At 43.9% G+C, this 288,358-nt stretch overlaps 1 protein-coding gene and 1 non-coding gene across 2 annotated transcripts; both read right to left on the bottom strand.

The window, feature by feature from the left end:
- Positions 1–57,081: 57,081 nt before the first annotated feature.
- On the bottom strand, positions 57,082–281,889 carry PRKCH (protein kinase C eta). The gene is made up of 14 exons (XM_004738886.3): positions 280,697–281,889; positions 214,046–214,109; positions 162,040–162,190; positions 159,313–159,347; positions 158,359–158,447; positions 156,815–156,944; positions 154,490–154,617; positions 151,869–152,012; positions 151,509–151,682; positions 128,528–128,682; positions 85,454–85,592; positions 84,684–84,872; positions 59,689–59,832; positions 57,082–58,364 (listed from the first exon to the last, which is right to left on the bottom strand). The coding sequence occupies exons 1-14, from the start codon at positions 281,057–281,059 to the stop codon at positions 58,218–58,220; spliced, it is 2,052 nt and encodes a 683-aa protein (XP_004738943.1). The 5' UTR covers positions 281,060–281,889; the 3' UTR covers positions 57,082–58,217.
- Positions 196,738–196,840, bottom strand: LOC123390615. Its single transcript, XR_006605151.1, has one exon. It is a non-coding gene; the product is annotated as a U6 spliceosomal RNA (small nuclear RNA).
- Positions 281,890–288,358: the final 6,469 nt, after the last annotated feature.

The following is a 288,358-nucleotide window of genomic DNA, read 5'->3' as shown; positions in this document are numbered from 1 at the left end:
AGTGTACTTTTAGGCCAGATTTCCCAAGTGTTGGAAATAACTCTGTGATTCTAAGGACTGATTATAGATTACCTTTCAATTATTTTCCTTTGACTCAAATTATAGGTTTTCCTGCTTTATAACTGAGGATTTCTGGGACCTCTTAAGAGTTGTGTATGTGTGTGTGTGTGTGTGTGTATACAAGTTTTTAGTATGTGTGTATAGGGTGTGTGTGAATATGTGTGTTGTTTGGGACATATGTGGGTGAGTGTATGTGTGTGTGCAAATTGTGTGTGGGTTCTGTGTCCATGCATGTGGTGTGTGTGGTACTTGCATCCAGGTGAGGTATATGGTGTGTGTGTATATGCGGTGTGTGGGCAGCTGGGCTTGGGAGCTGGCAGAAACTAGCAAAATTCCCTCACTCTGCAATTTGACTCGGAGTCTGGATTTTTCTCTACCTAATCTTGGTGGACTGTGGTCAGAAGGTCATGTTTGGTGCCTTGTTTATTCACGTAGGCACACACTACCACAAAACCACAGGTAGTTTGTGAGGCCGGAGGACTGATAGGAAGTGTCAACCCCAAGTCACCCCTGCAGCTCCCGGGTCAGGGGAGGGCCAGACACTTGTCTTACTAGGAAGAAACCTCAAAGAGACTCCAAGCAGCCCCAAGGTGGGCGGTGTCAGGGAGCTAGGGCCGGAAGCCACCTCAGAGAGGGTCCTGTCCCATGTTTGCCAACCTGAGGATTTCACATTTTAGTGGGTAGTAAAATCAGTGTAGTAGATTGCAAAGCTTCTTTTTTGAAAGGTAGAAGAGAAAAGTGGGCCTTGCATTAGTGAGGGTTAGTACAGATTCTTGGAACTTGTGTTTCAATTCTGTATGTGTATGTGTGTACATGTGTGTGCTGGGTTATGATGCAAGATGAATTTGATATCTTTAGTTGTGGTCACTTTATGTTTTTTATTTTAGAGCAAGAAAATGGAGACAGTACAGGGAAAGAGATTTGCTAAGATCACAGCTCCCTAGTGATGGGAGTTTTCCTGGGAGCCAATAGTGAGTCACTAGAAATGACCAGAATAATGACTCCTCTCTTCCTTGGGTGGAAAACAGCCCTTTTCGTCTTTTTCGAAATATGATTGTTTCTCAAAATTTTCAAACTTCCTGGAATTTCCAAATGAGAGAATTGAACAAGTTGGCTGATGCTCGAAGTTCTCTTCAACTCTGAAAATTCTAGAGTTCTAGGATTTTAAGGAGGTCAGAGAGAATGTAAGTGACTCAGTGGTGGTCTATGGGGGAAAACATTTTATATAGAAACAGTGAATGTGGGTTCAAGTATCACCTCTGTGCCTATGGGACCTGTGGTAAGTCATTGGACATCCTCCCCACTATTAAAACGGTCTGTCTCATCATGATGGTAGGAGTCCAAAGTGATCCTTGTGTGAGATGCTTGGGAAAGCACAATAGTGAGGCAAGAGTTGCTGTTAGTTATCTAATATCTGCTCTGGTCTTTGCATCCTGTCTTGGAGCCAGTCTGAAGGGCCAGGTACACACACTGAAGGCCAACCTGGGCACCCTTCCCACACCTATGCAAGGGAACACAACATACCTCTTATCCTAGTAAGAATTATGTCACAATCATTACTTACTTAAAGGATTTTTTTTTTTTTTTAGTTTAGGAACATACAATGATAGGGGTCTCATTAGAAATATTAAAATCAAAATGGAGTCTGGACTGGATAAAATACTTTGTCACTGTGCCTGCCCACTCAGTGCCCCTTGGAGCCTGCCCACCTCTGTAGTCTGCATCTTGACCGTTGTCCCTCTCACCTGCACAGTCTGGATGTCCTGGCTTTCTCTTAGGCCTTCAAACATTCCATGCTTCATCTTCACCTCCAAGTGTGCTGCTCCCTCAACCTGGATAACTCTTCCCTCCTCAGTTTCCCTCTGTCTACAATTGCTCAGACTTTGGATCTCAGCTCCATGGTTGGTTTTCAGAAGTCAAGTTCGGACTCCTTGGGTGAGCCCTGATAGCACCTTGAACCTTGCCTTGGAAAGATTTGGGTTGGAATTTTATATTCAGTTATGGAATAGTTTGAGGACTATTTATCTTCTTAACCTAGAAGTTCCATGAGGGAAGGGGGATTTTCTGTGTTTAACCAAGGACAGTGTCTAGTGCAGGGGTCCATGCTTAAAATGGCATGCTAAGTGAATGTCTTTGTGGGTCTGTAGACCACACTCCGAAAGCATGTGTTTCAGGCCCATGCACATGATTACATAATACGTGCCAAAGGAATAAGGCAGCTCTTGGGCAACTTAATGTTTTAAATGTGACCAAATAGGATTCTTCCAGAGAAAGTCAGCCTAAACCCCAAACCTCTTCATTTCCAGAAGAGTCTGTATTCTCAATAGGCCTATCTTGTGTTTTTTCCTGAGTAATCAATTAGATGCTACAGTTTTCCTCCTGCTGCTTTTTGACCCCTCAGTAGCTGAGGAGGGAGGCAAGAAGAGAGGCCCTTTGTTTATTGTCTCCTCTTTATTTCCCATTCACTTGGTACAGTAGAGATTTAAAATCTGTTGGTATTGGTCTGATAGGTACTATCCTATGGTCTGGTTCCATTGTGCATCTAGGAAAAAGCATTTGGGTGCCTGCCTATAAAATATTTGACAAAGCATATTTGTGTAGCATTTCACAAAGCACCACTGCCTATATTACCGGATTTAAACTCCACATGCTGTAATGAGCTGAAAGCATTTTCCAAATTTTATACCCAATGAAACTCAGAGACATTAAGTTCCCTGCCCAAATGAATGTAGCAAGTATTCTGGGGAGCAGGACTCAAACTTAGCTCTCTGTTAATCTGTAATACCCCTTTTACATTCATGTTTCATAGGATTCATAATACTTCATAATTGTTCCTTAGATTTTATGGCACTTCTTATTTTCCCAGTTATGCCACATTAATTAATATGATACTTACAATAACTTCCTGAGGTAGGTGGGGCAAGGATTCATCCCATTAGTAGAATGGCTTGGGGCAGATTTCACTTCCCTGCTCTCCACAGGACTCCCAGTTATAGACAGAGCGGCTCCCCAAAGATGGACCCCCCCACCCATCCCTGTCTTAATCTTCAAATCCTATCAGTATGTTATCTCAGGTGCCAAAAGGGACTTTGCAGATGTGATTAAGTCAAGAATCTTGAGAAGGGGAGATTATCTTGAATTATCTGGGTGGGCCCAATGTAAACACAAGGGTCCTTATAAAAGAGCGGCTGGAGTGTAGGAGAATGAGATGTGATGATGGAAGCAGGGGTGTGAGAGAGAGAGATTTGAAGATACACCATCATAATCTGTGAAGGTAGAGGAGCCACATGCAAGAAATCAAGAAATGAAGGTCTCTAGAAGAAAGATAATTCCAGAAGAAACAGATACTGCCGTCAGAAGGAACACGGCTTTGCCAACACCTTGATTTGGGGATATCTGACCTCAAGAACTGTAATAAATGCGTGTCATTTTAAGCAACTAAGTTGTGGCAGCTTATTACAGTAGCAATAGAAAATGAATGCACTGCTGTAAACAATGACTGACTTTAGTAGGTTACAGAGAATTTCAGACGATTTTGGTATATTCCAGACCCCAGGCTCAGAGGGGAGAAATAGGCCTTAGGATGCAGAGGAAAGTCAGTATGTCACAAACTGCTGCTGTCTCAGGAAGGGATGTGAAGTCCTGCAGTTCTTGTCTCCAAAGTCTTCCATTGGCCTCCCACTGCCTGACCTAGCCCACATTTCTGACCTGTCTTAGCCTATCTCTCCCTCACTCACTGTGCTCCGGAGATACTCTTCCTGTTCCTAGAAGCCTTGGCAGATCCTATCTCTTCTGCCTGAAATACTTTCATGGCAAAGCTCCACATTGCACCTTCTCATCACTTCTTTAAACAGGATATACTTGACCATCTCTCCAAATTGGACCCCAAATCATTCTCAACTCCCTCAATTAATTTTGTCTACTTTATAACTTTCTTTATCACTACCTAAGACTATCTTCTTCATTGTCCCCTCCTATTTTCTGGGGTCCCTCACTGAAATGTCCACTCCATGAAAACTATCTGGCTCACAGCTCTATCCCAAGTGCCTGGATATATTAGTTGCTCAATAAATGTCTATTGCCTGAATGAAGAGACTAGAGGCAGCCTTAGATCAGGAGCACCAGGCTTCCCTCAGCTTCTCTTCCAGCCCTCGAGGAGTTTCTGCTTAAAACATGAACATTACAATCACTCAAGTTCTATTCTCTCCAGGGTTCCTGGCTGCTTTGAGTCACACACCTCAGTTCTAATAGAGAAAGAGAAAAGCAGCCCCTGAGATCTAGGACCTCGCCTGGCACTCACAGCTGGCCCTCGGCATTCTCCTGTTTAACAGAAATATTTCCATAGAACACCAACATCAGACAAGGTTGTTCTGTGACCTAGATGGGACAAAGCAAAAACAAGATTACTCCATAATCATGCCTGGACACAGACAAAAATAAGAACACTGTCCAAACCACAGAAATGACCAAAGATGCCCTTTTCCTGGCTTATATGAGGGACTGATACATCTTTACTAAGTACATCTTTACTAAGTACAGCTTTCGCCTTGTCTCACTCCTCTTAGCCTTTTCAATGAAAATAAGATATCCAAGCATAGAATCACCCCTGCTTCTGATAATATCTAATCCAGAGCAAAGTCCCACCTCGTTGAGCCCTTGAGAAGCTCCTGAGCCAAGCCTCAACTCCTTTAAGTTCTGGGACTGAGATGTTCCCCGGCTTCCCCACGGTGTTGTGTGAGCCTTAACTGCAACCACTCCAGGACCCCAGCACTGTTCAACTTCAGGTGAACCTGGTGATCTCTGGCGGGAGGGCATGGACACTCTGGACTGGAAGTCAGGCCCAGCTGCCTTGCCATCTTGGAGGAAGAAATGCTAGTTGGGCCAGCTAGTCAGCTAGAAAAGCCTGAACTACTTCGACAGTGAATCAGTAAAACTGGCTGCCCATTGGGTGTGTATTGCCTGGCTTGCTCAAGAGCGGAGAGGTGAGGTTCCAGGCACGGCAGCTTCCTAACCCACCCATGGCACGTGGGGGCCCAGCAGGTGCAGCTGCGGCCTGCCTGGCTTTCTGCAGGCATGGAGGGGCCGGCGTTGTGGGTGGGTGGGATCTGCCCCAGACACAGCTGCTCCCTGTTGCCCATCTTGTCAAGTCAATCTCCCCAACACAGGCTCAAAAGCCAGTCACACCTCCACTCTTTCCCCTGCCCCATTCTCCTTCCCAAACCAATTCCCTTGTGGATCTTCTTAATATATTATCCATCCCCCGTCCCCACCACAGCTGAGTCGGAGCCACCATGGTGGCTCCCAACACAGCCTTTGCCACAGGTATGTGCGTCTGTGCCGCTGGGCTCTAACCTCTGGGCCTCCTTCCCTCTTTGAAAGCCCTGCTGGATGATTATCTCCCATCCTCCCCACAGTCTTGCGGCTTGAGCCCTTCGAGCTACTCACGCTGATACGCAGCTGCTCTCCACGGGTACCAAGCAAGCTCAGGTTACAGTAGCTGTCATCAGCTTGATGACAGCTTGATTTATGGGTTTGGGATAATCTTGTGGACAGTATGTTTGTTTGATTTTGATGGGGCAGTGGGAGTGAGTTTCGGGTTGATCATTGCCCCCTGGAGAGCCCAAGGCCCCAGCGCCGAGGCCACACCTGTGACCTTCCTTTTTTGGCCACTCTCTCCCCACTGCCTGAGTCCAGAATGGTGACTGCCGGCACCCGGCAAGCTTTCAGGGCTCTAGCAGAAGGTCAGGCAAGGACTGATTTCCTGTGAAGCTGAGGAATGATTCCAATTTCTCAGGAGATCCTCCATCCCACCCCTAGGCCAGCATCTGTGCTGATAGGAAGGGGGCAGAAGGACCTGGTCTCAGGGATCCGGGAAGCTTCTAGGCGCTCCTGACCCGGCCTGGTTGTTTGCTCCTAGCTCTGAGCTTCATGGCCTTCTGGTCACAAAACATTGACCCTAGAGTATTTTTTTTTCTAAAACTGGACATTTGCCAGCCCAACAACCCCAGGGACCAGCTTACTTCTGTTATGGGTAAGAGTTAATCTCTGATGTCCTTCTCATCAACCATCTCTTGTAAACACCTGATGACACTACACAGCAAGGTCAAAGATATATCCAGATACTTTTTTTTTTTTTTAAAGGGGAGCATTAGGATAAAGGATACTCTCCTGCCTTAAACAGAACCAGATTAATGCAAATACAAGAAAGGGAGAAATGTCCAAAATACGATGCTACCTGGAAAAAAGCAAAGATTGCAAAATAGTATATATACCATGAGCTCATTTTTACAGCCCTATACTTTTAATGCTTTTATGTGTAGAAAAAGAGTTGAAAGGATATTTAACAATCTGTTCTAGAAGGAGAATTATGAGAGAACCCTCCATTTTTTTATAAAGTCATGTCCATTATTTTTGTAATCCGTAACTAGGTTTTGGAAAAGGAGACTTGAGATAGCAACTCTTCCTCTCAGCCATTTTTTTTCGCTTTATCATTAAAAGAATTTTACTTAATTCGAGGAATTTTTCTGTATATCTTTGTTTAAATTTTTATTATGTCATTTTTAATTTATTCTTTCCTTTAAGAAAAAAAATCTCAAAGCACAATATTCTCACAAGCTTCACACTGATACCAGCCTAGGGAAATGTAAGAAGCAGAGGTCATTCCAGAGCCCCTCAGAAAAACCATTTCTTGGGGAAGTGGTTTAGGGGCAGTTATTCATTTATTTACTCAACAGACCTTAAGGAATCCTGCTGAGTGTCAGGCTGTGTGCTTGCTGCCAGGGCCAAACAGTTGACAAAAAGAGATTAGACTTTCAAGGAGACACTCTAGACTCTTGGATTCTGCTCAGACGGCAGGCTCATCCCCAACAGCACAGAGCTATGGGCAAGCATGAGGGGTGGAGAGTCAGGCTGTCTGAATTTCCACCCCAACTCTACCACCTAATATCCTCAGGGGCATTTGCCAGTTAGGGTCTGGGTCAGATGCTAATAACAACAACCAGAAATAACACAGGCTTAAACAAGATAGAAGTTTATTTTTCTTTCATTTAAACAGATATGTCTGGAGGGAGGCAGTGTGAGGCTGGGACAGCAAGTCGCCATCACCAAGGACTCAGGCTCCTTCTGTCCTTCTGCCCTGCCATCTTCAGCTTGTGGCCTCCTTTCTCAAGGTCACAGGTTGGTGTTGGAGCCTTGGCCATCAAATCCGTCCTCCAGGCAGGCAGCCGAAAGCAGGGGAAGAGGGTAAGAAAAAAAGCCCATGTAAGCCCACACCCTTTTTAAGATGCTTTTTTGAAATGTAACCCAGTGACCACTACTTGTGTATTGCAGGGATAGCTGCCTATGAGGGAGTCTGGAAAATGTAGAAAAATGTCGATTTTTGAGCTGTCCCCATTGCCTGCTTAAGTGGACTCCGGCTTCTCTTCACAAGTAAGAAAGGGACTTCACATCCTACCTGGGTACCTAGCTGTCTCTGCCCCAGGGTCCTATCATTGCCTGTTTCCCCAATACTAGAGGATTTGGTAAGATGATACTTACGAAGCCTTCAAATGTCACTTCCCCTTTGAAGTTTTCCTCAGTAAAGTTGGTCACTTATTTACTTGTGGATCCAAAAGCACATTCTTCACACCCAAATCCTAACACTGGCTGGGGTCTATTATAATTTCACATGCTGGACTTTGAGGCCAAGGGTGAGGCCTTCCTTATTCACCTTTGTACCTAAAGTGCCAGCACACTGTAGATTCTCAATCTTTATGGACTAAATCAAAGAATTACCCTCTATTTCATTTTGATGGAACTTCTGGAACCAAGTTTATTTCTAGACCCAAATACCCTCTGGGCCCTAAACCATCATCTTTGAAAAGTCACTTTAAGGTTTTGATCTTAGGCCTGAGACAGAGTGGGAAGAACAATGCCACTGGCCTCTAATAGCTGCTTTGTCCCTTATCTGCTGTGTGACCTCAGGAAAATTGCTTAACCTCTCTGAGCTCTAGTTTTCACTGGAAAGTGGGGGTAATATTGATGATGCATTGTACGGTGTACCTAGATTAAATGATGGGGTTCAGCATGGATCTGGCATGGACCAGCACTCATCAGTAAACACAAGGATCTTTGGTCTTCTTTTGATATTTTCCCCTGTGTTCAAATAGAGCTAGCCCAGGCAAGTTAAAAATAGCCAACACTTTTTGAGTGTTTACTGTATGCCAGGTGTTACCTTGAGGTAGGCACTATCGTATCACCCCATTCTACAGATAGGGATACTGAGGTTCAGAGAGTTGGAGCAGTCTGGCCCCAGCACTCATGCTTCTCTGCACAGCACCCCACTGCCTTTTGTGGCAGATTTGGCAACATTTAGCAGTAGCTTATTCCCAACAACTTGTCCAGGATCTAGCCATTGACCATTTCTCTGGGTACTCCAGAGCCCACACCACTCTGGGGGTAGACAAGAAAGATCCTGGGTCAGTTTCCTCCCAGGGAAGATTTTCTCAGCTTAAAAGTCCCCTCAGAACCCAGCAGCTCTTCCTCCTCCTCAGAGAACATCATGAAAAGTTCAGTTTAAGAGACTGAGAACAGCTGTGACCTCAGAGCTGTTGTCATTGTAAGAGTCACCCCTAACTCATGAAAATCCAGCCTGTGAAAAATTCAGACTTATAAAAAAAGATCAATGTGTGTGCGTGGGAGGGATGATGTACATTATCTAAGGATAATTTACTTCATAAAGTATGGCACCTAAGCCTTCCTTTATTTGGCAATCTTTCCCTGTGTACTTATAGTGATTTCATTTTTTTAAAAAAAATTCCATTTATGGGAAAGTTCACAAGGACACAGCTATTAAGCCGAGTGAGATACACCCATATAATTCTGTAATCTTGATAATGCCAGGAAATTGCTGCAAACACTGCCCTATGTTACCCTTTCCCTTGTATTCTTCTCTTCCAAATTTTCCTCTGAGCAGGTACTTTTGAACTCAATTATAAGAAGAACATCACTGAAAATCTTTCAATTATCACAGTGGAGAAAAGTTAATTTTGGCTGTGCAGGGAGCTCCCCTCATCCACTACTATCCTTTTTCAGCACTGGAAAATTACAAAGTTTCTTTCCCTACTGTTTTAAAACTTGCCAGAGCCTTTTGGGAATCAACCTAAAGGATCTGGCCCCCAGCCAGTAGCAGAAGGGTGGGGGCAGATCGCTCGTGACATCACGGAACTTGGAGGCTAGCGAAGGAAGAGATGGTTCCAGGAGCTGGCCTCCTGAAGCTGGCCTTGGTTCCTGGGCATGCTGTGCCACTCGCTGCCTCCAGTGTGTCTTTCTGACCAGACTGCCTGTCATGGGGAGTGAGATTTTGGCCAGAAAGGGCAGAAAGCAGTGGAGACTAGGAAGAGGACTGGGGATGAGAATCCATAAAACCTTGGAGAGAGAAATGAAGTGTATGTTTCCATTACATTTTCAGAAGGTTTAAACCCTACTTGAATATGAAACAGAAATTATGGGTTGCCAGAGCTAGAAGCTACTCAAACACCACCAGCCTCAGCCGAAAAATAATGAGGCAACTAAACATTGGAAAATTTTTGTGATTGGCGTTCTAGAGGAAACTGGAGCCAGCTGCAAGTTTACATTTCAGGAAAAACCCGGCCTGGTGAAGCCTCTTCTGACTCATGCTTAGGGGCTAGAGCTCATGTCTATTGCTGGGAAAGGTTCACATTTCCTTGTAAAGCAACAAAATGCAGAGATGGGACTCAGGGCTTCTTAGAAACCCCCTACAAGCTCTTCTCTGAAATCCTGCACTGGCTTCTTTTATTTTTATTTATTTATTTTTAAAAGATTTTATTTATTTATTTGACAGAGAGTAAGAGCACACATAAGCGGGGGGAGCAGCAGACAGAGGCAGAGGGAGAAGCAGACTTTCCCATGAGTAGGGAGCCCAGTGCTATGGGGCTCTTTTCCAGGACCCTGAGATCAGGACCTGAGCTGAAGGTAGAGACTCAAACAACTGAGCCACCCAGGTCCCTCCCTCAACTCACTTCTTTTAACAGGGCGTATCAGAGTGAGGTACAGGAGTGTAAGACACAGATTTAAGGAAGCCCTCACTCTCAGGGCTCTGCAAGTACAGGGTTGGTCCCAACAGGGAGGGCCTCCTTCAATCTGGCTCCCTAGAGCCTTGTTTTGCATACTCTCCTCCCCACCCTGTCTTTCAAAGTCCCCACTAGGCAGCCCCCATTCTAAGTCCCCTTGGTCTGGGATAGGGTGTGAGATATCTAAGAGCTCCTCAGAAGATTCAATGTATAACCAGGATGGAGAGACACTGCTTTAAGTGAACAAGGGTTGGTGGTGAATTGAATCCAACTAAAAGCCATGAATCAACCTTGACTTCCTCTCTTCCCAGCATGTAAAGTGGGGAAAGATTCTTGCCAAATTCATTTTGGTTCAGTCTGTTCACTATATTATAGGTCACAAAGGGTCGTCTATCCAGTCATCAGATAAAGTACAGGACATCCAGCTGAATTTGAATTTCAGATAAACAACACGTGATTCCAACCCAACGAGGCATCCGATGTGTCTGTTTGCTAGATCTGGGGATCCTCATTTTGAATGACATGTCAAAGTATGTGGACTTGATTGCGGGCAGCATTTCCTAGTTTATATTATAGAACAAAGTTGCAGTGGGTATAATGGGTATCATGCTAAAAAAAAAATTCTGTAGTCAACTAAATTTGTCAAACAGTGGGTTAAACCAAGTTAGCCAGGGGTTTTTTGGCCACAAAACTTCTTGGAGCCTTTAATGTGTAAATGTACACTGTGCCCCTTCTTGTTGGAAAACTAGGGAGTTCTTACATACCTGGGGGACATCTTAAATAACAGATATTCAAAAAAACTTAAATGTGGAAAATACTACAGTGAGAGGTGGAGTGCTGCTGAAGGGTTTTAAGCAGGCAAGTGACAGAAACCAGTGATTGAGACAGATAATTCCACTTGGAGAACTATTGATTTTTGAAAGGAGCAAGACGGAAAGCAAAGGACTGTGACAGAAGGCATTATTAGTTTGTTAGTGCTGACATAACAAAATACCACAGACTGGTTTCAATGAGAGAAATTTATCTTCTCACATTTCTGGAGGCTAGAAGTCTAAGGTCAAGATGTCGGCAGGGTTGGTTTCTTCTGAAGAATCTCTTTTTGGCTTGTAGATGGCCACGTTCTCCCTCTGCCTTCATGTGGTCTTCCCTCTGTGCATTTTTGTGTCCCAGTCTTCTCTTCTTGAAAGGACACCAGTTATGTTGGATGAGCTAACACTCACAGGACCTCATTTTACCTCAGTTACTTTTTCGAAGTTTCTATCTCCAAATACACATTTCTGCAGTACTTTGGACTAAGCCTTCCACATAGGAATTTGGGTAGGGGGATACAATTCAGTCTGTAACAGAAGATATTACAGTAATCCTACTAGATGACAATGCAGTCAGTATTAATTAAGTTGGTGGTGTGGGAATGCAGACAAGGGATTGGATCCTAGAAATATTAGAGGCAGGACTGAAGGGACAGATGAGTTGATTAGATGTGGTGAATGAGCAAAAGTAAAGCATAGTGTCTAGCAGAGAATAGCACTCAAGTATCTTTGATTCCATTTCTACGTTTCCCTGAGTCTGGAATAGAATCTTTCATGTAACAAAAATCTACACTCATGCAGTGTTGGTGTTGGACTGAATTCATGTCCAGGATAGAAGCATGAACAACACAGTTATTAAATATTTCCTCCTTATTTCAAAAAATGACTACTAGTTTTTGTATTGGGGTGATTGACTAATCTCTGCATCATCTCTCCCCACCCTTAGAAAAAAAATATTGAGCATTATGGGAATTCCTGGCTTACCTGTGCCAGATTCATTCTGGCTCCACTGAATGGAGTTCTCGTGGTTTCCAAGGAGAACAAAGGCTTCGTGAGGAAAAATGTCTAGGATAGACTAGGCTCCCCTGGAGGCTGAGGTCCTCAGGCCTCTTAAGACACACTGAAGACCAGCCCTAGTCTCTGTCTTCAACCTAAGAGTTAGCCAGAGTAGACGATAATTTCAGAGAATTGAAGACCTAGTCAAATTTTGATCATATGAAAACAATTACTGAGTGGTTTATACAGATGAACAAGTAGCCAAAAGATATTTTGGGGGTGACCTTCAGTTCTGAAGGATCTATAGAACTCCACAAAAAAGAAACTCTTGAGATTGTTGGAGTTAGGAAATCCAGATCCACAGGTCAAGACAACCTCTGAGTACCAGCTTCTAAGCTCTCCTGGCCTTATTTGGCCTGGGTACCAAGAACATCAATAACTGGATGTCTGTAGTATGAAGGGGTGTCTTGGTAACACCCTGAAATTCTGCCAGACCTACCACAGGCTAGGACCCATCTTTGCTGAGGTGTACAGAATTCTTGTTGATACAAGTGTTCTTTAAATTAAAAGCAATAAATTCCTTTTGGTTTAACTTTTAAAAAAAAATCAGTTGAGGGAACTTGGATTCTTTTCCCTTTGTCTCCTGAGGACTGATGCATTTCTCAGTCTTTGGGCCTTTCTACCTATTAAATAAAAATGCCAACCAATGTGCAGCCACTGCCTGTAATCCTTGTCTCTTCTGAGTCTTTAATCTTTCCATGGCTTCTTCCTTTCAGCCTGCACTTTAAGTTTACCTCATTCCAAAGATTTTCCCTTGATCAGTTATCCTGTAGCATTAATATTCTGCCTTGTCGTAGAGCTGGAGTCTTGCCCTGCACTCCTTATTCAAGTAAGAGCTACTTGAAAGGCAGGAAGGAGTTCCTCCCTGACTCTCCCTTGGCTTCCAGCATGCACCTTGATGATGGCAAATACTCAGACTGTTGTCCTGAATCTGACGTAAAGCTTCTACTACTACCTCCTCTCCTTTCAACACTCAATAATTCCTAGTATGCGCCACGGTTGATCTCTTTTCTCCTTAATTTAAATTCATCCCACAACAATTTCAGTTCATTTCATGCTCCATTTGTAGTATCTTGTTTGCAAAAATGGTCGAAATCATCCCCTTCCGTGTATTCATGCCCCTTTTGCAATGTAACTTTCCATTTCCTCCCATCAAGGGATAGAATCTATTTTTCCACCCTCTGACCTGCTTTGACCAGTAAATCAGAGCAGAAGTGATGCTGTGCTTAGCCTTCAAGAGACTTGGTGAGTTTCTGTTCTCTCTCTTAGAATTCTGTCCAGCTACCATGTGAACAAGCTTAAGCTATGTGAATGACTACACAACCAAGTCAACTTTGTTGCATCTATTGGCTTTAGCTGACAGCAAGTTAACTTGCAGAAGCAGAGCTCCTTAGCTGACCTGTAGCTGACTGTGGATGCATGAAAGATCCCAGCAAAGACCAGAAGAGTATACAGTGGATCCTCCCCAAACTGCTGATTTCCAGAATCACAAGTTATAAATTGTTGCTGTTTTGAGTCACTAAGCTTTGGGGTTGTTTGTTCCACAGCAATATTTAACTACACACCATCCAAAATGTTCTTCTGAACATTTGAAGAGTGTAATGAACTTCCAGCCAATCAATATGGCTCCACAAGTTTATGCTTTTATACAATTTTGGTGCTCTAAACTCATAGTAATAAGAGATAAAATAGAAATAAAAACTGGATAGCTGGCTCATGGGCAAACATCTCAACAAACTCGAAATTTATAGTGCTCCAGGAATGAAAGCAAGGAAAGGTCACTGGAAATTTGGTCTCTGCAAAGTGAAGGGAATTCCACTTGAGGCAGAGAAGGGAAGCATGTTTACTGTTGAAGCCAAGTGTTGGTGGGAGGTAGGTAGTGCCCCCAATGTCAACAGCTCATGAAGGGAGGCTTAAAAATAATTGCCAAGTATTACCATCCAATCAGGCATTCTCCCCTCACCTTCCCCACCTACTTTGCTAAAACCAGTGGTCAGTTTTCACTCTTCATTTTACCAAGCAGAGTTGATCCTCTCAAACTTTCTTTGCTGTGGGAGGATACAACACTTCCCTGGTTTCCCTTCTACCTCATTGGCCGCTCTTCTCAGTTGTGTTTTTTCTTTTTTTTCTCAGTTTCACTTTCAATGGTTCCCCCTCATCTTCTTAAACTCTTGATGTTGGAGAATGCTTAGAATCCGTCATTGGTCTTGTTCTCTATCCATCTTCACTCCTTTGGTGACCTGGCACATGTTCCTGGCTTTTAAATATCATCTAGATCCTGGCCACTTCCAATTTAAATTTTCAGCTCAGATCTCTCTTTAAACTCCAGGCCATATATCCAGCAGCCTACTTAATATCTCGATTAGGATGTCTAGCAGAAATCCCAAATTCAAATGAACTCCTAATTTCCCCCTGCCCTACCTGCTCTGCCCTCAGTCCACCCCATCTCAGGTAATGACCACTCTGTCCTTCCATTTCTGAGACCCTACACCTTGATATAACCATTCTTTCATTATCTTTCAACAACGGTATCAGGAAATACTGTTAATTCTATATTCAACTTTTGTCTAGAATCTGATCATTTCTTATTCAGGATCATGGCTTTTAGCAAACAGTAAGCCTGGGAAAGTGAGAGGATACAGTCTCATGAATGGAAAATGAGTAAAGCTACCTGCTGGCTCAGTGCCTAGATCTATAGTATCCCCAATCTCACCAAAAGACAGAAGCCCCACCCACCCACCCCAGCTTCTGAGTCCAGGTGAGACAACTATGAAACTAGTATTTGGGGCAAATGGGAAGAGAAAAAGTAAAAAACCTTCCCAAATAAGATTTGGATACCCTGCAGATCAAAATTCTAAATCCTACCCAAAAAAGTCATATTAATAAAGTAAGTCAACATATTATTTGTCCTGAATAAAATTATTCTATAGAAGAGCCTGAAAAATATTTTTTAAATGAGTGTGTTTTAGTGTCTCCAAAGAAATAAAGGACTAGCTTCTGTTTTTTTTTTTTTTTTTTAAAGCATGAAACAAACTGAGGGTTTTGGAGGGGAGGGGTGCGGGGGGTGGGTGAGCCTGGTGGTGGATATTAAGGAGAGCATGTATTGCATGCAGCATTGGGTGTGAGGTATAAACAATGAATCTTGGAAGCCTGAAAAAATAAAATAAAAAGTTTTTTAAAAAGAGCATGATATGAAACACAAATAAGCATAAACAAAATAAGTTATGTAAATATGAAAAATAAGTTATTAGAAATCTTTGATTGAAAAATGATAGTAATTTGAATTTAAAATTCAATCAATAAGATAAGCTCTAGACTGAACATAAAGACATAGAGAATTAAAGAATTGCAAAATAGCACTGAGGAATTTACCCCTATACAGCCAAAGATACAGAGAGAGCAAAGATATGAAAAAAGACAAGGACTATAGTTTAAATAGCTACCACGCATGGCAAATAGGAGTTCTGAAGAAGGAAACGAGGGAAGCAATCTTCGAAGAGGTAAACAGGAGAGACCTTTCCAAGACTGAAAGAAGAGAGGAGTCCTCAAACTCTGTGTCCTAAGATGACTAAAGGAAATTCACTCTTGTCAGACATGCTGAAACAAAACTGCGGGGTGCTAACATTAAAGAGAAGAGCTCAGAAATTTCCAGAGGGAAAATATTATATTATCTACAAAGGAGTGACAACTGCATAACAGAGTTCCTATCAACAATAAAAGAGTAAAAAACTCCACTAAAAGAACTATTAAAGGATGTTACTCAGAAGAAGACAGAGTGCAAGGCATAAAATGCAAGAAATAATGATAAAATAGCAATTGATTACATTTATCAGTAAGTCCAGCTAATTATTGGCCATGAGGGCATATATATTAACATATTTTTGGATTTAAAGAAAAAAGGGTACAATTCAAGCTCGACACAGCAAAAATAAGATGGGGGAAAGGAATACCATGTTTAATCTCTATTAGGCCTATTCAATAGTAAAGAGAAGGATAGAAATTCTGAATAACTTTGGCTTTTGTTAAAAAAGTTTATGACTAAATATGTGTGCCTAAATAATTAAAGGGAACCACTATAATCAATAAATACATTTATACCTATTCAAGCATTCTAAGTATATGGAAATTTTATTAATACAGAAGGCAGAAAAGGAGAAATTTACAAAGCAAAAAAAGATTATAGTAAGGGGAAAACCCAAAATAAGAAGACGGAAACTCAAATATACCACACTAGAAATAAAGGGATTAAATTTATCTACAAAATAGTTATCAGAGTAGATTTTTTTTTTTTTAAAAATCTAGCTATAAACAGACACATGAAAAAGTGTTCATCATCATTAGCCATCAGGGGAATTCAGATCAAAACCACATTGAGATACCACTTTACACCAGTTAGAATGGCAAAAACCAACAAAGCCAGATACAACAAATATTGGAGAAGTTGTGGAGAAAGTGGAACTCTCTTACACTGTTGGTGGAAATGCAAATTGGTGCAGCCACTTTGGAAAACAGTGTGGAGATTCTTCAAAAAGTTAAAAATAGAGCTACCCTGTGGCCCAACAATTGCATTAGTGGGTATTTACCCCAAAGATAGAGATGTAGTGAAAAGAAGGGCCATATGCACCCCAATGTTCATAGCAGCAATGTCCACAATAGCCAAACTGGAAAGAGCTGAGGTGCCCTTCAACAGATGAATGGGTATAGAAGATATGATCCATAAATACAATGGAATATTACTCAGCCATCTGAAAGGATGAATACCCAACTTTTGCATCAACATGGATGGGACTGGAGGAGATTATGCTGAGTGATGTAATCAAGCAGAGAAAGTCAATTATCACATGGTTTCACTTATTTGTGGAACATAAGGAAAAGCATGGAGACATTAGGAGAGGGAAGGGAAAAATGAAGGGGGGGGAATCGGAGTGGTAGAAGAACGATGAAAGACTATGGATGCCAGGAAACAAATGGAGGGTTTAGAGGGGAGGGAGGTGGAGAGATGGGTGAGCTTGGTGATGGGTATTAAAGAGGGCACGGATTGCAGGGAGGACTGGGTGTTATACACAGACAATGAATCATGGAACCCTACATCAGAAACTAATGATGTGCTGTATGGTGACTAACATAACACAATGAATCAATCAATCAATCCATCAATCAATATCCAGTTATATGGCTCTTGTAGGAGACATAATTAAAACCAAACCAAAAGAGAAACTTTGAATATAATGGAATAAAAAAGCTGTACCATGAAATAACAACAAAAAGAAACAGATACAGCAATAGTTATATCACACTAAATAGAATTTCGGGCAAAAAGTACTACCTAATATTAGAGGAAATAATCCACCAACATGTAGCATTCATGACCCCATACGCATCTAACAGCATAACTCTGAAAACAACAAAAGCACGGCTGAGAGAAATGTAAGGAGAAACCAACAAATCTATCATCATCGAGTAGATTCCTGAGATCAAAGAAAATGAAAACATCAGGAATGTAAAAGATTTGAAAAACAGGTTTACTAGATATGTAGGAAAAAGTCCTTATGCTCAACGTTAGACCTAAATTCATATTTATTTAATCTTAACTCTTTTGAAATCACAAAGGATACCTCCACAAATATGAAAAGATTATAGAGACCATATTCTCTGATTATAGTGCAATGAAATTTGAAGTCAACAATGAAAAGTAGTAAAAAACAGTCACTACAACATATGTTTGGAAACCAGTAATCTACTAAAGAACTCATGGGTTAAAAAGGAATTTACAATGGAAATGATAAAATATTTAGAGGTAAATGACAATGAAAGTACCTCATATCCCAACCTGTGGGAGCTTGTCCAAAAAAAAAGTGGGGGGAGAGATATTTTAGGAATAACTGGCAAAGTTTGAATAAGGTCTATCTATATATTAGATAATAGTTTTAAATTTTCTGACTTCGATAGCTATACTGTGTTGTGTTAGGGATATTTTAGGAATATCCTAAAATAGGGATATTTAGATATATCCTCTATTTAGGATATATCCTAAAATAGGGATATTTAAATATATCCCCTATTTAGGGATATTTTAGGAATAACTGTTAGGCATATTTTAGGAATAACTGGCGAAATTTGAATAAGGTCTATCTATATATTAGATAATAGTTTTAAATTTTCTGACTTCGATAGCTATACTGTGTTGTGAGCATCTTTGTGCTTAAGAAATAGTCACTGAAATATTTAGGGATAAAAGCATAGAAACTTATTCTCAGATGGATCAGATAATGACAACGATGATAGTGACGATGATATCTATAGAGAAATAACAAAAATGTTATGCAGGAGTGAAGGGTAAACAGGTGTTTTTTATACCATTTTTATCGCTTCTAGTCAGTTGGAAGTTTGAATATCAAAGTAAAAATTTTAAAAAAGAAAAAACCTACATAATGCAGTTAGACTTAAAGGGGACTTTATTTAAAAATTCAAATAGCTCTGTCTTTCAAGAGGGGTAATGCTTTGCCAGACTTAGTTTCCCTTCCGAAGATTCTTGGGTTCACTGATTGAATAAAACAAAAACAACTGTTGTGTGAGAAAACGGCAGGTTCTGCAAATGAGCAGAGGAGACCACAATGCCCGCTGTGTATGAAACAGCATCTCGGGGCTGCCGGCACCATTCGTTAGGAATTGCCTTGGGGATAAACACAGACTAGTGACTAAACAATGATGTCACACAATTGTTTTAAACAAATGAACCAAAAAGGCAATTTGTGCCACATTCCAACTAGGTCATAAAACTTCATTTAAGAAGTTTTGACCCTAGGATTTCCCTAAGCCTTTCCTAATACTTTGTTTTGACTCCTCTCTCCATGGGCTGTAATTCAAAACAGTGCAGCCCAATCTCGTTTTCAGTGTTTCCGGTGAAATCTGGCCCTTTACTTCAGAAGAGTGCTGAAGTGTCAACACAAAATCAAGAGACTGTTTCCAGACGCTCAACACTATAGAGAAAGACCCGACAGGGGAAGGGACAAAAACAGGAATGTGGTGAACACTGTGAGATCATGGGATCACCGAGGAGTAAACGTGAGCCAGGAGGGAGGAGGAGAGAGAAGTGAGAAGGGACAGGAGATGGAAGACCAACGTGTGGTTTCGAGAAGAACCCTAAGACTCAGTTTTGGGGAAAATCTGCCAGCCCGCACATGTTCACAAGATCTCTCCGCTGCCAGGTAAGCCTTTTTGGTGAATAAGGAGAAAGTTCTAGACCGAGGGCCTGGGGAAGGCTGCAGCGTGGAGAAGCATTACTAGAGACGGAAGAGGACAATCCAGAGTTCCGATGTGTGACGTCACTGGTTTCTCAGTCACTAGACGATGGTGGGCTGGATGGGGCAGGCCACGTGGATTGTTCGGGGACCTTACTCGTTTTGCAGCAGGCTCACTTTGCAGGCCTCCTCTCGGACACCCCTCTCCCTGACCCATCAGACCCACAGTCTTGGTCCTGCGATACTTGACCAAGTCAGAGGGACTCTTGGGCCAGCGGCACTCACAGCACGTTGGTAGCCAGCAAATGACGCTACTTCTGTAAGACAGCACAGTTTAGGTTTTTGATCAATTCTTGACCACTCTATTTTATGTCCAACTCTATTTTAATTAAAATGACTTCAGAAGATAGAACAAGGGACGGATCCTGGAAATGCACATTTTACCACTGGCAAGTATAGTGGGTCAGGAACTACCTGCAATGTGTATGCTGTGCCCACGTACCATCATTTTTTGGGAGATGGCTATTGCTTATGAGGGTTCCAGCCCTGGGCCTAGTTCACCGGACCAGACCTCTGTCACAGAAACCTTTGTAGCCCGGATGGGTCAAGCTGAGAATTCCTAATCTACCAGAAGTAAGTGCAAATATCTCTTTCTAACCTTACTTTCTTCCCATAAGTTATTAGGATAAAAGAAGAAAAATCTGACTATCTGAAAATAAATATTTCAAAGGAGCACTCAGTGAAGGTTCTGGTGCAGTTTGGGGGGCGGGACATAGAAAGTAGTACTAGAAGACAGCAGTGTTCAAACTTTTCCTATGACTCCACCTTTTATAAAGATGCCTCAAAGGCCAAATCATCACTGCCATCATCATCATCACTGAGTCCATCTCCACCCCTCACCCCTGCAAAAGGTTTCACTGAACACCATTTGAAAACCTCCACCTTAAGAAAATGAGGCCCAGAGAAATTGTGTGCCATACCCCAGCATACTAGCTCATGGGTGACAGGACTGGGACCACAGCCCTTTTGCCCGTGGAAGCATGTGCTCATTACCTGGAAGACACCACATCACCAAAAATGGATGGCAGAGACTCCAGTAATTTTCAGTGTAAGAGAGACCCTGTCTGACTCAACACACACACAAAGGTGTTTTCAAGCCCTCCAAGCACATGCAGCCAGGCTAAAACTCTTTGCAGCATTCCTATTAACATGTAGTGGACTGTGTCTCCAGGAACTGGTAGGACTTCTCCTCCAGCCCAACATGAGGTCTGGGCTATCGAGACGGTGTGAGAAAGCGAACAAGCCAGACATGTACGGTGTGTGTATTCTTAGGTACTCTTGAGCCGATTCCACAGTAGTGTCAGCCTTCTCCACTCTGGGCAGGACTTAAATCAGGCATGCCATCACATTGCTGGGCAAGGATTTAGTTCCTTTTTTTTTTTTTTTTCCCAAGGAGAATAGGGAGAAAGGATAGAAAACAACTCCACATAATAGCGTGGTTATTTTAAAGCTTTGTCCAGTTCACCCACATACTGACTACCCGTTAAGTAAGCTTTACAATAATTCTGTGAGAGCATAAGAGCAATAGTTCCCTTATTCTGCAAACAAGGAGAGGAAGGAGAGAGAGGTCACATGATTTGCCCAAGGCCACTCTGTCAGTTGGTGACAGCTGGGATGATCAGTCCCTGACTGAAGGAGGAATACTCCATTTTCTCTTCCAGCAGATTCTAGACTGGATTCGGGTTCTGTCCTTCAGGGAACAGGTTGTAGACCCAAACCGAGGGACTGTTCCAGTCTGAAGAAACAGAACCGAGAAGACATTTCCATGACGCATGGAAAAAAGGAAAAAACCACCACTGTAGAAAAAGGATAACAGACATCACAGAATATTCCCTCTGTCCTTGTGTTTACAGGCCATCTATATCCAAATATAGACTTACATTTGGTGAATAAATAAGTTGTAGTACCACAGATTTGCATACTCTCTAGTGGCCGAAACTCCCTTTCCCTCTGAAGGGTTTTACATGAGTTTAATTCACCCCTGAGATAAGGTTGAATAAACTTCTTAAACGAAGAGTGGATGCTCTGAAAGGAAAGATCCATGGTCGTGCCAAAGCAAACCCCGAAGTGAGAGGGCTAATTTGGCAGCTGTCAGGACAGATCAGTGCATGGAGGGAGAAGCGGGTGAAAGGGAGGACGCTCTGTCTACAAGGACAAAGCGGGGCATGTGAGTCCAATTTTCCAAGCTTCTCCTCTTCCAGGGGGAGCCACCCCTAAACCCCCACGTGCCTTTCCACCTCGTCTGATGGAAGCAGAATGCAACCTCCCGCACAGAGTCATTTCTAATTTCACTGGCATTACTAGGGCCTGAGACATCCACGCTCAGAAGTCCTGAAATAACACAGGTTTCTCTGCAGCTTGTCTGAGCACTCCTGGAATTCCTTTAAAATGCAGAAGGATGAGTAACCCTGGGTTGATTTGTGCAACGAGGGCCGGGGAAAGGCCCAGACGCAAGACGCCAGCAGTGCAAATTTTGTAAAGCAAATCTAGTGAGCAAGCTATTCCTTCTCAGATCCCAACCTGTTGAGAATTAAGATGTCTTTCCGGCCACGCAGGCATTGCTGCTTCAGTTGTACCTGCGGCTTCAGGAAACGGCAAGGTGGGACAGCCCGCAGGAAAGCTAGCATCAACCCCAAAGCATCATGGCTCAGGCGGAACCAAACTTGGTTACAAAGGCTTTTCATATAAGGAATCGCTTCCTACTCTAAGAAGAGTTTCTGGTCATCCCAGAAGGGATCCTGGGAACTTCAGAACCTTAAAGTAAATATGAATACCAAAGAACAAACTCAAGTGTTTAGGGGAAGACAATTTCCTTCCATCTCTTTCTCAGGGCCCAACGTCCACAGCCCCCTGACAACTCTGGGGAGCTCATCCTCCCTGTTTACGGGGAACTGGAAAGCTGTCCTTGGTGTGGCAGCTGACTAATCCATTGACCTTGGGCTAATCATTTAATTTGGGATTGGTAATTCATAGTCAAAGTCATGATTACTGTGATCTGACAGAAGTAAGCCTGCCTGGGCATGGGGACCCAAGGGTTGTAATTTTAAGGATTTATTTCTTGGGAGTGGAGGCAAAAAGCCGATGGAAATAAAGCAGCCCAGATTTGAATGCCTTAGCTGTGAGTTTTACCAAGACTCCCACACCTTCCGACAAGGGCTCCCACACCTTCCAACAGGGGCTCCCACACCTTCCAACAGGGGCTCCCATACCCTTCCACAAGCCCTGAGGGCTTTCTCGTGGGCCTGGGAAGGTATAACCCATGTTAGCCCAGACATCTAGAAGCAGAGGTGTACGGTTCATCAGACTACACATGGGACACTTGGAAGACTTTGGAGAAATGAACTTTTTGCTCACCATTGTCTCACCAGAGCAATCTTCTGGAAACTTTAATGCTCTCATCCCTTGCTTAAAATGGCTTTCTACTGTTCTGAAATAAAAGCCGAACTCCACAATAGTTTACACATCCCCGAGTGATCCAGCCCCTCCCTGCCTCTCGGGATCCCTGCTTGCCTTCTTCCCTTTCATCCAGCCTCAAGGACGCTACTGCATTTCCTCCGGTGACCAAGCCCTAGCTTGAGCACTCCATTGCCCCTCTTGCCTTTTTAAATATGTTTCTCTTTCAGTGCTCAGCTCAAATATCACTTCCTCTAAGGAGCCCTTCCCCAATCTTCCCCTATTCCATCAGATAAAACCTAGAGTTCTTGTAGACCCTCCTATTCTTTTCCTTTAGGGCCTTTATCACGGTTGGTAATTGCATACTTACCTGTGTTCTTATCAGATTCCTTCCAGACTCACCCACCAGATTTTAAGCAGTATCTATTTGCCATGGTATCTCTGATGTCTACCAACTACCAAGTGCCTGGCACATACCAGATACAAGATCCAGCGATCTCACTAGGATGAAGGTGATGTTAAGTGGAAGACAGCAAACTTATTCTAGAAATTGAGAACACTGCCATGATCCACACCTGTGGGCCTTATTGGGCAATGGCCTCTGATACTCCAGCTAGCCCAACACCTGCTTTTGGAGGGACGCTAATACCTGTGAATAAAACAAATCCATTCTTTTGTTTTGGTTGTTGAGAACACTTGGGGAATTTGAGAAGAGATGAAATCCCAAACTTCCTTGTTTACTTGCCTTAAGCAGAGACCCAGCCTGAACACCTTCCACCACCTGCCCTGTCTCTGGGGAGTGCACAGGGTGAAGTGAGGGAGGCTGTGTGGGGACACTCTGGCCTGACTGTGGGATCCAATACAGCAGATACATTAAAATATGCTGATGTGGAGTTATGTGTCTTCAATCACTGAGGGCAAAAACCCAGAGAAAAATGGTTTAAAACAAAGCATTCATACAGAGCCAAGAATGTCTCTGAGTCAATAGTCCTAGCCCCTTCGCAGTCTGCTTGTGAGGCCCTGGGTCTCAGATGGACCTGCCACCTAGAGATTACTGTCCACTAAACCCAACTGACATTGATCAAGCACAGACTGTATACAGTAGGAGCTCGGGAGATAGCAGGAGATGAGGAACACAGACGGCTACTGATGTATCTAAGTAGACAGACAGGAACAGAATTATTCAAGAATAAATATCCAAGGTGACACAGAAACAGGAGTGTGATGGTTGACCCTGCTCCTGTGCAGTGACTTTCCTTTGCATTAAGGATGAGATCCCTATGAGCTGCGGGCATTCAGGAAGTCTTCCTGGAGGACATGAGTTTGAGCTTTGAGAGAAAAAAATAAATTGGCCAAGTAAGCTAAACTGCGGGTAACTAGATCCACAGTAACCAGGCTCCTGGGACCGCCAAGAGTCTGTACTCATGCTGCCATCAGGTGGGATGCCTCTATTCAACCATTTGGGGAAAAATAACTCCCTTCGTGGCATCTATAACAGACTGCCTGGCAGTGAGATGATGAGGGTGAAACTTCGTTCTGCTTCTCTACTAAATGTTAGGATGCGATGTAGTGCCAGTGCCTCTCTGATTCCCTCACTAATCCAGGGTCCCAAGTAATAATCACTTTGTTCCACCAGCTGAATCAGCCCCCCCCACCACCAAAAGAACAAAAAAAATTTTATAACTTGCACTTTTGTTTACTGTTCGTTATTTTTCCTGTTCGTCTGAATCATTCTCCAAGAAAACATTGAAGTTCCAGCAAATTTTAAGCAGCTGTGTCCACTTAGCTTCTGTTCACCTAGGCAGAGGTGACAAGAAAAGCACAAGGCATACCACAATAGCAATTACTTTCCATGCAGAGTCAGAGATTGGAAGCGAAGCTAAAACATCTTGGGCTGTAATGGCATCTCTTTTAAGGTGAGTCATTTCCCCAGGGAGAGTTTGCAGGTTGGAGCAAAACGCAGGACAATAAAAGATCAAGGATGTCTTTCTAAGGCTGCATACAGCGGAGCTGACACATTGAAGCTGGTCTGCTTCTGACCCCTTTAAAAGCCAGGACAGCAGTGAAGTGCCCACATTACATTTGCTATAAGCTGGCCAAGCAACTCTCCTTTTTAAAGCCACAAGCCCCCAGTATCTCTAGAGAATAGGCAGGGAGGGGCAATCTGGAAGGTCAGGCCCTTGTCTCAGCTGGCGTCCCTCAAGACTGTCTGCCCCAGAGTTTTCTGCACTTCCATCTTTCCCCGTCTGCCCCATTCTGGAAGTCTGTCCAGCTCTCTGCTCTTTCCTCCCATGGTTTCTGCACCTTCATTATCAAAAGCCAACGGAATAGTGCTGGACTGTGCATTCGCACCCTCTGGGGTGATCCTTCTCCATTCTCCCTATGGTATTTCGTAGTTAGACCTCAGAACTGGTTCCAGCCGCACTGAGGTCAGAACTCCTGTTAAAGCTAAAGCCCAACTCGGTTTTGTTTAGGAAGTGGTCCCTTGTCATTTTCATCTCCAGATAGAAGACCTCTGTTTTCCCAGAAAATAAAATAATGAAAAAGAAGTAGCCCAAGGTGGGCAACTGTGCAAGCAAGCGAATGAGGTCTCTCTAGTGGTGGGAAGAAGGTGGGTCCTCTGTGGGGGCGTGGCCAGCATGTCCTGCAGACAGAGCATGGGGAACTTTTATCGTCTGTTGTGAGTTTCCTGGGTAGGAGAAAGAGATGACTGGGACTCTACTAATGACCACAATCAGCAGACTTTGGGTTAGGTCTCTCAAACTTTAACATGTGTGCGGATCCTCCTGACTTTAAAATGCAGATCTCCTGGGGCACCTGGGTGATTCAGTCCTTAAGTGTCTGCCTTCAGCTTGGGTCATGATCCCAGGATCCTGGGATGGAGCCCCGCCATGGGCTCCCTGCTAGGTAGAAAGCCTGCTTCTCCCTCTCCCACTCCCCCTGCTTCTGTTTCCTCCCTCATGGTGTCTATCTCTGTCAAGTAAATAAATAAAATCTTTAAAATAGAATAGAATGGAATAGAATAGAATAAGATGCAGATTTCCTTTCACTCTGGTCTGGGACAGAGCCTGCATTTCTACCAAACAGCTTGTTGATGTGGATGCAACAGATCCCAGGCACATTTTGATCCCAGGTACATTTATTTACTGCCTTCCTACCCTCACCTGGGCTATGTCATTTTATCAAAACAGTATGGTAGGAGTGAGACCCAATTACTAGCCTCCTGAATCATCCATTGTTAGAGCTATTTCTCGCAGTTAAATTTAAAAAGCCCCTCCTGGGGGCATCTGGGTGGCTCAGTGGGTTAAAGCCTCTGCCTTCAGCTCAGGTCATGATCTTGGGATCCTGAGATCAAGCCTCACATCGGGCTCTCTGCTTGGCGGGGAGCCTGCTTCCCCCCATCTCTCTGTCTGCCTCTCTGTCCACTTGTGATCTCTGTCTGTCAAATAAATAAATAAAATCTTAAAAAAAAAAAAAACACCCCTCCTGGTAGTGCCCCATTGTACAAGAAACCAATCTGTAACAAGACACTTGAGGCAAGCAAGCCACTATGCAAAACATTTTTGGCTCTTTCTGCCGCCGGACAGGTGGCTGCCAGTTGATGTTGGAATAGGAAGTATTATATGATAGTGTTGATGGTGGTGCTGGTTCTGAAGGCGGAGACGAGTACTTTGCTGTGGCAGCCTCAGCTCCCACTCAGCGGCACCCCCTCCAACCCTCGGGCTTATGGGAAAGATGAGGAGGAAGCTGGGAGAGAAGCATGGGCCGTGCTTTGCAGACTGGGGGATATTATTTTTCACTTTCTCTGCTACTGGGCATCCCACACCTTTTATAAATATTTATAGGACAATTTCCTTCTTTTTTTTTTTTATTTTCAGCATAACAGTATTCATTATTTTTGCACCATACCCAGTGCTCCATGCATTCCGTGCCCTCTCTAATACCCACCACCTGGTTCCCCCAACCTCCCACCCCCTACCGCTTCAAACCCCTCAGATTGTTTTTCAGAGTCCACAGTCTCTCATGGTTCACCTCCCCTTCCAATTTCCCCCAACTCCCTTCTCCTCTCCATCTCCCCTTGTCCTCCATGCTATTTGTTATGCTCCACAAATAAGTGAAACCATATGATAATTGACTCTCTCTGCTTGACTTATTTCACTCAGCATAATCTCTTCCAGTCCGGTCCATGTTGCTACAAAAGTTGGGTATTCATCCTTTCTGATGGAGGCATAAAACTCCATAGTGTATATGGACCACATCTTCCTTATCCATTCGTCCGTTGAAGGGCATCTTGGACAATTTCCTTCTTGAGAGTGCCCAAGTGTGAGTGAGGGTGGGGAGGATGGTTGAATAGAGAAAGTAAGGAAAAAGTGCTACTCAGGTGAATGGAGAGTAGAAGGTGGGGGAAAGCCCCCTGAGGGCTTGTTTTAGGCCAGGTTCCTTGAAGGTATGAGGAGGAGTTGGAATAGTTTGGAGTTGTCAAGCCTGGGGTGTGTGGTTTAAATTAGCAACTCCCTGCAGTTGTAAGCAACGTGTGGTTGCTGTGTAAGTTTTTCTTTTCTATGAAAAGCCATAGATTTCAACGGATTCTCATAGGGCCATGATTTACAAAAGGTTAATTGTCACCTTTTCAAGCAGGATCATCTAGCCCTTCTCAGAGTGAATATTTAGAGTCCAAGTCTTCTAGAAACTGCAGACATCAGCTCAGATTATGGGATTTGGAGGGACAGGACAGCCGCTTAGAATCATTTTCTAGCAGAGACGAAAGGGGGTCAGCTACTGGCAGCCTCAGTTTACAGAAGGAAAGCGGAACTACAGTCAGTTCAAGCGACTCTGCTAAATCACGGGGTTAGAAGATAAGCCTAGACTAGAACCCAGACTTGGCACACACAACACTGGTCTGCATTTAGCAAAAAGCCCCCTTCAATCAGGCCGTGGTCGCCTGGGAAGGGCAAGAAATTTGCGGCCACAGCGCCAGGAGCCCAGCTGGTTATTTCTAGCTTACTGAATGTCAAAAATCCAGGCCGCTTCTCACAGTAGCCTCCACTTGTCAGACCAAATCAAGGCATCCACGCGTCAAGCAGGCGAATCAGCTGCCTCCAGCACCGGCCTGGCGGAGCCTGGCAGCCTCTGCAGTGCACCTGACCTTGTCGGAGTGCAGGCAGGCGCGCCCCGCCCCCGCGCCCAGGGAGCCTGCTCCCACCTGCAGCCCCCGCGTCACGCCTGTGTGGCCACCGCGATTTCTTAGCGCGGAGCCAGCTTGGCCACCTGTTTTGGCTGAGTGTGACCACAGGAGACGGTCTCCCAGGGCCTTTGACCCCAGCCAGGGCTTGGGCAGCACCCTCTGGCTTCTCTCTGGTCTGTTTTGGAATCTCCCACCGTCATTTGCTTTTCTTCTCAACACACCGCCCACCCCTGAGCCCAGGTCCTCCCTAGGTACAAATCAAGGAGCTTGTTGGGTGTCTGCAGGCAGAATCCAGTTTCGCAGCAATGCGAGCAATCCTGAGTGTCTGCCAGTGGTTTCTCCTCCCAGCTTTCCCTCCTTGAACAAATACTGGAGCATCTGCTGGCTAGGGTTTGGATGCAGCAGGCTGGCCTCGACCCTCTGGGGAGCGGACAGTCTTCTGGGGGGAAGAGAAGGTGATGTTTTAAAGCTGTGATTGGATGGATGTGTTGGGGGTTGCTAGAGGAAACAGAAGGCTGGGGGCAACCAGCATTGCTGGTAGGGAGAACCCCGCAAGGGGTAAGGCGTGAAAGAAGGCAGGTGGCTGTGGGTGTAAAGAGATGGGAGTGAGCAGAGAACGACAAGTTGGGGAAGAGCCAGAAAGGGACTCCTGAGCCAAAGAAAGAGGATCCTGACAATGTAGGGCTTTGGAGGCGGTTTTGTGGGTTGGGTTGGGTTGGGTTGTTTGTTTTGCCTTGGAGGGTTTTAAACAAATGACCCATCAGATTTGATTTCCTAGGTGGCCCTGGAGGCAGAACTCCTGTAAATCCCAGTACTGGGGCCTAGCAGCGTTTTCAACGGCAGGGGCCATGTCCTCCCATGTGGGGCTCAAATGTTCTTCACCCCCTCCCTGTTTTTTTCTACCCTTTATCCCCGCCGTGACCAGTTTGGCTTTCTGTGTCCCACTGGCCCTTCTTGACCTTTAGGTAAGTTGCCAGGTTGAAAGCGCTCCCAATCCTTCACCCTGTTTTCAGTCATTTATTTACTGGTCTCCGTTATAAGACGTTGCTATACGCCAGGCATTGGGCTAATCACTGGGGGATGCAGAAAGAAAGATTCACATGTTTCCTGATCTAGAAGAGCTTAGAATTTATCCAGTGGTGCCTCGGTGTCATCTGTAAAGTTTTCAAAAACACAGCAGACTGGGGAGCCCCTGGGTGGCTCCGTCGCTTGAGCATCGGACTTTTGATACTGGCTCAGGTCATGATCTCAGCGTCGTGAGATCAAGGCCCTGTGTTGCGCTCTGCACTCAGCAGGGAGTCTGCTCAGATTCTCTCCTTCTCTCTCTCCCTCTGCCCCTCCCCACAGCCCCACCCCCATCCCCTGCAAACACACACTCTCTCTAAAATACATCTTAAAAAAATTTTATAGCTGATTGAACATCACTAGACTGACTAAATTGGAATCTTTGGGGAGTAGTTTCCATGGAGCCATATTATTTAAACTCTCTTCCAAGTAATTCTGTTGAGCTGTTAGAACCACTGCTCTTTGGAGGAATTTCTCTAAAAACTGCTCCTCTACACGGTGGATGGGGAGAACAGATCTGGAGTCTGGCTCCTGGTCTTAAGAAAGTCAGAAATCACTAGAAAGGAAGACAGGGTCAAGCTCAGTCCAATGAGCTGTAAACCTGGGACATGCTCACGTGCCTTCAGAGGAGGAGGAGGGGTAGCACTGGGGAGTAAAAGGAAGGGCAGAGTAGAATGCATTGGGATGTTGGGGAAGGCTGGGCCTGCCCAGAACGGACAGTGCCTCTTTCTCAACCTAAATTACATACATTGTCCAGTTAGGAAGCAGGAGACCAGCTTGTTGACACAAAGACTCCTTTTCAGGACCACCTTGATTGTCATGGTCAAGACCTAGGGATGTTCGCACTGACCAGTTTCAAATGGTGACTGTGATGAATGACAAAAAGGAATCGGCAAGCCCGTTATTCACAAGCCCACATATCTCCACCAACTACACCTGAGCACTAGGGCAAACTGAAGCAAAGGGGGTCTGTTCACCCACTCCTCGCAGGAATAGCCACCCTCTGGGGGATTTCGGGCAGCGGCTCTCCTGTCCAATCATGTCTGGAATCTCACAGCCCCGGAGATGGGTTTTCAAGGGGTTTGAGAGGATTAAATTTCCAGTTCCACTTGCTGCCTCTTGGTCTGAGAAATCTAATTGTTAAGTATTTATTTGTTGAAAGCTAACGTTGGGCCAAGTCCCGTGAAGCCTCAGTGAATATACGTGTAATCTACCTGGGAAGATAAGACACAATTACATGTAAAAGTAAATAAATATAAGATAGATATTCAAGCCTGGAAGAATTGGCTTGTGGTAGACTGGGGCTTTGTATCCTGACCACTTAGCCCCCAAGCCTGAATTTGAGTACAATGTATTCTGGGTCATTTGCAGACGTGTGAGGCATGGTCTTTGCCCTCAAGAAGCTTACAGTCCAGTGGGGAGGACGGAATATATCAGTATGAAATACAGAAAAAATAGCGTAGGCTGGGACAAGCAAGTGATTCAGTATTTGCTTTGGCATTAATAGGGCTTGTCCTGAAATATCCAGTTCTTCCCGCCCCCGCCCCCCACCCCACCCCACACCATGGATATCTTTCAAGAAGATAGTTCTGATCACTTTGGAATTCATCTTATTGGAATTAGGCAGGACATAAAAGCCTCTTCTCCCACCATGATCAGACCCTGCGGTCTGGCCCCCCTGCTGGCTCTCCCTCCACTCCTGTGCCTCCCCTCCATGTCAGTTACACACCCATCTCTTCTAGAGGAGCTGAGTCACCCTGGGTGGGAGGGTGAGAAAGAAGAAAACTTAGCGCCTGATCATCTCCAGAAAAGGGGGAAGGAGAGTTCCACTTAACAGCAGCAGCGTCTCACAAATGCCAGGCATGTGAACTGGTCTCAGGGCAGCGGGGGTGGGGGGGGTGGGGGGGGTGTTGCACTTCTTTCAGTTACTTCCCAGAAATGCTTGTGATCTAAAATGACAGGCATCAAGAGCATCAAGCCTAGGCGAGCAGGTGAAAAGCGATTTCCACTGGGACAAAGTTGCTGCGTCCCTGTGCGGAAGCCAGTGCCCTGAAAGCGGGAGGTGGCCTCAAAGAGGCAGGTGGGAAGAGGTCAGCTCATGTCTCCCTGAGAGGAGGTGAGCCGTCTGGCTCCTGCTTAAAAACCTAGGTGTGAGGGGCACCTGGGTGGCTCAGTCATTAGATGTTAGCTGCTTTCAGCTCAGGTGGTGATCCCAGGGTTCTGGGATCAAGCCCCGAGTCAGGCTCCCTACTCTGGAGGAAGCCTACGATCTCTCTTTCACTGTCTCTCTCTCTCTGTGTCAAATAAGTTAAATCTAAAAAGAAAAGAAAAGAAAAAACAACAACAAAAAAACCTATGTGTGATTGATTTTTTTTTAGGCCTGACTATAGGAAATTACAGAGGCTTTGCCTGGCAGGTCTGGGGTGAGGGGTGGCGGGGGTGGGGGAAGGTTGCCACTGCACAGCAGCCTTGGGGCACAGCCCACCTGTGAATGTGGAGGGAGGTGCAGTCACGCACCTGGGGGCCCCCCTCGCTGGTCATGTGCTTCGTATGTCTGCGTTCCTCGCTGGGAGGCACCTGCATTTCTGTCTCTGTTTCAGGCTTGGGCAGTGGTCCTCTGCAGGTGCCCATCTTAGCTGAGTCCTCCTTCGAGGGGGACCGTGAGTACGGGGAGGAAACCATGAAGACACGCTCCCCACTGTCTCAGTACACAGGACTTTTCCATCTTGAGCCCTTCCCCCATTTCTCTCCTCCAACCTCCAGGTCCCTAAAACTGTCTTTTTTTCAGGGGCTTCCTCAAGACACAACCCTCACCTCTACACCGATCCATCAGACCCTGGCTGATTTTAGATTCATGCTTGTACCATCGCAGCGAGTGATTAAAAGATTCTTGCTTTAATTGGCTACTCAGACTCCTGACAGCAAAGCCTGCTCTCCCTGACCCCCAGCTGAGCTCCTGATGGGAGAGACTCCTCAGTGCTTTCAGGGCACTGGCTTCCGCACAGGGACGCAGCAACTTTGTCCCAGTGGAAATCGCTTTTCACCTGCTTGCCTAGGCTTGATGCTCCAGTGGGAGCACACACTGCAAGCATGGCCCCATTTCTGTCGGAGCCTATGCCTTCTCCAACAAGAGTTCCAATTGCAGTTCTCCGCTCGGTTTCTCTTTTTCTCCAGACACAGCAGTACCCAAGGACAAAAAGAAACCCAGGGTTGCCATGGGGGCTGGGCAGAGAGTCAGTAGGAAAGGAAGAAATAATGAAGCAGACCCCTGCCAGATCCAGACTCAGAGACCAGCTTCTTCCCATCTGCACTACCGTGCAAGACACAAAGAGTCGGCGAGGTGTGCGACTTGGCTAGGACCACCCAACGAGAACCCAGGTCCTGATTATTTCGGGACCGCCTCCTGGATCTTTCCACTTCCTGCTAAGGCAAGAGCAGGGTTCTCAAATTCGAATATGCCCAGAATCAATCACCTGGAGGGCTAGTTAAAACGCAATTGCCAGCCCCACTCTGAGGGTGTCTGATTCAGTAGGTCCAGGGTAGGATCTGAGAATTGGCATTTCTAACAAGTGTCCAGGTGTGGCCGATGAGAACCACTGGGCTAGATGATAAACAACCAAAAAGCAACGGAGAAAGAAAGACTGGAAACTAAGGGAAGGAAGGAGAAAGGGGTAGGGGGTGACATGGTTTATGAGGGCAAGAAATGAACCCTCCCTGGGAGGTTTTCCTCTTCCTCACCCACCCTGACCTCAGGCTTGTGTAGAAGTCTTCATGGTGTTCTTTAAAGCCCTCCCCCACCTTCCCTCTCTGGTCCACAGGTGAGGCCAAAATCTCCACTCAACGTCCTTAGAGCTGGTGCGTGAAAAAGACCAAAGCAGGCTCCTCTTCCAACACCCTTCATCTCCACCTCCCTGCTCAGAGGCTGCACAGCTGCCTGCCCCCTGTGAAGCCCATGAAGCCCGAGGGCTCCTGTCCCAGAAGCCCTGAGGATACAGAGTCATGGGGGGGTGGGTGTGGCCAACTCACCCACTTCTCCTGGGCTGCCTCCATGCCACAGAGGAGCCCTGGAAGAGCGTGGTGCTCAGAGAAAGGTGAGTTGGGGGGAGGGGCGGGGGGGTGTGCTCATTACAATAGGATGGGTGGAGGAGCTGAAAACCACAGCTCACATTGACTCAGCTCATCTTTCAAGTTCTCCTGAATCATCAGTGAATGCGGACTGGCTTTCATAGTCATCAGGTCTGAATGTGGGTCATAAACGTGTTTGAATGTAACAGCACAGAAGAGAGCCAGGAACACAGGAAAAAAGTTTTCAAGTGGGTGTGATGCCCCAGAGGCGACCCTCCTCTCCAAATCTGTTAGCTGTTCGATTGGCTCCCATTGGCCGTGGGAAAACCAAGCCACAGGTGTTCTGTCCAGGGGCCCAAGGCTGTTCTAGTGACAGCAGGCCAGAGGTCAGTCCAAGCCTGAGAGAAGGAGCCCTGCACCTGGAGCAGAGGCGCTGGGAGGGCTCGGGGTGGGGGGAAGAGCAGCTGGAGCTGCAGCTCCTCCCCCTCCCCCAACCCCCCACTGCCCCCAGCTGCCTAGGTGAGCCATAGAGAACCACCCTAAAGGCCCCTGCTGTGAGTTTGTGGCTGTCCTCACACTGAGGCTCAGAACATAGAGACTTATGGATGGCTCCTTTCATTGTTGCTGTGAACTCCAGAAAAAAAAAAAAAAAAACAACACTAAAACTGTGAATGGATTTTCTGTTTCAAAAGACTGAAAATATTTCCAGAAGACCTAAGAAGAATCTGGGGCTTTGAGATCTTTCCTCTCCTTCCTATTTCTCCAGCCTCACGGGTGGGGAGCTTACCAGGCAGGCCCCCTTCAGTCCCTGTGGGAAGCGCCTGTGTGTGGCTGGTGGGTTCTCTCGCCACCCCAGAGGAGGTGGGTGAGGCCCTCGACGTGCTTCCTTAAAGCCACGGGGAAAGAGGAGGTGCTGATTCACCGGCAGCTGCTTCCTGGAATTGCAGTGCCGGGCTGGCAAATGAATGGTATTTTTCCAAGGTGATCCAGAAGTGTTACGACATTCCTGCCCTATCCCCAGCAGACCTTCCTGTAAGTCAAACCAGAAAGTTACCCGAACCATGCATTCCTGAGCAGTCAAGCTCATGAGGTTCCAGACACAGTGTTTCCAACGTGCCTCCACAGCCCTCTCGAGAGCTGAGGTCCAGTCCCCCGCAGGACCTCTGGACTTTCCTAGCGGGGCCATGCTTTTGTCTGGCCGGCTCTGGAGTCATGCGGAGGCCTATGTGCGGCTCCAAGTCATCCAGGAAGTGCAGGACTGGCCTGATGCCCCTCAGAGGACTGTCAGCTGAGAAAAAAGTGGAGCCTTGAGCCTGCTTTGTCCTGTGGTTCACAAAGACCCTTTCTCTCCTCCTGCGAAGCTCTCCAGCTGGTCTGAATAGAGAGCTATCGAGTCCCACACAGAATCGGTCTTGGCTTTTTCTCAGAAATAAGGCACCGGTTTGCGAGTGCCCCTGATTAACCCTTGGTCTCCTCCTCTCTCTCTCACATGAAGAAGGAGTGAAGGAGAATTGAGTCTCCGCTGTTCTTCAGTGTAGAAGCTTTCATTTGGGGATGTGCAGAGAGGGGTGAGGAGAAATTCTGGACTTTTCATTTTCTGCCTCTGAGACAGATTGCGGTGGGAAACAAAAAACATAAACCTGCTTGGTTCCCCTTTCCTCATCCCTTTCCCAGTAAGTGGAAAGCTACTGAGTGCCGAGGTGTCTGGGGACCGAGACAGCAAGAGCTGAGGACGAGGGCCTTGCTAAGAGCCTTCTCCGGGTTGACCTGGAATCCGACGTCACCCTCCCTCCTCCTTGGCTGGTGGCTTCTGACACCTTTGGATGGGAAATGCTGACCGAGCTGAAGGTCCTTGCTTTTAAACCTAATTCCGCAGTTACGGTAAATAGAATGTAACTATAATTTGTCCTGAGAGTTAAGAGTTTACAAGGTATCCCTTTTTTTTTTTCCTTGTCACGGTCTTCTGAAGTTGGTATTATTATTATGATTGCTGTTGAATCAGTAAAGAGCAAAGTTGAGGAGGGTTTAATAACTGGCCCAAGGTGAAGGCAGAGTCAAGTTTCAAATCCATAGTCTCCTGACTCAAAGTCCATAATCTTCAGAAATAAGGCCTGACTGGCTAGGAAATTGTGTTTTCTAGGGTAAGGAGAGCCTGCTCCCTTGGAGCTGGAGGAATGTGATTGGTATTATGTTTCTTGGGCAGGTGTTTTCTGTTAAGCGCAGGCTGACTTAAATTTGGGATAGGGCCAGACCCCTGGGGCAGCCTCTGTTTTGTGGGTCCCTGATACACGCATTGGGTTTATCAGAACCCTAATGTTCTAAGAAGATACAGATTAAATGGAGATATCTGCACTGCACACGACCTTGTGGAAATGTTGGTCTGCAACAAGCATGTGGTAGTTGTGATATTGTAATGTATTATAGATTTGGTTTCTGACCCATTCCTGACATGGAGCTCCTAAAACCTCTGGAATTTTCTGTTGAGAGCAAAGAAAGATGTCTTTTGTTATGTTAATGAGGTGTGTGTGTGTGTGTGTGTGTGTGTGTGTGTGTGTGTGTGTGTTTAAAAACACCTAAGGACAGGACTGCTTGCCAGTGGAACCAACCACCTGATTAGAGGGTTGGAACATCCAGTCTCCCCCGCCCCCACCCTGCCTCTCCCTGCCCCTCCCTCCAGTGAGCGGGCTGGTGATTGAGTTTAGTCACCAGTGTCTAATGAGGTAATCAATCATGCCCAGGTAATGAAGCTTCCATTAAAAACCCAGTGAGATTCGGAGGTGAACACATGGAGACTTGGCCAAAGTGGTGGGCTCTGAGAAGCATGGAAGCTCCCTACCTCTCACCATTCCTTGCCCCATGGATGCATCCCTTCCATCTCTCTGTTCTTGAATTCTATCCTTTTCTAATAAACCAGTAATCTAGTAAGCAAATGTTTCTGGGAGCTGGCTTTAGCAAATTAGTTAAAACCAGGGAGCCGGTGGTTGGGAGGGACCTCCAATCTCAAGCTGGTCAGTCAGAAGCACATCTGATAATCTAAATTTGGAATTGGTATGGTGGGGGGGGTCTTGGTGGACTTAACCTGCAGGGTCTGATGCTATCTGTGTGTAGGTGGCGTCAGAACTGGGTTGAATTTTAAGGCATTGGAGCTGCTTGGAGATATCGCCTCATTGAAACTGGTGTCCGGAGTCTTTGTGGTCCTGACAGGGCACAGAATGAATAGGGTGGCATGTCTTATGCTCTCAGTGTACACTGAGAAAGTTTTCTTTTCTTTTGTTTTTTTAAATAATATTTCTTTTTGGGAAGTATGAATTTAAGGGTTATTTATTGATAATTTTACTATTCTTATTGATACAATTGACATGACCATGATTTGATGTGTGTATGTATTGATGATTAAGATTCTCACAATAAGCTAACATCCATCCCCTCACATAGCCACATGTTTTTTCTTGTGATGAGAACTTTTTAAAAAAGATTTTATTTATTTATTCATGAGAGACAGAGAGACAGGCAGAGAGAGAAGCAGACTCCCTGCTGAGTAGGGAGCCCAACTCAGGGCTCAATCCCAGGACCCTAGAATCATGACTTGAGCTGAAGTTCAATGACTGGGCCACCCAGGTGTCCCATGATGAGAAGTTTAAAGATATATTCTCTTGGCAACTTTCAAATGACAATAGTATTGTTAACTATAGTCACCATGCCATATATTAGATCCCCAGGATTTGTTTATCTTCTCACTGGATGTTTATACCTTTTGATCATCTTCACTCACTTCACTACCCTTCCTGCCTCTGCCAACCACCAATCTGTTCTCTGTATCTGTGAATTTGGTTTTTGTCGTCGTTTTAGATTCCACATATCAATGAGATCATACAGTATTTGGCTTTCTCTGACTTACTTCACTTAATTCCCTCAAGGTCCATCCATGTTGTTGCAAATGGCAAGATTGATTGATTGATTGATTGATTTTTGTCCTGAGAGAGAGAGCAGGAGGAGGAGCAGAGGGAGGAGAGAAAGAATCTCGAGTGGACTCCCTGCTGAGCACAGAGCCCAATGCAGAACTTGATCCCATGACCCATAAGATCATGACCTGAAAGAAAACCAAGAGTCAGCCCTTAACTGAACCATTCAGGGGCCCCAAGATCTCTCTATTGTTTAATGGCTGAGTAATCCATTGTGTGTGTGTGTGTGTGTGTGTGTGTATCCCATCTTTCTACTCATCGCCTGTCAATGGACATTTTGATTGTTTCATATCTTACCTGCTGTAAATAATGCTGCTGTAAATTAACATCAGGTGTATGTATGTTTTCAAGAGAGTGACTTTGTTTCCTTCAGATAAATGCTCTGAAGTAGAATTGCTGGAACATATAGTAGTTCTATTTTTAATTTGAGGAACCTCTGTATTCTTTTCCATAGTGGCTGCATCCGTTTACATTCCCACCGGCAGGGCACAGGATTCCTTTTCTCCACATCCCCGCCAACACTTGTTTCTTTTCTTTTTCATATCAACCCCACTTGCAGGTGTGAGAGTCTGTCTTGTGTCTTAGATGTGCTCTTCACCAGTGGTTAGTGATACCTAACTAACTAAGCTCCTCCTTACATACCTGTTGGCCATTTTGTAGGTCTTCTTCGGAAAAATATGTATTCAGAGCCTCTGTCCATTTTTAAAAACCAGGTTTACAAAAATCCGGTTGTTTGTTCTTTTCCCATCAAGTTGTAGGAGTTCTTTCTATGTTTTGGATATTACCCCCTCATCTGACAAGTAAATATTGTCTTCTGTTTTGGAGGTTGCCTTTTCATGTTTTTGATGGTTTCCCTTACTGTGGAGACTCTTTCAGTCTGATATTGTCCCGCTTGTTTATTTTTTACTTTTGTTGCGTTTGCTTTTGGGTGTCAAATCCAAAACAGTCACTGCAAATACTGATGGCAAGGTCCCTAACCCTAAGTATTTTTTGTTTGTTGGTTTTTGTTTTTTAAGGGAGTTTTATGATTTCAGGTCTCACATTCATGTTTCTAATCCATTTTGCATTGGGGTGTGTGTTTGTGTGTGTGTGTGGTATAGGACACTGACCCAGTTTCATTTTTTTGCCTGCGACTGTCCAATTTTCCCAACACCATTTATTAAAGAGCTTGTCCTTTCCCCACTGTATTTTCTTGGCCCCTGTGCCATAAATGGAACATATATGGTTGCTCCCATATATGGGCTCCCATTCTATTCCGTTGATCTATGAGCCTATTTTTAATGCCACTACCCTACCATTTTTGATTACTTTAGCTTTGTAATATAGTTTGCAATCAGGAAGTGTGATGCCTTCAGCTTTGTTCTTTATCAAGATTGGTTTGGCTATTTGAGATCTTACGTAGTTCCATTCTAATTTAGGATTATTCTATTTCTGTGAAAATGCCATTGCAATTTTGATAGGCCTTGCATTGAATGTGTGGATTGCATTGGGTAGCATGAAAATTTTAACCATATTCTTCCAATTTGTGAACATGGAATATCTTTCCATTAACTTATGTCTTCTTCAGTTTCTTTCATCATAGTTTCTTTTCATAGTTCTAAGTGCACAGGTCTATGACCTTCTTGGTTAAATTTATTCCTAGGTACCTTTTTGGTGCATTTGAAAAATGGGGTAGTTTTCTTTGTTTTTCAGACATTTTACTGTTCATGTATAGAAAAGCACAACTAATTTTTGTATGTTGATGTTGTATCCTGCAAGTTTACCAACTCTGATTATTCTAACAGTTTTTTTGGTGGAATATTTAGAGTTTTTCTATATATAATATGTCCTCTGCAATAGAAATAAATATTTTCCTTTCTGATTTATGTCTTTTGTTTGTCTTACCTAATTGCTCTGTTTAGGACCTTCAGTTGGATAAGAGGGCAAGGGTTGATATCCTTATTTTTTTTCCCCTGATCTTAGAGAAAAAGCTTTCAGGTTTTCACTGTTGAGTATGATGTTAGTTGTGGACTTGGCATATATTTGGTCTTTATTATGTTGAGGTACAGTTTCTCTATACCCAATTTGTTGAGGGTTTTTATAATGAAAAGATGTTGAACTTCATTACTTTTTCTGCTTCTACTGAGCTCATGATTTATATTCACTTTTTTAATGAGGTGTATCACATTGATATTATAGGTATTGAACCATTTTTACATTTATGGAATAAATCACACATGATCATAGTATATGGTCCTTTTAATGTATTGTTGACTTCAGTCTGCTTATATTTTATTTTATATTTTATTGAAGATTTTTGCCCCTCTGTTCATCAGGGATATTGGCCTGCAATTTTGTTTTCTTGTGGTGACTTTCTCTGGTTTTGGTATCAGGGTAATTCTAGCCTCATAAGATGAGTTTGGAAGTGTTCCTTCCTATTCTATTTTTGGAAGAGTTTGAGGAAGATTTGCATTAATTCTTCTTGAAATGTTTGATGGAAATCACCAGTGAAGCCATCTAGTCTTGGTATTGTTTGAAAATTTTTAAATTATTGATTCAACCTCCTTGCCAGCAATCTGTTAAGATTTTTTATTTCTTTATGTTTCAATCTTGGTAGGTTGTATGTTTCTAGGATTTTATTTCTGCTACATTGTGCAATTTGTTGGTAGATACAGGCATACCTCAGAGATTGTGGTCCAGACCACTGCAATAAAGTGAGTAGTACAATGAGGTCAAATTAATTTTTTGGTTTCTCAGTACATATAAAAGTTTATACTGTAGTCTATTAAGTGTGCAATTATAGGTCTAAAAATGCACATACCTTAATTAAGATATACTTTATTGCTTAAAAAATGCTAACCATCATCTGAGTTTTCAGCAAATTGTAATCTTTTTGCTGATGGAAGGTATTGCTTTGATGTTAATGGTTGTTGACTGATCAGGGTGGTGGCTGCTGAAGGTTGGGGAGGCTGTGGCAATATCTTAAAATAAGTCCACAATAAAGTTTGCTGCATTGACTCTCTCCCTTTTCATAAATTATTTTTCTATAGTATGCGATACTAATTGAAAGCATTTCACCCATAGTAGAACTTCTTTCAAAATTAGAGTCAGTCCTTTCAAACCCCATCAACGCTTTGTCAATAAAATTTGTGTAATATTCTAAATCCTTTGTCATTATCTCAACAAACTCCACAGCCTCTTCACCAGGAGTGGATTCCACTTCCAGAAACTACTATCTTTGTTCATCCATAAAAAGCCATTCCTCATCCTTTCAAGTTTGATGAGTTTAGAGCAATTCAATCATATCTGTAGGCTCCACTTCTCTCCTCTCCTTTTTTTAAGGTGGGAGAGGGGGAGGGGAGCACAGAAAGAGAGAGGAAAATTTTAAGCAGGCTCCATGCCCATCCAGAGCCCAACATGGGGCTCGATCTCACAACCCTGAGATCACAACCTGAACTGAAATCAAGAGTCGAAACTTAACCATCTGAGCCACCCAGGCACCCCAAGTTTCAACTTCTAATGCTCGTTCTCTTGCTATTTCCCCTCACATCTGCAGACTCCACTGAATCTTGAATCCCTCAAAGTCATCCTTGAAGGTTGGAATCAACATCTCCCAAACTCCTGTTAATGTTGTTTTGGTCATGTCGTTAAAAGTACTCTTCGTGGCATCTAGAATGGTGAATTCTTTCCAAAGGGCTTCTAATTTACTTTATCCAGATCCATTGGAGGAATCCTTATCTGTGGCAGCTATAGCCTTATGAAATATATTTCTTAAATAACAGTTCAAGGTCAAAGTTACTTCTTTTTTTTTTTAAGATTTTATTTATTTTTTTGACAGACAGAGATTACAAGTAGGCAGAGAGTCAGGCAGAGAGAGAGAGGAGGAAGCAGGCTCCCTGCTGAGCAAAGAGCCCGATGCGGGGCTCGATCCCAGGACCCTGGGATCATGACCTGAGCCAAAGGCAGAGGCTTTAACCCACTGAGCCACCCAGGCGCCCCTCAAAGTTACTTCTTGAACCATGGGCTACAGAATGTATTTTATGTTAGCAGGCATGAAAACCAACTGTACTCACCTCCATCAGAGCTCTTGGGTGACCAGATGCATTGTCAGTAAATGGTAATATTTTGAAAGGAATCTCTTCTTAGCAGCAGGTCTCAAAATTGGGTTCAAAATATTTAGTAAGCCATGTTGTAAACAGATGTGTTGTAATATAGACTTTGCTCTTCTATTCATAGAGCACAGGCACAGTAGATTGAACATAATTGTTATGAATCCCTAGGATTTTCAGAACAGACAATGAGCGTGGGCTTCCACTTAAAGTCACCAGCTGCATTGGCCCCTAACAAGAGAGTAGCCTGTCCTTTGAAACTTTGAAGTCAGGTACTGACTTCTCTGAATTTTATTTATTGAAGTATACTTGGCATACAAACTTACATTAGTTTTAGGTGTAAACATAATGATTTGTGTAGGTGCCATCTGTCACCAGATAGCACTAATACAATACCATTGACCATATTCCCTATGAGGTACCTTTTGCCCTCATGACTTATTCTATAACTGGAAGCCTGTGAATTCTACTTCCCCACTGTTCAGCAGGGTTCTGGAACTAGATTCTTTATATACCAATTGCCCTTTTGTTTTTTTAATTTAAAAACATTTTAAATAGGGTGCCTGGGTGGCTCAGTAGGTTAAGTGTCTGCCTTCAGCTCAGGTCATGATCCCACGGTCCTGGGATCAAGTCCCACGTCAGGCTCCTTGCTCAGTGGGGAGCCTGCTTCTCCCTCTGCCTGCTGTTCCCCATGATTGTACACTTGCTCTCTGACAAAATCTTTAGGGAAAAAACATTTAAAATTAATTTTTGAATAAAGTTGACGCTATTACATTAGTTTCAGGTATACAATACAGTGATGTGACAAGTGTGTACATTATGCTATGCTCACCACACCTGTAGCTGTCGTCTGTCACTACACAGCACTATTCTAACACCTTTGACTGTATTCCCTCTGATGCGTTTTTTATCTCCATGACGTTTTATCTCCATAACTAGAAGTCTGTGTCTCCTACTCCCCTTCACCCACTTTGCCCATACCAACACCCCCTTCCTGTCTGGCAACCATCCATTTTTTTCCTCTGTATTTATAGGTCTGATTCTGTATTTTTATTTATGTTTGTTTTTTTCTTTTTCTTTTTTTTTGGTATCCACATATAAGAGAAATATATTCATTTTTCTCAGTCTGATTTACTTCACTTAGAATACCTTCTAGGTCTCTATGTTGTCACAAGTGGCAAGATCTCCTTTTTATGGCCAATACCCTGTTGTGTGTCTGTGTGTGTGTGTATGAATACATACATAGTTATATATATATGTCTCTGTGTGTATACTCTTCCTTATCCGTTCATCTGTCAGTGGACACTTGGGTTGCTTCCATATCTCAGCTATTATAAATAATGCTGCTATAAGCATAGACACACATATACCTTTTCAAATTAACACTTTCATTTTCTTCGGGTAAGTATCCAGTAGTGATATTACTGGATCATAGGATAATCCTATTTTTAATGTTCTGAGGCACCTCCCTGTGTTTTTGGCAGGGTCTGCACCAGTTCGCATCCTGGCCAACAGAGGGTTCCTTTTTCTCCAGAGCCTCATCAACACTTCTTTCTTACCTTGATTTTAGCCATTCTGACAGATGTGAGGTGATATCTCATTGTGGTTTTGATTTGCATTTCCCCAATGAGGAGTGGTATTGAACAGAGATCTTTTCATGTGTCCGTTGGCCATTTGTAGGGTGTCTTTGGTAAAATGTCTATTCAGGCCCTCTGTCCATTTTTAAATCTGATGGGGGGTTTTTCGGTATTAAGTTGAATGCATTTTTGCAACCATCTTCTCCCATGCAGTAGGTTGCCTTTTTGTTTTGTTGATTCGAGTTGCCCTTTTAAACAGTAGGTTTTTCCTGTACCCTGGCAGATGGATCTGCTCCTGCTCTGTTTGTATTATCCCTCCCCACTGCAATTCACGGTGTCAGGTGTGGGAAATCCTTTTATCACTGTGTCTCTGTCTCTCGTCATCCTCTCTGTGCTCTGTCCCTTGTTGTGAAGAAGCTTTTCCGTTCTCTATCAGGAAGAATTGTGCTATAAACAGGCATAGATTTGGTTGTGTTTATGGAAGAGGTGAGCCAGGGTTTTCCTCTGTCACCATTTTGGGTCAGAAGTCTTCTGACTTCTCTTTAACCGTGAAAGTTCTAGAGAAACTCTTCTTCCAAAAGAAGGCTGTTTCCTCTACATTCAAAATCTGTGGTTTGGTGCAGCCACTGTCACCTAAATGAGAGCATCTTGGCGACTTGCCACAGACTTAACACCAGCGCCTGCTGCTTCACCTTGCACTTGGGGATTACACAGATGGCATCCTTCCTTAAACTTCATGAAGCTCTTGTGGCTTCAGACTTCTGCAGCTTCCTCCCCTGTCTCAGCCTTCACAGAATTGGAGAGAGTGACAGCCTTGCTCTGGATTAGGCTTGAGCTTAAGGAAATATCGTGGCTGGTCTGATCTTCTATTCAGACCACTTAAAACTTTCTCTGTAGCAGCAATAGGGCTGTTTTGCTTTCTTATCATTCATGGGTTTACTGGGCTTGCACTTTATTTAAGATTTACTTATTCATTTGACAACCTGGGTGATCAGGGAATGGAGAAGCAGGCTCCCCACTGTGCAAGTAACCTGATGTGGGGGACTGGATCCCAGGATGCTGGGATCATGACCTGAGCCAAAGGCAGACACTTAATCGACTAGCCATCCAGGGCCCCCTGGACTAGCAATTTTGATTTCCTTCGGGAACTTTACCTTTGCATTCACAGCTTTGCTCTTTGGCACAAGAAGCCTAGCTTTCCCCTTATCTTGGCTTACAATATGCCTTATTCACTAAGCTTAATAATTTTTAGCTTTTAAAGTGACAGATGTGAGATTCCAACTTTCACCTGAATACTTGGAGGCTGCTGTGCATTATTAATTCGACTGCTTTCAATATTGCCATGTCTCAGGAATAGGGAGAGCCAAGGAGAGGGACAGGGTTTGGGGAAACAACTGGTTGTGTGAGCCATGAGAACACACACATTAAGTTTGCCATCTTATATGGGCATGGTTTGCAGTGTCCTGAAACCATCTGTAACATCAAAGATCACAGATCCTCAGAATAAAAGAGGCATTTCAAACTTCCTCATTAATATTAAAAGAATTACCAAAATGTGACAGAGATAGTGAACAAATGTTGTTGTGAACAAAGTGAATAAATGTTGTTGGGGAAAAATGGTGCCAATAGACAGGCCCAATGTAGGGTTACTACAAATCTTCAATCTGTAAAAATTAAACATCTGTGAATCTCAATAAAATGAAGTGTAACAAAACGGGCCATGCCCAGAATTGTTCATAATAATCTGTTAGGATCCTTTGTATTTCTCTGGTATCAGTTGTAATGTCTCCTTTCATTTTCTCATTTTATTTGAGACCCTCTTTTTTTTTTTTTTTTAGTTTTAGCTGAAGTGTTTCCCATTTATCTTCTAAAAAACCAAACCAAACCAAACCAAAAAACCCCTCTCACTCTCATTGGTATTTTCTCTATTTCTTTGAGTCTCTATTTAATTGATTTCTACCCACCTCTTTATTTACTTCCTTTTACTTTGGACTTCATTTGTTCTTGTCCTAGTTTCCACAGGAAAGTAGGTAAAGTTAGGTTGTAGGAGATCTTTCTTGTTCCTTTAATGTGAGGGTTTATGACTTATAAACTCACTCAGTACTGCTTTTGTTGCATTCCATAAGTTTTGGTAGGTTGTATTTCCATTAATCCTTTGTCTCAGGGTATTTTTAAAATTTCTTTTGATTTCTTCTTTAGCCCATTGGTGGTTCAAGAGGATGTTGTTAAATCTCCATCTATTGGTGAATTTTCCATTTTTCTTCTAATATTTGATTTCTAGTTTCACAACATTTTCTCTCTTATTATAGTCCCTGTCCTAAATTCTATTTTTTCTGTACAAGTGCAGCGACCCCAGCTTTCTTTTCATTTCCTTTTGCGTGGAATATCTTTCTCCATCCCTTCACTTTCAGTCTGTGTGGGTCCTCAAAGCTGAAGTGAGTCTTGCAGGCAGCGTGTAGTTGGGTCTTGTTTTTCCTAATCCCCTCAGCCCCTTTATGTCTTTTGAGAGAATTTAGTCTCTTAATGTTCAAAGTAATTACCGATGGGTGTGGGCTTATTACCATTTTGTTAATTGTCTTCTGGGTATTTTTCTAATTCACTTTCCCTCCTCTTGCTCTCATTTGTGATTTTATGATTTTCTCTAGTGGTATTCTTAGATTCCTTTTTCTTTTGTGTATCTACTTTGGGCTTTTGTTTATGGTTACCATTAGGCTTACATAAAACCTATTTATAACAGTCTATTTTAAATTGATAACAAAGTTTGAACACCTTCTAAATCTCTACACTTTTAGTCTCTCACCCCATGTTTTTGATGTCACAATTAAGGGATATGCAAAATAAGATGTTAAATTATTGTAGTGGCTTAGTAAGGTGTTCTTACTACTTTTGTCTTTTAAATTCCATGCTAGATTTATAATTAACCTACTACAACTATAACAGATTATTCTGAAGGTATATATTTGCCTCGACCAGTGATTTTTATACTTTCATTTGCTTTCCTGTTGCTCCTTTCCTTTCAACCTAAAAAAGTCCCTTTAACATTCCTTGTAAGACAGGTCTAGTGGTAATGAAATCTTTGAGCTTTTGCTTATCTGGAAAATTTTGTCTCCAATTCTGAAGGACAACTTCGTTGAATATTCTTGGTTGGCCGTCTTATTTTCTTTCAATGCTTTGCAGGGGAGAACGGAATGACAAAATATATTCAGTTTCTGCCAAAAAAAAAAATTTCTAATAGTTTTATTGAGGTTCTTTTGTATAACAGGCTTTTAAAAATATTTTTCCCCTTGCTGCTTTTAAGATTCTCTCATTGTCTTTAATTTCTGACCACTTAATGTGTCTCAGTGTAGATCTCTTTGGGTTCATCTTACTTGGAACTCAGATTTTTCTGCATATAGAGGTCTGTTTTCTTTCCCAGGTTAGGGAACACTGTAGCCATTACTTTCTCAAATAAGCTTTCTGTCCCTTCTTTGTTTTCCATCTGGGATAGCAACAGTGTAACTATTGGCCTGCTTCATGTTGTCCCATCATAAGACCCTTAGAAGATATCTTAACTCATTTTTCCTTTTTGTTCTGTCAAGTGGGTAAATTCTATTGTTCTTCAGACTTATCTTTTTTTACTCCTTCATATAGTGTGCTGTTGAACCCCTTTATTGAATTTTCCAGTTCAGTTATTATATTCAGCTCTCTGAGCCATTTGGTACTTTCTTACATTTTCCATCTCTTTGTTGAAGTTCTCACTTTGTTTATACATTGTTCTCCCTGACTTTGGAAGCCATCTTTATGATCGCCATTTTGAACTCTTGATCAGGTAAATCATTTATTCCCATTTCATTAAAGTCTTTTTCTGGGGTTTTATCTTACTCTTTCATTTGGAATATAGTCCTCTGTATTTTTAATTTTCCTTGACTCTCAGCATTGGTTTCTATGCATTACATAAAAGAACCACCTCTCCTAGTCTTGATGGAATGGCCTCATGAGGGAGGTTGAACCTTATTATTTAACCCTTCCCTAGATCTTTGTTGGCTGCTTGGACAATCACAAAGGTGTGTGCGACATCTTTGTTCTTAGTGGCTCCCAGTAGTTGAGGGTGTGTCAAGACAGGTCAGTGTCCCCAAGGGGAAAATCTCTGTCAACACCTACCAGCAGGCTGATTGGAAGCTGGACCCTCAGACAGTAGCTTTTAAAATATGCCAATATAGTTCTTTCAGGGGAAGCCTGGAGTGTTTCTGTCCTCTCTGCACCGAGATGTGGAGGGAGGGACCATTAAGAATGGTTTCATTGTTTCCTACTGTCCCATTGAAACTGTGAACATAAGCCTAGGCTACCAGACTCTCAGGGATGTGTCCTTAAGCAACAACTACAAAAGCTGGGGTACCAGATGTATGAAGAAGCTCCCTTTTTAGAGATACCAGTGACCTGGGCTGGAGCAGAGATAGAGTACCACGATGACACTCACTGACCTCCCTGGTCCCTGGAAAAGATTGTAGTCAGCAACTACAGGCCCTCGGGCTTCAGCTTTTAAGATCTGCAAATTGGCCTTTCTTATGGTAAGACTGGACATTTCAGTCTGCTGCCTGTGCACTGAGCCTTGAGATGGTTAAGAACAGCTTCTGTTACAGTCTTGTGAAACCCACAAATGTAAGGCCCACTGGTCACCAGTTAGGCAATCAAGTGGTGCCTCTCCTGAATGGCAGCTATAAAACCTGGGGTGCCAGATGGGTGCACAAATTCCTTTTGGGGAGATACTAGTGACTGGAGTGAAGCAGAGTACAAAGATGGCACCTGGTGGCCTCCCCAGTCTTTGGAGAGTATTGTGGTTGGCCCCTAGGTATGTGTTCGATTGGAAGCCTGTGCCTTGGGTCATAGGTTTTAAGATAAACAAATAGGCCTCTTATGGAAAGACTGGGCATTTAATGATGCTTTTCTGTGCTGGGCCCTGCTGGGGAATAGCCATGTTGAGTCCATGCTGTCAAAAACTGTTTCGTAGTTTGATATAGCCTTGTGGGTCTCATGGACACAAACTCCATTGGTTTTCAGAACTAGTTGTTTTGAAGTTCCATCTTTCAGGTGGAAGTTTGTAAACATTGGGTCAGGGGTGCCTGGGTGGCTCTGTAGATTAAGTGTCTGTCTTCGGCTCAGGTCATGATCTCAGGGTCCTGGGATCGAGCCCCATGTTGGGTTCTCTGCTCAGCAGGGAGCCTGCTTCCCCCTCTCTCTCTACCTGCCTCTATGCCTATTTGTGATCACTCTCTCTGAGTCAAATAAATAAAATCTTTAAAAAAAAATAAATAAAATTTGGGTCACCAGATGTGAGGTCTAAACCCTTTACTCCTCAGGGAGAAGATTGGAGTTTTGAGTTCCTTCCTGGTTGTGTGTCACAGCACTAGGGGGTGACGTTTCTGATAAGACGATTTCTACCTCTTCTATCCATTTTTATGTGGGGATTTTTTTCCCCCTCATTTTCCCCCTATGTGGAGTCCCTTGGCTAGTTTCTGGATTTCTTTCAGAGGAAATTGTTCTGTATGCAGCTATAGATTTAGTAGGTCGCTAGGAAGAGAAGAGTTTGGAAGCCTCCTATATCACCATCTTGAACCAGAACTGTAAAAGCTTAACCTTTGGGGTTCCTAGACACCTCAATCAGTTAAGTGTCTGCCCTCGGCTCAGGTCATGATCTCAGGGTCCTGCAAATGAGCCCCACATCAGGTTCCCTGCTCAGGGAGTCTGCTTCTCCCTCTGTCTCCCTTCCTCCTCCCTCCTCTCCCTTCCCTTGCTCATGCTTTCTCTTCCTCAAATAAAATCTTTACGGAAAAAAAGACAAATCTTTACTTTCGCCTACTACTCTTTTTTTCCCTCAAATCTTAATTCAAGTTTTCACTTCTGTTTTCAGACAGTTGAGTATTTCATTTCTAAGAACAACCATTTCTTAATGCCTCTGGTTTTCTCTGCTGAGCTTTTTGCCCCAGAAAGGTAGCTGGAAACGGAGACTGGGGCCAACACAGTTGGTTACTTGATGAAACTGTTCTTTCTTTTATCCTTCCCACACTCCTAGAACCTGATTTGGTTGTCCTTCCTTATCTTTCAGTAGAGATTGAATTCTTCTGTAGCCCCAGTTGGCTCGGTCATAATTTGTCTAAGACTTAGACTCTAAGCACTGGTTCTATATTTTAATTGCATGGTGAAATCATGTGGGAAGTTTTTAAAAATGCCACCAATCCCACCTGGCACTATAGGGTGCCCTTGGGGTCAGTGGCTTGGCTTCCTTTTCCCTTCACGAGTGACTGGTTTTAGGTATGATCATGTGATAGTAAACTGGTCAATGGGAAAGGGAATAGGAAGCTGGGAAACTTCCAGGAAGACTTTCTACTTAAAAAAAAAAAAAAAGCCTTTACAAAATTAAAGTCATGATTTGGGCGTGTCCTTCTGTCTCTTCTGTCCTTCTTCTGTGTTGTCTGTATGTGCTCTAAGGTGAAGGAGCTTTGTTTAATTTAGGAAGTGATCTGTGGATATTACTTCATTTGATCCTCCTATCCTCTGAGGTAGTTAATAGCTTACTGTTGGTGACGATTCCCATTTTACAGTCAAGAAGACTAAGGTTCATGGAAGTTTCAGTGTGTGCTCCCCCATGGCATTTCTCCCCAATGACAACTGCCCATAGGAGCAGAGCCAGAATAAACCCAGCTCGGCCTGGTTCTGGAGACCATAATTTTCAACCTATTAGCAGGATGTGCTGATAAGCTGCCAACTATATAAAAAACAAAAACTTCTGATAAATGCTACAAATGTTTGTGGTATAAATATTCTCACTATGCCCAGTTTTAAGTTATGCTGTGAATTCAGCAAATATTAACTTAAGAAGAGTTTTGTGCAGTTGATTCTTGTGAGCCTGTATGAGCCAGCTTCAGCAAACTGCTAGAAAGCGAGGCAAGTGCTTAAACCCAGCCTTTGGTGCTAAGAACTACATTTCTCACCAACTTCCTGAACAGAGCTTTCTCTTAACACATACCTCCCCAGAGCAGATTTTTTTTTTTTTTTAAGATTTTATTTATTTGTCAGAGAGAGAGAAAGAGAGAGAGAACGAACACACAAGCAGGGGGAACAACAGGCAGAGGGAGAAGCAGGCTCCCTACCGAGCAGGGAGCCCAAGGCAGGGCTGGATCCCAGGACCCTGGAATCCTGACTGGAGCCGAAGGTGGACACTTAATCAACTGAGCCACCCAGGCGTCTCCTAGAGTAGGTCTTAAGGCTGGAGTTCTGCCTTGTTAAGATGGGTGCTTAGCTCTTGTTCCTTGAAGGTAGATAAGCACAGTGAGGAGCAAACCATTAGAGGTAAACTTCAGAGGTGTTGTAATGCCTGCAGGATGCAGACCAGAGTCCCAGGGGCCATTTCTCATTCTTTGGTATAGTGAGCCGGGAGAGGCTTTACCATTTGCTTTGTCTTTTTGCCATCTGAGTTGCTATGCCTTTTGTACACACTTGCTGAGCCCCCCAAACGATGCTGTGCCAGATTCATGGCTGTGTGGTAGATAGAGTAAAACAGCGGGGCCCAGGGCATGTGGCCAGTTGGAGGCATTACAGTAGGACAACTCTGGGCCTGTTCCAGTGGGCCAGGGGAAACAGCACAGTGAGAGTGCTTGCTAAGCCCATTTCAGACTGTGGCATGGTAGTCTCTAAAGGCTTGCAGGGACCTCTGATCATTCAGGCTGACCTCCTGCTCATCTCCCACCAGGGGCTAGGGTCTGTGTGAAGATGTCCAGTGATGGTAAATTCCCTCCCTGCCAAGGAAGTGACAGTACATTGGAGTACTTCTGTCGAAAAAAAAAAAATTATTTTTTTCTTTTTTAAGTCCTAAACAAATTCTGTAACTCCTGTTAGAGCCTGGCATCCTAGTTCTGATGCTGGGGCTGTACACTTCCAGGCTAGTCTCTCTGCGTATAGCAAATCCATCAGAGTAGACCAGGTTATGCTACAGTGATGAAATGCCACAATCTCACTGGCATTAAACAGTAATAAAAAAAAATTATTTCTTGTCATGCAAACTGTCCAACAAAGTCTGGCTGAGGGCTTGGCTCAGGTAAATCACTGGGGATGTAGGCTGTCAGAATCCAGGTGTCCTCTCTCAACCTAGCCATTCACTTGGAGGAAGGAGTCTGGTCCGCTAGAAGAAAAGGGACAGTCTCTCCCCAGCACTGAACTGTTCTGTCTCACAAATATTGTACATTATTCTGCTCTTGTCCGTTATAACTCTTCTTGTGGCCTTACCTGTCCATAATGAAGCTCCCACCACATGTCCAGGGGACAGAGAGCTGGAAATACTCAGAGAGCAGCCTTCATGATTATCACAATCATTTTTCATATATTTGAAGGCAGTTAGGCCATTCTCCCGCCTTCTTCCCCAGGCTCCCCCCAGTTTACCTCCTCATGACTGTCTTCTATACTTTTTGCTCTCCTTATCAGTTGGCTTTCCTCAGAACGTGGTAGAGCTTGTGTCTCTTCACGCCGGGTGTCTAGTGTGGAATCCAATTTTCTAGGTCCAATCTAATCTTGGCGGAGCTCAGTGGAGCTTATCCACTTACCCTCTGGGGTCCCACATTTGGAACTCTGGAACCTCAGATTGCATCTTTAGTTTTATGGCCATAGCCACAGAACCCTGCAATTGTATAGTCACTATTCACCAGACTGTAAGCTCCAAAATGGTGGGGCCTGACTGTTTGACTTGTTGTAGTGTCCCCTTCACTTGGAAAAAGGTCTGATAAATCTTAACGTGTTGACTACATACACTTACTCTTTTCCTCTGCCTCCTTTTTCACTTGTACTATGAAGTCCTGACTCCATCTTGCCCTGACATAATTAGCTTTTCAGACTCAAGTACAGGTTATATTCATTTCTTAAATTTGTTCCAGCATATAGGTATGAAAGACTATTGCAGGAGTCAAAAACTGTATGTTTGACACCCAGCTCTGCTTATTCCTTCAGTACCATGTTTAAGCCCCTATAAGCTGCCACGTGCCATGGATACAATCATGAGGAAGACCAGAGGCCACCATTCTACTGAGTAGGTTAATTCAGGCAAACCATATAATGACTTCAGACTGTACATTCCATGAATGCAAGGCTCTTTGGGTGCGTTTTCATTCTAGTTTTCCCAGAAATGAGATCATGCCCAGCAGATTGTCAGTGCTCAGTAAATATTAATTTAATGACTATGTGGACTTCTAAGCTTTGGTTTAGCTCTTTCGTATCGGAGTCTGCTGGGAGGGCATATGTAGTTTGAAAACTTAGCAGCTCTTTGTTCCATTGTCTAGTTTTTGTATTTCCTGGTGGTGCTTGCTTGATATAATGAGATTAAAGAAAGGTGTGAAATTTGTCTGTTAATCCTAAGGGAGTACAGGTTATCTAAGGTTGTAGAACACTATTCCAGATTAGTATCCATCTGTTAGTTGCCATACTTAGTCTCCCATTGTTCATTGAATCCACCTAGGCCACAAGTTGGTGAGACTTCGTCACATATGTGAATAAAGCTCAGACATGTGCAACCTATCCTACACCTCTGAACCAACTAGTCTGGAAGCCATCCAAAAAGAAAATGGGATTAGGATTTCCAGATTTATCTCTATGAGCAGTCCTGATGATCAGTACCCTTTCTGGTGCTCCTGAACTACTACTAGAGTAATTCTGTTCTGCAAGTTTGCTTGTACTTGCTTAGATGATCTATATAACCTCTTTATTTACCTTGGGCTACACTCCATTTTGCCAATGACTCTTGTAATTCTTTATATCTTAAATTCTTTTCCTCAAGGAAAAACACGTTAAGTAGAGCTGAGAAATCTTCTTTCATTGTGTTCTAGTGTCAGTTTCTAGAAGGGGGCTTACCTTCTCTTGATCTTGTGCTGATCTTTAGAAAGCCATTTTTCCTTTCCATGTATGAACATGAGAAATAAGGCAATCAGGTATGAGAGATTGATGTACGAATTTAGGAGCAAGTGATCTGTATGAGCCTTGTGGGAATTCGGGATTGAGAGGGTATGCAGAGAGGGGGTGTGGTTGTGAAAATTGCATGGAAATGGACAGGGAGGCAATCGGAGTGATAGTCTTGTGTGAGGCATGAGCAATATGGCGTTGACCAACCATATCCCTCTGCTTACCTTTAGTCATGAGAGCACAAGCCTGGAAGAACTTGAGGGATCATCTAGGTTATGACTGACACTGTCAGGTCAAACAACTACTAGATTATCTCTGGTTTCTAATTTGAAATCTCTGCAAAGAAAATTCTCATCTCAACCTCTACAAGCCACTTGCATGTTTGACCACCCTCGGTGCCTACACAATTGTTGCTCTGTTTAGCTGGAATTCTTCTAGCTGCGGTCCAAGCCCTTAGAAGAATGGAACCTCTGTGGGTTAGAACTGCCTTGGTGGCCTGAGAAAGGCAGTCCTGGGAGGTGTGGAAGGATGGTACATGGGAACAGGGGTGTAATGCCCAGTTTCTGGTAAGAATACATAGGTCTTCAGGGTCTCATTTTATTAGGGACGCTCAACACAGAGATCTTCATCTAGGAAGTCAAACACCTTGCTTCTACTAGTGGCATGCCAGGACCTAGGGAACGAACACCTTGAACATGCATCCTCTTTCTTCTGAACTGGTCCACAGATATGCTGAGTGTCCGGAGGGTGACCAGCAGGTACTGGGGTTGGGGTATGGTCTCTGTTACCTGGCCAGAAGGGACTTAAATGTGCCTTTGGGTTAAATATGAAAGAACAAAAGCTTTCCTGAAAGGCTTGAGGAAAGAGCTACTTTAGGATAAACCAGGTATTTCTTAGACTCTTTTTTATACCCAGCAGCACAGTTTCAAGCACAGTACGAGTCGTGCATGTCAATCAGGGCAGCAGCATGAACTCAAAACAGCCTGCAAGAAATTTTTAAAAGAGCCTCCTGAGAAATCTCTGCAGCCAACCAGCCAGAAAAGCAAAAGCCCCCCAGCTTGGAGCTGGCATAGCCTCCCCGTCAGGTGAGATGGGCTACATGAGGAACACAGGCGTCCCCTTCTGCCCCTGTTCTGGTGGACAGCCCCCCTGGCCCCGCAGCCTTCCCTCACTGCTCTGCAATCGCGGACAATCATTGCCAATACCCACTGACCATTTTCTCTGTCCCAGCCCTGGCTGAAGTGCTTGACCTAGAATAATCTGGTGAGTTTCTGCAGTAATAACAGAAGGCTGGCAAGGGCTATTCTCCCATCTCACAAATGAGAACATTGTCCTTTAGGGGCAATAATGCCTTTCCCGAAGAATAAAGGGCAAATCCGGTTCCTAGGTCTGCACAGTACTCCAGTCAGGACTCCTGAACCCCTGCGAGGAGGCAGGAGCACGCTCACGGGTGGTCTGTAGCGGGGGAGGGGCTGACGCAGAGGGATGCCGAAGACACAGGAACACCTGAGAGAAAGACGATGGTAGTGGCCCTTTCTGGGTTCTCAAAGAGCCTATGAGATAAATGTGCAGATCAGGATTTTATGGAGTCCTGGGGGTTGGAAAACTGCCTCCAACTTGTTGAGCTCTGAAAAATCAAAATGCTAGAGGGAGAGCACACAGAAGGGATCGGCTCATGGGGGTGAGTGAGGGAGGTGGCAGGAGGGGACGAGTGCCTGCCCAGAGAGTGGAGGTGAGGGTGGGGGCAGCCAGGACTGGATGAAGCTGACCGTGGCATTCTTCGCTGTGGTTCTAATTCAGCACAGGAAGGAAGGGAGACTACAAAGGCCCATTTATAACCACGCTCCCATCCACGGGGTTCAGCCTGCAACTCTGGAGAAACATCTGACCCCGGGTTGATTTCCACTGCAAATGTCTCAGGCTGTCTCTGAGTCTTATCCTTGCATCAGTGCAGCCAGATGAAGCAATCAGGGTGACCAAATTTGGGATTAAAGATTGGACAAAATATTATGGTGTTGGCCCACCATAATGGTCAAGGCCGAAGCGGCGGTGGCTGGGATATTTGTGAGGCCACATATACCAAATTGAGATCAGTAAGTAAGAAATAAGTGTTTTTTTTTTTTTTTCCTTCTTTTCTTTGCTACCAGGTTCTAGCAGCTCTGTAGCTGTCCCAGCTGCCACAGTCGGCCCCACACTACACACCTTCTTCCCAGTGAGGCATCACTGGGTGGTAAGCTGGGTGGTAAGTTACTGAAAACAGGAGTACCCTGGGGTGGGGGGTAGGGCACAAGGAAAGGCCTGGAAACCCCACCTCGGGTCAGAGTGCTCCTCAGGGGTTCAGATGGGGTTCAGATGTCTCAGTATGACCCAGACCATTTCCTCTTCCTCGGAGGCCTGGATCCAGATTGCATCAGTCTAGTCTGCCCCCGTTCCTTGGACGGGGTTAGTGGTTCCGGGCCCTTGACACACAAATCATATAATCTTGCTGCTGATAAATGGTTCTGCAGACAGGATGACTCACACTGTCCTGCCCGGCTGGCAGTTTATCTCGCGTTCCCTGCGAAGCCCAGTCTACACCCTTCTTGTTCTCAAAACCCTACAAAACCGGGAAAAATTAAATTTGGCCTTGATAGAAGGCACTCACGAACCTGACTAAAAGTGGGGATTCTGGAGTTAAACTGCTTGGTTCAAGTCCTGACCGTAATGCTTTAGTGTAGGCCTTGGGACAAGTCAGGTAATCTCTCTGTATCTGTTTCCCTATCTGTACAATAGAGAGTGGCCACTTCCTGGGATTTTGAATGAGTAAATACACGTAAACATTTGGAAGAGAGCCTCACACCGGAATTAAATGTCAGTCATTAGTAAGTGAAAACATCTTCTGGGGTCAAAGCTGATCAAAGTCTCAACATACCCATTCTCCTTTCAAATTCTCCACCCTTCATGGACTTAATAGGGGGATAGTTTGGGAAAGCAGGGAGGGATGGGTATGGGGGTGAGGACAAAGTGGGGAGGACAGGAGGGTGATAAGGCCTGATTGTTTTTCAAGATTCCTTATCCGAGAGGCAAGATGGTACTGCGGGAAAGGGTAAGAGTGACCTTATCTTGACTTCCATGCCCTCAGCTGAGCGGGAGGGAAACCCGGCTGCCCCAGCAGCCCCAGCAGACTCAGCACCTGCTGACCAAATGGCTCATGTCCAGTCTATTGCAGGAAGTCTGGGCGTGTGAACTTGCTGATCCTCAGAAAGGACCCGAGATTTAGAAGAATGGATTAAAGATGTGAAGAGCCCTAGCCTTGGACTTGGAGACTCCTGGAGCTTTAGGTAAACATCCTGTACCTAGCCTCTCTCTCCTCACATAGAGGAGGGAGGAAGCAGCGCACTGGAAATCCTCTCCTGGCATGATCGCTGATATCCTGTTGGGTAGGCCTGGGATTGAAAGAATGGACTTAAACCAAACTGGGCAGCCCAGGTAGTGGGTCTGAATAGATTGTGAAAAGGGAAGCTGCTGAGTGATTAAAGAGACCATTTCGGGCCTTTGTGGGGCTATGATGGTTTTTGTAAATAAACCTAGGAGGTATGCTTTATTTGTTCATCCTTCTTGACCTGGGGGGAGTAAATAAACCACATCAAGTAGCTCCTCAGCCCCACACAGCCATAGATAGAAGACTGAGCTGGCACCTAGCTATGAAGATTCCTGGTCCCGTCACTGCCCACCAAAATAGAAAAATCCCTCCCTTCCCAGAAGTCTGGTGGATTAGAACTTCAATGATTTAGGCTCTAGACTAGATCCACTCCTTCCCAAGTCTGAAACCTTTGGGCAACCAATTAAACTTCTCTGAGCCTTTCTCTTCTTATTTATAAAATAAACTCTGATAGTCACACTGAAAACGGTGGTAGAAGGACCAGAAGATGTAGTGAAATTGTGTAGCTTGGGTGTGTCTCTGCACCACTAGGCGCTAAACAAAAGTAAATGGAGGTCCCTAGTGACTCTGTTCATTCAAAAGTCCTTTTTCAGCTGGCAATACAAAAAAGAACTCAGGACAGAGATTTTCAATAGTGGCTAGATACCCTTTGGCTGCTCTGTAATTCTGCACTGGGTTTGTAAACAGAGGCCATGTTCTGGCCAATCTTTGGGTGCAGAAGTGATGCAGCGTATCCTTCTTGGGGATGTAGTTAAGCACCTCCTCCCTCTTTCTTCCTTGCTATGGCAATCTTAGAAGCTATATTTTCCAGACAGCATATTTATGAGATCCAAGAGGGCCACTGAACTTGCACTATGTTTTATGCGACTGAGAAATCAACGTTGTGCTGAGGCACTGAGACAGAGGACTGCTCTGTCGCGGCACAGCTTAGCAGTCAGTACCCTGAGTCAGAACAGAAGTTCTGGGCAGTAAGAGGTCAAGTCCGCTTAGGGAGACACAGGTTCTATCAGCTTTCCAGGAATTTGCTTTAGGAGTTCTAGCCATTCTGCTCAAAACCTTTTAGATATCTCATGTCCTCGTGGGGATGGGACAAATCATCCTAGACAGAAAGTTTACTTTTGCTACAAAATGCATTTATTTCCAGACAGACAAAATTCTCCAGCTGCATATGAGTACATATTCTAAGGTCCTTCGGTAAATGTCCTGTTTGTAAGAGTCATTTCTAATTATTAAAATGCATACCAAACATTTCTGTCTCTTAAAATATAACTTAAATAACCTGCTAATGTGTAAGCCATAAGTCTGGCCACTGACATGAGTGGCGTGCGATTCTTCACTGAGTATGGTGCGGGATCACACATCATCCCACGCTGAGCTTTCACAAGTCCTTGGGCAGCAAGCCCCTGGCTCACCTGCTGTTTGCGTAGACAGCTGCCCTTGTGGCAGCGAGCCCTCTTCTGTGGACAAAGTTATGTGGAGACAAAGAAGCATGATATATGCAACATGGAGAGGCATTTCACAGAATGCAAACACCATTCAGGTACATAAGTGGTCCGGAGCATGAACGTTCAGTGCACACGAATCTGTTTACACTAGCTGGGCGCATGGCACCGTCTCACTGGGCACTCAATAAATATCCGTTCAAGTGAGGATAAGAGAATAAGCTGGAACAGTTGTCTGGTTGCCCAGCATCTGTTTTCAAGACAGGGCTTTATGCTGTGAGTTTTGTTTCTTCAGAGTAAATCATTCTGCTTGGAAAGTCATTCATTTCCTTACCTTCAAATTCTTCATTAGCATTTACAGACTTCTTGCAGTCTGCTGGTATCCAGTGCTCACTGGCTTAAGAAGAGCACAGAGTGGCCCAGACCAAGTCTTGATTTGCCTGTTGAAGTGAAAAGCCGGTTGGCTCAGAATCTCTAGGATCGAGTTGATTCTTCACACCTTCTCTTGTGTTGGTTCCTTCTAATATCCCAAGCCCAGAGGAAACATGGAAACTCCTAGGTTGAGCAGTATACTTACTTCTTCATGAAATCTCATTTCGGTATCCCCTCTTTCTAGCACCCTGTCTTCATGAGGACTTGAAAGAGCTGACCTCCTGAAGTTCTGTCCTTCAGAGTTTTCCACCTGCGCTCTGAAGGTAAGGTTCTTGTTCTAAGGCTGATACTGGGGAATGCCCCACAAAGGAAATTCCTGGAAAGTCTGGATCTGCTTGTGATTCTCATATCATGCCTTTCATTCCCCATAAGGCTAAGGTTGCAATTCTGGAGACACAAAGGAAAAGTTTCTAAATTCATCCTGGTTAATCATAGGAAGATGTCCCTCATCAATTGGGGTTAAAACTGGCTCTTCCTTAATGAAGTCAGGGTCGAAATTACTGACGTCTTCTCGGGATTTCTGTCAAAAGGAAACAAGGGTCAGATTTTAGGCACAGGAGGCTTTCTCCTCTTCCCTGGGCCTGCACCCTCACCAGGGAGGTCAGAAGGGCTCTGCGGCCCTGGGAGCAGCAGTATTTACCGTTAGGACCATTAGGACTAAGGGCATTGTAGTAATTCTGCTGTGCCATGTATTGTTATGGGCATTTGGGAACCCCCACTTCACTAACCCCACAGAAATCTTGCTGAGAAGGCTGCCTCAGGCCAGCAGGAGGCAAAGCAATTACTTCAGTCACCTGATCCAGCCCTCTCCATCACCCTTTAGTTGGCATTTTACCAAAATGCCTCTTCTCAACGGGCTCTACTGAGGGACACACACACTTGGTTGTCAACAGAGTGTAAGTTCACACTTGCCTCACCAATTGCTTATACACAGGACTCTAGGTGTGAAGAGATTTTCTTGAAAGACGTGGAAGCACAGAGTTTAGGAAGCAACTGCCTCTTGCTTTACTCACCAGTTGGCTTCTCGTTGTCTTGCTGGCAAAGCCTTCCCTCCTACCTGAGGCATTGGCAGGGGAGGCCTGGTAAAGGAAGTGGCTCGATGGCTGGGTGCCTGGTGCCCAACCTTGGGGGCTGTTACAGATTAAGCTGGCTGTATGTTTGGAAATGTTGATATTTTACATCTTTATAAACTAATGCTGGAAAGCTCACTTCTGCCATTGTTAGGTAAGAAAAATGAGAGGTCTAAGTTGAAGGTATGTTTCTGCTTTCTCCACTGTGGATCTCTCGACCCAAAGCCAGAGCTAGACCACCCTCAGGAGTGCCCCCTCAGCTACCTTGCTTGGGAAGGTACCCCTGGCATGCCCGGTATTTCTCGAGTCAAAAGGGATTTGGCCTGAGCTCTGGGCAGCAGTAGCTGATCCAGACCCAGGCTGTCCAAGCCAAGGAGCCAGGTTCAGTGAGATGGGTAGCATTTCATGCCTTTTCTACTGCCTTGAGGGCTTGGGAAAGGTACTGGGGGAGTGTGAGGAAACTTTAAGAATGATGAATTTCTCAGCCCCACTCTTTTGGGGAAACCTAGAAAGTTTTAGGTCTTTTATGCTCCAGAAAGTTTAGGTTAAGGGAGAATGGATTCCAGAGCAAGCAAGAGGTGAAAAATTTGAGAGAAGTAACCTGGAAGGAGAGAGAGGCTGCCTCAAGGGCCAGCCTCCTCTTGGGTGAGCCCACCTTGCAGGGATGAGGCTGAACTTCTGGTTCGGTTATTCCATAGGGGACAACAGATTTTGTAGAACATGGAGACATTTTAAGAAAGAGGAAAGTCTACTCTGATGGTCTTAAATACTTACGATTCTGGGTCTGAAAGGTGGTTCTACTTGGCGATGGTTCAGCTGGGCCCAGTCGATTTCCTTAAAGAAAGGATGTCTCAAGATGGCATGCTCTCCGCCCTGCGTAAGACTGCCCAGGCGCATGGTGGGGTTCTTGGTCATGAACTGAGAGGGGAAGAAAGAGAGTCGATCATTCAATAACATGCAACAATTAGGTCACAAGATGGTAGACATCAGCGCTGGCAGAGGAGCCTGTGTGAGGCTTTCTGGCTGATCTTGCTTAACTGGCTGAATTTTCCATTATGGGCACCGCCAGCATGAGTCATCCCTGAAAGGCGCAATTGCTTGTGTGTATTTATGGCCTTTGCCACTTCCATTTCAGACGTGGCCACTAAAATAAAGCTGAAGGGTCCAGTTTTCTTCACTGTAAATACCATGTATTTTTCTTTCCCTTTTAAAGAAAAACTCTTTATAAAATAGTGTGCCTTTCTCCAACACTGCAGTTGCCGACAGCCCACAGCTTATGAATAGGGCTACTTTTAAGAACAGTTGTGCCATTTTCTGAGGACCTGACCAGCCGGCCAGGGTTCCTACCCTCTGACAAGACCACAGAGAGAAGAGTGAGGGTCATTATTTTGAAGATCTGTGGGAAGAAGCTGCAAGAGTAAAAAAAACCCAAAGTTGGCCACTTCTCTTTATGCAACAAAGGTGCTCTCTTCTCTTACCCTTCTATTTTGAAATGGTGAATGACTGAGAAGCTTCCTACATAGATCATTTAAGCAATGTGTGTAGATAAATCCTCTGTATATATACCAATCAGGTAACTTTCCTTAGGCTGAGCTCCTATCAGGATATTTGGAACAAAATCGTCTTTGACAAAAAGGCCCATAAGGTGTTTTGATCCTGTCCAAACCAAGGATTCGCACAGGATAATTTGCTTTTCAGGGCCACAATGTGATTTTTCAATTTTAAAGACACTCAAGCTGATTTAAAATAATAATTCAAAGTAATAATGACCTTGGATTAAGAAGTTTTGTGGTAAAGTTTAAATCAAGTTATTTTAAACCAAGTTTGATCTGTGAGAACAAGAGAAAAGATCTCGCTCTGCTGTGGAATATTCACAGTAAATAAAAAGCCCATGTGGTTGAAGGCAGTGTTGGGAGGCAGCATCCCGGCCTGGCCAGGGGTCCAGAGCTGCAAAGCCTCCACTGGTGACCCTGGGGTGGGGAGAAGGCTGCAGAACTCTCTATGCGTAGCTGACAGGAGAGACCTCAGAACATGCTGAACAGCCCTCCAAGGGAGCCAAGAAAAAAATGCAGTGGGATTTAACAGCTTTTCCTCCCTCCTACGGACAAAGAATTCAGGGCCATAGGTGGGGCTGGAGTGGAGATGCAGCCCGAAAGTCTGAGGGGCTTTCAGAGCGGCACAGGTCCAAGCATTTAGCTCGGTTCTGTGAGAGCACGGCGTTCATGCTGCCTAGGTTCTCTTGGATCAGTCTGTGCACTCAGAAAGGAAGGGGGAAATACGTACACAAGAGAAACAAGCACAGGGATGCAATCCTTAATGGAACAGACATCTATTCTAAGAGCTAATTAACAGGGGCGCCTGGGTGGCTCAGGCCATGATCTCAGGGTCCTGGGATCGAGTCTCGCATCGGGCTCTCTGCTCAGCAGGGAGCCTGCTTCCTCCTCTCTCTTCTCTCTGCTGCCTCTCTGCCTACTTGTGATCTCTCACTGTCAAATAAATAAATAAAATCTTTAAAAAAAGAGCTAATTAACAAACAATGCTGCAGAAAACCTCAGAGTACAAGGATGGTAGAGCAGACCCCAGGGGCTTGTGGGAAATTCCCAGGCCTGCCAATGGGGAGAGCAGAGGACATCTTGTGAGTGTGCAGGTACAACTTGTTCTTCTGGGCAAAAGGAACAGTGCCTGGCTCTCGCCGCCGGAGTGGCAGAAACCCAGTGTCCAGCAGACTCTGTCCATTTTTCTTTGCCTCTGGCACTGAAGCCAGACTTCCAAGGGGCACTGTGGAGAGGCACTGGGCATGAGGGGAAAGGAGACCAAATCACGGCTGTTCTTCCTCTAAACGCTGCATCCCTGGAAAGGGAGACCATCAGAATAACCCTTTCACTAGCCTGATACCTTCTCTTGGGTTCTGGTAGGTCCTTCTGAATAACCAGACAGTTTAGTTTTGACTTTTAATATCTTGTTCTGAGCCCGTTAGACACAGCCATTCTCCAGTATAAAAGGGGGATCAATTTACAAAGGTTTACGTGGTGTCTAGTGCACGCAAGGCTGTGTACCAGCCATTGTGCGGACAGAGACGGCAAAGACAGTGCCCATCCATGAAGGAGCTGATCGAGTGAAGGGGGAAGAGGCCAGGAAGCTTTGTGGCAATCACAGCTGGGTGAAATGAAAAGAGAAGGCTTGGTGGCTTTGAGGAGGGCCTGGTCACGACTCCTTGGTGGCACTTGACGAGAGAGGAGGAGGATGAAGGGAATGAACACGGGCCTGAAGGATGAAGACAGTCGTGCCCAAAAGCCAGCACAGGTGCAGAGGAACATACAGTGTGGTGTGACTGGCACGTGGGGATGGTTGGGGAGCCAGGGGAGGGGTGGAGTGCCGGAAGGGCTAGCCCATGGGAGCCACTGGAGTCCTAGAGAGAGGTGAGTGAGGCTCCAGCCACAGTGTACTGGGTATGTCCCGAAGGAGGAGATAAAATTATTGGTGGTGGGTGGACAGTTAAGAGGTGGAGAAAATAGCTGAGAGGACTGGACAAGTTCAGAAACTAGCAAGGTTTCTCGTTAGTGGAGGGGAAAAAAACAGGAGCAAGTCCTAGAGGGCTTGTGGAAGAAGAAGGAACACAATCCCCACTGGCTGGCCTTGCAGTGAGGGTGAGCTGGAGTGCAGGGTCACACGGTCTGTTCTGGCTGACTGCTGGAGGGTTGGTACTGGATAACAGACATCAGTAACAAAAAAAGGGCAATAGATTACTGGTAGCATTAACCACAGAAGCAGTAACATTAGTAATAGCAGTCTTTTGGGGGAATGGAACGAAAACATCCAGCATTTCTCAAGACCTGACAGGGCGCAGAGCTGGGAGGCTGAGCTCAGCTTTGCATTTGAAGTGTGCAGACATCCCCATGGAAATGACTAGTCAAGTAAATCCAGGGTGCAGGCAAGGATTAGAGATCTGTCTGAGATAGCAACATTTGGTGAGAGGGTAAGAGATGAAGCTGGTAAGGCAGGCAAGACTAGGGAAAAGGAGAGAGAGTATAGAAATAAGACCAGCCCCAGGCCTCAGACATCTTATTTGGCTCACACAGCATGTTTTAAAATAACTTTAATTACTTGTCAAATATTTAAAAACTAGGAAATGTCATTTAAGAGTCAAATTTTTCACTTTCTCTTGGAAAACAGAATATTCTAGAACACTAAACTTGCACTGGTTGATCTACAGGCCTAGAGTCCAGCAGTGGCTGCTTTTTCGGATGGAGCATATGATCCCTGGTCAGCCACATGCCCCACCACTCCACACTGCCTCACAGCTAGTAGGCTTCACTCACTGACTGCATGGTCTGAGCCCTGGCACAGGGACAGAAAAGCCAAGGTAGGGCTTCTGGTTCAAGATGGCAACCTAGGAAGACCCCACACTCACCTCATCCCTGGACATATCAAATCTACACCTATTTTATAAAGCAGTTCTCCCTGGAGAGGAACTGGGGGCTGACCGAACAGCTTCTGCACAACACAAGCTAGATGGAGACATGATAACATGCTCATAAAGGGACACTCAATGTTGCAAACCGAAGTGGGGAGGAATAGTATTGAGAGACTTTGAGTAGATTCAATTGCCCTGGAGCACAGAAAAAAATCACTTAAGAGTACAACTATAATATAAAGCATTCAGCCCTAGAAGCTTGACAAATGGCAGGAGACGTGCTAGGAATCTCTCCAGGCTGGAGGGGCTGGCGAGTATTATGAGTGCAGTCCCCTTCCACCTTGGTAGCATAAAGAGGAGCAAGGTCCAGTGCCCTAGTGAGCCTGACACCTCAGTGAACCCCCGGCCCTTGGTCCGGGGTGGCCCCAGCAAGGCAGCCCCCAGGGCACTTGTGGTCAGCACTCACGACAGTTCCAGATTTCCTACCAAGGTGACACAGCACACCATACCTGAGATACTCCAGGCCACACCACTTTGCCTCCAGATGACTTGCTAGGGCCCCCCTAGTACAAAGTGCTCTGGGACCTTCTAACTCCGTTCCAGCAGCCCAACCAGGGCCCCCCTGTTAGAGCACCTTGGGCAGCAACAGCCTTGGCTACAGGTGCCTATTGTGCCAAATACTTGGGGACTCCCTGGCTTGCACCAGCTTCAGCTATCCTGCTAGAGTGCCTTCTGCTCTCTGGGAGGGCCCCAGCCCATGCCAGCTGTCCTGCCAGGGCACCCTCTGCATAAAGAGCCACGGGACTGTCAGTCCAAACCCACTTCAACTCCTGCCATCCCAGCAGGGTGCCCCAGGACTCCCAGCCCACCCTAGCCTCTCCAGTGAACCAAAGTCACCAGGTACACATAGTCTATAGGGGGACAATCCTACAACAGACCATCCCTTCAGCTCTAGGAGAAGTAGCTATTCTGCTTAATTCATAAAAATTAATGGAAAGTCAAGCAAAATGAAACAGAGGAATATGTTCCAAATGAAAGAGCGGGACAAAAACCTCAAAAAAAGAACTAAATGAAATGGAGATAAGCGATATGCTGATAAAGAGTTTAAAGTAATGTAGAGATTTTCACTGGACTGAAGAAAAGAATGGATGAAATGAGGATTTCAACAAAGAAATAGAAAATATAAAAAAGAATCAGCTGAAAAATATAATTAAAGGAAAAGTACATGAGAGGGATCAATAGTCCATTAGCAGATGCAGAAGAATGGATCAGTGATCTAGCAAATGATAAAGGAAAACCCCAAGCTGAACAGCAAATAATAAAAAAGAATCTTTAAAAATGACAAATTAAGGGATCTCTTAGACAGTGTCAAGCAAACAAACATTTGCACTATGAGGTCCCAGAAGAAGAGAAGCGCGCGTGCGCGCGCGAGAGAGAGAGAGAGAGAGACAGAAACTTATTTGAAGAAGTGATAGCTGAAAACTTCCCTAACCTGGGGAAAAACCCAGACATCCAGTTCCAGGAAGCAACGAGTACTGCAAATAAGATGAACCTATGGAGGCTCACATTATGACATGTAATTAAAATGTCAAGGATTAAAGATAGAGAATTTTAAAACTAGCAAGAGAGAAGCAGCTAGTTACTTATAAGGGAAACCCCATGAGGGTATCAGTTGTTTTTTTAGCAGAAAGTTTACATATATCATGCTACTCTCTTCTGGCCTGCAAAGTGCTGAGGTAAAAACCTAAAACCAAGAATACTTTAAACAGCAAGATTACCATTCAGAATTGGAGACAAAGACTTTCCCAAACAGGGGTTAAAGAAGTTCATCAACATTGAACTGGCCTTACAAGAAATGTTAAAAGGACTTTTTTTTTTTTTTTAAGATTTTTATTTATTTATTTGACAGACAGAGATCACAAGTAGGCAGAGAGACAGGCAGAGAGAGAGAGAGAGGAGGAAGCAGGCTCCCTGCTGAGCAGAGAGCCCGACGCAGGGCTCGATCCCCAGACCCTGGGATCATGATGACCTGAGCCGATGGCAGATGCTTTAACCACTAAACCACCCAGGTGCCCCTTAAAGGGACTTTTTTAAGTGCAAAAGAAAAGGCCATAATTAGAAGAAAATTATAAATAAAAAATATAAAATGTGACTACATAAAATATGTGATACACATAAAACATGGAATGGGGAGTAAAAAATTTTTTTTAGAATATGTTTGAACTGGGGCACCTGGGTAGCTCAGTCAGTTAAGTGTCTGCCTTTGGCTCAAGTCATGATAACAGGGTCTTGGGATTGAGCCCCACAGTGGGCTCCCTGCTTAATGGGGAGTGTGCCTCTCCCTCTCCCCCTCTCTCCCGCTCTCCACTTGTGCTCTGTCTCTTGCTTTCTCTCTTTCAAATAAATAATCCTATTTTTTATTATGTTCAGTTACCCACTGTATAGTACATCATTAGTTTCTGATGTAGTGTTTAGTGACTCATTAGTTGCATATAACACTCCATGCTCATCACAACACGTGCCTTTCTTAATATCCATCACCCTGTTACCCCATCGCCCCAGCTCCCTGCCCTCTGATACCCTCAGTTTGTTTCCTGAGGTCCTTAGCCTCTCATGGTTCATCCCCCCCTCTGATTTCTCCCCCTTCAGATTTCCCTCTCTTCTCCCATGGTCCTCTGTGCTATTGCTTATGTTCTACATGAGTGAAACCATATGACAATCATCTTTCTCTGCTTGTCTTACTTTACCTAGCATAGCCTGCTCCAGTTCTATCCATGTTGATGCAAATAGTGGGTGTTCATCCTTTCTGATGGCTGAATAATATTCCACTGTATATATATATCACATCTTCTTTATCCATTCACCTGTTGAAGGGCATCTCAGTTCCTTGGCTATTGTGGACATTGCTGCTTTGAACACTGGGGTGCATATGGCCCTTCTTTTCACTACATCTGTATCTTTGGGGTAAATACCTAGTAGTGCAATTGTTGGGGCATAGAGTAGCTTTATTTTTAACACCTTGAGGAACCTCCATACTGTTTTCCAGAATGGCTGTACCAGCTTGCATTCCCACCAACAGTGTAGGAGAGTTCCCCTTTCTCCATATCCTTGCCAACTTTTGTTGTTTCCTGTTTTATTAATTTTTGCCATTCTAACTGGTGAAGGTGGTTTCTCATAGTGGCTTTGATCTGTATTTCCCCAATGGCTAATGATGTGATGTCTCCAAAGGCAAGGGAAACAAAAGCAAAAATGAACTTCTGGATCTTCATCAAGATAAAAAGCTTCTGTACAGCGAAGGAAACAGTCAAGAAAACTAAGAGGCAACTCACAGAATGGGAGAAGATACTTGCAAATGACATTATAGATAAAGGCCTGATATCCAAGAATTAAGAAAAAAAAAGTTATTTTTGAACTTAAGTGACCATCAACTGAATATGGACTGCTGTATATTTAGGATGTTATATGAGCCTCACACCAAAACCTATACATAGGGATATATTAACAGTTATACCATAAGAGTAGGGAATTGTAACACCCCACTTATGTCAATGGGTAGATCATCTATTCAGAAAATAAATAATAAAACAAGGAATGACACATTAGACCAGATGGACTTAACAGATAAAATAAAACATTCCATCTCAAAACAACAGAATACACTCTTTTCAGACAACAGAATACATTCTTTTCAGGTGCACAAAGACTATTCCCTAAGATAGATCACTAGGCCACAAAACAAATCTCAATAAATTTAAGAAAATTGAAATCCTTCCTACATCTTTTCTGACCACAACAGTATGAAACTAGAAATCAATCATAAGAAAAAAAAATGGAAAAAACACAAACATGTCAAGCTAAGTAACATGCTACTAAGCATATAAGAATAAAAAAAAACCCTGAAGATAAATAAAAATACAGTAGAACAAAATCTTTGAGCCACAGCATAAGCAGTTTCAAGAGGGAAATTTCTAAAAATACAGGCCTACTTTAAGAAACAAGAAAAAAAAAAAGAAACAAAAATCTCATACAAAAATCTCATACTATTTAAACTTATACCGAAAGGAACTAGAAAAGGAAGAACAAGGCCTGAAGTTAGTAGAAGGAAAGAAATAATTAGAGCAGAAATAAATAAAACATAGACTATAAAAACAATAGGAAAGATCAAAGAAACCAAGATCTGGCTCTTTCAAAAGATAAACAAAATCGATAAACCTTTAGCTAGACTCCTTAATAAAAAAAAGAGGACCCCCAAAAATCAGAAACAAGAGAGAAGTCACAGCTGACACCATAGAAATACAAAGAATTGTAAGAGACTACTACAAAAAATTATTTGCCAACAGACTGGACAACTTAGAAGAAATGGGTAAATTCCTAGAAACATATAATCTTCCAAAACTGAATCAGGAATAGAAAATCTGAACAGACCAATTACTACTAATGAAATTGAACTAGTAGTCAAAAAACTCCCAATGAACAAAAGTCCAGGACCAGGTGGTTTCGCACATGAATTCTACCATACATTTAAAGAAAATTTTATATCTATTCTTCTCAAACTATTCCATAAAATGAAGGAAAGCTTCCAAGTACATTCTATGAGGCCAGCATTATGCAGATACCGTAACCAGACTAGAGAGTACAGAAAAAGAGAACTACAGGCCAATATCCCTGATGAACACAGAAGCAAAAGTCCTCAACAAAATATTAGCAAACTGCATTCAACAATCCACTAAAAAGATCATTCACCACGACTGAGTGGAATTATTCTGGAGATGTACTGATGGGTCAATATTTGCAAATCAATTAAAATGAAAAAAATCTTAGTAGATGCAGAGAAAGCATCTGACAAAATTCAACATATGATCATGATAAAAACTCTCAACAAAGGGGCTAGAGGGAACATGCCTTAACAAAATAAAGGCCACATATAAGAAACCCTCAGCTAATGTAAGTCAGTAGGGAAAAACTGAGAGCTTTTCCTCTAAGATCAGGAACAAGACAAGGATGTCCACTTTCACATTTTCATTCAGCATAGTACTGAAAATTCCAGTGGCAGCAATTATCAAGAAAAAGAAATAAAAGGCATTTAAATTGTCAAGGAAGAGGTTAAACTGTTAATATTTGCAGATGACATGTTACTACCTATAGGAAATCTTGAAGACTCCACCAAAAAAAGCCTATGAAAAATAATAAATTCAGTAAAATCGTAGGATGCAAAATTAACACACAGAAATCCGTTGGCATTTCTTTTTTTTTTTCAATGATTTTATTTATTGATTTGACAGAGATCACAAATAGGCAGAGAGAGAAGAGGAGCAGGCCCCCTGCTGAGCAGAGAACCCAATGTGGGGCTCAATCCCAGGACCCTGGGATCATGACCTGAGCTGAAGGCAGAGGCTTTAACCCACTGAGCCACCCAGGTACCCCTGCTGGCATTTCTATATACTGATAACAAAGTAGCAGAAAGAGAAATTAAGGAAACAATTCCATTTAGTAAATGGATTTAATTTAATAAATAAATTTAATAAAATCACTAGGAATAAATTTAACCAAGGAGGTCAAGGACCTGTACTCTGAAATGAACAAAATATTGATGAAAGAAATTGAAGACCTCACAAACAACTGGAAAGATATTCCATGCTCATGGATCAGAAGAACTAACATTGTTAAACTGTCGACACTACCCAAAGTGATCTACAGATTTAGTGAAATCCCTACCAAAATATTAACAGAATTTTTTCCCACAGAACTAAAACAAACAATCCTACAATTTGTACAGAACCACAAAAGACCCTGGATAGCCAAAGTCATCTTGAGAAAGAACAACAAAGCTGGGGCGCCTGGGTGGCTCAGTGGGTTAAGCCGCTGCCTTCAGCTCAGGTCATGATCTCAGGGTCCTGGGATCGAGTCCCGCATCGGGCTCTCTGCTCGGCAGGGAGCCTGCTTCCTCCTCTCTCTCTCTGCCTGTCTCTCTGCCTACTTGTGATCTCTCTCTGTCAAATAAATAAATCTTAAAAAAAAAAAAAAGAACAACAAAGCTGAAGTGTCACATTCACATATTTCAAGATATGCTGCAAATCTATCAAATGGTATGGTACTAACACAAAACCAGACACATACTTCAAAAGGCCAGAATAGAGAGCTCAGAAATAAACTCATGCTTATACGGTCAATTAATCTATGACAAAGAGGTATTGCAATCGGGAAAAGACAGTCTCTTTAATGGCTCTGGGAATACTAGATAGCTACATGCAGAAGAATGAGACCAGACCACTTTCTTACACCATATACAAAAGGGTTAAAGACCTAAATGTCAGACCTGAAACCATAAAACCCCTAGAAGAGAACATAGGCAGTAATCTCTTTGATACTGGCCTTCACAACATTTTTCTAGGTATGTCTCATCAGGCAAGGGAATCAAAAGCAAAAATAAATCATTGAGACTATATTAAAATAAAAAGCTTTTGCACAGTGGCAAAAACCATCAACAAAATGAAAAGGCAACCTACTGAATGGGAGATGATATTTGCAAATGATATATCCAATGAGGGGTTAGTATCTCAACTATAGAAGAACTCACACAACCCAACACCAGAAAACCAAAAATCCAATTAAAATGAGCTGAGAACTTTTATAGACATTTCTCCAAAGACTTACAGATGGCCAATAGACACATGAATAAATGCTCAACATCATTAATCATCAGGGAAATGAAAATCAACACCACAATGAGAATAAAAAACACAAGAAGTAACAAGTGTTAATAAGGATGTGGGGGGAAAGGAACCCTCACATACTCTTGGCGGGAATGTAAACTGGTACAGCTGCTGTGGAAAACAGTATGGAGTTTCCTCAAAATGTTAAAAACAGAAACACCAGGGACGCCTGGGGGGCTCAGTTGTTAAGCATCTGCCTTTGGCTGAGGTCATGATCTCAGGGTTCTTGGATCGAGCCTTGGCTTGCATCGGGCTCCCTTCTCCACGGGGAGCCTGCTTCTCCCTCATCACTCCCCTTGCTTGTGTTCCCTCTGTCTCTCTCTCTCTCTCTCTGTCAAATAAATAAGTAAATAAAATCTTAAAAAACATAGAAATACTATAACACCTCATAATTCTACTTCTGGGTATTTACCCAAAGAAAACAAAAAAACACAAATTCATAAAGCTAGATGCCACCTCTATGTTTATAGTAGCAATATTTACAACAGCAAAGATATGGATGCAACCAAGTGGCCACTGAGGTGAATGGGTAAGGAGTGGTATATATGTACATTGAGATATGCTTCAGCCATAAAAAAGAATGAGACCTTGCCATTTGTGACAGCATTGCGACAACACGGATGGACCTAGATGGTATTATGCTAAGTGAAAGAACTCAGAGAAAGACAAATACCATATTATTTCAATTATATGTAGAATCTGAAAATTAAAACAAAAAAGCAGAAACAGACCCATAAAAACAGAACAAACTGATGTTTCCCAGGGAGTTGGGGGGTGAGGGATTGGGGGAGGTCCTGTGGGGGATGGGCAAAATGGGTGAAGGGTAGCAGGAGATATCGAACGAAGAAGTCAGAGTGATAAAAGATAGCAGAGCGACCCAAATCAGTGGTATTGTAATAGTGTTGTATGGTGACAGAGGAGAGCTCGCCTTGTGGCAAGCAAAGCAGAACACAGAGACTTGTCAAATCATTTATGTTGTACACCTTAAACTACCATAACACTGTGTATCAGCTATACTTAAATAATTATTAAATAATTAAATAAATTTTTTAAAAGGCAGGAAGGACGAATACCATGAAACAGAAGCCAGGACGGGTACCATTGCGAGGAGGAACATTTAGCCTCTCTTCACGACTACTGCTCCAAAGATACAAAGATGGGGAGTTAAGGGAACATTTATCACTAGCCCAGTCCTGAAAGCTCTGATGGTGCATCCTGTTGGAGATGTGCAGGGTTAGGAGGAGGGGGACTTGCTGCCCTAGGCCAGGCACAAGACTCTCCCTACATGCTGCATTCCCGCTGCCATGAAGTGATGCATGATCCTTCTTGCAGAAAACGTCCTCTGTTTGCTTATGTCCCTAACGGGACCCAAATGCTGAACAAGTTACCAACAATGTTTGAAGCAATCATCCGTCCATGTCTAAGGTCATATGTAAACCTGCCTCACCTCAACCGACCTTTTCCCCGGCTGTGGTCCAAATGAGGAAGTCAGCCAACGAAGAAAAGAAAGTGACTTCAGGAAAGATTCTGGACACATTTACTAAAGGAAGCAGAATGTTTTCTAGGGTCAATAAAAGTGCTTTATAAGCTGCAAAGAGTAAGTGAGAAGGCCGGGGTAGAAAATCTGCTTCCACCCCGAATGTAAGTGTCAAGGTAACTAGAGAGCCGGTACAGGAGAGGGGTCAAGAATGCATGCATTCAATTCGTAGTCTCCTTTCTTTGGGGGTCCTCGTTAAAGTGGAATTTCACTACCGAAGCAATCAGAGATACATAGAGGCTTAACAGTTCTTTCACGGCTGAGGAAAAGGTAGGTCTACAGGGGAAAACAGATTTGTGTCCTCTTGAAGGTAGCTCTCCACTGAAACATAGGCCGGGTTTGTACCAGAATGTCCTGGGAAGCCTCCTGTACACCAAGGAAAGGACAGAAGAGCTCCTTTGATAGAGGGGCACAGAGGTTAACTGGTTAGGCTCTGCAGTTTGACTCTGTGTATTCGTGTACCAGTGAGCTGTGTGACCTTGCACAAATTTCTTACCTTCTCTGGGCCTCAGATTCCTCAATTATAAAATGGAGATCTTCCTGTACTTCATAAGGTTGTTATGACAAGAAAATGCCTGGCACAAAACAAGCCCTCAATAAATGCATTAGTAAGCATCTTGTTAAACCATTGTAGGTCCATCCTGTTCCACCTAAAGCCAGAGGCATGGACAGCACACCTCTGAGAGTGAAGTCTGACGTCAGCCTTGACCCTGAGGCTCATCTGGCTTTCCCTGCCACTCGACTTTGTGGCCAAGAAAGACACAACAAGGTCTGTTTCTGCTTTCACAGTTTCCAACAGTGGGGGATGGTCTCTGGAAAATAGTTTTTCTGAGAGCAAAGATTTCTAGAGACCATCTTAAAATAAGAAATACAAGTAACAGTCAGGTTTTGCCATTCAGTTGTGTCTGCTTGAACAATAGAAGGGAGATACTGAGTGTAGGATGAAGGGTGCACTGGGGCAACTTCTTTGTGAACCCAGTGCCGGGGGCAGCACTCGCATGTCTGGTAAGCTCTGTTGTGCCCCAGGAGGCTTTGGTTGTCAGCAGTCGAGTGTTCCAGGGGACAGACTTTAAACTAACCCTGTATAATAACGTCTCTTGAGAAAATGGGATCCAAATGTACTTTGAAACTCATTAAAATGTAGGCAATGGCTATTTTTTCCTCTTTCAAAATCTGTCTGATTGCAGAGGAAGACGACTGGTATATAAATAGACCAATTAGTTTAATAAGATTTTCTTCCAGGAGGGAGAAAACACTGTATTTTCTCCTAATAGTTGGATTTGACTGTTGGACAAACAAAATGACCTTCTCCTGTCATTCAATTTCAGACCAAAGAGCAGAAAGTGTTAATGCTGGCAAATCAGAAGGGAAAGGAACCATCCCTCAGGCCATCCCATCAATATTCCAGGGAGATGCTCTGAAATGGGAAGAAGGCATTCTAAGGCTCTACAGAGAATGCTGGGGAGAGGAGGGCAAGAGAGAACACAGGACCTAGAATGGAGAAGGGTTCACAGCTATGACGGCCAACCTCACCAGGGGTGTCCAGTTGATGGGAGGGTAACAAAATGCATGCCTGTGTGTGCCAGGTCTGTCACCAGTGTAACAGGCAGAGACTAGCCTGCTTATGAAGACCAGTCCTCAACCACCTCCTTCCAGCCCTTTGTGCCAGCTGCACTGGCAAGGCAAAGACCTGGGAATGACCTATCCTGGCAGCACCAGCCAGCCCAGAGCACGGTTAAGAGGGACAAGGGGACTTGTGAACTAGCTGCTGGGGCAGCAGGGGAGGAGAGAGACACCAGGACTTTGACTTGGCATTGCTAAGTCCCTTTTCCACAGGAGAAGGCAGCGACAGATATTTAAACCCGAGATGAAGCTAGGATGGGGCTTAGAGGCTGGTGGGAAGGATACACAATGTATTTTTTGAATAGCTTTGGGGAAACAAACTAATCTTCTCAAGTACAGGTTATTATATAGACTGGTGTTGCCATGGAATATTGGAAAAGCCAAGAGAAGGAAAGCTGTTCTAGCTTGTTCAGATTGGGTCTGAGGGGAGTTTACTAGGAAGGCCTGGAACTAGTGATCTGCATGCCTATGGCAGTAGACCACCTGGCCATTCTCAAAGCACAGAGAGATCCAGATCCAGATGGATTTGGGCAGGGAGCAGCTGTAGGAGTGGAAAAAAGAATGGTACATATTCTAGGATTATCTGCTCTCGTTTTGTGAACAATAGTATTGGTGTTTTGATAGAGATTACATTCTATCTGTAGATTGCTTTGGGCAATATAGACATTTCAGCAACATTAATTCTAACATATGAGCATGTTATATCTTTCCAGTTATTTGTTATTATCTTTCCATTTATTCCATGTTACACCGTCAAATAATCCTTAAATTTGTATGGACACAAAAGACCCTCAACAGCCAAAGCAATCTTGAGAGAGAAGGACAGAGATGGAGGCAGCCCAATCCCAGATTTCAAATAATGCTACAAATCTACAATAATCAAAAACAGGATGGTACTGGCACAAAAACAGACACAGAGATCAATGGAACAGAACAGAACCCAAGAATAATCCCACACTTACACGGTCAATCTATGACAAAGGACTATGAATGTGCAAAGTCTCTTCAATAAATGGTGTTGGGAAAACCAGACAGCTGCATGCAAAAGAATGAAACTAGACCACTTTCTTCTAACACATAAAAATAAACTCAAAATGTTTTAAATATCTAAATGTGAGATCTGAAACCATAAAACTCCTCAAAGAAAACATAGGCAGCGTCTCTTGGACATCGGCCTTAGCAACATATTTATGGATATGTCTCCTCAGGCAAGGGAAACAAAAGCAAAAATAAACTATGAGAAATGCACCAAAATTAAAAAGCTTTTGCACAGTGAAGGAAACCATTAACAAAACAAAAAGGCAACTTACGGAATGCGAGATGCCATTTGCAAATGATATATTCAATAAGGGGTTAATATCCAAAATACAGACAAAACTTAGACAACACCAAAAACCCAACGATCGGATTAAAAAATGGGCAGAGATTTTGGAGAACAGGGTGGAGATTTCTCAAGAAATTAAAAATAGAGCTTCCCTATGACCCTGCAATTGCACTACGGGGTATTTACCCTAAAGATAACAGATGTAATGAAAAGAAGGGCCATCTGTACCCCAATGTTTATAGCAGTAATGGCCACGGTCGCCAAACTGTGGAAAGAACCAAGATACCCTTCAATGAACGAATGGATAAGGAAGATGTGGTCCATATACACTATGGAGTATTGTGCCTCCATCAGAAAGGATGAATACCCAACTTTTGCAGCAACATGGACGGGACTAGAAGAGATTATGCTGAGTGAAATAAGTCAAGCAAAGAGAGTCAATTATCATATGGTTTCACTTATTTGTGGAGCATAACAAATAACATGGAGGACATGGGGAGATGGAGAGGAGAAGGGATTGAAGGAAATTGGAAGGGGAGGTGAACCATGAGAGACTATGGACTCTGAAAAACAACCTGAGGGTTTTGAAGGGGTGGGGGGTGGGAGGTTGGGGGAGCCAGGTGGTGGGTATTAAGGAGGGCACGGATTGCATGGAGCACTGGGTGTGGTGCAAAAACAATGAATACTGTTATGCTGAAAAGAAATAAAAACAAACAAACAAACAAAAAACATGGGAAGAGGACCTGGATAGACATTTTCTCAAGGAAGACATACAGATGGCCAAAAGACTATGAGAAGATGCACAACATCACTCATCAGCAGGGGAATAAAAATCAAAATCACAATGAGCTATCACCTCACACCTGTCAGAACGGCTAATGTCAAAAAGACAAGAAGCAACAAGTGTTGGCAAGGATGAGGAGAAAAAGGAACCCTCGTGCACTATTGGTGGGAATGCAAATTGGTGCAGTCACTATGAAAATAGGTATGGCAGTTCCTTGAAACATTAAAAATGGAAATACCATATGATCCAGTAATCCCACCTCTGGATATTTACCCAAAGAAAACAAAAACACTAACTTGAAAAGATATATGCATCTCTATGCTTATTGTCACATTTTTTGACAATAGCCAAGATACGAAAACAACCCAAGTGTCCATCCATAGATGAATGGATAGAGATGTGGGGTATATATACAATGAAGTATCACTCAACCATAAAAAGTAATGAGATGTTGCCATTAGTAACAACGTGGATGGACCTAGTAATGTATTATGCTAACTATAACAAGTCAGACAGATGCTGTATGACACACTTATATGTGGAATCCAAACAAAACAAAACAAAACAAAACCAGAAAAAGACTCCTAAATACAGAAAATAAACTGATGGTTGCCAGTGAGTGGGTGGAGTGGGGGAGGATAGGCAAAATAGGTGAAGGAAATTGACAGGTATAAACTTCCAGTTATAAAATAAATAAATCATGGCATGAAAAGGAATATAGTCAATAATATTGTAATCATTTTGTATGGTGACAGAAGGTAGCTACGTTTATTGTAGTGACCATTTCATAATGCATGTAATTATTGAGTCACTCTGTTATAAAACTGAAGCTAACATGATATGGTATGTTACCTATACATCAATTTTAAAAAGGTACAATTTTTGTCAATGCCATAGCTTAATAAGTGGTAGCCATTATTACTACCTTATATACATATCTATGTTATATGTTCTTGTATTATAGCAGGTGTTGACCGAAGTGCTTCGAATTCGTTCTGTATAATATTTATAGGGACCCTGATTATCATTCCCATTTTACAGATTGGAAAACTGAGGAATAGTCCAATCTGTAAGCTGTTCAATGCCCCCCAGTTCGGGAGTGGTAGAGCTGGGATTCAAACCCAGGTGTATCTAGCACTAGAAGTCTTTGCTTTCAGTCACTGTGCTAACCCTCCTCTTAAGGCAACCAATCTTCTCATTTGGATTCTGGATTAAAGAAACCAGTGTGGACTGACAGGTCAGGAGGAATCACAGGATAACATCCAGGACCTCATTTGAATAAGAATACACAGCACTTTGTGTGCTTTCCGTTACACCTCCTTCGCTGGCCCCTGGAACCAGGGGTTACTGAGAGAAGGGGGAGAGAAACCAGTCTTGAACCTAAAGAATCCTTTAGTCTGACTACCTTGCTTTACTTGAAACAAATGGGCGGTCTTTATACTGGAGAAAAGAAGATAAAGGGGCACTGTTGAAATTTTCAAATACCAGGAGAGTTGTTGGCAGCAAGAGGCACTTCTAAATAAAAGAAATATGTTCAGGGAGGGGGAATTAAAGGGACATATATAAGCTTATAAGGGCAATTAAAGGAAGTTTAATACTCAATGCCATGAAGTGACAGAAAGGGGTTTCCCAGGAAGAGCATGACGGTCTTACTAGAAACATCTGAAGAAGAACTTCTGGGATTTGGCAAGGATGCCAGATGCCCTCCATGGCATCAGGTGGGAAGGGAGACCAACGAACGGCCTCCGCGGACTATGGGCTGTTCACAAGATTCTACAGTCTTATCTTCCCTTTTGTCTCTTTTCAGATTTGTCATTAAGATTTCTGGGAGAGAAGAGCTAACATTCTGACATGAAGGTGACTGTAAGTGGACTTGTCTTTGTGAAAAGTAAAATGAAACAAAACTTGCTCAAGCTAATCTCCTGGGGCTGGTCATGAAGAAGGGGGCACATCAGTACATTTGGAAAATACCAATGGATCAACGTCTATACTGAGAAGTTACTTATAACTAACCTACATCAGAATATTCCTTAAGTTTCTCCAGAGACACAGTACACGGTGTACTTTATTTTCTCCTCATGAAAGCCAGTAGAGTAAATGCCCTGTCCTGTTGCAGTTCCCGTAAGGGGGCAGAACCAATGCTAAAATCTACAGTGGGTTTGATGGCCCTATTTTTCATGCTATCCGTGATTAGAATCCAACAGCCTTTCTGTGGGCCTCTACATAACTCCTTTTCAGTGCTTCAAACACTCTGATTTTCCTGTGTTTTATAATCATTATAGCTTCCCCTGAGTCTCAAGTCATAGGACAACGTTGGTTTAAAAAAAGGCAAAGGTCAGAGGTGAGTCCCAGAGATCAAAGTCCAAGGTCAGGCACTTGTGACAACACTTGTGTTGGCCAATATGGTTTTATGCCTGGCAAATGACTGTCTCAAGCATCCCTGACTGATGGGGCAGGTTTTACCACTTTCCTGAGTGTTAAAGGAAAAGAAAGCTCTACTCACTCTGGCCACTCCACAGGCCCAAAGCACTTCTTCATTTCGGATGTGATTCCCCCCAAATACAGCTATTTAAAGGAAGCAAGTACTAAACAAGGGTCCTCTAGAGAACACAACACAGTGCCTTTTACTTCCTCTTGATGAACCTAGGCCAACACCCTTCTTTTTATAGGATACACATTATCTGTGGTATCCAAACCAAACCTGACAATCAACTGCTAAAAATTATTGATCTTTGATAACTGGAAAGGACACATGGAAGAAAACAAAGTATACTAGTTATATTCACAAGAATTTTTCCAGCTTCTGACCCACAGATCTCTGTTAGCAAATCACCCCATAGAAAAGGGAGCATAGAAATGCTCCTTTTACAAAACCTCTGATATCTTTACCCTCATGGATGAGATATGGAAATTAAAGAGGCAAATGGTATTAGTACTCCATTTAAAAAAGAAGAAGAAGAAGGAAAAAAAAAAACCCAAAACAAAACAAAAACTCTTTCACACTGCCACCCACAAATAAAACATTAGGACCTCTATTCCTAAGTAAACTTATGAGCTAAAAGGAGGAGGAGGGAAGCTGAGAGCAGTATCTTTCATGAACTATGATAAAAAAAATACAATAAGTCTGTGGGAGGATCAGTGTGCTGGTGTTTTTCTGTCTTCTGCAAACACTAGCATTGATCTATCTGTAAGGAAATGGTTCATTTCTGAAAGATGTTAACTGCACTAGCAGTTTCAGTAAGAGGGCTGTGGAACAGCTCAATTTCCTCACATGGGAACTCTAGTCCCAGTAAAGCGCTATCTGGTTGCATGTTAACCTTCTCTCTTGCTAAAGGATCTTTCAGTAATTTCTTTTGGATTTTCCCCGTCACAATATTGGAAAATCAATTCTAATGATCCAGAGTTGGATTCTCTACCTGGTCCTAGTTTTTCCTCCACTTCCTCAGCCTCCTTCAGGCTGACTGTCTCCCTTCAGCATCTCGAATTCTGCCAGGAGGAGAGTGGGGAATGGAGGGGGTCAAATTCAATGCTGCTCTCATCAACTGCCTGGCAGCAGACATGGGACACACTTGATCCCAGCATTAATTGTGATTCTCCCTTCGTGCACAGAGGCAAACAGAATTCCTGCAGACAAGGCACAGATGATGAAATCTGAGAGTTGTGAGGACAGATCAAACCCACACAAGCACACACACACTTTAGTTCCTATAAAGCTTAGGAACAAAAGCACTCTGTAATCTCCCTCTAATGCTGAGTTTACAATGCCTCCTGAACGGACAAAGGTGACTCAGGAGAATACAACAAACTTTTTTCAGCACTTATGTAACCTGGCCACCTGTGTAATCTCAGAGACAAGGGCATTGACTTCACCTGAGTCAGCACCGAGACTCGTGATCCCTAGCAGGAGATGGTGTATCACAAAGGAAGACTCACTTCACAGAAAGGCCCTTCTTAAGCTCCGTGGACTCGTGAGGGCTTCCCCAAGTCTCAGTCTCTCTCTCTCTCTCTCTGGAGCTACATGAGGGAAAACTCAGCGCAACCACAAAACTTCTAAACAAACTCCGTATTTTCTTCTGTGTTACAATTATTAGCATTTAGGGATAATTTAGTGCCAGTTAAGGAAACTCAGCCAACAGAAAGCATGTATTATTCTAAAACCAAGGGAAAGAAAACTTCTTTAAAAATCGGCTTTAAAGACATAAACCGGAGTGCCTTTACACAAGTGTGTCTTCATATATCTTTTCTGTGTTAATGTCTGTGGGTAGTGCCAGTTTTCATAATCTATAAGCGTGAATGGGTGGGACTGTTTTGCTTTTAGAGCATGGACATGTGAACATTTCACATACACATTTAAAGGGAAGAAGAGAAATGAGAGACAGAAGGACAAGCAAGAAAAAGTCTTCCCACTGCAGTTTTCTTGTGTATGTGATGGTTATTTTTAGTTGTAAGGATTACTGGTTAACGATTTGGGAATTTTTCCCAAGTAGAAGTCCTGGGCTAAACACTGTTTTTCCAGCTCCCCTCTTCCCGATGGTTCTATGCCCCAGGGGTGTGTCCTCATAGGCAAGTCCTCTGCCTCTCGCCCTGTCTATATGAAATGCCTGGACATGCACACACTAAGAACTCAGAAGTTCACAACCTTGAGGGGCGGGTGTAAAGGTGATCAAGGGAAGGACTATGGTCGAAAAGTAACATCGATTTGGGAGTTCTGTTGGGTACAACACCGGTGCCCATCCTGTTCAACCACTCACTTTCTATGGAACAGGGGACAAGAACACCCCCTTATCCCCACGTCAGGGGACTCACATTATTATACCATACCAAGCAAGCCACAGGGTCCTTGACATCCATGATTCTATGGTATGCTACAAAAATGGGTATCCAAACAGTTTCTACAGATAATAATACCTTCCAGTTTAAAAGGTAAGAAGGAATTCAGAAAACATTTTGTTTTGAAGGGGGAAAAAAAGGCAACCAAAATATTTATCAGACACCAATTCCAGGAACAGGGCTAACCTTATGTTCCAAAGAAAAGAGCCATCAGGAAATCTCAGAAGCCAAGTGGGGGATGGCTCACCACACTGAGTGGTTCAGGGAGAGGATGTGAAAGGTTGGCTTGGAGATCTTGGCCCTTCCTGCCTTGGTGGAAAAGGGCGGATTCAGCCTGCAGGAAAGGATCCCATAGGGCAGCAGGGGAGCAGCTCAGGGCAGAGCTCACCAGAGACGGCTGTCTTCTTCACTGCTCTTTATTTAAAAATCCTTCTTTGGGGGACACATAGTTATTCAACTTGGGGTTGAGGAAATACTTCTTGGGAAGGCAGGGCGACTGTTTATGGCTGTTAAAGAATGAATATGCTAGGGGTGCCTGGGTGGCTCAGTGGTTTGGGCTGCTGCCTTCGGCTCGGGTCATGATCTCAGGGTCCTGGGATCCAGCCCCTCATCGGGCTCCCTGCTCCGCAGGAAGCCTGCTTCCCTCTCTCTCTCCCTCTCTCTCTGCCTGCCTCTCTGCCTACTTGTGATCTCTATCTGTCAAATAAATAAATAAAATCTTTAAAAAAAAAAAAGAATGAATATGCTAAAACCACAGATAATTTTATCTTTTAGCATAAAAATGGACACCCAGTCCAGGACCTTGAGACTCTTACCAGCAATAAAAAGGCACAGTTGGATCCAAATCCAGATCCATCGTGTTGTAACATGCCTCAGAATTTCCTTCCTTTTTAAGGGCGAATGATCGTCCACTGTATGCATATTCCACATTTTGTTTATCCATTCATCTCTCGATGAACACTTGGATTGTTGCCACCCTTCAGATATTGTGAATAATGCTGCCATGAAAATTGGTGTACAAATATCTGTTCAAGTCCCTGCTTTTAATTCTTCTGGCAATACATCCAGAAGTAGAATTTGTAGGCCGTGTGGTAATTTTTTTAATGCTTTGACAAACTGCCTGCCATCTTGTTTTCCACAGTGGCTGCGCCATCTTACCTTCCCATGAAAACTGCACAAGGGTTTTAATTTACTTGTTTAAGGTGCTGAATGGCCTTTGGTGAGTCATAATTTCCCTGGGCCTCAGTTTCCATATCTATAAAATGAGGGGATTAGAATGGACAATCTCTAAAGTTTCTTCCAGCAATAAAAAACTATATTGTTCTAATTAAATCAAGTAGCAATTAAAGCCAGAAAGGAGTCCGAATAGTTTATAAGCATGACTTGATACCTTAAACCTTCTTCCTAATACAATAAACAAAGTAAACATTTTTCAAAGAAAAGGGCAAAAAATCTAAAAATCTTTTCATAGACAGCTGCCATTGATGATGGTAGTGGTCACCTCCCAAGCATTTCCTCTGCTGAACACTGTTCCACACTAACTCATGCCCCACTTGCACAGATAAGGAAACTGAGGCATTGCAGAATTACACTATATGCCCAAGGGAACACAGCCAGAGAGCAAAGAGCCAAGATTTTCACATGGGGACAGGTTCTTCACCACCAAACCTCCTCAGTGTTTCTCCTCAAGTCCTGAGTGTTCTTAACTCTTTTCTTTCTTTTTCCTTGATCACACTTCCATTTAAATGTCTTAGCCCTCTGCAAAGAATAGCTGAATTTCCTCTGCTGTGGCATTTAGGCTTCTTATTTTTAGGCACAGAGGCTGAAATGTACAAAACTGTCCCAGAAATCCTCTGGGTGAATGCTTTTTAGTAATTTTATCTGATACCTTTTCAAGTGTTTTTCAGAAAATCACTTTTAAGGGACACTCCTTAAAGGAAGAAGAAACAGGATCCTTATAGTATTCTGGATAATAGTCTTATGACGTGGATTTTATTACCTTGATTTTGCAAGCAAAGACACTGAGATTCAGAGAGGTGTGGTAGCTCACCCAGGTCACTGAGCCAAAATAGAATAGAGCTGCGAGGTAAGCCTGTCACCAAGTGAAGCCCACGCTTCTTCCTACAGGGAGACACCCCACCAAGAACACAGAAGGCCACTTAGGAAAATCACTGCAAGGTCAATGACATATCACAAACTCAGGTGCTGTCTCTACCCAGTTGAGCAACTGGTGTCTGAAAGAAAAATAAAGGGAAGTGAAGAGGTTCACAGGTTGCCCGGAGCAAATCTGCAAGGAGAGGGAACTCTGTCTCCAATGAAGATTAGACTCTCTGTGGGCACCAGAGGCTCTGTTTTCTCTTAGAGCAAAGATTGTGGAGGGAGGATATTACTGGATAACAAATATTCTAGTTACAAAACAAAAATTTTATATATATATATATATATATATATATATATATATATATTTATATATCTCAAAGATATAGTTAAAGTAATTGGACTTACCTGGTTAAGAAGAAACCATCTTACTAGTTCCATATGGTTCTTAATCTTGCTGAGTACTAATTCTAGGTTTTATAAGGATTGGGTGAGGGAGAGTAAGATCTAGGTCCCAGACTTAGTTGGGAAAAACTCTCTCAAGAGGATTCTGAAATACTAGAATAAAGTTCAGGACTTCTAAAATTTTGAATAAAAATATTAAGAGAAGGACATGTGAGTGACGGCCAATTCAAATGATAAGGTGACTTCAAGATTTCCACCAGATTCTGACAAAAGGTAGGAGATATTTATCAGAGAAATGACCTGCATTGTTAACCCTACATAGAGATCATTAACGTTTCTTGAGGCATAGACTGACTTATTTCCTACCCTTCATGATACTTAGCATAATGACATTTATATACCAAGCCAACGATGGACATTTCTTTATAGTTTGAACCAGTATTTTCATTTTTTTTTTTGTATTTTCATTTGAATTATAAACTCTGAGGTCTTTCTTGTAAAACTTAAAAATGCTACATGAGCTACAGTAATTGAATTGAATACGTATGCCATGAAAAACAATGGAAAAAAAAAACCCAGTAATGACGGTAGTGGTTGTCAGCCACAGGGGGTTAGCACACCTGAAGAGCCAGATTATGGACCATGGTACTGGAGAAGTAATAATGCAGCATAAGCCTGATCCTGTAGCATGATTAGGTTGTGTTAAAGTAGCTTAGGTCATTGGAGTTGGCTGGGGCCAACCTAGGTGAGTACAGTTCCTTTCCAGAAGTTTAGATGTTTCACAGCACGAATCCACAGAGACAAGCCCTCCTTTGTCTTTTATTGATGAAATTATAAAAGCCACACTGTCTTTGTTTCCTGAGTCGAAAACTTCTACCAATGATACAAATCACTTGTTCTTGCGAAAACAGGCTAGGTAGGAGACATTTGGTAGAATCCAAAGTGACTTCACTTTTGTTTCTATAAGAGATTCATGTTTCCTCAATATCAGGAGAGTTCTGGCACGTAGCCTTGAGAATCAAGTTACCAATTACAATTCATTTTGGCAATATCTGCCCGAGAAGGATTTCTATGATTATCTCACTTGTAGTGATAGGGAGAACTCTCAGGGACAATCATGCCTTCAGCCCCAGTACATGGTGACCTGTATACAAAATGTTCTTGAAATGGCACTGATTATGACTGAAGATTTCTAAAGAGAGATAAGTCTCCAACAAGATAGCCAGTATTTCCCAAATTTAGTTTTTGGTCTCAAATCACTGAAAAGGATGTAACTTCTAGGGGTAATTCTTAACTCCTAGAAACTATCTGACAGAGAATGGATTATTCTGGTCTTTCCCTACTTGATCAATTGTCCTTTTATCCATCTTTATTCCTCTATGTATCTAGTACATGCTAATACATGATTTGTGAATCCAACTAACATGGTTCTAGGAATGACAGAGATCACATGTGCTCTTTCATTTTCAACATAAAAGCATCAAATCCATGTTTCCTCCTCTCTTCAAAATAAGGCTTCCAGAACAGTACATGCATGCAAAAAAGACTTATTATGATACATTAACCTCCCTGCCCCTGACTCCTGGGCCTGGCACCTCATTTATTATTCATTAGAATAATATGGACCCACAAGAAATCTGCCTCAGTCAGGAAAACCTCTCCTGGCCTCGCCCAGCACTAAGGGAAAGACCCCTTCAGCCCGGAAACACAGTCAAAACCCAAACAAAGCAGGAATGGCATTCACCTGACCCAACCCCCTGGCGTGTCCTGACTGTGTAAAGGGGGTGCACCACTTCACCTACGCTTCAGCCACAAGCTAAAAACACTAGATACTCAGCAAACGTTATCAGTGGCTCGCAGCTGGCCCAGAAAGAACTACTGCACCACAGAAGACACTCTGGTTCTTTTCTTCTGCAGATTAAAACATATCCTGCAGTTAGCACTGGTTGCTCACCAGTGTGAGGTGCTGGAAGGACCCAAAGAAGCATGCACAGCCAGCTGGTTTACCATAGGCTGGAACTGGCTGGGTAAGGCACACTTACAGATTTCAGGATCCCTGTGGCATCTTCATGGAGCCAAGTAGGGTAGACCACTTCATCATTCAGGATGGCCTCAAAGAGGTCATCTTCATTCTCCGCCTCGAAGGGTGCGTGACCACAGAGCATCTCGTAGAGCAACACGCCCATCGCCCACCAATCTACCGCGGGTCCGTAGAGCATTTCCTGGAGGATCTGGGCAGAGGGGGCAATGGGAGAACATCTGATGAACACATGGGTCCTGAATGACTAGGGAAAACAATGGATTGGGCAATAGGCTACATTTCATCTCTAGAGAGTGGTCTCTTTTCTCTGTGGTTCAACTCAGAGGACTTTCCACCCCGGTCATCAAACATCTGTGGCCTGTTTCGGCCAAGGTAAAGGCAGGTACAGATCCAAAGCAGAGAGGGTTTGGGCATGGTGTCCCTATAGAGGGACGAGGACATTGGGCTCACTCACTCGCATGGGGAAGACAGAGGGACTTGTCTTTACTTCGCTAAGTGGGGCTGGGATCAAAGCACCGAGCAAGTGCAACGAGGAAAATAAAGCGCTGTGAGTAGAGCACACTCTGTCCTCTTTCAGGGCGAAGGCCTAAAGCCCCTGCAAGGTTTACACAAAATCTTGAACTCAAATCATTATTTGTAGGAACCAAGGAAATTTTCAGGCACCCTTTACCCCGTGAGGCATCAGATGTCCGCTTTCAGCGCACCCACAGAGCTTAGTGCACAGAGGCAGCCCGTGGCATTGATGCTCAGGATTCCCCAAGCTGTGCTCACCTCTGGTGCAATATAGTCGGGTGTGCCACAGAAGGTCGCTGTGGTGACTCCATTACAGATGCCCTCTTTGCACATGCCGAAGTCCGCCAGCTTACAGTGGCCCTCATGATCCAACAGCACGTTGTCCAGTTTGAGGTCTCTGAAAGAAAGAGCGAGCAGCATATGTAGGACGGCCAGGCCCCATACCCCGATGGGCTGGCTTGCGGGATGAGTGATAAGACCACACCAAGCAAGCTTCCGGCATCCACCTCAAAGGAAACAAACTTCTCTGGGTTATCTTGGAAAAAGCTTTGGGTCAACTCTCAAAGTTTGTCTCATGGTTCCTAGACAATGGTCCCATGTGAATAGGTCACCGCGTCTAACAACCGAGAGGCGATGGTTCCCCCTCATGGTGGGAGGGGGGTCTTCATGGTCGCTATAGAACCTTCCTTCTGGAGCCTCACCCCTCCTCCCCCTGCCCCCCCCCCCCACCCCATGGGCTGTGGTGGGGCACCCATGGCTCTGTGTTCCTACCCCTGCTCTGGGAATCAAGTTCTGCTGGCCTGCTTGGCCTGAGGGAAAGATTGGTGTCTGTCCAGCCTGGGATCACATTTCAGCTCCGAGAAGGGAGGGGATGACCAAGCTGGCGGGACCAGTTTCCAAGCTGTGCCCTGGGAGCTGACAAGTTGATACAGCCTAACCACACAGGTCTTCTAGAGAGCGGTCACCGGAGACACCCAGGAATGAAAATGGAGTCCTGTTTTCTAGGAATCCCCGTTAAGTGAGATAAAAGCAGAGGAGTTTTCCAGGCACACATCAGTGGGGACGCAGAGCAGTCCTCCTCTCTGCTTGGGGCGCTCCTGGCAGCAGTCTCCCCAGGAGTAAGCAGTGTAAGCAGAGGTGTGCTGGGTCTCTGCGCACCCACTGCAGAAAAGCAAGCGTTTCCCACCCTAAACCAAACCTGGCCTCGTTCCCCACCTCCATACAAAATCCCACTTTCCAACAAGCAAGTGTTTTCAGTGGGCTGTGATCCGTGGAAAGTTTCCTTCCACCACAGCCCCCACACAGCAGAAGCTAGACGTATGTAACCCATGGGAGGGAGGACTTGCGAGACGCAGGGCAGCGGGTGGGATGACTGAGAGCCTGTACACGGGAGGGAGGCCACTGCCAGGAGTGTGGTCTTTCTCAACTGTTCTTTCAGGAGTGGTCACAGACCCTAGGCCCTATTAGCGCCTGCTTGTCTGGATCCCCGGGGACAGACAGTGCACATCAGAGGTGGTCAAGGTTAGAGATTAAAGTCTGCCTCCCCAGGAGCGAGCAAGACTGTGGGGGATCAGAGTGAGCCCACGGGTGGCCTCTGTCAGCACCATGTTCTAGCCCAGCCAGCCAGGCCCGTGTGGACCTGCGCCCAGAGCCCGCTCTCCCACGTTGCCCAACAAGGTTATTGGGTCTCTGAATTCTCCTGAAGCTGTTAGCCTGCTGAGGGCTCATAAAGGATTTTCTTTGGTAACAGAAAACAAGTGCTAACAGAAACCTACAACGGTCTCAAGAACTGACCTGTGATTGCTCAAGGGAGTTTGTGACTAACATCCCAAGTTCAAGGTTTAATTGGATATTACTCAGTTGCTGTCATGGGTAGCAGGAATTGTTCTGGGAGAGACAAGTGCTTGTGATCAACATTGTAAGCCACCCAGAAACGTACCCTCTGCACAGAGAAGTCCGGGAACCCGGCCTCATGGCCTGGAAGACAGACCCGGGTGTGCAGGGGGAGCGACGCATCCCTATTACAGGAAGCCCGAGGCCACAGAGGGAGGTTATATACTTCAGTCCTGCCATTTCAGACTCATTTTTGGCATTCTTCAGAACTGTGTGAGGCCCAAGGGAAATGCCGTTGCTGGTTTCATACTAGGTGCTATCTAACAGACAAAACGTCCACACTGGGCTCCCAAAGGGCCTCAATTAAGAGCATATTATAATCCCAGGCTACCAGTTCTGGTAGCCTTTGTCCAAATATCTCACACTTTCTCTTTAAATTCTGTCCTGATATCCCGGGATAGTCAACGTTGTCCCTTGAGTACTCAGTTCATGCCTCCATGATGGTGCACCCGGCCAATGCCATATTCCAGAAGGCTCTGTCTGTGTACCTGTCTCCCCCCTTGCTGGAGCTAAAGCCTTCCTCCTCCCTCGCTCTAGCTTGGGCCTGGCAGAAGGTGCTGACCACAGAGATAAACAGAAGCATTTCATACAGATGACAGTGAGCTGTCCTAGCCAACTCAGAGCCTGTCGTATTTTTAGGGGAAGAAAGGAAGCTTCATAAACCCCACTGGGATCCTTGTTCCAAAGAAATTAAACTTAGACAAAGGGATGTAATTTACCCCTTAGAGATGGATTCCAGAGGGAAAAGAAGAATCCTGAAATATAAGCTCAAATTCTTCACTTTGGTGAAGCTGGAGAAGGGAAACTACTTTGGGAAAGGCAATTATGGACCCAATCATAATACTTTGCTTGCAGCCAGATAAAAGAGTAAAATGGTGACCGGGTTAAATAGATCCAAAGGTTAAAGATCCATTCATGGCCACGGTCAGCTTCCTTTCTAAGGGTAATCATTTTTACTTAAAAAAAAAAAAAGGCAAAAACCACCCATGACTATGACTTTGAAATAGGCAGAGGTCAGTTTTTGCCCTTGGAGTAGTTCTTCCACCTCCAGTGCCAACATGTAACTCAACAGCCAAACTTAACAAGGCTACACAGTGAAGATCACAAGTTCATACAGGGCAGAAGCTCAGATCCCAAAATGCCAAATACACAATTATGGGCTCATCTTTCATTAGCGGATTGAACACCAGTATTTCATAGCTCTAACTTCTGTCATAAGCAGAGAAGGGTAGAAAGAGTTATTTTACACATTGTTGTTGCCAGGTAATCAGGGTTAAAATGCTCACAGTGGTTTCACAAAAGCATCCCAAGTAGTTGAGGACAAAGGAAATTCAGAAATTCTATTTATTGTGTTTCCACCATGAACTATTCCAAGAGTCATAAAACAGAACAACATGAGTCTTTCTGCTTAGATCACTGGAATCAGTGACTCTTCCAAAAGAAATAAAGGAAGGTGAGTTGAGAGCTGGCTCCTTGAATGAGAATAACTCTAAAAGACTATTCAGTAACTATTTTTAATGCATTTGAAAATTTATCATGGAAAATTTCAAATCTACACAAACATGCAGAAAATAGAACTCCCGTGGTGAGTTTTGTGTATACTTTCACTCCTGATCTCATCCATCTTTCTTCAAGTTTTGAAGCAAACTGAAGACATAAAATCATCCCATCTATAACTATTTTAACACCTGAATCGAATCTAAGAGCCAATAATTCAATAAAATAAAACTTTGATATTGCTTATTCTAATACATACAGTCAATATACTATTACAGTCAATATACTATTACAAGTATATTGCTTTTTGTGTGCTTGTTTGGGTAGGTGTGTGCATGTGTCCAGGGAACCTGAAGAAAGATTCTGTGGGTAAGAACAATAGTATAATAGTAGCTACCATACAATGAATGCTCACCAGGTGGTAAGTGCTTTAACCATATTATTTTATCCTCATAGCAACCCTCTGAGCTAGGATCTACAGCAACATCATTTAGTTACCCAAGGGTAAATCCAGGATTCAAACTCAGTTCTACTCACCTCCCTCCAAAGCATGGTGTCATCACCCCCTAGAGCAGGCAAATACACTCTCTGATATACAGGTATTGCATTGCTGGCTAATTGGAATAAGAACTACCCAAGAATCAGTAAGTATCCCAAGACTGAATTATGATAAAGGGACATTTTTGTGCACATCATTTTATAATTATTAAAATTTTACCAAAAAAAATTTTTTTTGCTTTGGTTTTTAGTTTGTGCATGGAGAGGGAATTCAATGGATTTTACCCAAACTTTGAATGTATGGGAGTAGTAATGTGCACACCAAATGTGTCTCTAGTGGTCAAATATTCAGAACATAATTCACTGCTCTCTTCTGAGGAGGAGAGGCTGGTGGATGGGTAAGGGTGAAGAAGTAGATGAAAAGAATGAATTTAATATTATAATCACAATTACATAACAAAACCATTTAGGGCTAGCTTGTATTTTGAATGTCTGGGTTTATATAAACTTGCAATTTCAAGGCAAGACTGATTGTGTTAAATTGGTAAAAGAATTACCAATAATTCTTGGGGCGCCTGGGTGGCTCAGTCAGTTAAGCATCCAACTTCAGGTCAGGTCATGTTCTCAGCATTGTGAGATGGCCCCCCCCAGGGCTTCAAGCAGCTCCGGCTGGCTCTGCTCTGGGTGTGGAGCCTGCTTAAGATTCTCTCCCTCCCTTGAGCTCCTACATGCACTCTTTAAAAAAATGGTGAAACATCACTGAAGTATCAAAAGTCTAATATCTGATTTTATCATCAATTAGATAGAATGCCATTCATGTATTATTTAACCCAAGATATATTCAGCCATTCACCCACCCCATAAATCTTAGAGGACCATCTCTGAGCCAAATAATATGCTAGGGGCTAAGAGTCCGGAATGAGACAGGAGATAGCTTGAACCTTTTAAGGCAGGGGCCAGTCAAAATTCCAGTTTTTGGCCTAAGAAGAAAGAGAAACCATAAGAACGTTTTACACAGGAGTTGGACAGCATTAACTTGTGATTTTACAATGAACCTCCAGCTACGACGTGGATGACAGGTTAGGGGGTGTTGAGAGAACTTGAGGAAACTAGCTGGAAAGCCACTGAAGTGTTCAGAAAAACAATGATGGTGTCCCGAAACAGGGTAGGGCAGTAAGGCAGAGAGAACTAGATGGTCCCAGATGGTAAAAGTAAAGGGAGGTAGTAATGGAAGGATAGAGACAGTAAAAGGGAAGAAGGCGTGAGCATGTTCTGGGCATGTTCTGGCTCACAGAATTTGTTTTGGACATATTGAGCTATTTTTTAGACATCCAAGTGGAGACATTTAAAGGCAGCTGAATATACATGGCTAGAAGTCAGAGGAAAAGCTGGGCTGGAGATATAAATTTGAGAGTCATTAGCAGAGTGTGGGTAAGTTCACCTGGGGAGAGGGAATGGAATGAGAAGGGTATTCTAAGGATAAGATCCCTGGTCTTTTTTACACTGGGTCCACAAATACCAGTGATAAATCAGAGCCAGAGTAGGTATACTGTTGAGTGCCTGGGAAAGTAAGCTTCCCAAGGACCCAACTCTTCTGCCTCCAAGTGGGCCATCCCTTGTCTTGCCAAGGCTTGAAGGGTTAGAAAACATTAACCCTTTACATTCAAAATCATCTAATGGATTCTTCCTAGGTTTGACCTTCAACCCCCGCTACGTGATGTGATGCCTTTGTAAGCGTAAACTCAGTATTCTAGTTTACAAAAGGGTTCATTGCCACATCTTTTGTAATAGCAAAAACTTGGAAATAAGCCAAATTATGTATTACTAGGGGAATGGCTAAACAAATATGGTATATCATGACAAAATTTTATGGAAGCTGCTAAAAAAAAAAGTCCTTTATAAAAGACTAAAAATTTAAAGACATTTTTAATGACAGAAATTTTATCTTTTGAAAATTATTTCTTTTGTGATTATAGGAGTAATATTTTCATTACATAAAATTTAGTCATTCCTGAAAAGAACAGGGAAAATGATGACAGTCTCACAGTCTTCAAATCTTTTCTTCTTAATACTCTACTAAAATGTATTATGAGTAACTTGCTTTTCTTACCTAATAAATATTTTGGACATATTTCTATATCCTGTAGATCTGTCATATTTTCTGTAATGATTATCTAAGATGCCATTTGAAAAGTGTATCATAATTTAACTAGTCCCCTCTCCATGAACATTTAGATGGCTTTTAATTTTTTAAAACATCAAACCAGAAAGTAATGAACATTATTTGCATATTTGTAGGAAGGTTTACTATGGATAGGTTTTTAGAAGTAGAAATGCTGTGTCAAAGGATATAAATGTTTACAATTTAAACATATGTTGAGCAATTGCTGAGAAAGTTTGCATCAATTTATACTCCCACCAATAGTGTACAAGAACATCCATTTGGCTTCGTGACTCAAATCAAACATCATCCTTAAGTACTTGCCAATTTGCTAGGGAAAATGATCTCATTGTTTTACCTTCATTTCTTGATTATTAATGAGATATAGCTTTTAAAAAAATGTTTAATGACCATTTGTATTTCTTCTGTCTGTTGCCTATTCACATGTTTTACCCATTTTAAAATTTGAGTTATCTTTCTAATTATTTTTTAGAAGCTCATTACATATCATGGATAGTAGTGATTTGTTATATAGATTGCAAATATTATTACGCAATTTGTTTTTAAGTTTTATTTATGGTAACTTTCATATTTTTATACAGTCAAATCTTTTCATTTTTCCTTTATGGCTGCTGGACTTCATGACTTATTTACAGGCTGATAAAATTCCAAGTGGAAAAGCACGATACAAATAATTTTTCAATATTCTCTTAATTATGATTGTTAGAAAGGTAGAGGGAAGAAAGCAAAACAGGAGAGAAGAAAGAAGAAGAAAGATGGAATAGTAAGAAGGAAGGTTAAAAGTCTATTTCTGGGTGATAGGTTTATAAATAGCTTTTCTTTGCTCTGTGTTTTCTAAATCTCTTATGGGAATTACATATTATTTTGATAAGCTGGAAGAAGTCATTAAAATATATGTTTATGTGTCTTGGTTTTAATTCTTTTCTTTGGTTTCTGTACCATTTATGGCCATAATTCCCAAGGAAGATGTATAGGGGCTATAATCCACTGGTAGAGATGGAAAGGATTTCTTTTTGCAATGCAGGCTACAAGGGGATGTTGAAAAAAAAAATCAACTTAGTTGGTTACAGAACCTGAACATTTGTGGGCTCAGAATTCCAAACCTGTTGCCACAAGCTCATTATTCACTCCTGAAGTGAATAGCTCAAGTGTCTATCAAATACATAATTGTGGATGACATCGATGTTTCGACTGCCCCATGATGTGTCCCTGTATTCTTAACCAACTTAAGCATGAAAATGAGGCCCCCGCTTAAAAAAAAAAAAAAGGCAACATTCCTAATTATTAATTTAAGTCCCCTTGCCATTTATCTTCACGAAGTGTCATTTTATCTGGTTCTATGGGGCTGATCCAACGGAACAAATTAAGAACAAATATGTGAAACATGTAAAATGACTCATTTTCTTTTTTTTTTTTTAAGATTTTATTTATTTATTTGACAGAAAGAGATCACAAGTAGGCAGAGAAGCAGGCAGAGAGTGAGAGGAAGCAGGCTTCCTGCTGAGAGAGCCCGATGCAGGGCTTGATCCCAGAACCCTGGGATCATGACCTGAGCCCAAAGCAGAGGCTTTAACCCACTGAGCCACCCAGGTGACCCAAAATGACTCATTTTCTAATGAATTAAGTTCACAAGACATTTCCCAACTCTTAAAGTATCACCACCTCTCCTCTGAGGCTCCCCTATCCTTTCATGGTTCTCCTTCAGTTGGGAAATGATCATAAAAATGACCCTGTACAAGTTCAACTATTACACTCCCTTTAAAACAGGGCCAGGGACTCACAAACCAATCCCCCGCAGGCCAGGTGTCGGTTTCATTCCAGGTCTGGTGGTGGATGCCCTCAATACGTAACCATCCCCGCTGTGTACACACAGGACCAATTTAACTTGAGCAAAGGGACCAAGAGATTTCCCCTTGCCTTGTCCTATGGTTGGAGGAAAAAAATGTACAAGGAAAACACTCATTGCCTCTCTGGACAAATGTAGGAGGCCATGAGTGTGGTGAATGTCCACAGTGTGCCAGTCATATGTCTCCTTAGGGACCACCAAATAAATGAGCCGTCAAGCTGACAGTTGAGCCTGCTCTCTAAAGTTTTTCACTCCAAGCTCCACACCTCTACTCCCAGGAGGGATGAAATTCCCTAGTTGAAGTGGCACAAATTTATTTAGTAGCTCCCTACAGTACTTTTCTTTTATACTTGCCAAGAAAACCTCCCTGACCAACTCTCCCTGCCAAAAGGCTTCCTATGTGATCCACAGTTGCGCTCCGCGTGCAGATGCCTTCAGCGAGGGAAAGCAGGCAGGTAGGGTGGAGGGCTTAGGACAAAGACACCAAGGAGATGACCGATCCTTGGTGGTGAGGGGTCTCTTGACCATTGGGTCTCTCTCTGACAACACAGAAAGGATGTCAGAGCAAAGGATACACTTCGCCAAGAGTTCTTTCTTTTCTATCCTTGTAAGTAAGGATAAGGTGGTCAACACGCTGAATTCCGCTGAACTTTTCAGGTTTCCCTGGTGCAGAGAGCTGGGTGCAGCTGACCCATGGAAAACCACTTGCCAGGGCATCTTTGCTTCCCAGCCATACAAATCCAGCAGAGAAATGGATCAGAGAGTCACAGGATTCTGAGAGGCTGCAAGCTAGGGACAGGATAGGTGTGGCAGAGTTCCCTGCTGGCTGCTTGCAGGGCGTGTTCAGGAAGATAAAGGAAGGAATGATTTCTACTGGGGAGGAATCAGAACATGGGTCCTTCTTAACCCGTCATCTTAATGATGACTGGGACAGCTCTGGCGTGGGGATGGGCAGGGGCGGATGGAACCTTCTAGGTTTATGGAGCACATACAGCACCAACCCCAACAGATGGGCCCACAAAATGAAACTCTGTTAAACCTTGAGGGCACACAGCGCTAGGTAAATAAATGTTAGTCATTGTTGTCCCCATTATTGCTGTTATTGAGGGGATAAAATGTCGTGTCTGTCCTCCTCAGAAAGATTAGCCAGACAACTGAGGCATCAATGCAAATACACAGACTAACAAGTGAAGGGCCAGTGAGACTTCCTAGCCTGTTGAGCTGTGGCTGGTGCCCTCCAAGGTAATCCGGGGCTCTTCTGACTCGGGGGTACTAGACTGTCAGCAGCGAGGTTGGTCCCCTGAAGGGATTCTGTCGAGAAGAAATAGTAGTGTCTTGAGAGGGGAGGAGGACACTGCTGGGGGTGGGGCAGCCGTGGGGAGGTGGGGTGATAAGGAGCCCTTTACAACAGGAAGGAGAGCAGTTTATAGCACCATGTTCAGGAAGAGATAGGCTCTTTTTGGCAACCGGCCAAACACTAACATTTGCCAGCCTTAGTAATGCCTTGCACAGTATCAAAGGGAGGGAAGACTGACTTCTGACTTGAACCAGAACTTAACCCACATCAGCTAGTCTCATTTGATTATCTGCCCTCTCCATCCGAGAGTAAACCTGAGCTATTTAAATGGTAATTTGTAAAACCCAAGTGGATACCTATGGTTTCAGGACCACTCCTAGGTCCTTGGAAGCCAATAAGAACCTCATATTTTATTTGTTATTTTTGTTGTTATTATTAATTACCTTTTTCTTTTCAGAACCTCACATTTTTAGTTCTGGGTTATAGTTGGTATTGCTGTGTTCTCTAATTGTGTTTTGCAGTAAGCCTTGTTTTCTCCAACGTGATCACAGTCTCCAAGGGTAGGCCTGGAATATTTCTGGGGTCACTTCAAGAGTACTGATCATAGGCTGGACATATGACAGCAACACACATCTGAGTCCCTTTACAGGGATTTATTGATCTCATCCTAATGCCAGGCATAACACAGCAAAGTGTGCAGAAGACACCAAATTCACCTCTAAGAAACTCTCCGTGGAAGAACTCACTGCTGCTTCCTGAGCACCTACCCCTTCTATCCCTAGCACTTAGTCTTACAACCAGGTTTCCCAAAACATTCATTTTGTTGAGCAATCCATTTGAGTAAATGTGGAGACATCATCCAAAGACTATTTCCAAAGACTATTTTATGTAATAGTATTCTTAATAAAATAATCTCTGAGATTCATAAGTAAAAGCCATTATAACTTCCTAAGATCTTAAAAGTAAACAATTCACGAATTAGGGAGAAAATTGTTTTTTAGCCTGTGTCTTAATTAGCTTCGAAAGTTATCACCAAATCTCTAAGCAAAAGTTACTGATGAAGAGATCTTTTGAGAGACTAACATTCTTGTTGCCTAAATGCTGGACTAACCTTGACCCAATAAATAATGGTTACTTCAGTTTGGCCAATTTTTCAGCATCTCAGATGCTTTGTTAAAAACTTAAGGTCACAGGGCACCTGGGTGGCTCAGTGGGTTTAGCCTCTGCCTTCGGCTCAGGTCATGATCTCAGGGTCCTGGGATCGAGCCCCGCATTGATCTCTCTGCTCAGTGGGGAACCTGCTTCCTTCTCTCTCTCTCTCTCTCTCTCTCTCTGCCTGCCTCTCCACCTACTTGAGATCTGTCTGTCAAATAAATAAATAAATATATTTAAAGAAACAACAAACATTAAGGTCACAAGGTGCTAGATTTTAGTCACTAACCCTGGATTTCACTCCGTAAGTGACCTGTGTGGCAACATTTTATGTCCATATGTATGTTACAGAAGCATTTAAAGATCTTTTGCAAGCAGAAGGTTTCATATACCAATAATAGTGGGGTATATTTTATACTTCCTGGACTCCATGCTGATGATCTTATCTGATAACAAATCCAGAGTGACCAATTCTGGGGACACAGCAAATTCAGACTAGTAGCCAAGGATGGAGTCATCACACACGTGGCTAGACAGAGACCAAGGGCAAATTCTCAATGGGGTTCTTATGAAACAATATAGCTCCCATCTGCCTCCCTCATTCTGTTTCCTTCCCTAATCCCCACTGATCTTGGAGAGGTTGTTCAACCAACCTCTGATTCCAAAAGGCAGTATCATGTGAGGTTAAGGGTATAGATTCTGGAGCTGGGCTGCTTGGGTTGGAATCCTGGCCCTGTGTGATCTTGGGAAAGTTAATTAACCATTCCATACTTGTTTCCTCCTCAAGAAAGGCAGGTAATAGTTCCTGTACCATGAGAATGGAATTATTTAATGTGAATTATTTAGATCAGTGCCTGAATACATTAAGTACTAGAGAAACCTTAACTATTATTTCCTCATCAGCAAAAAAGATAACACATTCATGGCCGATATTCCTTAAGATTTTTATAAGAATCGAAACATGGAGAGTATACACAAACTCTGAAAATACTGAATAACATTGGCAGCCTTTGAGTTTGGAGCAGGTAGGTCTACTATATGATAGAGTGACAAATCTGGCTTATAAACTGCTCTGAGGGTAACAGAGCAAGGAGCCAAAGTAGGATGTTCATCCATTGCTGGGGCCTGGCACTGGCAGCGAGCAAAATGTCTCAAGAACTGGTTAAACTCCACCAGCCACCATATCTTTGTCTTCTTCACCCATCTTTGCTGAGACCAAATACTGAAGAATCAAGATAGAGGAATGAAGCATTCACCTACTGATGGTCGCTTGGGTTGCTGCCACAACTTAGAAATTGTAAATAATGCTGCATCAGACATAGGGTGCACATTTCTTTTTGAATTAGGGTTTTCGTGTTTTCCTTTCCTTTGGGTAAATACCCAGTAGTGAAATGACTGGATGATATGGCAATTTTTGAGGAATTGTAAGAAAACAAACGAAGGGGAAAAGAGACAAACAAACAAAAACCAGACTCTTAATTACAGAGAGTGAACTAGTGGCTGTGTGAGAGGTGGTGGGTTGGAGGGAGGGGCGAAGTTGATAGAGGGGATTAGGAGTACGCTTACCTTCATAAACACTGAGAAAGGGAAAAAACTGCTGAATTACCGAATCGCACACTGAAATTAATAAAACACTGTAGGTTGATTATACTCAAATCAAAAATAAAAAAGATACAGGAATGAAGATCTCTGTTCACTGTCAGCAGCCCTGCTCAGTGCCGTGAGAAAAGGTTGGTCCAAGTTAAGGTTCATCCAGTTCCAACCAGTCTGTCAAACACACAAATGACCCATTCTTCTAAGCAGAATAAACTGACAGAGGAACTGTAATTCCCCAGAATTAAAACACAGAATTCCCAACAAGTGACATGGTATCGGTTCCTCATAACTCAGTCAAATAAAACTCAACCGGGGCAGCCAGTCTTTGCTTTCTGTCCATTCCCCGTCTAATGATTTAGGACATAAACCCAATAGCGGACACCGGCCTCGTACATTCAGTGATGTGATAAGACCTAGATCCTGCAAGGCCACTTTTGGGAGAAGTTATTTCGTTCTTCACTGTTACAAACATTGGTGTCGACAGGTCCAAACCTAGTAATATTTTTTTAGCATGTGTTTTCACAAAGGAGCAATCAGCTCCAAGTATCATGTTCACGATTAAGAATCTCTGTTAAGTGGCACCTGGGTTGCTCAGTGGGTTAAAGCCTCTGCCTTCAGTTCGGGTCATAATCCCAGAGTTCTGGGATCAAGCCCTGCATTGGGTTCTCTGCTCAGTGGAGAGCCTGCTTCCCCCTCTCTCTGCTGCCTCTCTGCCTACTTGTGATCTCTGTCAAATAAATAAATAAAATCTTTTAAAAAAAAAAAAAAAGAATCTCTGTTAAGGCCAATGCATTCCTTTGCCACAGGAAGCCAAAAAAGGTTATGGGGATTCAAAGGAGCAGGTAGGCAGAGCGCTCGAATTCCAAAATCCTGCCTCAGGTTACTGTAATTCTATGATTCTTCTTTTCCCAACTAAAACGTGACCTCCATGAGGACAGGTGCCTCATTGTTTTCATTTTTCTATCCTTATATTTTGAATTCCTTTCGGTGCTTAAAACAGTGCCTTGCACATAGTTGGTCCCTCATGAATGACTGTTCCACTGAATGGAAAGCCGCCTCTCTGCCCACTAGTATTGGTTCGGTTCTGAGACCCCAGTGAGGCTGGATTAAAGAGGATGTGGAGGGCTACCAAGAAACTGGGTGGATTCTGGTTTGTGCTGGGCCCCTGGCACCCATCTGGGACTTCAGGAGCCAAAATGAAGCTGGAGTCCTGTTTTGGGGACGACCTACGATGACCAGGTCAGCACCCCAGGAAACTCTGTGGCTCTGAACACACTCTCAAATCCATCCTACTCCAGACATTAATTCTTCCAGACTAGTAAGCGAGATACCAGGAGATACCAGAAAGGAAAGCTGGCCCTGCTTGGTGACTCCCTGTTCACGTCTGGCATATAGGTAAGAGTAACCTTTGTTCCTATTAAAGAAGGATATTAAAAATTCTGCCAACTGCCTAAACAGGATTTACACGGCTTTAACTAGCCACTACAGGACACAGTGAACCTTGGGGCAGCTTCAGTCATGAAGGCAGGGACCGTGAGCAGAGAGCACAGGAGGTCATGTAGACCAGCTGAGGGCAGCCGGGCAGTGGGGTGGAGGGGTGTGACGTGTCCATGAGCAAGCCGGTGTCTCAGTGTACCTGGAACCTTTTTTTTTTTTTTAAGATTTTATTTATTTATTTGACAGAGAGATAGGGAGTACAAGTAGGCAGAGCAGCAGGCAGAGGGAGAGGGAGAAGAAGACTCCCCCTGAGCAGGAAGTCAATGTGGGGCTCGATCCCAGGACCCTGGAATTACGACCCAAGCCAAAGGCAGCCGCTTAACTGACTGAGCCACCCAGGTGCCCCTACCTGGAACCTTCTGAAGGACACGTACCCTTCCCTCCCTTCAGAGGTAGCATGGGACTCAGGGTAGGCACACTGGGATGCTGGTATTACCTGGTACCCTGTCTGGTCAGTTAGTCAAGGGGCAAGAAAACTTGTCCTGAGCCAAAAGCAGAACTTCTAGACTCAGCTCTGTCACCTGGCTGGGCCTCAGTTTATTCATCTGTAAATGACGGGATGGTACTGGATGACATCTCTCCCCCACTCCTCCACCTGTCACGGAGCACTGACAACCACTCCTCCTGACTGTCTTCAGAACCAGACGCCCTCTCCCCACCGCACTGCCCCGGCCTCCATATAGCTCCATCGGGTCCCACCTGCATCATGGTCTTTCCTAACTGGTTTCACCACCTCTACTCTCCCCGCTTCTTTGTGCTGGGCCAGCTGTTTTTCTGAAATTCAGTTCTTGAATGCTTATACCTTTAAGAGGCCCTGACTAACTTGAGCACCCACAGCTCTCCACGGTAGGGCCTCTGCCTGCCCCTGCAGCTCTATTTCCTCCCCCAGGACTCTCCCTCTGCTCAGATCCCCCTGCTCTCTCGCAGACCTCTCTCCCCTCAGGTACACCCTGCTGTGCACTTGGATTAGCACTCACCTATAAACCACTACCAGGGGCGCCTGGGTGGCTCAGTGGGTTGAGCCGCTGCCTTCGGCTCAGGACATGATCTCAGGGTCCTGGGATCGAGTCCCACATCAGGCTCTCTGCTCAGCAGGGAGCCTGCTTCCTCCTCTCTCTCTCTGCCTGCCTCTCTGCCTACTTGTGATCTCTATCAAATAAATAAATAAATAAAATCTTTAAAAAAAAAAAAAAAACTACCGGCCTGCAATGAAGTAGAAAAAGAATGAATAAATGAATGAATGAATGCTGAATAAATGAAGTAAGTAGCAATGAAGTAAGAAGAAAAATTAAGACTAAGTGCTTAGAAACTTTTATAACTATTGGACAGTACTTTTATGTCTGTTGAATCTACTTTATGTCTTTTAAAAATTTTATTTTTCTAGTGATTTACTTTTACTACATTTTATAAAAATACCAGTCCTAAAGGGAGCAAAAAGGGAAAAGAACCCACTGGTTTACCATCACCTCTGGCCTTGCACCTTTCTTCCTTCCTCTCTCCCGGGCAGATGACTTCATTCTCACTGAAGCCTTGCCGTCTTGGGAGGGTTCCACATCCCTTCCGAGGACAAGCTTGGTGTATCCCCTCCATGCTCCAGTGGTATGTGGTGCTGCTTCTAATTACAGCATCGACGGCACTGACTGTAATTGTTGGCTTCCCTGTTGGACCTCCCCATGCTTATTTCTGCTAACCTCGGAACAAGGTGCCTGGCCCAGGGCTGAGTGGGCAATTAAGTGTGGACTGAACTGAACAAGCCCAAAGTTTCTTATCCTAAACCGGGGTTGCATTCCCTTTACCCAAATACTCCTTGTGCATAAAATCCTTCCGGCCTGTGTATCTCCCTCCCGTGCCTCTGTGTCCTGTACAGAAAGGGAGCGGAGGAAACGTGGAAGAAGTGACAGAAGCTGCTTTCTGTATCTGCTGTGAATGTTGATGCCACCCATCCAGGAGCATTGTTTCTTCTCCAGTGCTCAGGCTGGTACTCCAGTTAACAGAAGGAAGCTGGGCTTGTGGATACAGCAACTGGTGACTAATGTGTGTGCCTGGTGATTAAGCATCCTTACAACAGAGTGGTATTATAACCAGACAAGACAAATCACCCTGGTACATCTTGCATAAAATTAAAAGGTCAGTCCAGGAAGAGAAGGAATAATGAGATTCGCGAAGTCCTTCATCAAGCTGAAAAGCTCATTTGATTTTTTTTTTTTTCAGCTCAATGGAAAACTCCAAAACCAGAAAGGATGGAATGTTACATAGAAACTACTTAAAAGCTCCATTTAAGCCTAAACCAAAGAACACGATTTCCATCGTATGGAACTCATTTCTTTTTGAAAGTTGATAAACCAAAAATTTCATTGGAAACCAGCTGGTTGCCTGTGTTTTTCAGAGAAGACAGCCTGGGAACACATTTCCTGAACCTCAGCTTCTTGGGTTCCACTCCTGGATTTCCCCGATGATGCCACAGAAAACGTCTTTTCTCTCCTCTCTGTTGCAGAATCCTTTTTAAAAAGGGGGTAAAATGATCACCTGCCCATTTATAGGATGTAGTATGTGAAATCCTCCTGAGAGCTTCCTGAAGGCCTTAGATGCATAGAGCCAGGGAACCTAGGCTCACTTATGGTTAGTAAAAAAAAAAAAAAAAAGAAAACAGAACAACAACAATAAAAACCAAGCAAGCCACAGAGACAGGACAAGTAATCTTTTTCCCATTGGAAAAGGGACTCTAATCCTCATTCCAATTAAGAAGCAGAGAATCCGCTGATAAAGAAAATTATTGGGATGCCTGGGTGGCTCAGTTGGTTGGACGACTGCCTTTGGCTCAGGTCATGATCCTGGAGTCCTGCATCGGGCTCCCGGCTCCATGGGGAGTCTGCTTCTCCCTCTGACCTTCTCCTTGCTCATGCTCTCTCTCACTGTCTCTCTCTCAAATAAATAAATAAAATCTTAAAAAAAAAAAAAGAAAGAAAATTATCAAAATTTAAGATCTGAAAAAAGTGAATTATCTTGGAAACAGAGCTTTTTCACGCACTGATCTAGGTGATACACAAGCAACTGAGTTCCACCCACTCAGATAGGTCCCAGTTTCCTTCCGAGTTTTATGACCATTCCCGTGTTTTCTCTGCCTACAGAGCCTGAATCCCATTGACAGAGATGTGAACTTGGAGTTTTTGATCTGGGTTACTAACACATTCCTGCCCAGAAAGGTAGTGCCATCTCTCCTCTAACTTTCCACTGGAAGAAATGAGGTCAGAAGTGCCAGGAGGCAGCAAGGACAGGGCTGCGTAGGTGGAGAATCATGGGCCAAGGCACGCTTTCTCTTCTGTAAGAAGTATTTATACCATCCTGTTGGCACACATGGGGAAGGCTGTCAGCTTCATGGTTTGTGCCACAAGGAAGTTGAGACAGCCTCTAAGCCATTGTTTGGGATTGCTTTTTCTTTCTTGTGTGGCTCAGGTGGCAAAAAGCTTCCTCTACCCTGCCAGGCCCTCAGAGGGTGGGTCTCAGGGCCATCTGGGAGGTTCTGCCCGTTCTGGGCTGGGAGTTGCCCCAGCAGCTCCTGGCTGGCTGAAGCCAGATGTTAACAGGGGTGAGTGACCTGAAGTAGAACCCTTTCCTAAGGACAGTAAACATGGCCCACTCTCCCAGGAGCACCCAGAGAGGGCTATGGAGAGGGCATTCTGGAGGCTGCTGTTTGTCCTGGGTGTTGCTCACCTGCGCTGCTCTGGCTCTCAGGAACAGAGCCCCAGGCGCGATCATTCTCTGTCCTAACAAATGGAGTCTGTTAACTATCCCACCTGCTGAGTCAAGGAAGAAAACCCAGGGGCTGTATGAAAAGGGAAAACTGACAGTGTTAGCAGGCGCTCTACTGAGTCTCAAAACCAAAGTCAGATGAGAGTTTACTGCACAGCGGTGGCTGTGTTTTCAGGTAAATCCCAAGGCAACTAAATACGGTCCGGCTTAAGTCTCTAACCCCTCTTAAGTGTCTCCTTTGTGGGCTCTTCCTCTGCTCTCCCTTAAAAGGTAGGCCGTTCCCTAAGGTTCTGTGCTTGGCTCTTGCTTAGTTTTCTTTCCAGAATGACTGCCAGACCAAATGGTGCCTTTGCTCAAATTAGAAAAAGGCTCCCCTTTCTCAAGACATGTTACCACCAGCTCCTAGAAAATTCAGTGTTACGATACAAATCTTCAAGGACCCTGAGAGGGTCGCTCTCTAAGGGCTGTTTAGTGCACAATGTGCCCAGCTGTGCAGTTGCTGTGTGCAACTGAATCCCATGGATTCAAATATTACCCGAGACAGATGGCTCCCCAATTTCCATCTCTACCATGACAGCCCTCTCCAGAGATCTGCACTTGCATGATAAATTAGAAAGAACTGATTTGGGGGCATAGCTCCTAGGGATGTCAAGCCTTCAAACAACAAAGGATGAAGCCTGGATTTTACCCAACTGCTCTTTTCACTCAGTTAAAAGTTTTAGAGATCTCAGCTGGGAATCTGGAAATCATCCTTAATGTCTACTCCTTGGACCCCAAACCCAACTCCTTGGCATCTTCTCACTCTTTCTCTACGTATCACTCCCTCCCTCCTTTCCCTCCTCCTCCCACTGTCTTGGCTTGCTTCAAGTCATGCCTATTTTTTTTTTTAAGTTTATTTATTTTTAGTCATCTCTTCGCCCACCATGGGTCCCAAACTCATGATCCTGAGATCAAGAGTCTCCCATTCTTGCAACTGAGCCAGCCAGGGGCTCCACCATGCCTCTTTCTTGGCTGACTTACTCCAAAGCCTCCTACCTGAACTCCTGGCTTCCAGGCTTGCCCTCTGTTCCCTGTTTAATACATGACATTTATTTCCTGTGAGTCTCTTTCTCAAAAACTTCTGATGGCTTCTACACACAAGTAAAGAGAGCCCACACTTCGTAGCCTGGCCTTCCAAGCCTTCCGTGTTCTCGCCCCAACCTACTGCCACCTCCCCCTGCTCTGCTCTTCTGGTCACACTGAATCCTCGTGAGTCCTTAGCACAGGATGCTCGTCTATCTCCAGACCTTCATTCCTATGGCTCCATCTCTCTGACCTGTATTTCCACAGTCGGCTGTTAATGAAAACCTAGGGTTCAAATCCCATGTCTTCTCTAAAGCCTCTGCTGACTCTCTCCATTAGAGTTAATAACTTCCTTTCCTGCACTCTCATTGCATTACATTTTCCTTTGAGCATTTATGGTACTATGTCATAAACTATCGATTTATATAGCATTTGGAGCCCCCTGTAGACTAAAGTCTTGAGGGCAAGGATACTGTTTTACTTATCTTTTGGTCATCTTTGTAGAGCCAAACCCACTACAAAGCATTTGTGTAGGGCACATTCAATGAGCAACTCAATGGCGAAGTCCTCATGGTCAAACAAAGTCCAGGGACCACTTAATGATGGTCTACTCTGAACCTGTATGTTTGTTTGAAAGCACGAGCCAAACAAGGACAAATGAGGGCACAACAGCACATCAGGTGGAGGTGAAGGGCACTTTCAAACCGAAAAGTCCATTTAAAACAAACACACAGGATGCCTGGGTGGTTCAGTCAGTTAAGCATCTGCCTTCAGCTCAGGTCATGATCTCAGGGTTGTGGGATCGAGCCCCACATTCGGCTCCTTGCTCAATGGAGAGTCTGCTTCTCCCTCTCCCTCTGTCCCTCACCCCACTCATGCTCTCTTTCTCTCTTAAATAAATAAATAAAATTTTTTTAAAAAATTCTCTGTAAAACACATATTTATGCTATAATTCACAATCTTATATGCTATAACTCACAACCTGCTTCAAATGCAATTCCTAGAAAGCATGAGCTCTGGCAGAGGACTGAGGCTCGGCCTCAGGCGTAGGGTTGGCAGGATGTAGGGTCTGTTCGGGAGTCCCCTTCTGCCTCTTCCCGGTTCTCTAGACCCTGGACTGGCCCAGCCCCACCACCCAGGCTCAGAATGCCTTACCAGAATCTGAACATTCCTCAGACCAGTGCTCACCTTGAGCAGGTGAGAACCTGGACGGGAATGAAGTGACAAGATTCCTTCAACTCTGTGTCTTGAGAGAAAAAACAAAAAATGTGAGTGTAAGTTTGGACAGAGAGCAATAACGCCCTCACGCTCCCGTCTTCAAGGAACATTTATTTGAGAAGAAATCAGCAGAGAAAGACCATTGCTAATACAGGGCCTCGTTTCCAAGATAAACTCTACCACCTTAGCTGCATTTTTTATCTTTTTCCTATATAATACTGAGAGATATGCACACCCACTCTTAATCTGAGACCAGATTCCCCAGCTTCTGGCAAGGGGATTACCAAGAGCACGCATTTACCAAGAGTTTGCAGAGGGGTAGGCAAACTTTGCCTTTCTGACACAGAGGAAAATGTGGGTGTCTCCCATACCACTGTTCTTTCTATACTCTCCTGAAGAAGCCTGACAAGCACATAAAAAAGGAAGAACTTGAAAATCCAGCTGATCATACATTTTTTTCTAACCATCTGGGCTTCTGTCTCCTTTTCCCTGTCACTAGGATGGCCTTAATAATATCTTTAAACAAGCTAATCTCTATCACTCTGCCTACAGGACAACAGTCCTCTTTTGCTATGTAGAGAAGAAAACTGCAACCTCTGTATTGCCTTGGGTTTAAGATCCAGTCTTGCTCCCTTCCCTCTAATGCCTCCGAAACAGGTAAGTTCCTTAAAACTAATGACCAAAACAAAACTAAACAAAACAAAAACAAAAAACTTACCAACTGCCAGTACTCTCATTTTCATCGAATCAAAAATTATCAGTATTTTGTGATTTGTAGTTTCTTGGAATCCAGGAACTTAGTGGTTAGTACACATTCCTCGTGTCAGTTGCTGTGTTAAAGGTTGGGGACCAGCAGGAACAAGAAAGTTTATGCATATAGATTCACCTTCAAAGAAAATAGAGTCTACATAATTCTATTTGAAGGCACCAATGCCTTATAAGAGGCTTCATGGAGGGGCATTTGGGTGGCTCAGTCATTAAGCATCTGCCTTTGGCTCAGGTCACGATCCCAGGGTCCTGGGATAGAGCTCCAAATCAGGCTCCCTGCTCAGCGGGAAGCCTGCATCTCCCTCTCCCAATTCCCCTGCTTGTGTTCCCTCTCTTGATGTGTCTCTCTGCCAAATACATAAATAAAATATTTAGGGAAAAAAAAAAAAAGGAGGCTTCATGGAAGGCCACTGACTGACTACAGGATCCCTTACTCTATTAGGACCAAACTATTACTTTCAATGTCTGCTCAGGAAGTCACTGTGTGGTAGAGAGAAAGAGGAGGTGGTGGGGTGACTGAAGGCCTATCCCATCCTTCGTGGAAGTCTCAGGGAAGGATGGCGTCTGGTTCTCTAGGAGACCCACTCTTGGCACTGAAGAGAAAGTTTTGGGGAGAGTGGCAGAAGGCAAATGTTGGAAAAAGAACAAAGGCAGATGAGCTTCTCAGAGACAGCCCAGCCAAGAACCCAGGGGGTTTGAACTTGGCTTAGGAGGGTTAGTGTCACACACTCAAAGCAGCCTGCATCGCTGGGCTGGCAACTTACCCTCCACATATTCCCCCCACCCCCGCCCCGGGGCCGGGACCCTGACACAGCCCTGCTGATTTGAGGCCTGACGCTGCAGTGTGGCCAAGTTCCTCCTGCTGACTCACGGGAGACCACAGCAGTGCGGAGAAATTCCATGATGAAAGATGATATTCCTGACATTTCTCTTAGCTCTCAAATTTTCCAGCAGATTTTCTTGAGCAGTCTTTCCGTCTTCCAAACTTTGGAGGGATGGCTCAATGTTTCCAAAGTAAGAGGTGGAAAAGCTCACTTGCGGTTGTAAAATTCTAACACTGCCCTCATTTTCTCTGAGGGACCCACAAGGGGAGCTACTGAAATGGAAGACTGAACCAGGCCTCGTGGGTATTGATTTGGAGCAAAAGAACACCTGGGGCCTTTGGAGGAAGTTAATTAGCGGCCAGGGCCAAATGGAGTGTGGACAGTTCCTGATGGTCTGGCCTTGGGCTCCTTGTTTTTGTTTTTTAAACTGAACTTTAGTTGTGTAGACATCTGCATTCTATTTGGCTAAAACTCTGTGACTGGAATGTCCTCATCAGACCCTATTCTGAAGCTCTTTCAGTATAAAATACATGAGCTGTTCAATAATGAAACACGTGGGGAGAGGTATCTATCTCTTTCATTTCCCTTTTCTTTAGCCCTGTGGAGTAAAACTGAAAATGAAAAACTTACTTATCTCCTTCCACATAATTTTCACAAATGGTGGTTACTTGTACATCTTTATATGTTTGCACTGGACACCTGCTTCTGGTGGGCTGAGTCCTGGCCCTATCCTACTCACTGTGACATCCTAAGGCACAGAGTAGGTCTCAGTGAATATGTGTTGCCTGAACAGATGAATGGCTGACTGGACGCATGGATAAACAAATGAGTGGAGGCCCATAAGGTTATGATCATAAATTTATATCGCATGGAAATACATTAAAGCGTCATGTAAAGGAAGTAAACCATGAGACTCCAGGAAAGGCAGTGTGCCCCAGTGTGTCTTTGATACCAAGACAGTGACGTACACTAAAAAAGGCATTATAAAATAGTCAGTTCTTACATTTCCAACTCATAGACTAGGAGCAGATAGTCTCTGAATGGAAAATGCTGGGAGAATTCCCCTCCTACAGAAGGGGGCCCCTCTCAGTTTGTAAAAATATCCTTTTTCCTTTGGTTCTACCATGTCACCTAGGGGGGAAAAATAAAGCCGTAGCATGTGGACACCTCTTTGCAGGGTGACTGTGCAGTATACTGTCCAAAATGGGACTCTGCGGATGAAAGGGGGTCTGGGTGAGGAGGTCACAAGACCCAACTGGGACTTCTCTGGGCAAACTAAGACATGGGGGCTGACGATGTCTTTCCCCAGGTCAGTGAATCAAAGTTGACATTCGGCTTTTGTTGAAAGTACTTGTTCTTCATTGAATTCTTCTCACGGTGAACTCCTTGCTGAGTTTTTAATCTTAAGAATTAATTCTCAGAAAGTACGGTAGCTTGAGTTTCTCCGGTAAATTGTCAGTTCTAGAGCTGAACTCTTTAAATACAGTGTGACACAGGCCACCCTTTCTAGGTTACAGGTCAAGGGAGATACCATGGAACTATCTCACGCCTGGTAATAAACCCTCACCTCTCCCTCTTTTTGGATGAACACAGAATGTGAAAATACACAATAGCTGCAGGGAAGAGGACAAAGTACAGCCAGCCCCTCAGACGGACTTCTGAGGGAAAGTGCTTCTTAACATATTTACTTCCTCTGGTGGTGCCACAGCACAACGATTACCCTCAGCCTTCCTGGCCATAAAAGCTTCAGTTTTTCCCATTCTTGCTGCCAAAGCTGAAATGCCAAGAAATGCTGGGAACTGTGATTATACACACTTCATATTTTACATTCTGAAACCCCAAGGAATAAGCTGTGGAGAACAGAGTCCTGTTTCTTCAATGGTAGCGGAACAGATACTGCACTCAAGCTCCGTCCAGCAGGGCCGAGTATTTGCATGGGGAGAAACAAACAAAGACCTCACAGACTCTTCCAGTCTGTGTATACCTTCCTGGCATCCATGGCAGGCCTTGGCTAACTTTTCTCATTTATTTCTTTTTTGTTGTTGTTATTTTTTAACTTTCTGAATTACTCAACCAGATTCTTCGGGGGGGGGGATCACTACCCCACATAGAAGTCAGTCATAAAAACTCAGTTACCGCCTTTGACGGGTTTGAACCTGTCTGTTCACAGATGAGGAAACAAAACTCTACTGTTCTTTGGGCCCAAATCGTATCCCTTTCCTCTGTGGGGCAGTCAAGTGGCCGGCCAGCAGCCTGCAGATTTCACTGTGTCACAACTGGTTTCCCCAGCTGTAAGTTAATTTCACGGCCACGGCTACGGCTCAATTTTCCCAATTCCACCCTCTAGTGTGGGAGTTAAAACAAACTAACACAAAAGCAAAATAGGCTTCCTTCCCGCCCTCCACGAATTAATGCAAGAGCCACAGGTACCCCGGGAAGGGCTGGCAATGACAAGACCTGTTCTTCCAAAGGGTGAATGTCCTGACTCACTATCACCTGCTGTCCTCTATTGCTCATACTCCTATACCTTTGTCAAAGGAGTGTTAAAATCCTCACGAGGTGAACTTGGGAGGGGCAAGGCTTCTTACTGCTTGGATTAAAGGAAGATTTAATACTCACTTCTTGCTTAATTTGCACGATTGGGATGCCTCTACATGTTCCCTGTGCTCCAGAGACCAGAGCATACGCAGGGTTTCTCCTCCTCCCCTGGGGCAGCGCTCGCTCCACACGGCCTTGCAGAGAAAGGCTGAGAAGCTCCTGGGTAGACCAGCAAGCCCCTTGTGCGGGAAGGCAGGCACCAGCCAGCCAGGGTGGAAGTTATGTGCTGCTGCTCCTTAATCCAGTTATAAATAACAGCTGATGCAACTGCTCTACGTGTAGGGCTGGAAATAAATTTCTCTTTGTGGCTATGTAACTGCAATAAACTTTTATAAGCCTGTTACATGATCTGAACAAACCAGCACAGTTTCTCTAACAAGAGCAGAATTCTTTGCAGGTTTGAACCCTCACCCACACACCCTTCCCTGAAAAGAAAAGGAGGCTCAGCTGCTACCTTTTTTATACTTTAGAGCTGGTCTTTCTAAAGACTTAGGAAAAACCTCTGTTCTTCCAGCGTATCCAATAGCACCATTTGTCTTTCCACAGGAAACAGTCAAACACGGAGCTGGTATACGCACAAGGCATTTGTGAAAGGACATATAGGAAATGGGTAACGGCTTGCCTTGAGAAAAACAAACTGGGAGGCAGGATTTAGCATCCCTGTAATCTTTTTAGAAGAGCTATACATTTCTCCTTTTTTTATCACATGTATGCATTATGTCATCTAATTAAATGACACTGACATTCCTCTCCATTTTCTCAGATTAAATAATACCTTGTTTACACCCATTGTCATATCACTTTTCTCTCCCTGTGCATTCCCCCAGACATGTGTTGGCTCACTTGCTAGAAATAAAAACGAAATGAAGAAATAAGAAATAATGCTATGTCCTGCACCAGAAACTGAGGGATACCAAATGAAAAAGAAAAATCAAAGCAAAGTTCCGGATGCGAGTCCTGACAGAGCCATGACAACTGAGAGAAAAAGTGTGCGTCCTTTGGCTTTTTACTCTGTGCTCTCCTGGACATCCTGGACAACACCCCTTCCCTCTGACAATTCCCTCTCAGGCCCCATCAAGAGATTTCTCCTCATCTTTGGTGTATCTCCTTTTGTTTTCTCTTATTTCTTTAAAAAAAAAAAATTGTTCTCAAAAATCACAAGAGTAACACAATCGCACCACCAGCAGTGATACGATATGAAGACACATAAAAAATTAATAACTGGGGCACTAGGGTGGCTCAGTCGTTAAGCATCTGCCTTCTGCTCAGGTCATGATCCCAGGGTCCTGGGATCAACCCCCACATGGGGCTCCCTGCTCTATAGGAAGTCTGCTTCTCTCTCTCCCACTCACCCTGCTTGCATTCCCTCTCTCGCTATGTCTCTCTGTCAAATAAATAAACAAAATATTAAAAAAAAACTAAACCACAAAAACTGTCCACCCCATCCCAAACAGCTTTGTTTCCGTTCTTCTGCAACTTTCCCCACACATATATCTATGTTCAGATGGCTTTTGCTACTTCTTTAGTACAGAAAAAATGGGACTGAAATGAGCATACATACTACTCTTTAACCTTTCTTTTTCACTTATTTATCTGTCAGAGACAATTTCCTGCTACCCCCACCTCTCGCCATCCATAAATGAAGATCTAACTCATTGTTTCTTTTCACAGTTGCACAGAATTCCACAGAATGGGTATGTCATGATTGGGCTCAGTCATTTCCTTACTGAATCTGCCTACCTCTTCAATGGATTCACTGTTCAAGTTTTTTCCCTAATCACTTTTCCTCCTTAGTACTGATAACGTGCATGCAGCATTAAGGAGACCAGACCATAAGCAAGCCCTGCGAACTAAAAGCTCACAGTAATCCCCGGGACAGGTGGCACTGTTATGCCCATGCTGTATATTAGGAAATGAAGACTTAGAGAAATTAAGAGTTTATCTGGAATCACAGAGCTGGTACAGGGTGGAAGTAAGCTTCCAATCTGAGTTTGATTCCAAAGCCTTGCACTTCCCTAAAGCCAATACTGCCTCATTCTCATACTGCTGCCATGCAACCAGACTAGAGTCTGGTCACCGTCTCAAAGGTTAGCCTGGCATTTACGACTCTGAGATGGATCATTTGATTAGGAGTTCCACAGGTCTCTCTAAATTGAGGTGTTCATATCTTCGTCTCCCCAGGTCCACACCTGGACTCATTGTGTCTTATCTCTGGCAATTCACCCTGGAGCAAGGCTCTGATCGACCTGAGTGAAAAGTGCCCACCTTTTCAGAGTGGACAACAACTAGGGGTCCCTCATTCCTGGGTTCATGACTACCTCCTCTGTTTTATATGCACAAAGAGGCTGACAGCTATACTATAAAGGTAGGCAGGCATTACATTCTTTTAAGATCTACATGGAAGGAAACCTTGAATGCTCTATCTTGACATCCTACAACTAACTTCCCAGCATGCCTGCTACTCCAATAGTCAGCATGAACAAAATACAATTAAAGCCCAAATCTGACCTGGGAGAGGCAACACGAGTGTTCATATTAGTTTAATCAATTACTACTTCAGATACTTCTGGTTTGACAAGAGAAGAAGAATATAACAAGTCAACTGGATATTGGCTCAAGAATCTAGAATAAAAAAATTACACGGATGGCTAATGATTGCTCAGAAATCAGTGACTGCAACAAGAGAGCCAGAATAAATGACACACCACATCACTAGGATTTTCCTTCTTTGACAGGTAAACTACACTGGAAGATCCAGATTGTTTTCAAATATCTGAAGGGCTTTCTTGTAGAGATCTGCGTTTTTCCCCTTTACTCCATCAAGGTGGTCCAGAACCAATGAACAGATGATACAGGGAGACCCTGTTCGAGCAAGTATAAAAGTGAAATTTCTAACAGTCACAGGTGCCTAGAAGTGGAGGTAACAAGCTACTCTCTGTTTGGAGGTGCTTAAGCATAGAAAAAAAGGACCACTTGGGAGGTTGTTAAACATTCATGCTTTGAAAGAGAAGAGCATATAACATTGAACTCTCTTCCAACTGAGACTCTAGAATTTTATCAGTGGGATATGGGAGAGGTAAGTTTTGATGAGTATCAAAAATGGTGTAGCATGGCGATTTTGTATGTGAAAGAGAAGGTCTGAATGGATACTCTGGAGGCTAGAGGAGCTGTGCCAAGGGAGGAAGGAGAACCAAAAGGCCACACACACTGCCACCTCCCCACCGTGTGCACCACGCACACACCTCCAGACCCACATCACTCAGTGATGTCATTCTCCAGAGTGTGCAGCAGCTTGCCTGTCCATTTTCACTCACTTCTCTTTGCAACTGAACCCCGAAACTCATCAGTGTCTGAGCGTTTTTGTCAAACACTAACAAGCCACCTGCACCAAGTTAGGAAGTCTCCTAATACATAAAATTCTACATTTGCAAGACAATGGAAAAACATCCGCCTTCAAGCACACATTGCACACCATGTGTCTATCAAGACAAGACCTCTTGTCTATCAAGAGGTAAACTCTCCGCTTGGCTATTTATCCTGCCAGGCTTAAGTACTGGGATCTAGGAGAAGGATTTGGTCTTAACACATCTGAAAACATAGCTCCAAGACTAATACACATGGCTCAGTGAACTGAAAGGTTCACTGATTAGGTGACACAGCCGTCACCTAATCCTCAGCTGTTCCCTCACATCAGTCCATTGCATTTTCAACTCCAGCAGGTGCTACTCTCATCTGGGTTGAAATCATTTCCATGTAGATTTTGCACTGTCAAGCCAAGTAGTTGCAGAGCGCCTTGCTTAATGTAATAGAAGTCATTAAAACACTGAATACATGTGTAAATGAAGGGACTGTATAGACTGTTTACGTGCCCCTCCAATTCGTGTTGAAGCCCTAAGCTTATAATGTGATATTTGGAGACAAGGCCTTTGGGAAGTAGTTAGAGTTAGATGAGGTCAGAAGGAGGGGGCCCTCATGATGGGATTAGTGCCCTTGCAAGAAGAGATTCTAGAAAGCCTGCCTCTTCTCTTTGTCCTGCCTTGAGATGAAGCAGCAAGAAGCTGTTGTGACAACGTGCAGGCCTTTTCACTGAGCAGAACCTCCAGGAATCTGGTTCTAGGGAAAGAATCCAAAACTGATCCAATAGATGGATCCAACAGATAAAATAGATTATAAGAATATACATCATTATTAATAATAGTAAATCAATTTAAATGTACTGTGAATTAAGTAGGCCCACCTGACAGACCATTCTGCATGCATCACTTAGTATTAGTTAAAGATGAATGGGTAAAGAAGATGTGCTGTATAAATACAATGGAATATTACTCAGCCATCAAAAAGAATGAAATCTTGCCATCGTCAATGATGTGGTTGGAGCTAGAGAGTATTATGCTAAGCGAAATAAGTCAGAGAAAGACAAATACCGTATGATTTCACTCATATGTGGAACTGAAGAAACAAAGCAGATGAACATAGGGGAAGGGAAGGAAAAATAAAATAAGATGAAAACAGAGAGGGAGATAGACCATAAGAAACTCTTCACTGTAGAGAACAAACTGAGGGTTGCCGGAGGCGGGTGGGAGGATGGGGTAACCGGGTGATGGACATTAAGGAGGGGCCTTGATGGAATGAGTGCTGAGTGTTACATCCAACTGATGAATCACTAAATTCTATCCCTGAAACTCATAATACAGTATAAGTTAACTAAATTGAATTTAAATTTAAAAATTTAAAAAAAAGAATGTAGGCAACTTTAATGGTAAGGGAAAATGGTTATAACATATTAAGTAATTAAAATATCAGGTTAAGAATGTTTATATAGTATGACTTCAACTTTTTTCCTTTTTAAAAAAGTAAACACATTTAAAAATTTTAAGAAAATAGATCAAAAGAAAACTGGTTATCCTTCAGTGGTAGGTGTAGAGGTTATTTCATCTTTATTTTTTGTATTTTAAATTTTCAGCAGTTACTGTATGTTACTTTTATAATTAGAAAGGTGAGAATAAATTTTATTTAAAAAATTTAAAATACAGGGGAAAATCATTGCTCTCATTAATGAATATATACACCATGAAAACGACATGCATGTTTTCATGAGTAGAATAGTTTTGTACAGCCTAGTTTGAAGATACAGCCGCTTAAACTTTAGGGTGTAATATTCAGTATCTTACACATACTATAGAAAAGTGACATCACTGGGTTTCCTACCTCACTCTACAATGTCCAGTTTATAAAATGACTGTGAAAAAGTTATTACCTTTACTTTTAGCTGAAAGGCATAAAACTTGAAATTGATACACAGTGAAGTCCTCTGAATAGAGCAGACAGAGTGAACGTAATTCTGAAAGAGATTAGCATCACCTTAAGCAAAAAGCATACAACTTCTAAGTCATCAAATATAGAGATGTGATAGAAGAAATCATGGCAGGGATCATTGCAGTTTCTCAAACTTAAGTACTGCATGGCCCCTTTCTAAAGAACCTTTGAAGAAGCACTGACCAAGTCTTTTCCTATGAAATAACTTTCCTTTGAGAATTATAATCGCAAGGAAGAACTGTATCCTTATAACAGGTGAAAGAATTTTTTATATTATCAAAATGAAAATTCAAGTTTTAAATTTCTTAAAGAATTAGAACAATCAGTTGAAAACCACAAGGATGGATTCTCCAGTGCCCTTTTCAGTAAAGCAAATTCTCAGAAGGCTTTCATTTGCGAAAAGACACTACCTTCAATTCTGAGCAAATCATGGGCTTGGATTTTTGTAATGCTGGAGACAGACGATGAATGGGCCGGACAGGCGAGTTCCCTGCCCTCATGAAGCGGCCTGTATGAAGAGACACACAGGCCAGGAAAAGTGTGAGGGGGAGGGTATTACAGGAAACCAAGAGAGCAGTCGGGATAGGAACCTAAGCTAGCTCGTGTTCAGGGGTGAAGAGTCTGGGAAGTTTCCTAGCGGAGGTGACTGAGCTGAGACCGCTCAGGTTGACAGGAGTTAGCCCGGCAGAGAAGGCAGAGAGCATTCGGTGCACCTGCCAAGACCTGTCGGTTGAGGGAACTTGGCATCTTCATGGATTCAGAACTGTCGTGGGGCTGCAAGAGTTCCATCACATACTGTGTGGCCTTGAACACGTTATTTTACTTCCCAGAACCTCATGTTTCCTTATGCGTAAAATTGGAATAATTCCATCTGCCTTGGAGAGATGTCCTAAGAGGTTACAAATTCATTAAGTAGAAGCTCCTTACAGAGACATTTATCCTTAGAGAGAAAGGCTAAGTTCACGTGGGTGCTATTCTGTATCGCAGAACCAGCTGGGGTCCCTTCCCTCCACTCTGCCCTGGTGCACCCTGCTCCAGCCCACTCTTCTCTCTGCCACTCCTTGACTCTGCAGAGCACACTCCCCTCCCGATGGCTCTGTGTTCTTGCCATTCCTTCCACCCAGAATGTTTTTCCCACAGATATTAACGCAGAGCTTGCTTCCTCATGTCCTTAGGTCTCTGCTCAACTCCGCAAATATCCTGTTCTCCCTGAACCTTATCTACCCCTTACACCACTTTCGCTCCATAGAATTTATTGCCCTGACATTCAATACATTCACTTTTTGTTTATCTGACTACCTGGGCTAGAATTTGAGCTCCTTGAGAACATGGGGTTTTGTGTGATTTGTTTCCAGAGCTTAGCACAGTGCCTCACACATGGTAGAGGCTTAACACATATGTGTTAAAGGATTGAATAAACACCCCTGGCTTGAGGGAAGGCGTTTCTTTGGCTCTCTTTTACTCTCTGGGGACCTGACATAAAGCTTTGCACTGAGTAGGCATTTCATAAACACTTCTCGAACTGAACAACTGAACCACTTTTTACAAATGTTCACTTGATACCTAAGGACTGAGTGACTGTATTTTTATCGCTTAGCAGATAAATCCAGGATTGTATTTAATTATAATGAAGCAATAGGCTGATCAATCAATTTGCTGTGGAGAAGAACAATGCTGGTGGTCTGATTTCATCAGTGAGTAGAATCAATTAACAGATTTATCCATTAGTTCCAAAGAATCACAGTCCCTGTTGATGCAAAAGGTCAAGTGCGGATGAGGTATGCCGGGATCAATATTCTGATTTAATAAGTACAGAAAGTGAAGTACAGAAACAAAATGTTTCAGAATTTCTTTCTGCCATTAATCTGGGTCCTTTGAGAAACTGCATTGCCGGGACTAAGCTGCCAGGAGATGGGCTCCAGTAATGGTCCAAAAAAAGTTCTTGAATCTCCCCTCAAATGAAAAACCAAAAATTTGCTTCAGTACCAGAAAAGGTAAATCCCAAATGAGTTCCCAGCTGCTCCCCCCATACATTAGAGAGTTGAAATTTAAACAAAATGCAAAAACATAGTCTCCACGTCTTACAATCTGTCCCGTATGCTCCGGGGCTTCTTTAGGAAACTACCTTAAGGATTTAGGGTAAGTATGTGGTTAGTACACTAGCTATACACAATTTCAAAATATTGCTAAAATGCAAATAAAATGATTTGGTCTGAAAGGAAATCACAAATTTAGTTTCCTATAAAAAGACCAGTCTTGAGTCTGCTTCTCCCTCTGACTTTCTCCCTTCATGCTTTCTCTCTCAAATGAATAAATAAAATATTAAAAAAAAAAAAAAAAGGCGCCTGAGTAGCTCAGTTGGTTAAGTGACTGCCTTCAGCTCAGGTCATGATCCCGAAGTCCCGGGATTGAGTCCCACATCGGCCTCCCAGCTCCATGAGGAGTCTGCTTCTCCCCTCTCATGCTCTCTCTCACTCTCTCAAATGAATAAATAAAATGTTTAAAAAAAAAAAAAAAGACCAGTCTTCAGAGGGTTGATATTTATAAGCTACAACTCCAATTTCAGTCAAGAATTCTTGAGGAACTGTCTTGAGAATAAATTCAGCCCAAGCCTCTGCTACAAAGAAAACCCAAATTGGGGCGCCTGGGTGGCTCAGTAGGTTAAGCCTCTGCCTTTGGCTCAGGTCATGATCTCAGGGTCCTGGGATTGAGCCCCGTGTCAGGCTCTCTGCTCATGAGGAGCCTGTTCCCCCCACCCACCCACCCCGCTCTACCTGCCTTTTTGCCTACTTGTGATCTCTGTCAAATGAAGAAAATCTTAAAAAAAATAAAAAAAGGAAAGAAAACACAAATCAGCTGATAGCATGTATACAAGGAATAACTTCTTATATTGACATGGCATGTTTCAAAGAGCTTTCACACTTTCACTTTCATGTGATCTGAGCTTCATCTATACCCTGCAGGGAAGCCATGTAGTGCACAGACAGGCAAAGGGGCTCAGAGCATTCTGCAACCTGCCCACATCTCCCAGACCAGCAGGAATCAGGGCTGGGTCTGGAGCCCACATCTTCTGAAAACCAAGCCCAGCATTCTTTCAGTTGAAAGCACATATAAGTAATCCTTTTCTATTCCCTTATAGCACTGTAATTTAAATGGAATTGCACTTTAGCTACACTGATTCTAAATGATGCAATATATCAAAAAATTTTGCAAGCCCCAGAGCCAAATTTAGGCAGATTTATAATGGGGTCTAGTTTCCTAGGGTTCTGTCCTTGGCTCACCATTCCATTTAAGACACTCTTGTTGGGTGATGTCATCTGGTCCCCATAATCTGAACTAAGAGCTATGTCGTGATGACTTGTATGTATTCCAGCCCATCTTTTTCCTCTGAGCTTCAGACTCATATCCACCTGCCCATTTCACATCTCCATGGGAACGTGTCTCAGGTACCTGACATATTATTTTTCTATGTCTCATCACCTTCCACTTCTGCCAAGATGTCTTCCTGCGCTCATGATCTCTCCCAGATAATGGCAGCATCACGCATTCAACCTTCTGACTGAACACCTAGAAATGACCCCAGGTTTCTCCTCCACCTCCTGGACCCACCCAGTCACTAAGGTTTGACTGCTGTACTTGCTCCTATCTCTTCATCTTACGCCCTTCTCCTCAGCGCTCCCACCACCATCTTGGTTCAGGTCCTCATTATTATCTAACTTGGAACACTGCAATAGTCTCAAATTCAACCCCCGCTGCTACCCACATGTCCATGTCTGTATGCTCCCTCCCCAAAATAAATATGAAGCATAAGTCCACTCAAGTCAGGAAAGCTGCTGGAAACGCCTCAAAGATTCTTCTTCACCTGCTACCCAAAACTCAAATTCCCTGGCATGGAATTTCTGTCTGACACTGTGAGTTTCCTATCAAATAACTATCCTGCCCCCTTTTTCCTTAATAAGAAAACCCTGGGGGTGCCTGGGTGGCTCAGTGGGTTAAAGCCTCTGCCTTCAGCTCAAATCATGATCCCAGGGTCCTGGAATCGAGCCCCACATCGGGCTCTCTGCTTGTCAGGGAGCCTGCTTCCTCCTCTCTCTCTGCCTGCCTCTCTGCCTACTTGTGATCTCTGTCAAATAAATAAATAAAATCTTAAAAAAAAGAAAAGAAAAGAAAAGAAAAGAAAACCCTGATCTGTGGCTGGAACATGGCCACATAATGATTTCCTAGCCTTCACTGTAGCTTGGTGTAGTCATGGGACCAAGTTCTGGCCAATTCCTTGGTAATGTGTGGAATTTCAGGCTCTTTAAAGAGAGCTAACTCAGCTGGGAGACGTGTTCTTTGTGCTTCTTACTGCCTGGAATGAATACAGAGATGACTCTGGAAGCTTTAGCAAACACCTTGGGCCAGCAGGTGGCCTTGAAGATGGCTGAACAGAAGAGATAGAAATCTCGGGACCCAAATGACTCCATGGAGCTTTCGTGGCACAGCTGGACTGCCTACTTCCAGACTTTTTATGGGAGAGAAAAATACATTTCTAACTGGTTTGAGGCACCATCATATCCCATTTCCTATTACAGGCAACAGCACCCAATTATAAGTGATACAGAATTCAAATATCTCAAGAATGTTAAGCCTTTTCATAGCTTTGTTTCTGCCAACCCCTGGAGCTTTATCTTCCACCAGAGCTCCAAATTTAAGTTCCAAAATTCTTGTAGTTTTCCACTCCACCCACGTACTCACCATGAATTTTCATGCTTCTCCACTTCTGCTCAAGCTTGCCCCCTACCTAAATACCTTATTTCTGTTCAGGTTTAACTTTCATCACCTTCTACAGAAAGTTTGCCTAAACCACCACGTTAGGGTAAGTGGCCCTTCTCTGTGCTCCCATAATATGCAGGCATACTCCAATTCTAGAACCCACATGCCTTTGTGGGCCATCTCTCCCAATCCACAGAAAGAGCCTCAAAGGGCAGATACCACATCTATTCCTTTGGTATTTATAACTCCTAATAAAAGTGGGAGCTCAGTAAATATGTTCTGAGCTCAACTGCATTTTCCTTACTGAAATAAGAGTGAACAGTATCAAATGCCTCTGAATGTCCTGATTAGCTCCTCATGTCAGCAGTAAGTTAAAGGTTGAAACAAAATATTCTAACAGTTTTATTTTTCCTTTTTTAGCCCTGGGATGGAAAACAAATTATAGGTGAAAACATCCACCCTGAGAAGCAATTTACTGTTTGGATATTTCAGACTTGAAATTTCCTCATCTATAAAAGAGAACTTGGCATTCTCAGAGGCCTTGTCTGGCTCTAGTATTTTTATAATTCCATTGTTGAATATAAACGTATAAAATCGGACACAAGGAACTCACTGTGAATGGATAATTTGTTCCTCCAGCAACTGGCAGCAAAATGACCAGCCTTACCAAACTTTTAAATAAATTACTTACAAGGAGTGTCTTACGAAATCTTGAAGTCATCAGATGACAATGAACACTCTAGGATAATGAAATGCCTATTATGGGAGGCTATGCCTCCTAGACTCCAAATTCATTGGCCTCCTTTAGAGCCCCAGAACTTGCCATGCTTCCTCCTGATACTGGAAACCGGCATTTGCTATTTCTTCTGTCTTAACTGTTCTTTCCATCTCTCTTCACTGGCCACCTCAGCTCAAGAGTCACTTCCTTAGAACACTCTTCTGTCTTTCTCTGACCACACTGAATTACTGTATTAGAAGTTCTCCCTCATTGCAATGCTCTCCTCTTCTTCACGGCATTGGCCACCACTGTGATTTTCTATTAGTATGATCATTTGATTGATATCTTTTTCCCTCACTAGACCACACCCTCCTCAAAGGAGTATTTTGGTTTTACTCATCATTGTACTCATATCCTTGGCAGAGAGTTGATGCTCAATAAACACTTGCTGAAGGGAGGAGAAAAGTGGCCAAGTTTCATTGGGAGAAACATCCAGCTATTCTAATAAGCTGGAAATCCTCTGAGTTCTCCTTCACATTTTTGAAAAACGTTCTTGAAGCCACTTTCTGGTGACAGTGGAAGGACAGGCACTGAATGAGCAATCGTGACAAGCTAAGAGAAGCAGCAGGAATGTGACTAAAAACATTTGGAGTTTTCGTAACAATCCTAGGTAAGGGCTCACAGACAAAATCGGATGCGAAAGTTACCAACGTATGGAGAATCCCATGGCTAGTGCATCCTAAAGAAACAGGGCCATATTGGAAAAAAAACAAATGATGATTTGTCGTTGTTTTCACAGCAAGCAGATCAAGGAAGAGTAGACTTATTTCTTGGAGAAGGAATGATTTTATTAAACGGCAAAGAGAGAACAGAGCTCCTAATCTCTCTTTCATCTTTATCTGAAAGGAAGATTTTTCTCACTAGAGTGAGTACAACAAATAAAAATATTGAAGTGAATTCCGATATAGGTGAGGTAACAGTAAGAGTCCAAAATTCCAGGCTCAAATGAAAGACATTTGAGGACCCTGACATTCTGCTGGTAAGAAATACTTAGGAGGGAGAAGTTCCTGGGAGATGGGAATCTTAACAGGTGTTGTAACAGATGTTATGGTTTCCAAGATGGGGAGAGGTAGATATCAGAAAACAATGACTCAAGCATGTGATAGTCATCATTGACTGACCCATGCACAAATTGGTTGGAAAATAGATTAACTGAATTCATAGACATAGGAGGAATGCTTACAGAGGTGGCTCTCCAAACAAAAGTATGCTAATTTCAAATCACACAGATGTCTGAAGTCAGCAAGACATCTGATGGTCCTGAATGATATCCTTGATAAACAAGAGTCAGATGATATTAAAGACTGGTAAATCCCCACAGCTCCAGCAGCTGTTTTCAGAGATTAGCTTAACAGACCTTATCTTGGGGGGAGCTGGTCAATCTTCCCAAATTCTGAGTTTTTTAAAAAAAAAATAGTCAAATGAGAGAGAGACTGTTCTCTCAAACTGAGGAGAACTCAAAGGTGATTTTCTTTAAAAGTTCATGTGCTACATTAAGCATACATGTAAAAGACAATATATTTCAGGTCTGGAGCCTCTGTGGGTTAGTTCCACATCTGGACAATGGGACAACAAAATCACCACAGCAAGCACGTGGGGCTTTAGGAGGAAACACTGATTACCATGCACATAGCATGCCAAGAAGTACACAGGGCACAAAGTGACCAGACTCATGGGTTCCAAGTGTGTATTAAAATGTACTATGTTCAAGTGTAAATGGTAAGGAGGAATCAATACTTGAACTGTGCTCTTCTATAAAGGCTTTTTCACAAAATTTGTTTTAGATACATTCTATGCCTTGTCAAAAACAGCAAATCCACTACGTGCTGGCTGGCTTTAGGGGTTTGGGGTTGAAATGTCAGTGATGGCTGAATTCCCCTTTAATACAGATTATGAAACATGATAGAAAATGGGGTCCTATAAAGCTGCAGGGCAGGTAAATGGGATGCATGCCCCTTTGTCTTCTAACTTTTCTGTAGGACTTGACTCTGAAAAAAGTCAATAGCCGTTGTAAATTATTCATGAGCTCTATCTGGGCTCCCAATCAGCCAACAAGCCCAGGACAAAGGAATGAATAGTCTTTTTTTTCCCCTTAGCAAAGTGGCTCATTGACTGCTTACTTCCCAGCCCTTTTTTCTTGGTCTCTGGGCCATGGCAGCCCCAGACCTTCCAACCAAATGCAAAGGCCCAAACCCTGCTCTTGCTCTATCTCCAGGGAACTGGGCTTCTATTCCTCCATGAAATGCAAGTGAACACATCTGAGAATCAGGGTCAAGCAGAAAAGCACAGAAATGTAGCTGGCCTTTCTCCTTTCACATAAGGCTTGGCTGGCTAAGAGAGAGAAGAAGGTCAAGGAGCCTAAGGAACTTCTAAAGTCCTAATGGACAATGACTTACCCATGGTACCATCTTTGTAACTTGCTGAAAAATAAAAACCTGCCCTGACAACAAACAAACAAATAAACAAATAACCACGCCCCCATAGGCATACCTCAGAGATACTGCAGGTTCTGTTCCAGACAGAGATGTCTGAAAACAAGTAAATACATTTTTTGCTTTCCCAGTGCACATAAAAGCTATGTTTACGCTACACTGTAGTCTATTAATTGGCAGTAGCATTATGTCTAAAAAAACAATGTACGTATCTTAACTTTAAAATACTTTATTGCTAAAAATGCTAACCAGCATCTGAGGTTTCAGCAAGCTGTAATCTTTTTGCTGCTGGAAGTTCTTGCCTCTGGGATGATGATTCCTGACTGATCAGGGTGGTGGTTGCTAAAGGCTGGATTGGCTGTAAAAATTTCTTAAAATAAGGCAACAATGGAGTTTGCCACATTGATTGACTCTTTCTTTCATGAACCATTTCTCTGGAGCTTGTGATGTGATCCGATAGCATTTTTATCCACACTAGAGCTTCTTTCAAAATTGACTCAGTCCTCTCAAACCCTACCCCTCCTTTATCAACTAAGCTTATGTCCTATTCTAAATCCTTTGTGCTCATTCCAACAATCCTCATGGCATCTTCATCAGGAGTAGATTCCATCTGAAAAAAACACTTTCTTTGCTCATGCAGAAGAAACAACTACTCATCCATTCAAGCTCGATTATGAGATCGCAGCAATTAGTCCCGTCTTCAGGCTCCACTTCTAATTCCAATTCTCTTGCTATTTCCACATCTGCAATGATCTCCTCCACTGAAGCCTCAAAGCCTCAAGGTCATCATCCATGAGGGTTAGAAGCCACTTCTTCCAACTCCTGCTCATGCTAATATTTTGACCTCATCCCATGAATGTTCTTAATTGCATCTAGAATGGTGAATACTTTCCAGAAGGTTTTCAACTGACTTTGCCCAGATCCATTACAGGAATCACTATCCATGGCAGCTATAGTCTTTATGGAATGTATTTCTTAACTAATAACAATTGAAAGTCAAAATGACTCCTTGATCCATGGGCTGCAGAATGGATGCTGTGTTTGCAGTCAACAAAAACAACATTCATTTCATTGTACATCTCCATGAGAGCTCCTGGGTGACCAGGTACACTGTCAGAGCAGTCATATTTTGAAGGGATTCTTTTTCTCTGAGCAGCAAGTCTCAAAAGTAGGTCTAAAACATTCAGTAAACCATGTTGTAAGCAGATGTGCTGCTACAGAAGCTTTCTCATTCCATTTATAGAGTCTACAGTCAGAATAGATTTAACATAATTCTTAAGGGTCTGAGAATTTTTGGAATGGCCCATGAGCATTGGCTTCAACTTAAAGTCACCAGCTGCATTGGCCCCTAACAAGAGAGTGAGCCTGTCCTTTGAAGCTTTGAAACCAGCATGAACTTCTCTTTTCCACCTCAGAAAGTCCTAGATGATATCTTTTCCCAAAATAAGGTTGATTTGCCTACATTGCAAATCTGTTATTTAGTGCATTCTCCTTCACTAATGATCTTAGCTAGGCCTTCTGGACAACTCACTGAAGCTTCTGTATCAGTATTTGGGGCTTCACCTATACTCTGATGTTTATGGAGACGGCTTTGCTCCTTAAGCCTCAAGAACCAACTTCTGTGCTCCACATCACTTGGCATCAGGGAAATACAAATCAAAACCACAATGAGATACCACCTTTCTCTGTGGAGAAAGGGGAACTCTCCTACACTGTTGGTGGGAATGCGAGCTGGTGCAACCACTCTAGAAAACAGCATGGAGGTTCCTCAAAAAGTTGAAAATAGAGCTACCTTATGACCCAGCAATTGCACTACTGGGTATTTACCCTAAAGATACAAATGTAGTGATCCGAAGGGGCACCTGCACCCGAATGTTTATAGCAGCAATGTCCGCAACAGCCAAACTATGGAAAGAACCTAGATGCTATCAACAGATGAATGGATAAAGAAGATGTGGTACACATACACAATGGAATACTATGCAGCCATCAAAAGAAATGAAATCTTGCCATTTGCAACGACGTGGATGGAACTAGAGGGTATTATGTTGAGAGCGAAATAAGTCAATTGGAGAAAGACAACTATCACATGATCTCCCTGATATGAGGAAGTGGGGATGCAACATGGGGGGTAGAAAAAGAACAAATGAAAAAAGATGGGATTGGGAGGGAGACAAACCATAAGAGACTCTTAATCTCACAAAACAAACTGAGGGTTGCCAGGGGAAGGGGGGCAGGGAAAGGGTGGTGGGGTTATGGACATTGGGCAGGGTATGTGCTATGGTGAGTGCTGTGAAGTATGTAAACGTGGCGATTCACAGACCTGTACCCCTGGGGCTAATAATACATTATATGTTTATTAAAAAAAATTAAAAATTAAAAAATTAAAAAAAAAAAACAACTTCTGCTAGCTTCAAATTTTTCTTCTGCAGCTTCCTCACCCATCCCAGCCTTCACAGACCTGAAGAGAGTGAGGGCCTTGCTCTGGATTAGGCTTTGGCTTAAGGAAATGTTGTGGCTTGTCTGATATTCTACCTAGACCACTCAAACTTTCTCCATATCCACATTAAGGCTGTTTTGCTTTCTTATCATTCATCTGTTCACTGGACTAGCACTTTTGATTTCCTTCAAGAACTTTCGCTTTGCATTTACCACTTGGCTGACTGGTGCAAAAGGCCTAGTTTCCACCCTATCATGGCTTTCAATATGCCTTCCTCACTGAGCTTAATCATTTCTAACTTTTAATTTAAAGTAAGAGACACGGGACTCTTCTTTTTCACTTGAACACTTACAGAGGCCACAGTAGGGTTATTAACTAGAACAACGTCAATATCATTGCACTCAGGGAATAGGGAGGCCCAGGGAAGTCTCAAGAGAGATGCTGGAATGGCTGGTCAATGGAGAAGTCAGAACACATGTATCCGTGAATGAAATTTGCTGTGTCGTGGGGGTGCAACTCATGACACCCCAAAACAATTACAATGGTAACATCAAAGGTCACTGATCACAGATCACCATAACAAGTACAATGATAGTGAAAAAGTTTGAAACATTCCTAGATTACTAAAATGTGACAGACACAAGTTGAGCAAATGCTTTTGAAAAAATGGCACTGGTAGATTTGCTCAACACAGGGTTGCTGCAAACCTTCAATCTATTCATACACACACACAGAGATAGATTTATATATGTATACATGTACATAAAACACAGTATCTGTGAAGTTCAGTAAAGCAAAACACTGTAAAATGAGTGTCCCTGTATTTGGATAGGTCAGAGGCATCATCCTCAAGATCATTTTGGCTCTGATAAGGGCCATCCAAGGACATGTCTGATAAACAAGTCTATCTGATGCTCCCCAGTTCTCTCTGTGCTCTCTGGATCAAATTCACACCTTGGGTGACCCAACTGTGCCCTTTACTGCGTGTGAGTCCCAAGGACTTGGTTTTCACAGGCTTATCCTTAAGACTCTGCTCTCAGGCAGGTAACCTGAGTGGAATTAAATTATCCTGTGAAATAAATCCACAGGATAAAAATAGCTTTCGAATCTATCCTAATTAAAGGTGTCCCCTTCAAAGTCAACCATATCAGTTAGAGCCTGCATCTGGGATTCAAGCTGAAGAGTAAATTAAATTCTCAAAATTAAACCACCAATGCCAAGAATTTAAATAAAATTTCTCAAGATGTGGCCTGATACAGCTCCACAGAAACGACATCAGGTTACAGTGTCCACCCTCCTTTCCAGACCGATGAAGCAAGCAGAATGAGAAGCCATCACATCCTACACACGAAAGGAAGTCCACTGCCTCACAGCTGCGTAACATGGTGCTTGAGTAAAGCCCCTAAGGATTCAAGAAGATGAGTTGTTGTGTTTGTTTTTTTTTTAATGATTTTATTTATTTGACAGAGAGAAATCACAAGTAGGCAGAGAGGCAGGCAGAAAGAGGAGGGAGGCAGGCTCCCTGCTGAGCAGAGAGCCCCATGCAGGGCTCAATCCCAGGACCCTGGGATCATGACCTGAGCCAAAGGAAAAGGCTTAACCCACTGAGCCACCCAGGCGCCCCAAAAAGATGACTTTTGACCTTAGTGCTTTTCTCCACTGCTCTGGTTTGAGGTTTATGTCCCTGCCCTCCTACATGGGGCCGACCCAAATTCACAAGGTGAAATCCAAACTATAAGGTGCCTTTAAAAGGTGCTTCGGTCTTAAGGGGAGAACCCCTGAATGAGGTTAGTGCCCTCATAAAAGAGGCTCCAGAGAGTTCCCTGACTGTTCTGTCAAATAAGGACATAGAGAGAAGACAGCCTTGACTAGATACCAGACCTGCTGGCACTCTGATACTGTGCCTCCAGAACAGTCAGAGACCAATTTCTGATGTTTAGATGCTCCCCACTCCCAAGTCTGTGGTGATTTGTTAGGCAGCCCAAAAGGACAAAGACACACACTCTGTGTTATTTTCATGAATAAAAGTTGCCCTATCACCAGCAGGGGACTAAGAAGCCCACTCTGGTACTCCGAGTCTGCAAGTCTCTCCTGAGGTGATGGGGTAGCCCAGTGGTTAAAGACACAGTTTGAGTTGTGGCTTTACGACTAGTTAACAGTGTGGTTATTAAGCCTTTCTAAGACTCAATTATTCACCTAAATAACACCAGTAAGGCTACTCTCATATCATAACAGTGCTAGGAGGACCAGGGAGATATGCAGGAGAAGAGTCAGTGTCGCAATACTCCATGTAGCTCTTGCTCCTGTTGTTAGTATTATTTTTTTGGATTTACAAGAGAAGTCCCTGTCAAGTGGGGAAGTCATCATTCTTAAAAATTAAATGTGAGGAAGGCTCTCTCTGGAGTAAGCAGAGCAGAGATGATAGATGGATGGATGGATGGATGCGTAAGCCACAGAGAGAAGAACAAAAGCAGAGCTCATGGCCCAGAGTCCCATGCTACCACCAGGAAGACCTCTGAACTCCCTCCAACATCAGACATTGGGTCAGCAACCTCCCCCACATCCTATACTGGGCAGGATGCTGTGGCAGGAGCAATCCCATGCTGGACCTGCCGGAACAGACAGCCTGGTCAAGAGGGCTTAGAGCACAGGCCATTGAAAGCCACCCATGCAGCATTGTGGCCAAACAATGAATGGAGAGTCCTGGCTACTTCGAAGCAGAGGACTCCTGCGGCTGGTATCCAGGCTGGTTTGGAACACTGCACCAGTACCCCTGCCCCCACCCCCTCCCCGGCCCGAAACCTTCCGGCCCCACAGCTGGGGCTGAGACAAAGGGCTACATCTAGTTGAGGTTTTAGGGCCCTGTGCTGAGAATTTACATTTCTGTATCCTACCTGTTGTACCTGTTTTGCTTTCTCTCTTCCTTCCTGACCAGCCCTGATGCATTCTTTCCTAGCCTTGCTCCCCTCTTCCTGTTCTGACTCCTAGGATATTTAAGAATATTCCTCTTTCAAAGTTCTCTTACACTTTTATCATGATGTCAATACGGTTCTGAGCCCACAAAACGAACAGCATTAGCAAGGCTAATAAAGAGCCAGTTTCAATAAGGGAATTCTTTACTTTGACATTCACGCTCCTGAGATAAAATGGTATTTTTTTCCTCAAAGGAAAGCAGCAATTGCATCTCAAGAGAAAGAAGGAGTTTATGTGGTGACTAAGTTACAGTGTCATTTAAAAGCAAGATACCAACCTCAGGGAACAAATGAGGAAGTTAAGAATAAACCCGTCTAACACTCAACTATTGCATTTCCCACCTTACCTCATCTTGTGCCTGAATAAAGTTTCATCCACCTGTACCCCTTGCATTTTGAGATCTAACAATGGCAACCCGATTTTAAGTCCAAAATATATAGTATATGCAAAAGACTGTGTGCCATGAAATGGAATCGAATAATATTCAGGAGGGGATATAAATGATAACTTTTATCAAGCAGGACTGCTCATCCGTAGTTCACCTCTTAGCTCCTAGACTGGTAAGCTGCAGCCCCAAATGAATGAGATCCTCATCACAGTAATTAGGGCAACCGACAGCCATGCTCTTTGGTGTAGGTATGGATTCTGAAGATGGAATGGATCGCTTCCAGGGAAAACAGGAAAAAGCAACCATGGGTTCAGCACCTTGTAGAGTCTGGCTGTCTGAATTCATGGAGTCTCCGTGGAGCCACTGAAGCCAGACTCATGTGACCACATGGAGGCAGTTCCGGTTTCAAGAACACTAGGTTATTCATTTATTCTACCAGACACTCACACCTTTGCGAGTTTAATTCTAACAAAGTTTCAGATGATTACCAGGAAAAAATGGAAGGGTGGATGAAGCCAGGAGGGCAAACAGGGGATCAATCAGAAGAGGGGTTACCAGAGACCAAAACTCACCGATAGATGATTCCTTTCTCGTGTAGGAACATGAGCGCTGAAATGATTTCTGCTGCATAGAAACGAGCTCGTGCTTCATCAAAACGACGAGACTTCTGAATGTGAAACATCAAGTCACCTCCATTCACAAATTCCATCACGAAAAACAGACGATCCTGGAGAAACACAAGAGAGAACCCAGCGTGGTGTAGCCGTTAGCCTAGAGCTTGGTCAACAGGCTACCCGAGGCTGCGGCAGGTGGTCGTCACGTGGATCTTGGAGGGAAATGCTCTGTCGGGGTCAGTGCGAGGCATGAGGGCTGTGGGACTGGACCCCTGGGATAGGGATGGGGCTGGGAAGTAACACCTGGATCTCCTTTAAGGAATTCTACACAGCTTTGATCTCCGCATTAAATAAAAAGTAGGAAAGCCTCAGGAGCCCCCGGTCCTCATTGCTGCTCTGCACCTTAAACACTGAGCAACCCCGAGCTTAATTTGTTTTTGGACATTCACCATTAGTAAAGTGAGAACAATGACGCTATCCCTAGCTGAATCATGGGGTTCTGGAAAGCGGAGAAGTGCAACACAAATGGAAAGGTACGTGCCTTTCCTCTGGAACATGCAGGGTTAAGCACAGAACTCAAGAGATGTCTAACAGGTCCTCACACTTGACCAGGGAACACACACAGAGAAAAGGAAACCGTTTTAGACAAGTCTGGCCAACAGGAGTCTAACAACAACCTCCAAGTGGCTTCAACGTTCGAAATTCCATTCAGCCCAACAGAAAATTCCTGAGTCAGGAGTGGAAACGCGCAGAATAGCGCGATGCTGTCCACTTGGAAGGAGCTCTCATACCTGCTGATGAAATGGGCTCTTCAGGACACCTGAGGAGCTCATTTGGTTAAGCGTCTGCCTTCAGCTCAGGTCACGATCCTGGGGTCCTGGATCTGATCCCGAGCAGGGAGTCTGCTTCTCCCTCTGCCCCTCCTTGCTGCTCACGAGCTCTCATCTCTCTCTCTCTCTCTCTCTCATGTGTTCTTGCCTTCTCTCAAATAAATAAATAAAAATCTTTTAAAAAGGGACAGGGAGAGGGAAATGGGCTCTTAAGATTCCCCATGCAGTACGCTTAGTACTACGCAAGCGGTGTGAACAAAGTGCTTTTATTAAGACTTCAATAAAAGAAATGTGGAGGCTCCGTGAGAAAGCGTGTCTACCCAGCTGGGTAGTATAAAGGGCTATGTTTCAGGAACCCCTAAGATCAAAGGATTTCCTGACTCCCTCCACTGACATTTATGAAGTCCACAGCTAGCCCAGTCGAATGGGGTGCCAGGCATCCAACAGAAAGGGCATAAAACAGATTCAACCTCTACCCACATAGTCTGGTGTGGGAGACACACGTTACTTAAAAAAACAAGGAGTTATATACGCAGGTAAACATACAAATTCTGGGAAATCCTGTGAAGGAAGTTGGAGAAAGCAGGGACATCTGGTCATCTGCCTGGGGGTCCGTGGAGGTCTCTCCAAGCCAGGGACATATGGGCTAAGGCCTATGGGAGCACCACGCAGGGCCAGCCATCATCCTTTTTGGGGTAGGGGCCAGGGTGGGGGGGGGTCATTGGGTAAGGATATTGGTATTTGCCAGTTCACGAAGGATGTGTTCTCAGAACTCCTCTCTCCCTGGGGTTTGAAGCACTCTGCTTTTGCTTAGTGTTACCCCAGGTCCACGGCCACACAGTGGACAGAGGCTGTGTGCCTGGTGCCCTTCCTGCTCCGAGTTCACCCCTGGTTTCATCAGAAAACAGAACTCGTAACCTCTCTATTCCTGATTTTAAGGAAGACCTTAATTCAAAGGAAAAGAATCCCCTGGCTCTAGGAAAACTTCTCTCTGTTCACGAGAAGCACAACCGTGAGAGTAAAGATAGAATGGCACAATTCACACACGTGAAAACAATACCCAAACACCCAACAACAAAACCACCATTCCAGTTCACCAACTGAAAACTCAACACCGTAGGCAATCGGACCGAGCCAGGGGCTTTCACGCGGTTGTGACTGACGAGCTGCGCGGCAGACTTGGAAGGGACGAGTCCAGAAGAGCCCTGGCGTTCTTTCTTTTCTCTGCGGGAAGGACTTGGGCGGAAGTCAGCAGTGGCACAGGATGGAGGGTAAGTATGTGGCGAGACTCATCGAAGAACGCATCCGCTCGGGCAGGTGTGACGCCGATGCTGTGTTCATTTGGACAGGAGGCCAAGGCCAAGGGGGACCCGATGAAGACGCGAGTGCTAAAGCCACCAGACCACCCCTCACAAGCTGGTCAGCCTTACACAGTTTTGTCAACCAGTCTGTTCGCCTTCTTCATGGCTGGGACTGGCCGTCACACGAGTTCCAAGAGCTCGAAATACCTGATGACCGGAACTAGGTCAGTAGGTAAGTGACTCATTCCTTAGGCTGCCGGAAGTCAGTGTACTTGGCAAGGGTTTCTAAGGCAGTAGGCATCAAAAGAGGAGGGTATTGGAAGGGCAATTTCATCCCTGTCTAACGCCCGCTCCCCCTCGCCACCCCAGGCATAATCAAGTCTGAAGTCTGAAAAAGCCAGAGCAGGGGCTGAGGTCCAGATCTGGGGGAGGAAATACTGTACTGCCTTCTTGTCTCACTCTTTCATCTGTTTCTTGGCCCAGCGCTGGAGGCAGACTCTCAGAAAATGCAGGCAGGGTCAGAGGGGCACGGCTACCTGTGATGTACAGCAAAGCCAGAAGCCTGAGAACTGAGAGAACAGGGGCTTTTCATTCAGAATTTCATTTTGAACCTCCTGTCTGGCACCCCCTCGAACAGCTCTCAACCCCCAGGCTACGTACGACTCTGGAAGCAAGTGGGAAGGGGAAACAAGCCTGCCCTGTGGAATAACGACTCAACAGAAAGTAACGTGCCATCCTCTCAAAGACGTAAATTAATGTCCCACGGTAGAAAAATAAAAATGTGTTCATCCACTTGTCAGATGTTTTTGCTGAGAGGAGACCCTCTCTTGACACGCCTCTCTCTTCCCCCTATGATCCGTGGCCTTTCTGAGGCCTGAAGGAACCAGGCCCTCAGGCTTGTTGGGACAACGTCCAAAATGAGATGCCATTGCCTCTGGTTTGGGTGGCAGGGTTCCACGAGAGGAGAGGGTCTGCGTTCTCAGATGCAGGCTTTAGAGAACCTCCTGAGGCTTTCCGAGATCTTTTATGCTTCCTTGAAGGTTCTCTACGGGAAGGAATGTTTACTGAGCATACGCGATACCAGGTCCCGGCTAGAGAGCCAGGATTGGAAAATGAATGTGATCGCACACCTGCTCTCAGGAAGTTCAGAGAAACGAGGAGCACATCCCCCCGGTGTACTAAGTGCAGTGAAGGCACAAAGAGGTCGTCATGGGAACAGAGCAGGGGCCCCTGAGCAGCCTGGAGCCCAGGGAGGGAAGTGGAGAAAGCTTCTAACAGGAGCTAAACTCCGGAGCAGGAGTCAGGCTGGAGCCGGGAGGAGTCAAGGTCTCTGAACGGCTGAACTGGGAGGCGTGAGGCAGGGCACAACGGCTACCGCGGGAGCCAGTCCCTCCGTGCTGGAGCGGCTGTAGGGGGGCCTCCCTAGGACACGGCTACTTTCATAACCGAGTGCAGATAGAAAAAGCAAAAGGCTGGTTAGGGTGCTTCGTTTCACCCAGTCCAAAGGCCCAGAGTCTTGCTGAGATGGACGGTCCCTCACTGGTTGGTCTCTACCGTAATTAGAGCCCCAGTGTCTGGGCTCAAACAGGTGGCAGCTTGGCGCTTGGCTCAAAAAAGACTCCAGTGAGCGTCGGACACTCCACATTCGCTAAAACAGCATCCGCTACAAAAACCAGTCAAACCGCCCAATGCTCCTGCTATGGAATGAATTCCAGCAACCTGAGAAAAATCCTTCCTATTTCGTGAGCACCCCTCCCAAAGCAGAGACGTGCATGTGACATTCTGACAGGAGGCACAAGACGACCTCCCCCTACAACTGCACTCTCGGTCTGCGCTGTTGACCAGCGAGTTTCCTTGATTCCCTGACGAATGCTAAGTGACGCTTCACAAACTCAACTGAGAAGCAAGGAGAGGAGGCATGTGCCGGGACCCGAGTTGAGGGAGGCACTGCGTAATGGACGAAGGCTGCCCATGAGTCACTTCTGGGGTTAGGAAAGAGGTTCCAGATCCCAGCCGAGGCAGAGGTTACAAAGACAGCGGTTTCTATGTTTAAGCCTGTGTAGTTGGGCATTCCAGCTTTTCTGAAGTCCAGTTTCCTAGAAACTGAGTCTGGAGACCTGCACAGCTCCCCCTGAGGCCTCTGGCTCCTCTAGGGCACATTCTGCCCTGACCTGCAGCGTAAGAAACCCAAGGTCCCCGAGACCAGTTTAACCTCAGTTCTAAAGCCAAGAGGCCCAGCTCTTTGTCTGTCCTGCGCTCCTCCTCTGCTCGCCAGTCAACCAACATCAACTGCAAGTCATTAACAGGAGTGAGGGACACCTGGGGCTCCTGGGGGACTAAGAGCAACTCAGAAATCCCTTTGTCCCAGCCTCGGTGTGGATTACAGGAGGCTGAGGAGCTGATGCCTGGTTAATAATAGAATTCCTGCCGTTCCTGCCCCACTGCATTAACCCGCCGCAGCCTGGACCGAGTCTGTCCCGGCTCTCAGCTCAGACCTGCTACTCCAGGTCCAAGGGGATAAAAATATCCCCTGAACTGACAGTGGCTCTCGGCACAAGCAGCGTGCATGCCCGAAAGCCCCTCGGTTTGACTGTTCTTTAAGAATTAAAGCTGATGAGCAACTGCACAGAGGGAAGTTTGAGACAAAAGGCATGGGTCGTTGAAAGTGACATACCAAGATGGTACCTGTGACAGGTGATGTCACCTAGGGAGGGTGACTGCAAAGGAACAGGGTCGCTGTGGTGGGCACCTTTGAAGGTGTCTGTTCAGCTCACGAATCGGTCTCTCAGAGAAGGGCCTGGCATGGTCACATGGGGAGACTCGGGACATCCTGCAAACAGCTGGTGGGGACCATGCTGGCCACTCCCTTCCCGGTCTCTTTCCCAGAAAATTGGAATTGAGACAGAGAGATTTTAATTTAGGCTGTGTGGAGTGCAGGAAGTGAGGAAACATGAATCAGGAAGCTGAGGTTATCTTTGTGGTGAGACCATGTGAAAGGTCTTGGTAAAACAGAGTCCCGAAAGCATGGTGGGAGGAATGGATGGATGGATGGATGGATGGACGGATGAAAAAATGAAGCAGAAACTATGGTGAGGTGAAGACAAGAGCTGAGGGAGCACGAGGGAGCCAAGAAGCTCCCCGAGTTCCTCCTGCCTTTCCAGTTTCAGATCTCTGAAGAGAGCTGGATGAATTTGGCCCCTGGCTTCCACGAGACACCACGCCCTGTATCTCTGCATCTCTATTTTCACTTCTCCCTTTTCAGCATGACCTCGGCTAAGTTGTTTTCCGTTACTTGCTACCGGGAGAATTTTAACGGAAATACACACCAATTTTTAAGGGGCAAGTTTCCTTAGTTATAAGTCTGGGATAACCGCACCTGTATCTACAGTGATGGTGTGAGGATTAAACTAGAAGCAAAGTGTCTTGTAAGAGCCAGGACCAGAAGAGTCTCCACAAACGAGTTTTGTTATTACTCCTTTATGCAAAGGGGCTAAAGTTTATTCTAGGAGGGGCTGTGCCCAGCGCCCCAAGTCGCTGGTGTCACTGGGATGAAGCCCGGTGCGGTGGGGTACATGGGGTACGTGACCTCGGAAGCCAGGACACTAGAGATGCAAAAGCGGTTCTCGCTGTATTGTATTTATTCTTTCTCTCTTTCTCAAAATGCCCATCTGTAAATCGGGGATCATAAGATGACTGAACTCCCAGGTCTGAGAGAATGACATGATTTAAGTCGAGAGTTTCTAACAGTGTCAGGCACACAGCGAGGATTCAGGAAGCATAAGCCAACAGCATCCCCCACCCATGGCTGCCACCTCCACTCTGGCTTCGGCCACCATGGCTGGCTCCTCCTGGGGCTCAGCACCCCTCCCCCCGCCCCCGCCACCCGGGGAGCTGCAGCATCCTGGGCAGTGAGCCATTAATGGCCAGGGACACAGCAATGGGGACTTGCTCAGGGGCTCTCGGGCCACAAGGAGGCAGGAATGAAACGGCAGTTGAAACTGCACCTGTGGGTACAAGGCAGGCATCTGGAGAGCTGGAGGAGTTGGGGGGATGCCTATGCCCATGTAGGGGTGCAGGGCATTTCCTGGCACGGTCATGGCCTTGAGCTTTGAAGGAGGACTTTTCTTTCTGGGAAGTGACTACTAAGCAAGGTGTTACCACACTGGATTTGATAGCCAAAACATTAAGCAAGGGTTTCGGTTCCAGAGCATTCTCATTTTCTAATACCAGATGATAATATTCTTCATTTTAAGAGCTTTATATTCATAACTGTTATTATGGCAAAGCAAACGGACTAACATATTCTAGTGAGACATCTCGTAGTAGCTCTTATTCCTTTCCATAAAATTGATTCACTCTAATCAACAGATTAATTAAGATTTTTCTCTTTAAAGCAAGACTCCCCAGTCCCTACATGTAATCCACAGATAATAATCTCAGTTGAAGCCGTATTACAGTGACAACGTAGATAACCTTTTGGAAATAATTTAAAGAACAGAAACAACATTTAAGCTTAATGACTAATTTAATGATTCCTTTAAGGGGATGTTTAAGCTAGGAGCCTCACCTAGACTTACCTACCTAAGTCCTAAGAATTGGTTTTGAATTATTTCTGAATGAGTAACATCAATCCTCTATCGAAAGCTACAGAGAGCCCCTGACTGGCTGTGGGCGAGGAGAAGGAAATCTCCTGTAACAGACAGCATTATGTTGAATTTCTCATAAGTGCTCCTTGCTTTATGATTTTTCTCCAACAAAGTAATCCACGGGGTGAATAGGGAGTTCAGATCAACAGGAAACCGTTACTGACGTCAAAGAGGTCACAGTGGAAAAGCACCCTCATGAGGAAATCTGATTGCACCATGCCTGAGCTGGAAACAACTTAAATTTAACCACATTAATAATGATTACAAAGGCTACAAGGAAGAAACAAGGAGAGGGAATCTAATAGCTTCATTTTTTTTTCTTTCTTTGACTTAACCATCTGTGTAGCCCCGAAGAAGACAACAGCCACTAATCCAATCACTCAGCCACCCCTCTCTTGTCCCCAGGCAGGATACATCCTCTCTGAGCTCAGAGACTACTCTTTGGGAAGGTAAAATATGTCTCTGATTGAACAAGCCCTTAGGAACCTGCCTTTCAGAGCTGGAGGGACACACAGCTCTTTCCAAAGACCAAGTGCCTTCCCAGTAAATGAGATGCACTGGCCATCTCTTGTAATGAAACGTGACAAAGCTCACCGACGTCTATACCAGACTAGGCTACGGGAGGCGATCTAACTCTCCGTTCAACACATGATGAGGCATCCGAGCCAGATGATCCTTAAAGCATAAATAAGTAAGCAGTCAACATATGACTGAAGACAGAGCAATGGTGGGGCTTAAGTCCCCCCGTTCCTGGCAGAGTCACCTCTGGTCCACACACATCTCGTCCAGTCTCACTGGGCTGAGCTGCCTTTGTGCACTTGGTCTTGTTTTCTAGAAAGGATCTGAAGTCTTTGGAGGCAGAGCCCAGACCTAAATGATTTATCTCTAATACCACCAAGCTTAGTGCCTGGACCTGGGGAACTAACAGGACAGGAGGCCGTTTCTGTTTGCTAATACACTGTAAGCTAGAAGATTAGAAAAGCTGGCACAAACTGCCAAGATTAGTTCTATCCATCCATTTTGTGTGAGTCAAGGACAAAAAAGCCAAGTACCTTACCCAGAGCTGAAATAGTTTGTTCAAGACGGCAAGGTCTGCTCGACACGTCACTTCATCCCCTTGACTTACAAAACTTTGGCTTTTCTGTTTTTACAAGGAATTGTGTGTGCAGAGTTCAGAAGCAGGGGTAAAGTAAATATAAGGAAAACGGAGGGAAAAATAAGTAAAATGAAAATAAATCACCTATAATCCTGACGCCCAGAGAAAGAAGGAGAAACAAAACTGCATGTGGCCCGTAGGTCCAAGGAACTGGAGATTTCAGGGCAAATAAGAAATTTTGGGGCGCCTGGGTGGCTCAGTGGGTTAGGCTGCTGCCTTCGGCTCGGGTCGTGATCCCGGGGTCCTGGGATCGAGTCCCGCATCGGGCTCTCTGCTTCAGCAGGAAGCCTGTTTCCCTCTCCCCCTCTGCCGGCCTCTCTGCCTACTTGTGATCTCTGTCAAATAAATAAATAAAATCTTAAAAAAAAAAAAGAGAGAGAGATTTACATGGAAGTTTTTAACTAGAATTTACTTACCCTTATGTCCTACTTATACTTAGCACTCTTTAAAGAGAAAAAATGAAAATGAAAAACCCATCCTTCTTTTTTCAGTTACATCACATAATGTTGCCTGATGTTCTCTGTCACTAAACTATGATTTTTTTTAACAGCTGCATACTATTCCTGGTGCCATTTCTATGGAGTCCTACAATCAGCTGGATTGTCAATTAAGTTAATGGAGCTAAGAGAATGTGGTATGAATAGTCTACTTACTATACTATGATAAAGATCATTTTTATTGGCAATGGACTCTTGCCAAATGAGCATGGTGTTTTAATTCTGAATTAAACATGCAAATCTAAATTCTGAAATTTGCAAATCTGCAAGGAAGATATCTTAGGTTATTATTCACTTTCTCAAAAAGGTCTGATCACTTAAAAATATGAGCAATAGGATTCCTCTAAATCATTATTTCACATGGTACAATTCTCTGTGTCAAGATTTCGATTTAAGCACCAGATAGAAGAATGTCTATTAAAGAAATTGATGGATTTACTTTGTACAGGGCTATAGGAGAAAAAGTAAAAATGCCATTTATTTATTTAGATTATTTTTCGTGAAAGAAGTTCCTAAACTTTGCAACCTCTTCAAGAAGGCAAGATTTCATCTCTTCCTGTGATCTGCAGACAACTGAGACATGTCTGCCTCGCAAGAGGAAATTCTGGGTTATAGTTGTCTAAATAAACATTTTGCCCAGCTAAAGAAGTAGCAGATCTGGCCAAGAATATGGTCTGTCTGCCTTGTGAGGATTCCTGGGAATCTATTGGCCAAGAGTCTGTTCCTTCCTCTGCTCTGTGGTGTTGAGGCACCTGCTGAATTTCCATTTGGATTTCATTTCCCAGGCTATTTTGAGTTTGGATCTGCCAGCACAGCGACAATATGTTCTCCTCCGGCCCTTTAGCTTGAGAATGAGATGTGTTCAAGCCAATGACACCCTCCCTCGGAAATGGACCCTGGTCCGTTTCCAACCTTTCCGCACTGTGGGCCAAATACTGATCCTCACCATCCCTGGAGGAAGAAAGATGCAAAACTCACCACAGGCAGGCTGACCAAAGTAAAATAGACATAGTCTGATAAGATGAGGACAAAGCAATTACAAATAGATTAAAAGGCTTAGCCAGGGAAGAGGATATTGTGTTAACCCTGTAGAGAAGCTTCCGCTGGCACTGGCGAGGTGGAGTTCCAATGGGCCCTTTAAACCCCGAGGACCAGAGCAGAGACAGAGACAGCAGCACCAACAAGCTCGTCCCAGACCCAACGGGTGAACAGGGCACTTGGTTCCTCTGCCCATAAAACCACTTCCTTCTGATTCTTCTGACTTTTTGTCTTCTTTTCCCACTAGATTTCCTTTCTCAGCTGTCCTCTCCTCTCCATCTACGAACACCTAATGAAATATTTTAAATTACACTTTCAACTATACCCAGAGGACACAAAATCCAATCTCCCGTCTGAACCATGATTATGAGCAACAAACATCTTCCCACCGGGTTTCCTGCTAAGTGAATTCATCATCTTCGGTTCCCCCAGGGTCCCTTCCTACCACTCTCCTACCCTAACGAGTCTTAATGCATTCCCCCTCCTTAGTGTTTCCTTGACTGCACTCCCGTGACCACTGCCTCCGAGCAGGCATGTCTGACAGGCCAGAGTTTCAAAGTCCCAACCAGGTTGGTGATCCCCTGCTTTCCTCCTTCTGTGATGGCCACCAGAGAGCGCCTCCTAAAATGTACAGCTTATTTGCTCTCTGGCTTAAAACCCTCGCCAGCTGCCTTCACCTCCATGACTGAGGCTAAGCTCCGAAGCAAAGGATGTCCGACCCATTAGGACTTTGTGTCTCCACTCCCCACACTTCCTCTCCTGTAATCCTGCTGCGTCACACATTCTAAGCCTCTGTGCCTTTGCACTGCTCGTACCTCTGTCTGGGAGGCCCATTGCCTTTCCTCCTCTTGCCGCCCCCGCCCCCAGGAGAGTAGAGCTCATACTCCTCCTCCAAACACAGCTCAGACAGCCCCTCCTGTCTCAGAGCCCTTTCAGCCTCTGCAAGGGCCAACAGATGAGCTTCGTCTATCACGTGGTTATGGGTATGGTATGTGTATTGAAGATGATCCCTGATTGCAAGCAACCAGAGGGTAGGTCCACACTTTGTTTTTCCATGGGTCTTAGGTCCCCGGAACAAGGTGTGTGTTAAGGAAGCTTTTATTGAACTGAATGAAACATGCACGCTAGATTTAATTTTAGCATTCGACAGAGGAACAGCCAATGTGTCTAGTGGCCGGGGTCTACCTGCCATATTTAGAGAGTACTCAGCCCAGATGACAGCACCTAAGGTCTCTTGTGACTTTAAGTGGAAATAGCGTACCCATGTATGGAAAACAAACTAAAGAGAACGGCAAGTGTGCTTCCCCCAAAGCACACTTGTATTGCTACCAGCACATTTTTCTAGGCTGGTTGAGAAATGTTTCTTACAGTTTTGATTATCTCTGTTTGTAGAATCCAGTCACGTGCATCACACAGGGGATGGGAATCTGACTCACAGAGAGGCTGGCACCCCTCTCGGTTCTGGGTGGAGGCGATTTTCATAAAAAGTGACTGATTCCACACCTTGATGGCAGAACAGAGGCACAGTCATTGAATGTGGAAACAAGAGAAGCTGCGCTCTTTCAATCCCAGGCTCTTAAACATGACCCCTTATAGACACAGGCAAGCTGAGCTTATCTTTGGCTCCCCAGCCCCCCAGGCTCTGATACCTCTGTCTTATCTCAGGAGGATTTGCTGTTCAGAGCTGCTGGCACAGTGCCAGCCCTGGCTCACGCCCAACAGACGCCCTGTGCTTCCCTGGCCTCCTCCCAGCCTGGGGCCAACCCTGAGCAATGTCACCCAGGCAGCCACTGAGAACAGGTACAAGCTCCCGAACAGGAACTTTGCTGGTCTACAAACTCATATACATCTTTATACACACACACACACACACACACACACACACAGAGTAATGCTTATAATTTTCTAAGCAAGACTGGACACACTTGGCTTTGGCCACCTGTAAAAAGTCAAGTGATCGTCTAGTCCACTTAACATCTTAGATCTAGGACAGACCACCTGCCATTCATACCACACAGTGGTTTTCAACCAAACAGATCCTCCTCTGCCTGGGGGACATTTGATAATGTCTGGAGACATTTCTGGTTGTTATGAGGAAAGAGGCGCTACCCCACAGGCCGTGTGTGGAGGCCAGGGGTGCCCCTGAGCTGACAGTGCATAGAACAGCCCCCCTGCCCCACTTAAAAAGGATTATCCTGCCCCAAGTGGTAAGAGTGGGTATATGATATTGCATGATGCAAATAAGTGACTCTTTTTTTTTTACTGGAGAGGTTGAAAATTCACCAGGCATTCTCTTGTTCAAACTATCTGACCTGTTGTTAAAAACCAAAGTAGTGGGGATAAAGTTCTGAAACAGGTGGAAGGAACTTCTGCTTTCAGATCTGTTCTGAAGCCCAAGTACAAAGAGACAGATCGGGTTAAGGAGCAGTCCCTGAGCTCCACAGGCTTCCAGAAGAGAAACTTTGACTCATCTCTAGGTCAACGCTGTCCAATCTGCCCTGACCTTGCTGGTTATATCTAACATACCATGATCTGCTTTTCACCCACTCACTGGTCGACAGACCCTGATTTAGACGGTCTGGGCTTGCTGTGGACACGGGCCAGTCCCCACCTCACAAGCTGATCACAGTTCGGGGTTCCCGGAGAGTGAGGTGACAGAAAGCATAAGGAAGCAGATGAGGGAGGTTCCCATAGTCCATGGCCCAGGAAGGGAACAATACTTATCTGGAAGAGGGGAGGAATTTTGCCGGAACGACTTTCCTCCTTTGTTTTGGTTGGGAATTATATATTACATCACTTTAAGGTTTAAAATCTCATACACCATGAGAGTGGAATTAAGAGATTCCGGGAAAAGTTCCAAGGCTCCCTTCATAACAGCTAAGCAATAAATCATTACCGGCCATCCTAAAGGCGTGGGCAGGAGTGAGCTGGAGACAGAGCAGGCTCTTTCACGGCACAAATGAAGTACAAGCTGGATGCCTCGCACAGAAAGGAAACAGGAACTCCCTGGGTGGCCCAAAGGGAAGACAAGGGCATGCCAAAGCCCTCCAGCAGGGAGGGGAGGGTCTGCTGGTGAGACCCGGCCAAGGTATCAGCTGACAGCAAAAGGCAGGAGGAGGAACCCTGCCCCAGAGCAGAGTCAGTCTTGATGGCACGGGGTTAAGTGGGGGAGCTGGTGTCTCAGCAGCCTCACACTGAGACTATCTGTGAAGAGACCAGTCCCTCCTCGAGTCCCAGTCCAGTCCCTCTTCCCCCTCAGAGGGATGAGAATGATAGGACCATGGCAGTGGAGAGCAAGGAAGCAGGCTGGGTGGTGCCCCCCCCACCAGGGTGCCTCCATCCTTGGGCCCCCAAGCCTGTGAGAGCACAGGACCCAAGGCCAACCAGCGGCAGTGCTGACACCCCTCATCATCACCAGGTCACCAGGTCCTCAATTCAGGATGCCCATGTAAAAACAGGAGTGTGCTTCAAATGCAAATGTAGCTTCCAGACAAGAGCCTGGAATGAGATCCATCGATTGGGCTGTCGTAAGTCATGCTGTAATCAACATGGGGGCTTGGGTATTTTTCTGAATCTGTGTTTTCATTTCTTTGGGTAAATGCCCAACAGTGCACCTGGTGGATCACACGGGATTTCTGCTTGGAATGTTTTGGGAATCTTCCATACTGTTTTCCACAGTGGCTGTGCCGATTTTCGTTCCCACCTTTGTGTCTCCACTCCCCACACTTCCTCTCCTGTAATCCTGCTGCGTCACACATGCGGCCCCTACCTTTGCAGTGGGCAGAGCGTACTATATGGACTTGCTGAATCCCTCTGTCGTATGCCTGAGACTAATGAAGTGAGTGGCAGGCCAGCTAGACTCACAACAGACAAGGCTCCTAGACTCTCTTCAAAGCACGTGGCTACTCTGAGCCATCCCATGCAAATCCCAGAACTGTCTGGAACCAACCCACCAAGGGGAGATGCCAGCTGATGGAGCCTTGTACAGGGCTGGTTCAGGCCCACAGACTCTATGGGAGAACAGCAGCTCCACAAGGGTGTCTCTGTCCGGTCTGGTTCCCTGTTGCTCCCCCTGGGGCTTCTAGAAGAGCCTCAAACCTAGAAAGCACTTGGTGCCATGTGCTAAATGAATAAATACCACCTTACCTCGCCTGCCAGTGGCAACTCCATAGATGGCCAGGTGGACTGAGATCACACCGACAGGTAAGGTTGATGGGTCGCAAGAGGCCCTGGGGACATAGTTCCTGGGCTGAGAAAAGATGGCCACAGCTGGGCTCTCACCAAGGAAGTACTGACAGCGCACACAAGGGTTTCAAACCTAGAATATATTACCATCTGTGGTTCCCACCCAGAACAGTCAGGTTTTAACACTGCACAATTCTGTCCTCAGGGTGGGGTGAACCCCCTCCAGCCACTCACTACAGGTGTAGCTGGAGGCCCTGAATGTCCCTGTCAGTCCTGGCAGGAGGCAACCCACCTGCCCAGGGAAACACCTGCGGGCTGCCGCATGGTGTTGGTTAAAGCTCAGATGCTGGCTGGTTAGCCTTGCAGGCATTCTGGTTATGTGCGTGAGGAGAGACTGGCACACAGGTCAGATTTCCCCCTGAGCTCAGTGCCCATTTTCAACTGCCTTTCCTTCTGTAGTCTAATGATGGTGTTGACTCCACACACTCTATTCCATGTGTGTTAATCCTCTCTTCCCAGCCAGACAGGATTAAAGGGCCTGCTTCTCTTGCTAGCACTCAGAGCGATCGTGAACGACAGACTGTTCACTGAACTATTTGGTGAAAGGCCTGTCGCCTTCTCCTCCCTGGAGCCAACTCCAGCCCTGCAAGCCTCGTGCTCCACACAGGGCCCTGTTGAGGCCGAGGTGTCATATAGTCGGGCAGGCTCCCGGTCTCGTCAGTCAGGGAAAACCGGAAAAAAGCACTTACCACCACAAAGCTTCAACAGTCCTCGGGAAGCACTGGGCCAGTTCTGACTGGGGCAAGTCTTGGATACATCCAGAGAAATGACACACGATCCAGGCACCACCTTACCAAACACGGCGGCGGCAGGTCTCCACGATCCCCAGATCATCAATGTGGACAATGGCCAGTGACAAGGCCACTGACAACTGAACAAGCCCAAATTGAAAAGCATGGTAACTCTTTCAAACCCCTCAGTCACACCACACCTCCAGGCCATCCTGCCCAAACAGGGAAAGCCAAACGGACAGCACGAACTCTGCCTTCTCCTATTCCTGTTCATTTATGTGGCCCTGGGTAGCCACAGAAAGTTCTGTGTCCCAAGGGGACAGAAGCAAAGGTCCCCCATGACTGCTCTCCTCCCCTGGAAATCCAGAGCCTGGAGATGGTCTGTGTGCATTCTGTCCCCAGATGGAACACTGCTAATAAGTTGGGAACATGCCCAAATGGGAAACACCATGTTCTGGCTCATTTTCTATTTCGATCTGAGCCAAAGGCAAACCATAACCAATGACCCATAAGCAGACCGAATAGTATTTGTGGCAGGCATCGCTCAGGGAAAGGAGGAAACCTAGTTCTAAACAGTAAGAGGGAAATATCCTTAGGTGTTTCACAAAAGGCTGCAAAACTGGACATGGTGAAAAGCCGCCTTTATTCCTGCTTAATGACACTACTCTCCGCACATGTTCAGGGAGAAGACATTTCTACAGGAGGTATTTTAGTAATGGCAAAGATTATGAAGCTGATGACCTGCTTAAGAATCCGTGGTCTGATTCTTGCTTGCTGTGTGATCTGGGACAAGATATTTAACCTCTCGTGACCTCTCAGTGTCCAGATCTCTAAATGAAGACAACAGTATTCTGTACCACCCTGATTGGTCATTGCACAGATGTTCCCGAAATGCCAGCATGCACAGCTGCATAGGCACCGGTAACGCGGAGAAGCACCTACAACACATACTAAGGTCTCAACAAAGAGTGGGTGCCGTTCCTCTTCACCCATCGCTTCTTCCAAGCAGATACCCCTCAGGCTCTAAGAATCTACCAGCTTCCAAAGGCAAGAACAGAGCCTCTTCAGACCCTTGTCCTTTCTAGCTTTTTTGGATACACTTTGCCCTCTCCTCACTTAACCACCATCACGGGGTCTCTCCCCTAGTCAGGAATGTCACGGTAACTCAGAGCACCGCGGGTCACGCCCCTCCAGGGCCCAGTGTGCCTTCTCATCCTCTAAGCTGGTCTCTGGCAGCAGCTCGGTAGACAAACAGGCTGGCGACCGCGGCCAAGTACCCACTCAACACTCAGGAAAGGGAAAGAGAGCTGGAGGGACATGGAACAGGTCAGGGCTAGGCAGGGCTGGCGGGGGGCTGTGGAGGGGTTGCACAGGGCTATGGGGGAGCTGTGCAGGGCTGCAGAGGGCTGGAGATTGCAGGGCACTGCAGGGGGCTGGGGGCACAGGGCTGCGGGGAGCTATGCAAGGCTGGCAGGGGGCTGGGGGACTAGCGGGCAGCAGGGGGCTAGAGGGCAGCGGGGGAGGCTACCCACCACCTGTGTGAAGCTAACTGCAGGGTCACTCTCTGAACCCCTAGCGCTGTGAGAGAAAAACAAAGATTCAGGCAGAGAAGCTTATATGGGTTAAAAAAAAAAAAAAATCAAATGCAAGGGGGCTATGAATTAAGCCAGAAGTAGAACTCAGAGTTCTGACACTGGAGGCGGCAGTGGAGTCGCCTGCCTGATAAAATTCTGAAAGATTCATCCCAGAGCCACAGGACTCGCTATCTCATCTGTCTGTCTCAGACACACTCGCAGGCACGCACACAACACACTCCTTTGCAAATATTTCCTTTAACAACAAAGGAGGAAACACGGAGAGAGTAATATCCCCACATTCTCACGTTGCCAGGTGATTTCCAGCACATACTGTACGACTTCAATATACTGAAATCGCCGTGTAGCGGTCGTGTAAGTGGACGGCGTTTAGCACGCAGATTACTGGACACCTTCACCCTGGGAAGTAGGTCTTCTGCTTTGTTGACCAACATTGGAGGAGTGGCTTCCTCTGGAAGGCTGTGTCCCTGCCAGAACTCGGGGTGTACTGCTTTGTGGACAAGCCTTGTAGGCTGATGCTCTGAGGACAGTGACCACCCCCAGCAGCCACACAGACATCCTGAGGAAAGCCGGACAGGTAGAGGATAGAGCACTGGGCTTCTGTCCCTGTTAAGGAAGGGAGTGTGTGTTTGTGGTCCACCTGAATGCAGGAGATTTCAAATACAACCCCGAGGGAGCATTCCCAACAAGGGAGGCTCTGCACAGCTTGTCTCTCTGACCTGGGCCTGGGTCCTGCAGATGACAGGCAGCCCTTGGGCACCAGGCAAGGAGTGTCTTAAAATGGAAATTTTTGCTTCAATAAACTGGGTCTCTGAACAAAGACGGAGGCATCTGACCAGTATTTACTTTGCCACTCCCCCTCCTGCTACTGCCCCGTCTTTGTTCTTCCGTCCCTCCAAAACTCAGCTGAGGCTCCAGGAGGAGAGCCAGTGGACAGCCCCCGGGGGGCTGGGAGCTGGGAGCTGGGGGTGGGGATGAGGGAGGCCCAGATTCCAGGCTGCAAATGCCAGCAGGCTCAGAGGCTGACTCCCAAGTCACTGATGAAGATGAAAAGGCTGTGAAGTGCTTTCACCTAGAAGAGCGGGGAAGGCAGGGTTCACTAGGCCTGCACCCGAGCAGGGACCTCCCTTCCTCCACCCTGGCTTAGCAATGCCTCACTCCTCCCCACCCCCTCTGGTAAAGAAATAGAGTCTCAAGACCAAAATCAGCAAATAGAACAAAGAGAAAACATCCTTCGTGTCACTGCCTTTGAGTCATCCCTGGCGGTTTAGTTGGCATAATTTCCTTCCAGGCTTTTCTTGGAGGAGCTAGGTTTGCCAGTGCACCATCTTGGACAGAACCTGACAAGGACACATGCCACTAACCCTCATAATTCTGTCTTGTTTCCTGGGCTCTAACTTCCTGGTTCCACCATTTACTGTATCAGATTTTAAGCAAGTGACTTAACTCCTCTGTACTTTATCATTGGCAAAATGAAGATCATAATTGCACCTGTCCTATAGGGCTGTTGTAAGAAGTGGAACCAGATAATACATGTTGGTTGCTTATGACAGTGTCCAACACCGGATCATTTCACCATGTAGCATTCATTATTGCTTTACTGGCTGAAAATCTCCACCCAATAATATATTATTTAAGTCAGTTCCTACTGCTGAAGTTGTTCCCAACATTTTCCCATTATAAACAGTGCACGGAAAATTAAACATCTTTATGTATATACATACATATACATATAACATGTAACATTTTATTCTTTTGGCTAGTTTCAGAAATAAAATCAACAGATCTCAGAGTATGAACATTTTTATGTCTTGATCCAGATTATCCAACTATTCACAAACTGTAAAGATTTATAATGCTATCACAAATGTATGAGGATGGTAATTTAATTACATATTTGCAAGTAACATGCACTATCATGAAAGAATTGGAGGCAGTAATTTATGAGCTTATAATCCTAAGAAGCAAGCTTGATAAATTATGTACTAATTTGAAATTTATTTTTTTGTTTTTGCCAAGCACAGGAGTGCCTCTAAGATTTCAACTTTGGGGATATTTACTATACCCCCCCGTATGGGGTTTGTGCTGGCCCTGGGAAGCCCCAGGACGTTTTTCTTTGGTGTAAAGAAGGAGGCAGTCATCACAGCAGTGAGTCTTACTTCTGAATAGTGCTGCCCGTGTACAGAGCATTTCTGCATTCTCTTCTTTGGTCCTCACTACGATCCTGTTTTCATTTAAACTCTGAGAACTTTAAAGCTCAAAAGAATTTTAAGGTAGGCTTGGGCTACTCCAAGGAAAATAAAGCTGGAAGAACTCGGGTCTTCCATACCCAAGGGCAGTGCTGCTTCCACAGCAGCAGGGTGGAGGGGAGCCACGGCAGAGAGGAGGTGCTGACGCAGAGGACGAATTAGGAACAATGTGCACTGATGGGTCAGGGCACAGAGCCGGCTCCAGGGTCAGCCTGCCCTGGAGATGAACCTTGTCCCCCCTACTCACAGTCCAAGTGACCCTCTGCAAGTTACCCATTCCCGGTCTCTGGGCCCCAGAGACACTCATTCCAGGAGCAGGACGTTAGAGGAATAACAGTTCTCCAAGGGTTTTTATAATGAGATGATACTTTGCAGATAGCTGGGTGTGACCCTAATACCTCACCTCCACTGGCTTCTAAATGCTGAGCTTAACAGTTCAGCATAACTCACGGATTAGCGTCTCATTTTAGAGGCCACAGCCTGCCAAACTGAGTGGTTATAAAGTAATGGATCTGCCTGGGCTTCCTTGCAGTAGTTGGCATTTTCTGTTCCGTCTAGTTAGCTTTGCAACAGCAAATGGGGATAGTCCCTGGGGATTTCTGACAGATGGACAGATGCACAGCAAATGAATGCCTGTATATTATGGAGCCTGATACCTTGCAAGGGGGAGAGAAGTTATGAACTATAGCAAAATGAAAATTGTGTCTCTCTAGCTCAGCACGAGAAAAAGTCACTTGATTCTTTAGGTTGGTTCCCCTCTACTTTATCATCTAGACTAAAGACAGGGTGAAATTCTTTTCACCCTTTGCTTTGGAGACATCTACTGCAAAACAGAAGCTGTAACTCCCAACGTCAGTTCCTAGCGCTGGTGGAGAAATAAAATCACCTTGCAGTAACGACCGCCACCTTGTGGTCACACATGAAACTACCGCTAGGGAAAAAACCCCACCAGTGCTTAAGGCCCGCTGAACACTGAGGAAATTCCGTGGGCCACCAATAATTTGTTATATTGTATAATTTACACTTTTCTAGAAAATTCTGCACTGTTTATGCAATTTTCATTGGGCTCTCAATCTGTTCCAGGTTTATTCTTGTTCTACTCTGCCATAACACAATCTGTGTTGAGACCTCAGTCTGTTTCATGGAAGCACGGGGATTTCCTTTCGCAATATGGAGTTGCGTGAGACACTTCCTTATTTATTTGTTAGATATCTTGAAACAACAGCCACTGCACGACCAGACTAAATTCACTAATGGCCTGTCAACTGTCTGATTCAAAGGCCAGTAAAAATCACCTAACTTAATGTCATAGAAAACTATCCACTCTTTGGCTCAGACCCTGAACAGATGATTTGAGGGTAACCGCGTCCGATTCATGGTATGAGCTGGAGGTTCAAGCTGGAAAATGTCGGCAGACAACTGGTAATCAACGAATGGTACCATCCTTCCTGACAAGAGTGTTTTCAAGCCTGAGCTCTCACCCTATTCTCTTCTGAGGTAACAGCTGGATATGAGAGAGATGAAGACAGGGAAGGGCTTTTTGTAGGCAAAGCACAGAGCACAGGAAATCAAATTTCGAGGATTCTCTAGGAAGTAGGAGGAGGAGCACAAGGAAAGCTCCAGAGGAGCCCTGGACCTCAGAGGTGGGCAGCCCAGAATCAGACAAGGCAGCAGGGGCCGGCTCTGTGGGCTCCAGGGCCTTTGGAATGAACCACAGACCAGGAGGTGAGGAGGGTATGGCTCCCTGGAGTCCAGAGTACAGGGGAAGAAGGAAGCAGTACAGGGGCAGCTGGGACCTGTGTAGCTGTTGGCTGATGCCCCAGCTCCTTCTAATATGCTCAGACGGCACGGGAGTGGGTGCCTCCAGTACACCCTCACCTCTCCCAGCACCCAGCCTTCCCCAGCCCACCCCTTCTCCAGGCCATATGTGGTCCTTAACAGCGCAGAGTTGAACACAGGTGACGCTCAAATATCTGTGAACGCTCGGCCTCGCTCAGAGGAATGCCAAGGAGAACGCTGAAGAAACCGTTTCAAACTGTCCCGTCATCAACATAATAGACTGCCTCGCAGGATAGGATGGTGGAGGCAAGAGGCCTCCCACAGCTGGGAGAAAAGAGTCTGGGCTTTGCAGGCAGACCACCTGGGGCCCAAACCTCTGTCTCTTAGAAGTTAAACATCTTTACGCCACAGTCTCCTTTTCCAGAAAATGAGAGCGGTGCTAACCTTACTTCACAGGGCCACTCAAAGGATTTAATGAGACAATGCTCACAGACACTTAGAACAGTGCCTGGTATATAGGTGACAAAAGGTGAGCCATCTTTCACTGCTATGGGGAAGGAGGCTGATGGGACTCAGTCCCAATTTTCAATGTACCCACCACTGGCCAAGTGATACCACTTCCAGTTCTGTGTCTTGGACAAATAATAGAACAGTATGTAAAGACAAAAATACAAGGGGACTCAATGCAACATTGATTGGAAGGAAAGACTAGGTACAACCTATAGGAAACAAGTTAAATAAATTGTGTCAGGGTCTTTTTAAACATTTAAACATTTAAATTTAAAAATTTAAAAATGTGGCAGCTAGATAAGTACAAATATGACACAATCTTCAAGATCTATTGTTACATTAAAAGACTAAGATATATTACATTAAAAGACAAAGTATGCTACCATTTGTGTTTAAATTTAAAAAAAAAAAGAAATGCATATATGTGTTGTGGGTGTATGCTTTCATGTGCAAAAAGCTCTTTGAAAGGCAACACGGGCAATTAGTAAAAATTGTTTCTTTCAGAGAAAGGATATGGGTATTTGGAGGGTGCTCCTATTACCCACTGCAGAAAGTTAGCTTTTTCTTTTCTTTTCTTTTTTTTTTTTTTTTTTGCTATTTGTAGTTTTAATTGCATTTTTTTTTAAAGATTTTATTTATTTATTTGAGAGAGAGACAGTGAGAGAGAACATGAGCGAGGAGAAGGTCAGAGAGAGAAGCAGACTCCCCGTGGAGCTGGGAGACCGATGCGGGACTCGATCCCGGGACTCCGGGATCATGACCTGAGCCGAAGGCAGTCGTCCAACCAACTGAGCCACCCAGGTGTCCCTTTAATTGCATTTAAAAAAGAAAGTTAGCTTTTTTAATAGTTAAAAAATACAATCTGATATGTCATTTTTCTGCTTAAATCTCTTCCTTTTGCTCTTAGGTTTAAACTCTAAGGTCCTTAACGGAGCTTACGAGGCCCTTCCCAGCCGGGCCCAGGTCACCTCTCCAGCTGTTCTCTCCATGTTCCCGCCAAAGGCCCCACACTTGAAGTGCGCTAAGCAGTGTTCACACCTCTCGCTCTCACTAACCAGTACACCTGTGCAGGTACCGTTCCCTAGATGGCGTGTTCACCTCCACTCTCTCTGTCTCATCATTCTAATCTGCCCTTCTGGTCCAAGCTCAGCTGTCGCCTTCCCTAGAAAGGCCCTGGAGGATCCCTGGTACAGCAGGGATGTCCCTATTCTGCCCCCACCACACTTTCCACGGCCCAGACGGTAGCAGAGACAAGGAGTGCGTCCCAGGTTCTCTTTCCCAAAATGCCTTTTGACTGGAAGAAGGTTCTGAAATATCTGCGGCAGACCTCTGGGGACCTTCTCGGGAGCCATCTTTCCTCTTTGTTGAGGGCAGAAGCCAACTTCTAAGCCCGATGCTAAAGAAAGAACAGAATGCCCTGCCCCAGGAGATGAGTCAAGGGTGGTGGGAGCCAGTCAGGATAAACCTACTTATCTTGCCTGGATACTTGCGCTTCCCACATCCTTTGCAGCTCAGGGTAAGTGGGTGACTCAAGTCTAGAAAGATTTCTTCTCTCTTTGATCAAAGGAGAGAGGCCCACAAGGCCCCTGGGCTTCTGTCCTTGTGCTTCCTCCTTAGGATGCCATCACACAAGGTGTGATGTTGAGGACTGTGGCAAATTACTTGAGACCCCATGGGGAAGAGATGCCCCATGTCACCAAACTACTAACCTAACCCTAACATTGTCACTGCCAGACTTCAAGGAAAAAGGGTTGTACTAATGAGCTAAACTCAACCTTTCCTTTTATCACATAAAGGACTCAGTGGGGTATTCTGTAAACTGTAGCCAAAGGATTCCTCATTGCGCACCGTGATCAAGTAGACAGACTTGAATCCCAGGATCAGTTCCCAGAAATCAAACAAAAGGTCCATGATGGAGGCAAGGGGCAATATGTTGAGCCATGACAAATTAAGTTTCTCTCTCTGAACCTACCCTAATCTGAACTTTTGTGCCAAGGTCATAACTAGCTCAGCATTTAGGGGTAGAGCCATGGTCAATGTCACCAGGATAAGCAGCACATGACATTTACTCTTTTCTTAGCTTTCCATAACTTTCACTCTGCTACACAAGACTTGGGTTCAAAGACCTTTTCAACCTTCAAGATGATCCTTCTCTAGGATACCATGACAGTAAGCAGTTAGTTCATGGATTTCAACTTTCTCCCAGGGGCCATCAGAAGTTACTGGTACCTCCATTCAGCCCTACAATGAGAGTTCATCCCTCAAAAGTCTGATGCACTTCTTTATGAAATCTTTAACATCTTATTGTCTCATCGCTTTAAGAAAGGAGGCTACTGAGGTGGTGAACGTGAGTCCTACTTACAGCGGTTTGAAAGCAGCAGAACAGCTGTGTGAGGAAGGGGTGATTGCGAGCCAAGGACAGGATCCTTTTTTCCGTCATTGTGCATTCCACGTCGTCATCCTGCAAGATCACATCCTTCTTCAGCACCTTCACGGCATAGAGGTCTCCTGTTTCTTTTATTCTTGCAAGCATCACCTATGGCAAAGCAGGAAAAGGGAGCACAGGTGTGAGAAGTCCTGAGATCCTTAGGATGTGGGAACACATGGGGCAGAAAGGGCCCAGCAGCTGGCAAGTCTGAGCACGAATACGTACACGCATACTCAAACAACATACGTGTAGCATGCTAACGTTAACCCAGATGTCTCAGAAGCCAAGACTCACCTTCCCGAAACTCCCCTTCCCCAACACGCGGATGAACTCAAAGTTGTCGATACCAAGTCGGCTGGAAGAATTAACCCCGATTCCATTTCCTTCTTTGGTGTTTTCCCTGCCCTGTCGTCTTAGAGTTGACCTGGAAACGAGCTTCTGCAAAGGAGAGTAGGAAAACAGGGAGTCAGAGGTCGCAGCATGGGTTCGAAGCATTTATGGGTGGAGAAGACCTTATCTGCTGCCTTAACTCTCAACACAGCAGATGGGGAAATGTCCATTCAGCTTGACATGGGATCAAGTTCTGCCATTCAACACTACCTTAGTTCCAGCTCCTGGTCTGTGCTTACTGTATTTGGGAAAGAATCGTTTTAAAATATATCTGAGCCATCAAGAGTTTCAGTTTGAACTCAGACAGCAGTGTATAAAACAAACGCCTTAGTCTGGTCCCTCCAGTGGCTTGGTGGTTTTCCCCAGGATGGTCACATTCAAGAGCGCCACCTGGTGTCCATGTCATTCAAAGAGCGGTTTTCATGTTTGCTCAAAGGATCTATACTAGGATGTGAATGAATGAAGCAATGTTCATTACACAGTATTTAAAATTATATAAGAGAAATAAAAATTAATATAAAAACTAGAATAGTGAACAAATGTATGAAGGATGAAATAAAAGACCTCTAATCAGTCCCCCCAAAAGTAAAAAATAAAAGCAATTACACATACACACGTAACTATCTCTACACTTGATTAATTTTTAAAAATATAATAAAATTAGCAAAAAAAAAAATAATAAAATTGCATCTTCTGTTTTCTTATAATAACTTACTGGAAATGCAATCTTTGGAACCAAAAATGTCAATCTTCAAGACTCTTGATACACAGTCAACTGGCCCTCTGGAAAGGCTGATGATCAGCACAACCAGAGCTCCTTCCAGTCCCACCAGACTGAACCGGAAATAGAGGTGGCCTCCCCCATGGATAACCCCGTCTCACTGGTCCAAGTCCAGCCACAGCGAGGGAGCTCCCTAAGGCAAGATGACTTGCAGAGGTCCACCTTGGGACATACAAAACAAGCTACCTTGTCTTTGGATCTAGACAACAAATCTAAAGTCTAACGCTTTGCCCTAGTTGGCTGAGAAATCCCAGCTTATCTGGAACAACTTCTAAATAAAGTTTTCAACAAACAACAACTGTGCAATTGCTCGAAGCTATAAGGCTTTGACTTACTCAACCCAATAAAACCGTGATTACGGATATAAAATGGATCATCTTTAAAAATCCCATTGTTTTAGTAGTTTCTCTCCCCAGATCTCCGATCATAAATATTTCAAAGATAAAAAAAACTTTACTAGCCTGAGTCTCACTTCCTCCACTTAAATACTTCCTCTGCTTGGGCTAGAACACTCTAAGCCAGTATTTCTCAAAAAAAATTTTTAACCCATTCTTCTCTTTGGATAGACTTAAGAATTCTGTCTCATGTTGTGCTGTCCAATGACAGGTAATTTGGGCTTTTCCACTTTTAAATATAACATTAAGGATCCTTGGTTCAAGTGACAAATGACAAGTGGCATTCCCCATTCTACAACTTGTGCCACACGGCCTATCTTATTCCCATGACATTTTAGGAGCACTGGTGCAGGCTGAAATCCTTACTCTGTGCCATTTGGGAACAACCATCCCACACATTAGAAATCCCCCTCCTGGTGTTGGCAACCTGCCTGTCTGTCCGTGGTGTAGACATTACATTTTGCTGATGCTTCCCTGAAATAAAGGAATACAATTTCAGTTCAAGTCCCTAATCAACCAGTAATAAGGAAAATGGGGTGGTGAGTACAGACATTTTCTGAATAACCAAGAACTTGACAGTGATTGTGCTTCCCCTCCTAAGAACTCAAAGATATTTAACAGGGAAGTCTAGAATTTTCCTAAACCGAATATGAAGCTACAGCATTCACACACCACCACAGGGGAAACGGCTCTTTCCCAGCACTCTGTAGTCCTCAGCCAGGAAGGCAGCAAGAGGACACAGGCCTGGGAAGTGGTCGAAGCTCTAAGAGTCAACAGCGAGTGGAGGTCACTCGGGGAGGCTGTGAGACAAAACATGCCCAAAGCAACGGACAACTCCACCCACTCCCTGGAGCCGAGAGGAAGGAACTCCTGTTTGTTGCTGAACTTGAGAGATAAATGCACAATCCACAAACAAAAGCTGCAGAACGGGTGAGACTCCAGAACTGGGGAGAATCTCAGAGATCGAGCTCAACCCCTTTGGAGAGAAGGAAGCTGAGGCCTGTAGCTGCCGGTCAACTCTCCTGCCCGGGCCCCGGCAAAGAGGGTAACCCAAGGCCCTGGACTCAGAGCTTCACCACACCACACTGACAGGAAGCTAATTTAAAAAAAAAATAAAAAAAAAAATCCTCCTTCTACTTCCTGCTATATCTGCATGCTTGTGATTTCTTGTCACATCATTGTATAAAGAACCTTTTTTTGTGGGACAAAATGCTCTTTAAAAATACAATAAATCTGTTTATTGTGTTTGCTGAGATCAGGAACTTGGATCATGCCGCATGCGTTCATTCGGACTCACCACATCTGAACAACTTCTAAATTACAATACATCGAAGAAAGCCAAGTCTCACCGAGGTTGGAGAAATATTTCCGGGCTGGAGGCCCATCCCGGCCAGGGTCTTGGCGAGCTCCACCGCGTTGACCCCGCAGTTCGGGGCCACGTTCGCCTGACATCGGATGTGGACATTCATCTTACAGACTGGAGGGGGGCGGGAAAGAGAAGGGAATCCAGGTTCAGCAAGGAGCCAAGTCAACATATGCTGCAAAAAAGAACTTTAATAACCCGAAAGATTAAGCCGGGGGAATGATCCAGGCAGAACAATGCCATCCTCTCGTTAAACTGAACTTGCGCTCAAAACAAACCCTGACGTTGCTCCCCTGCTGGTTTACGCAGCGGCAGCAAGCCTGGCATGCTGATGATAACACACTTCCGATGCACTTTTTTGACATTTGCCTCGATCCTGTGTAAGAGTCCTTGCCGATTTAACAGCAAGACTCAATACAGAAATCAAAAACATTCATCACCGTGACATTTCAGTCAATTAACTAACAAGGAATCGTGCCAACTGACTTTATGCTTTTCCTTGGATCACTCAATAAAAGGTGGCAATCTCCACGCCACACCACGCAGAGATGGCTGTTCAAACAGGAGGGGAATAGTGTTTTGAGAGAAAAGCCTCCAAGCGAAGCTCACTTTCTGAGTGCTCTTGTGGTCGGGGAGCCCTGGCAGCCCAGGGCACAACATCCTGTGAGCCTCTGGTTCTCAGGGCTTGCAGCCCGTGGGTCTATCTCATGGGGGAGCAAAGCGAGTTTTTTTTAAAGGTCAAAATAAACAGCAGTTGGAAAAGGAGAGAGGCACAGGTACATTCCTGGTGCATAGGAAACAGACTTGGGCTGATGAAGGGATCTGAGGTTTCATCAGCAGGAAGCTCGGACGCAGTTTCCTCACATGGCCCCAGCGAATGGGAGGCAAAAGCGAAAGAGCAGGCAACAAATTCCCTGTTGACACTGGGGTGTCCACCCAGCTCTGGAAGCAAGCCCGGATGCGGGTTTGGGGGGGTCTAGATGTGATTTAGGGTGCCTTCTTTAAGAGAAAGAATATGCAGTCCGGTGGAGAGCTGTGGAAGGGACCCTTGCAAGGGAGAGCCCCTGAGGCTCAAGCCTCAGTAGCTCTTCTCGGGAAATCCCCCGCTCTCAGGAAGGCGGCTGCGGTGCCCTTTCTAAGGTACCAGTGACAGTAAAAGAGAAGAGTACAGGAGATGGCTCACTGTCTGTGTGCTACCCACCCACCCCCACCCCCAGGCCACGAGGCCCAAGAACAAGGTGGAGGAGCCCCACGCATGGCTCTGCATGTCGGCAACGACCAGACAAGAGCAGGAAGTGACTTTTGCCATGAAACCCACGCCCAGAGGAGACCATCCAGCTTAAGATCAGTCAGGGCCTGAACCAAAGCCATGCATGAGCTAGTCGCTGGTCGGGTTGAAAAAGAATTACTTCATGTATCTAGGGAAAAAAATGAATTATGAAATGATGTTCTCAAGAGATGAAAAGCTTTTGCAAGGGGCCAGTGCCCTTCTGTCGGCAGAAGCAGGCTCGGTAAGTGCAGACAGCCGACGGACACTGTCCAGCTGCACTGACATCAACTCGGCCTCCCCCAGTGACTGAGGATTTATCTAAAGCTTCAGGCCGAAATCCGCCTGTATTCCTGCAGGGGGCTGCACCCCATGACGGCTGGACGGTTATAGCAACGCCCAAGAGAAAATGACTCAGCAGCTCCCCAACTCCTAGCAGGACGGGAATCACCCCTCGCTCTCAGAATCTTGGCGAAGACCAAAGCTCCGCTGGGCAGAGTTAGTGGCGTGCAAGTCTGCGGCCCAAGCCGAAACATCCTTCACCCCACCTACCTCTCCGATCTCTATCAGTCCCTTCAAGGAGACCCAGGGCAGCTCTCACTGGGCTTTGACTCAAGTCCTGCTCCTTTCTGGGGAGGTCACTAGACCTACTCTCCTGCCAGTTCTCACTCATAACTGAAGTCTCTATTTTGGTCACCTCACCTTCTAACACCTTCCGTTTTGGACCAAGATCCGTTTTTCCCTCTTTCAAATACCCATGCCGAGACACAGCAGCTAGCAGGCCCTCAGCACCAAGCAGCTGAGAGCGGCTAGACAGAACACTGAATTTAACAACTGCCTGGAGCTACAGCTGGGAAATCTTTGGACCAGAGGTGACTCCCCGCACATGGCTGACGGGGAACATATCATCCTAGAATTACAAAGACCTAATTCACGAAGCGTCTAAAACCATCGGTGCCGGCTCAGAAGCCGGGCCGGCAGAATTCCGAGAGCTCGCGGCGTGGTGTTCCCATGAAGCGGGCACCCAGCACCCCAACATCTCACTTTTACACTGCAGTCCTTGTCGCATGATCCCCCAGAGCAGCGAGCCGCAGTGATCGCAGAAGGTGGGCACTTTGTAGTTGTGGATGCTGAACTTGTGCGGGATGTTGATTCCGAACCTCTGTTCAGCAATCTACAAAAGAAAGAAGCAGAGGGAGGAGAGCTAGGAGGCCGTGCCCACCTCTGACAGAAACCGTAACAGGAGCCCCCCAAACGCAATGTGTTACCATGACACCTGAGCTGGGAGAGATGACTGCATTGTGCCCTGGCTTTCCTCACCGGGCCGAGCACATTTTCTCATCAACAAGATTCAAAAGAAAGGGCGTAGTGGTGGGCGTTAGATCGTCCACCATGTGGGGAGATAAGGAGGAAGGAAAACCTTTTTTTTTTTTAAAATCACCTTTTGTATTCAGGCTGGATTTCTCTCCCTGCCAACTCCCTCGTGCCCATGTCTAGTTTCTAAACCCTTCTAACTGCGGGAGCAAACAGGTCTCTTACTGACCTTACACGCGCTGTGACCACAGGCTTTCCCAGATAGTGAGGTGGGTGGAGGCCTAGGGGAGGCGGCGGCACCCAGCGAGTACGGAACCACAGAAGGAATTCGCCCCAAAGCGACATCCTAGCAGCTTACTTGGCCCTCCCCGGCTGGGCCTGTCAATTGCCTTTTACAATCTGAGGGCAACGGGTCCTGCTTGCATTTCACAAACTCTTTCCAGCAAATAATGAGACAAGGCATATACGCTACAGTTACGTCACCATTTGAAACGACAACGGGACAAGGAGTAGGGCAATTAGGACTCCTCTTGGAACTTGGCTGGTCTCTTTCTCATCAAAGCTGTGCCTCGTACCTCTCCAAGGGACCTTTAGCAACCCTGTAGGTGTCCCGTAAGCAATCCCTGAGCTCCAAGTCAGATTCCAATGCGTCCGTAAACCCACTGCTCCCTGTCAACAATGCTCCGGCTGCTTTCTGTCTCCACAGTTTAGAACGTGCCCTCCCCAGCTGAATGCAAGGCGAGCGACGAGAATGAGATTCAAGCATTTATACACGGAAGTGCATCCTCCTGGAGATTTTGGAAGACACTGGAGGAGGCGAAGAGTCGCCTTACCGAGGAAGCACAATTTCCAGTTAACAAACATTTGTCACATCTATTTGCCTCACCAAAAAAGTGCATGAAGGACATACGGATCCCATTCTTAAGACTGAGGCTGACAGAGAAGCTAGCTAGCGGAGGCTAGATTTGCATACCAGTCCCGGTGGTCTGAGGCCGAACTCAGGAATCTTTTCAGTCCTCTAAACCCCTCTCCGAATCAGAAACACTAATTGTGCAAGCTTGTAACCAGCTGATCACTCATGGGATCCACCCACGGACAGGTCATGCTACACAAGCCCAGAAGTAAAAAAAAGCATAATATAAAAAGGAGAGAAAATTCGATTCTGATGCCACCATTCACTTCAAGGAGTACAGAAGGGAAGCGGAAAGGGGACGGAGCAAGGAGAGAGAGCGGGCTCGTGCCGCCCCTTAGTCAGCAAAGTTCTATCTTCTTACCTTTGAATCCATTTTGTTCATATTGTTCTGGCAAGTGCAGGCTGTAACAATTAGATGGTGGCAGCGTTTATGGACGACACAGGTGCACACTAGGGAATGAAATGCATGATTACACACTCCTCGGAAGCTCACGATCTGCCAGTTCTAGTAGAGTCAACAAGGACCACACCATGTCAAGGTGACTCGATTTACTGTCAGGCCCACCCAATGGCATCCAGCGTACCCGTCCTTCCCGCGGTCATTACCGTCCCCCTAACTCACGCCTTTGCTCACACCCAAACTATTTGCACTCAAGTCTTGAGCCTACTTCATCTTCCCTGGCTTTCCTCCTGCCCACACCCACCGCCATAGGAATCCTCTCATGGTATAATTCTGGTCCCCGTGCCTCACCATCTAAACCTTCAACGGCATCTCATTGCCAATAAGTAGAGTTCAGATTTCCCAGCCAGGTTTCGGGCCCTCCAGAAGCTACCCCTAAGCTTACCTGTTACCTTTCTTTGTTCTAATAAAAACTAGACTGGTTGCTCTTCCTAGAGAGCAAGACTTCACCCTCCTCTGCCCTCCCTGCATTCTCTAAGCAGGTTAAGAGACAACATTGTGTCATTGCTCACCCCTAGCAACAACGGGGTTGGAAAAGACAAAAATTTAGCTTCAAGATTTAAGGGGACTGCTCACAAAATGGCACTCCCTTTCAGTATTCTCACGTCATCTCAGAGACAAAACTTTAAACAATTCAACATTATTAGGTATCTCGGCTTTAGAAATAAAAACGTCCCCTCTGTGCTAAAATGTAGCCAAAATTTAAAACACAACCAAATACTTGCATTGGGAGTGTCCCCTGATCAGCAGAGTAATCTATTACAATATTAATGAAATGTATCCTGTCTCCTCTAAATATAACCAGTTTTTAACATAGGAACAACATTAAACACAGTTTTTGAAACGTTTTCTTACCTTGACATTGATAACCTTGTTTCCCAAATACTCCCCTGTTCAAGACAATAGAGAAAAGCGATCATCAGTCTACTTCAGCAACCACGCCCCTATGATCATAGTACTTTAGGAAAAACAAATGTATGCCATCCTCTGCTCCTTCCTGAGAAACCTAATTTCAGAGAACCAGCAAAGAGGAGGTGATTTCTGAGCCCTTGTTACCACAAGACCTAGAGGTTGTCCTGTGATGATCCGAATCCTCTAGTGACGCACACAGGTGGGTGTTGGTGGTCCTCATTCTGCCCACCTCCCCCTGTGGCAAAGCCCAGGTCCTCAGCTGGTCATGTGACTGAGTATCAGCTGCAAGGCTGCTCAGCTCCAACACCTTCTCTGGCATTCTCACTCGCATAGACATAAAGATGGGCAGGCCGTGAAGTAAACAGGTGAGCCCACCGCAGCTGCCTGGCCTGAGGTACCCTCCCTCTTCCCTGTGCCCCCATAACCCCTGGAGTCCGGGGGTGGGGACAGAAATGCTGCCACAGGATGCCCGTCAGGCCCACGACTATCATGCTGGCCTCTCCCCAGTATATTCTCTGGGCGATGATGATATCATCCCTCATTATCATTTAACACAGACCACATTTTATTAAACCTGGAGGATGTGCCAGGCACTGAGCCAACCCGCTGATGGGCAGTATCTCACTTAATCCTCACAAAAGTCCTGCGAGGTAGCACGCATCATGGGAAGGCTCAGAGCCCAGACTCTGAAACCAGATGGCCTGGGCATGGCGGGGGCACATCGCTAATTCCCTCGAGCCACGGTTTCTTCATCTCCAGAGGGCAACAATGACCGCAGCTCCTACTTCACAGGGTCATCATGAAGGTAGAGAGAGGTGATAATGTAAAACGCTTAGAATAGTGCCTAGAACTTTATGTCCTACATAAAAGTTTATGAGATAAGCAAAATAAAATTATCTTTATTTTACAAATAAGGAGACACTGATGGACTATATAATTTATTTAGGTTTACACAGCTAGTTGGTAATGAGATTGAATGTCAGAGTCCATACTCTTAACCGTATATATGTAGCACATACAGTAATACTCTGTATGTGAGAGAGAGAGAGAGAGAACATGCAAGCAAAGGCTGGTTGAAAGGGAGTTAATGTTTCCTTGGTGGAAAAAATGTAGTGGTTATCAAACAAGTTTCCATTGAGAACGTTAGCTGAGGTCACAGTTTGTCACCACAAATGCCCACAGGGGCAGGCAGGTCACATAAAGGAGGGAAGCAGAACAGTCTTGACATGAAATGAAGACTAGCAGACCTTTCAGGTCAGGAAAACCACGAGGAGAGTGGTGGACAGCAACTAACTAGCCAGTGCGGAAGACCACAGGAGTGGAAAATGAGCTCAAAGATGCCAGAGTTTTTCATTTTGTTCAATAGACAATGCACCAGGAACTTGTTTCTGAAGACTACAGTTGTGATGACACATCTGTTGGCAACATACCAACAGTCAGTTGTGGGTCCTTGGTTTAGACAAGGCTCTATTCTTTTTTTTTTTTAATTATTTTTATTAACATATAATGTATTATTTGCCCCAGGCGTGCAGATCTGTGAATCATCAGGCTTACACATTTCACAGCACTCACCATAGCCATACCTTTCCCAAAGTCCTTAACCCAGCCACACTAGCCCTACCCCCCCCACCCCCCAGGAACTCTCAGTTTGTTTGTGATTAAGAGTGTCTTATGGTTTGTCTCCCTCCTGATCCCATCTTGTGACAAGGCTCTATTCTTAATTTAAAACACCAAAAACACTAACCCTGGATCCTGACTGCTAAAAGATAGCAGGCACTTTTAAACCAAAGTAATCAAACATATACACACACAAAAACAAAAAAGAAAAATGCAAACTCACTGATCAGTACTTGAAAAAATTACTCTGAGCCAAGTGCTTCTGACTTAAACAAAATGACTACGGTTTGCAACACAACCAGGAATTCCCTTTATGCTATGGATACTAAACTGTCTTTTTTTCTACAGAGATGGGTATGTACATGTACATGTTTGGAGGTGGGCGAGGGGGCATTTCCTTCTTCTCTTTCCAAACACATGTGTTTAATGCTGGCTCTAAACAAAGGTAACTATTAACTTCAATTTATTTTACATTATAGATTTGCCACTGAAATTTCAGCTTCGGTGACGCATATAGGAAGCTATTGCCCCAATTCACCTAGAATTTCTGGGCTGTAAATTATCTCAGTTCCTAAATGCCAAGGATTATAGTACGCAATCACTGGAAGTCATTACCTTTGGCCACATACCATTAGGCTGAAGATTACTGTGTGCTTACTTTACTTACAACCAACTAAGTTCTATGACTTACCATGTGAGCCCTACTTTTTTAAAGCAATATGGTTGTCGTTTCTCTTACTCAGTGGCCGATTATCCAATTTATTGATTATCCATATATTGACAGGTTAGCCTTCCTAGTTCATGCTCTTTAGCCAGTTCGTGACTCATTAGCATTCTCCCCAATTAACTGGAAAAAGAAATAGCATCTAAATCTTGGATCCATAAAATGTTTAGATTTTTTTTCACTGGGAATTCAAATTACTGGGCCAACATATTGGAATAAAAGGCAAAAATCAGATTCTGAAACAACTCTCGAGAATCACACTTCCTTCTGAAACCACACACAACATAGAGAGAAGCTCGGAGGAAGAGAGAAGCCACGGAACCTCTTACCAGATAAACTCCCTGCAGTGAGAGCAGTAGGTGGGCTGTCTCAGGTATGTGGCCATGAACTTGTGTCCATTGATCTGGTGGACTCGCCTTCGCATAGCCCTTTGGCGCTTCCTGGTGAAATGTTTGAAGATTCGGTCTCTCTGCAGAGTGGCTATACAACAAAAGAAAGGAAAAAAGAACGTGCAATGAAACTAGCTGTATCTAATGTAAGAGAAAGTCTAACAGCTCAAATACTCTCTAAATTGTTTCTTCTTTCTTCCAGATGCAAAACACCCCAGAACATCACCATGCTTGCCAGTGACCTTAGGGCTCTTCGTGTCTATGGGCTAGACCTAAGTGAACTCTGAGATCCCCACTGCCCGATCGTAGCTGGCTCTCCAGCACAGACCATGGATCCTCCAGGGTTCTAATGTTCCACTATGGGACATCAGCCTGGCTTTCTAGCTCCTGTCCCACAGTGTGGGACGCTGGCTAGGACTACTAGAAGTGAAGCAGCTTTCTCATTATTTGCCTTTCGTTCTTCCACCCTCACAAACAGAAGGAGGGAAAGGCCGCAGCACAGTAACCACACTGCCCAAAAGCATCAGTCCAAACACCGTCTCTGGAATGCGTAGAAATTAACCGGGACATAATGCAAAGTTCCTTTTCCACATTCACAATTTTTAAAAATCGTGACTCTTAGTCTGAAGAATCAAAACTGGGCACTATCTGAAGACAGCAAATTATGTCTTGCAGATAAATTACACTAGAACTTTCCCAAGGTATACAGTGACTTATGATTAATACAATAAAGATTACTCCTTCAACAATGATTTGCAATTAATCACTTCAATGCAAAGAAAATTTAAGAAATAATGCAAGACTAATCTGCTAAGAAATTTTAAAAACCTGGAAGAAATTGAAGATATCCATGAAAACACAAATGACCAAAATTAAAGAGCTACATACAGCAAAGAGACAATTGTTAGAAATAAATTAGTAAGATTTTCTTAGGACTGCCTCAAAAATCATTCATGCCCAGATGGTTTCATGGGTGAATTATTTTTAGCCTCTAAAAACAAGATGATATTAATGTTTAAACCTGCTGCAGAATAGAAGAGAAAAGAAAGTGCCCCATTTTTTTTAAAAGGGAACTATGCGATACAATCCTAGGACTAAAAGACACAACAGATTTATCCAAAGATATATCAGAAAAAAGAAACCAGAGGTTTGTGATCATTTTTCATGTCATGGACTCCTTAGTCTAGTGAAATTTATGGATCCCTTCTTAGAGTAAATCTTTTAATCTTATATATATATGTGTGTGTGTATATATGTATGTGTGTGTGTATATATATATATGATTACAAAGGAAATCAAGTATCAAAATATTAAATTTAAAGTGAGAAATACATATCTATTTTTAAGAAATTACTTAGTGTTGTACCTGATCACTCTAATAATTTTGAAGACATGATTAGCAGCAGTTACATTTAATAGTAGTGAAGTAGGAGTTGCATTTTAAAATATCCATTAAAAAATTTTTAAAAATCTGCAAAATCTATAATACAGTATGAAAACACCCGGGATTTCTATGGTGACAACAAACATAATTACTGCTAATACTGCCGTGGGTTAGTTAACAATGGAAGAAAATGCTACGTCTGTGTTACAGCTTAGTGAAAATGTTTTCTTTCACCAAATTTCTGGACCACCTAACTTCTAATTATGGACTTCAGGACAAGTACCCCTCTGCTTCCGTATCCAGCTCACTCATGAATACTGATGCAGGGATTTTCCTTATTGAAGTTCGTATACTTACAAAGCGAATAGGAAAGCAATATTAGAAAACATCAGTGGTTTTCAGGTTAATGGGGTCTTTGCTCTCCCGTTCTTCTACAGTTCATCCCCAACACAAATAATCCTTCCCACTTAATAAGTGTCTACTCTTGCCCACTACATTGGCTTCTCGGCTTCTTGAATGTGGCGTTATGGGTGGGGAACATCTTAATACGTAATAAAAACTAACTGCAAAGCAAAATTGAAAATCTTGTAAAAGTTGAAGAATTTCATGCAGTCTATGGAAAGTGATGTTTGTGAATGGCAAGAGTCAAACCTGAAGGCAATGGTAGATAAGACTCTGGTAGAGTTAGATCTGTTCATAGGTGAACAGAAGAAGTTTGATATAGAAAACAACATGATACTCATTTTAAAAGAGAATCACTTGAATAGTAACATACTGGGAGAGGCCCTTGAGAAACTGAGGAAGTCTCAAACTCTTGCCAAATATAGCCTATTTAAAACTGCACTATATTAGTAAAAAATAAAATGTATAGTATTCTGCCATAGAATTTTATCTGAAAAGTTACTGTGTTCTAAAAATTAGTGCCTATGATAAATCAAATGCATTCAGTAAATTTTTTAATAATTTTAGCTTTGTCAAACTCCTTCTCCCACTTTTGAATAGTAACAAAATTTAGTCTTCATTTTGAATAGTTTATTTTATGTGAACTTTTCTCAGTAGTAATGACACTCAGATAACCAGGAAATTCTATACTGCTCAGCATTACCTTTTTTTTGTTTTTTGTTTTTTTTTAAAGCTGGGGCAGGGAGGGGCAGAATGAGAGGGAGAGAAAATCCTAAGCAGGCTCCACACCCAGAATGGAACCAGATGCAGGGCTCAATCTCATAACCCTGAGATCAGGACCTAAGCCAAAATCCAGTGAGATGCTTACCCGACTGAGCCGCCCAGGTAACCTGATACTATTCAACATTATCTTAAAAGAAAACCCACTCTGAGCAAGGGGCAATCTTCCCAGGAGCACAACAACTAGTATATTATTAGAAAACCTATTATGTTTTATTCTACTAACAGGTAAAAGAAAGTAAACATGATCACTTCAATATATGTTTAAAAGGCATTAGATAAAGTTTAACTTGTAATCTAATAAAAAACTTTTTGGAAAGAATAGAAGATTGTCTCCTTAACATGACTAAAACATTATGCTCACAGGTCAAAAAATAAATGGTAAATAAATTTTTAAAAATCCCATAAGAGTTAAAAACAAGTAAGACCAATTATCAATTGCTTACTATTATTCTGAAGGTACTTGCCAAAGCTGTTAGAGATGAAAAGAAAATAAAAGATAAAGCTATGGAGTGGAGGGAGAAGGAGGCAATGATGCCATGATTTGGAGATGTTTAATACATGACTAGAAAACTCAGGAGAAGTTAGCCCAATCTACTAAAAACAGAGTTCAGTAAGATGGACAATGATAAATCATTAAAAGTTAACAGATCTTTAATAAATCAAAAGAACCATTTAGAATATATAACAAAAACATAACCCCATTCATAAAGCTACAAAACCCAAACTAGGAATAATTTATCAGAGGAAGTTTAAGACTTATATGAAGAAAACTATAAACCCCAACTGAAGAAGATGAAAAGATAGTAAAAGCGAACTTCCTAAATAGAAAGACTTAATACTATTAAGCTGTCAATTCTTTCTAAACTAAATTCAACAAAATCCCAATAAACATCCCCAAAGGAAGTCTTTAAATTTGACAATTTTTTAAAAGTTAATTTGGCATATTGGGCACCTTGGTGTCTCAGGTTTAAGCCTCTGCTTTTGGCTCAGGTCATGATCTCAGGGTCCTGGGATCGAGGCCCACATAGGGCTCTCTGCTCAGCAGGGAGCCTGCTTCCCCTTTCTGTGTCTGTCTCCCTACTTGTGACCTCTCTGTCAAATAAATAAATAAAATCTTAAAAAAAAAAAAAAAAGTTAATTCGGCATATAATTAAAAATAAATACTTAAAAACTGTCCAAAAATTCTACTGAAGGAAAGAAGACTTGTTCTACATGATAAAACATTAAGTTACAATGACTAAAACAGCATGCTACCAACTCAAGAAGAATCCAAAACTAGAAATCAATTTTGCTTAGAACATACCTCAAATCAGTGGTACATGATAGATTATTAATAAATAGTGCTTAGACAACTAGCTAGCCTTTTAAAAAATACTTTCACCTCATTCCTGACACCAAAATAATCTCAGGTAAATGTTAAGGAGGAAGTTATGGAAAAATAGGGAAAAATTATCCTAGGATGGGATAAGAGTAACAACATTCTAAAGCCATGAGAGACTCAGATTTGTAATTTAAGAACTTTCAAGTTCTATTTGGTAAAAGACACAAAATGGAAAGCTAAACAAAACAAACTGGGAGAAAAAGGACTTGCAACACATGACAAAGGGTTACTATTTATAATATGTAGAAATTAATAATAAAAAGGGATGAACAGTCTAGTAAAAATGGGACAGAAGAGGCAAAGAGGCCATTTATAAAACTATAAATGCAGACAGACAATAAACACACCAGATGTCTGATCTATCCTAGACGGGCACGTCAGAAGCAGGAGGTCAAAGACATTTTACTTAAACTGGCAAATATTTATAAGGATTGCTCATGTGCCTCTGCTTACAAGGGAATGGAGGCACCTCTACTCTCTGCTGGTAGGAGTGTAACTGGGCTCCAGTCCTGGCTCTTCTGGCTGTGTTCACCACACAAGCCTCAGTGTTCCCATCCATAAACCAGGTAATGCTGTCCTCATACTGCTTTTCCAGGGACCTTCCAAGGAGGTAATGCAATCAAAGTGTTCAGCATGGAGTTAGGCCCAGGGTAGCATGCAACACATGTAGGAATATTGTTTATGGAGACAGGTATCTGTCAAACACCTGTCAAAGCTGTAAATGTACATTTCCTTTCATTCAGCAATTCAATGTCTATGTTTTTTCTATAAAAACATGAGAAAGAATGTATGCCATAGAGATATCAATTACTATTTTCTATTTAACAGTAAAAACTAGGGTTTACATAAGAAATTTCAAAGAATGAAATGTAGAAATAAAGAAAATGAATTTGGTTAAGACACTGATGCTTTCAGAGGCTCTGGCATAGTTAAAATAGTCCCTGCTTCACTGTGTGTGTGTGTGTGTGTGTGTCTGTTTCTGTGTGTGTGTGTAAAACTTTTGGCAATCAGCCTAATTCTTTTCATTCTCAGGTTTCCCATCTGTCTCAAGAAAATAACTATATTCCTGTCCTCAGCCCTATGGGGATCATGTCATAATCAATATGGCCAAGTTTCTTAAAATTCTGGATAAGGATCACACATGAACAGAAGCCTTTTAGGAATAACAACAAGACCAGATTTTAATTCTCCTTTGCTGGGCAGATGATAAAATTTGGTCTAGTGACCACGCTGTATCTAACATATGCTCTCACCAGCCTGAGAACCAGCTCAATCCTCGCCAAGGCAAAACATGCATTGAATTTCTAAACACTTATCACACCTAGATGCAAATTAAATTCTTCTCAGGGGTCTAATTATCAAGAATTTTCTTCTTTAATCCCTTAATACCATGAAGAGTGGTTAAAAGGTCAGTTCACTTGTATTTTCAGTATTTCTTGAATTGAATCCCTTTCCCCCAGCTTCCCTGACAGCTATTGCCATAGTAATAACAGGGCCTCTGAATTTTCAGGTGATTCCTTCTAGCCTGAAGGACTAGTAAGAAACGCTTATAGCCACCCACCATGTTGTTCATCCCTTAAAGCCTTGGCTCCTGCTTTCCACCCCTCCTGGAATGCCCTGTCCTCTTTCCCCCTGCCCCCTGCCCCCCACACAACTAGTTACCTTAGATTTATCCCATCGGCCTCAGAGCCTCAACGGTGTCCCCAAATCCTGAATCAAGGTGAAAGGCCCTTCCCCTTCTTCCCAGCCTCAATCTTTTCCTTTATCCCACAGCAGGTGTCCCAGATGTCTCAGAAGCACCTCCCATGTGCTCATTTTAATAAAGCTTCACTCCTCCCTCTTCTGTCTTCTTTTGCCTGGGTGCCTCTTTGTTTCAAAGCACAAAACACACTCATGCACCCCTGGGAATTCGAAAGATGTTTGGTTAAGAAAATGGGGGTGGCCTGGGCTCCAGTCATGACCCCAGGGTTCTGGGATCGAGCCCCAGATAGGGTTCCCTGCTCGGCTGGAAGCCTGCTTCTCCCTCTCCCACTCCCCCCTTGTGTTCCTTCTTTCACTGTGTATCTCTCTGTCAAATAAATAAAATCTGAAAAAGAAAACAGGGATGGACGGGGGCTGCCCATGGCTTCAAAGGACTTTCACTGTCACCTTCTCTTGATAGATGCCCTGGACGGGAAGAAGGAGTTCTCAGAAGGCACTCTGCCCAGGCACAGACTGGACCCCCACTTTACCATCAGAGGGCACAGGGGGGCTTCCTAGCTGTTTGTACCGCCCCCTGTTGCCTTAGGACTGAGTCAGAAGAACAAAAATAAAATAAGCTATTTAATCCTTTTGTGCCTTAAACCAACCCAGGCTTGGAGAAATTCTCCAGATCACACAGGGTTCTTCTGAACACGTTAGGCAACCTGAACGTGCTCTGCAGCCAAAACTTGCATCACAACTTTTGTTTTGCTCCTAAGGTGCTCATGCCTCTAAGTAAATAGGAAGCTGGCTCCGTGCCCACCAGGGAAATTCACATTCCAGGCTCAGAAGTGGGCAGGCCTGGAGCCCTGATCTGTTTCACCCGGAGTCAGTTTTGACAAGCCGTCCCATCCATGGGGTGGGGAATAATTAGGTCAAATACAACAAAGATAACTATTCTGAAATAAAATTTCATGTCATAAAATCTGACTGTCATCCCACGCACTCTTTAGAACTTCAGAAGGCACAAGTGACTAGAAGCCACCAAACAACTCCAGGGTTAGTTTTCATGGCAAAAAGTCTTGCTGGACGGAAACGTGTTGCTAACCTGAGGCCTCATGGGGGAGGGGCATCTCTCTGAAGTCTGGGTAAAGCTGCCTTATCTCAAAAAGAGTAAAGGTTTCATCCTTTTTAGCCTTTTGCTCTATCTACCTGAAGCTAAAATTTTCTATTCCAGGGGCAGAATTCTGTTATTTGAAAGTACTTCTGGAAGCAGAGATCACGTCTCCTAATTTTCAAATGACTGTAAGCAAATTCAATCAGAGACTGAAAGTCTATGGCATGCCACCTTTAAACTGTCAGAATTAAATAAGTATTTCCAGAATAAAACATGCATAAATGAAATAACTTGATTCAGTGTAAAAATACAATTCAACTTTGTAAAGTTGAATTCACTTAACAAGCAAGGGCACTGCGATTTACAAAAGTCCGTGGCTTGTCGTTAAGGGGCCAAGCTGAGGAAGTTGTGCGGCCTTTCCACACAACAGGCTGGGAGTGTGTGGTGGTTGGTGCTGGACCTGGAGCCTGGGCAGCAATCGTGATTCCTCCCTTCCAAGCTGACCTGGGGCACACTGCTGAATCTCCTCTGCCTCAGTTTCCTCATTTGCAGAACAGGAAGCACAAGAGAACCTTCTTCAAAGGACCACTTTGATGACTCCCTGAGCCAGTAAGTGTTGCATAATTGTTAAAACTCTTACTTCACACTACCATAGAGACCAAAGAACAGAAAGGATTTAATTCAGTCACCGAATTGCCTAGAAATCAACACTTAGGAAACCATTACCTTAAACATGGCACCCAAGGTTGATCTAGCTAGCTAGAGCCAGAACTACCACTAGAAATCCTCTGTTCTTTGTTTTATCCCTCGGCTTTATGGGTAACACGACACTGGGCTGTGTCCTTTATTAACATCAGGTCTCCTGGAATCCCTGGAAAGTAATACATTTTCTGGTGAGGAAACAGAAGCTAACAGGAAGGTTAAGTGAGGTCAAGCAGCTACCGATAGAAGTGGGGTCGCCAGACTCTATTTAGTTTTGTTGAACTATGGAGCAATGCTATCCAACATCCGTTTTTCCTTCTTCCTGAGATATTTGTTTTATCATTTGTATGTGTGGGAGGGGATAACTTGAAGAAAAACAAACAGGAAGACCTTAGAGGTAGAGAAGTCACTAGTCAAGAAAAAACCAGAAAGTATTATGTTGTTTAGCTCTCCAAAATATATCCCTGAAAGGTAACAGGATAAGGTGGTAGGAGAATCTTACTTAATATCATCAAACACACTGAATAAGCAACCATCCGGTCACAAAACTGTGTGTACAAAGAATGATGCATAAGAATTTAACATTAGATGATTCCTGTCTGAGACAATAATGATACAAACAGATTAGGACACGGGCTAGGCAAATACCTATCTTAAATGCATCTCTACAATAAGCATACACCCCCAGTGGGTGAGAGCATTTAGTGGGTGCTGAGTGAAGAAAGAATCACCGGAGTTGTGTATCTAGTCCTCTGATTAACTAAAAATGACTTTATAAGTGCACTGAGCTTAGCAGTTGTTTGGAAAAAACGAACAAGAATTTGATACGCAGAATGGAGAGAAGGTTCCAGGACTTTAGGACAGCACCAGTGACAAAGACTACAAAAAAAAGGGTGTTTATATTTTAAAATGGCACGCTAAAGCCCCCCAAGTAACACTAAGCAGTACAGAATCTTCTGTTTCTGAAAAGTGCATACCACATGACTCATAGTTATTTTCAAATTCAGATAGAGTGATTAGACTCAACGCATTAGGAGACCTGACAGGTGTTTCTCAGGGGTTTGCTCCCACCAAGCAAGCTCTGTGCATAAACACCTTCCATCATGCATCACGTGGACAGCTATCGTTGGCAAAGCGGGAAGAGAAAAGTCACTTACTAGACTGACTCCCATGCATGGCCCTCATAGCGCTGTGAACGCTGACCCCATCCTTACCCATCACTCCAGCCTCCTCCGTGAGCAGAAAGGTGATCAGGACAGAGCTCCTGGACGTGACCAAAGCTCCATCAAGAGCCACGGGGAAGGCCTTTCACTCCACTGTTGGGAGGGGGGAGCACTGCCTCCCATCATTCCCTCCCCATCTTCCCCTCTGTTATGCACGAGTACTGTGTGAAGTCTTCCCGTCCCAGCGCTTGGAGAAAAGTACTTCAGCTCCAGTGTCTGGCTCCTCTTACTCTCCAGCTTCTCTTTCTTGTCCTTCTCACCAGCTCTCCTCTTCCACCCAACCTTTACACTCATGTGTGTCCCAACGCTCTTTGCACACCATTCTGGTCTTTCTGGATGCTCCCCGCATCTCCTCAGAGACCTCCTATGTTCTCTTGATTTCTAACAATTGCCCATAAACTGAGGACTCCCAAAATAACAGCTCTAGTCCTGGTTTCTAACTACATATAAAAAGATACTAAACATTTCTAGGTAGCTTCTTAGCATCTCTCCAAGTAATCCCCGGATTACCTAAAATTGACATTTGTAGGCTGAGTCCTCTTCCCTGCCTCTTCAACCCACCCTTTCTCTTAGATAATAGTATTACTATCCTTGGAGTCATCCAGAAAAAAACTAAAGATGTCTTCAGATCCTTCTTCTCCACCCACAACACATCAACTGTCAAGTTCTACTAAACCTATTATGATCTGACTAGATCTGCCCCTCCCGTGCTCACCGGGGATAGCTCTTGCCACTGCCTTCCTCTCATCTAGACTAGGTACTAGTTTCCCAGCTAGACTCTCTGCATAAGGTTGCTCCCCTTTGCAATCCATCCAGTTATGCATATGAAATACAGGTGAGATCATGTCACATCCTGTCGGGAGACAGCTCCCCTGCTATAGTCCATGTAAATTTCTTGAACAGAAGATAGAGTAGTTCTCCCAGCTGGACCATAGTAAGGTAAAGGGGGTGACTCTTCCCCAAAAGGTAGTGTTCCCACCATCCAACATCCAAGCGAAAATCAAATCTGACTTTCAGCAGCAAAATAACCTTCAGGGGGGCCTTAGTTAGGTGGGAGACAGAGTCGTTCCCCTTGTTCCTCACTCTCCAGGGTCTGGACTTGAGGGCCTAGGAACAGGGTGTCCACAGAGTTCTGCAGAGGCAGACTGAGGAAGGCTTAGAGTAAGCCTAGTTGTGAAGGCACAGAGAAGATGTGTTCAACATCCCTTGCAAGAAAAAGCATCTAGAGCATATGATTCTGTGTACTGTTCAGTTTCCACCATTAAGCCTGGCTTACATTGTCCAGGCAGGCCTCAGCTCTGCCTTAGAGAGTGCATCAGTGTGGAGAAGCCACCCTCAGAGGCTGCCATAGTAGACAGAGGTCCTTGCGAAAAGTGAGAATCTCCAGGGAAAACTGAATCCCAGGACATAAGACCTAGGGATACAAAGTCTAGCCACATCTCCCAGGTGGCAGGTCTCCCTGTTTCCAACCTTGGAGGATGAGGATTCCTTTCATGAAGAAGCCAGCAGATCCTACGCTTCTCTACTAAGCCTGTTCAGTAGACACCAAGGCCAACATCCCTGACCCAACATCCAACACCCAACATCGCTGGGCTCTTTTAGCAATCTCAAGGAATTGATAGAACATCCTCAAGGGGCTGAAAAACTGGGGTAGTTATCCTCCAGCTGCCACTTGTCATTGGTTGATAGCTGCTTCAGGGGTAGGGAGCATCAATTCTCTGAAATGTCCAGCCTTTCTTTGTGCCCTGAGAGGAAATATGGAGAGGACATCCACAACGTCTGCTATAGAATGAATTTATGCCTACTCTGGTCCTGCTTTCTTTTTTATAGTTTGCTACCATAAACACCTCCTAACAAGTGCTTCAAACTCTTTGTGGAATTTAATATAAATAGAAAATTCCTATAATAATATTTTTCAGCTATTATTGTGACTTCTCCTTTCTGTACACATAATTTAATGACAGAAATTCCCTCTTGTTCTCTATTATCAAATGCAAAAGTCCTATTAATTCCTTTCAATAAAAAATGGTATGGATTTCTACCCTATTGCTGTGATTCTACAAATATTTCATTCCCCCCATCCGCACTGATTTCATCCATAAATAGACTTCCAGCTGCCACTTCATTCTTTAGTTTTTAAAAATCAAAGTTAAACACTGCTGAGTGGTTCATCACCACCAGGTTTTGGGATGAAGAGGAAACGTATTTCTGGCTCATCAAATTTGGATTGGATTATATAGAGGTAGGTCCCCATTAGGCCTCGTGCTGTCCTCCGACTATCTGGAAAATACCTCAAAATGGCATTACCTTCAACTCTAAGCTTAAGTTAGAGTAAGAATCTTGGTTTATGTGCTTTAAAATGTAAGCATTTCCCAATTATCTGGTAATTTTTTCTTTTATCCTTCATTATTAAATTTAACTGGGAGGAAATGTCTTATCCATGGTATCCCTTGTTCCCAAGAACCTTTTGAGCTTAATGTAAGAAGATCTTAATGCTAAAAGCAACATGTGAAATGTCTTTTTGCTCTTTTGCTGTAGTTGTCTATAAAGATAATAAACGATCACTTTAGAAAATGCAAATGATGCCAAAAACCATAAAGAAAAAAATCTTCTTTTAAAAGTCATCTTAAATCTCACTGTAAAAAAAAAATCACTGTAAATATTTTGATGAACATGCCAGATATATCCAGCATATAGACCTACATACAGTAAATGCCAACTACTTTTCACACAAAGCGTCTTCCCATATCTTATTTTTCAGAAGACTTCAGTTGGTTAGAGTAGATTTAGGTATATGGTAAAGTTGAAGGGGAGGGGGCCAGAGGTTTCCCAAGTGCTCCTGGATGATAACACAAGCATCACCTTCCCCATTATCAGCATCCCTCACCGGGACAGTACCTTTCTTAAGGAGAAACCTTCAGTGAGATATCACATAATCACCCAGAGTCCACAGTCTACCTGAGGGTTCACACTTGATGTACATTCTGTGAGTGTAAAAAGATATAAATGACATGTATCCACCAGTATACTATCATACAGAGTATTTTCACTGTCCTAAGAATCTTCTGTGCTCTCCTATTTCGTCTCTTCATCCCCTTCTGACACCACCTCTGGCAGCATTGATCTTTTTATTGTCTTTTAATTTGTTTATGGTTTTCCTTTTCCAGAATGTCACACAGTTGGAATCAGACAGTGTATATAGCCTTCTCAGATTTGCTTCTTTCACTTAATGGCATTCATTTAAGGTTCTGCCCTATCTTTCAATGGTGTGATAACTCATTTCTTTTTAGCACTGAATTATATAGCCCACTGTCTGCATGGACCACAGTTTATTTATCCCTCCATCTACTGAAGGACATCCTGGTTGCTTCCAAGTTTGGGCAATTATGAATAAAGATGCTACAAACATCCAGGGCACCTGGGTGGCTCAGTTGGTTAAATGTCTGCGGTCGGCTCTGGTCATGATCTCAGCATCCTGGGACTGAGTCCCACATTCAGGCTCCTGCTCAGCAGCGAGTGTGCTTCTCCCTCTGCCCCTCTCTCTGCTTGTCCTTTCTCTCTCTCTCTCTCTCAAATAAATAAAATCTTTAAAAGAAAAACAGCTGCTACAAACATCCATGTGCAGGTTGTAGCATGAATATAAGCCATCCATAATTTTTAAAACTTACTATTCATTTTTATATCAATTAATACTAAAGTTACCATTTAGTCATCGTAGCTTATAAAAATGAATATGCATCCTAACTAACTTAAAAGTAAGCTAGTAGCATTAGCATATCATCCCTGTGAAAGCAAGATTTCCCTGGAAAATCACCTCTGTGATTTTCTCATTCACTTGAATCTTAGGGACGGCTCTCTCCAACCCCCCATGCCCCCGGTCCCCAATCCCCATCCCCGCCTCCAAGCTCAGGTTGGTCTTCCTTCCTCACAAAAAAAAAAGCCTCTTATACAAACAACCTGTCCATCCAAAATCTTTTCCAGATAAACATGTGTTTCCTGCCGAGAACTAACAAGAACCCTGCCCCATAGCATGGCTTATTCCATTTCCCTTTCAACGTTTTTGCCCTCTTTTCCACAAGCAGATTTCTGAGGTCTCTTCTAAGTCTCAACTTCTGATTTTATGATTTTTAGAAAAACCTTACAGGATATTAGCCATGAGGAATATGATGCCTAATCATTTCCTTTTCCAGCTACATGGCTAGAATGAAAGCACTGCTGCCTTCCTCATGCTGCTGACTCAACATGATTGTTAAAACCACGGCACCATTGCTCATTATAAACCGACTAATTCCAAACCTAGTGCTGAAGGTAAAATACCTTTATCACATAGCCAAATCTCCTACAACACTAACACCAGGGCTTTGAACCTCAGCCAGCACTTTATGATAGTTTAAAAAAAAAAAAAAAGGAAGGAGCCAGCTGCTTTAATCAAATGTCACTTATATCGTATGGTCACTTCCTGTCAGAAGCCAGCAATTTAGAACTGTGTATCTTGGCTACTAGGTTGGCTTTTCTGTTTGTTTGCTTTTGACAATTACATTATGCCTTAAGTTGGGTGGGAACAAAATAAAATTAAAAAGAGATAAAGAAATGAAACTTTTTTTTTAAACTATAAATGAAGACTTGGTACTGACAGGGATGGAAACCTCTGATGAAAGTACAGTTTTGGATTAGCAATGAATCCCATCTTTTATGATGCAGGTTGGCATCCCTGTGCTTTCAGAAAGAGAACATTCCACTAGTCAAGGACCAATGAGTTCTCTTTTCTTAAATCCATTCAAATGGTTCTTTCTTGACTACCATGAATAACCCAGCCTATATGGTGACTATGAGTTCATACTTTACCAGGAAAGGCAGAGATGGATGTGAGAATTCTTCAAAAGATGTGACAAATGCCTCCAACCCCAGAAGTACTGAACACCAGCTCACCACCCCACACCAACAAAAGTCTGCATATTGTAGTTGGAATTCAGAGGCTTATATCATAATCTAATAAAGGTACAGTGTAAACATAACAACAGCTCAACAAACTACTAGGGCTCCCACAAAAAACTGAACAGGGCTCTCAACCCTCAGCTGTCACTAATTCACAAATCACTTTTGGGACAAGGAGGCATTCTGCTCAGCTCTGGGGATTCAACAGCAGGCCATCTTTTGCAATGACATCAGTCCTCCATCCCCATATGGGCTCTAAGCACACCCAAACCTTTCTTCCTTTTCCAGCATATGCTTATTCAACCAACAGGTCTCGAACGTTTATCAAGTGCTGGACACTGCAATGGGAATTAGGGGTACAGTGGTGAACGAGGTATGGTAACGCCGTCAACTGTCTAATGCTGGAGGAAGGCTGTGAACAGCTGTTATTATGCAGAGTAGAAACTTCCGTGGAATGTGGATGGGCAGGTGCCTTACCCAGATGTGGGGGAGTCAGAGATGGCTCCTCTGAAGAAGTATAGTAAAGCTCTAACCTTCAGAACAAGTGAAGAAGAGGTGAATCAGGAAAAATGGGGAAGAATGTCACAAGAAGAGGAAGCCATATGTCTCAGTGTCCAGAGTTAAAAGAATACAAGACTCAAGGAACTCCTAATATTCACCTCCCAACCTGGTCACCCAAACACCTAGTAGCTGCCTCAGCATCATCAAATACTTGACCGATGTGTACTACTTACCAGAGCCAAGAACACCACAGAGGAGGGGTAAGAGTACTCAAGAAGGTTCTTGAATCGCTTATCGCTATGCTGGGGTCCAGGAAGAAACTACTGGAAGAAATTCCCATTTGTTTGTTTCTCATACTCTTCATTTCAATTCTGTGACACTTTATAGTGCTGATATAATATACACTATTTCATATATAATATAAATATTATTTTACACACTATTATATACAATATATTACACAATATTTATATTATGAATTCATTGATAATATAAGAGTACTGCATAGATGTAACATTTATAAGAAAACATACATATATTTGGGGTGCAAGCTCAGCTCTTGTTCACTGACCTCTGCAAGATCAAAAAAAGTTTGGAGGCCATGACCTAGATGGATTTACATTCTAGTTGGAGAAACAAGCTACATGGAGATGAAAGGCACCAAGGCTAAGGGCTATCGATAAGTGTTAGAGGAGCAAAGGGCAGGAAAAGATACCTGAGGGCTGGGGTGGTCGGAGAAGGCTCCATGGCAGAGATGGCATTTGATTTAGGCCTTGACAGGGGAGTAGATCTCAGACGAAGTCAAGTAGATAAGTCTGAAAAGAATGACCTAAGCCCAGGTATATGGTTGCTAGGAAGCAATGAGAAAACCACCTGAGTAGCAGGACAGGTGACGGGGACCAGAGTGGACACAAATGTACGCAGGCCAGTGGGCATATCCAGTATTGCTCTAAGAAATTGCATTTTCTCTTGCCAGAAGGACGGACCCTGGTATAGGCATGTACTCCTTCTGTGTTCAGTGGCAAGAAATGGAAGAAAACTGAGCTAAATGCACAGTGAAGGTGTTTCTCATTTTTAAGTGTCTATGTTACCACTGAAAATAGTTTTCAAGAATGAGGGCAAAAGAAAGATATTTCAGAAAACTGAAATTGCTCACCACCAAATACCTCCATTAAATGACTTTTAAAGTATTTATTATTTTTTTAAGATTTTATTTATTTGAGAGAGAGAGCGTGAACAGCGGGGAGGGGCAGAGGGACAGAGAGAAGCAAACTCCCCGCCCCTGAGCAGGGAGCTCCACATGGGGCTTGATCCCAGGACCCTGAGATCATGACCTGAGCAGAAGGCAGTAGCTCCACATGGGGCTTGATCCCAGGACCCTGAGATCAAGACCTAAGCAGAAGGAAGTAATCGACTGAGCCACCCAGACACCCCTTAAAGCATGTACTTTGAAGGAGAGGAAAATGATCCTCTGGGGAAGGTCTGAGCAACAGAAGAAAATGTGAGTAAAAAATATATATATAAACATTTAGGTAAATATAAATAAACAACTATGGAGTAAGTAATAATGTCTAGTTAATGGAGCTTCAAAAGAAAAATAAAAAGACATCTAAAATATCAACCAATTGTACATAAGCCAGGAGAAAGGTGAGTAGAAAGAAAGCATTCTAAGATCCTTATGTGCTTATTAGGATCTTAGACCATTTTTGCATTCCCGCCAAGAATATGAAAGTTCCAGGGTCCCAGGGTCCCACATTCTCATGAACATTTAGTGTCGTCAGTCTCTTCGATTTTAGACATTCTAGCAGTATCTTATTGTGGTTTAAATTTGCATCTTTCTACCACCTAAAAATGTTGAGCATGTTTTCATACTTATTGGCCATTAATATTTTTTCTTTTGAAAAAAAATCTGTTCAAATCCTTTGCCCATTTTTAAAAGCAGTCTTCCATTTGTACTCTAACTTTCTGATATAGCTGTTCATTTTTGGAAGGAAGTTAGCAACTGTTTTTTCCTTTTAAGAAAAGAAACATACTCTACTATTCATTCCATGGGATTCACCTGGGAACCCTCATCAAGACTGTGTCCAAACTGAGGAAGACAAGGAAGATTTCAGAAAGGCTATGGTTCATTTTACCTTTTATACCTACATATAGGTGGAGAAGGGTGTTGGGGGGGAGCAGATGTCAAGAAATACGTAGACTTACATTTTAAAATTCCATGCATATAGTATTATTCTGGCCAGCAAGCACAGAAAATCACATTTTTGCCAAGTCTTTTTATACCATTTTTAGCTGAGTAAGATAATCCAGTTAAATTTCAATATTTTAAAATTTTAGTAAAATTATTTTATTAAATAATTTTTAAATAAAATTATTTTATTTTAATAAAATAATCCCAAATTACAATAATTCATCTCCATTTACAATTTCTATCATAGACCACAGAAATAATTTTTTTCTGGCCTCTCTAGAATGGGTCTGGTTAACATCACTGTCAATTTCTTTATTAACTGAAATCCATTTGGTTTTAGCAACTGCCACAACAATCAGTCAATTATGGTAAAATCCAGGGAACACGTATTCTGGGATTCCCCGAAGCTCTGAGAGCATCAACTATGGGTGTGACTGCTCGCCTTCTTCATTTGGTACCGTAAATCCTTAGCTACCGTATGGATTTAAAAATAAATAAATAAATCCTGAAATCCAACTTCGATCACAAGATTAAAAACAATGGATGAGAGTGTGCCCTCTACCTACAAAGTATTTATCAACCTTCAGCATTTGCCCTTGAGAAACATAGTTTGGACTCAGTTCTACAGGTTTCTATTTGAGCTGTTGCCCAAAGCTTACAACTTAGTTCCTTAATGTGACATAGTAACTGATGAAAGAGCCTCTATGCTCTTTCTGGTGCCCAAGTTTAATTTTTCTCAGTTTCCTATTTGTATCGGTTGAGAAGACAGGAGCCGGTTTCACTTGATCTGTAAGGAATGAAGCTTTTCATGTTTCCCTCTCTTCTCCACATTGACTGGAAACTCAGTGTAAAACTTAGGACTTCTCTGTAACAATTAAGAGACAATTCCCTCTTGCTTTAATTTTGCTTCCTTTAAGAACTATGTTTAACCTTTGACCTTGAACATGCAACAGGAAACAAGGGGAGGATGTAAACAATGGCATTCAGAATTATTTAAACTGTGCAAAAAAGGGAAAACGGTTACTGAAATTTTTATCCACCTCCTCTCAAAAAAGGGGGGATTTTAAAGAGATATTTGGGGGAATAGGCTAGCCAGAGAAACAATTTTTTTTTTTTCACTTTTAGGGCAATAGTTGAATTTCAGATTCAATCAAACCAGTGGGGAATGTTTTCTGTTGTCAATAGACACAGAAATTTTTGCTTTCCCTAAATAAGAGCTCCCGCTAACACTCATGAAGCGTTTTGGGTAGTGACGAGCATGTTTAATGATCAATTCCTAGAAATAAAGTAGATGCAACTCTCAAATGACCTGTTTTGGTAAGGGCCTACGACAAATAGTTGTGACCTCAAATCAGAGAAGAAACAGGCTCAGGAATTCTCAGCATCTGGCGGAGACTGGTAACGAGGCAGAGATTCGGAGAGGAGAGCTTTGTCTCTGCTTCTCCGAGTGCCCACGTTTCCGCATTACAGACTGTCCCTAATTCCACTTTAGGAATCCACTGCATTCCTAAAGCAGTAACTCATAAGAGATGAAAGAGTTGAGTTTCCTCAAACAAAACTTTCCACGCTTTCTGGTAGTTGTATGAGAAAATTCCTCTGCGAACACAAGAACGGATACTTCAGCTTCCTACTAGAGGTGTAGGTGAAAGACTGAACAGAGAAACTATTTTTATAAGCTCCAGCTTCTTACTTAAAACTATATGAATAGTAATAAAAGGAGACTTTTCTCTTCCAGTATTTGTGGCAAACTCTAAACAAAAACAAGTCATCAAACCATAAGTGACTCTTAATCTCACAAAACAAACTGAGGGTTGCTGGGGGGAGGGGGGTTAGGAGAAGGGGGGGTGTGGTTATGGACATTGGGGAGGGTATGTGCTATGGTGAGTGAAATGTGTAAACCTGGAGATTCACAGACCTGTACCCTGGGGGTTAAAATATATTATATGTTTATAAAAAATAAAAAATTAAAAAAAAAAAGCAAAAAAACCTCAAGTCTTTACAGTAGGCCTCTTGGACTTCTTTGGGGCAAAATTACCATCTAAGACGATAAAGAAATGACCGGGGATCAAAGGGTTATTAAGAAGAGACACCTTTGATGAAAATATTCTCAGCAAGGCTGTTTGCCCGGGCTTGTGAAAGCTACGAACCTGGCCTCAGCCATGACAGGGGCAGGATGAACTGAACCCTTTATTCTTGATCACGTGTCTCGTGGCTTGAGCCCTGTTTTTTTTTTCTTTATTAATAAACAAGGAAATCACAGTTCTGATTTTTTTTTCATGTTTTCATTGAAGGCACCGGCAGACGCATTGCACAAGAGGGAGTGTGACAGCTTGGCGGTGTGTGTGGGGCACGCGCATTCAAAACAGGCAGAGACATGAAAACATTCCTCCCTGTGAAGATGCCAAACGAAACTGTCCCAGGATGCATCTTGGTCTGCTTTCCACGGACCTGGAACTCGAGTGTGTGATCAGCACGCTCCACACGGAGCAGAGCACAGTCCTCACCCTAAGATTCAGAAATGCAGGACTTGGGCGAAGAAGGCAGATGGAGCTGGGGGTCAAGGACAACAGACTCAAACAGCTGAAGTTGCCCAAGACCAAGTGTCTCACAGCCACATATTTCAGCCTTATTACAACCCCAGCCTTTTGCGGAAGGTCCTCTGGAGCCCAGACTGACATCCCCTTCCCTGTTTCCCACTCTTGTCCCCCACCTCAACACAGTCCTACCCACTCTGGGCCCTTCCTCCTGCAGGACTCGGCCCAGGTCACTCCCCTCACCAGGAATGGCTTCTCATCTTGCCCATGGGAAGCTGCCTGCCCACTCCTCCCGCACCCAGCTCTCTCTCTTTTCCTTCTCCACTACTGCGCACTGTTCTAACACTGGTCCAGACGCAGCCCTTCACAGAGACTTCATAAGCTTGCAAAGTTCTTCCGTTGCCTGGGTATTGTTGCCTTCTATCTTGAGTAGAATAAATTTCTTAGGGCAAGATTTTATGGTTTTATATCCTCCCAGGATCTGTCATAATGAGCATCTAACACCCACGAGTGATATCCTTGCAGGTTACATGAGTATACCACTGAAAATTATAAATTCAATTTAAGGATGCCTTGTTCCCGTTTCTGGGGATCTAGAATGCTATGGTTCAAAGGGGCTGCCTGCTTCTCAGATGCCATGTCATCGTAGCCGCTGCATTGTTGTGACCTTTTTCTCTTCTTTTTTTCTTTTCTTTTGGTAGTCATCTTTAAAAGGGCCTGGCCATGGACTCGTTTGTGAGCGTTCCTTTAGGCTCCAACACAATTTATATACATAGATTTGGACAAAAGTTCATTCACTTATTAAACTTTTCCAAATGAAATCAGAGTATCTGGGGGTGGGGACCAAGAATCTGCATTTTTAATTCTAAGAACCAGTGATCCAGCAGGAAGGGCACATAAACAGTTAAAATACAAAAGCAATAGTCAGCTTATCTCTAGTCTGCTTGTCTAGGGTGCTGTGAGACCGGAGCAGGGAGCCCGGATGGTGCGGGAGAATCCAGAGCACTCGCGGAGGCGGTGATGCCTGGACCGAACCTACAGCCTGAGCAGCAGTGTGCCAGGGCACCTGAGAAGCTGAACAAATACCCAGGGGAAGTCTTTTTTGAGCCATTCACACTCCGGCAAGCTCCTAGTTAAAAACCATTCAGTGGCTGCCTTCAGGCGTTAAGGCGCATGCACGTTAACAGCTGGCCCGGCCCCCACCATCACCATAGGACTCATCCATCCCCACTGGACCCAGGGTCCATGCCTGCCCTCATGTCTGCCTTCCTCTCCTCTCCTTACTCTCGTGGCCTACTCCCCAACCCAAAGGATGTCAGGACTTGCTTTACTGACTCTTATTCAAGTCAGGGTTGAACTGTCCTCCTAATAGTATCCCCAGCACCAACACCAAAGGTTTTATCACAGAGACTCACATCTACCGGTTTAGACTGTGAACTAGGGGTGTGTACATGGTGGGGGCGGGCTGAAGGTGTATCCCCGGTGCCCAGTATATAAGAAGCACTAAATTAGTGAATGGATTGAATCCTGCTCACATGAAAAAGTTAACGGAAGTATGAAAGAATGTGCCAGATTCAAGTACCTCCAGGTTGTTTACTACTGCTAAGCCACAGTGAGTATGAATGACTAGGAAGAGATGAGATTTCAAAGGAAGGTTCGTGCCAAACCCGTACAGAAGAAGGACCATGACCTTCACAGATCCTAAGAAGGCACTGAAAGGTTTCACAGGGAGGAGTTGTGTTATGAGATTCCCCAAGTTCTCTCAAGATAAGGCCAAGAGAAACCTAGGCCTTCTAGGGCTGCTTTGCCATGATTAAGTGGAGAATACACGTAGGAAAAGGGGCGCCTGGGTGGCTCAGTTGTTAAGTGTCTGCCTTCGGCTCAGGTCATCATCCCAGGGTCCTAGGATCGTGCCCCACGTCAGACTCCCTGCTCGGCTGGGAGGCCTGCTTCTCCCTCTCCCATTCCCCCTGCTTTGTGTTCCCACTCTTGCTATCTCTCTGCCAAATAAATAAATAAAATCTTAAAAAAAAAAAAAAAGAATACATGTAGGAATGATGTAGTACATTATAAAGTTCTGTGTAAAAGTGAGACTATCTTGTGAAAGGAAACCTATCAATCTTAAAGTGTTTAACTTTGGGATCCCTAAAACTGGTTGCACATTTTGGTGATAAAGGGTGACAGAAGGGCAGACATCAGGAAGTGCAACTACTTATTAGGGATGATGAGGGAACAGAGCATCCTGGGAAGCCATTCCCTTTCCAGAACACACCAGTTATGTCCCTGGGACACTCATAAAAACCACCTACTAGGTACTGTCTACTAGAAACTGGTCTATCGGTGCTAAACTTTGTTGAGCCCATTTGTAGCTCAATGCTTCGTGTACTTATCTGATGGCAATAATCCACACCAGAGATTGAAGTCAACCAAATTGATTTCACACTTTATGCAAAGAACAGAAAACTTTTTTCCAAATATTCTTACAGCAAGCTTCCCCATCACGGGCCAGAGGGTGGTGCATGAGAAGTCTCTGGTCGCTTACCCCAGTTCAAACCAAAGTTCAAACCCAAGTTGTCCCCCTGAGCTCCTGCCCTCTAGCCCATGGAGGCAGTGAAAGGGAGAGGAGGGGGACACAGCGGTGTTGCAGGGGGCTTTTATCAGCTTCTTCCAGGAATTCTGAGCACACCTCTGAGGGACTCCTGAGGCATTTCTGGTATCGGGTTTCTCAGAAGGGCTGGAGATCCGCAGATGGACATAGAGATAAAATGAGTTCTGTTCACTCCTTTGTTCCCAAGGCTAACTGAAGCAATCATGTGATCTTTGGGGGAAATGAAACATTTTTCTAAGTGCCAAGAGACCATCCCAAGCAGCCAAACAGATCACTAGGACAAGGGGTGGGTCCTCAAGTAGGGCACAAGATCTCTGCCAATTTAACGCTAGACTCCAGCTCTGACATGGGGTCAGAAGGAGTTTGCCGTACAGAGGGACGAAAGCTGAGCCCTCTAGGCAGCCTGTTCCCTCCCTCCCTCCCTAAGCCCTGCATCTTCCCACAGGTGAGAGTGACTCACTAAGCGGTATTGTTCTTTATACTGTCGCCCACATACCTGGGGTACAGAGTCTGCCTGCGGGACAGGCCTCACCAGCCCTGGTTCCTGAGGAAAACGGAAGAGCAGCACGTGGCAAGTTCCCAGAAACCCTCCCAACCCCCACTTACCAGCCAATGCTGAGCGTGGCAGGGGAGAGGAAGACACATGGCACTTCCCAAAGGAAAGGCAAGGTCACCCACTCACGTATACACAGAAGCACACACTACTCCCTAAGTAGGAAAGGCAGACATGTACAAATCCATGCCCTGACTTTGAAGCAACGATGGTCCAAACTGGGATTCAGCTGGAGTCTGGCTGGAAGAGGCTGCAGGCACTAGGTCATGTTTCCAACCCTCCCTGAGCAGAGCCAGTTGTCGTGAGTCTCACGGCAGCTGCGGTTCACCCAGCAAAGGTGACCTCCCTCCCTGGGCTGATGGCCACAGGCCTTCAGCTCGTGCTTCTGTCAAAACAGGACACACCGCAGCAGCCAAATCCCAGAAGTGAGGTGTACCTCACCCAGATGCTTCTCTCCCCTTAATCTACCATCCAAGCAGACCAACAAAGTAGACATACATACACGTACAAACTCTTCAGTGTATATGTGGGTTCAAAATACCTGTGGATTTGTCTAATTTTAGGGGTTTTTTGTGTGTGTGTGTGTTTTTTTTTTTTTTTTTTTTTTTTTTTTTTTTGCTTTATTTATAACCAGTTCCCTGTGTTCCAGGCTTTAAAAAGGACAGCCTAGCTCTCTGGGATGGCACACCTGGGTAGGTCAGAACTCCACACCAGTTTCTCAAATGGTAAAGGCCAGGGGCCCTGCACAGGGTTCTAAGGGAGTTTAATCTCACTTCTATAACATCACTTCCTTCTCTGGAAAAAATCAGTGTTATGTATTGTACTGCCTCGGTCCTTCGCAGGGTCTGATTTTGCCCCTTGTGGACATTTGGCAATGTCTGGAGACATTTTTTGTCACAACTGGGGTGGGGTGGGGTGGTTGGCCAGCAGCACCTGGAGCTTAGAAACCAGGGAGGCTGCTAAGCACCTGACAAGGCACAGCCTGGTCCCCATGACAACAGTCAACCCAGAAGGTCAACCCTGCTGCTTAAGAAACCCTGCGGTATTTGGATCCTATAGATTTCATTTGGGGGGAAATAAGGTATTTTGTTTCTCAAAAATAAGCTTGAAAACTTCTTCTCTAGGACACCTGCCTGGACCCAAACTATTCAACAACATGATAAAGACTCTTTTGTATTGAGCTTCAAAGTCCTAAGATAGTACAGATTTTCACATCAGACATTTGCTTTTAAATTCCCATAATAGGTCTCACTGCTATAAAGAGCTAAGGCCCCATCTTTTTTTTCTACTAAACCCAGGGTGGGAATGGAGGAGCTCCAGCCACCTAGCAGGACCCAACGCGAGCCTCCTACTGAGCCGCTGCTATAGAATCTAAATTTCAACCAGAGCGGGGAAGATCAGATGGAGCCGGAGGGTTTGTCCTGATGGGAAGCCACGGGTGTTGGCTGCGCTGAGATCAGCTCTCATCGGTCGGCAGAGAGCCAGAGGTTAAATATATTGCTCCTTTTAGGAAGGAAAGTGAACAATGGCCTCTTCGTTTGAAACCACAATGGGAATTTAGGAAGGGGCAGAGCATAATTCCCAGGATGGAAAATGGTTTGTGCTCCTGGGCTGCAGTCGATGCTCCTGTAGGACAGACTTCAAGAGGTGCTCAGTCGTTGCTGGTTAACTGTCTAATTACTCATGATCCTGTGCAAAACAAAGGGACTAAGTGGCACCTTCTGATACCAAGCAGAGGAATAATACCAATTCTTGGGTCAAGGGAATGAATACAGCTGTCTATCCTATCATGAAGTCTTCCTGATACTCTCAGGGCCTCTGGGGGCATCTCTCAACAAATGAAAGTGAAGGCCCATGGTTAGGCTAATCCTCCCAGATATAAAGACAGAATCCACGTGACACGTCAGGCATGGCCCTCTCTCTAAGCCTTGCTTCATGGTCTATCCCACTCTCTGCCCTAAGGTCAGCAGGAGGTGGCCTTCTTACAAGAGGCCCCCCAGGCTTCTTGAGCACTCATCACTACAAGCCAAGGCGAACTGTGTTTACGTAACCACCCTCCTCTCCAGGCTGAGAGCTTTTTCTTTTTTCTTTTTTTAAGATTTTATTTATTTATTTGACAGACAGAGATCACAAGCAGGCAGAGAGGCAGGTAGAGAGAGAGGAAGGGAAGCAAGCTCCCCGCCGAGCAGACAGCCTGACGTAGGGCTTAATCCCAGGACCCCGGGATCATGACCCGAGCTGAAGGCAGAAGCTTTAACCCACTGAGTCACCCATGCACCCCAGCTGTGAGCTTTTTCAAAGTAGCCTGTGTCCTGCTGCCTGGAACACCAGGGACTTAATATTTAATGGATGCATGAATGAGCTTGACCTGTCAGACATGCATCAGGTTCCCCAAAGTATGGGCCCCCCCAAATTCTGTTGGGCCGGCCAGACCCTCCCATATGCTGTACGTGCAGCTGGCAGTGTGTGAACGTAAGCGCAGAACTCGCTTCAGTAAACAAAAATTAGGAACAGGATAGACCTGTGCAGATGTTAGATCTTTCTCCGGGAACCACTGCATATGTAAAACAATTGGAGGGTGGAGAAATTCAATAAACAGCTGCCCTTTGAGGTGGCAAAAGACACACTCTCCCTTTTCAAGTGTAATCAGCGGGTCGGATGACCTTGCCTCAACCCTTTTCAGCAGAGAAACAACCCTGGTGTGGCTTCCTCATCAGTCCTTAGAAGCATCCACTTAAAAAAAAAAAAAAAAAAAAAAGCCCTCACACACAATAAACTGCAAACACAAACACACTTTCAACCTAGATGCTTTCATTTAGCTATCAAGTCTTAGAAGATAAAGATTCGGGGGCGCCTGGGTGGCCCAGTCCGTTGAGCACCCAACTCTTCATTTCAGCTCAGGTCATGATCTCAGGGGCATGGGATCGAGCCCACTGTTGGGCTGTATACTCAGCGGGGAGTCTGCTTGAGATTTTCTCTCTCTCCCTCTGCTCACACGCTCTCTCTCTAGCTCTTTCTAAAATACATAAAATTTTTAAAAAAGAAAAAGAAAAGAATGATTCAATCATGCTATAGGCTTTTTTTCTTTTCTTTTCTTTTTAAGAAAACTGGCTGGCTCCTGGGACCACTCCCCAGTTGTGGGTCCAGAACTGCTGGGCTGAACACCTTATAAGGGAAGATGACTCCACAGGTACCATCTAAGAGTACAAAATATGTCTAACATATACACAATTAGTGTTTAGATACTTCTGTGAATTTTTTAAAATCCAATTACAGACTTCACTGAATTCATCAAATTTTGCCATTAAGTATATTAGTCATCCCAAGAGACACGGTGTCAAAATGGCTACACTTCCACAAGACTGGGAAATGCAGTAAAGGCCTTGATAATCAACCTAGGGTTAGAAACCACTAAGCTAGCCCGTTGAAAGCATTCCCTCCACTGTGCTGTACCAACAGCCCTAGAAATAAGGCTCTTTTGGCTCAACTGAGATCAGGAAAGATTGCCAAAAAGAGGACACTAATGGGGATTCTACTGGGTAAAACGGTCTGGGATGCATACAACAGAGGACAAGCTCTTTCAAAAAGGTCCACTCTGAGGACCAGTTTCACCTTGAGAGACTGAAGTTGCAATCACTGACTAATGAAGGGGTTGAATCCACACGCTATCCTGAACCCCAGCCCCTCCAGGTACTAGGGCTACTGAAAGGGAGAAGACAGGAGAAAGAATTTCAGAGCCCTCATAAATGTCATATAGAACTAGGTCCCTTTGATTTTCTAAGTGTAACAAGCTGTGGGGTAGGAACTTCCCTCTCATCCCGGAATGATAGCTGAGGACAAAAGGCACTAAGAAGCTGTAATCTAAGTTCTGAAAGCCCCCCGCTCATCAAGGCTTCCTGGAGATAATACCCTCTAACCCACAAGACACCAGTTCTTTACCACTCCCCCAAAGTCAGAACAAGTCTGAAAAGAGGGTGTCAGCATGAGAGGGGGTACAAGACTATTCCCTCCCCAACCTGAAGCTGGGGAGAGAAGCTCCAAGAAAATCACTCTTGGGGGACAGGCAGGGAGGAGGAAAGGAAAGGAAGGGAAGGTGGGAAGGAGGGGAGGGTAAGCTAGATCTCAGGACAAGACTTCGCCCTCCCGGAAAGGGGTCAAAGGTACAAAGATCCAGTTATAAAATCAGTAAGTTATGGAAATGTAATATACAGCATAGTGACTATAATTAATACTTAATACTGTTCTGCATATCTGGAAGCGGCTGAGAGAGTAGATCTTAAAAGTTTTCATTACAAGAAAAAATATGGCAACAGAAGTTAACTAGGCTTACCGTGAGTATTTCACAATATCATATCATTACATTGTACACCTGAAACCCATATCACGTTATATGTCAATTATACCTTAAAAAATCAAACTAATATCATGTTATATGTCAATTATTTCCTTAAAAAAGAAGAGACTTTCCCCTCTTCTTCACTCCAAGCAGCTGGGCCACAGCTGGGGCAGGTGAGCCAAGGAGGTCTCAACGGAATGTGACTTAAGTTTTCAAAATGAACATGATTCAGTCTAAATCACTACATGATATTGCCCATCAACTGATGAATAAACAAAATGTGGTATTTACACACAGTGGAATATTATTCCACCTTAAAAAGGAATTTCTGACACAGGTAAACCTTGAGGCCATCATGCTGAGTGAAACAACACAGTTACACAAAGAAAATACTGTATGATTCCACTCAGATTCCCAGGGCAGTCATTTACAGACAGAAAGAATGGTGGCTGCCAAGGAGTAGGGAGAGAGGAGATGGGCATTTATTATTTAAGGCATAGAGTTTTGGTTTTATAAGAATTCTATTCAGCTTCAGAAAGAGTTCTGGGGACGCCTGGGTGGCTCAGTTGGTTAAGCAGCTGCCTTCGGCTCAGGTCATGATCCCAGCATCCTGGGACCGAGTCCCACATCGGGCTCCTTGCTCAGCAGGGAGCCTGCTTCTCCCTCTGCTTCTGCCTGCCATTCTGTATGCCTGTGCTCTCTCTCTCTCTCTCCCTCTGATAAATAAATAAAATCTTTAAAAAAAAAAAAAAGAAAGAGTTCTGGAGATGGATGGTGGTGGCAATCGTACAACAGGGCAAATAAAATAAATACCACTGAAATGTACACTTAAAACGGCTGAGATGGTAAATTTTAATGTTATGTGAATTTTACCATCATTACCATGAGAAGGCAGTGATGGATGTGTTAATTAACTAGGTGGTGGGAACCCCTGACAATGTAGATGTATACCAGATCACTGCAGACTTTAAAACATCTTGCAAATTTGACCAACTGTACCTCAATGAAGCAGGAAAAAAAAAAAAAAAACTGAAGGTAACAGGATAGTTATAGATTTGGCCCAATATAGCGTAAAGGAATCCACCACCCAAAGGGAAAGAAGATTTCACGTAATATAATATAAAGTAAGTGCTGTTAAAAGAATTCCTATAAACATCCCCAGCAAGAATCCTCATTAAATGGACTCCATATCCTCATCTTTTATTGGCTAATCCTGTCCCCTAGCTCTCCCTCTGGCTGGAAATAAAAGTCTGGATAAAACCTCTTCCAAAAATACCATTTCTGACATAATGTCAAAGTCAGAGGGCTGGAGGTTCTGCAGATGCTTGTTAAAGTGGGAAATGGTTGGAACCACTTCTCCTACCTTCTCTTGCCCTCACATTGTATGCTCACATACCAGCATGTCGAGTGTTGGTGTACAGTACAGAGCTACACAACAGAACGCTAACTTCAGATTGCTCTTGCTTTGGCTGGAGACACAAAACACACAGGTGGAGGAAATGTGTGGGGTTCAAATTTGGGTGTCCAGGAGAAGAGAGGCAGCAATGAGAGAAACGGAGTATGCAGAAGGGACTGGTCAGAGATGAAAATGATGATTGGGGATGGAGCCGTAGGTGTTTGAAAGATACCACAGAACCAGGGTTTATGGGAAGAAATGAGTGCAAAGGTAATAACTGACTGTCTCTCTGAAGATTAAAGACCCTGAGGATGGGTGTCCACTTTTCAGACCTAAAATGAGCAACAGAGGCCCAATTAGGACATAGAGGAAGGACAGAGAGATGGGAGGAGGATCAGAATCGTGCAGCACCTCACAGCGGGGGGATGCTTTTCGTCATCATGTTCAACAAAACATGGGAAGAGAAGATGCACGTGTTTGCTCATTCGAAGAATGAATGGACACCAAGGTGGGAGTGCCCAGCACATGACTGCATGCAGGAAGCTGATACTCACGAGAGAGATCTAGGCTGCAGATGTGGATGTAGGGGTAGAGAGCAACAGGCAGAGCAAAATCCCCAGACGAAAACAGATCCTCAGGGATGTGAGTGAGAACAGCACTAGGCTGAACACTGACCCTGAGAATACAAACTGAAAGGAGAGGGAGAGAAGCCCAAAGATACAAAGAAGAAAGAGTCAGGGAGATCCAAAGATCATCAGTAGACTTCAGAAGTCAAAAGGGTAGGGCCGTTGAGGTGCAAGGAGTGATAAGCCTTATTGTATGCACCGGAGATGTCCAGTAAGATGAGGACCGAAAGCTGCTGACTGGACGTGGCACTACAGATATCCTTGGTGACTTCATCAAGAGCTACTTGAGTAGAATAATGGTGAAGGAAGTCAGAAAGCTGTGGTAAGTCCTGGAGGAGCAAACAGAAGGCAAAGAAGTGGACAGAATACAGAGTATGCTCTCAAGATATCTGGATGAAAAAGAGGAAATGGATGGGAATTACCCTTGCAGGTGCTGGAGGACTTTTAGGGCGTGGAGACTTGGCATGTTTATAGGTTGGGAAAAGCAACCAAGAGTAAGGGAAATGGAGAAGTTAGAGGTAAGGAAACAAGGTCCTTGAAGAAGCACAGGTCTTTGGCAAAAGGACAACTATCCTCTGGGACAGAGGCTGAGGGATGAGAATGGGTAGATAAGGTTAGGAGAAGGATGTAGTTCTCCCTCACATCTGTGGGAATCTGTTTTTGGGAGCCTAGCTGGTTTAGTTGGTAGAGCATGTGGCTCTTGATCTCAGGATCATGAGTTCAAGTCCCACGTCAGACATAAAGCTTACTTAATTTTTTTTTTCTAAATATAGGGATCTGTTTTCATCTGGGGATTTCACTCTGCCTGTGGCTCTGTACTCCTACATCTATGTCTATAGCCCAGATCCCCTATTCTCTCTTTCTATCTCTCTCATGCCAGGGAGGCCACACCTGATACGATTTTCTTGATTACATAGGAAGCAAGGCCACCTGCTTAGAATGAAGACACAGGGCAAAATGGGGACTTAAAAATAATAGTGAAGTTTAATCATCATTGAATTGAATGAGAGAAGGAGCTGTAGGTGTTGAGGACCACCACTCAGAATTCAGAGTGGTGATTTAGGGTCTCAGAAGGAGATTAAGCAGAACCAAATAAAGCAGCAAGATCACAGTGGAACCTTGCTGAGAAAGGCCTGGTGCATTTTGTACTTAGGAGGTATCTGAACAAGAGAGAATCAGAGACTGAGAAGAAAGGGAGTGGTGAGGAGTAAATACAGAGTATTTGTTAACATGCTTAGATAAAAAAGAAGGAAAGAAATGGGATGGATCAAAGAAATGGCCAAGGATCAAGTGAAGGATTTGTTTTTTCCATCAACATCACCAAAGGAGAAGCAACCAAGGGAGACTCAGGGACTACACAAGGTGTAAGTCAGACAAGTGAGAAAGCAAGAATATGTTAAGAGGGCAGAGAAATGGATCTGCCCTGGAACAGGTTAGAGTCTCTGTGAGAGAGAGGGTTCCCCGACAACCAGCAGAAAGGCAGACAGGAGACGGTCAAACAAGGAACAGGGGATACATACAGATGGGCGTCATTGCAGGATTTTTCTCAACAGACTATAGAACCAGAATGTGGATGAGAAAAAAGGATGGGCTTATAGGTATGGAGGTTTTGAAGTGCCTGAAAAACCCACAAGAAGGAAAGTAAGACTTTTGCTGGGTCCCTGGGTATGCAGAGAAGACATACACCAATGCATCCAGCAGCATTCTTTGTCCGAGGGGCAGCACTGTGGGATACTGCTCAGGTCTGGCATGGGCATGGCAGTTATGAAGGAAGGTAAAGGGTCAACTAACTTCTAGGCATCACTGAGTTAGCACTGCAGTAATGACCTTGAAGTCTGGGCTCAAGAGACTACCAAGTGGACCGGTTAGAGCTTAGGAATCAGGTCCATCGTAAGGCCAGGTTTCCGTCATGTGGATTTGGCAAATGTAACGTAAGAATTAGCAACCTAGGGAAGCAGCATGAGGACTGATTGAAAAACATGCCCTGTTTGAGATCTAATTGGTTTCCTTTTTTTTTTTTTAATCTTTCATCTCTGTCTTTAACTTTTGAACATAAGGAATAGTTATTGTAACTGTCTTAATGTCCTGTCTGCTAATTCTAAGATCTGTGGATTGCTTTCAACAGATTGATTTATCTCCATTACAAGTCAGATTTTCTTACTTCTTCACATGACTGGTAATTTTTGACTGGATGCCAAACATTGTGGATTCTATCTGTTAAGTGCTGGATAGTTTTGAATTCATAGAAATATTTGAATTCATAGAAATATGAGTATTGTTTAGGGACACAGTTAAGTTACCTGGAAATAGTTTGATCCTTTCAGATCTTGCTTCTAAGATTTGCTTGGTGGGCCAGAACTGTGCTCAGTCTGGCTGGTTATTTCCCACTAAGCAGCCAAGGCCCTTCTGTATATTCAACACAATGCTCTGTGAATCTGGAGTTTTCCAGTCTAGCTAGTAGAAACAGGCATCATTCCTGGCCCTATGTGAGCACCAGAAATAATTCTCTCTGATCCTTTTAGATGGCTCTTTCCCTGGCCTCAGGTAGCTTCCTTAAACTGATCAGCACTCAGCTGAGTACTCAAGGGGAACCTTGTGTATCTCAGAGTTTTTTATCTGGGCAATTGTCTCCTTCCTGGTATTCTACCCTGTGTCTTCCAGCTGCCTTACTCTTCCTGGACTCAGATCCATCTCCCCAACTTAGGAAGCCCACTGGGCTCCACCTGAGAGAGGGGAAGAGAGAGCATCCGAGAAAATGAGGGAGCCGCCAAAGGAGCACATTGGCCACAACAGTCCCCACCATTATACTCCATGGCCAAAATGGTGCTAGAAGCAGGAAGCAAGCACCCAGACCTGGACTCTGTTTGCCTTCATAGGGAGCAACCCCTCCCCCAGGCCCTGACAGGAAAAGAGCCTTTCAGATACCTTGGTGATACCTGTCAGGTTTCCCAGAAACAGATAAGCCTGCCTTCAGCCCTTCCAATTGACAGTGTTCCACCTGCCAGCCCCACGGAGTTAAGAGGCTAACCCAATCCAAGCAAAAATTGCTATTCAATGTACATTCTTCCTTCACGAGCAACAAAACTCTGATTTTGCCTCCAACATATGCAGGACACATTTTAATTAATAATTAAATACTAGATTTAAAATGGATTCTCACTTGAACAGAACACCACCTTTAACTGAAGACAGAATTGGGTGGTGCGTAAGCCCCAAACAGAACAAGCCACAGGCAAACAAAGCCTGCTTATGGACTCAAACAAGGGACACCATCTGGTAACACAAAGACAACCAAGCCTGTGAGATTAAAACTGCCAAAACCAGCACACACTTTAACTTGTAATTTAATAAACTAAGGCAAATATTTGGGGAGAGACCAATGCTATAAAAATATCCACATGGAGGGTACCAACTGCAATTTGTGAATAAACAACAAAGTAAACAACTAGGGTGGCTCCAAGTTGATGGGCGGCACTTAGGTCAGGGTGACCGCCAGACCTAATGATATCCTCACGCTGGGACAAAGGAGGGAGACTGAGGGCCAGTGCTGTCTGACAATTTACAATGCCCACCCTGGCATTTAACAGTCGATCCTCTAGGGATAAGAATTTAACAGCAGGGGCGCCTGGGTGGCTCAGTGGGTTAAAGCCTCTGCCTTCAGCTCAGTTCATGATCCTAGGGTCCTGGGAACGAGCCCCACATCGGGCTCTCTGCTCAGCCGGGAGCCTGCTTCCCTCCAACCTCTCTCTGCCTGCCTCTCTGCCTACTTGTGATCTTTGTCAAATAAATAAAATCTTATTTTTTAAAAAAAGAAATTAACAGTAAATAGTTCATATAATCTGCTCTTAAAACACACCTTTCTTTCCAGGACCTGGAAATTTCTTGTAAATATTAACTCATTCATCTTAACAGAGATGTTGGAAGAATGCACTCATTGCCATTGTTTATCTGGGCTATAAGAACTAGCCAACCGTGGGGGCTTGGTTCCCATATGATCCCAAAGAGTAATTCCCTGCACCCACTGCTCTGTATGTCATGCTAGACAGGGAAATAAACCACTAATCCTTATCTGTTGTCCTATCAACATTCCTAGGAAGCACCCATGACTAGGGCTGGTCTACACAAACACAAACATACACACACACACACCACAGTCCATGATACAGTCAGTCCTCACAAGGAGATGGCAGCCAACATCAGTCTAGGCAATATCTAGATCCTTGAGGATGTTCCCTTAGGGGAAAGTGTAGCATTGGCTCTAATGGGCAGATTCAGGAATAGGGGCAACATATACTCCTCAGAGCCCAGCATGCAGGAAACGGACACAGTGGTCATCCTTCCACACATTCTCTCCGACCCACCGCTTCACAGACGGTAATCCCTACCAAAAGGACGACAACACACAAACCAGGATGTACTTTGCACCCTCCCAGAATACGACATACATATGAAGTTCAACTGCTGTCTAGGATTTGAAACAATGGCTGAGAAAAGGGGTTTAAGTCATCATAGTTTTCCCAGTACCTCTTAGATGATTCACCACAAAATACGTGGGGTAACTTGGGTATGGATTCCCTTCCAAATGGGCAGGCACATAATTGGCATCAGGTCCTAATACAGCCCTTTGCGGGTATACGCATGTTTGTATGATCTCATGTAACCTTCACAGTAATCCTGGGGGTAGATGCCACGAGCCCCATGTTTGACATATAAGGACACCATTGCTCAAAGCCATGCAGCTAGGAAGCACAGGAAGCAGAGCTGGGTCCCTCTGATCTAAAGCTGATGCCCTTCCACCACCCACCCCACATCTCTAGCACAGTAAGAAGCCCCAGTAGCAATTTCCAGGGGATTCGGTCCATAAGGTTCCGTTAAGGACAGGATTAACACTAACACCAGGAAATAAATTTGGGGGCATTCATGACGTTGGAGGCCTCACTACAACTGGCATATTATCTAAAGAGCTTGACTTATTTCCTGGATTAAAAAAACAAAAACAAAACAAAGATTGCTCTCCCTACCCTTCCTCAAAACTCCCCAGAATAGCAAGACGGCCTGACCCCAAACCAGAAGCGGAAGTGCGTCCAGGCTGGGCTGGGATGCTGATGGTGCAAGAGAAGAACATTGAAGGCATTCAGTAAAGCACAAGTGTTTTTTGGTTGACTCCAGCAAAGAAGGGATCATCCTTCCCCTCAAAAGACAAAGAAAAACAATCTGAGGGTTTTGAAGGGGCAGGGGGTGGGAGGTTGGGGGAACCAGGTAGCGGGTATTAGAGAGGGCACGGATTGCATGGAGCACTGGTTGTGGTGCAAAAACAATGAATACTGTTAGGCTGAAAAGAAATTTTAGTATATGTGCTGCCGAAGCGAGCACTGAAAAGAAATTTTAAAAAATATATATGTGAAGGCTTAAAAAAAAAAAAAAGAAGACAATGAAAAGCACCACTGTAGCTACTGCACGTGCTGAGCACACACAGTGAGTGAGTGCTCAGATCCAGGCTGTTGCCTCCATGCAACAAGACATGGAGCTTAAGTCAGAGGCAATTCAGATGACAAGTGGTTCTGGGGAAGGTGGTTCTGGAGAGCCCTATGCCCTGTGTAAAGAGGTCACGATGGGAAACTCCAGAAATACTGTAGGATGCTACGTACAAAACAAAACTCGGCTCTGGGCCATATGCATCCATGAGCAGTACATGATCCCTGGTGGGAGAAAGAGGACACAGCCAGCACGCAGTCAGGACTCTGCATATTAGAGAGGTGGCCCATAAAGACTGGACTTAGGGTGACCATTCACAAAGGCAAGGACCAAGAATGTAGGAATTGGGGGCCTCCCCCGGACACGCAACACCTGAGGCAGAGGCATGAGACAAGATATGACGGCTCACAGGCCCGCTTGAGGAGGGTTGTGAAACTGTCCTCTCTGCTTCCCGGCAGAGGGTCCTCCTGAGGTGCTAGCGGGAAATACCAGAGTCCAACTGAATCATCATATATTCATATATTTAACAAAATCAATGAGCGTTCGTTCTGTCCCAGAGTGAAGCTTCAGTCTTTGTCAGTGAAGCCTTCCTAAAGTCCTGTGTGAGAAAGAATCCCTCCAGGGCAGATTTGTTTTTTAATTTATTTTTTATTTTTTATTTTTTTAGTTACGAAAATATCACCACAAGTCTGAGAACAGCTCCATGACCTTTAAAAGCAATCACTTCCATCAACTCTAGACAACCATTAATTTACTTCCTGTCTCCATTGCTTTGTCTATTACAGACAGTTCATATTCATGCAATCATACAAAAACTATGGAAAGCTTCATGAATTTGTGTGTCATCCATGTGCAGGGGCCATGCTAATCTTCTCTGTGTCATTCCTACTTTAGCATATATGCTGCCGAAGCAACCCACCCAGTTGGATTTTGAGGAAGCGTTAGATAAGATGGTGGTACCCAGATATGGAGTCCCTTCTACAGAATGGCATCCCAACAACTTACGTATAACCTACTATACCCAAACTTATTATCTGAGTTTTCATGACCCAAATCCCCATAATGGTGATACTGCTATAGGTAACCTGAATGCCAAAGAATAAAAATAGTCATCAAGGAATAGACTGAGCATTTTTAAATTAGTCCCTTCTCTGACATTCTTTCCTGCTTTAAAACCACCCTGCTCCATCCAGTCTTCCATGTTAATGGTTTGCTGGTCTCACTTTCTGAGTTAATACATCCCATGCAACAATTCATGCAATAAAAACCAGTACCAGATAAAAGTGAGATCGTGCAGCTGGTGCAGGTCATGACCTTGACTGACAAGCTACTCCAATCACAGCAAACCCTTGACCGACTAAATCCAGGTGTAGGTGCATTACCACTGAAGAAAAGATCAACAGGGATGGAGCCATGCCGGGCCTTTGGAAAAACTGTGGACGCCTTCAAATATTTCTGCAAATAACCCTCTTCACGACAGTGCCGAGAAAGTCATCATGAAGTCAAAAATGTTATGTTATCAGGACTTCAAATGAGTCAGGAAAAGTATACAACTGAATTATTTGATCTGTTCTTGGTTCTAAGAATTAGCATAAAGGTGTCACTTCACCTAAACGCTGATAAATATAAGAAGAAAGGAAATGACTTGCATGATTTCTGTCATAATTTTTAAAGGCAGAGTACCAATCAAAACTTTTAAAATATGTCTTTTTAAACTGTTGGCTTCCATTGTAACTGGAATCACTCTAAATTGCCTTTTCCTAATCCCAGTTACTCTAAGAGAGGGAAATGCCTATAACTTGTCTTCAGTCCAACGGCTGACAGGTAGCACAGGCCACATTCCCAGCCTGCTTTTACCACTTTCAAGCCTGGCTTGAGTCTCAGCATTAGTACTGAGTGTTTGCAGACATTAGCAAGGCCCTTAGCCTCTCAGTCTCATTTTCTCCTCCTAAAACACAGGAACTGTAACCTGACCTAGCTTTTTAAAATGCTTTTTTTTTTTTTTAGTGTTTTATCAACTCTTAAAAGACTATACCAAAGTAATATACTCCCTTCTGTGTTTTTTTCTTACATTTTTTTTTCATTTAGCAAACCTTCCAGTTGCTAAAACTTTCCATTAATCACATTAGATATAATTTGGGATACAACAGGGGTGTTGAAACTTGGTCAACCTTTAGAACTAGCCAAGGCATTATTAGGAATCTGTTTCTCTTCCCCAGAGATTCTAATTCAGTCTGAGGCCTGAGAATCCTTAGTTTTCAAAATTCTCAAGTGATTTCATTGCTCTAGAATAGATCCTCTCTGTCCATCTCCTAGTTTTTAAAAACCTTATTTTCAGTAATTGGTAAATCCCAAAACAAGGACTCAGATATTGGAAGTATACTCATTTACACTAATCAGGAAGTATCATCAAAATTCAATATGAACTAAGCTTCTAAAAGTTACATAGTAAGTCCCTACAATGTGCCCAGGTCATGCTCCAATCTATTTACCTCCCCAGATGTTTACCAGATGGATCACTAACATTTATTAAAGCTTCCCAACAAATGATAGTTCCCACCAAATTCAAGAACGGAAGACTCCAGCTAAGCCCAAGTTTTCCATGTTTTAAGTGGGTGAGGTGCATAAGAGTAATGTCTTAACAACCCACAAATAGAACTGAATTACAGCTAATTATATTGAGAGGTGCATGAACTTGTTCTATATCTCCAAACAGTCATTTTGAACTTTTAATGCTTTCTTAAGCTGTGTAATGGATCCTAATTTAGCTTAGAACAATCACAATGGAGTTCACAGAACTTGGGAAAGTCTTCATGATGAACTTAAAATAGTTTAGCTTTAGCAACTTACATTAGATCATTGTTGTTGTCTTTTAAGATTGTATTTGAAAGAGAGTGTGAGTGGGCGAGAGAGAGCTGGTGGGGAGGGGTGGCAGTGGCAGAAAGAAGGCAGGCAGAGGAAGAAGCAGACTCCCAGCTGAGCGGGGAACCTGACGTGGGGCTCAGTCCCAGGCCCCTGGGATAAGTACCTGAGCCAAAGGCAGATGCTTAACAACGGAGCCACCCAGGCGTCCCACACTAAATCATTGTAAATGGATGTAATATGGTGCTCTTGAAGACCCTCCCCAAAGGAGACAAGATTCGCCAGCATCAAATATAGGTGAACTTCACCTGAGCAACAAGGCATGTTCTTGAATAGGGAGGTGACATTAACAGGGAACTGACCTTGTGCCAGCAATAATGCAGGACACCTCCCCAGGACCTCACAGCCCAGCTCCCGTCCTCCACGGCAACTCTCACTCACCAACCATTCCCTGCCCCCTCACTTAGGGTCTTTGTACTTCCCGTTCCCTGCTCCTCCAGACAGCCCCAGGGTCGACTCCCTCCAGCCCTTCAGCTTTCTGGCTCAAAGGTCATCTGATAGGAACAGAACAACACACCCAGCCTTCCTATTTGTCCTGACTCTGCCTTATTTCTTCATAGCACTTACCTCTTGGGCTATTATATTAATTTATCTAATAGTTTGTTTCCTCCTGCACACCAAATTTTGAATTCTGTGAGAATAACCAGTGTCATGAATAAGCGTATATATGCATACTTCACATAATGTCACACATGAATACTCTGTGTGTACATATGAAGAGTCCTTTTGATCCACAGGACCCAAGTGGTCGTAATCTAGAAGTATTGCTCAGCCCAGTCCATTCTGCAACCGAATGTAAATTCATAGAGGTAGAAACTGATTTTCTTCAAAACAATTTGAGAAATAAATCGCTACTTATGAAAATCTAAGGTAGTCTCTGACATACGCAAAGAACATGCCTGAAAACTCAGGCCGCGGAGCCCTCACACACACACTCAGCCTCTCCACCTCCCACAGGGAGTCCTTCAGTACTGACCTGAGACCCTAGAGGGATATCTCAAACACCAGAATGAAATCTTGACGCTCAAGACAAGTTTCAGGGGAGAAGGGGAAAAAAAGGTCTTCTCCTCTCTCCCTGCCCACTGACACGGGGCAGAACTGGGGCAGACCCCAAGAAAAAGGATTCCTAGATAACTGGCTGTTCATTTGAAACAGAAAGAGCACAGATCAGGGGCCACGAGAAATGAGATTGAAGCACAATGAAAATGGACTCTGGAGCAATTAATTTTTCTATCAAAAAATTAATTCATTTTTATTTTACCTAAATCTCAGTTCCACTGAGAGAATACCACACTAATGTAATTTCAACGCCCCCCCCCAAAAAGAGAGAAGTTTGAGAAAATTAAGAAACTAGTCAGACTCTTTGTTTCCCAGAACCTTGATATCAAAGGAGCATGCTAGTTAATAAGCCAGTGCCCCACCAAGCGAATCTACTGATACTTCTGTCCATAGACCTCGGAGCTATTTTTGAGGTTCAGCTTTTAGTGCTCACACCTCTGACCACTTGCTCACAAGCGCTGTGACTGCCTTGTTCTGCTCCAATCAAGCAAAGGTGCAGCATAAAGCTACCCGGAACAGCCATCTCCAAAGTTAGAAACCACCATAGGCTTCTGGTTGTTCGGGTGTTACTTCCTGACCTTCCTATTTTTATGAGAAAGGGCCTGTGACAAAAACTGGCTCAAAAAGTTCACTGCAGAGTAAAAATAATTAGAAAAATGGGATTATGGTTTCAAAAAATTGCTGAATTATTCTGTTGTCCATAGGACCTGTCACCCAACATCAGTCCCCAATACAACATACACAAGTACGTGTCTGTTCCTTCCTTCTGTAGTCCCTAAATTAAAAGTGCTGGACTTCTGAAAAAAAAAATATATATAAAGGGAAAAATTAAACTATGTATGAATTCTAAAAATAATTTGGTTTCAGGACCCTTTTGTAGTCTTAATTAAAGATCCAGAGTTTTGGTTTATATGGATTTTATGGATATTTGCCTATTTGAAATTAAAATTGAGACATTTAAAAATAGTCACTTAATTAACCCATCACATGACAACATAAGTAACATCTTTATGAGAACTGATATTTCCCACAACAAAAATAAATAAATAAATAAGAGTGATATCGTTTTACAATTTTGTAAGTCTAACATCTGACTTTAATGGCCAGTGGATTCTTATATCTGCTTCTATGTTCAGTGTGCTGCAGTGCTGTTTTAGTTGAAGTATATGAATAAAATCCAGCCTTACACAGAGAGTAGTTGAAAAAGAGACTGTTTTAAGAGCATTTTTTAGAGAGCTGTGAGTATTGTTTGATACCTCATCAAACTGGACAAGTGGTAGTTCCTTAAAACTTAGTTGCAGTGTGAAATCTAAAACCATAATCAATAAGCTTTTCATACTGTTACAGTAAATCCATTAGTCTTATCATATACTTTCCAATGGATCCTTGACACACACATATGGTTTTGTAGCATCTTGTACTGGTCATTTTGAAAATATATGTTCACTGAGCTATGCAAATCTTCTTCCAAATGTTGACCTACTTTACTATATAATATTTAAAGATCACAATTGTTAATTAATATCAACAACAAACTCATGAGAAAAGTCTTTCCAAAATCCTAATTATGGCTTGGAGGATCCAATTTTTTCATTGGTATCAAATATTCTGTTGTTTCCTTGAAGGAAGAGGCTCACTTTGTCCATTTTTAAGAAAATGCCTGAGAAACTCCTTAAACTTCATTACCATAGTTTGTCATTCTTACAAGTAAAAATGGTGTTCCACAAAAAAAAAAGTGACTACCTCAGCTAACAACCCAATCATAAAAGTGTTTTTTTGAGTCATGATAGTATTTCAGTATGTAGCAGAAGTGCTTTATGAATAATTCCCATTTTACCACACAGATTATAAAGATATATAGTCAAACGTTGAGCTTAATAACACTGATAATGCTTACTGCTTCAACAAAGATATTCTTTTTTTTTTTTTAATTTTACTTATTTAACAGAGCGAGAGAGGTCACAAGTAGGCAGAGAGGCAGGCAGAGAGAGGGGGAAACAGGCTCCTCACTGAGCAGAGAGCCCGATACAGGGCTCGATCCCAGGACCCTGAGGTCATGACCTGAGCCGAAGGCAGAGGCTTAACCCACTGAGCCACCCAGGTGCCTCTCAACAAAGATATTCTTAAATGAAAATGTTTTTTTCCCCTGCAATTATCTGGCAATGAAGACAACACTGGCTATACTGTTGACTGCACAGTTTGGTGCCTTGATTCATTCCAAGGTGCCAGCAGTTTTACCCATCGTTTCTTTTGCATCCCTGAGCCAACGTCAATACACTAAAAAGGGAACAAAAATCTTAGGATTATAAAAAGAATAGTTTTGACCTCCTGAAAATATCTTTGGAACCCTTAGAGGTCCACACTAAAAAGGGCAAAAAACATCTTAGGATTATAAACAGAATAGGTCTGACCTCCTGAAAATATCTTTGGAACCCTCAGATGCCCACAGGACCCCACTTTGAGAACCAATGGAAACATTCTGAACAAAACCATCAACAGTCCATTAAAGTAAGAGAAGTAGTCAGGACGAAGCCAATGATGATGGGGTTGTAACTATGTGAATACAGCTATCATACCTTAAGCTGAACTGACTTATTAATTCCTTTCAAGTCCTAGTTTAATCTCTGCCTTATAGGAACCTTCTGATAATCATGGTAAAGCTTGAGCAACTCTCAAGTTCAACCTTTCCAGAACTCTGATCCACGCCTGACCTCCGAGAAAATGGCGGCCTTCCCGGGTGAATATCTATCTTTAGGTTTAAAAACAAGGAACCTAAGGGAAGCTTTGCAAACATAGACCATCCCAAAAGACGACACAACTCTGAGGAGGGTGAGATTATACCACCTAGAGGATTGTTTTCTTCTAAGGTAGAATAAAGAGAAACCACAAGACGCCTCCCAGACAGCTGGGTGGCCTAGAAGGATTCTGGACCACCACCCCACAGGCAGAGCTGTGCGTGGGTCTGCCACATCCTCTCCAGGAGATCACAGCACCATCAGTGTCTCTACGCTGGATTCACCATTTGCACAGTGAGCATCACATCAGCCTCAGAAATTTGGTGTGGGGAGCAAACGACGTAAGATATGGGATGGCATGAACACTGGTCACCAATTTGAGGGTAAGAGGCCATCCTGCTTTCAGAAAGAAAATAAAATAAGGGCTAATGCTGCTATTTGTCAAATTATGGCCTAGCCCCATATCTGGTCCTCAGAAGGTGTTCAGTAAATGAGCTGGCTGTGATTCAGAAGGGGGCAGGCAAATTATGACATCGGACAATTCATCTCGATCCCTTAAAAAGATCGGTTCTTTCATTTCTAGTTTTCCTTCTTCTCTCCCTCCCCCAACACCTCTTTCTTGCTCTCCTGCCCTGTCCTCAACCTGGCATTGTGGTAGCACAGAACTACTTAGACCAAAACTGAGGTGGTCACTCATTTCTCAGGCTGAATACACCGAAGGAGTGAAAACTGTTACAAAAGCTAAATCGAAAGCAAATTAAATCGACAAGCTGTCACCTGGCTTGAAATGAGAAAGGAACCCTGAAAATTAACTTTTTTTTTAAAGAATTTATTTATTTGACAGAGAGAGAGAGAGAGATTACAAGTAGGCATAGAGGCAGACAGAGAGAGGGGGGGAAGCAGGCTCCCTGCTGAGCAGAGAGCCTGATGCAGGACTTGATTCCAGAACCCTGAGATCATGACCTGAGCCAAAGACAGAGGCTTAACTCACTGAGCCTCCCAGGTGCCCCTGAAAATTAACTTTTTTTTTTTTTTGAAAATTAACTTTCATCAGAGACAAACTTTTTCCCTTTAAAAATGAAATAACACTGTGCGTATGAGATCCAGTGAGAAACTGGGGGTTGCAGTTTTCAAACGGTAACACGTTTCATCTGCTTTGGTGCATGTGGTCACATTGATTTAGCAGAGAACTTCATTATTTATAAACCAAGGGTTTGACACAGGAAATCTGAGCTAAAAACTGAGGCAATGGTACAAAAAAAAAAAAAAATTAGACTCTTACTCCACAGGGCAATGCACTGCTTTGGCAGAAAGAATATGCAGATACCAAAACTCAAGTGCACCTTCCATGTTCTCTCCAGGAATCAGTTCCAAGTAAAGTAGTAAGAGTGTGAAAGAAGGGGGCAATTCAAAGTTTTAGCCAAGTTTTCTTCTTCTGGTTTTTTTTTAAAAGATATTTATTTGAGAGAAAGATCATGGGGGGTAGCGGCAGGAGGTGGTGGGTGGTGGGTGGTGGGGGAGGGGGAAAGGGGAGAGGGGCAAGTAGACTCTACACTGAGTGTGGAGCCCCTCGTAGTGCTCGATCTCACAACCTGAGTTCAGCACCTAAGACAGAAGCAAGAGTCAGATGCTCAACCGACTGAGCCACCTCGGCTCCCCTTTAGCAAAGTTTTCTAGGCTAGCATCAAATCCACCAACAACGGGTGTTTTGTCAGGTTGTATTTTTGTTTGCTTTTTTAAGAAGTTACACCCATCCCCCACCAAAACAAAACTGGTACAGAATACCTTCAAGTATGCTTGGGGAATGCCAGGGGAAAAGCGTGGCCACTCAGAACTTCTTCTATCTTCATAAAGATACTTCTACCATTAATTCTTTCGATTTACTTTATTCTTTTAGGAAACGATCTTAAAACTAAACTTCGCAAGTACAAAATGTTATGTAATGGTTAGTAGGAGATGATTTACTTGTCATTCATTTTAAGTGAGAACTTTGCAGTGGAATGGAGGGCTTTATCTTACTCATCTCTTCCTACCTGCCGTTTTTGACTCATGCCTTAATATTGATTTAGAACTTAAAAAAAAAAAAAGTATGAAGTACCTTAGTCATTTAAAATCTTTAACTTGCCACCTCACAATACACAAAAATTGGGAACTAATGATAAAACATATACAGACCAAAAAAAAAAAAAAAAAAGAGCCAACAGCAGCTTTAATTTATAAATGAGAATAGGCAATTATGTATTCAAAATTAAAGCATCATTTTGATGTTAATAGAGGCAACCCAGATTCTGTTTTTTGTCCAGGAAATAGATAATTTTTTAATGTGTAGTTTTCCCTTCATTTTTTAATTTCTTATAAATACAATTTCAAACACAAGCAGAAATAGAAGAGTATAATTAACTCACATGTAAATAACACCCAGCTTCATCAATCAACTCATGGTTAATCTGATTTTATCTGTACCCCATTCCCTCCTCTTACCTCTTGATTATTCTAAAGTAAACCTCAACTCTCAAATAATTTCACCAGTAAATATTTCAAGTATCTCTAATAGATGCTCTTGGTTTAAACAATAACAATATCATAACCATACATAAATAACATCAATAATTCCTTAATATCAGCATGTGTCCAGTCATTGTGCCTATTTCCTTGGTTGTCTCTTGAGAGTTATTTATTGTTTGGACAATTTGTCTTGGAACGGGGATAAAATATGGTCCATATACTGAAACTGGTTAATGTCTCTCTTGTTATTTTGGTTTTCTCTCCCTCTCTTTCCTTTCTTCTAATTTTTGGTTGAAAAAAACCAAGTCTCTCCCACGATGTCATATTTTTTTTTAGAGATAGAAAGAGAAATGGCAGGAGGAGGGGCAGAGGGAGAAGGAGAGAGGGAATCTTAAATAGGCTCCACACTCAGCACAGAGCCCAGTGTGGGGCTGGATCTCATGACCCTGAGATCATGACCTGAGCAGAAATCCAGAGTGGGACACTCAACCGAATGGGCCATCTAAGTACCTCTCCCACGGCGTCATTTAAAATGTTATTCCCTGTGCCTAGTATTTCCTCTAACCTGGCGGTTAGATCTAGAAGCCTAATCAGATTCAGGCTCGATTTTTTTTTTTTTAAGACTTTATTTATTTATTTGACAGGCAGAGAGGCAGGCAGAGAGGGAGAGGAAGGGAAGCAGGCTCCCTGCTGAGCGGAGAACCCAATGCGGGGCTCGATCCCAGGACCGTGGGATCATGACCTGAGCCAAAGACAGCGGCTTTAACCCACTGAGCCACCCAGGTGGCCCTCAGGCTCGATTTTTTAAGCATACCTCCCAGATGGTGTGGTGTGCTTCCAGTAGGAGGCACGAAATGTCTGCTTTTCTTTCTGGGGACCAGCCACTGAAGTTTGAAGTACCCTGAGTCCAGGCAAACTTTACTTAAGCAAACTCAATCTTCAGATCTGACACTGTATTTCTTAACAATGCATCAACATCTTTTTTGATTTGTTTTCACATGAGCTATCACTGCTTATTTTCTTTCTGTTACTTTTCTTTCCAAGTGAAGCAGTTACAAATTCATATTCATGCATTTTCATTAATTTCCTTTATTTCACTTTTTTTTTCTTTTCATCACTCCACTCTTCCAGGTAAAAACTGGTTCAGTATAGTGACAATCATAAACATGGCCAGAACCTGCCACTCTGCCAGCATCAGTAGCTGCTTTAAAATCTAGGGCTGGGCGCCTGGGTGGCTCAGTGGGTTAAGCCGCTGCCTTCGGCTCAGGTCATGATCTCAGGGTCCTGGGATCGAGTCCCGCATCGGGCTCTCTGCTCAGCAGGGAGCCTGCTTCCCTCTCTCTCTCTCTGCCTGCCTCTCCATCTACTTGTGATTTCTCTCTGTCAAATAAATAAATAAAATCTTAAAAAAAAAAAAAATCTAGGGCTGTTTTGTCACCATGATAAATTTCACCTTGATTAGGTAGCAGATCCAGAAAGGCTTAGCCAGAATGAGGTAAAGAGTGACGTGAGACAGCTTTTTCAAAACAACAGATCCCTTCATCTGTGTCTACTTCAGCAGCAATGCTGAGGGGAATTCTGCATCTGATCAAGAGTCAACAACCCCTTTCTTAAGATGAACAATGGTGATGGGTTTTTGATCTAGCTGATAATGTTCTGCCACGGGCACTGAAAGAGATTCACAGTAAGAGTTTTTCTTGTTCCATCTTAATTCAGTAAAGAGAGCCCTCAGTGTAGGTTTTCTGAGCAGATTCATCTGTTGTTCTTACCCCAGCATTAAGAAGAAGTCTGCTCATGATCTCAAGGTCCTGGGATCGAGCCCCACATCAGGCTCTCTGCTCAGCAGGGAGCCTGCTTCCTCCTCTCTCTCTCTCTGCCTGCCTCTCTGCCTACTTGTGATCTCTCTCCGTCCAATAAATAAATAAAATCTTTAAAAAAAAAAAAAAGAAGAAGAAGCCTGCACCCAGCCCATGGTACCAAACGTTGAAGGTGCTACAGTTAACAGTAATTCGCATGTTACTTTTCAAAGACTTTTTTGTTCTGTTCTATATGCAAACTTCATTATCAAACATTTTGATGCCAATTTGAAAGACATTATTATATCATCTGATGAAACAGTCTCTTGCATGTAGTAAGCACTCAAATATTACTGAGTAATGACTATACAAACAAAATGGGTGCTCATTAAGCTTCAATAGAGCTTGAGTGAGTTTGACAGATTATAATCTATGAGCCAGAGACCTTACGTGCTGTGTTCCACAGAGTTTTGCAGTTTGTCAGCCTTGGCTTGGGGCTCTAAATCTTCTCACTGGGCTCCTTTATCTATGGATCTGTCTCTCATGGACACCTTGAGCTACATCTTGGGACCGGATCTCTTGCCAGACTTTAGACTCTTGCTTCTAGTTCCTTCTAGACATCTCCACTTGGGTTTCCAATAGGCATTTCAAACTCCACCTATTCAAAGCTAAATTAATCACCTTGCATCCCTGTATTTCTACCCTGGTGAATGACTCCACAACATCTGAGACTCACCCTTATTCATGTCCTAATGTCCACTAAGTTGCCAGCTCCTGCTGGTTATGCTTCCTATCCATGTCTTATGGCTGTCCCTCTCTCTATATCCATCCCCATGGATTCCAACCGAACCCAGGCTCCACTGCTCTCTCTCTTAGACAACTTTAACAGTCTCTTAATAGCGTTCCACACCCTTGTCTCCTCTTATGCTCAAACACCCCCCACCCCCAGCTCCTTGAACCCACTGCCACCAAATCAGATCTTATTTCTCTCGACTTAGAACCCTTCATGGGCAACCTCATCCTCTCCTAACCTATAAGTAATGTGACCATGTCATTTATCTTTAACCCAGGACACTTTCAGAGTGAAAGGTGGCACTGTTCTCAGTTACACAGGTACAGCAGTCAAAACGGAGACCATCCCAGGCAAACCTTCACAGAAGACCCTCCCACAGCTCTGGCCACACCTCCCCCTTGCTCCTCAACCTCCAAAACCAACCCCCTACTTTCAGCGGCTGGAACCTGTCACTGCTCTCTCACCTCTGTGTGTCCGTACAAACCCTCCTAGACTATCCGCCCTGGTTGGCACATTTCCATTTATCACTGAAACTTGCTTTGAACATCCTCTCCCCTGAGAAGCTTTCTCTAAAACCTTCCGGCTGATCTGATTACAAACTCCCGTGTGCCAACACCGTGCCTTGGACTCATTCCCGTGGTAGGACCTGGGCCCCTTGCCCCGCACACATGGGGGGCTGTATCTGCCCCCCACCCCCACTGCTCCTGTGAGCTCCCTCCAGAGAGTATCTAAGTCTTGTCCATTGCTATCTCCCCAGCATCTACGTCGAATCACAGGTCTGTACCTGGCAGGTATGTCCCATGTCATTTCTCAGTCATGCTTTACGTTTAATAAAATCTGTTTGCCTTAGCTGCTATTTTAGCATAACTAATGAAAGATACAAAAAGGAGAGGAAGAAATGAGAAGTAGTCAGTAGCTCCTAATACGCGCCCTGTATATCACAGATCACTGTCACATTTGAGCACTTTCTTTTTTAAGGAGAGCTTTGGAATTACAGAATCTGAGCTAGCAGCAGAATTCCTATAGGAAGCCATGAAAAGAAAACAGGCATGGAGCTAAGCCAGCAGCACATCTGTCATTGTTCACCAAATTCTTGAAACTTCTAGTATAAAATAAATCCAATGTCAAAATAAAACAAACCCACTGAGTATTCATGGGGTCCCAGGCAGGGGCAGGGAGAATGACAGGAATCTTGCTACCATGACAAGAGGAACATGGAGATGGGAATCCCACTAGCATACTTTTACACAGCACCCTACAAATCTGGGTGGCAGAGCACCACACATTTTCACATCTGGCCTTCAAAACCACAGCCTCCGATGGACCCTGAGGCTCAAGCAACATTTCTGGAACTTTGGCCATCCCTCTGGGATCCCAGGCCAGTGCTCCTTTTGCAGCAGGAGAGCTCTGGGCCTGTATGACTTCACAGTGCTTTCTTATGTAAAGCCCTTCAGCTTCCAAGATAAGGAGGAGAGCTCTACACGTTCCATGAGCCAACCTGTCATTTTATGGCTGGGGGTCACCCAGAGTGGCTGCCAGGAGTGAAGCCAAGCCAGGGACATTCTCACAATGCTAGGTCCCAGATGCGGCCGCAGCTATAGCAGGTGCAAGGTAGGGCTGCATTCCCTTGTGTCTCACACACACACACACACACACACACAGGCAGCTCTCACGTACACACACGGGCAGCTCTCACGTCCTCTGCGTTTGACAAGGGAGCTGTGGTCTAAAGCGGCAGCAGCGTGCAAGCTCATACTGAGCCCCAGCCTCAGAGCCAGACTGACAAGACAGTGCTCCCACAGACAGAACAGATCTGAGGTTCTAAAATATATCCCACCCCTAGATGCCATGGCTTCTGAAATGTCAACACTAAAAATCTCCTTCTCATGGATAAAACATCAGTTTTAGCAGCTTTTAAAATATGCAGGCACACCTCCGAGGGGTAGAACACTAACATATTACTGGTCGCTATTACTCTGGGGTGAATTAGTCCGTGAATTCACTGTCTTCCTTGTGAGCAACTGTTTCTAGAGAGAAGAGATCACTGGGTATCTTACTGGAACTAAGAGACAGTTAAAGGCAGCGAGCAAGAAGGACTAATGTAAAGAGGAGGGAGGAGGGAGGAGGACCAGAGAGGAACTCAGCCAGCCATACAAGTTTACCCAGGGTCCGCTCTAAAAAGAACAGCATTGCAATGACCTGGTAAGAACTCACCCCTAGTAATATTTGGCATTCCTTTCTTATCACTAACGCTAATCAATTAATATAAAGACAACATCCACACGGATTCCAGTCCCAGTGTTCTTTCTAGTGTTTCTAGTGTTACAAGTAAGGAAGCCAGAATCTGGATACAGTTTAGTCCTTGAGAAGTGACATCACTTTTTAAAAAAAGGAAGTCACAGAATGACTATGGAACAATGACACGTGGTCTGCTGTGCACGGCCTCACTCCATCAGTCCTGTGTGACTTAGTGCAGAAAGGCAGTTCAGCACACTGAGAATCTCACCCACTCCTTGCTCTGTCTCTTCTCTCATGGAGGGGGGGTCTGCCTCTACTGTGGTTTTGCCCATGCTATGAGAATGTTCTAGCAACAGTGTTCTGTAACATTATATTTTATTTGAGCTATCAGTAGACTCCTCTTTCTCAATCTTCTATGTACAAGATACCAGGCAAAACAAAAATGTCTTTGAGCTGACCAAACCATCATCTAGAGAGCTTTTTCAGGTTCAAGTATCCCACAGATATGGTAATTTCAATATCAGAGCAAAAAGATATGATGCAACAATTGGGGCACGATGGAAAAATTAAACATTAACATTAAAACAATTCTCCCACGTGAACAGCAGTCAGCAAAGAGAAGAGAAAACCAATTTTCAAAAGTGTCACCAATGTGCAAAATGCCAACACCAAAAGGACAAACCCTTAAGCCACGGTTTAAAAGTCTTCACAGGATTTTAGTGGTAGAGTGGCTTTTAATAACTAACCCTCCCACCACAAACAATTAAAACCTCTAGAAATATATTTTAAAGCATCCAAAAGAGGACAGAAATTGGAGGGAATCTGACATTCGAAAGAAGGAAAATGCACTGGTCAAGAACCATATTTATAGGCCATCTCCCAAGGTTATTCCCCAGGCTGCAAAGGTCGAGTGAAAAGAATTCAAGCAGAAAACTACAGTTTTACTGGCTTAAAGAGTGAAATGACAAGATTCAGGACTAACAGATGACTGGAAATTGAGCAGAGGAATCCTGGAAAAGATATGGCCACAGAGAGAAGAATCCCCAAATCTATAAACTGCTCCAACCTGTGCATACTCAAGAGAGATTCAGAGAAGTCCACTAAAAGCAGTAACTAGAAAGCTGAGAGAAAGGAGGTGAGATGTCTGTTCTCTCTCCACTGCAGGAGAGAGAGTTTGGAGGCCAAGTTCCACAAAGTTAAAAGGACTTAAAATGCCTTAGGCTTTCCACTGAAACCCCAACTTGGTTAGACCTTGTGAGTGAACAGTATGTCTCGGGACTATGGAATCCGTCCAAGAACTAAGGGGGGAAAGTTTAAAAAAAAATCCCACTCTCAAAAGCCTTCACAATTTTCAGGTGATAGCCAGTAATTTAGCTGCCTGCTGGGAAAAAAAAAGAACAAAGGAGAAAAACCACATGCTCATGTCAATGATAAAGAAAAAGGCCTTGCCAAAATTTAACAGTCACTCTTGATTTAAAAAGGAAGAAAGAAAAAAAGAGAAAGAAAGAAAAGAAAAGAAAAACCAAACCTATCAGAAAACCAGGACTTGACAATTTCCTTGATTGTGATGAAAAGTATATATACAAAGTGCACATAACTAACATCATACTTATAAGGAAAGACTAAATTCCTTCCTCCTAAAACTAGTTATGAGACAAGGAGGTCTGTCCTCAACGCCTCTGGGCACAATAAAGCAGGAAAAGGAAATAAAAGTCATAAACATTAGAAAAGAAAAAGAAAATTTCTTATTCATAGACAACATGATTATTTACAGAGAAAATCCCAAGATAGGTACAAAAAAAAAAAAAAAGAGAGAGAGAGAGAGAAAGAGAAACCTACTGGAACTAGTAAGTGAAATTTTTTTAAGGTCATAGATTGCAAAGTCAAGCAAAAAATTCATCTCTATATACTGTTACCAATTTCCAAAATAAAAATTTTTAAATACCATGTATAACAGCATCAAGAGCTTAAAATACCTAGAAATATATTTTTTAAAATATGTGCAAGATCTCTATATTGAAAATTATATAGAATTTCTAATATTGATATGGCTGAGAGACATTAGAGACCATCAGCAAATGGAGGAATATACCCAGTTTATGGACTTGACGATGTGCACAACTGTTAAGATGTCAGCTCTCCTCAAATTGATGGATAGATTTAATACAACTTTAATTCAAAATTTAGTACGCTTTTCCGTGGAAATTGATAAGCTGATTCTAAAATTGACATCAGAATTTAAAATACTGAGGATAGCTAAAATAGCCTCCAAACAAACGAACAAAACGCATTTGGAGGACTCGCACTACTTAGCCTTAAGACTTAATATAAAGCAACAGCAATGAAGATGACATGGTATTGGTGTAATGAAAGACCAGTAGATCAATAGAACAAAACAGTTTATAAATAGATCCACAGTAGGGTCAATGATTGGTGACAAAGTTGCCAAGAAAAAAGAAAGTCTTCGAGAAATGGCAGGGAGAAGGAGAATTGGATTGTAGTACAGGGGAAAGAAATCCCAACCCCTCCACACACAAATATTAATTTAAGAAGGAACACAGACCTAAACATAAAATCCTGTAATCTTCTAAGAGAAAAGAGGACAATATTATTGTGACTCTATGACAGATTTCTTACAGAGAAAAAATGTATAAGCTATGAAAGAGGAGATTGATAAACAGGACTTCAGAGAAATTTAAAACTTCTGCTCAAAGACACCACTAGGAAAGTGAAAAGGCAAGCCACACATAAGGAGAATGTATTCACAATGCCAATTTCTGACAAAGAATGCTTCTCTAGAAAACAAACAACTATAAATCATTAACAGAAAGACAAACCAAATTTCAGAAAACAAAAAGACTTTAGCTGGTACTTGGGAAGAAAAGAACCACATGCAAAAGTACTCAACATCAGGGAACTGCAAATGAAAACCACAAGATACTGTTTCATACCCACTAGACTGTCTAATGTTAAAGAGAATGACTATACCAAGTGTTGGTGAGGAGATGGAATAATCGGAATGCTCATACACTCCTGGTGTGAGTATAAAAATATAAGCATATTAGAAAAACATTTGAGAGTTTCTTATGAAGTTGAACATATATTTCCTTTATTACCCAGCAACTCCAGGACTCTGTATATCTACCCAAGAGGAGAGAAAGGGCACATCGACAGAAATGTATGAATAACCATGCATATTAGCAGCATTGTTCCTAATGACTCCAAACGTCCATCAGGAAGAGAATGGGTAGGTCATGGAATGGGACGCTAACACACACAAGGACATGGGTGGGTCCCACAGAAATTATGCTGAGTGCAAGAAATCAGACACAAGAGAGAACATACTATGTAGTTCCATTTACGTGAGCTTCTGGCATAGAGCAAACTAATCTATGGTGAAAAAAAAATAAAACATCCCAATTATTGCCTCTGGCAGCAAGAGACTGACTGGGAAAGGACACAAGGGAACTCTCAGAGTGGTGGAAATGTTCTTTACCTTGGATCACGGTGCTGGGGATGCGGCTGCATGCATCTGCTAAAACTCAAATTCCTCCCTTCCAATCTGCTCATTTCACTGTATATATATTTTACCTCAATTAAAAAAAAAAAATTAGGGAGTGGGAGGTGGGGGTGGCACCAGGGAGAGAGGACTAGAATCCCTTACAGGGCAGAAGGAGATAAAGATTGTAAGAAAGAGACTATGATCCTTAATTTTTTAACACATTCAGGGCAAAGTGAAAAGTTGGCTCCCAAACCAAAAATCTTTAATACAATTTGACAGACATGAACAAGAAGAGGCAAGAACCCATTCAGCTAAGATGTTGATGAAGAAAATAAAATTCAGTGAGTACGTCAAACAAATCATGAGATCGCCAGATTTGGCAAATATATGTAATCTGGCAATCCAAACCAACAGATCATTACAAACAAAATAGGAGCCAACCCAACATAAAACCATTTTTAAAGTATCATTTTCAAAATGCTCTTTTTATAAACTTCCAGGTCAGAAACTCCTACTGACAGCGACTAGGATTACATTTTTACCAGAAACCACCCCAAACTCGTCCTTACCTTCAGTGAAGCTCCCCGTTAGGGTTATTACCACAAACACCTTCCCTTCTGGCTCCAGATCCACCTAGAAGGAGAAAAGAATCATGTGTTATATTCTAACTTTGAAGTCCTTTTTGTGGGGCCTCAAATAATTCTTTACAAAGAGGCCTACATGTGCAAAATCACAGCATTGATCAGACTTAAGAATTTCATTCAACAGCAGACAGGTAAGAAACGCATGAAACCACACGAAACTGTAAAGGGGGAAAAGCGAATCGAAGGGAAATCGTTCTTCCAATGTTTCCGCGTGTCTTGAATTTTAATCTCTTCCATTTTGGCTCTTCGTGATATTATTGAGAAGTACCTGTAAGCTTGGACACTGTTTCTGAAATAACCCTATCTTATGTCAGAGCAACATTTTATTAAACTACATGGCAGGAAGGGGTTCCTGGGTGGATCAGTCGGTTAAGCATCAGACTCTTGATTTCAGCTCAGGTCATGCTCTCAGGGTTGTGGGATTCAGCCCATTGGGCTCCACACTCAGCAGGAAATCTGCTTGAGATTCCCTCTCTCTCTCTTTCTTTCCTGCTGCCCCTCCCCCGTTCTCTCTCTCTCTCAAATAAGTAAATCTTAAAAAAATAAAAATAAAATAATCACGTGACAGATGTATGAAATAGAGAAACAAGGCAACATAAGAGGTAACGAACAAATGTGGCACAGTCAACTGCAACCTTTCCTTTCAGGAAGTGAAAAGTATGAGAAGAGTACAGTCTCCATCTCTACCATTTTCACTTGAGTGTAATTAATCTTCAGCAAGCACAGGGAAGGCAATTCAGGAGCTCTGCACCCATGACTCTTGCCTGTTCATCCCTTAAAGCTCTCATCTATGCACTCAGATAGGGATACATCCACTCTGCCAACTCAGCAGCTTGCCGTCTCTGGGCTCCGTCCTGTCCCGGTGCAACATGCCATTCTGGATTCAGGCAGCACCTGCTCTGATCTCACTAGCCCAGGCACACAGGCTCTGCCCTCTTCATGTTGGGTGCTAAGCTCGAACTATCCAAGAACACCTCTAAACCTTAGATTGTGAGGTTCTTTTGGACCCAAATACATCAATTTACAATTGTCAAAATCTTGTTGGATTCAGACTATGGCTCCATTTCTTTCCTCAAAGAGAGAGACAGGTCCAGAGGAGCTGAGTACAGATACAACTGGTCATTTTGGGTAGAATATTACACTAAAGAAGTTGCAAATCACAACTGTGCTCAAACTAAATGAGGACATGGCCTGACTGCGGCATCTGGTTCTAGACTCTGAGAAAGGTCCTTAACCACCCCAAGCTTCACGCTTCTCATCCAAAAGTCTGTGACGTCACCATTCAGCATTTCTGGCCTGGCTTCCATCAAATGAGCTCAAAGAGCCTTGACAATACTCTTTACTGTTTTGACTGTACCCCTAGGTGACAAAGACTGGGGGAAAAATGCATTGACCTTCCCCTAACTTACCACCACATATTTTTAATGCCACACCCTGATTACAGACTTTTTCAAAATAAAAGATGCTTGCCTTGTTCTGACTCAGAAAGCTTTACCTGTACAATAGCCTATTCTTATAAGCCCCCCATCCCTCGCACAAAATCTGCTTCCAAGGCGTTACCACACTGTCGATCACCCAGCGTTCAAATCGGCTACTTACATCACCATGACCACTAAAGTTAACAATATCCCCTAAACTGTCTGAATACCCCTTGTGAACCTTTACGGAACAGTTCTGAAAATAGAGCTCTCTGGAGAGATGACTAAACAGGATGTCAGTCTCTAATTGTCTCCACTCGCTGCCTTGACTTGTTTCAAGTCAAAAATATGTTATTTTTAAAAAGCCACTCCCTCATCTTCAATATAAAGGCCTGGCGGAGAGCACACCAGGCACACGCATTCATCCTCACAACACAAGCGGCTGCTGGCACAGAAGGAGCCACTACCAGCCTCCAGACAAACAGACAACCCCGTCCCACCTCGGAGATGCCCTGGCCCAGGGCCAGCCTGGAAACTCCCTCCAAAAGCAGGCCACGCCCTCACCCTGCCCCTGCCCTACACGTGGCCAGAGCTGCTCTGAAACCAGAGATCCCACTAGCAGAATCCAGAGCTCCCGTAAGCAGAACAGGTTTGCCTTCTCAGGCTTGACCAGTGCCACCATCATCATGGACAAGCCAGACTCAAACACCAGCTTCAAGCCTACGCCACCTACACCCCTGACCTTCGAAGACGGTTTTACAAACGGCGGGTTTGACATTAGTGTGACATGAAATCAAATAGAGTTGGGTTGCACACAACCGGGATTCTGGAAGAGTAAACACGTATGTGTCACGTTGTAAGGAAAAGTGTTATGTCATGAAACTTCTGCTTGTGTTTTCATATGCATTTTGAGGGTGTACTGGTGTAGAAATGCATTTCCTGTGTTGCAGACAAACAGTTTGGAAAATGCCCTTCCAGATCCCCTTTTCCATTTACTCAGTGCTGATGGGCTGCCAATATCTATTCGTAGTGACTGCTTAGACCCCCTCCCCACGACTGCGTGCCAGCCAACTTGCTACCTCTGCAGTGGGCCTCATTCATTCCTCCATTGCATAGAAAGATCTCTCTCTAAAAGCGGAAGTATAGCAACCAGTAATTTCCATGCACTCATCCTAGTCTCTCCCCTACTGGTAGATGTTTTCTCTCCAGCTAGAACATCCATTCTAGCCTCCAGGAATTGCACTTTGGCTCTTATTCCAGAACTACCCTTCCCTTGTAGGTAGTCCCAATGATTCAGCTGGGATTCTGCCCTCAGCTCCATGGGCCACATGACCCAGGTCTTGTCAATCAGAGCACTGAATTCCTCCAGCCATGATGACTGGTCTAGAGAGGACACATGGCCTCTACACGGTCAGCTGAGTAATCATAGCTCTCTTCCCCCCAGTCACTGGCTTGGGTTTGGGCACAAAAACCAAGAGGGTCCAATTAGGAATCCTGGACCTACAAGACAGAGACAAGATCTCACATCTGCTGAATTTTGATCTAGAAGGACATAAACTTGGGAGTATCCAGCTCCCTTCCTGCCGGGCTGGAGAAGGAAGCAAGGTAAGAAGAGAAAGCAGAGAGACAGAAAGAGACCAGATCTTGATATCACTTAAACCCTGAGATCAAGCCTTGCTTGATTCTTCTGGACTTTTGAGTTATTAGAGCCTATAAATTCCTTTCGGTTTGGCCAGTTTGAGTAGGGTGTTCTACCATTAACATCCAAAGACTTATCCAAATTGGCAGCCAAAGAGAATACGTCAAATATATAAAAACAGTTACACCTCCCTCTATACTTTCTAACATCTATGCTACCACATACACCCTGACCCTCTGCCTCCCTCTGGCACTGAAGCAGCCCATGCAACCCTTGGCAAGTGCCATTGTCAAATCCAAAGCACATCTGTGTTTATTTCCACTGCTCTCTGCAGCTCTGATCCTCGACAGCTTCCTTGTTCATGAATTTCTTTGCTTCCAGGACACTCTCTACCCTGGTCTTCCCGCACTCTTCTCTTTCTCTCTCAGGCTTCTTTCCAGCATCTCTCTCTCTCTCTCTCTTCCTCTCCTCTCCCCACTCCCCCTCCCTCAGGTTGCCTTTAAATCTTGGGAAGTCCTCTTTTTCTTCCATTGGAAGATTCAGCCTTGTGATTTTAGCACCAACTTGAGATTCTCTGGGGTAGGAGTAGGAGAAAGAAACAAACACACGGGAATCCCCGAAAGGGTACAGGTTAAAGATGGGGGACAGTGTTGTATTCATTTCCTAAGTCTCCAGCACAGACCTCCATATGCACCTTTTCTGGAAAGACTCCACCCCCTTGTCCCAATGAGACAAGTCCAGTTCAATATATCAACATGCCCAGAATCCAAATTCTCATTGTATACTCCCTTAATTGAAACCCCACAGTCCTGACTCCACCACGGACCTGGCAGCCTAGGCTCCTACCCACATACATCTAAATCTATCTGACCCCATCAAACCCACTTACTGTGCCTCTCCTAAAGTTGCCTCTTCCTCCCTATTCCTACTGCCCTGCCTCACCTGACCACCTGCAATGGCCTTCTAGCTATTTCCTGTCTCAGACTCACCCTCCCCCACCTGCTGCCAATGACAGGTTTCCAACTCCTTAGCCTGGCACATAGCCCTGCAGGCTGTGTCCCTACCATGCCAAACACATATACAACCTGTTCCCCCAGCCTCTTCAAATTACTTGTAGATTCTCGAGGGAGGCTTTTTTTTTTTTTTTTTTTTCATTTAATCTGAGAGATCAACAAAACATGTTTACAGTCAGATAGCATACTGGGGCATATAGTCAAAACTGTGAAAAATACACATTACCTGTCTGACACTTATTGCCTAGGGACTGGAGGCAGGTAATCTTTCTGCCTAGAAAACCCTTTCCTCTCTTTAATTGTCAAACTCCTATTTATCAATCAAGATGCCACTCAGATGATGGCCATTAAGGAGGGCACGTGATGCAATGAGCATCGACTGGTATATAAGACTGATGAATAACTGACCTCTATGTCTGAAACCAATGACACATTATATGTTAATTAATTGAATTTAAACTAAAAATGGACACATTTAGCATGCTTTCTGTAACAGACACTGAGGGAAGAACTCTAACTCATACTAACTCTTCTCTCATACAGACCACTTCGGTGGGTCAGTAGGGCAACTCCTGGGCCCTGGTCAGTAAGCAATAAACTTTAAAAATGACATTCTAATGCACAAACAGGTAAATGGGAAAAACTCAGAGACAATAAATGGTGCTATAAACACCAGAGGTTCACATGCAAAACAACTTCAACTCTGACATTGTAACCTACAACAAAAATTAACTCAAAATGCATCACAGACCTAAATGAGAAACTTAAAATTTAATAGCTCAAGAAAAATAATAAGGGAAAATTGGGGGCACTGATTTAGTCCAACAAATTTTTCTAGATACAAAACCAAAAGCGCAATCCATGAAAGAAAACAATAAATTGGACTTCACCAAAATTAAAGTTTCTGCTCTTTGAAAGACACAGTCAAGAGTATGAAAGATGAATCACAGATTAGGAGAAAATAGTTGGAAATCATATATTTGATAAAATACCGGTATCCAGGATAAAGAACTTGCAAAACTCAATAATAAGAAAACAAGCAATCCAACTTTTCAAAAACAGATTTCATCATTTCATGTTTCCCCAAGGATATACAGATGGCAAATAGGTACAAAAAATACAAGCTCAACATCATTACTCATTGGAGAAATGGAAATTAAAACCACAATGCAACAATAACATATACCTGCTAGGACGGCTAAATTAAGAAGTCCAACCATACTGTTTGTACAAATACGGAACAACTGGAATCCTTACACACTGATGGGACTGTAAAATGGTACTACTACTTTGCAAACAGCTGGACATTTTCTTAAAAAGTTGCACGTACGCCTCCCATTTGACCCAGCTATTCCCCTCCGGGTAATTACCCAAGAATCGAGACCTCTTGTGTCCACACAAAGATATGTACACAAATGCTCCCAGGAGCTTTTAAAAAATGTGTAAAGCCACACACTGGAATAGTATTCAACAATAACAAGAATGAACTGTGGATGCACACAACAGCATGGGAGATACTGAATGAGAGACACCAAACAGATAGAGAGGGTGGTTGGGTGATGCACATGGGGGAGGGTATGTGATACGCTAAGTGCTGTGAAGCGTGTAAGACTGATGAATCACCGACCTGTACCCCTGCAGCAAATAATACATTATACATTAATAAAAAATAAATTAATAAATAAATAAAAATTAGAAGAAGAAAAAAGAAACCGAACAGAGTACATTCTGTCTAGAAAAGGCAAACTAATCAGTATGGACAGAAGACAGAGGTTGCCTGGGAGTGGGAGTAAGGAAAATAGGACAAGCCGTAGAGCGGGATTACCCAAAGGAGAGTGACCAGACAATTAAATGGAGAAAGAACAGTCTTTTTAACTAATGGTGCCAGGACAACTGGATATCCATATTCTAAGGAATGAAGGCGGCCCCCTACATTTTACCATATGGAAACATGGACTCCAAGTAGATCACAGACCCAATGCAAGAGCTAAAACTATAAAAATCTTATAAGAAAGCACAGGATTAAGTTTTCCTGACCTTGGGTTAGGTGATGGTTTCTTAGGTATGACATCCAAGTATAGGATATGAACAAGTGACAAAAAATAAATAAATAAAAATTAGAAACAAACCAAAATCAAGGAAGATTCTATACCTCGATGCCCAGATACCCTTTTCCAAGTGCCGCGCTCATCAACTTTCCCCCAGCAAAGCCTCCGCAGGCTTCCCAGTGCCTTCAGAATAAAATTCAAGCTGCTCCACCTAGCTTTCTGGGCCACCTGGGTTCTCTTTTGACTACCTCCCCACTAATTTACCCAAACCACTTTTTCAAGCTTCCATCCTTTAAACCTGCTCTTCTGGTCAGGCCTGTCTCCTCACCAGGGCATAGCCATACCTTTGCTCCTTCTGTTGCCTCTGCTTGGAAAATCTCTCTTCACCTATCCATTCATTCAAACCTTTACTGAATTACTCCTAGGGCTGGGATCACCGCCAGGCGCTCAGGATCTCCCAAAGTTGTTCCCTGGGGCTGACAGTGGGATGCGTAACCAAGTGCACCTGACAAGAAAACCAAGAAAACGACGCAGCCACAGGAGCTGAAGGAAGAAACTTATGTCAGGAAGATCTTGACATGCACACTGATCCCTCCAGTCTCAAAATTCCTATCTCGATTACTGTCTTAATACTTATTTATGCCCTTGAACAATTAGATAAATTTCATCTACTTATATCCTGTCACTTGCAATAAGTCTGTACGCTCCATCCAGCAGGATCTGACAATTTTATGTTCCCCAAAGGGCCTAGCAGATTTCCTTGAACCAAGTAAACACTCCAAATATCTGTTGATCTGGTCTAATGAGTTGAATTGGAAGTTTTATTTGACCACCTCAATTTCATCACCTATAAAATGGAATAATATTTTGTCTTATAAGAAAAATGTGACAGCGCTTCATAAATAGAAAAGCACTCCAAGATACCAGTAGCCTACGCACTGCACGGGCCCACTGCCTATAAATTATGCTCTGTTCACATGATATACCCACCAGATAACCAGGAACCCCTCTTTCCTCCCTACACCCCCGAGCCAAGGTTTGCTTTTCCCTTGGCATCACTTGAGCAAGTCACTTACATCCCGACTCCATCTCCTTGGCCATGAAATGAGAGGGTTGTCTAAAAACCTTTCTAGCTCCAAGGTTGCATGATTCTAAACAGGCTTGGATAAAAGCCTGCACACAGGACTCAACGGAAACACTCATTTAATTAACTGGTAATAATTTACAACCATTTCCCTTCACAAAAGGCATTAGAATTGATCATAGACAGGAACCTTCTGCCTACTTAATATTCATCTTGTCCTGGGATAAGCAGAGGGATCTAGCATATTAAAAGGAAAAACAATCCTTTATTTGGGCAAAGGTAGACATTTACCTAGACTCTCTGGGCCTTGAGCCAGACATCTGTGATATTCAGATTCTGGCCCAGTGACATGTTTCTATAACTTTTCTAAGTCTTGCTCTAGGGATAAGTAACAACCTAAAAACATGATAAGGCATTTCACAATTTTCTTCCAGCTGAAACTATCAGCCTTAAGAATGAGAATTCTAATTCCTAGAGGCAAAACATGCAGGACTGTCCCAATAACCAACAAGGAGGTGTGTGGCTGTGTTCTTCAGTAACAGAAATAATAGTTACTGTGTCTTGAGTTCATCAGTGTGTAGGAGCTACGTGCCTAACCTACACTGTTTCTCACCTTCACCATCTGCAAGGTAAATATCACCACTGCCACTATACAGATGGGGAAAAATGAAGGCTCAGAGAGGTTGTGGAATTGACCAAGGTCACCAGCAGTCACCTGGTCCTTTGGCTTGGGTCCCTTGGGTCACCTGCCCCAAGGCTGCTGTGTGTAACTGCACCTGCATATAGGTTACTGTAGCCTTGCCCACTGCCTTTTGCTCCCCCTGATGCCAGCTTGCTTGGGCTTCCGGCATGTTAGGGCACCACATCACTGGTCTCCTTTGCAAACTCAGGTAACACTCATGCCGTCAGCACCTGAGGGTGCTCCCTGCCAAATGCCAGCTTCAGTGTACCAAGCACACCTCTTCACTGCCAAGGCCAGTGGGTGTGGCCCCAGACCAGTGTGACAGTGTCACTAGATGGCTCCCTACAGGGGTACGAGGCAGAAGTTGCTAAGCATGGCAAGTCTGTGCTGGGGCTGGTGAAAAGCAGCAGGCAGCTCAGGTCCCATTAGTCAGCTGCCTGAAGGACCCGAGTCAGGGTCATGTGCTGTAGACACACAGTGCGTCCCCTCACTGTAGGAAGGAGTTTAGAACAAAGCGGGGTGAATGAGGCAAATCCTACAGCCCTGCTAACTTTCTATTTTCATCTAACCATCAGATAAGTTTTAGGAGTTAAAGGCACACTAAGAAATACCACAGATTAAAAATTATCAGAAAAAGATGGCAAAAACTGAACAGAAAAGTGGGACTTATCAAATCTGAGGTTGAAAGTGAAGAAAGATATTATCTTTACTTTAGTGATTAAATCCTCATCTTGCCAAGTCTGGACCCTTCACTGTGGTGAGAGAGGAGGCTGGGAAAAGAGCCCTGGACTGTGGCCACAGCTCTAGTAATAGGACATCTGGTAGGAAGACTAGCATTTAAGTCTTTTTCTTATCTAATATTCTTAGAGCTCCAAGTCAGAAGTGGTTTCTGAATTCCACTGGGCAAGTAAAGATGTTTGAAGACTACTAAAGAATCTGCCTCTAAAATTCATATTTAAGGCATATGTTAACTCTTCACCAGCCAAGCTACACATACCCACAAAACTGCTGTAAATTTGAATTTAGAATTATTTCACTCAGAGCCAATTACCTCTATGTTCTAGCATAAACTATGTCTCTTTTGGCAAAGGTAAAGTCTAGTGCATTATAATTAATTTTTCAAAGTTTCACTGCCCATAATGAAAAAATCAGGAATAGTCAAAACTGGATATCTCTGTGGACTAATTTTGTTTTTTTCTCTGCCAAGGAGTGGGCTAAGGAGAGAGAGAAATGGTGTACTTGTATCTTCTAAGTGCTGTGGGTGTGTTTCTCTCAATCTTTGACTCCAGTATCTGAGGGACTGAAAACGTAAATTAAATGAAAGTTGCCTTAGGCTCTTCTAAAGGCTTCACTACAAGTCCTCCCCCTTTACCTCCTAGGCAGTTTAATCCGGTGCTGGAAGGTTTACCAGATGCCTTCTTTATGAATGAGGACAGAGGCTCTGAAGGAACCTGCCTATGCCTCCAGGCGGTCTAGAACTGCTGGCGCTGCTCCTGATAGACTAAAAGGAACAGGCCAAGTCCTTGGAAGAAGCCAAACACCCTCCCTAGAAAACAGCAGAGGCCTCTCAAAGTAACACCCTTCAAAACTAAAAAGGCACCTTCCTTCTCCTCCAAGAGGGTGTCCACAAGGACCTCATGCCAAGCAGACTCTGAATCTAGAGAGAGAACCATAGTAATTGTGTTCCCTCTCCATATGGGGTATCCTCTACATCAAGGAACACTTTAAAGGGTCACTTTTCTTCATGATCTCTACCTTTCTCTTTTCTGCTCCATAGATCCTTCTAGAAAGAAAACATACTGTCTCCTTGCCAGGATGAGACACTAGATGAAAGGGACAGGTGGCTTTTGACCATGGCTGGAGGAGATGAATGTCGTCCTACTCAGCAGCCTCAAGGCCTCTTTCCTTTTCCACAACCTCTGTGGTTGTCTGATAAGAGCTGTTAGCCCCATAAAAAGCCTCCTTCTCTGAGGGGAAGCTCCCACAAGAAAGGAGAAATAGCAGGAGCTGGAGAGTCTAGTAAGTTTTGCCACAGATGTTAAGTTTACTTTCCTAGAGTGAAGAGGCAGATATGAAATATCTGTACTGAAATAATTATTCCCTCCTGCTCTGCCCCCATCCTAACATTTTAAACTAAAGATCTCAGGTTATTTAAAAAAAGGAAGGGATATAAATAAATCCAGAATTATTCTACATTGTTGACTCTTATTCTATTCACCATAATAGAGGAAGAAGGCAAAAGCTTTAGCAAAACCAAAGCAAGGAAATAAGTCAAAACTGCATATTTAGCATCTTTAAGCATTCAAGATGCTTTATAAACTTCTCTACTTAATTGTTCATTAATCAGGCTCCAGGTCAACTTTAGAAGACTCTGAATTTGAAGGGACACCAGAAACTACATCAAGCCCAAGCGTCTCTCCCAATGGTTATCTGATGACACCTTTATTCTTTTTGGTCTTCCAGAGAGAAGGAGATATGAAAGCTCTGCAGAAGGGGCATTTATACCCTTCCAAGGAATTCAGATAGTTTTCCAGATAGGTCCGAGAAGGAAGTCTATACAAGTCCATAGAGGGCCCTTTGGGGTTATATATGGTTGAATGTAGACTGTGTCAATGAAATGGGCCAAAAAACAAGGCTGGAAAGGAAAGGGTATTCAATCAACCATGGACTTGTGGCACATTGGAAAGCTAGCCCTTACCCAAGGACAATGGAGAACCACTGAAGGGTTTCAATCAACAATGTTGCAGAATCACACCTACATGACAGGTCCCTATAGACAGGGTGTTGGGGTTATAAGGAGAGAGAAGCTAGTGTTGGCAATACACATTCAAAGGCTAGTCAAGTGGTCTTTTTTTTTTTTTTTAAAGATTTTATTTATTTATTTGACAGAGAGAAATCACAAGTAGATGGAGAGGCAGGCAGAGAGAGAGGGAAGCAGGCTCCCTGCCAAGCAGAAAGCCCGATGCGGGACTCGATCCCAGGACCCTGAGATCATGACCTGAGCCGAAGGCAGCGGCTTAACCCACTGAGCCACCCAGGCGCCCTAGTCAAGTGGTCTTAACGAAGAATGGAGAAGACTTGAGCTAAGCCAGCAACAGAGGGGATGGATAAGAGGAGGCAGACAGGGGAAAGACAGGACAGGGAGAAGCAGTTAAACCTAACAAGCAGTCACAGAGTCTCCAAGGCCAATGATAATCCCTGGTGCCATTAACTGAGACAGGAACTCCAAAGGCATGGGCAGATCTGGAGGAGAGACAGATTCAATGCGTGATCATTACCCATCTTAACGGACCATCTACTGGGCTGCCTCAGACGGAGAAGGAGGAAGGCTATAAAGATATAAAATAGAGCCCAGCGCAGTCTCAGCAGAAGAGGTAAGGATAGCATCAAAAGCACTGTGCATGCAGATCAAGAGAAGGAATATTCAGGCTTCAATAAGTGGGGGAGAGGCCACTGTGAGTCACAAGAGCATCATGAGCAGAGCTAGAACAAATAGCAGAATACAGACTAGACCAGTGTACTTGCAAGAGCGTCCATTCAGAGGACTAAGAGAAGGTTGGAGGCAAAACCCTAGAAGCAGCTGCTCTGTGAGAACTCTGACCTTATTAATCAGGCCAAGGGCAGTCACTGGAGATTTCTGATTAGGCAGATTGATGGACAGTAACATGTAAAAGGGACATTTTCTCTACTAGACCAATGAATGTGGAAGCACTATAGTCTAGAAATACAAAAAGTTTCATAAGGATAGAATCAGCAGAAATTAAATATCCTAAGAAGAGAGTAAATGAAATTAGTAGAAAAGCAAAGAAACATTGAATTTTGGACCTGGGTAACCTAGGGGTTGGCAAACTATGACCCACAGATCAATTTCAGCCCACTGCCTATTTTTGTAAGTAAAATCTTATTGAAACACAGCACACCTATCTTTGTTGATGTATTATCTATGGATGCTTTTGTGCTACAAAAGGCAAAGTTAAGTAGTTATGACCAAGACCTTAAAGCCCACAAAGCCAAAAATATTTACTGTCTGGCCCTTTACAGAAAATGTCTGCCAACCTCTGTTGCTATTAATCAAACCAGGGAACTCAAGGGGAAGGAACATGTTTTAGAAGGAAGGAAATGAATTCAAATTTGGATACAAGGTACTCAAATAGAAACATCTGGCAAGAAGTTAGAAACACAGACAAATTATAAAGACAGGGTTGGGGGTTTTATTTGGGAATCTTTCTCAAAAGGTGATCACTAAGAGCCATGAAACTTTTCAAGAAAGCACAGAAATGGAAGCAACAGGAGAGGAGACTGATTTAGGAGACAGAAGAAAGAACCAGAGATGCAATCGAGAGGTGGGTGACCTTGCCCAAGCACAGTGTCATGGGACATGGGGAGAAAGCAACTTCAAAAGAGAAGAGAAGCCACATGCTTGAGAGGTGGAGGACGATAAGGACTTAAAGGTGTCCTCAGGCTTGGGAAACAGGAGGTAACAGACAGACTTCTTCCATGATACCCATCCCATCTTTAGCAGCTCTGTTACAAAGGTCCTCTCCATTCTAAGCTAAAGCACATCCATGGCCCTGAAGCCTCCCCTGCAAGTTTAGTTCTACCACTACGATTTCCCCTGCCAAGATAAGAAGAGAGAGAACAGCACAAAGGCACGAAGGAAAATGTAGTTTAGTTAAATCAGACTACATAGTTTGAGTTTGAAGGTAAAGCTGGAAACGCAAGCTTTGGATGCCAAGTGGAGTTCAAATTTAAATTTTAAAAAGCAGACTGGTAATAGTAAGACAGGCTGGAAGACAAGCCGGCAGGGAGTAGACTGGATGGGGGAAAGGAGGGACAGTTAGGAGTCTGTTCCAATGGTACAGGTGAGCAGTGAAAGAGACAAGAGGAAAACACTGCAAAAGGAGCTCAAGATGACATGCAGACTAAGGGTTTGAGATGATGAAAAGCCAAAAAAGGGCTCCAGTATCTGGAAGCTTCTCACACAACCTAAAGAAGAGAGTCTAGAAGTTCAGTTGGTTGAGCACAACTTTAATTTTTAAACATATTGATTCCTTAAGGAGACATCCAGGTAGAAGTGTTTGGCAAAAAGATAGAAACTTAAAGTCAGAAACTTAAAACAAAGGGCCAGGCAAAGTTTTAGGCATCACCTGTACAAAAGCAAGACTGAGCCAAAAGACAGTTGATCCCAAGGATAGGAGGTACAGTTCAAAGAGCAAAGATACCAAGGACCAAAGCCATGTTTAGAGGCTAGGAGAAAGCAGAACCAGTAACAGAAAGAAGAGAGTGCAGAAAGGCACTGTATTCACACTCGGTACCCTGGGCAGTTTCACATGATTTTTTTCCCTTTAATCTTCACAACTGCCTTCCCATAAGGAGAACATTAGTACCATTATCCCCACCATATGTACAGTCACCCAAGGGGAAAGAATAAATCGGTGGCAAGTTAAAGTAGGTTTGGACTTTAAGGTCCCACTATCATCCGCACCACTCTGTGAACAGAATCCTAAAGCAGTTGTCTTCTTGATCAACCTGATTCATAACTGCCACACACGAAGGTTTCATGAAGGGGCGCCTGGGTGGCTCAATGGGTTAGGCCTCTGCCTTCAGCTCAGGTCATGGTCTCCAAGTCCTGGGATTGAGCCCCGTGTCAGGTTCTCTGCTCGGTGGAGAGCCTGATTCCCCCCTCTCTCTCTGCCTGCCTCTCTGCCTACTTGTGATCTCTGACAGGTGAATAAATAAAATCTTTAAAAAAAAAAAAAAAAAAGAAGGTTTCATGAAGTTCACCTGCTCCATTCTCTCACTTCCTCCTAAAGCAACCTTTGTCCACTTTTAGGAACTAGTTTCCATCCACAGCTGCAACCCCACCAGGTCATCAGCCCGGTGACAGCCTAAGAGCAGAGCAACTTCTAAGCATCAGGTGGAATTAGAACAGAACTGCTTCCAGATACAATGGGCTGGCAGGACTTTCAACAGGATGTTAGACAAAATGGTGAGTTGGGGCTATTGATGAACTCGGGAAGGAAGAAGAAAGACCTGAGATAGAACACCCACCACCCCCTTCCTAACCCACATCTAAATCAGAGGCACTCAAACACCTTGAACTAGGACTCTTTGGATGGGGGGGTTTCACCAAAAGGTAAAACCCAACCCACACGGTTTCCTTCCCTTAGAGCAGCAAACAAGGCCCCAGAGAATTGCCTTTTCCTATAAGATACTGGTCTAATACCTATTCCTATTTCGCCTAGCAGCAGGTTCAAATTCTTAAGAATGCTTTCATTAGCACAGGGGGGTTTCTAGGGCAGTAGGAGTAGGGTAGATCCAGAACACTCAGCATTTGTCAAAACCCTTAAAACTTCACAGCACCATGAACTTGAATGCATGTCATTAAAAAATAAAAAGCATTTAGGGAGTCAAGAGATCCCAGGATGGAATGCAGACCATGACATGAGACTCAGCTGAATTAAAATGGATGCAATCTCCTCACTGAAGGGAGTGAGAGAAAAGGCGCTGACGTAAGGGAATCTGGATGTGAGGGAAGCCTCAAGGCAACAGGAAGCACTGAACTCCAGCTAAACTTGTGGGGTGGGAGTTAACCATTCCGACAGCACTATACCTGTCAGTAACAGACGGATGGAGGGTGGTGGGAGTCTGCAGATGAGGGAGAGGTGCTGGAACAGCCCATGTGGTACTTCCCTGGAGTTGGAGACATCCCTGTGAGCTCAGGTTTGCTTAATACAGCTACAGAGGAATAGATCCAGAAATACTTACAGATATGTATACAAAAGTTAGTATACATACCCCTATTTCCTTGTTCTGTCAGCTGGGAGAACCCGGACGCAATGAGCAACACACACACCCAACCATCCAGAACTTTGGTTTCTAATTCTGCTGAGAAAAAGGAACCAGGGCTCCTGGGAAAAATGGCTGATTCCAAGACTGTGTCAAGGACTATATAAAATGAGCCTGGAACATCTTATAGTACCAGAAACAGAAAGTGTTAAAAAAAAAAAAAAAAAAAGAAAGAAACACCGTGATTGGGGGGTGGGAGGTTCCTGTAGTGTAGTGCTCATCACACTGTCCTGACACAATGATAGAGGTATGCCACAAAAGGGAAGGGAGACCCCAAAAGACCTCCCAAAGGCCAAAACTGGAAGAGTTTGAGCCAAAAAGTAATGTAGTATTATATATAACCTAAAGGATCAAGTAAATATTCCCAAGTCTACACAGACCTAAATAAATGATTGAATAAATAAATAAATGGGGGGAAGGGACAAATCTCCAAACCAGAATATCAAATGATGTGTGTACATACCGGTCCCCTCCAGGAGGGGGTGCATAACTTGCCACACCTTTAGTGTGGGCTGTACACAGTGACTTATAGTGACTTCCTTCCAAAGACTACAGTACAGAAATGGGTGGGGAGAGGAGTCCTTTCATAGAAGAAACCTGACAAACACTAGGCAAGCCATGTGATCAAGGTCCACACGGAGAGGATTATATCATGGTGATAGCCTGTATGTATGTGCAATGATGTAATTGATGTGATGTAATGAAATATGGCACTTTAGTTCTGGGATCTTCCTCCCCAAAATTCCATTATCCCCTGTCTAATGACAAGAGAAACCTTAAGCAAAGCCAAATTGAAGGATATTCTACACAACACCTGACTGGTACTCCTCAAGCTTCTAAGCTCACCAGAAACAAGGTCAGTTTGAAAAACTGTGACTTCAAACCCTAAAAAACATGCTTAATTTTTCCACTTTCTATTTCCCCCTGCCCTGTGATTTCCAACTATAGCTTCTGATGGCCAGTTCTCCAAGGACTGATGGGAAGAGGTGGTCTCAACACCACAGCAGAATTCTGGATGGAATCCTGACACAGAAAGGGAACCAAGATGCCCTTCAACAGATGAATGGATAAAGAGGATATGGTCCACATATACAATGCAGTATTATGCCTCCATCAGAAAGGATGAATACCCAACTTTTGTATCAACATGGACACGGGATTGGAAGAAATTATGCTGAGTGAAATAAGTGAAGCAGAGAGAGTCAATTATCATATGGCTTCGCTTATTTGTGGAGCATAAGGAATAACATGGAGGACATGGGGAGATGGAGAGGAAAAGGGAGTTGGGGGAAACTGGAAGGGAAGATGAACCATGAGAGACTATGGACTCTGAAGAACTAACTGAGGGTTTTGGAGGGGAGGGACTTGGGAGATTGGGTGAACCTGGTGGTGGATATTAAGGAGGGTATGTATTGCATGGAGCACTGGGTGTGGTGCATAAACAATGAGTTCTGGAACACTGAAAAGAAATTGAAAAAATAAAAAAATTTTTAAAAGATTGCAAAAAAAAAAAAAAGAAAGGGTACATTAGGTAAAAACTAAGGAAATTAAATTAATCTATGAGGTTTAGGAATAATATATCATTATTGGTTCATTAGCTGTGACGACTGTACCACACTGACGTAAGAGAGTAATAACAGAGGAAACTGGGTGTGGGGATATATGGGCATTCTCCGTATTATCGTCATGATCTTTCTGTAAGTCTGAAATTATTTTTTAAATGTCTATTTAAGAAAAACACCTTTTAAATAAAACCTGCCTCCAGTGAGCCCTAAATCCAGGTAACTTTCAGAGAGATTAAAGTCTGAATTTAGCAACAATATGATGGGTGATAAATCTGATTCTGTCACCAAATGAATGAAAAGAAAGCCAGAGGCGGCTGTGCCAACGAATACCTAACCTTTTCGGAGTGTGTATGCAACATTACCATATGAATGCTAAGACAACCCGTTCCTAACTTCCCCCACCTGGCACAGGGGCAGGACTTCCCGCCTGAGCCAGTTCCCATACGGTGATGTTCTGTGTGACTCCATACTCTTGGAGGAGGTCCAAAGTGACAACCCTGGGGCTTTAAAAAAAAAAATTTTTTTTATTATGTTCAGTTAACCACTGTATAGTGCATAATTAGTTTTTGATGTAGTGTTCAATGATTCATTAGTTAAGATTTATTAGAGAGAGAATGAGAGAGGGATAGAAGGAGAGAAGGCAAGGGGAGGGGCAGAGGGAGAAGCAGATTCCCTACTGAGCAGGGAGCCTGATGCAGGACTTGAACCCTGGGATCATGACCTGAGCTGAATGCTGAACCCAAGCACCCCCACAGGGCTTTATTTTAGAAGTATACCTTTCTCACCTGTTCTCAGATAAGCTGCTGGTCGGGTGTTCTCTCTTAAGTTGAAGTAGAGGAAAAGCACAAAGTGAGGGGAAGAGAGAGGCAATGAGAAGAAAGAGGGGAGACAGAGAGAGAGAAAGAGAGGGAGAGAGAAATCAGCTACAAACTGCTTCCAACTACCATCTAACATAATGAGTATTTTTTCTGAAGCTAAGGCCGCGTAATGCGAATGACATCATGCCCATTACACCATCTGATTTCACAAAGAGTTGTAGAAAATCTGAATAGCAACGCCTCAGCTAAAAAACAGATGGACTCAGAACAGGTTTTCAAGACAGTCCCGCTTTTCATTATTCTGCCCAATGCCAAGCGAGGAAGAACTGTAGGACCTTCTCCCGGCCCCTGGCCAGGCCTCCCCATCCCCCCACCCCCCACCCCCGCTCCAGAGTCTCCTGCTTTACCTCACACAAATGCAGGTCCCCAGCCCAAGTCTAGAGAACGGCAGCCCAACCATCCAAGTCTTCCAGGGACGGACTCTAATGCCCACTCACGTCTGGCCGCCACTATAATTACTTCTTCCTTCACGGTTCTCATTACTCCATCCTTCTCTGTCCACCAACAACCCAAGCAACTGTATAATTTGCTATTGTAGAGTCCTCAATAAAAAAATATAATTTTTTGCATACCCATTGTATCATATTAGCTATGCACCAGTTGTTTTATTTCAAAAAAAATGTTTTTTTACTGAGAACTTTCCCATCTTCTTACCAAACTTTTTTTTTTTTTCCCAATACCCTCTGGTTAGTAGCTATCAATAATCTAGAGAATGTATTCCCATAGCTAAAGAATTAAACACTTGAAACATAATATTTTGGAGTAGATTTGAAAGCCAAATGCCCAAAAAACGAACACTGACTGCAGTTATATTTATCAATATATACTATATTCCACAACACGGAGTCCATTTACAAGAAGTTCTAAAACAAAATTGCAAAATAGTAACAGTTAAAAAATCAGAATCGGGAAAATGAAACAGGAGATCAAGGCTGGGGCTAAGCTTAAGTGTAAACTATTTAACTTTTATTCAAGTTGAGCTACAAATCTGAATCTGAACTTCTGAGGCAAAGCAGAAAGGGAATCAGCATCACAAACATGATTCACATTAACCATAATGAAATTACACCAATTCTCAGGAAGAGCAGTGTTTCCAAGGACCTTAGGTCTAAAAAAAAAAAAATCCCTAACATGGTGTTTCTCAAAATGTGGTCTCCAGGTTAGCTACCCACATCACCAGAGAATTTCTTAGAAATGCAAAGTCTAACCCTACCCAAATCTGGTGAATCAGAAACTGGGGGTGGGGCGCAGGGATCCATCTTCACAACCCAGCCTTCCAGGAGCTTCTGAGGCGGGCTTAAGCTTCAGAACCACCACTTCAGCCTGCCTTCATAGAGGGTGCATAGGAAGTGGTTACAAACCTCAGAATTATCCCAACAATAGGTCAGTGGTGTATTTCACAGAGCAAATTCTAGTAGCATTCTTCCGAGTAAAGCAGATATAAAAAATCCCAAACCCTGTGGCCAAGCACACAGACTGGGTGTTGAGAGGAAGCATGGGCTGAAGCAGGTTTCCCAGGGCTTCACGCAGAGTAGATGGACACGTACCCGTGTTCTGGATAAACAGTGAATAAATGCACGTGTGCATTGTTGAATACCATGCAAACAACACCCCACCCCCCCGGCACTGTAAGCACCCATTATTATCAACCGTGCTTTGGATGCTTACACCAAATATGTCACTTTCAAAGGCTGAAGTGATTTTTAAAGACTTTATTTAAGGAGGAAGAAATCCCCATTTGTAATCAAGTATCTTTTTACCTTCAGTTTTTTAAAAAATTGCAAAAACATTCCAACCTCCAGGGCACAATCATATCAACCCATGTTAGCTCTACAGCCAGGAGGGAATTAGCACTAGACCTCATTTTTACTGCGGGGGTGGTGTGGGGGGGGATACCTACAGGAGATCTTCATCAGCACAAGGTCCTCTGACCTCCACCCTAGTTCTCCTTCCTTATTCCATAAACACACGGGTGTCTGCTGGGCTCTGACTTTAAAGGCTATCCTTATAAATCTTTTGGGGGCTCCTTCTCCCTCCCTCCATTGGGCAGAAGGAACATTAGCATGAAGCCTCTTGCCCAGTCAGGACATGCCCTGGGATCAAAGAAAGACAAGATCATCTTGGAAGTATGGTTTCTTTCTCTCTCTCTCTCTCTCCCCCCCGCCGACCTTTTTTTCCCTCTGTAACAAGGGGGCAATTCTGGGAATGCTGGTAATGCCAGGGAAGAGGGAAGGGTGGGCATGTCAAGAACCCACAGCAGGTGCTGGACGGGAGGGTGCTAGGAACCCTGTGCAAGGACTAGGCCAGGTCAAAACAGTACCGCTTTGCCTGACTGGGTCTCATATTCCTCTGGCCCCTTTCCTAGAAAAAGTCCTCACTTCGCATCCAGCATCATGAGGCTCTCAAACACCCAGAGGCTCCTCCAAGGATCCCAGGTTAAGAGTGCACCGCCTATCTGGGTGACCCATTGCTTGCCGTTGGTGCAGGAAAGTCACAAGGAGGGCACAATTCCACCATGGGCAGAACTCTTTCGATAATGATTCCAAGTCATAGAACCTCCTACAAAGGTCAGCGCTCATTCATCCAGTTAGTGATCCAGGAAACATTTATTGAGCACCTACTGTGTGCCAGGCACCAAGCTGGGTGCTGAAAATAGGGAAATCTCAGGACGAGAGCAGCACCAAGAGACAGCTTGGGCGAGCTGCACCTCTGGCACGTGACCTCACCCACTGCAACCTGTGCAGCAGTTCATTGAGGCTGACTTCACACACATACATACACACACACACACACACACACTCACACACACATGCAATATCGGAGTTGCACCACCTCATCTTGGTTCTCCTGGCTGCATATCCTCTGGGGAGGTTGAATCAGACACGGACATTTAGACTGGGGTAGGGCAAGCGACACTGAGCATTACTAGCGGACTCTACCTTGTCTCCGTGGTTTTAATGCCTGCTTTCTTCATCTTCCTGTCTGTTTCCTCCTCTCCTATTACTCTTGCTCACACCTGCTGCCTTCTCCTAGCTCTGCATCCCCAAGCTGTCAGAGTAGGGAAGAGTCCTGTTTATGATCTCCAGGTCACAAGTTCCGGACACAGAGAAGGGGGTAGAGCAATGGAATATATGAGAAAGCGGATATATTTGGGAAAATAAGAGTTTCCCATTTATGCAATCCCTTTTTTCAGACATGCCACACTTAGTGCCTCTTACCACAATTATCTTAGGAGAAGGGAAGACCACAGCAGAAAGAGCCATCTCCCTCAACAGAGAAGCACTCTTAGTGGTTTAAAGCAGGTTCAATTTCCATCGCCATTATACTAGGAGCCCCAGGATCCTTGAACGCTTCCTCAAGGCCTTTGGTAACTGAGGCAAGTGTATAAATATGCATAAACATGGAATACAGAGATCCTGAAGGATCGCTGGTTGTGTAAGAACAGGTCCCGTTAGTTACAGCATGGGTCCACGCCCCCTTGCCTAATGAGTACCATTCATATTCCCAAACTAATTAACAACAGTGTTGAAATGCCTGATACCCGAATTCTATTCAGGATACCCATGAACTCTGAGGCCATAGTCTCCAGAATGCCAGAGGTCAGGCTGGCTTCCCCAAAGTGGCCACCAGCCAACCTGCACTTTCCACTGAGCTTCCTCGAGGACGCCAGGCGAACGGGTGAATGACCAAACATTTTTCTCCTGGAATCTGGAGGGATCTGGCTCCTCTCCTGTTTTGCTTCCTTATTCATCATTACCTTTTCTCAAGGCAATGAAGAAAAAAACATGGAAACCGTTTTCCCAAAGTAGTCATTTGCCTTGTAATTTGCTTCAAATGTCTTCAGAGTTGGAGCAGTCTTTCTTTACTAGAAAAACAAAACAAAATGATACAAGGCAAAACTTCTGGCAATACGCTGAGGCTTTTCATTGTTCTTGGTAAACGCGAACAACAGAAATGACACCCTAGTAACCTAAAACTCCACAGACCCTCCCAGGCGTGCAGTAGATGCCTCCTGCACGTCACGGCAGACCGGCACTTATGTGCGGAGAGTTCTGCAATCACGGGCTCGCCTTCTGACGGGACCGGAGGGAGCACATTGTCCTTCCCTCCTCAGCTTGGGAAACCGAGACAAAAGGTAGGGTAGAAGTTGCAGAACGAGGCTTCAGTAATGTCCCCACTTCAGTCCTTCTGCTTAACCCCTTTCTTCTTTCGCTTCGTTTCTGAAGCCATTACACCCTTCCCTTACCGCCACCGCCGGAAATGACCTTTCTTCTGAACTCCTGTAGGAATTGCTGCCTGAACAATGCATCTGTCCATTAGTCATGTAATGCCCTGCTATTTAAATCCTGCATAATTATCTAACTTTTCCTGTGTTTATGTCTTGGTTTCTTCGACTAAATTTGAAGTCCTTTGGGGGCCAGAATTAAGTCTTATGCATCTTTGTGTCCTCATGCCACCCCGCACATAGGAGTCCAGAGAAATACACGGTAATGGGATTTATTCTGATTTCTTCAAATCTCAGAAGACACGGATGCCTAAAGTTTATCAAAAATAAACACACAAACAAAACCACAGAAATACGGGAAGTTTTTAATAAAACTTCAAGCGGGATTGCACAAAACTGCATATAATTCAGCATCAATCCATTGCCTTCCTCAGCACTAGAAAATACTCAAATTTACTTTAGAGCTTTTGGTTCTTTTGGTTAATAATTCTCTTGCTCAGGGAACTATGTGAGTTACACGTTCCCTCCCGCCCTTCCTACAGAAAGGAAAAAAAAAATGGACTTTGTATAACCTGCATTTAAGTAGACTGCTCAAAATATTTAGGACACATTCCTATCCATCGTGTTCTTAAACATCCAAATATGTTGTTTTATTCTACACATTAAGTTTCATAATTCAGTACGAATCCTACAAGTCTGTCCAAGTGGAATCAGAGTCTTTTCTACACCTTCTCCCTCCAGGCCCTCCTCCAGTCATCTGGCCTTCAGGGCCCAGCCACTTCTGCTCCCCCACACCGAGGCCCCTACCCCGGAACGGTCCTGCCCTGACATCCACACCACCTTCCAGCCTCTGGCCCTTCTCCCTCCACACCAGGCTTTGACCATACAGAGCCCTCCCCAGGCCAGGAACTGTTTCCTGCCAGCCACTGAGGCCCCTTCTGGTCACATTTCCTTCCCAACGCTTACCGATCCCTTCTCACAACATCCTCACACCTTGCTCTTCAACCATCTCTGATTAGCAACACCGCCACCTCCCACCCTTTCCCCCCCACCCCCTGGACCAGTCTCGTGATCTGCTTCCTCTGCTCCTGCCTACCACGCTGGGGAACCAGGTCCACAAGGCCCTAGTAAATTCAGTTTCTAATCCTGGCTGGGCCTCATTACTGCTTTCACTTTTTCTTGATCGGCTCCTCTCCCGTGTCCTTTGGTGACTGGAATTTTGTAGATAATCTCCATTCTTTTCAAGTTCCCACCCCCATTCTACTTTGCCTGCTACTTCATCAAATACTTACAGTGACCTGGGGTAAGCCATGTCAATTACCAACCCCTTAAGTCTCCCCTTCCAGCTTCAAGGATGACCACAGAGTTTACCTTCAGACTCATCCTTCTGGGACTTCTCTAGGAATGCCTTCTTTCATCCATCCCTCCCTTTCTGTCTAGGACTCTGTCCATTGTCCACTGCCATCACCTGTACTCTCCTTGAGCATCGAACTACTCATAGTTTTTAACTTACCACCTCTATGCGGATGACTCCCAGATTCCTTTCACCACCTTCCCAGAGCTCCAGACTCACATTCGGCTGGCTAATGGACACTTTAAAAATCAATATATGACCTTGGCCCAATGTCCATTATTCCTCCTCCATTCCCTAGATCCACAGTGACACCAAAAACTTTAGGAGACATTCTGGTCTCTTCCATCTCATTCATTTCCCATAGGCAATTGAGCAAAATCATAAGACTTCACATCTTGGGCACTTCTCAGACCTATCTTCTCCCCACCTGATTGTCACTACTTCTTGCATGTCTGATGATCTCATCTGGCCTACCATGATAGCTTCCTGGCACCCAACAACACATCTATGATCCGCCATGCTGCCATGACAACCCATCCAAAAGGCAAATGTGACCATTTACAACCTGGTGAAAGTTCTTTAGTGGTTCCCCAGCAGCTAGAGCATATAGCCTAACCCTCACATTATATATAGCTGACTCCTCATGGGCTAGTCCCCCTACTACACCATTCCCTTGATGCCACCCCATGCTTTATACTTGATTAAGAAAGCTTGACTTCTGGGGGTGCCTGGGTGGCTCAGTGGGTTAAAGCCTCTGCCTTCGGCTCAGGTCATGATCTCAGGGTCCTGGGATTGAGCCCCACATTGGGCTCTCTGCTCGGCGAGGAGCCTGCCTGCTCCCCCCACCACCTATCTGCCTGCCTCGCTGCCTACTTGTGATCTCTGTCAAATAAATAAATAAAACCTTTTAAAAAAATAAAGCTTGACTTTTCAAGCACACACAGGCTATTTAATACATTAACACTCATGCTGTTCCCTTAGCCTACCACCCTTTCCTTCCCTCTTGCCCATTCATCATCTAAGTCTTACTCCTCCTTCAAGACTCAGTGCAGGTGACTTCTCCAGAAAGATGTGTCTTAACCTCCCTTCTTCTCACGGGCAGTAAGAGGCTGTTCTGCAGGATTTCTCAACTCCCTGGCATGCCACTCATCACTGACATCACCTGTGCTCACCTCCACATCCCCTTCAACGTGGCACGCATCTGCAAGGCTGGGATATACTTGACCCATCCTTGTCCACTAGAGGATGAGCCCATCCTAAAGTGGGGAGAGTGTCATGATGTCAAGAGAGTCACTGACAAGTGCTGTGGCTTCAGAAGAACACCCATCTTCCAGAGCACTGGCCCAAGTGGCCCAAGCAGCCCAAGCATTGAGGAAAAGGGAACTTCATTTCCTTCTGTTGTGAGCACGGCATACTGTTCTTGGGAGGAACACTTGATCATTCCACCTCGTCTGTGTCAGAGTCACATGCAAGCTGACTTTTACAAACCTGTAATAATGTATGTGATCAGTCAACACTGAGAAGTCTGTCCTCAAAAGCTCTCTGGAAGACCAGTTGAATTCATTATTTCACTTAGGCAGGACTGAAATCCATAAGCAAAGATACAACTCCAAAGAGCAAAAAGTTTAAATCATCAAGGGTTTTGTTGTTTTTCTAAGTGAATATCCTTTGAATGTCCTAATTCCCTCACTTCCCTTGACCCCTTTGTTTTCTTTTAAATAAATACAGCGATTTGTCTTAAGAAGCAATCTGATATTAAAACACACCCTTCTGGAGGCACCTGGGTGGCTCAGTAGGTTAAGCCTCTGCCTTCAGCTCAGGTCATGGTCTCGGGGTCCTGGGATGGAGCCCCGCATCAGGCTCTCTACTCAGCAGGGAGCCTGCTTCCCCCGCCCCCTGCCTACTTCTGATTTCTCTTTCTCTGTCAAATAAATTTTAAAAATCTTTAAAAAACAACAACAACATACCCTTATGATCACCTTCAATTCTATTTTCAGATGAATACCCTAATAGGAACACAGAATATGAGACTGTCTTACTGATCTCATCAAGAGCCCTTTCTACCTACCCTTTCACTTTGAAGATTTTATTTATTTATTTGAGAGAGAGAGAGAACAAGTTGGGGGAGGAGCAGAGGGAGAAGCAGACTCTGCTGATCAGGGAGCCTGACTTACGGCTCAATCCCAGGACCTGGGGATCATGACCTGAGCTGAAGGCAGACACTTAACCAACTGAGCCACCCAGGCTTCCCTCCTTCTGCTTTTATAACACTAAGTGGATATGCATGGTAAAAACTAAATATAAGGCCCAATGTAATCGTAACAATGATCAAGGAATATGGCATGTTTAATCATTTTTAAAGGTCTTTCTGAAAACGAGTGAACTTGACTTACTTTCTTATTCTACACCTGGAAATGTCCATGTCTTACCTGTAAGGTAAGCCTTGTCCCTCTCTTTTTACAGGTTGTAAAACTAAGGTTCAGAAATTTTGAAAACTTGTCCAAGCAGTAAACATAGGTTGGCCTCTCCAGTCTTCCTTCTCCAAAGCCCAAGTTCAGAACACTCAGCCCTACCACCTGTACTGCCTCTTCTCAAAAGAGGACATACAGGGTTTTAAATAAGCCTCATTATTGTTGGAAGTTTTAGAAAAACCATGAACAGAGTCCACAAATCTTGATTCTGTGATATTCTAATGTTTCACTGGTAAAGTAAAAGGTCTCCTTATAAAATAAATGTATCCACGTTGGCTAGGAACCCACTTTGTGCCTCTATAACAACCACTGTGATTATCATCTAGGACAAACACCCCTAGCTCTTCATCTCTTAGAAATGTTGCCACACTCTCCTCCAACTGACAGGTCCTCTATTCTTTTCCTCAATAATGAAGCACCCCAAAAGGAAAAAGGCACAGAAAGGTAAAAGTAAGGGAATTCAATCCCCTTCACCCTCGAGCTCACATCTTTCCTCTCAAAAAAAAAAAAACAAAACAAAAAAACAGTTAAACCTAAGAACTTCCCCAGGCACTGTTCTGAACAGGTTAGGAAAGGAGCTGTGGATATGAAACAAAATAGCATTCCATAATCCACAAAAGATCAGTGGGCTGCAATCTCTGCACCAAGTTTCAATAGCCATGCAGGTGGGAGACGTCTATGGTCTCCTGGGGCCTTTAATCACAGAAAGACTCACAGCATTCTCTCTGGGCATGGCAACTGTGTGAGCGAACGGCACAGGCCTGAGGTTCTTGTTCTTTCTGAATGATGGCTCCTATCCCTCCAATCCCTCTTCAATACTGATATCTAAGGCATTCTAGGTACATGTTCCTGCTCCATAAACTAGCAAGCTCCATAGTATACTAGATGGCTAGTGCTTCCTACCATGGTTCCTGCTGCACTAAACCTAAGTTTACTCTTTAAGTTCCTCAGGCCACTGGAAGCCAAATGGATCAGGCAACTGGGGAGGAAAATAAGATAGAAGATCTCATCCTTTGTTTTGCTTTTATTTATAAAGTGTTTTTACAGGGGGCACCTGGGTGGCTCAGTCGGTTATGCCTCTGCCTTCCTCTCAGGTCATGATCTCAGGATTCTGGGATGGAGCCCCATGGTCCACTCCTTGCTCACTGGGGAGTCTGCCTCTCCCTCTCTCCCTACCCCACTCATGCTCGTTTGCTCTCTCTCAAATAAATAAAATTTTTTTAAAAGTGTCTTTATATTATCCAACAATACAAATCCCTTGTTTCTCTGTCATCCAAACACACACACACACACACATACATGCGCACGCACGCACAATGGGTTTCTTTAAGAAATGTAAATATTGAGTTCCAAGATAGATTTTAGCCTCCGAATTTTTTGGATAATGTGAAGCAAAGAAAAGTAATTCAATTTACTCAACCCGTGTTTTTTCTTTTCCACTTTGTGTTTTATAAGAAAATACCTCCAGATAGACACTTTAGTATTATTTGGTATATGAATGTTGTTGTCCCTAAAAACAGAGACATGCTCAGGTCATAAGGTGATGTAATGCTTCATCCACTACATTTTATACAGCAATTTGATATTGATACAGCAATTCTACGGTGTTCCCTATAAGGATTCTTATTGCATAGCTCTGCAAAATTCCCTCTGTGGGAAGGTGGCTTTGGTATTATCCACCAAGACTCCTACATTCAAAAACAGTGTGTTTAATAAAGTTTTCTGCAATGATGGGAATGTTCTATAGCTGACCTCTCCAATATGATAGACATAGACTTGAAATATGGCTAATGTGACTGAGGATCCGAATTTTAGGCTACCGTGTCAAGCAGCAGAGTTCTAAAATATTTGAAGCTTTTTAGTATTTGGCCATCATCTTTTTAAAATAGAAGATTAGGAAACATGCAGTCTCTAAAATAGGTCAGTCAACATCTCTCTGAAGTTCTGTCTCAAACTATACACATTCTCTATCTCCACACGATGGAAAATAGGTCCACTGTGGTGTAACACTCTCAGAAAACTTCACACCTACAGTTATCTCCCATCAGTGCTCATGCAAATAGAAAGTGTTAACATTGCCACAGGTTTTAAAATAATGAAGTGTTCTCCGACGGGGAAAAAAATGGAATAAATCCAATATTGTGATATATTTTCTTTTATTCTTCACAGGAATAACTTTTTTGGTTCTGACACTCCAAAGTTGACAACCTCATTCCAGGACCTAGGACTAGGGACTCCGAGGAAGGAATACCTCAGGTGTGGCCATCCAGCTATGGTTTGAATGGCTGATACCCAGCCCTGCCCCAGAATATTGTCATCCTCACAAACAGGAAACCAAGGTCATGCAAAGGTTCGCTTGTTCTTGAAGTCAGTTATTCATTTAACAAACATTTCACGAGACTATGACATGTCAAGCATCAAGCCAGGCACAAAAAATATAAAGTTGAATGAAATCTAGTTTCTGCCCTCCAGGACTTACACTGGAAGGAAAGGCACAGAAATAGATCATAAACTCAACACGGTATAGTGCCTCATGAGCACAGAGAATGATAGGACTCTATGGAAGGTTACCTAACCAATTTTAGAGGGTAACAGAAGGCTTCTTGGAGGAGGTAACATCTGAACTGAGTCCTCAGAAGAAGAAGTTGGTAAGGCAAAAAGCAGGGACAAAAACATTCCAAGCAGCATGGATAATAAAAGCAAGAAACAGGGGTGCCTGGGTGCCTCAAGGGGTTAACACCAGCCTTTAGCTCAGGTACATGATCCCAGGGTCCTGAGATGGAGCCCTGCATTGGGCTCCCTGCTCAACAGGGAGCGTCCTTCTCCCTCTGCCCTTACCCTGACTTCTTCTCTCTCTTCCCAAATAAATAAGTAAAATCTTTTTTAAAAATGCAATGAAATAAAAGCAAGAAACTGCCTAAATGACATGGCATACTCAAGGAACACAAGAAGGTATTGCTTGAGAATAAAGTGGGAGTCAGAGAGTAGTGAAAAAACAGGCTCAAATGCCAGCAAGGGCCAGGGGAAGGCGGGTATACCATGTTAAAGAGCTTGGTCTCTGATTTGCACATAATGGGAGTCACCAGAGGACTCCAGCCAGGGAAGAGGTCCTGTTAGAGAGAGGCCACCAGGAAGCATACTGAGTTTGAGGGAATAAAAGGCAGGAGACTAAGGCTGTATATATATTGGAGAGCAATAACGAGGGCCTGCATGCAGGCAGAAGTAGGGAGAATCAAGACAAGAGGAAACTCAGAAATTTCCAGAAATAGCAAATAGGCAGTGATTAGACATCAGCCACACCAGGTGACTGGCTGGACCTAGGTACTAAAGAAACCAGCGTGACTCCATGATGAGGATAACTAGAAGAGACCGCTACCAGTAGCAGCTAATATTTTTTTTTTACTTTTATTTTTTAATTTAAATTTATTTAGTGAACATATAATGTATTATTAGCTTCAGAAGCAGCAGCTAATATTTATCACACTCTCACTCTGAGCCAGGCACTATACAGAAGCATTAGGGTCTGCCTCAAAGGACCCTCCTGAGATAGGTACTATTTTGATCCCCATCTTTAAAAGGAAGACATTGAGGCTGGGTAATTCAATAACCTGTTCAAGATCAAACATCAAGGAAGTGTCAGAGTCACAACTCAAGTCCAGGTATGTCTGGTTCCAGAGCCCAAATCGTCACCACCATGCAATCATCTCAAAGGACGGGAGAAAGGGGAGGTTTAGGAGGAAAGGTTTTGAGTGCAGCCCCTGTAAATTTAAAGAGCCTTTCAGATATACATGACAACCAGCAGACGGTTGTGCACTGTGCTGTAGTGCAAGGAAGAGACCTGGGGTCATAGGCATATGGATGGTGACGAAAACCCAGGGAGCAGCTGAAGTCCTGAAGCTAGAGCATCAGAGTCCTCCCAGAACTGAATGCCAACAGCAAGGTGTGCATCAGGGAAGAGAAGCCCACAAAGGGGATACAGGACAGTGACAGAGCAGGAAAACAAGAAGCGTAGACCATGCCAGACTCCAAAAGAGAGTTGACAGGGTGTGTTGCACATGACAAGGAGGTCCAGAATGGCAAGGACCAGAGCACATCCACTGGATTTGACAAATAGGTCAAACATTAGTAAGCAGGACGAATGCAAAAATGGGAGACACAGAACATTTCACGGCCAATGGGAGAGAAATAGTAAAGACGTGAAAGCTTAAAATTAGAGAATGAGGAAGGCACAATGAATAATAGTCTAAGGGCCGGAAGGGGGTGTGGTGGGAAACCCAAAGCAAGCAGATGAGGGTAACTGTGACTACCACACTGTTTGCAGGCATCGCACAGGAAACTGGTGATCATTTCAGAAAGTCTCAAATTCTTAATCAAATGAGATGCAAGGTTTTCTGAGTGAGGGGGTGGGGAGGTCTTCCAGGGAACAAGAACTGCTTGGGGTAATCACTCATTAGAAGGGGAAAGAAATGGGTGGCACCAACCTGCCATGCTGTGAATCTCCCAGGCACCACTTGGTGGCCCTCACCCTGGCTTTGGGGCAGGACTGCTGCTGGCTGAAGACAGCAGGAGCTTTCAAACACCATCAACTGGGGGACTCACTGGTGTTCAAATAACCCACCATTTTCTGGAAAACCACCTCAGCACTACTTCTCCATTGGTTTTTCTTCTACTCTGAGGTGGGTTCTGGCCACAGTAACAAAAGACTAAGAAGGTAACCCTTTTCCCCCAAAAAGCTCCCAAGACAACACCTAAAAATTATCAAAATAATACTATTGCTACAGTTACATTATTTGACTCTTACTATATAAGCTTATAAACTGCAACTAAACACAACTGACACTCAAAACATGTCAGTGGCAAAGCCAGAAACATCCTGTAAGAAGTCTTTTGGCTCTCAGACTTCCCAGAAATTTGACTTAAGAGAATCCCAATTCTTAAAATGATGCTAGAATTGTCATCAGTAGAGTCCAGGACTCACTGTGAGAGGAACGGTAAGGATCGCGAGCAATCTGGACTCTGCAGCAACGTAAGGATAAGACAAGTACAAGTTCTCCTTGACAAAATGGCAGACATCCGCTTAGGAGAGCAACAAAGTACAAGATTCCAACTCTTCCCCTCCCCCAAACAACTGCTGCACTCAAGCTGACAGCCTGCTAAACAATGGAAATGTCAGGGCACCCTCCTGTCCCATGCACACCCCCTACTTCCTCTTTCGCCCTGGATGAGCTGTCATCTTTCCATGAAAGAATGCCAAGCGTCTAGTCAGTCTGACTGGCGGTTCCTGCTCTTCAGGTTCTCTGGATGCTTCAAAAGGGCGGTGATGTGTGACCAGAAAGACTACCCTCCTTGGTAGGCTGTTTTCCAGGCTTCCACCCCTGGTGAGTCACCTGCCAGTTTCTGTCATATACGAAGAGATCTGTGATTACGGAAGACTACATTGAGTCTCACCGGCCTGAGGTTGCCTCTCTCACAAGTGACACTTCTAAATTCAGACTGGATTATACAGGTGCTTTGGTGGAGAGCTTCCAGATTCCAGGTGAACTAGAATGTGGAAGTGGTGACAAAGAAAATCATAAAATAGCAATAGTAACTGTTGGTCCTGACTAGCAACATTCCCCTCAAAAATGAATCAGAAGCCACCCATGAAGCAAAAAAGTCAAAGCAAGAGTAATCAAGATATTTCAATCTTGAACATGAGACTCCAAAATCTCTCTTAAAATTACGTAGTGTGAGGGCACCTGGATGGCTCAGTGGGTTAAAGCCTCTGCCTTCAGCTCAGGTCATGATCTCAGGGTCCTGTGATTGAGTCCCACATCAGGCTCTCTGCTCCATAGGGAGCCTGCTTCCCCCCTTCTCTCTGCCTGCCTCTCTGCCTACTGGTGATCTCTCTCTCTCTCTGTCAAATAAATAGGTAAAATCTTTTTAAAAAATTATGTAGTTTACGTTTTTAGTAAACAAGTAAGAATGAATTTAAGTCCATTACTTACATACTTATTTGATGAGCATTCTTTTAAAAAAAAAATCATCCATTTGACCTAAGGGATCCATTAAAGCATACACAAAAAAATGGGTTTTCTAAAGCCTTCTACCAAAATTTTATTACCAACCCTCTTCTGCACAGATCTGTATTACACATAACTGAAGATCAAACCATCCCTTCCATCAAGGAACTAACAGTTTTTCAAAGAGTGGAAAGACCAAAAGAAGCATACGTATCAGGTAAGATCAGTTAAAAATCCTGAAACAGATTTTTTTAAATAAGAGGAAAATAAGAAAACAAAGATATCAAAATAAGCTCAACAGGTGAAGAATGCTAATGTTGTACAATGCAATGACAGATAAAGATTTGTACAGAAAAGCAAGAGCTTTAGCGAAAAAGAACTCAGGATGAACCTGTTCCTACAGCAGAGTATAGGCAAACTGGTTGTAAGACACATAGGATATTGGCAGTGAGTCCTTTTCCAGGGACTTCACTACAAAGGGAAAAAGTTTATTTTGTTTTTGTTTTTTTTATTATTACTATTATTTTTAAGGAGGGGAGGAAGAAAGGGAAAAGGAGAGAGAGAATCCTTTTTTTTTCATGATTTTATGATTTAAGAGAGAGAACATGAACGGGGGAGGGGCAGGGGGAGAAGGAGACTCCCCACTGAGCAGGGAGCTCAGTGCGGGGCTCCATCCCAGGCCCCTGGAATCGTGACCTGAGCCAAAGGCAGATGCTTAAAGGTCTGAACCATCCAGGCACCCTGGAGAGAGAATCTTAAGCTTCCCACTGAGTAGGGCTTGATCTCACAACCCTGAGATCATGATCTGAGCCAAAATCAAGAGTTACACACTTGCCCAACTGAGCCACCTAGGCGCCCCAAAAATTAGCTTATTTCCTATAAAGCATTTATACGTCATTGAAATCATTCATCCATCCACTGTTCAACTCTAATGTTCTAAAACCAGGTTCTAATGTTTTCCAAAACAGAGAACAAATCAAGTATTTATTCACTTAATCCATCTCTTCAGGAATTCACTCACTAGAGATACTCAGGTACCTCTTTTATGCCAGGTGTACGATATTAGGTACAGAGGCCCCCAGGGAGAACAAATCAAACATGAGACCTGTCTCCTAGTTTATAGTCTAATGAGGAAGGCAGAAATCAAACAAGTAATCCCAGAATGACTGTGTACTCACAGACGGCATTAAATAATAATCAATTAATTAATTAATTTCTAAAAATGTGATTAAATGAGGGGTGCCTGGGTGGCTGAGTGGGTTAAGCCTCTGCCTTTGGCTCAGGTCATGATCTCAGTGTCCTGGGATCAAGCCCTGCATCCGGCTCTCTGCTAGCGGGGAGCCTGCTTCCCCCTCCCCATCTGCCTGCCTCTCTGCCTACTTGTGGTTTCTCTCTCTGTAAAATAAATAAATAAAATCTTTTTTAAAAATGTGATTAAATGAGAAGGAACAGCACAAAAAAACCTAAGCTACTTTGAGGAATTCATAAAAGGCCTCCTGGTAAAGTGGTATTTAAATGGAGAATTAACCAATCAACGGGGAGAGAGTCCCAGGAAATGGACACAGCTTTCACACAGGTCCTAAAAATTCATTTTTATATTGCCAGAGCTTCACAAATAGTAGGTGGCTCAATAAATGCTTATTTATTTAATAAGCACTCAATCTTAAATCTTAAGATTGTATTGCATTCAGGAGCTCCTGGGTGACTCTAGCTGGTTGAGTGTCCAACTCTTGATTTCAGCTGGGGTCCTGGTAGGGGGTGGTTGGATGGAGCCCTGCGTTGGCCTCTGGGCTCATCACGGAGTCTGTTTGTCCCTCTCCATCCCCCCTCTGCTCCTCCCCACCGCTCACTCACTTTCTCTCAATTAGATAAATAAATAAAATCTTTAAAAAAAAAAAAAAGAATTTCTTATTGCACTCAGGAAATCTTTACCAAGAAAATAACCCCTAGATACAGAAAACAAAATTTAAAAATTTAGAGCTGCAGACAAAAAGAGGTGTTGTTTGGGACAAAAAAATAAAATTAGAAATAGCAGTAGAGGGACGCCTGGGTGGCTCAGTTGGTTAAGCAGCTGCCTTCGGCTCAGGTCATGATCCCGGCGTCCTGGGATCGAGTCCCACATCAGGCTCCTTGCTCCGCAGGGAGCCTGCTTCTCCCTCTGCCTCTGCCTTCCACTCTGTCTGCCTGTGCTCGCTCTCACTCGCTCTCTCTCTGACAAATAAATAAATAAAATCTTTAAAAAAAAAAAAAAAAAAAAAAAAAAAAAAAAAAAAGAAATAGCAGTAGAAAGAAAGCAAATTATGTAAAGCAGTGGGTGAAATATTATGCAGCTATTACAGAGCAACATATAAAACTAACTATGCAGGGCACCTGGGTGGCTCAGTTGGTTAAGTATCTGCCTTTGGCGCAGGTCATGATGCCAGGGTCCTAGGATCGAGTCCCCAGTTGGGCTCCCTACTAAACAGGGAGCCTGCTTCTCCCTCTGCCTCTCCCCACTGCTCAGGATAGCTCTCTTTCTCGCTTTCTCTCTCAAGTAAATAAATAAAATCTTTAGAAAAAAGGGGCCATGCAATTAAGTGGGAAAACGTAATAAATAAGTATATTTTCATTAGAAATACAAAAACATTTGAAAATTAAGAATATAGGCCCTTACATATCAACTGATAAAACAATCAACTACCAATCTTCTGATTTACATTCCATACATAAACCTGCAAGTTTCTTCTATTTTGAAGGAATTATTCCAGTCAATTTTCAGACAAAGCCCATTCCCACCAACTCCATTCATTCTGACCCCCAAAGAATTACAGTGTTACTTTAGTAATGCCTTATATTTCTATAAGATCTTATGGTTCCAGAAAGTCTTTTCCCATACATTATATTTTTGCTATTATCACTAGCTTCTTCCACATGATTTTCATTATTATTTTCATTTGAGAAAGAGAGCACAAGCAGGAGTGGGGAGAGAAGGGAGGCAGAGGGAAAAGCAGGCTCCCCGTTGAGCAGGAAGCTGGACCTGGGGCTCTATCCCAGGACCCTGAGACCATGACCTGAGCCAAAGGCGGAACCTCAACTGACTGAGCCACCCAGGCGCCCCTGAGCTTCATTCTTTTGTAGGTCAGTATAATGTGCTCTATAAGTCAGTAAGAAAGAAGTGGCTCCTGGTTTCCCACACAGGACTCCAAGGGACTTACTGTTCACCACTGACTTTTTAATTATCACATATTCTTTTTTTTTTAATAATACTATTATTTAGGGAAAAAATCAAGGATATGTAAAATAATACATTTCAGTAGTTTGAAAAATTAAGAAAAATCATTCAAATCGTAATGTCCTAACCAAAACATTGCTATCGATTTGTGAAGTGTATCTCTACCTGTGTTTTATGCATATCTTTAATCATTTCTTCTGATTATAAATTATACATGCTTATCAAAAAAAAAAAGTATAATTTGGATAATGAAAGTCCTCCATAATTCCATCTAACTTCTCTACCCAAGGAAACTATTGCTAAGGATTTGCTATAAAATCTTCCAGACATTTTTCCCTTTGGCTATGCAGGTCCACAATCCCTTTATAACACCATTATTCAAAAAGCTCCAAAACCCAAAAAAACCTTTTACAACGTTTGTTGTTAAAATCTGACTGGAACTCAGTAAGGTAATTTGTAATCTTTATTTTTCCCGACTTAATGTGAATATTCATGTTTCACTGCAGAAGCACTACTGTTTTTGACTACAGGGATCCATGCCATCCCAACCCCCCAACCCCTGCACCCCCCAGGGAGCTATTATTTAATAGATGACACTTGGCTCTATGAAAAATTGAAAAATCCTGAATCCAGAAACACATTTGACTCCAACAGTTCAAACAAAAGATGGGTACCTGTACTAATATTGCTATCATTATCACTATTATTTCAGAAGTGGGTCAAACCCTGCATGCTTCTCTGCAATGAGATTTTTCTTTACACAATAACACATCAGGAATATCTTTCCCCATCAAATCGCCGTGCCCTTTTAACAGCCATGCAGACATGAGGGAGGAGGCAGAAGAACAGGAAGAACGAGGGGAACCCTGATTTTAAGGAAAGGATAAGTTATTCAAAAGGAGACCCCTAAGAACCATTAGGGAGATAGTCTGCAAGCCCAAAGTAGGTATCACACAATTTAGGGCCAGAGAAGCCCTTAGAGACAATAGCCTGATTCTTCTGTCAAAAAGACAATCTAAGATAGACAGATGTGAGGATTTCCTGGCCGTCCCTGCTGCCTTTTAGCAGGTCACCTGGCACTGGAGCCCAGGGTCCTAATTCCCCACGCCCGTTCCCACGCTCAGTGCAGCTGCTCTAAGACTCGGCCCTCTCGAAAGGGGAATGCACTGCACAATTAGCTGTAAGAAACATGGAAACAATTTTCTCTGTGCAGAAGCAGGGGCTGCTCCCAGGGTCAGCATAAGCTGTTAATGCAGAGTCTGTTCCCCTACCACTGTGGGCAGTAGCTGTCCACAACCGGCAGCATGCATTTTTAGACTTTTATTGCTAAACAGAAAAAGATATGAGAAGACATCTCCCACTTAAGAATCCAAGGGGGATGTTCACATTTAAGTTGCATTTTCTCAATACAAGCCATAGTGTGCGAAGAGCGTGCCATTTTCACTACTAATCTTGATTTGTCGTTGGGGGCCCAATAGAGCTAACCCCATATCAGAGAACGCTGATACCATCCCACCAACTGGAAAACCACCAATACCAGACGAATCTCCCCCAGAATCTCCCCACCCCTCACTGTGCCCCCAAAGCCACAGAGTTCACTCCGATGTATCCCTCCCAACAAACGAGTATGCTTTCATTTACACAGAGCAAGTCTTAAATGTGCATGTACATCCAAATCCTAAAATTCAGAATACAGAAAAGCAGAGGAGAAAAGAGTAAAGCTAGAGAGTCTCAGCCTGCCTTTCCCTCACCTCCTCCCCACGGGCCCCCAACCACCATGTCCGCTCCCCAGTCCCTCGTGCTTTCAGCAGCAGGTGGGACAGATGCAAGCCTGCAGGCCCTCAGCTAGAAGAGCCATCTGTGAGAAAGAAGTTTATAAACACGGTCTTCCAGAATCCTGCAGCCCTTCAAAAGAACCCCCACCCCACAAAGACTGTACAAATAAAGCACAGGGATGCAGCCTTCTCTCTCTCTCAACACACCTGGTGCTATAGCTCCATCGATCCTTCAATAGAGGATCATTTCACAAAACTGCTGCCGCGTCCTACATGAGCACCACTTAAACTGTGTAAATTGAGAGATTAAAAACACACGCAGTGTGTACCTAAAGCCTGGGGTGCTAATATGCAAAGCTTAGTGGTCCTTCGTCAAAGCCTACCCCCTTGGAGGGGTACCTGGGTGGCTCAGCCAGTTAAGTAACCAACCGACTCTTGATTTCAGTTCAGGGTCAAGGGATCAGCCCCCTGTAGTGCCCAGCTCCAGCTCAGCAGAGAGCCTGCTTGGGATTCTCTCTCCCTCTGGCCTTCCCCCCACCCCTGTTGGAGTGCATGCACTCATGCTTGCTCTCTCTCTCTCAAAAAATAAATAAATCTTAAAAAAAAAAAAAAGAAAAGAAAAAAGCCTACCCATTTCCGCAGAGGCTGAGGTTGCTGAAGCAAACTGGCTCTTACAGGGAGAGTAGAAAAAAAAAATAACCTCTATAATCCCTCAATAGAATGTCTGCCACCCCCCAGACATGAAGGGACTGATCTCAGAGTACTGTAAGATCTGAGTTACCAAGGTTATTTTGAAGTTACGTGAGGGTCTAAGCCAAGAGAAGGGCTTTCACGGGGTCAGCACGGTCCACATCTCTCCCCAACAGAGGAGCACTAACAACGTTCCCTCCCTCCCCTGCCTCCCCAGGATGCTGGGGAAAGCTAGCTGTAAAGGGCTTTGAGTTTTCCCAGTAGAGAAAGACACTGGGGAGAGAGGACAGTCTTCAGTGTCTTCTAGAGGCATGGGACTCTGACGAGCGGTGAGAGGGACCCTACTGCTCTTTCCAGTCTCTGTTTCAGACAGGAACAGAGACTGAGAGGCAAGGAGATACTCCCGGTCCCTGGAAAAGTACAGAACCAGAAGGTGAGGCATATACCCTGACCAAGTAAAAGAGATTATTTTCTGTAAAAGTCCATAAATCTGACTATCTGTCAGTTCTCTTCTCTCCCCTTGTACGCTGTTTGTGTACAAAACAGGCCTGGCAAATGCACGCATTGGTGTTTCCCGGGGCCCAGGGGCTGACAGGTGGCCTTTGGACGAGCTACCATCTCATCCTCATCCCGGATGGGAGAGGGATGGGGCAGCGGGGAGGGAGGGCGGGAGAGAGAACACAAACAGGAGCGAACTCAAGAGACGGCCTACAAAGGGCCATGCAAGCCTCGGTCAGCCTCCCAGTTCTACATTCCCACCGCACTTCCTGTAGACCTCTCGGGGACACCTGTAACATATTATTTCATCATAGCTCTCTGTGTAGTCACCTTATTCATTCATCTTTGTACCCAAGCACCCTCCTGGCACATCATGGACACTTGTTAAATAACAGTATCTGTGACACAGCCGTGACCACAGGAATAAACGAGCACCTAGACGTTGCCCAGGATTTCTGAAGCAACGAACACTGCTCCCCACTCCCTCCCGGAACAGTCACGTGTTTTGGGTGGCACCCTCTGCAAGCAACAGCTCTGTCCTCCCGCATGGCAGGACTGGGTGGGAACCCAGACCTTCCTTCCCCTTCTACTGGCTGTGTGTTCCTGGAAAACTTCCTTGACCTCTCGGAGCCTCCCTGTCCTCATCTGTAAAATGGGGATAATGATATCTGCCTCCACAGGACGGACAGGAGATCAAGTAAGATAACAAGTGTTAAAGATGGACACAGAGCAGGTGCTCCATAAATACGGGGAGGCCAGCGGGAGCCAGCCGGAGGAGCACTGCAACCTCAAGTCAGAAACGTGCTCCAGCCCCAGCTATGCCCCTCTGCTCACGAACTGGGGAACTCCTTGGTTTCCTCTGCTGGGACGGAAGGGAGGCTCTGCCTGCCTCAGAGAACCACTGGGAGGGTCAACATGGGAAACAACTCTAAAAGGAAACAGAGAAAATACTCCGAAACCTGGAAAGGGCAAAGCAAACAAACGGCCACTTACAAGTCTCAAGGGAGGACTTAATTTTAAGAGTAGGCTGGGATCCCCATTGTCATTCTGTCAAATTCTCAGGATGATTCCACTCAACACTTCCCAAAGCTGCCCCTGTGTCAGTCTATGCATTGGGGAAGCAGGGCCAGCGGGACACCTACTGTGAGCCTGGCCCAATTCAGCAGACGGAGGCCCTTGCCTGCAGGAAGCCTATAGTCTTGGGGTCGGGGAGGAGGATGACTCATCAATTACAAGTAATTCTGTGCAAAGGGCTAAAGGCTGAACTGCCAGTTGTGATGAAAGTGTAAAATGGGGGCAGCAGTGGTAACCCTGAGCCCGGAGGACTCACAGGAAAGGTGACATTAACCCAGGGCCACTGACAGTGGCGTTCAGCAACGGTGACAGAAAGAAGAGAAAAAGGTCAGCCGCAGAAATTATACACCAGAGCTGAAGTGCAAACCTGCTCGGCACAGCTTACTAGAATTTAGAGCACAGGTAATAAAAATGCTTCCCTTTTATCAGACCCCATAAAGAACCGAGAAGCTTCTGTCTTCACACAATCAAAATAGAAAAGTGGCTTCCTTCCCCCCAAGCCCAAACATCAGAAGTAGAGGCAAAGCCTTGTCCTACTTACCGCCTTTCCAGACACTACACAGGCTTTCAACGGCCTTCTGTTTTCATCCACCCTGCCCTTTCCCTCTGGTCATTCAGAATCCACTGTTAGGCCACATGCTTCCAGAGCATTCTAAAGTAGGGTGAGCCCCGAATGTACATGGCCCAGTCAGCCCTCTCTACGACACCCTTCTCTGGCTGTGACACCCTCCCTGAGAACATGGACGGAGCTGTCCGGCGGGAAGGGGGCTACAAAAACATTTCGGTGCTGATAAAAATGGAAGCCTGGCTAACAGATAAACTGGGCAAAGATCGTATCAGAAAGAGGAATGGAAAGGAGCCAGGGAATTCCCCTGTGGGTCTCTACAGCTCTACTGGCACCAAGATGAATCAGCTTTAGGAACCCAATGACAGAAGCTCCCCTCCCCGGGGCCTACTCCCCGCCTCTCCTCACCCCATTGCCCCAGTCATGCTCATTAAAGTATATTAATGCCATTCCCTACAAAATCTGGGCCCTCTTCCTTTCTATTTTGGTAAAAGGTGGTTGCATTGCCCTCTACCCCAGGAAGCTTCACTGGCTGAAGTTAACACTCATGGTGTAAAACAGATTTAATATCTAACACTTCAGATCTGCCAATATAAATTACTAATGAGATTCGCTGCTAGTTATATTAGGTTTCTGACGCGTAAAACAGAAGCATCGTTACCCAACTTCTGATGGAAAAAGGACCCGGACCTCTCTCTGAGGGGTCTCCATGAGGGGTATCACCTCCAATGGCTTCTAGTTAACCTTGACCACCACTTAACAGGTAATTAAATCCAAGCTAACACAGCACAAAGTTCCAGAAAACTGGGATTTCAGAATAAACTCCAGGTGCTCCAACTGCCACAGCCCAGAAACACCACTGTTTCGCCCCAGCAGGCAAGAAGGACTTCTGGTCAACACCCGCCTAGGGTGGGCACCACAGCCAGGCAGAGAGCAGATGAAGGCCGCAGCAGGGAGACGGCGCGGACAGACCCGCAGCAACACTTTCCACGCAGCCCTGAAGATAATCAGAAAAATCTTACCAGCACAAAATTATCGCTTTAAACAGCAACACCCCATCACCATGGCTCCAGGGAAAACAGTTAAATAAAAAGTCAGTGCGGTTAAAAAGTCAGTCAGTATTCTCTCCTTAGCTTGGCACCTTAGACTGGCACCAACATGATGGTCTTTCCTGAATTTTCACCAAAAGCTCTTCAGTTTTAGGAACACCTATCACCTGTTTCCCTCCCCACCAGGCCACCAGCTTCAAAGGAATGCAAAAAAAAAGCCAGAATCACTGGCCAACAGATTACAAAGGGGCAGCAGACAAGCCCAAGTAAATATATGGTAAAACTCCTACGCCATCCCTAAGCTATGCTTAAACATGACTTCTGAGAACATTGATGTCATTAGCTAATGATGCAAGATAAACGAGGAGAACTAAAATGCTTAGGAAGAGTAACTCGTTTAGGAGTTCATTTCTATAATGGCTGTTTGGTTGAAGTCCAGGATGGAAGGCAGACTTGAAATCAAGCTCACATTCACAGAGTGGCTCACAAAACACACACAGAAAGACATACAGTGCTGGCTTGTGCTTGGCTTAGCTGGTGAAGAGTTCTGCACCACATCCTGATCAGACACACACAATAAAATATGGGACCCCTGAAAGTATTCATGTATCTGTTTCCCCTGCAAGATAAGCTCCTCGAGGGCACAGAACCTATCTTTCTATTTCTGCACGTTCCGTGTCTAACATAACTTCAGACACAGAGTAACTGCTCCCAAAGTGGCAAACCTATTGGCCAAGTAATAGTTCCTTTAAAACTAGCTGCTACCTGACGTTGCCCTTTGTAGACTCCACCCAAAATGGGACACTGCGTGCTTGTGCTGATACGCTCAACCATGACTTCACCGAGTAATTCACTGCTCGGCTGGGAGAGCATGAGGTTAAAGGTAAAAGAAGTGTACTGTATGGCAAGCGCAGTGTTTGAAGGGAGGTAAATCCCAGAGGTCAAATGTGTGCTCTGTGATCGTTTGATAGCTCACTCATTCCGTCACTAAGCTCAACAATGAAACCCTTCATCATTTCTCTGCCACTTTATCAGAATGAAGGGACATATACCCTTACAAGGCAGATATGCGGGAGTCCCTCGTGCATTTTTTGCTTTGCCTCCTCTCAATCACCTGAAGCAGGTATGACTAGGGAGGTGCCGGAGAGGGGGGGATGGAGGGAGAATGGGGGAAGGTGAGGGGGCGGCACCCAAGAGTGTTCACACTCTAGCTCCACCACGACCTGGGAGAAAGTATCCTCACCCTCTCTGGACCTCAGCTGCCTCCTAAAGAGAGAAGACGACAAATTATCTCAAAAGTATTGTGAAGATTGACTGAGTTCACGACCATGTGAGCACTCAACCTGACATCTAGTTAACCCTTACTGAGTGATATCTACTATTATTTGACATTATCGCACCCCCACACTACCCCGTTCAATACTTCTCTGTCCCTCTGGACCCTGTTGAGACTCGTGGGAAGGACCACCTGTCCTCCTCAGTGCACACTGGATTTCAACCACCATCAAATGATTGTTGGAGGCTCTGTCCATCTGCTCTCCGTCACTACTGCAAGTTTTACTCTAAGAATGGGAAAAGGACACCAACAACATACTACTTCTGTATAGTGGCCAGTGTGAATGAGACAGCTCGTGGAAGCTCCTCTCTTTCTACTTGAGGTCTACTACCCACAAAGTCTGGGGAAATTAAGTATTAGAGGGAGACTCTTACAAAAAGACCTGAAAGGGGTGCCTGGGTGGCTCAGTGGGTTGAGCCTCTGCCTTCAGCTCAGGTCATGATCTCAGGGTCCTGGGATGGAGCCCCACATCAGGCTCTCTGCTCAGCAGGGAGCCTGCTTCCCCCCCAACCTACTTGTGATCTGCCTACTTGTGATCTCTGTCAGTCAAATAAATAAATAAAATCTTAAAAAAAATAAAAAAATAAAAAAGACCTGAAAACACCCTGCTGGTGCTGGCCACGAAGGGACCACAAGTGACAGAAGACTTTAGAGAGAGATGGTACTCCATAAACATGCTCCCTGAAAAGGGTTTGAGAAAAGAGATCACCCATGTGTGAGTATCTTAGGACTGACTACCCTAAAAATAGTGGAAAGAGGAAAATGATTTGTGAGGAAATATATGAGAAAAAGGAACTGAGAAAGAATGAGTACCCAGCCTAGTGTTGTGGCAGGGACAGAAATAAGCCCTTGGCAGGCCTGAGGTCATTCTCCCAAAGCAGAAACCAAAACACTGCCGTATAAAGCAGCATACCCGGTAAGCAATTCGAGCCCAGCCTCCATTGCTCAGCTGCAGCTCGGAACGGTTATGGGGGTTTAAAATTTAAAATACAAAATGCTTTGTCCCGAATGATCTCTGAGGTCTTTGGTTCCTCTAGCTTGAAGAGCCTAGCCATGGGGATCTGGTGAAAACAGAAGGTTACACAGATGAGCCGTGGGAGGAGCTTCTAGAAGTGTCACATGCACACACACACACACGCACACTCACACACACATCACCCAGGTGAGGTGAGCCGGGCATTCCTCAGAGCAGACCTGCAGTGGTCACTCCACCTATCTCGGTCACAGGCTAGGCTGCTGATTACAGCCCCGAGCACCGCCCCAGGCTGCACCCCAGCTGGCTACTGGTCCCCCAGCTGGTTCTGCAGCCCTGAAAGGAGCAGGCTGGGTCACAGAGCAACCAAGCAGTGCTCTCCACCAGCACCTTTTCTCACAAGGAAGTGACACACATTAGCACTTCATTCAACAAGTCACCAAAGTGGGGAGAAAATCTCTGCTTGCAGCACTATACCTGCACTCGACAGCTTCCTTTCATGGAAACACCTGGCACACAACGGACCCTTTGGCTGGTTTTGGTTTGCATCACAAGATGTGGCTGGGAAATGCCAGGCACCATCTCACTTGACTGCTGACCCACTTCCCATGGGCTCCGTGGAGCCAGGTCTCTCATACTTAGTTCCTCTTCCTCTCACCCTTCTGGCGTCACAAGGCAGCCACCCTGGAAGGCGATGTGAATGACATCAGAATTCTCGGAGCCGGGAAATCTTTCAGAGATCGCACATCCATGTCCAAAAACAAGGCTACCCCTGTTCAGTCCTAAGCCCACAAGCAAGCCATGTCCCTCAATGGCAAGCTTCGTGGTGTTCCAAAGGGATACTGACATCACTTCAGGGTGATGAGAGGAGACTGCCCAAAGCAGAAAGTCACCATCATCCAAAAGAGCCACCGTTACGAAATACCTGCACAGCATAGAGGGGACGAGATGCTGCGCTTAGAAGACTAACACACAGGAATGGTCAGATTGACTAGTGCTCCACCACAAAAAAGAATGGGATCCTGCCCTTCGCAGCGACATGGGTAGACTGAGAGGGTACTATGAAATAAGTGAAATAAGTCAGAGAAAGACCAATATTGTAGGATTTCACTTACATGTAGAATCTAAAAAACAAGACACACACACACACTCTTAAATACAGAAAACAGATGGTTGCCAGGGAGGAGGGGAAGTGATATCAACAAAGGGGATAAAGAGATACAAACTTCTAGTTATGAAACAAGTAAATCCCAAAGATGGAAAGGACAGCATAAGGAATATGATTAATAATATTATAATGTTGTATGGTGACTACACTTATTGGGGGGAGTACTGAGTACTGCACAGAATTGTCAAATCAATATGCTATACACCTGAAACCAGTATAACATCATATGTCAACTTACTTCTTTAATTTAAAAAAAAAAAAAAAGGAATTTTTAAAAACTATCAGGATCCTAAGCCCAGAAGAAACCCAAGGGTTTGGGCTGTTCTTCCACACAGAAGATGGGAACCAGAAAAACTCTGTTCTGAATAATCCAGCTCTGTTTCCTGGTGCCAACTATAATTCCACTCCTTTCAGCCTAACAAAGCTGTAGGTCAAACTCTTTTTAAACGTCTTCACGTACTACATATTTTCTAATCAATTTTTGAATTTTTACAATGTGTCACACGCCTTAATTAAGCAATGAATATCACTCAAAATACCGATTACAAAAAGAGACCAAGTACTACTTTTAGATACTATTACTTCTTTTTTTTTTTTAAGATTTTATTTATTTATTTGATAGAGATCACAAGTAGCCAGAGAGGCAGGCAGAGAGAGAGAGGGAAGCAGACTCCCTGCTGAGCAGAGAGCCCGATGCAGAGCTCGATCCCAGGACCCTGAGATCATGACCTGAGCCGAAGGCAGAGGCTTTAAACACACTGAGCCACCCAGGTGCCCCAATTTCTTTTTTTTTTTTAAAAGATTTTTTTTTTTACTTATTTATTTGATAGAGAAAGAGACTATGCGCACAAGCGGCGGGGGTGGGGGATAGGCAGAAGGAGAGAGAGAGAAGCAGGCTCCCAGCTGAGCGGGGAGCCCAACGTGGGACCTGATCCCAGGACGCTGGGATCGTGACCTAAGCCCAAGGCAGATGCTCAACCGACTGAGCCACCCAGGCACCCCAAGATTCATTAATTTCTTAATTGGAGTAATGTTAAGCCTTTCTCCAGGTAGTACACTAACACCCAAATCATTCCTTTGACGTATCAATCCCCATAACTAGGTCACTATGGCAACTGCTCCACTGGGAACACCAACTGGGCAGTAACCACAGCGTGCAGTTAGCAGTGGACTGTTCCAGGCCATGCTGTAGGCCCTGGGAAAAAGTAAAGGCAAATAGTTTGTGCAAGAGGAACAACAGATTCATCTGGAACAGTATCTATTGGAGGATACTGGAAATCCACGTAGAAGCCATTGGCTTTGGCCAGAGGTAAAGCTTCTCCACTGGTCCTGACACTGATGCTAGATGGTTCCCGGACCTTCACAGCAGCTTCTCCAAAGCACAGTCTAAGGTTAGCTGGTCGAGAAACTCTCCATGACCTTTCTGGATGCTAGTCTTCAACAGATCATTTAAGACCTCTAATTATCAGTTCTTATGTGGTAATCAGTGAACCTGGTTTTAAGACTCCACACTGGAGCAGAACACACTGGAAAATCTGCGATGAGAGATGGAAAGATCTGTTGCCTTTACAATGAGGGCTAAGCCACCTCCACCCTGTGGTGGAGCCCTTCAGCCACAACAATGACAGTGGCGAGGGGCAGAGTTCCTGTGGAAACACTTACGGTGCGATTCTTCTGGTGAAAAATGGACCTCTGCAAAAACAAAGGCTTCACACCAACAGCACAAAGTGACGCGGCCCTGTGGAATGGTGCATCTGGGGCTGTTAATTCAGAGCCTAAGCCCAGAACAGACGTTCACTTTGAATACATGAAGACAAAACTCCCTCATGACTGAAAGCTAAAACTGGCGGCCATGACAGCGTCTGGTGTTTTGAGATCTTCAAGCAGCAGCTCACTGACTAACTCATAATCAGGGGCATCTCTCCAAGGCGCTGCTGCAGTTAGGAAAGGACAAACCACAATAATCTACATTTATAGGAGTTCGGTTGATCATATTCTATACTAATAAATGACTTAGTTCCACCTTCACCAGCCTTCTGCTTTAATTTAATTACTGGGTTAGCCTTTAAAAGGGTACGCCCTCCACCTGCAAATGAGTTTGGTGCTCGTGCTCAGAGAAGAGTTGGACATCTAGACGACACTCTGCCCCTCCCACCAGATCCACTACAGAGGCAGGTCACCGAGCTGGGGATCTCACAACATCACCCCTACACAAGACTCAACTGTCACACTGACTTCTACCTGCTTCGGGGGAAAGAGGAGAACCTCGCCTCACCCCTCACCTCAAGGCATCCGAGTCAACCCTTTGTTCAGCACCTACCAGGAGCCATGCACTGAGAGTAAATGAGAACAGACCAAGACAATCCTCCAGCCCTCACGAAATGTGCTCCTGCCAGTGGTATGGACCAAGTACAGTCTGCTTTTAAAAAGCACTTAAGTGGACGCCTGGGTGGCTCAGTTGGTTAAGTGGCTGCCTTCGGCTCAGGTCATGATCCCAGCGTCCTGGGATCGAGTCCCACATCAGGCTCCTTGCTCTGTGGGGAGCCTGCTTCTCCCTCTGCCTCTGCTGCCACTCTGCCTGCCTGTGCTCGCTCTCACTCTCTTTCTCTCTCTCTGGCAAATAAATAAATAAAATCTTAAAAAAAAAAAAAAAAGCACTTAAGTGTTGTTAGCCCAGCTTAAAATGACCCACCAAGATAAAAATTCCATGGGAAAATTACAGCTCTTCCAGGGGGAAACGGGGAAAGGTGTTTATACCACCTCCAACCTAGTTAATACTGACTTACTCTGAAGACCGAAGTCAAATATCACCTCCTCCAGGAAGTCCTTCCTAAATCCCCAGGTTTGCAACCCCCTGACCTTCATTCCTATTACTGCACATATCTCCATTCCTGAACTCAACTACTCTCCTAAAACCATGAGCTTGTGCTGTCTTCCCCACCACAAGGTGAGCCCCTTGAACTTGGCATATCCAGCACCTGACCATAGCAGGTGCTCAGTGAATGCTGTCAGCTGACGCACGGAAGTGTGTAGGTTTGTGCATGCGTGGGCTCAGGCCTGTTTGTGGGTGTGTTTGTAGTCCCAAAGAGAGTGACATATTTCTTCTATATAACCTCCTTTATCCCTCCTATCTTTTCCAGTGTTCTATAACAAGACTTCTGTGCAAATTACAAAGGAATACCTGCCCTCCTCCATCGACATGTACTGAAAATGAAGTGAATTAGACAAGACCAGGAGCAAGAAAACCTAACTTGCTCATTTGTACCCAGATCATGAGCTGGAGAGAAGGAGAGGCGGGAGATGGAATGGGGGAGGTAGGCAAGGCCAGACTGCTGGGAATCTTCCCAAGAAGCCTGAACTTTATGGGCGATGGGAAGCCTTTAAAAGATTTCTAGCAGGAGAGAGGTTAGGCTTGAGCTCTAGACAGCTCATCCAAGCAACTCCGTGGAAGATGGATTTCAGGGAATAAGATTTGACTCATGGGGACCCGTTCCAAAGCTACTGCAATCATCCATCCATAGGACAAGGGCCTAAACAGATGTGGTACCGGTGGAAAAGAAGAAACTGAGTCAAGAAGTATTTAGCAAGCTAATTCAGCAGGACTTGGCAATGGACTGAAATGGGGAAACAGATGAAAGAAAATTCAAGAAGGAACACCGAGGTGACTGAACAACGCTGAGACTAGTTCTAAGAAAATGGGCAGAGAAGCAGGTTAAGGGGAAAGATGGAGTATTTAGTCGTGGACAGTGTTGGCCCAGAGACGCCTATCAGATGTCGAAGTAGATCTTCCCAATGAGCATCTTAAATGTGCGATTTTGGACCTGCTCTGACACCTGCCTAAGCCACAGTTTCCTCCGGAGGAAATGGTACCTGTTCATGCCTCACGGGCTTCATGAGGATTGAAGGAGACAAGATATAAAGCCCTTTGCTTAGAGCTGCCCCCATCCTAGAAGCAGAATCACGCTCAGGGACAAAGGGCTGGAAGGCCTTGGCATATGCATAATACGGTTAAGACTGTGAAAGTGGAGATCGTGTGGAGGAAGACAACAATCAAAGGACGAAACCCCAGGAAATACCAGTATATAACAGGCACCAAGGAGAAAGTAGCAGCCAACAAGACAAAGAAGTGACACGATGACATGGTCATTCCTGGGCTTTGCCAGAGCGCTATCCACGCACACTGAGAAGAGAAGAGGAGACACTGAGCCCCACCTCAAAAGGGAAGCAAGCCAGGCCAGGAGAGGGCTGTGTGGCTCGTTGCATCAGAGCTGGGAAGGGTGAGTGTTTAGAGAGAGAGAGATCTGGGCCTGTTTCTAAAGGGAAGGTGTCAGGAGGAAGGCAGAGGATGAAGGTGTGGGAGAGGGAACACCTGACCCAAGGAGGACACAGAGAAGATCCCAAAAAGGCAGGTGGAAGGCTAGGCCTGACCAGCAAGCTCTCCTTACCCCAAGCCTGCCTGTGGCAGGAAAGCAGGGCCATGAGGGGACAGGCCACAGGTGGGAGTATTAGTTCCCCCCGTGAGCTACAGTTTTCTCGGGACATGGGTGCACTTGCCTACAGAGAATGATCTGGGTGCTGGGAAAACAGCTCTCCCGGATTAGGACTGACTCTAACTGAGCTCTTCCAAATAATGGCCCAAGGAGAAGACAAATAAGGAAGCAAGGGTCTGTGAAAAGTTAAGAGAATGAGCTTCGGGAGAGCGGGGACACCTCATTATTTGTTCTGCCAACTGTCAGTTTCATACTTTTCTTACTTTTCACATTCACTTACATTTCACATTCAGCTTCACTGAAACAGAACAGTCACTAAGTAATTCGACTTGGAAATTTTAACGGAAATAATATTACTGGAAAGACTCGTTTCATATCTTGACAGGGCCAAATTTCGGAATCATTATTTTTCCTGTTTTAAAACAAAATGCTACATACACCAGTTCGATAGGACCAAGTTACAGCAGAAAGAGTCGGCAGTGAGCCATGAGAAATTCAGTTCCGAAAGAAAAATTGGCACATCAGAGTCACAATGAAGCCACTTCAGGAGTCCCTTATTTATTTTGCCAGAAGAGGATTTTTTTAAGAAAAAGAAGCTTAATGGGCAACTATCACTTCAAGGTCACCATTAACCCAGGATCTAGTTTACGCCCCTTGCCGGTGACCTGTCCCCACCACGGGCAGGCTGGCACTAATATCTCCCCGACATGTGTGGACCAGAACACGGTCAAAGACGGCCAGTTTCTCCTGTTTTGAAAACGATCTCAAATGGCCTAAACAAAAGTTAGCATCTTATTTGAGGAACCTGGACGCAGCTAGTCCCTTCACACACCCTTCCGCTTCTTTAAATAATGAAGAGAAGAAAAATCATGCTGGCACATTCGTTCTCTCTCCACTACTCCCGGGGCTGCTCTTAAACTCTCTCGCACACACAAAGTGTTAATGTCTTTATCTGAAATACGAACGTTTTTTTTTTAAGATTTTATTTATTTATTTATTTGACAGACAGAGATCACAAGTAGGCAGAGAGAGGAGGAAGCAGGCACCCCACTGAGCAGAGAGCCCAATGTGGGGCTCGATTCTAGGACCCTGAGATCATGACCTGAGCCGAAGGCAGAGGCTTTAACCCACTGAGCCACCCAGGCGCCCCTGAAATACAAACGTTTTAAAGACAAAGTCTTTTAGCAGAAGTGGTTGACAATGTCTAGCTCCTGAATCAGACTCAAGACCTGAAAACCATGAGGAATTTCTTCATTCTACAAGAGTTTCCAAATCCCTATCGCATGCAGGGCACTTGGCCAGGCCCCGGGGCCGGGGACGGGGGTGGCGGTGTGTGCTGAGGGGCCCCGAGAGAGGCGCTCACACGGACTGAGGCACCGCGGGCTGCAGGTTGCAGGTCCAGTGGAAGTGAGGGCAGACACCCACGATCACATCCTCATTCAGCCCCAGACACTCGCAACAGCAGTGCCCCAGCAAATCAATACAACCACAACCAAGTACAGGATGTGCATGACAAGACAGCGAGGGGGCCCAGCAGGGAGATTCAAAAACATATTCTCTGCACAGCCCATGAGCTAAGGCTTCTGAATACCCAAAACCAAGACTGTGCTAAACATCAGTGCAAACACTGTTGGGCCATACTAGGGAGCAAATGCAACTTCTGTTCTCAAAAATTAAATACGTACTTTTCAGAAACCTCAAACTTAAAAACAACTGTTGAAAGATCTAGGTCCCAAAACAAGTCGCTAATCTACAGCTAGAACTGGACAAAACCATCTTCAAAAGAGTCCGTGTGGGGGAGGAGGGGGCCCTCGTATTTTTCTGCAAACCAAATCAAAACTGTTGGTGCCCTTGATTTCATCCATAAATCCCAAAATTCAAATGACGCACTTTTAAATTGTAGTTTTCCTCTTTGAAAGCATGAAAGAACAATTTACATCCAATGACTAGCATCATATGTTCAAACTTAAATCAAGGAAACATCTTTTAATGCCAACTCAGAGAGGCTATTTACCGTCATTTCCCTTAACTGCAGTAATAAAAGTGCTCACTTCAGCTTCTAAAAGGGCTCCTTCACTCCTCTGCAGCTAAATATTACAACTTCCTTCTGATTTGTTATTTACACTAACTCAGAATCTTCTCTCTGTCCAACACAGAATGAGCAAACCAAAAGACTCAATTTCAAGGCTTTTCACAAACTGACTTTGGCCAACATTGTAGCCACAGTATTTCCAACTTCATTTCCCCATATTCCTTGCAAGCTCTTTCAACGGGGACTTATGTACAAAATTCCCCTGAAATCCCTAGGATTCCAGGGTAAAGAAACCATCTCCTCTCCCACCAGTAATCATCCTATTGATTTACACTCCAGAATCTTAAATAAAAAGCAAAAACAGTAAGAAGGCTGGATTCAGGGGCACTTGGGTGACTCAGCTGATGAAGCTTCTGCCTTCGGCTCAGGTCATGATCTCAGGGTCCTGGTACCCTGAGCTCCCTGCTCAGCAGGGAATCCACTTCTCCCTCTCCCTCTGCCACTCCTCCAGCTTGTGCTCATACTCTCTCTCTCTCTCTCACTCTCTCTCTCTCTCTGTGTCAAATAAATAAATAAAATCTTAAAAAAAAAAAAAAAAGTCCAGACTCAAAAATCCCTTCTAAAATTCTCAAAACTCAAAATTCTAAACCCTGAATTCTCTAAAATTAAAAACTCTAAAATTCTATGTAAATCAGTGTCTTATTGTTTTCAGAGTTAATTTCAGAAAAGGCTGGGCCCCTGACTTCATATTTAAGTACAGGCGAGAGTGGTGGGGGTGGCAGTTATGGGGACACAGTTGATAATTTACCACAGAGCTATGGGTCCTGCACTGCAATCCATGGTTTACCTAAGTCCCACCATGTTCTCACAAAAGGCTGCGAGGCAGCTACTATGTTATGGTGAGAAAGCTGGGGCTCGGAGAGCTTCCGTGGCCCCTGCTAATGAGAGGCAGACTAATAGCTGAACCCCAACCCGGCTGACACCCAACTCTGACACTATGATGCACTGATAATTATGGTAGTTGTCTAATAAATATTCCTCAAAGCCTGTACTTTGTACTATTACTCTGTAATTGTAGATTCTGCATCCTAATTTATGTGGCTTAGGCAAATGCTAGTGTGTCTTTCTACGTAAACACAGACCAAATGGATATGGAAGAGAAGGTCAGGAATACTCCAGAGGTCAAGGAGATGCCAAAACAGATGTTCTTTGACATTATCCAGATTTAATTCACAAAATTACAGTCCATAAAGTAAACAGGCTTTTGGTAGTTAAGAACAAACTCTATCTAGTCATTCATAATTTTTGAGGTTTTCTTTCCTTTATGATTACTGACACCATGTTTATTCATTCTTATCCACAAGTTTATAGTTTTGTAAAAATAAAAACACTTCGAGGACTTATCAATTGTATCACCACAGTATAATCAGCCTATCCTTCTAAGAATTGAAACTTTCCATTAATAGGTAGGAGTCTACAGAAAATATGCCATTCAATAAAGCAAAAATGTGGAAGTAACTTCAGAATCTTTGTTTTCTTACTCCTTTAGAAAATACAGTGCTGGGACGCCTGGGTGGCTCAGTTGGTTAAGCAGCTGCCTTCGGCTCAGGTCATGATCCCAGCGTCCTGGGATCGAGTCCCACATCAGGCTCCTTGCTCAGCGGGGAGCCTGCTTCTCCCTCTGCCTCTGCCTGCCATTCTGTCTGCCTGTGCTCGCTCTCTCCCCTCTCTCTCTCTGATAAATAAATAAAATCTTTAAAAAAAAAAAAAGAAAGAAAGAAAGAAAATACAGTGCTGGGGTGCCTGGGTGGCTCAGTGGGTTAAGCCTCTGCCTTCAGCTGAGGTCATGATCTCAGGGTCCTGGGATTGAGCCCCACATTGAGCTCTCTGCTCATCAGGGAGTCTGCTTCCCACCCCCCCCTCCTTCTCTCTGCCTGCTTGTGATCTCTCTGTGTCAAATAAATAAATAAAATCTTTTAAAAAAGAAAGAAAAGAAAATACTGTGCTACAGAGTATAAGCAGATGCTTCTGTGTCACTTGAGAGGCACTAAGACCATATTGTCCCCTCTCCCCAAGAAACTTAAATCTCCACCCCCGTTGTCTCCAATGCAGCCATCTGGATGTCTTTGCTGGGTTAACAGGATCATTTTCAGAAGGCCCTTATTAAAATAGAATATCCTCAGGAGATTAAAAGTAGCCAAAGCTACTATTTCTTGAGGGACTACTTTGTGCTGGGCACCTTTAATGTCTCAGATCTGATCTTTACTCCAGTCCTAGAAGGTAGCTAACATTAGCACCACTGTCTGGAGGAGAAAACTGTCAGAGATGGAGGACTTGCTCGCTGTAGCAGAGCCAGAATAATGCACCCAACTTGGTATCTCTGAGTCAACCTTCTCTATTACCTCCTTCTTGTTCCTCCACATGTCAAGCTTGTTCCTACCTTTGGACCCTCGGCTTACCAGCCCCTCTGCCTGGGATGCTCTTTCTCTAATGCTCATATGGCTGGGTGCTTATCATTTGAGTCTCAGCCAAAATGTCCCCTCTCTGGGAGTCCTTCTCTGCCCTGTCTAGGTGAAGCAGTCATCTCATCACACTCTACCACATCACCTTGTTTTTGTTCTCCAGGGAGCAACTAACCACCATTTGTTATAATCACCTGTTTGCCTGTTTATTACCTACTCTCCACAATAGGATGGAAGCTATTTGAGACCCAAGATTCCAGGTGTTGTGTTCTCTGTCCTATCTGGAACACCAGGAATGGAGCTGGGCACACAGCAGGGGCTAGGTAAAGATCTTTTCTGCCTCCTCCACCCCATAGTGTGGTGGCGTTGTGGAAGATTCTTGGATTCAAGTCCACAGAGCTACACTCTAACTTCACTTCTAACCAGCTAGGGAGCTGTGGTCTGGACCACCTCCACTCAGATCAATTTCTACCATCATCAGGTCATTTCCCATGGTGTGCGTGAGGTGAACTGAAACTCAAGAGAAGACCGAAAAATCCTGTTGGGTCAGAGGGACCCAGACCATACAAGACAAGGGGTCACAAGACAAGAGGAGTAGACAAGCACCACTGACTTCATGGGCTTGTCTTAGACTAACACAGAGGTTCACCATAACCAGTGCAGCTCAAAAAGAGGGTAAATGTTTTAAGTATACACCTATATCCTATCTCTCTTTACAGGCAAAAGTCGATATTAACAAAAGATACAAACCAAAGTCAAACTGCCCTAGTTTTATAGGTGTTTTTTTTTTTCCAACTTTTCATCTACTGCAAACCTCAAAGAAACCCCTTCAAAAATAGAGGCTTTTGAAAATACCTAAATAACATAACCAAATAACCTTAAAATGGGTCATCTTCTAGCATATTTCACCAAAAACCAGACATTAAGTGAGAATACATTTTTTAGGCATGTATTATTCTCTAAAATTTATAGCTCTTCTTTTCAACTATTAATTACCTGCTATAATTAGCTGAAGTGGAAATGCCCTCAAAAACAGGGGGAAATATTAGAACCACACTCTGGGAATTAGAAATTAATGAAAGCCTTATTTCTTATATCTTTCAACTGGGGTTTCTTAACCTGAAGCTGTGTCTACAGTCAGGCTTTGGGGACAGTAATCTGGTGACACTGATCCCAGCACATTGTCAATATGCATGTAGATGTGCATTTTCCTAGAAACAGGGCCCATAGTTTTTCATGATCACTAAAAGGATCCTGGGCTCAAAAACAGTTTCAGAAGCACTGCTTCTGCTGAGAATCTATTTTCAACTCTTCCGTACTATGACAGAACAATAGTAAAATATAACAAAGCACTTAAGAGGTCTGCAGCTCACACATTAATAAATGTTTTCTGTTTGGGGAATTATGCTAATATGTTTGTGACCTTTATGTACTCTTCCAGATATAATTTCAGAGCTTAGAACAAATCTGACCATCAGCAGAATAGTCTCCAGAAGAAATTTCAGAAGGGAGCAAAACTTTCATTGTCCAATGGAACTATACCTAGAACCATTTAACTCTGATGCTGGAAGGGGCCGCAGGAAGGGGCCCTGTGACATCACAGGCAAGAATACCAAAGCGTCCTTTGAGGACAGAGGTGCAACATCACATCTAAGTGCTATGAGAAAGATCTAGAAACAGTGTCATGCAAGTACAAGGGATAAATATGACTTACAAATGAAAATGCAGGGGCACCTGGGTGGCTCAGTCGTTAAGCATCTGCCTTCAGCTCAGGTCATAATCCCAGGGTCCTGGGATCAAGCCCCACATCGGGCTCCCCACTCAGCATGAAGCCTGCTTCTCCCTCTCCCACTCCCCCAGCTTTTGTTCCCTCTCTCACTGTGTCTCTCACTGTCAATTAAATAAATAAAGTCTTTAAAAGAAAAATGAAAATGCAGCTTTGGGATTTTGGTTTAAGCCCTTAAAGAACAGGGGCTAGGTCTAAAACAGGCTTACACTGGCCCCCTCTGTTTTGTTATATTAATATAATTATGAGGGGCCCATATTGGCCATGGTTCTATCCTCTGACCAATTTCTTAATTTTTTTTTTTTTTTTAACCACAAGCACCAATGAAACCTTTCAGGCATTCCTCTCTCTATAAAGTACAAGGGTAGAGCTTATGTAAAACTGAAGGAACTCTCCAGAAGTCAGCACTTAATAAAAGCAGTGCTGATGAGCCCTCTATTAAGTGGTCTTTCTACTAAAAAGTCCTATGTGTTTTGAAAATCACTGCTGTATATACCAAAATACACCAAAATAATAATCTTGATAAATCTCTCTGGATAGTACCATGATTCTCAACAAAAATTTCCCATCTCATAAAGTTCTTTGACAGAGTACTTCAACACTACAATAGCCAATACCCTTGGGCTCATTCCTCCATCTAATTAAAATGTCTGTTCTACAAGTGATTTACAGTATTTGTCATCACCTAAGGTGAATATATAGACTAGTGGCTACAGACATGTTGTGACTACAAAGCATTAATTACCATGTTGGTGAGAATGGCTTCTAGCAACAGCTCCAACAGTGGGATTCTCAGTCTCTCTCTGCCAACAAGTAACAGGGACATAACTTGCAACCATCCCATAGGACAAGGAGCCCATTACTGTAAATCAAGAAATATAATTGTGTGGCTTGACACGAGGACACACTGTAATTCCTTAAGGCTGACTCTAAACCAAGGAAACAACACCAACATCACTGTCAATGCTAAAAACCATTTAGACATGAGCTAAATCCTCTTCAAGCCTGAGCAATTTAGATTTGGACCAATTCTTAGGAATTGCTAACTTTGATAAGACATAATTCATCTTGACTGCTTAAAACCAAACCAATCACTCCAAAAGAAAAGAAATTATGTAACCATCTAACACACGGAGGCAGAGGCTGTACCGATGGGAAGGGTCCTTGGAGATATTCTAGTGTAACCCCCTCACGATCTAAACCAGGGAACGGGGACCCTGACACACAGAGACTTGCCTAAGGTCACAGCTGATAGATGGCAAAGCCACACCTTGAACCCAGCTCTCCTGACTCCCATTATAACACAGCACTTACATGTTGCTGGAAATTGTATGATGAAATACAAGAGGCTTTCTTTTTTTTTATTGGGAAGTTAATATAATACTGATTTGCCATCAAAGTTAACTTCTCATAGGGATGCCTGGCTGGCTTAGTCCGAAGAGCATACGACTCTTGATCTCGGGGTTATGAGTTCAAGCCCCACACTGAGTGTAGAGATTACTTAAATAAATATTTTCAAAAAGTTGACTCCAGGGACGCCTGGGTGGCTCAGTGGGTTAAGCCTCTGCCTTCGTCTCAGGCCATGATCTCAGGGTCCTGGGATCAAGCCCTGCATCGGGCTCTCTGCTCAGCAGGGAGCCTGCTTCCTCCTCTCTCTCTGCCTGCCTCTCTGCCTACTTGTGATCTCTCTCTGTCAAATAAGTAAATAAATAACCTTTAAAAAAAAAAGTTGAATCCATATGTTTACTAATAAGCCAGCTTCCTCTAAAATTTTAGCACACAAACATATATGTGTGTAAATAAACATCTACATAAATATACATCTAATTTAATGCATTTATGAATAAATTATTATGTATTTCTAAACAAATCTAAGTAATACCTACATCTCTATGTTAAGAGTGTGAGTGTGTGCATCACATATCCTATGAGTCAAGGCAACAGTAACACTTTGGCTATAGCCTTCGTTCCCACATTCTGCAAACAAGGCTGAGCTAAAGTAAGTGTCAAAAGCCCATAAACCTCCAGAACCGAGCAGGTGACGAGTGAAGAGGGCCAATTCGTCACCGGAAGTGGTGTGGTCTGGCTAACTGGAGTACCACAGAAGTAAGTATCTTCAGATTCAACATGAAAAACATTTCGGCCAAATGAATTCATCTGCAGGCTGTCCCTGGGCCTCAGTAAGACCCATCAGGCTTTTTGTCGTTGTCCTGACTAGATAACCCTCCTGCTTCAAATCTATGGTTCTTTACTGATCGGCATGAAGCTTAAGGTATTTACTGGTTCAAACAGTGTTACGGTACCCTGCCTTCGGGAGTCCAATGTTCTTTCAGGTCAGGCCATCTGTTCATAGGCATCACAACTTAGTCACTTTCCAAAGATGGAAACATTTCTAATGGTTCAGGAACATTTACCTTTCAAGAGCACACCTGTGATGTCTCCCTGGGAAAGCATTATCAGGTCAAAAGTTCCTTTTCTTCTTTTGAGGAATGATGTATCAGTCATTTAACTGAAGCAGGCCTGTGGCTACCCATGCTCGGGCTTTAGAAAAATCAGCTGTTTTCCCTCCAGAAAAATGCTCCTGATCTCCTCACACCAAGTACTCAAGCATCTTAATACTTAATTTCTTTTCTGTAATTTCCTCGTTGTTGGTTTTCTTCTCCAACCTCTCTCCCCCTGGAAACTCCAGGACCGATGAAGGAAGAGGCCATGTTTGTCTTATCCCCTTGCCTCCCTAGGGTAGAGCACACCGTGCCCAGGACATAGGGCACGCTCAGCGGTGGGTGAATGTTCATCTAGGTCTTGGCATGTCATACAGACACATGTAACAGTCTGTTAGAGGAGCCACCCCAGGAACAGAAAAGATAAATCCTAGTTAATCATCCATACTATCACACGCTGAACTCCCTCCCTCCAGCCAATACCACATACTTGCAAGAGAGCCCAATTCCATATGTCCACTCTTTCAGGATGGAGGGAACCGTGGACAATGGCGGCCCCAGGATGCTGAGGGAACACTAAAGAAGAGGACCCAGACTTGGGATGTCAGGATAAATTTTCTGGGTAACTGATGTCTACAGTGAGACCTAAGGCACAGGTGGGAACAGGTGGCCCTTGAGGATGAAAGCTGTGATTGCAGCAGAGTGTGGGTTGAGGAGAGCTGAGCAACAAGGCTCAAGAGGAAATGAGAGGCCGAACATGGAGAGCATTCTATACCATCTTAAAGATGTGTGCTTTTTATCCAAGAGTAAAGGGGAGCCACCGAAGATATTAAGGAATGACTACCAGGTTGGCAACAGAGAAAACTCATTTTGGATACAACAATATTAACAACGGAAAAGAGTGGTCAAGGCACTGAGTTTCCACTCAGGCCTCCTTTTATCATATTCTAATAAGACAGAGATAAGCAGTTAACACAAAAGGAGAACCTGATCTAGTCAGTTTCTAGTCCTTCTATTTCAAAAAATAGAAAAAAGACTGCAGATGGTTGAGCTTGTGCCTCTTGATTTCAGCTCACATTGTGATGTCAGGGTAGTGATGGAGCCCCGTGTAGGGCTCGGCACTCAGCAGGGAGTCTGCTTGAGATTCTCTCTCCCTCTCTCTCTTCTTCTGCTCTTTCCCATGCCTCCTCTCTCTCTATCAAATAAATAAATCTAAAAGAGAGAAAGAGAGACTGCCGAAAATCCAAGGCACCTTTCTTATTCTAAGTAAATGCCTCATAAAAATGTATTGCACTTTTACTATCATAACTAATCATCAGTCTGAACACCTGCCAGATACCAAAAGAGTTACATAAGATGAAATGATTCACAGTCTGCCCACCAACCTCATTAAATCCCCAAGGCTGAATGCTTACTTCTTGCCTCGGCCCCAAATTTAACATGTTGGGCCTACAAATCACAACCTATTAACAGGCTTAAAAATCACAGTATTTTCATCTGAAGCAAAGCAAGGAATTTTTTCATCCACAGAGTTTTCAATCCATTATCATATGCAGAGGGCATATAAACCCAGCCCAATCTTTCAAGTACATATTGACACATCATTAATTGACTTTTAAAAAGGGACACTGCAATAGTTATAAGTGGTCACTCCCCCATGATTTTATTTCTTTTGGAAAGATGAATAAAATGTTTAAAGGCGTTCCCAAAATATTTACACTTTACCTGCTCCAAAATCACATTTAAGAAATATATTCTTTGGACAAATATTTAGTGCATTCTATATATGGGACACTGCTCCAGGGGCTGGGTTTAGAACAATGAATAAGAGAGAAGGAATCTCTGCTCTCGTGGTGTTTATACTTGAAAGGAGGAAGGTATAATAAGTAAATTAACAAAATGATCTCAAAGAATGAAGAGGGCAATGAAGGATGACAAGATAATAACATGGTCAGGAAAATGCTCTCTGTAGGGGGGATCTTTTGAGCCACAATCTGCCTGATGAGAAGCAGCCAGCCCCACCACCACGAAATTCTTACAATGAAACTGAAGACACAAAAACTCCAATTCAATTCCTGTACACTGGAATAAACGTCCCTAGAAATGCTAAAATAGGTCTTTCCCCTCATCCCTGTGAGCTCGTCAATGTTGGACACTGTTGGCCATTTTGCTCAGAAAGAAATAATTGTTAGAATAAATAATTGCACTGCAAAGCACAAAAGACAATGAACCGCTAGATAATGAATCTAGAAGAACTTAAACACTATCAATTCATGCACCTGGATCCAGGAATCAGGAAAAAACGGCAATCGACAAGGGTCCAGTGTAAACCTGGCACTTCCCCTGACAGGACTACCAAAAAGGTACCTCACTGAGAAGTTCAGAGAAAGCTGCCTTCCAGGGTTGCAGGGAACATAATGTCTTCAGGAGGGGTGAACAAGGAAAACAGCTTGAGATCCCGCCAAGCAGGTCCTTCCTTCCTGAGGGGATGCCAAGGTCTTTCCATGACGCAGCCTCCAGCTCCTCCTGCCTCCCCCCATTTCCCCATGCTCTGCATTAAGCATTAGATGCTGGTCCCATTTGGACAGTCAGCAAATAAAGAAAAAGTACATGAAAGAAGGAAAGGTTTAATGTAGACAAATTTTCAGCTTTCGGAAATCTAAGAAATTGTGCAAAATCGACCAGTTCTAGAAGAAACAGAAAAAGAAATCAGCAGTGACAACTTAGAAAATGAGACTGTGTGCCCAAAATCAGAAACTATAATGAATTTTTGATGCTCTTACTCTGATAAATATTTTCTACACATAAGAGGCAATGAAGTTTTCAAGAGTCAACCTTGACTCAAACCTAATTCAGTCACTCACTTAACATCTTCTTTGGTAAAATCCTCATTATTTTTTCCTCTACAGTTTTATTGACATATAACCATCATACAATAACATGCACATACTTAAACGTGAACTATTTGACGAGCTTGGGCGTAAGTGTCTACCTGTGAAACCATCACCACAATCAAAATAATAAATATATTCATCTCCCTCAAAAGCTTCCTTGTGCTGCCTTTGAAATCCATCCCCCTCCATCCCCCATTCCCAAGCAATCACTGATCTGCTTCCTATCACTACAAACTGCTTTTCATTTGCTAGAATTCTGCCTAAATGGAATCATATGGTAGGCACTCCTTTTTGTCTGGCATCTTCCACTCAATAAAAATTATGTTGCGATTCAACATATTGTTGCACGTACGAATGTTTCATCACATTTTATTACCAAGTAGTAGTCTATTGTATGGGTGTAGAGTACATCTGTCCAATAGACACATGAAAAGATGCCCAACACGACTGACCATCAGGGAAATGCAAATCAAAATCACAATGAAGTACCACCTCACACCACTCAGAATGTCTACAATCAAAAAGACAAGAAATAACAAGTGTTGTTGAGGGAGAGAAGAAGAGCGAATCCTCGTCCTCTGGTGAAGAGAATGTAAATTGGTGCAGCCACTGTGGAAAACAGTATAGAGGTGCCTGAAAGATTTAAAAATAGGAATACCATACAATCCAGTAATTCCACCACTGAGTATGCCCCAAAAATGAAAATACAAAGAGATACAGACACCCCTATGTTCACTGCAGCATTATTTACAATAGCCAAGACATGGAAGCAACTTAAGGGTCCATCGATAAAAAAAGAAGATGTGGTGTGTATACATGCATACACACACACACACACACACACACACACACTGGAATATCTTGCTACTCACAACAACATGGATAGACCTAGACGATATTATGTTAAGTGAAAGAAGTCAGAGAGAGAAAGATAAGTACCATATGATTTCACATACATAGGCAATCTAAAAACAAAACAACAACCAAAACCAGACTCATACATATAGGTGGCTGCCAAAAGGCAGGGGGTTGTGGGGATGGGCAAAATAGGTGATGAGAATTTAGGGGTATAAAATAATTCATGGGGATTAAAAGTACAGCAGGAGGAATATAATAATATTATAATAACATTGTATGGTGACAGATGGTGAGTATAGTTATCGTGGTGAGCATTTCATAACATACAGGATTGTCAAACCACTATGTTGTACACCTGAAACTGATATAACATTGTAGGCCAACTATATTTCAATAAAAAAATATTTTTAATTCAACTGTTGACTTATACTTGAGAAGTTTCCAGTTTTGTTACAAATAAAGCAGCTATGAACATTCATGTGTAAGTTGCACAAACGGTTTCATTTCTCTTGGTAAATACTTAAGAGTAGCTAGGGCACATGGTAGGTGTATGTTTAACACTTTAAGAAACCACCAAACTGTTTTCCAATGTAACTGTACCATTTTATATTCCTCACACTGGTGTATAAGAATTCCAATTTCTCGGGACGCCTGGGTGGCTCAGTTGGTTAAGCAGCTGCCTTCGGCTCAGGTCATGATCCCAACGTCCTGGGATCCATTCCTGCATCAGGCTCCTTGCTCGGCAGGGAGCCTACTTCTCCCTCTGCCTCTGCCTGCCATTCTGTCCGCCTGTTAACACTTGGTATGGTTGATCTTTTTAATTTAGCCTTTCCATGAATTTTTGTTTTAATATGCATTTCCTTGATGACTCATGATTTTGAGCATCTTTTAATGTGCTCTTTTCCATGAAGGTGCCTATACAAATCTTGTCCCATTTTTAAGTCGAGTATTTTCCCATTGGGCTTTAAGAGTTCTTTTGGATGTTCATGTTACAAGTCCGTTGTCTGGTTTAACACTGAAAATATTTCCTCCCTGTCTGTGGCTTGTGTTTTCACTTTCTTAAGTCCTTTGAAAAGCAATAATCCTTAATTTCTATGGAGTCTGATTTTTTTTTAATAGTTGGTACTTTTTGTGTCCTATCTAAAAAATATTTGCTGAACCCAATGTCACTACCATTTTCTTCTGTATTCCTATAGAAGGTTTATAGTTAAACTCATTTGTTGAGGTCTATGATCCATTTGGGGTTAATTTTTGTGTATGTTATGAGGTAAGGGACATGCTCACATTTCTGCATTTTGCTATTCAATTGTTCAAGTACTACTGAAAAGATTATTTCCCCATCAAGTTGCCCTGGCATCCATCAAAAAAAAAAAAAAAATCAACCAATCATACATATATGAATTTCTAGATTCTGTTCCATTCCATTGATCAATGGGACTCTTTTTACTACAATATCACATTATCTTGATTACCGTAGCATTACAGTAAGTCTTAAAATAGAGAGTTCAAGTCCTCCAAACTTGTTCTTTTTCAAAATTATTCTTAGATCGGTCTAGGTCTTTTGCATGTCCATATAAGTTTTAGAATTGGTTGATCAATTTCTACAACAAATCTTGCTGAGATTTTGACTAGGATTGCAACAAATCTATTGATTAAATTTGGGAAGAACTGGGGTCCTAACAATTTTGAACCCTCCCATTCACGAACACATTCCCCCCTCCATTATCTTAGATCTTTATTTCAGCAATATTTTGTCACTTTTCAGTGAACAAGTTTTGCATCTTTTATCAAATTTACCCAATTTCAAATATTTTTGATGGTCTTATAAATGGTATTTTCTTCTAGCTCAGTCCACTAATAGTATATAGAAATAACAATTGACCTTTGTGTATTAGTTTAGATCCTGTGACCTAGCTAAACTCACTTGTTAGATCTAGTAGCCCGTTTGTTGATGTCTTAGAATTTCCTACGATCATATAGAAGGGAAATATGGCCAATCTGTGATGGCTTGTGCAGAACTGTTTAATAACACCTCTTTAAAGAGGTTTTTAAGAATGATTTGAAAGATTCATTCACCATAGCGTGACATCAGTGAATGGAGTTATTTACCCAATAAGGCTGTCTGCAAATAAAGACAGTTTTACTTCTTCCTTTGTAATCTTTATGCATTTTATTTTTTTTAATTGCCTAATGCACTGAAAAGGACCTCCAATACACTGTTGAACAGAAGTGACAAGAACAGACATCCATGCCACTTCTGATCTTAGGGGAGTATCATTCATTCTTTCACTATTAAGATGTTCCCTATATGCTTCTCACAGATGTCCTGCATCAGACTGAATAAGCTTCATTCTATTACCAATTTGTTGAGAGTTTTTATTACAACTGGATATTTAATCTTGTCAAATACTTTTTCCATATTTATTAATATGGTCATACCAATCTCTTCTTTTATTCTGTTAATATGAAGAACTGCACTGACGGATTTTTAGATGTTTAATCAATCTTGCAGTCCTGGTTAGAAACCCCATTTGGTGATAATGTACTACCCATCTGCTATACTGTTGGATTTGATTTGCTAAAATTTAAGAATTGGGGGGGCACAGATCTATAGTTTGATTTTCTTGATATGTTTTCATCAGGTTTTGGTATAAGGGTCATGGAATGAGTTGAGATGTGTTTCTTTCTCAAATTTTCTGAAATAGGTTGTATAGAGTTGGCACTATTTCTTTCTTAATTATATGATAGAATTCACCAGTAAATCCATCTTGAGACCTTGAATCTGCATTGTGGAAGGTTTTTAATGAGAAATTTAAATACCTTAATAAACATAAAGCTACTCAAGTTACTTGAGTAAGTATAGGTAGTTTGTATCTTTAAAGAAATTTATCTCAGGGGCACCTGGGTGGCTCAGCTGGTTAAGCAACTGCCTTCAGCTCAGGTCATGATCCCAGAGTCCTGGGATTGAGTCCCACATCAGGCTCCCAGCTCCATGGGGAGTCTGCTTCTCCCTCTGACCTCTCCTCTCATGCTCTCTCACTCTCTCTCTCAAATAAATTTTTAAAAAAAATTTTTTTAAAGAAATTTATTTCATCTAAATTGTGGAATTTGACATAAAATTATTCATAATACTCTTTTTTTTTAATGTCTGTAGGATCTATAATGATGTTCTTTCTTTCCTATATTGGTAATTTTGTCTTTTCTCTTTTCTTGATAATCCTGGCTTGAGGCTCATTAATTTTACTGTTCCCCCCCACAAGAACCAGCTTTTTGTTTCATTGATTTTTCTCTATTGTTTCTCTTTTCTACTTTACTTTGCTTCCTTTTAGTTCCACCTACTCTTCCTTTTAGTTTCAGATGGAAACAGGTTTTTGAGATCTTTTCTAATTTTACTAAAGCTGTGAAATACTGCTTAAGAACTTCTTTAGCTGTATCCCATCTACCTCCTTGAGCTTTTATGCAGATTTAATGAAATATGTATAGTCAGTCAGAAAAGAAATATTTAACTGCCTACTCCATGTCAGGCATTAAGACTGGTATTAGAAATACACTGCATTAAAATAAATCTAATCCCTTCTCTCATCAAGATTAGAAGGTAATACTGAAAATATTGGTCCAAAATAAATGTTGTTATCTTCCTGATACTTAGAAGGTACATTAAGCCAGAATGCAGAACCATGATTTATTCTAATGAAAAGTGTATTTTCTGTTTTTGTCTCTCTACTCATGAACTAGCAAAAATTAAGTCACTAGATCTTTTTTTTTTTAAGCTCAGAGAACTATAATTCTGATTGCACTATATGAATTTATTGTGGAGTAAAATCAAATATTCTATTTGTAAATGCTTGAATAAACTATGTATTTCAATACACTAAAGATAAATAAGTATTCCTGTAATTCTAAACTTGAAAACCACCTTTAAATTTATAAAGAATCCTTTAAAAAATAAGCATTCCATATATTTCTAATATTTTCCTAACAAGATTTTTCTTAAAAATTAATGAAACACTCTACTAATACTATCTATCCTATCCTGTTTCAAATTACCCAAAACTTAAAAAAAAAAAATACCCAGAACTTTTTACAAAATACTCTGCCCCTGTCCCCAATCGAATATAAATGCATGGCAAACCACTGGTTTCAAGGCCTTTTAAATGGTGACCTAACCTACCAAATGTTCATGTTTTCAAAAACGCCACCAGTGTGTTAAACATCTCAGTATACTTAATTCAGGCAACTGTAGATATAGATATTTAATATATATTTAAATCTTTGTTCATCCAGGATCTTCCTACCATATGCTTCTTCCAGTCCCATTCTCTTGGTCTTCATTTAGGTCACAGGTTCTCACCCTTGACTGTACACTGGAATCACCTGGGACCCTGAAAGTACCTATACTAGCTAGGGTCCCACAATAAGAGATGCTTTAAGTTTTTTAAAGTGGGGATTTTCAAACCCCACCCCATGTGATTCAATGGTGCAGACCAGGGGTAAGAAGGACCAGTCTAGGCTCCCTCTAGGAAGTCATGCGTCTAATAACCATTGGCCATTCTGTACCACCGTACTTCAGAACCTGGTTCCTCCAGAGCTTTCCCAATCAAACTCCTAATCAAACACTAATTCAGTAATTCCATTTGCATTCCTAGGCTCACCTCTTTTTCTATTTAGAAATTCACAGGATAAAATTTAAGTCTCTATTTTAGCCATTCCTCTCCAATCCACTTCTAAATTTCATAAAGTTCAACTGAAGAGAAATTAACTCAATATAATTTGATGATATCATTAAATAGTCATTATGTTTTCTTCTACAAAAAGACAGTTCTACAAGCCACCTGTAATTTTACAGAATATATGATAATATCACCAGTTCCTCAAAGTATAAGATACTGAAATGAGTCTTTGTTACTATCCATCTGATTCCACCACTTGTTAATTTCTAACAGGTTTTCACTACTGAATCACATTCTGGACTCAAAACTGACATCCTCTGAACTTAAACCATTAAACTCCTGAGAATCTTCCAACAGCTTACTCCACTTTGCCAAACCAGACCACTTGATTATAATTATCATTTCATCATGTAAAAGTGGGAAGGAGAACACCTGGATCACAAAGACAGTACAGTACCAAGAATAAGCAGCAACGGCATTTTAGCACTGAGCAGAGTGCTAATAGAAATTTTAATTTACTTGCAGCAGAAATGTTGTCTCGTGGGAACTATGTGAAAAGTAGAGGCAAGTAGGAAGTTGCGGGTAACTACTTGTCAATACACAGAAACACCAGCAGGAGAGATGGGACAACTGGGGGTGGTCCACAAACTACTGAGGAGTGCTCAAAGCTCCCAGACCAATAGCAGCAGAAAGGCGCACACAAGACTGGCACCTCTCAGACTGTGACAGAACTACCGAATTTGCTTACACAGGTAAACCTCATCTCCTTGGAAAACTGCTAAGCAATAGAACTTCGCCAACGTGCAGACCCAGGAACTCAGATCCCTGCCAGTGTGGGTTATGTACCCATGGGATGTAATGGATCTGCATGCTGAAACACGTGCGCACGTCTGAGCAGCTGAACCAACACGTATCCATAAACATTATGAATAATACTTGCGAGAATGTATGGCTTTCTCCTAAGAAGCGCTTTAAGGACTTCACCCAGATCAAATCACTTTCATATCACATCTTCCTCACCTTTCTTTGTACTACCCGCGTGCGCAGAGTTAGGGAGCCTTATCCAAAGTCTGGGCAGTGGGGGGTGGAGGGTGTTGTCACTCTCTCCGCCCTGACTTCCCGTTAGCCCAAGCTGCCATCCCAAAAGGGGACCATGTCCGGGCTGGCTTCCTGGAGACACTCATGAGCCCTCACACACCCACCGCGGTCGCGTCACTAGAGCCGCGGCCACCTGGGTGAGGACCAAAATCTGGAGGGAATTCCCTCCGCCGCAGAGCTCGGCAACAGGATGCGAAAGCGGGACCCCAGCGAGATTTGAAAAGTGGAGGGGGAAAAGAGTCAAGCGCACACAACCGGGAGGGATCACAGCTACTCACCCAACCCTCGAATGTGTCCGAGGCGCCGGCCGTGCGCAGCAGCTCCTGGAATTGCAGGGTGCAGTTGGCCACGAAGTGGTCATAGCCCAGGGGCGTCTCGTGGAAGACGGCCAGTTCGAGGTGGCCACCGTCGGTAACGTTGGTGCAGAACTCCTCATTGTACGTGGGTTTGTTGGTCTTCTGTTTGGTGCTGGTCTGGCCCACGCGCACCTGGTCCACGCTCACCGTCAGGTAGGGGTCCAACAGCTGGTAGCCCTTCTTGAAGAGCGAGTGGCGCAGGGACCAGCGGGTGGGCTGCAGCCCCACAGCCTCGCCAATACGGACCCTCAAGTAACCATTGAACTTCATGGTGCCGGACGTCATGCCGGCGCCGCTGCCCGGGCCCCGGGGGGCCGCGCTGGCTCTCAGCAGGAGAGCCTGGAGCCCCAGCTCAAGCCAGCCCTCGCGGCAGCCGCAGGAGTGGAGGCAGCTCCTGGGAAAAGCAGCGCCCAAGCCCCCCTCGAATGGTCATTCTGCCTCCTCCCGGGGACCTTCCCCTCCCCTCCTTCCCTCGCCCCCTCCCCCGCGAGGTGGAAAGGAGGGGAGCCCGAAGCCGAGCCCTCCGCGAGCCGGGGTAGCCCGACCGTCCCTCTCCAGCGCGCGGCGCTTCCCGGGGGCTCTCAAAGGATTCGCCCCTTCTCCAGAGCCGGGAAGCTCCTCTCCCCGGAGAGCCGGAGCGACCCGTCCGGTTAGCTCCAGCCCCAAGCGTCTCTTGCCCCCGCCTCCTCCTGCTTCTCCTCCTGCCCCCGCCTCCGCGGGCTCACGCTCTCCCCCACTCGGCGAGCTTCAAACCAGGAAGCAGCTGCCGCCGCATCCCCGGTAGGAGCCTCGCGCCGCCAGGCTCCAAGTTCACAGAAGCCCTGCGCGGGATTCCGCGCCGGGTCCCGCGCCTTTCGAATCCCGGGGGCGTGGCGCGCAGCCCGCGGGGACTGTGGGCCCTTGGCCCGGCGCGCGCAGCCGGGGAGCCCCACGCGGGCTCGCCGGCCCCGCTCTGCGCGCGCTCCCTGTCGCGCGGGGTCTGGCTGTGCTTGGTGGGCTAAAGGCTCCCCCAGGTGCAGGCCTTACAGGCAAGGGCTCGTGGCCAACCGGGAGACAACACCTGGCGCCTGGGAGACGGGTCCAGAGAGTGCTGGGGGGCGGGAGGAGAAGGAGGGGGAGCGGGAGCCGGGAGCCCGCGCTCCTTGAGTCGCCGGCACCCTCCTTACCACCGGAGGAGTTGGGCTGGCGAGCCTGCCTGGCGGTATGGGAGAGGCAGCGGCCTGAGCGGGCGCTTGCCGGGGAGGTTCCTTTTCCTAGTCTTTACAGGGATGGCTCATCCCGGCTTCAGCTCGGGCCCATCCTGTTTGTGCGCCTTTCCTGCAGAGAGTAATTACACGGTTGCTTTTTTGTTGTTGTTGTTTTTAATAGGGTGGTAATAATGATGGAAATCCTGTCCTCCTCCTTCCTCGGAGAGGTGTGTCTTGTTGCACAAAGAGCAGGAAAGGTCGGTTCTGAAGAGAGACAGGGCTGAGATGTACTAAGTCCCTCTGAGGAGTGGGTGGTTCCTGGTCTGCCAAGCCGGGCATAGCAAGGGCAGAAGATGTTCACACACAAACACTGCCCCTGACACACGTGTGCAGAAGAAATCGCTTCTTCGAGGAACAGAGGAACATTCCAACTTGTTGCTGCGTTTGCAAGTCAAAGTAGGCAGCCTTTTGTTCCTTTCCATGTACTGTGCTTTACCGCAAAGCTAAGGGCCAGCCACAACCAATTTGTCTCCCGTAGAGCCTAGGCCATTTTTAAGATACTTAAGTACATTCTGTCTGACTGTTCTGGTTCCCCTCAGAGCAGGTCAGGTCTTCCTCACGCCCTCCACCCAGGGCCCTGTTTGGGGCCCTCCTCAACAGTTTCACTCCTGTGAATGGAGGCACACTGGAGAATGAAAACGAGCAACGGGATGGTCAGGGAGGGCCTGTCTTAAAAACATCAAAACTTCTTTAAGAGAACTAGGCAGGGATGCAGCATATCGTCCTAAGGACACTTCAGCTCTAGGCAAGGCTTATAAAGCAAGCTCTCAAACAGCCAGGGAGCGCCCATGTGGCCCTGGTGCTCCAGGGAAAGAGGTCAAGGGGACCATTTGGGTCAACTCTGTCACCCTCTCCAAAGAGCAGGCCTCTGGGTGTTACACGTAAACAATGACTCTTGGAACACTACATCTGAAACTAATGACGTACTGTATGGTGACTAACATCACACGCACACACAAAAAAGAACCACTGAAAGATGGACTGCTGTTGAGGGCATTAAAAAAAGATAGTCCCAGGGCACCTGGGTGGCTCAGTGGGTTAAAGCCTCTGCCTTCAGCTCAGGTCATGGTCTCAGGGTCCTGGGATCGAGCCCCACATCGGGCTCTCCACTCAGCGCGGAGCCTGCCTCCCCCTCCCCCTCTGCCTGCCTCTCTGCCTACTTGTGATGTCTCTCTCTCTCTGTCAAATAAACTAAAAAAAAAATACAGACCCCAAATGGTGAGCAGCCACACATCCTGGGACTGGGATGTGAGGGACACTAGACACTCCATCTCCGCCCTATCAGCAGTAGGTACAGGTGGGCAGTGGTGACAGAGCCAGGAGAAAGACAGCAAGGAAAAACAGGTATAGCCCACATATGTGAGGTGTGCAGGGAAGGAAAACTCAGGTGCAATGGGACAGTGGAACCTGGAGGGGGGTGGTCAGGGAAGGGCCACAGGTTTCTGTGAGGGACACAGAAAAAGGATCAGTGTATTCAGGGTTCCCAAGGAAAGGGATAGCTTGACCTGTTTCAAAAACAAGAGGGACTCCATGTGGCTGGAGCCCAAAAAAATGTGAGGGGTAAGTGGCTGAAATCCACCTGAAAAGGTGACTCGACTGGTAGGTCATGGGAAAGTCTTTGGACAGGGTCTGTGGGCAGTTGGAAGCCTCTGAAAGTTAAGCAGGTACAGGGACAAGATGAGATTTGTCTTTTAAAATCTCTTTCTGGGGGGGTGCACCTGGCTGGCTCAGGGGAAAGAGTATGCAAATCTTGATCTCGGGCCCCACTTTGGGTGTAGAGATTACTTAAATAAGTAAGTAAACCAACAAACTTCAAAAAAAAATCTCTTTTCGGGCCGGGTGAAGAATGGATTGAAAAGACAAAAAGCATGGGTGTGGGGAGACCCATCAGGAGGCAGATGCCAACGTCCAAGGAGAGAAGACAGTGACTGGAACTGAGGTGGTGGTGACGGAGATGCAGATGGATGTGAGAAGGGTTTAGGAGGTAGAACACTCAGGCCCTGGTGTTGGACTTGGTATAGGAGGAAGAGGAAAGTATCAAGGGTAATTTGCAGGCATCCAGCTAACGCAGCTGTGTGGACTGGGGAGCCATTTGTGGTTAGGAACCACTAGAGAAGGAACAGATTTGTTGAGGGAGATGAACAGTTCAATTTGAAACATCTGAATTTTGAAATATCTTCGTACATTTGAGCTGAAATCTGAACCAGGCACTCAGCTATGTGCCTGTGAAGCTTAGAGGTGTGGTCTGAGCTAAAGACACAAAGTGAAGGGCCATTGGTATATAGGTAGCAACCAAAGCCAGAATAAGGGATGACATCAAGATTGTGGAGAAAATTTGGGAACAGCCTGTAGCATGAGGAAAGAAGGGGCCTTAGGATAGAGTCCTCCAGAAACCCCAGCATGGATCAATGGAAGTGACGTGGGCAAGGGGGTTCTGAACAGCAGCAGGGGTGTAAGAGGAAAAACCAGGAGGACACAGTATCCAGGTATTATGAAAACCCACCAAAGGGTTTTCAAACAAGAAGGAATTGGTTGGTTAGGCCAAATGACACTAAGAGATCGAGTCAAGAAGGACTAAAGGCAGTCATGAAGAGATGGCAATGAACATCCTTAGTAATCTCGGAGCCATTTTTGTAGAGGGATGGGGGCTAAAGCCCATTTCGAGTAGCTTGAGGTGAAAAATAAGGAAGTGGAGAGAGTAAGTATAGACACGTGTTCAAGAGGTTGGGCTGGCATGAGGAAGAGAGAGCTGAGGAGGAAGATGGGATCACGGGGTGGAGGGCTTTTTATTAAGGGGGAGCCACAGAAGAGGGGAGAGAAATCATACAGTTCTGAGACTGCAGACGGGAATGCCATCTGAGACATGGGGGGAAAATGGCACTTAGTTTAGGACAAACTTCTATGTTGGTGGTTTTCAGCCTGCTTTCCAGAAATGCCTCTCTACAGTCAGGAGACATGATGACCAGCAACCCCAACTACTCAGATTTCTAGCTTCAGGGCCCCAGTGGAAAGAGGATTTTCTTGACCCACCTTTTTAAATCAACCTAGGGAAGACCCTGAATGTCCCCAGCCTATGTCATGTGCCCTTGGGTGGCTCCTGGGGGGAAACACCAGACAAAGAGTACACAGCACACAGTACAAAGCGCCTGTGGGAAGGGACTATCTGCCAATACAAATTTCACCTGTGTCACAGCTTCTGTCTAGAGCTGGTCCTGACTTTCAAGGAAGGCAGGGGACAAAAAGTCCCCTCTCTATATACATCCCACCCCGCTGAATAGCAGCATGTAATGTAATGTAGTAATTTGCATATTTGTAATAACTGCTTTAAATTCAGTGTTGTAGGTCCTTTTATACACTAGAGGTTTGTTCATTTTTTTTTCTTCTTTATTGCTATTACTATTTCTTTTGTCAGTCACACTATAACTATGGACTTCTCATATACAATTCCTAGCACATTATCTAAATGCTTTTTTGACTGATTGCTTGATTGACTGAATTACTGTCATTCATCTAAATTTTTTTTAAGATTTTTTAAATGTATTTACTTGAGAGAGAGAGAGAGAGAAAGTGAGAGAGAGCATGAGAGGGGAGAAGTTTAGAGGGAGAAGCAGATTCCCCACGGAGCTGGGAGCCCCATGCGGCGGACTCCATTCTGGGACTCCGGGATCACCACCTGAGCTGAAGGCAGTTGCTTAACCAACTGAGCCACCCAAGGCACCCCTAGTCATCTAATTTCTTAAGGAACACTTCCCACAACCTCCATTCCACTTTAAAATAGAATCAGAGAATAAAACAGCTAGGTAAAAAATTATCCCATGCTATTATGAAATGGCACAACCTTTGGACGGCAGTTTGATGGTATTCGTCAAAAGCTTCAAACAGGGGTGCCTGAGTGGCTCAGTCAGTTAAGCATCTGCCTTTAGCTCAGGTTAGGATCTCAGAGTCCTAGCATGGAGTCCAGTATCAGGTGCCCTGCTAGGTAGGAAGCCCTACTTTTCCCTCTCCCGCTCCCTCTGCTTGTGCTCTCTCTTTCCCTCACCCTCTCTTTGTCAAATAAATAAATTAAATCTTTTTTTTTAAACCTGGTTTTTCAAACCAGTTCTTTGCCAAAGGAGGTCTGGCAATAGCAGAATGACTAAGTAAATTACAGAATAGCAACTTAATGGAGTAGTTGTTAAAATGACACATGATAAACAACATAGAAAAAAATAATAAATAATATTTTTAAATGTAGAGTAAGAAATATAAATATGTTATGAAGTACCTAAAATAGGTAAACCAAAAGATAAAGAAATCAACACAAGTAAATGAAAACAGCTCTTACAATGTTGGACTCACAAGCGAATAATAAACATACTTATCTAAAAGGGCTCAGAAGATAAAGTAATTCACATGAAGTATGTGATACATACATAAGAAGTATGTGATACAATGTGATACATTGCACATGTTACATTTCATTACATTTTCAACTGTTCCTTTGGCTGTCCTATTATTATGTACTGAGCATCCACCAGCATTGTAACAAGCCGCTTCACAAACCTTATTTCGTTTGATCCTCGTGACCACCATGTGAGGTAAGTGTTACTATCTCTATTTTACAGATAAGGAAACCAAGAGTCAGAAAGGTTAAATGAACTGGAACATAGTTCATACGTGGTAGAGCTGGGATTTGACCCATTTCTTCAAATGCATGTCTGGGGCTCCCAGACAGCTCAGTTAACAACTCTTGATTTCAGCTCAGGTTATGATCTCAGGGTTGTGAGATCAAGCCCTATGTTGGGCTGCATGCTGGGCATGGAGCCTGTTTATGATTCTCTCTCTCCCTCTGCCCCTCCCCCTACCCCCAACCCCTGTCAGCACACATGGTGCTATAAATAAATAAAGTGCCTAAACCCCATCCCAGAGTGGTTGTAATGCACAGTAGGATTGAAAACTACTGCTGTACATTGACAAGGAGAAGATCGAGATTCTCAGTAGGCGGGAGAGGGTGGGGTGTGGGGAAAGACAGCAGTGTTCCCCATGCATTCTCTAAATATGCGAAGGTACACATGAATAAGTGGGGCCACCCTTTCGTACCTGTACGTGTTCCAAAAAGCATGGAGAAAGGTAAGATATTTCACAAATAGAGTAACATTTCTCAGAATGGAAGGAGGACACCAGCCTCCTATGACAAAGGACACAGTGTATTAGGCAGAGTGAGTTTTAAAAAGACCCTCCCCTGACCCATCATTGTGAGGTTTCTGAACTCTAGGATAAAGGAAAGATCTTCAGGGACTTTTAGGAAGAAACAGAAGCAAAATAGGGGGCTGGGAGGGATGTGGGATGAGTGAGCCAATGGCTCCTGATACGCAATCCATGAGCCAATGGGTCAACAGCGTACAGTGTAAGAGGGAACGAGGGAGACTAAGTGTAAAAGGCAGAAGTCCTAGAAGCGCAGGTCGAGTGGGTGGGCGGAGCTTCTCAGCCTTCTTTAGGCTTCCTCAAAAGAAGAGCCTTCAATTACCATTTGCCTCAAAAGCCCACTTAAGCCCCACAGCCATGCCTGGGGCTCAACCCTGCCATCCACAAAGACCCTTCAAACCAGATTCGGGAGTCTGAGGTCAGAGCAGAGGAGCAAGCGTGAAAGTAATACCCTCGCGGTCAAGTTGATAACACTCTGCACTGACAATTGCCTGGAAAGAGCCTAGTGATCAAGAATTAACAACACCACAAAACATTTCTGCTGTTGTTTCCTAACAGGAAAAGCGAATGAAATTAAAAATGTATGTGTGTAAAGCGAACAAACATGAATCTCTCCCATGGCCGTTTTCTTTTTTCAACGTAATTCACCAACTTAAATTTACCCATATTAGAATATTTTCATTTGAAATCCTTTACATCACTTAAGTGCATTTCTTAGTAGGTGTATAGAACCTTGGACAACCTTACCTTCCTTCCATTAAGAAGCAGGTTCAAAAATGTCCTCAGCCTGAATTATAGTTGTGTGATTCTAGAATGGAAGGAGGACACCAGCCTCCTATGACAAAGGACACAGTGTATTAGGCAGAGTGAGTTTTAAAAAGACCCTCCCCTGACCCATCATTGTGAGGTTTCTGAACTCTAGGATAAAGGAAAGATCTTCAGGGACTTTTAGGAAGAAACAGAAGCAAAATAGGGGGCTGGGAGGGATGTGGGATGAGTGAGCCAATGGCTCCTGATACGCAATCCATGAGCCAATGGGTCAACAGCGTACAGTGTAAGAGGGAACGAGGGAGACTAAGTGTAAAAGGCAGAAGTCCTAGAAGCGCAGGTCGAGTGGGTGGGCGGAGCTTCTCAGCCTTCTTTAGGCTTCCTC

This window comes from Mustela putorius, unplaced genomic scaffold (assembly GCF_011764305.1).
Source record: "Mustela putorius furo isolate JIRA1106 unplaced genomic scaffold, ASM1176430v1.1 tig00000129_pilon_pilon_pilon, whole genome shotgun sequence".
In the NCBI taxonomy this organism is placed as follows: domain Eukaryota; kingdom Metazoa; phylum Chordata; class Mammalia; order Carnivora; family Mustelidae; genus Mustela; species Mustela putorius.
This window is presented reverse-complemented; position numbering and strand designations above follow the sequence as displayed.

Excerpts from the sequence above, each read along its gene's own strand:
- PRKCH (XM_004738886.3), bottom strand. The coding sequence starts at position 281,059 with ATGACGTCCGGCACCATGAAGTTCAATGGTTACTTGAGGGTCCGTATT. Across the intron at positions 151,683-151,868 it reads GGAAGGGGAGTTTCGGGAAG|GTGATGCTTGCAAGAATAAA; the intron begins GTGAGTCTTGGC and ends GCTTTGCCATAG. Across the intron at positions 58,365-59,688 it reads CACCTTTCAGACCCAGAATC|AAATCCCGAGAAGACGTCAG; the intron begins GTAAGTATTTAA and ends TCCTTTTGACAG.